The sequence below is a fragment of the Anolis carolinensis genome, chromosome 3 (assembly GCF_035594765.1).
Source record: "Anolis carolinensis isolate JA03-04 chromosome 3, rAnoCar3.1.pri, whole genome shotgun sequence".
NCBI lineage: Eukaryota > Metazoa > Chordata > Lepidosauria > Squamata > Dactyloidae > Anolis > Anolis carolinensis.
In genome coordinates this window covers 194488809-194777166 of record NC_085843.1, presented here as the reverse complement: position 1 = coordinate 194777166, position 288358 = coordinate 194488809, and positions in this window count along the sequence as shown.

The following is a 288358-nucleotide window of genomic DNA, read 5'->3' as shown; positions in this document are numbered from 1 at the left end:
TGGAAATGTAAGTTTGCAGAAAATATATCACAAGTTGTGTTGGCGAAGGCTTTCATGGTCAAATTATTGGGTTGCTGTGAGTTTTCTGGGCTCTATAGCCATGTTCCAGAAGCATCCTCTCCTATGTTCCTTCTGGAACATGGCCATACAGCCCAGAAAACTCACAGCAACCAAAGATCACAAGCTGTTCATGAAATCCAGAGATCAGAACCCATGGATTAGTAATAATCACTTCTCAAATTGCAGTAGACTGTGCTGGGGATACTTTTAACTAATAGTGACTGTTTATAGCCAAGGTATTCCCTGCTTAAGTTTTAATAATGCTGTATTTATTTGGTTTTAACTAGTTTTTAATTATGCAGGTGCTTATGTTATATTTTAAGGGTGTATCTCACCATTGATATATGTAACATTTTAATGATTTATATAGGATTTTAATGGTATATTTTATATTGTAGTTAATAATCTGGTTTTCAAATATTTTTTTGTTTGCCTTATATGTGAAAGACCTATGGTCTAAGCATTGAATAAAACTATAATTAACAATAATAATAACAACAACAACAACAACAACATTCTTCTATCCCACCTCCATCTCCTGACAGGGACTTGGGGAGAGGGACAGGCCCAAAGAACAAATACAGTAGAGTCTCACTTATCCAAGTTAAACGGGCTGGCAGAAGCTTGGATAAGTGAATATGTTGGATAATAAGGAGGGATTAAGGAAAAGCCTATTAAACATCAAATTAGGTTATGATTTTACAAATTAAGCACCAAAACATCATGTTTTACAACAAATTTGACAGAAAAAGTAGTTCAATATGCAGTAATGTTATGTTGTAATTACTGTATTTACGAATTTAGCACCAAAATATCATGATATATTGAAAACATTGACTACAAAAATGGCTTGGATTATCCAGAGGCTTGGATAAGTGAGGCTTGGATTAGTGAGACTCTACTGTAATGAGCAAGGTAAAATACATATAAAAACAGCATCTTCAAGCAGATAAAAACACATTAAAACCAAGGTAATACAATATAATAACAATTAAAAACATTAAGAAGTCAAATGATAACATAAAAGAACCAACTGTTTAGTAATGAAGTGAATAAAATGAGAGGAAACTATAGTAACAATACTTACTATGGCTGGCTTTTTGTTGCAGTTAACATATTTATAACTTCTCAGGAATATTAATGCAAGAATACCACTGCAGCCCACCTTAACATCTAACAGCCAAAGAGTTCAGGACTTAAGAAAGATGGCATTTCTATCCCTTTCCTGCCAAGTGAGGCTGCAACAATCAGAAACAGGACCCCTGTCACAATTCCATGTCATAGAAACATTCTTCTCCTTGCATCCCATTCAAAAGTTGAATAGACTTCCTTTGCCCAATGCAGTTGCTGACTATTAAGGTGGGCTCAGAGCAGGATCAGGCCAGGAAATGTTACTTATTTTACACATCTATAACTAAATATCCAGTGTAGAATATCAATGTATGTCTTCTGCATACGAGAACGTAAGACAGAAATAATACTTAATATATTTGGCGGGGTTTAATTAGCTACATTGCTTCCCCCCTTTTTGCCAACTTCCACACCATTCTCACCAAAGTTTGACATTCCATGACTGTGAATTGTAAGCTCAGGACAGGAGGGCAAAATACAGAGACAGGACAACAAGAAGATGAAATCTATGCTATGATGTTTCATGGTCCAATGTCTGCATGTAGAAAGGTGGGAGCATTAGAATGAGTGTGAAAAACAGAGCACAATGGAGTAGATGAGGATGAGACATGAAATGAGAGAAGGTACGAGGGTTATCCAGAAAGTACATTACATTTTGGAATTAAAAATGAACAAAGTATAGGAGAAAATATTTACCATATGCAGTTGAAAGCCACACCCAAATGCCACATCTCACATTGTCGCCATTCAAATCTAGGCACTTATCATAGTGATAAATGAGCTTGGAAACTCCTTCCCCAGTAAATCCTTCCACCTCTGTCCTCAACCCTTCCCCCTTTCCGCAGCTGTGCAGCGTCGCCAAAATGCTGCGTTGCCAGCCATGCCCCCATTGTTGGAAACAAGTGGTTGAGGACGGAGGTGGCAGAATTTAGTGGGGAAGGAGTTTCCAAGCTCATTTATCACTATGATAAGTGCCTAGATTTGAATGGCAACTATGTTGAGAAGTGGTATTTGGGAGTGGCTTTCAACTGCATATGGTAAATGTTTTCTCCTATACTTTGCTCATTTTTAATTCCAAAAAATAATGTATTTTCTGGATAGCCCTTGTATTAGGCAGAGAGAAAGAGATGAAGGAGTTTACAAAAAAAGGAAGAGACAGGTGAGTTTTCACATGAGTCAAGCAAATCACAATTACAACAGGACAACAGCATCTTTGGGTGGGATTTATCACATGAGGTTGCTCCAGCCTGGAAAGCATTTCTTTTACATTAATGACTTCCTTTTGTAAGAGAAATATCCTCCACTTTTCTTTTTAAAAACTATCGACAGACTTGGGGGAGTGGAAGTCTGCTCGGTTATGACTCCTAATCATAGAGCTACTGAAAGAACAGTTGAAGAGATGGATGGGGGGAATCGGACTCCAAAGATGGATACTGACAACAATGACACAGATATTGCTAAAAATATGGGAAAGATGGAAGACTTTGTGCATCTGGGGAGAAGAGGAAAGGAGGATTTCTAACAAGTATGTTTTGAGCCACAAATAGTACATTGAATTGCTTTTTGTTACGGGTTTGTAGAAAAAACAAACTGCGTGCAGTCCTGTCCAGACTTATCCAGTCCTTTGTTGTATCCACAATGAGCAAAAGAAAAACAAGCCACGAAAATGGAAGAGAAAATCAAAATTTACTCTTAAGTAGCAGAGTCAAAAATCATAATAAAACTTCCAGCAGCAAAACTCACATAAAGTCTCTGGCATTAAATTCATGCAACTTCATAGTAGGCTCTCAGCAAGCATTCAGTAAGTCCCCAAAAGACATTACAAACATTTCCCAGATATACCCCATTCAGGGAGTGGCTCAGGCCTGTTAGCCCTGATTGTTCCAATTACTCAACCATGAGTTGTAATTGACCAGGTGTTTTTCTCTTAACACACACTTACACAAGTAGTGATCCCACAGAAACTTAGTCACATACATGCATATACAGTAATACTTTTTACAGTTTAGACAGATATACTCAATTTGGAATTTTAAAAAAGAAATCTATGCTCTCTCCTTCTTGACTATTATTAGATTAAGTTGTGGGTTTTTGTGAGGGATGAAAAAGGATTTCTGTTTAATATTAATTACTCCACTATGAAATCTTAAACCACACAAAACCTCCAACAATTTAATGTAACACTAGTTAAGGCAGTTCCAGTTCTAACAAAGTATAGATTTCTTTCTTTTTCAATCCAAGTTGGGTATACCTGTCTAAACTGTAAAATGTAATTTATTATAATATTTCTGGCTCAGAACATGCCCTTCCTACTGAGCATCCAATAGACTGGCAAGACTTCACTCATTTTGTTCTTAACGAGTCATTTTAACATTTTTCTTTCCACTGCAAGAAATTCTCTGGGCCCATCCAGACAGGAACAAAATGTGGGACTGTCTGGGCTTTTACCGGGAGTGTCCAAATGATACCCCCAGCAAAAATGAATTATTGCATTATTTCCTAAAAGGCCTGGGTCTAATGGGGTATTGGGCTTATGGGGACTCATTTCCGAGTAGTCCTGGGACTACCAAGAGGTGAGTTCCCATTTGTCATCTCAAATCTTTTGGGCTCCTGGCCCACTTCCTCCCCCTAACCCCTCTCATTTACCCCCTAAAAAGTAAAAAAAAAAAACTTACCCAGCTGCCATTATAATCATTCTTGAACCCTCCTGGTGCAATGAAATGATGCACCAGGAGATGGGGGTGAGGTGGGGTCCCATGGGGTCTTGGAGTATGGAGAACCTGCCACTCCATACTCCACATCACCCAACAAACCTATCCCATCGGGGGGGAGCATTGCCACCCAGCATACTAAATGTTTACATTCATTTGATTTAACTTTGTTTAGTATGTTTACATTCATTTAGTATGCATCCGTGAATATCCTTCCTTTCTTACCTCCATGTCCATTCTGTGTCTTTTTCTGTGTCCAGGGTAAATTATTTGTTGATTAATTAATTTAAACAGGGCACATTACTGTTCAAATTTCAGTCATTACTTTAACACATTTCCTCCCAAGAATTAAAGCATACCTAAGTGCCTGGATTCAAATTTTGTGCACACTTTCATATTCACTCTTAAAATATGTGCACATTTTTTCAGAATCTGCTTGCAGCCATCCATCAACATGAGGTTACCAGAGCACGAACTATGACCCCCTCTCAAATGAGCCCAAGAAGCATGGCTTGAGTCAAGTCTACTTAATTTCAGAAAAAGTGGATATCTTACATCATCCTAGAGAAGATTCAAGTAGAGCAAATATATGTGCATTAAAGGCAAAGTAGTAAGTTAATTTTCACCTTCCTTTCCATTTTCACTCCTTTTGCTAACCATAGGCAATATCTTTTTTTGTATGTCATTAGCCTTTTATTATCCACATACTGCCGATTCTATTTTTCAGTTCTGCTCATGTGCTTCAAAAACTTAACAGAAATCTTCTCTAAAACCTCTTTGAAATGCCTTATCATCTGTAACACTCACCTTCTATAACACTCATGTTACTTCACAGCCAAAGCCTGTCATAGCTGAAAACATAACTTCCCATAGTGGGTGGCTAAAAAGTGTGAGAAAAACTGAATTTTATCATTACTGTAGCAAATGAATCTATGCCATTCCTCAGCCTGTCTAAATATAAAGTAACTGTTTAAGATTTAAACAATTTAGAATCAGAATAAAGAGAATAGAAAAAACACAGAGACCAGTTAGATATGATCTTACTAATAGATTTAAGGGACTATTTTAATAAATAGTGTCCCAGAAGATCTATGGACAGAAGTTCACAACATTGTTCAGGAGGCAGCAACAAAGTACATTACAAAGAAAAAGAAAACCAAGAAGGTAAGATGGTTGTCTGCTGAGACACTGGAAGTAGCTCAGGAAAGAAGGAAAGCAAAAGGGAACAGTGCTTGGGGGAGATATGCCCAATTAAATGCACAATTTCAGAGGTTAGCCAGAAGAAATAAGGAACGATTTTTAAACAAGCAATGCATGGAAGTAGAAGACGACAATGGAATAGGAAGGACAAGAAACCTCTTCCAGAAAATTAGGAACATTAGAGGTAAATTTCAGGCTAAATGAGTATGATCAAAAACAAAGATGGCAAGGACCTAACAGAAGCTGAATAGAACAAGAGAAAGTGGCAAGACTATACAGAAGATCTGTATAGGAAGGATAATAATATCAAGGATAGCTTTGACGGTGTGGTAAATGAATTAGTATCAGACATCCTGGGGAGTGAAGTTGAATGGGCTTTAAGAAACATTGCTAATAACAAGGCAATAGGAGATGACGGGATCCCAGCTGAACTGTTTAAAATCTTGAAAGATGATGCTGTCAAGGTGATGCATGCCATATGCCAGCAAATATAGAAAACACAAGAATGGCCATCAGATTGGGAAAAATCAACTTATATCCCCATACCAAAAAAAAGGAAACACTAAAGAATGCTCAAACTTTTATACAGTGACACTTATTTTTCATGCCAATAAGGTAATGTTCAAGATCCTGCAAGATAGACTCCAGCAATACATCGAGCGAGAGTTGCCAGATGTACAAGCTGGGTTTAGAAAAGGCAGAGGAACGAGAGATCAAATTGCCAATATCCGCTGGATAATGGAGAAAGGCAGGAATTTTCAGAAAGACATCTATTTCTGTTTTATTAACTATTCTAAGGCCTTTGACTATGTGGATCATAATAATTTGTGGCAAGTTCTTGGTGGTTTGGGGAAACCAAGTCACTTTGTCTGTCTCCTGATCAAGTAGCAATGGTAAGAACAGACCATGGAACAACAGACTGGTTCAAGATTGGGAAAGGAGAACAGCGGGGTTGTTTATTCTCACCCTACCTATTCAACTTGTATACAAAACACATCATGTGACGTGCGGAGCTTGATGAATCCAAGGCAGGAGTTTAAATTGCTGGGAGAAACATTAACATCTTTACATATGCAGATGATACCTTTTAGACAGCTAAAAGCGAGGAGGAGCTGAGGAACCTTATAACCAAGGTGAAAGAAGAAAGTGCAAAAGTTGGGTTGCAGTTAAACATAAAAAAAAAACAAGGTGATAGCAACCAGACTAATTGACCAGTCTCGATAAAATAGTGAAGAGTAGAGACATCACACTGGCAACGAAGATCCGCATAACTGCAAAGGCTCTGGCATAAACCAGTACAGGTGGTCCTGGTGGAAATTGGCACACTGGGTGCCATGCCAAAAGATCTCAGTCAGCATTTGGAAATAATAAACATGGACAAAATTACAATCTGTCAACTGCAAAAGGCCATCTTACTTGCATCTGTGCGCATCATCTGAAAATACATCACACAGTCCTAAACACTTGAGAAACCCAAACTTCTCTCTTTGTAATACCAGGAGTTCAACTTACACCCTGAAAAACTCACAATACATAGAAGGTTTATTCTTACGTTGCAGAATTGAGAACAGGAGGTAGAGGGGAAATGAAGTTTTAGCTCTCTTATATGTATCTCTCTGCTAGTCTCTAGGAGCCCCCAGATGGCGTAGTGGACTAAGTGACTTGAAGGTTGGGTTGCTGACCTGAAAGCTGCCAGGTTCGAATCCCACCTGAGGAGAGTGCGGATGAGCTCCCTCTATCAGCTCCAGCTCCATGCGGGGACATGAGAGAAGCCTACCACAAGGATGGTAAAAACATCAAAACATCTGGGCGTCCCCTGGGCAATATCTTTGCAGACGGCCAATTCTCTCACTCCAGAAGCTACTCAAGTTGCTCCTGACACGAAAAGAAGAAGTCTCTTGATAGGCAAAACAAAAGTCTGACAGCACAGCAGGAGTTTTAGAGAAGCAACTGAGAAAATAGTAGGCAAGAGTTCAAAAGGGCTTTTGTGAGAAGGGAAGAGGGGGGAATGTTGAAAGAGGGAGCTCAGAGATAAGTGCAGGATTTGCATGCTTTGCTACCGTGTTTCCCCGAAAATAAGACAGTGTCTTATATTAATTTTTTCTCCCAAAGATGCTCTAGGTCTTATTTTCAGGGGATGTCTTATTTTTTCCATGAAGAAGAATTCACATTTATTGTTGAACAAAAAAAGGAACATTTATTATATACTGTACAGTAGTTGTCATCACAAACCAGCATTACCAGACAAACTGTGAATCCTATCAAGAATTTCTTGTTACTACCATTATTTCCATGTACAACAATCTATGGTACATACATTTACCAAACCTGTATGATCTGGTGTTCTCTTCGGCGGGCATGCTTCCAAACAAAAACTTTGTTAGGTCTTACTTTCGGGGGAGGCCTTATATTTAGCAATTCAGCAAAACATCTACTAGGTCTTATTTTCTGGGGATGTCTTATTTTAGGGGAAACAGGGTATGTTTTTCTCCTGAATGTTTTGAATTTCTTTGAATGTTTGCTATACCTCCTCAGTTCTAAAACAGTAATGGTGGAAGAAAGGAATCAATACTGCCTCTCTTGGCTCCTCCCTCCATAGTAACATCATTGCTATGTTTACAAATGGGTGAGGGGGAATTCCCATCATCTTTACACATCTCTATGCAAAGAATTGAAGGATAAGTCACTTGTCAATCAGCTTAGGAATTGTCAGGAAAACCCACACTTTAGAAATGGCAAAATGCATCTACCCCACATTTGGGGCTTGCATCGTGTAAAGGGCACAGTCGGTTGCAGTTTCTTAAGTGTGTAGAAATGCTGATTTTATTGCATGTGACGAAGTAATTTGAGTCTCAACCAATTCAACATTGCTTGTGGCAGCGACAAAAACAAAATTTCTGGAGTTTAGTACCACACAATTAAACAGGAAATAACACTTTCAAACCAGGAGCAGAAAATCTTTCCAATTTTGTTACATAGTGTTATCCTTTGAAAAAGAGGTGCTTTGTCTTAGCTGAAGTTATCATCAATTGTCCTTAGATTTTTGCCCTTTCTGCTTCAGAGTCTTTATCCCTTACTCTTGCTTCTCTAGAAAAGATGTTTGAGAACCTGGGAAAGTTCTAGAGAGCTGTAGCCAAGGGTCTTGACTTCACCCACTATTGCAAAGTTTTCAAGCCTGATCTGCTCTCTGGCTGTTGTCCTCCAATAGATTCAATATACTTTCTCCCTTTTGGGAATAAACACATGAGTACTTGTATTGTTGACAGAAAGTTAATGAAAGACACATTCGTTTATTGGATTTCTTTCAGTGCTGTTCTTATCTATTTAATACCTCCCCTTTCTGCCAGAAATGACCTCAAATCAGAAAACTATAATAAAATAGTTATAAAACCTTATTATAACAAAACAAAACATTAAAACAAAACAAAAATGCAACAACAAAAGGAGGCAGAAGTACCCAACCAGCTCACACACAAAGACACTCCATGTCTCATATCAAAATCCTGTCTGGAAGGAATGCTTTTGTCTGTCTGAGAATGGACAACAGAGAGGGACCAAACCAGCCCAGACTTATCAGAAAGCTTCAAAGGCTAAGAGAATCTATGAAAGATGTTATCTTTGCAGTCTAGCCAACATATGTCAGCAGCTACAAGTCAACATTGCATTTGTTTTGATCTACAATCCTATAAAAATGATCAATTTTCTGTATAGATATTGCCCTACTTTCACTCCCCTCTAGTACCACATTAGCAAATTTTGAATACTATCTATTAAATGTATGTGTATCTCTACCCATAGATGGGTTTTTGCACTGTTTTCTTGAGTCATGCTTAACTTCAATCTCCATCTGAGAAAAGATATTTCTCTCTATTTACAATTCTGCAACTTCTCCCATTCCTTGATCCCTTTCTTTCACCTCAACCTTGCAGTGTATTGATCAATACACAAAAAAACAGCTCACACTGCTTCTGGAAACACTATTTGTCATCGCTGTCATCACTCGGCCCACTGTGCTATCAATTCATAAGTTCCAGAAGAATTGTACATTTTGTATTTTACCCTCCACAGGCAGAAACATGACTCGTCAGACAAATTTGTCACTGGATGCGTAATCATCACATAATCTCTGTATGTTTTAACATTTCTTTCATTTTATGCAGGACTTTTCAAAACTTTCCAATAAAAGGGGATTAAAAACCTGTTATTGTGCTGGTTTGTAATTTGTTATTTTATCATCTCAGAGTGCATCTACACTGTAGAATTAATGCAGTTCAACACCACTTTCATTGTCATGGCTCAATGCCATGGATTCATGGAGGTTGTAGTTTTACAAGGTTTTTAGCCTTCTTTGCCCAAGAGTGCTGGTGCTTCACCAAGCTCCACCTCCCATGATTCCACAGCATTTAGCTGACAGTTAAAGTTCATTAATTCTGCAGTGTAAATGCATAGTTAGTATAAATTTATTAGAATGAGTCAAAATCATTAATAATAATAATAATAATAATAATAATAATAATAATAATAATAATAATACTTTATTTTTCTATCCCGCCACTATCTCCCTGAAGGGACTCGGGATGGCTTACATGGGGCCAAGCCCAAAACAGAAACAAAACATAACAAGTTAAAACAAGTATCAATAACTAAAAACAGTGTCAACTCAACAATCAATAAAATAAACAATTAAATCATACAATTACAATTAAAACACAGAATACAGTATGCTGCCATCATTACTATATAAAAATGAGGTAATAAAACAAGCATCACCACTGATGGATGAAATGGGGGCGATCATATAAAAGTGCATAATTTCAGACCATTTAATAAAGTGTATGCACTAGTGTCAGAGGAATTTCTGAGAAGATTTGGAATAGGATGGATAGGGAGAACCAGCATGGTCACACTCCCCTGTCTTGTTCCCTGCAGAGGTCATCCAAAAAGGTAACCAAGGCCATCTTGGTATTGTGCCCAGACTGTGACTGGTCAAGGAAGTCAGTGTCCTCTAGGAATCCCTGGAGCTGAGAGGCGACCACCCGCTCTAGCACATTGCCCAAGAAAGGGAGGTTAGAGATTGGTCTGTAGTTACCCAGGGAGAGCTTTTTCAGTATCGTTCTCACAATAGCCTGTTTAAGGCCTATTGGGAATTTCCCTTGGACCAGTGAGGTGTTTATAATAGTTTCAAACTAATCAACCAACCTGCCACTGGCCAGTTTAACTAGCCAGGAAGGGCAAGGGTCCAGAGCATAAGTGCTCACCCTCACAGCCCCAAGAATCCCCTCCACATCTTCAGGGCGAACAAGCTGGAATGGATCCCACAAAATCTGACAGACAAGCACCTCAGTTACCTCCTCTGGCATTGCATTTAAACTGGTATCCAAGTCAGAGCGTATCTGAGCGACTTTATCTGCAAAATGGTGTGCGAACTCGCTGCACCAAGTTACCGAGTTCTCAGAGGGCTCCCCCACCTCAGGTGGGTGAAGGAGCTCCCCGACAACCCGGAACAACTCGAGTGATCTGTTGGTTGCAGACACTATGCAGGCAGTTGTGAAGGTCTTCCTGGCTGCCCGAAAAGCTGCGGAGTAGGTCTTAATTACGGCTCTAGCCTGTGCTCGGTTGGAGACGCTACGAATTCTCCTCCAGTGGCACTCTAATCCTCTTTTTGTGTGTTTCATCACTGCCAACTCCTCAGAGAACCAAGGAGCTGAAGTCATTCTGCGCAACGAGAGAGGACACTCGGGGACGATCGTGTCTAGCGCCCTAGTCATCTCACTATTCTAGTGATCCACCAAGACATTGACAGGATCATCAGCCTCCATGACAGAAAGATCCCCAAGAGACCTCAGGAAACCATCTGGATCCATAAGCCTCCTGGGGCAGACCATCTTAATCGGTCCACTTCCCCTGCGGAGGTTAGAAGTCATGGTTAGTCTTAGATTGATCAGATGGTGGTTAGACCATGACAATGGAAGAATATTTTGTACTTCCACTCCAACCACACCACCGTCAGCAACAAAAACTAAGTTGAGTGTGTGCCCAGCTTGATGAGTGGGCCCCGATATTACTTGGGACAGCCCCATGGTCATCATGGCAACCATGAAATCTTGGGCTGCACATGTTTGGGTGGACTGCATGGATGTTGAAATCTCCCAGTACCACCAAGTGCTGGGAGACCACCACCACATTCGAGACCACCTCTGCTAGCTCTGACAGGGAGACTGCTGCGTCATGGGGTGGACAGTACACCGGTGAAATCCCCAGACTGTCCCGGGTACCCATCCTTAATTGGACGCACTCTAACCCAGAAAATTGCGGAACAGCTCATCTGACCAGGGAGATGAACTACCGAAAGACCACCACAACCCCTCCTTCCCGCCCCCTGGCCTGGCCCGGCCCGCTGGTGCACCCCAAAATCCGGAGGACAGAGCTGGGAGAGGTTTACCCCCCCCCCAGCTCATCCAGCCAGATCTTGGTGATACAAGCCAGATCTGCCCTTTCATCCCTAATCAAATCATGCATGATGGTTATTTTGCCATTGATGGATCTGGCATTAAACAGCAGACTACCACATCTATCCTTCTCCAGGGTCGCAATAACTTTGTTGCGCTTCTCCCTGGGATGAGAGTGACCACCCTTCCTCCTCCCCCACACAATCTCTATAGGATTTTCCCAGCTCTGATCCACACCAATTATTCATAAATATTGACTAATTGTCACTGGTAACAATTGAATAAAATACAGTTGAAAAACATAAAAGAACAATAAAAGATTAAGTTCAAGAACAACAAATTAAAAACCCACATAGTAATCAAAGGTCAGCACCTATCCTCAATAAAGGTCTCTGTATAGCTATTCCAGAAGGCAGCCTCAATAGAAAAGCCTTTCTCTGCCTTCGCCTAATGTATGCATTCATATATTGACAATTCAAGAGTTAAAGAAAAAAACAGAGTTAAGAAGAAAGGATTTATTTTGAAGCACATGTGCTATTTTAAGGAACAAATTTGGTAATTAAATAGCTAGAGCATCACAGGGAAAGAATTAATGGTGATGTGAAATAGTTACAGGAGCATCATCAGTGATGATGTGAATGCTTGGCAACCTCACATTTTGACTTTGCAGCATCCAAAACCATAGTTTGAAACGTTTGCTGCATATGTCATGAATTCTGTGAGCTGACAGTTACTTCCTGGTAAGTAACTTCTAGATTGGGTCTCTTTAATTATGTTTACTTCTGGTCTTGGGATACACTAGCATTTTAGGCCCCATCTGCCCTGTTTTGAACTGGATTATATGAGCCTACACTGCCAGATAATATGTGATAAGCCAATAATCTTGGATCCTATTCTGAGATATAGGACAGTGTAGATCCAGCCTTAGTTCACTATAATATGACCTGAAACATTACTGACACCCGAGACAGGGGGCACTTCCAGACAGAGCCAAAACACAGGATTAATATGTGGGATAACCAAACCTGGGTCCCCACACAGACCTGCCAGTCCTGAACTTTCTTCCCCCGCCATCCTCACAGACCTTCTGTGTCTTGGGATAAAATGGAGGACGGACAGGGGACATCCACCGGAAGTATTTTTTTAAAAAAATCACTCAATTATGCCCTGATGATTATGTGCACACATGCGAATATCTAAAAAGAAATATGGAGAGATTCCTATGTGCACAAATACGCACAAATACATATGGTAGGTATTTTTTTAAGAAAATGCCATCGGATTTCCCTCTTTCCCCAATTTCTTATTTAATATTATAAAATTTAAAATAAACACTTTCAGAGACCTCTAATGGCACTCTGCTTCTCCTCTCTTGAAACCAGATGGAAATCAGCTGTGTCTCCATGGGAGCGCACACAGATGATCGGCTATTTCCGGCTTTTTAAAACAGGCATGGGTGGGAAGCAGTCTCCACATTGGGAAAGAGGGAAATCCCGAACTTTACATGACTGCAGAGCCACACAGTCATGGAAATATGCACTTTTTTCACCCGGAACCAGGATAAAGGGGGACCTTTTTGAACTGGGTTTTCCCTCCATTGCTGTTATTTTATCAGGAGGCACCGTAAAGTTGTAATGTTTTATATTGGCTGCTTATTGTTTTATGTTATTGTTTTTGCGCTTTTTTTTTGTATTTTTCATGTTGCACCTTGAGTGCTTTGTGAGCCACCCCAAGTCCCTCTGGGAGATGGTGGGAGGATATAAATAAAGTTTATTTTATTATTTGTTTATTTATTTATTGAGTGTGCATTTAGCACAAACATCATCTGGCCACACCTCCTTTTAAACCATTCTGTCCTGTGTGGAAGTGCCCTAAGGTGGATACCAGAACTTTGTTTCCTTCCAGCTTTCACACTTGCTTAACATTGTTAAAATCAAAAGTCATATTATGTGTCCATTTAAACACAACAGAATCAACCCAAAAGACCAACCAGGGTGGAATTTTATTCTTACAATGGCCAGCCAAATACCTATGTGAAGCCTCATCATCCAAATGAAGTGCCAGAAGATGACACTCCCTCTGTTTCAAAGTCTCTCAATGAGGACAAGTACAAACAGTGCTGGGGCTAAAGATGCAACTGGACTCAAGCCAAAAGGACATTCACCTTTTGATATGCTCAGAGTTAAAAGGAAATTCTGAAGCTGCACAACACATATAATAGGAATGTGAGCAGGCCAAGGGGAAGGCAGGGCAAGTAAAACAAATAATGGAATATATAAACATTGCAGTACTTCAGTGAGTGAGCTAAAGTAAACAGGTATGGAAAACTGAGTGAAGCATGGAGGATGGAATGACAAGAGTGCACTCACCCAGATCCTCACCCATTTCAGTGTGTATGGGCTTTAACACAAAGGTAATGCCTAAAATTTGAATGACAAACAAAATGGACAGATCTAGTTTTTCTCTCTCTGGGTTCACTTTTGGATTGAATTTTGTAACCATGTTAGTAATGTGTTTTCTTATTTTAAGATAATTGCTTTATATATCATAGAATCATAGAATAGTAGAGTTGGAAGAGACCTCATGGGCCATCCAGTCCAACCCCCTGCCAAGAAGCAGGAAATCGCATTCAAAGCACCCCCGACAGATGGCCATCCAGCCTCTGCTTAAAAGCCTCCAAAGAAGGAGCCTCCACCACAGTCCGGGGAAGAGAGTTCCACTGTCGAACAGCTCTCACAGTGAGGAAGTTTTTCCTGATGTTCAGGTGGAATTTCCTTTCCTGTAGTTTGAAGCCATTGTTCCGTGTCCTAGTCTGCAGGGCAGCAGAAAACAAGCTTGCTCCCTCTTCCCTATGACTTCCCCTCACATATTTATACATAGCTATCATGTCTCCTTTCAGCCTTCTCTTCTGCAGGCTAAACATGCCCAGTTCTTTAAGCCTCTCCTCATAGGGCTTGTTCTCCAGACCCTTGATCATTTTAGTTTCCCTCCTCTGGACGCATTCCAGCTTGTCAACAACTCCCTTCAACTGTGGTGCCCAAAATTGGACACAGTATTCCAGGTGTGGTCTGACCAAGGCAGAATAGAGGGGGAGCAGGACTTGCCTGGATCTAGACGCTATACCCCTATTGTAGCAATCTCTGCAACTTCCCTCACAGAAGAGAACAATATTGAAATCTTACCTGTGGAACTTGATAGTTGCATCGTATCATCACTCTATAAACCACCTGGGGCTGATTTCTATTTTACGCCCCCAACCAATTGCCACAATCATGAAGCCCATTTTGTTGTGGGAGATTTCAATAGCCATAGCTGTGTCTGGGGCTATGACGAAGATGATAGAAATGGCAAAGCAGTTCGAACGTGGGCCGACAACAGTAGAATGAGTCTCCTCCATGACAGTAAATTACCACCATCTTTTAATAGCGGCCGATGGAAGCGTGGTTATAACCCTGATCTGATTTTTGTAAAGGAAAGCATAATCCACCAATGCATCAAAAGGGTATTAAACCTGATACCTAACACACAACACAGACCAATATGCTGCGTAGCATATGCAGCTGTAAGACCGAAAAGTGTCCCATTCCGCAGAAGATATAACTTCAATAAAGCTAACTGGACAAAGTTTACAGAGACCTTGGAAGCTGCTATTTCTGATATAGAACCTTCTACAGAAAATTATGACCTGTTTGTAGAAGCTGTGAAAAGATCCTCAAGGCTAGAGGCTGTCGCACAAGCTACCTACCAGGCCTAAATGAAGAATTGCTAAATCAGCTACAGGAATATCTCAGACTATTTCAAGAGAATCCATACAGTGATGGGACTATAGCAGCAGGCCAAAAACTATCTACAGCCTTAGCTAATGCTAAGAAAGACCATTGGATAGAGCTGCTTGAAAACCTTGACATGTCCAAGAGTAGCTGAAAAGCCTGGCAACTGCTGAGACGCCTGGATAGTGACCCTCTGGTCAACCATGGACACGCAAACGTGACACCAGACCAGATAGCTCACCAGCTAATTCAGAATGGGAAAACTAACTGCAGCAGAGTAAAGATGAAAATCAACAGGGTGCCAGAACTTGAAACCCACCAGTTGTCTTCTCCTCTAAACCTGAAAGAACTCAGAGAAGCCATCAAACGATGTAAGACTGGCAAAGCACCTGGCCTAGATGACCTGATGATGGAGCAAATCAAACACTTGGGCCCCAAAGCTGAAAACTGGCTTTTGAAATTCTACAATCAATGCTTGGCACACAAACAGATTCCCAGAGCATGGAGGAAAACTAAGATCATTGCCATTTTAAAACCTGGTAAAGATGCCTCCAATGCCAGGAACTACTGACCAATCTCCCTCTTATGTCATCTATATAAAGTCTATGAGAGAATGCTATTAAATCGACTAGGACCTGTTATCGAACCCAAGCTTATTGCACAACAAGCAGGTTTCAGACCAGGGAAAAACTGTACAGGTCAAATTCTTCATCTGACTGAGCATATCGAGGAAGGCTATGAGAAAGGCTGCATTATGGGAACAGTTTTTGTGGACCTTACGGCAACCTATGACACGGTGCAACATAGAAAAATGCTGCATAAAGTCTACCATATCACCTGGGACTTTGACTTTACAAAAACTGTCCAGACCCTCCTAGAAAACCGCAGCTTCTATGTGGAGTTTCAGGGCCGGAAAAGCAGATGGAGGAGGCAAAAGAATGGTTTACCCCAAGGCAGCGTTCTTGCACCAACCTTATTTAACATCTTCACGAACGATCAGCCACTACCACCACTCACAAAGAGCTTTATATATGCTGATGACCTTGGCCTTACAACACAAGTGAAAGATTTTGAAACAGTTGAAAACTAACTCACTAATGCCTTGAAAGACCTCTCCAGCTACTACAAAGAGAACCACCTGAAGCCTAACCCTGCCAAGACACAAGTGTGTGCTTTCCACCTACGTAACCGTGAAGCCAACAGGAAACTGGAAGTTACTTGGGAAGGCCAAGAGCTCGAACACTGTTTCCATCCTAAATATCTTGGTGTCACCTTAGGTCGAACACTAACATATAGGAAACACTGCACGAACACCAAGCACAAAGTAGCTGCACACAACAACATCCTGCGGAAACTGACTGGCAGCTCATGGGGTGCAGACCCACAAGTAATAAGAACATCAGCCCTGGCCTTGTCTTTCTCCGTTCACCGTTGCTGCTAACGGTGAGAGAAATAAGGTTGAACATTGTGAAAGCCACCCACTGCATGACTATCAGCCTCCTCCCAGTAGACTCAAATCAAGGAAGGGCTTCATGGGAACCACCACTCCTCTTGATGTTCCTCCAGCAGCAGCAAGGGTGTCCCTCTGGGCAGCAAAACCTGGCAATTCTAACTGGATGGCCCCCCATGAGGGTCTTCCTCCAGGGGCAAACCAAGAATGGGCAACTTGGAAGTCCCTGAACAGACTCAGAAGTGGAGTGGGCAGATCTAAAGACAACTTGGCAAGGTGGCACTACCTGGAGGAATCCTCCACCTTGTGTGACTGTGGAGCAGAACAAACAACTCCACATATGTATGCTTGCCCACAATGTCCTGCCTCATGCACGGAGGAGGAGTTGTTTAAAGCTACGGACAATGCGGTTGCTGTTGCCCGTTTCTGTTCTAAAACTATTTAGTTGTTTGTGATTTCCTCTATTTTTTTCATCATTTTAAATGTATTTGTTATGCAATGCTTTTGACACGAAATAAATAACCCCTATTGATGCAGGCCAAAATCCCATTGGCTTTCTTAGTAGCTGCATCACATTGCTGGCTCATGTTTAACTTGTTGTCTACAAGGACAGAATATATGGACAGAATATATTTTAAACTTCCTATGGAAATTTTGCCATCTTTTCTTTGTATTGCAATACTTTTGCTATTTGATATGACTGGCTACTAAAGCAATATAAATGTTATTTGTAAAAATCATGGTGTGAACTGTTAATAGGATATTCAATTAAACTCTTAAACTTAAAACCGATTTAATTACTAAAAATGAATGTCTTCCCAAAGTACAAGATAAAATAGCATGAACCCTTGGCATTTTCTAAAACTGTAATGTTGTTGGTGTCACTGATTTAAAAAATAGTTGGTGAACATTGTTTTTAAAAAATCAGGAGTGATGAATTCATGCTAAATATATTATTTTCAAGATATCTGAAACACTCCCTGCTTATTGAAGTATGTGATAACCAAGTCTGTATATTTTATTGGTGATAGAAATTTGCATGTTTCAGAAAAAATATAATAACATAATTTTACTCATTTTAAAGAATCAGTATTAACATAAAACAGAGAAATAAAACAGAATAATTAAGAATGATTACATATGTGAGTTATATTTTGATGGTTTTGAAATGCAAAATTAATCCCGTTGTCATTATTTGTTCTATTGTACTAATCCTTTCCAGATGGACCCATGAATCAGTGGAAATATGGTTTTTCCCAACATTAATTTGCATAAGAAATAAATGGGGATGATCTTACCTCACAGATATTGTTCTAACAAAAAACTCCAAGCAGCTGGAGATTTTACATCCATCTGAATAATAGAAATGCTATTTCTTCATGACTTTGATGACAAAGTGGACATATCTATGCAAGCAAAAGAATGTGTCCCACCAACAATAAAACTTAGAAGCCAAAATGATTGCCCAAACCTTGCACCTATCATGTCAAGTGATGTAGTTCTAAGGTGGAGCAATACATACCTAGTAGGCACGTGCGATCCAAAAAAATGGTTCTAAACTGTGTCCAAAAGTAGGGGGTGCTGGCATTTTGTTTCTAAAATACTTTCTGAAATTTTAGGATAAAAGTTTTGGAATTCTAATTAAACTTACAAATCTTTGTGAGTACTTTGTTAATGGCAGTCGCGATTGAGCAATAGGAAAACATCACTGGCACTGGGGAAACTTCAGGGGCTCCTCTTTCCCTCAATTTGAGCTGTTCTGATTAAACTTGTTACAGTGGTAGAACACATTTACCACTGTTAGCCCACCAAATTTTAGAACATTTGATTTATCCATGGACTTTTGGCGAATTTTGAAATTTTTTAAAAACAACATGAAAAACTACAAGAGCTATCTCCTTGCATTTTCTATCCAATGACACAAGATTAACAGGGGATCATTCCCCCCAATTTTCAGATATACTAATACATAATTCTCTCTTTCCCCAATTGTGTTTTCATGCTCTGTTTAAGTTTAGAAACTTTAAAATGAAGATTTTCAGAGAGCTCCAATGGCTCTTCTTCCTGTTTTGTTTAAGTCAGATGGAAATCAGCTGTGTCTCCGTGACAGCCCAAACAGTTGATCAGCTGTTTTAGGCTTCTTTAAAACCAATCTGCAGTCTCCATGGTCCATGGGAGGGGGGAATTCTCACATTTTGCATGACTGCAGGGATAAACAGTCATGCAAAAATGCACATTTCCTAGCCAGAACCGGGATAAATCAGGACTTTTTATCCCGTGTTTTGGTTGCATTGCTCTAATTCAGCTCGGGTTTACCAGTAATGTCATCTAGCTACCCCCCCCCCCCTTTAATCCATTCTCTACCATTTCTTTTGTGCTGTGTTTTGGTTGCATTGCTCCAATTCAGCTCAGATTTACCAGTAATACAATCTAGCCACCACCACCCCTTCCTTTTAACCTGTTCTCTCCCGTTTCTTTTGTACTGTGTGAAAGGGCCTGTAGCTAAGGTCCACGGTACTCAGAGACAGACAGTTTGGCCACATAAGGCTATCTCCTCCTCATCACCACCCCAAAGAAAATTCACATGCAAAATTTCTTCTCATCTCTAGGACTTTTAATGTAACAATAACATAAAATACCCAGCAACATGTTATTCTTTCATAATACACAAAATGTAATGCCTATAGAAATTGAATAGCAAAACTGGCCTTCCTTTAGGAGCATAAATTATCTCCAATTTTTGCCATTGTTATACATAAGATCAAGATGCACCACATAGATGGGGTTTTGGTAATACTGGTTGAAATTTCATAGAACCAAACTCTTCTCTTTAAGATCAGAAAATCAAACTGGAAAGCGGTATCTCCCTGCTTAGCTTCATCTATACAAGGGACTGAGGCAGTTGAGCATAGAAGAATTGATCTAGAGACATGTACACAATATTTATTTTATTTTATTTATTTATTTCCAGTATTTCTACCCCACCCTTCTCCCCAAGGGGACTCAGGGCGGCTTACACAACTGGTAGAATCACTACCAGTACATCATAATACAATAACAGTTAAAATAGTTAAATAACATAGTAAAATACAATATATAAAAGATTTAACACAGTGCAACACCGAATATATATGCCAATCATCCATCATACTTTGTGCTAAAGCCTTAATCTAAAATCAACAGATGACTTTCTATTGCATCATTGCTGCTTTCCTAGATTTTGGAATGCTTTTCCTAGGGAAGCGAGAACGGTCGCCTCTATGTCTTTCTGTTGACAGGCAAAACTCTTTTTGGTTTCAACAGAATACGTATCGTATAGAGAAAATATATAAAGAATGAGCTAAGGGGTGCTGCTCCACTCATAATTTGAAGGGAACATTTTTAAAATGTATAAAAAGTTGGCTTTTGCTCAAGAAAACTTGGCATTATCTCAATAAAGAAAAAATATGCTATCTCTGTATGGCTACTTCTATAATGAGATAGGGCCTGCTGTCAAAGAGGTGTCAAAGTCCACTCGAGTATAACACAAAGATCTGCAAGATTTATTAAGCAAACCTCAATGGGACTTACATTTAAATGCTTAGAATCTATCTAGCACATCCTCGTGATGGCTTCAGGATTTTCTAGAAGGGAAAAAAGGAGAAAAAAGACTATGAGCAAACCCAGTTGCATTTGATGGATCTTAAGAATTAGGGTAGCCAGGAATCAGAAGGACTCAAATTCGAAAGAAAAGTACATTTTATATAAACTGTCTGCATAAGTGGTATGAGCAGTGAAACTCTTTCAGTTGTTTTCCTGATTTCTATCATCAGGAATTTGAGCTAACAGCACAGCTTTTGACAGGAGGAGGGGGGAAAGATACGAATTTCCACAGCAAATACAGAGTGAGTAGTGGGCTAACAGTGGTAGATGAGTTCTCTGAGTGTGGTCATTTTCATCCCAATAGCCCTGAAAATGATGGGAAGGGGAGCCCAGGAAGCCCCCTCATTGCCGCCAATGGGCCAGATCTAGCCGCATTTTCGGCTGCGGACAAAAAACAGCTTTTTGGCTACCCACCCATTTCCGGGAAGCATGCAAATTTGGCCAGTAGATTTGAGGTTCAGCCGAAATACTCAAGCCTAGTGTTCAGTTCTGGAAAAGAAAAAGGTTTGGATCATTGATGTTGCCATCCAAGGTGACAGTTGCATTGACAAAAAAACAACAGGAAAAACTCAGCCGCTATCAGGACCTCAAGATTGAACTTCAAAGACTCTGGCAGAAACCAGTGCAGGTGGTTCCAGTGGTGATGGGCACATTGGGTGTCGTGCCAAAAGATCTCAGCTGGCATTTGGAAACAATAGACATTGACAAAATCACGATCTCCCAACTGCAAAAGACCACCCTACTGGGATCTGCGCGCATCATTCGAAAATACATCACACAATCCTAATCGCTTGAGAAGTGTTCGACTTGTGATTTTGTGAAAGAAATCCAGCATGTCTATCTTGTTTGCTGTGTCATACAATAAAATAACTACAACAAAAACAACAGCAACAGAGACTACAGGGGCCATCCAGTTCAACTCCCTTCTACTATGAAGGAAAAGCACAATCAAAGCACCCCCAACACATGAGCACCTAGCCTTTGTAACAACAACAATAAAAACATGAAAAGGGGGGAAATCTTCAAGGAGGAGGAAGGAAGGAAGGGAGAAGGAGGAGGGAAGCGCCAATGGCTCCCTTGAGCACACTTTGAGAACTATTGGTCTAGACCAGACATGGGCAAACTTCAGCCCTCTAGATGTTTTGGACTTCAACTCCCACAATTCCTAACAGTCGGTAACTGGTCTAGACATATAATAGTGTCTCCTTCTTTAGATGTTTTCAGAAAGCAGCTAGACTGCTTGCTAGGGATTCTCCAGCTGAAGATTCTACATTGAATAAAGGATTGGCTGTAATGGCCCATAGAGCCCCTTCCAATTCTTTGATGCTATATTTTCTGTGTCAGAGATGGGATACATCAAAGAAAGTACTAAGTCCTAGCCAAAGGCAAAGATTAAAAGCATAGTTTAATGTAATGACAAAACTTTGAGGTATTGGACAGTCCAGTTGTGTTTAAATTGCGTCAAAAATCCTTGAAAATCTCTCTCATTGATATCTTGATTTGTTGAGAGAGAAAAACTTAGAATTTTCAGAGCTGGAAACAGTACACTGCCGCATTAAACAAGATTGAAAATACTTTCCCCTTTGCCCATAGGGATCCAAACAGAGCCAACTTGGCTTGAATATTATTTTCTCTCCAGTCTGGGTGCTTAACTGATTGAAGCTAGGTTTTTTTTTAATTTCTCTTAGCTAGGAATATTTTAACTTACTTCTGTATCAGACATCTTAAACCTTAGCTTACTTTTGTTTTTCTATGCCTTTTGTAGCTATGGGCAGTATGCAGTAAATCAGATGCTTCTGCTAGTCCCCACACAATTCAAACACCATCAGAATTTATCTTTTGATGATGCGGAGGGCAGTAGATAGAAAGAAAATTCAGTTGCATTCTTGTTCAGATGATAGTACAATGTGGGATTTGAACTTTGCTTTCCGAGTTCTTCAGAATTGAGAATTCTTACATGGGTTTTTATTCATTGAACCTTTTTATTCAATGTTGTGGCATTTTCTATGTTCTGTAAAGTTTGCAGATACAGTGTTCCCTCACTTATTGCTGGGGTTAGGTTCCAGGATCACCCGCAATAAGTGAAAATCCGCAAAGTAGGGACACTATATTTATTTTAATACTTATACATTATTTTATTAGTTATACACTATTTTAAGTCTTTATCAACCAATCGTGTGTTGATAAATCACATCCTTCTCCTCTTGTTGCCGCTTGGGTTCCTTTTCTCTCCCTTTTACCCTATCAATTCAGAAGCATTTATCTGATACTACTCCATGGAAAACTGATTCTACCTGTCCCACTGGAGAGCACTCATGGGAAAGAGTGGAAACAACAGTCACCTGCTTTCCAAATGGGAGAGAAGTGGTCTCTATCATGCCTCCACAAGATTTCTCACTGTTACTCCTGTTAAGCCCTCGTTTTGTTAGAGAGGATTATGTATTTTTATGTATCGTTTATGTATTGTTTATGGGATTAGGGGCTGGGCTGTGACACAGGCTGGTGAGCAGCCTGCTGCAATAAATCACTCTGACCATGAGGTCATGAGTTCGAGGCCAGCCCGTGGCGGGGTGAGCACCCATCAATTAAAAATAAAAAATAGCCCCTGCTCGTTGCTGACCTAGCAACCCGAAAGATAGTTGCATCTATCAAGTAGGAAATAAGGTACCACTTACAAAAGTGGGGAGGCAAATTTAACTAATTTACGACGTTGGAATGAGGAAGTGCCATCACAGTGGATGATGAAGCAGCTGCTCCCCCTGTGGCCAGAATCGAACATCCCCTCAGGAGAAGGTTAAATTGCCTCTGCGTCTGTCTGTCTCTGTCTTGGTTCGATGTGTTTATGGGCATTGAATATTTGCCCTATATGTATATAATGTGATCCGCCCTGAGTCCCCTTCGGGGTGAGAAGGGCGTAATACCCCCCTGTTAAGCCAGCTCCATTGGCTGCCAATATGCTACCGAGCCCAATTCAAAGTGCTGGTTTTGACCTACAAAGCCCTAAGCGTCTCTGGTCCAATTTACCTATCCGAAAGTATCTCCTCCTATGAGCCCATAAGAACTTTAAGATCATCTGGGGAGGCCCTGCTCTCAATCCCACCTGCTTCACAGGCGCGGCTGGTGGGGATGAGAGACAGGGCCTTCTCGATGGTGGCTCCTTGGCTGTGGAACTCCCTCCCCAGTGACATCCGTCAGACTCCATCCCTTCTAGGGTTCAGAAAAAAACTAAAGACATGGCTATGTGCTCAAGCATTCAATGAATGAACTTTCGAGCTTGGCACGGTCTGTTTTTAAGACTCTGGATTAACAAGGTCTAGTGAATGAAAGGACATTACCTCGGTGCATGGTAATGTTTTATTATTGTATATTGGTTTTTATGATGTTTTAAATATTTTTAGTTTTTAATGCCTTTTGTATTGTATGGTTGATGTGATGGCACTGTGTTGCCAATTTGTAAGCCGTCCTGAGTCCCCCAGGGGAGAAGGGCGGGGTAGAAATACCGGAAATAAATAAATAAATAAATATAAATACTGTAAATAAATAAATAAATAAATTAGTCTAGTTAACCTCTTCCTTCCTGTATTTGAAACCTCCCTCTTCCTGTCCCTTTCAGTGATGGAGCCTTAGCCAAGTCCTTCTAGTTCCTTGAGGAGTCAGGCAGTGTGGTATTGGAAAGTGAAGAGTAAGGAAGGTGGAAGAATGACAAAATAGAATGTCACGTCAAAGTTACACAAGCCACAGTGAAGTTACACAAGCCACAGCGAGGCCACACATGTCATACATGTTACATCAAATCTATATAAAAATACAGTAGAGTCTCACTTATCCAACACGCACTTATCCAATGTTCTGGATTATCCAATGCATTTTTGTAGTCAATGTTTACAATACATCGTGATATTTTGGTGCTAAGTTCGTAAATACAGTAATTACTACATAGCATTACTTGCGTATTGAACTACCTTTTCTGTAAAAATTTGTTGTATAACATGATGTTTGGTGCTTAATTTGTAAAATCATAACCTAATTTGATGTTTAATAGGCTTTTCCTTAATGCCTCCTTATTATCCAACATATTTGCTTATCCAACATTCTGCCGGCCCGTTTATGTTGGATAAGTGAGACTACTGTAAAGACACAAAGTAAAGCCACATTGGAAATATAACAGATCGAGATCCAATTGAAGCTATATTAAAGTAACATCAAGTCAGAACTGTTGTTGTGCTTCAAGGACTTTAACTCTCTTCACAAACACTGGCAATAAAACTCTGGAGGAGGAGAAGTTTGAGATCTTTTATTTATTAAATTGTTGTTTTTACTTCAAATGTGTAGTATTTGATCTATTCCCTACATCACAGACACCTTCTAAATAAATAGCTAGTGTGGGGGCAGAACAGTCTCCCATCAATTGCACAACTGCTTCCCAGTAAGTGGGCATTGGAGGGGTCAGGGCAATATTCACTGTGTAGCACTATGATTACATAAATCCCATACAATATTCCCACCATTACATTTTAGTATCTCCATCAGGGCAATATTCCTCTGAAATGTTAAAAAACGATATTGACTCAGAGTATAGAAGGAGCACCATCTAGTGACAATTTAGTGAAATATTTTGTACTTTTAAAATGCAGCTCCTATTGTTTTTAAATGTATTGCTAAAATATTGAAAATGTCACTGCCATGTTTATTAAAAGGTAAATGTTTTGCCATGTAAGATGATTATCCCCTAGAACAGAGGGCTAATTGTCACTACTTTGTTGCATTGCTCACTCCAGGAGCTGCATCTGTCCAGCCAAAATCCCAATTACCTGAATTTTGAGCTGTATCATGGCCAGAATAATGACTGGACATATCTCATGTCACTTAGTGTCACTATTTTTGCTGGGATGTGGTTGAATAATGATAGGTTTGGGGGGGGGGGGGAGGCACATTTTCACCTGTTTGAGGGTGTTTGTCCATGATATTCAGACTGAAATGCCTTTAAAAGTAAAAGTAAAAGTAAAGGTTTCCCCTGACGTTAAGTCCAGTCGTGACCAACTCTGGGGGTGGTGCTCATCTCCATTTCTAAGCCGAAGAGCCAGCGTTGTCCGTCGACACCTCCAAGGTCATGTGGCCGGCATGACTTCATGGAGTGCCGTTATCTTCCCGCCCGAGCGGTACCTATTGATCTACTCAGATTTGCATGTTTTCAAACTGCTAGGTTAGCAGGAGCTAGGGCTAACAGCGGGTGCTCATTCCGCACCCAGGATTTGAACCTGGGACCTTTTGGTCCGCAAGTTCAGCAGCTCAGCGCTTTAACACACTGTGCCACCAGGGGCCCGGCCTTTAAAAGTACACTCTAAAAATAAGTTGGAAATTTAGTGTTCTGGTGAAGGCCTTCATGGGTAGCAAAAGTAGGGTTTAGAGGCTGCTAGTAGCCCATGGATGTCCTTTTCCTAGCCCTGCCCTATAACATTGTTCATCAATTAGATTTATTTTGCAGCAAGTTTGCTTGTAGCTTCTGTAGGTTTAATTGCTGCACTATCTGCTTACTTGCTGCCCAGAATGTATTTTAATACCTTCTGAAGTGGTCCCCCACAATATCCTTAACGTTTGACATTTCAGCCAACTTAAAATGTCTTGAGTCTGTCTGTCTATCCGTCTCTCTCTTGCACACACACACATACACACACATACACTAATTGGGGAAAGCATCCTGGATGAATCACTTCAACTCACTTTAAAAGTACAAATAAATGCAACATATTCCATTCATACAGCCCTACCTGGAAATATAGCAGTGTCTTTTAAAAGAGATAGAACCTACAAATAATCTCCAATGACAGTCATCATTCTGTCCAATATTTTAAACCCCCCCCATAGATTTTACAAGTCACGTCTTTCAGAGAATTTCTGTAATTCATTAATTAAGTTACTAATTCGAGTCTGCGCCCTTTTATTCAACCTAAAAATTCTACTAATGACTCATGAAATGAATCATTTTTTTCCAGAATCAGAATGTGCATCCTTTCCCATGGTTTTCTGCGAATTTGCATGTTTCGTACATCACTACTAAAAACCCTCAAATATTTTGATAGAATTGGATGTGTGTTTGCCTTGTCATTTTGTACAGTGTTTTCTTGAGAATCAAATGCACTCTTTCACATTGTTGTTGTTTATTTGTTCAGTCGCTTCCGACTCTTTGTGACCTCATGGACCAGCCCATGCCAGAGCTGCCTGTTGGCCATCGCCACCCCCAGCTCCTTCAAGGTCAAGCCAATCACTTCAAGGATATCATCCATCCATCTTGCCTTTGGTCGGCCCCTCTTTCTTTTTCCTTCCATTTTCCCCAGCATAATTCTCTTCTCCAATGAGCAGTCGGGCATTATTTCCTGGAATATGGACTGCTTTGATCTTCTTGCATCTTGATCTTCAGGCTGAAAAGAGACATGAAGGAACTGAATAACTTGAGTGGTAACAAATAAAAAAAAAGTCAGATCATGGCATGCCGAACTTAATTCCAGAGAGAAATTCTAGTAAGACCTTTGGAAGCATCCGTTACTTGTATTATGAAACAGTTTGGTCACTAGGTGGCATTGGACTTACATTTTATTCAGCACATCGAGGGGAAGACATGCCAATAAAATCTGCTACAAAATTCATTGGTATTAGTTTCTCCCTCTTCTACATGAGATAACATCCTACAAATGCCAGATTGTCATGTTTCAAAGAATTTTTGTCTAGGTGGAAAAAAACTGCTGCCCTCAAAATTCATGGAGATGTTCGTGTATAAAGAAAACACTGTGTGAGGTAACCTCTGAAAACAGCAATGATGAAAAAGAAGTGAGAAGAAATATATTTTGGTATATGTTGAATGTATGTAGATTGTTTTTAATGTCAGGAGTGACTTGAGAAACTGCAAGTCGCTTCTGGTGTAAGAGAATTGGCCGTCTGCAAGGACGTTGCCCAGGGGATGCCCAGATGTTTTGATGTTTTTACCATTCTTGTGGGAGTCTTCTCTCATGTCTCCACATGAAGCTGTAGCTGATAGAGAGAACTCATCTGCACTCTCCCTGGGTTGGATTTGAACTGGCAATTTTCAGGTCATCAACCCAACCTTCAAGTCAGCAGTCCTGCTGGCACAAGGGTTTAACCCACTGTGCAATCGGGGACTCCTTATGTATGTAGATGATACTGTATAAACATTAATACTATTTTCTGCCACATTTTGGGCGGGGGGGATCATTTGGACATATGAATGGTTAAATATTCTGATTTGCTGGAATATGTCCAGAGTAGATTGTGTTTGATCCATACATAAATAGCCTTATCTGTCCTTCTCATGTCTGTTCTGGTTTGGTCTAAGGGAAATAAGGAAGTTCTTGTCTAGTTTCCTGACTGGTATAGCTTCTAAACCTTCCATGATAAATAATTTATATGAACATCCATGCAAGTGCTGAGAGAAGAAATATCTTCACTGTGTCAAGGCTTAACTGCAGGTGAGTTTATTTTTTCCTCCTCCTTTGTGTTATGACTTTTCAGATGCCAAACCTGAGGTACCCTAGAAAGATTTTGGCTAATAGGCAAGGTATAAGTACAGTAGAGTCTCACTTATCCAACACTTGCTTATCCAATGTTCTGGATTATCCAACGCATTTTTGTAGTCAATGTTTTCAATACATCGTGATATTTTGGTGCTAAATTCGTAAATACAGTAATTACTTCTTAGCATTACTGCATATTGAACTACTATTTCTGTCAAATTTGTTGTATAACATGATGTTTTGGTGCTTAATTTGTAAAATCATAACGTAATTTGATGTTTAATAGGCTTTTCCTTAATCCCTCCTTATTATCCAACATATTCACTTATCCAACGTTCTACTGGCCTGTTTATGTTGGATAAGTTAGACTCTACTGTACTTCAAATTATCATCATTCTCAACATTATCGACAATGAATCCCTGGCAATTTTGTCTGCTTCTCAACAATCCTGTGAACAGCAGTGCTAAAGAGACATGCCAAAGTTTTACAAAGTGTTGGAGAATGAAGTAGTCCCTGAATGGCAAACCTCACAATTATTAGGCCTATTGCTGAAAAGCAGTAATTCTCATGTCTGTCCTTGTGTTTTCCTTGGTTTTAAATTCTTCTCAGTTTATCTTAAAATACAAGCTGGAAATCCATTTGAAGGATCTAAAACTTTGCTTTGCTTTGAGGAGAGCATAATGGATTTGCATTCTCAGCCAAACCCAGTTAATGTTTGTCAATATAATTATTTTATAAGGAACTTTCATGATGTGATGTTTCCAGCATGATGTCTCCCTTAATATATGGAGGAAATTAATAATGGCTTATCCAATTGCATAGCTATGGACCAACAAAGTAGTAGAGGACTTCATTTCCGAGTCGAGGTGTGCACAACACCAAAAATCCACTTTGTTTATATTTACGAAATTTGAGCAACCCCTGTTTTAATTCTACAGTGTTGCAAAAATGGTAAGGAGTCCGCTGACTCGCTGTGACTTATGAAAAGTAACAAACTTCTTACAAAATCTCTGTAAAAGGGTGTTTTCATTTGTTTGTATGGGGGGGAGGGACGCGGGGCTGACTTTGTAATGCAGGTCATATATACGGATTTCCTGAATCACTTAGGACCTGCATCTGGATTTTTGCACAACTCGATTACCTAGTGATTTAGTGAGTGGCATGCATCTCCAAATCTGGGTCAATAGGTGGAAAGGCTTTAGGTTTTTTTATTGCACAACTTTAGACATGTTTCCCAAAAATAACTCCAAATTAGTTCAATAAATTCCAAGGATGTTCTGACAGGATTGTAACTTTTTCTTCAGAGAGCAGAGCTAAATGCTAAAACCCATCTGTTTTTAAGCATACAAGGCCTTTCTAGATCTCTTTGTTACATTAAGAGAATTATGAACTTTATTAAATTCATTACTTTTCAAACAAGGAATGTTTTCCATTTAATAAAATTATAGATACTTTCTGAGTTCTAAACTGTTGGAAAAAGGACACTGACTCTATTCATAGTCCGAAATCGCCACCTAGTGGATATTTGTTGTATTTCACCTCAAGACTTTTAAATCTTCCAATCTTTACTCTTTAAACTTTGACAGCATATAGCCAATTTATAGCAACCTTCATTGAGAGACCTACAAAACCCATTCAATTCTCAACAGCTCTGTGTGAGTCTTACAAAAGGATTTGAACAAACATCATTGAAATTATTGCATTAGTGTTTAATAAATAGCATTGTTGGTTACAAACAACATTACTAGAAAAGTAGCACATTACAGGTAATATCATGTGAAAGTTCCAAGCTCTGAGAGTTCTCATTTCATGTTGATTTCAGAAATGAGGAATAATTTGTTTTTATAAGCAAAAGGACCTGGTTTGTGTTTCCTGGACTGAAATTCAGTACTAAACCCTACATTCAGTTTTCTTAATGTTTATTAGCTCAAAATGGTATCAAAAATGTATATATTGGGGAAAACTCTGTACAAAAACCTGTGGTTCTCAGGGGAAATTGAGCACAGATACTGGGGAAAATTGCATATGAAAATAAATAATAAATAATAATTGTGTGCATGTTTGAAAACAAATACAGATTGATTTAGAAATGGGTCAGATAGTGATATAAGCAATCCTTACTTAGGCAATCCCTCGTAGGTCGAGGATGATGGTCCTCCGTTTCCGGTGTCTTGGGTGTGTGTCCGCAGGTGACTGAAGAGACCTATTCTTGATCTGCATGTTCTCCCGCAATGAGGACATCGGTTTCCAGGTGGAAGGCGGTCTCGGTCAGGGTTGGCTTGACACTCCTTCCTCTTGGCACATTTCTCCTTTAAGCCCTCCGTTCGTGCCTCTTCGAATTCCACAGCACTGCTGGTCACAGCTGACCTCCAATTAGAGCGCTCAAGGGCCAGGGCTTCCCAGTTCTCAGTGTCTATGCCACAGTTTTTAAGGTTGGCTTGAAGCCCATCTTTAAATCTCTTTTCCTGCCCACCAGCATTACGTTTCCCGTTCTTGAGTTCGGAGTAGAGTAGCTGCTTTGGGAGACGGTGATTGGGCATTCGGATGACGTGGCCAGGCCAGCGGAGTTGATGGCATAGGAGCATTGTTTCAATGCTGGTGGTCTTTGCTTCTTCCAGCACGCTGACATTTGTCCGCCTGTCTTCCCAAGAGATTTGCAGGATTTTCCTGAGGCAACGCTGATGGAAACACTCCAGGAGTTTGGTGTGACGTCTGTAGACAGTCCACATTTCGCAGGCGTAGAGCAGGGTTGGGAGGACAATGGCTTTGTAAACAAGCACCTTGGTCTCTCTACGGATGTCCCGGTCATCAAACACTCTCTGCTTCATTCGGAAAAATGCTGCACTCGCAGAGCTCAGGCGGTGTTGTATTTCAGTGTCAATGTTGACTTTTGTGGAGAGGTGGCTGCCAAGGTAGCGGAAATGGTCAACGTTTTCTAATGTGACACCATTAAGCTGTATTCCTGGCATTGCAGAGGGATTAGCTGGTGCCTGTTGGAAGAGCACTTTGGTTTTCTCAATGTTCAATGAGAGGCCGAGCTTCTCGTATGCTTCTGCGAAGGTGTTTAGAGTGGCTTGTAGGTCTTCTTCTGAATGCGCACAGACTACGTTGTCATCGGCATATTGGAGTTCTATAACAGATGTTGTGGTGACCTTGGTTTTGGCTTGCAGTCTGCTGAGGTTAAATAGCTTGCCATCTGTCCAATAGATGATTTCCACACCGGTGGGAAGCTTCCCATCAACAAGGTGAAGTATCATAGCGATGAAGATGGAAAATAAGGTAGGGGCAATAACACATCCCTGCTTGACACCTGATTCCACCTTAAATGGGTCACTTTGGGAGCCATTGCTGTCCAAGACTGTTGCCATCGTGTCATCATGGAGGAGCCGCAGGATGTTCACAAATTTGTCAGGGCACCCGATTTTTTTGGAGGATGGTCCAGAGAGTGCTGTGATTCACTGTGTCGAATGCCTTTGCAAGGTCAATGAATGCCATGTTGGTTTTGTTCCCTGCATTTTTCTTGGAGCTGTCGAGCAGTGAAAATCATGTCCACTGTTCCTCTGGAGGGGTGGAAGCCATTCTGGGATTCTGGGAGGGTGTCTTCTGAGACAGGGAGAAGGCGGTTTGCAAGGATCCTTGCGAGGATTTTCCCAGCGGAGGTTAGAAGGGAGATACCGCGATAGTTCCCGCAGTCTGTTCTATCCCCTTTCTTGAAAAGGGTGATGATGGTGGCATCCTTGAAGTCAGCAGGGATTTTCTCGGTCACCCACACCTTTTCAATGAGCTGGTGGAGTTGTTGTATAAGCTCAGGTCCACCCGTTTTGAAGATTTCAGCAGGGATCCCATCAGGTCCGCTGGCTTTGTCGTTTTTTTGTTGGCTGATGGCATTGCTAACTTCTTCCAAACTAGGCAGTGCTGCAAGCTCATCCCTGGTTTGTTGTTGCGGGATTTGTGAGAGGGTCTCTTCGGCCACATTGGATCTGCGATTCAGCAGGTTCTGGTAGTGCTCTTTCCAACGTAGTGCAATTGATGTTTTGTCCTTCAGAATTTTGGTTCCGTCTGATGAGCGTAGAGGCTGTATGCCATAGTTTCTTGGTCCGTAAATGATCTTTGTGGCTTTGAAAAATCCCTGAGCATCATGGGTATCTGCAAAGTGTTGGATTTCTTCAGCTTTCTTTGTCCACCAGATGTTCTTGAGTTCTCTGGTCCTTCTTTGGACATCAGCTTTTGCACTGGCATAGATCTTTTTCTTGGCAGCACAGTTGGTGTCTCTCTGCCATGTTTGGAAGGCTTTCCTTTTGTTATCAATTAGCTGTTGGATCTCTTTTTATAAGCAATCACTCATGAGTGAGTATGATTATCTGCCAAGCATCGATTCCGTAGATGACTGTGAAGTCCTCTTCTGGATCTGCATGGTCTTTCACAATGAGACATACATTTACTGATAGAAAACAGACAAAGTCGCTTTGATCCGTTCCAGCTTTGACACCATATTAACGGCAGTCTCTGAGGATGTAACACGAGCACCTGCTTGTCCTGTTTTAATAGATTCTTTTCAATTGATTCAGCTCGAGGATGTGGACAAGGTGCTTAGAGAGGTGAGAGCAACCACATGCATCCTAGACCCTTGCCCATCCTGGCTTATAAAAGAAGCCAGAGGGGGTTTGGTAGAGTGGGTGAAAGTGGTGGTTAATGCCTCCCTTCGGGAAGGCAGTTTTCCAGCTGGCTTAAAACAAGCTGTTATAAAACCTCTGTTGAAAAAACCATCACTGGACCCTACTCAATTGGTGAACTATCAGCCTGTTTCCAACCTCCCCTTTCTGGGCAAGGTTGTGGAATGTGTGGTGGCCTCACAACTCCAGGCATTCTTGGTAGACACTGATTTTCTGGATCCAGCGCAGTCTGGATTTAGGCCGGGACATGGTACTGAAACAGCCTTGGTCGCCTTAGTGGATGATCTATGCCGGGAACTGGACAGGGGAAGTATGTCCCTGCTGGTTCTGCTGGGCCTCTCAGCAGCCTTTGATACTGTTGACCATGGTATCCTTCTGGAACACCTTGCAGGAATGGGCCTTGGAGGTACTTTTTTGTAGTGGCTCTGGTCCTTCCTCAAGGGTTGTTCTCAGAAGGTGTTGTTGGGGGACAACTGCTTGTTCTGTGGAGTCCCGCAGGGTTCTATATTGTCCCCCTTGTTGTTTAACATTTACATGAAGCCAATGGGAGAGATCATCCGGAGCTTCGGGGTCCAGTGTCACCTGTATGCAGGTGTCCAACTCTGTCACTCCTTTCCACCTGCTACTAAAGAGGCTGTTCAGATCCTGAACCGGTGCTTGGCCGCTGTGATGGTCTGGATGAGGGCGAACAAATTGAAATTGAATCCAGACAAGACAGAGGTACTCCTGGTCACTCGCAAGACCGAACAGGGCATAGGGTTACAGCCTGTGTTGGATGGGGGTCACACTCCCCCTGAAGATGCAGGTTCGCAGCTTGGAGGTTCTCCTGGATTCATCGCTGAGCCTGGAGCCCCAGGTCTCGGCAGTGGCCAGAGGAGCTTTTCAACAATGAAAACTTGTGCACCAGCTGCACCCGTACCTTGAGAAGTCTGACTTGGTCATGATAGTTCACGCTCTGGTTACACCCCGAATGGATTACTGCAACACGCTCTACATGGGGTTGCCTTTGAAGACTGTTTGGAAGCTACAATTGATCCAATGGACCACAGCCAGATTGCTCACCGGAGCTGCGTACAGCAAGCAGACAACCCCCCTGTTGCCCCAGCTCCACTGGCTGCCAGTTTGCTACCAATCACAATTCAAAGTGCTGGCTTTAGCCTATAAAGCTCTAAACGATTCTGGCCCAGTTTACCTGTCCGAACGTATCTCCTCCTATCAACCATCTTGGAGTTTAAAATCGTCTGGGGAGGCCCTGCTCTTGGTCCCACCTGCTTCGCAGGCTCGACTGGTGGGGACAAGAAACAGGTCCTTCTCGGTGGTGGCCTCGCGGCTATGGAACTCCCTCTCCAGGGAAATCAGATCAGCCCCCTCCCTCTTGATCTTCCACAAGAAAGTGAAGACATGGCTCTTCGACCAAGCTTTTGAAAACCTGGTGCAGCAATAGACATGAAAGACTCGGAATTTGACTAATGGAATGGCCCAGACCTTGCTCTTGGATCACGTGATGCTGATGGTTTTACAGTAATTGTGTTTTATTGTAAATTAATGTGTATTTTAAATGACTTTTCGGTGATTCTTTGTAATTGTTTTAAACGGCATTGAATTATTGCCATGTTGTAAGCCGCCTGAGTCCCCTCTGGGGTGAGAAAGGCGGTGTAAAAGTATAGTAAATAAATAAATTAAAAAATAAATATTATACTTATGTTTCTATTGTAATAGCAATCTTAGTTTGGATTGTAGCATGTACTTTTCAGAATGTTTCACCTTTTGAATTAGAAATGAAACAGTAATATAAATCACTCTTTGGTCCTAAATGTGCACACACGTACATAAGCCTATGCCTTTTCATTTCCAGGATGTATCTCTCTGTTGAGCTGCATTGTAGGCTTAGCGTTAGTGATCTAGTAGTTATTTTAACTGCTGCTTGGCTCCAGCTCACTTGATATATTGGTTATTTTTATATATGGTGGGCCATTTGTGTGACTGATTTTGCAATTCATGCCGCCTGCTGAAGGACATCTTTGAAACAGACCTCAGAGCTGTATTCTCAAGATAAAAACAATTGGACAGAAGTACCTTTCTGAAAAGAGGAACCTCAATTACATTTTTCCCCTGAATTGCTTGCACAAGCCAATTGGTTGGCTTACTGGTAGGAATGAAACAGAGAAAAATTGATAGGATTCAGGTGTCAGTGTGAGGCATTAAAACCATTTCTTATTCTTAGCAAATGGTGAATGTTGTCTCAAATGCCAGCATATGGGCAAAATATAGGACAAGGGAGAAAATGGCCAGGCTAGCAGAGGGTCAGAGTGAGAGAGAGCTGCCAGAGCTTGCAGACAGTACATCCAATTTACATGATAGTGTTATTTTAACAGGCACAATGGTCTGTTAGACACAAAAAAATGCACTTACCATTTTGGATATGAACACTGAAAGACTATGGTAGGCAACATAAATGCTGTAGCAAATATAGCACAGAGAGGTAAAAGAATATGAAAGGGCAACATCACAAAGCAAAATCAAGTAGACAGTTATGTGCTGAAGGTCACTGGTCCTTTGTATTAATTGACAAAGGATGAGAGAGGGAGTGAGTAATTATACCTCTAGCACTTTCATTTTTTTTAAATTGCCAACTCAATTGCCTTCCCTTAATATTCTGCAAAAATGTGTAGGATATTAAAGCACACAGAACAGGTCTAAGCATGTATAGTCAATTTCTTAATAGGACTCAGGGTGCTTCTAGACAGCACTAAATCACAGGCTTTAAACAAAGGCAAAAAATCCCAGGACTTCAGAAGAGGTCCACATACAGACCTGTTAGTCCTGGGATTTCTGCCTCCATTGTCCAGACTTGCTGCTTTGTTCTGAGATTTAGAGGCTCCCAAGATGGCCAACGCAGGCCTTCCATAGGAAAACTCGGCAGCTTTTTTAAAAAAAGTCCCGGGATGCGGATATATGGATATATGGATATGCAGATCTCTACAAAGGTCCCATTTTTTGTCCTCCAAACATTTCATGAAGTATCTTCCACACAAATAAACCTAATGGGGTAGGACCACTATTGCACAAGTCAGCACTGCACAGTGAAACAGGAGCACACACTTCCAAACCAGGAACAGAACTTTGTAATTATTGACATTTTTTAGAGCCTGGCTGCCTGGCCATCTGTCCAGACAGATTTGGTTCTGTACTTGGGGCATGGAACAATAGGGTGCTGTTCTTGGGTTATACATTATTTATTTATTTATTTATTTACATCACTTTTACCCCGCCCTTCTCACCCGGAGGGACTCAGGGCGGCTTACAACAGTCGGCAATTATATTGCCCAAAATACATTCAATAAAACAGTAACAGAATCCATAAAAAATAAAACAGTACCGCATTAATTAAAACTCTAATTGAAATCTGTTGAACCATGAATTATAAAATTTAAAATGCATATATAATTAAGTTCGTCCACTAACACCTTTGCGTACGCCTTGATTCACATCATATCGACCTCAGATGTTACTCCTCAAACGCTTGAGTACATAGCTATGTCTTCACGGCTTTCCTGAAACCTAGGAGAGTTGGGGCTTGTCGAACATTACTGGGGAGGGCATTCCAAAGCCGGGGAGCCACCACCAAGAAGGCCCTGTCCCTCATTCCCACCAGCTGCGCCTGCGAGGCAGGTGGGACTGAGAGCAAGGCCTCTCCAGATGATCTTAACACCCTAGTTGGTTCATAGGAGGAGATATTTTCAGACAAGTAGTTTGGGCCAGAACTGTTTAGGGCTTTATAGGTCAAAACCAGCACTTTGAATTGGGCTCGGTAGCATATTGGCAGGCAGTGGAGCTGGCTTAGCAAGGGGGTGGTACGCTCCCTGTATGCCGCTCCAGTTATTAATCTCGGCAGGTGGGACCGAGAGCAGGGCCTCTCCAGATGATCTTAACACCCTAGTTGGTTCATAGGAGGAGATATGTTTGGACAAGTAGTTTGGGCCAGAACGGTTTAGGGCTTTATAGGTCAAAACCAGCACTTTGAATTGGGCTCGGTAGCATATTGGCAGTCAGTGGAGCTGGCTTAGCAGGGGGGTGGTACGCTCCCTGTATGCCGCTCCAGTTATTAATCTCGGCAGGTGGGACCGAGAGCAGGGCCTCTCCAGATGATCTTAACACCCTAGTTGGTTCATAGGAGGAGATATGTTTGGACAAGTAGTTTGGGCCAGAACTGTTTAGGGCTTTATAGGTCAAAACCAGCACTTTGAATTGGGCTCGGTAGCATATTGGCAGTCAGTGGAGCTGGCTTAGCTGGGGGGTGGTACGCTCCCTGTATGCAGCTCCAGTTATTAATCTGGCTGTCGCTCGTTGCACTAGTTGAAGCTTCCGGGCTGTCTTCAAAGGCAACCCCACGTAGAGAGTGTTGCAGTAGTCCAAGCGGGATGTAACCAGAGCATGGACTGCTGTGGCCAAGTCCGGCTTCCCAAGGTATGGGCACAGCTGGCACACAAGTCTAAATTGTGCGAAGGCTCCCCTGGCCACCACCGAAACCTGGGGTTCCAGGCTCAGCAATGGGTCCAGGAGAACCCCCAAACTACGAAACTGTGTCTTCAGGGGGAGTGTGACCCCATCCAACACAGGTTGCAACCCTGTACCCTGTTCAGCCTTACGACTGACCAGGAGGACCTCCATCTTCTCTGGATTGAGTTTCAATTTGTTCGCCCTCATCCAGTCCGACACAATGACCAGGCACCGGTTCAGGACCTGGACAGCCTCCTTAGTGACAGGTGGGAAGGAGTGACAGAGCTGGACATCATCTGCGTACAGATGACACCAAACCCCGAAACTCCAGATTATCTCTCCCAGCGGCTTCATGTAGATGTTAAACATGTTGTCCTCCCCATGTTGGGGGACAATACCGACCCCTGCGGGACCCCACAAGACAAAGGTTGTGGGGCCGAGCAGCTGTCCCCCAATGACACCATCTGGGACCGATCCTCCAGGAATAAGCGGAGCCACTACAGAACAGTACCTCCAAGTCACTAGAAACGTGCATCTACTTTGTCATGTTTTTGAAGCTATTTCACCCTTCTTTAAAAAAAGAAGTTTGACAGAACTCATTCTCCATCTTACCATTTTAACAGACTAGAGTAGGACCTTAACTATCTATCTATATAAATGAGTGATGGCATCATGGCGACCAACAAAACAACAAAACTACAGCCCCCCCCCCCCAACCTCGAAGTTTGACAACACAACCCATCATCCACACCTCTAGATGGATACAACAAAAAGAAAAGAAAAATAAAGTCCTAATTAGAGGGAGAGCAATAATTGTTTTTATCCAATTGCTGCCAGTTAGAGGACTAATCTCTGCCCACTTGGTCTCCTAGCAACCAACTCAGCCCAGGGGACAGGCAGATTTAGGCCTCGGCCTGTTCCACAGATTATCTAATTTGCACTGGATTATATGGCAGTGTAGACCCGAGGCCCTTCCACACAGCTATATAACCCATTTATAATCTTATATTATCTGCTTTGCATTGGATTATCTGGACTCCACACTGCCATATAATCCACTCCAGTGTGCATTTTATACAGCTGTGAAGAAGGGGCCTGATATAATCCAGTTCTAAGCAGATAATATAAGATTATAAATATAATATGTAATAATTACTGTGATATAGAATCATAGAATCATAGAATAGTAGAGTTGGAAGAGACCTCATGGGCCATCCAGTCCAACCCCATTCTGCCAAGAAGCAGGAAATCGCATTCAAAGCGATTAATAATAATACAGAACAATATAATCTCTAAAATCAGGACAGTAAATAAAGAGCAACACTCTGAAAGCATAAGCCACAGCAACATGTGGCCGGGCAAAGCTAGTAACATATAATTATCTTAATGTGGTTCTAGCACAGCATCATGGAGTAGAGAAAAAATAGTCACTATATCTTTATTTCAACTACAGGAAAATATCACCCTGAGAATTTTTTTTGGAGGGGGGTCTGAAGCCCCTTAAGCCCCCCCCCCCCCCGACTACATGCCTGTATGCAAGGGTTCCATTTCATTTTGTGAATACTTTTTTACTTGAGGAAAATACTTATAGGTTTTAGTTTCTACATCTCGCTTGAAATTTTTAAGTTTACTTTCAAAAGCTTTTATGTATCCAAACATAACGTCAATACTTTTGCCAAAACCTTGTAACTTTAAGTTCAGTTCATTAATATGAATAGAGAGATCTGTAAAAAAAATATCAGGGTGTTGACCCACATATCATCACTGAGCTGAGGAAATTTTCCCAGATCCTTATCCTCAAGAAATACCTTAATTTTTTCAAAGCACTCCACAAAACGCTCAAGAACTTTGCCTCAGCTCAGCCATCTTACGTTATTGTACATCAGCAGTCCAATGTAGGTAGAATCAACCTCCAGTAAAAGTGCAGAAAATTCTCACTGGTGAAGCGGGTGAGCAACTATTAAATTAACTATTTTTCTAACAACAGACATTAAGTCATTTAAGTCGGTGAATTCTGCCTTGGCACAAAAAACCTCCTGATGGATACAATGAAAAGGCACAATCTGATGTCCAATAGCTTCCGTAAACAATTTGACAAATCCCCACCATGTTTGGTGCCCCATCTGTTGTCACTGATACAATTTTAGAGATATCAATGCTTAGATCACAGAATGTTTGTATAACAACCTTGCATATTTCGCTTACTGATGTACTTGTTGGCACTAATACTAATTTTATCAATTCTTCTCTCATTGTGAGACTATCAGAATATTGACCAATATTGGCCACCTGAGCATGTCATGTGACATCAGTAGTTTCATCAAGAGAGATCGAAAAATATTTACAATTACTTATGTCTCTCTTTAATTGATGTTGTACATTTGTGTTCAGTCTCGTTATTCAGTCCGTTATGATATTTCTACTGAGTGGTAATTCAGATATTCTCTTAATAATTGCATCTTTATTCTGCATATCATGAAATACAACTGGTGCACATCTTAGGAAAGTTTCTTTAATAAATTCACCCACACTGAGTGCTTTTCCATGCTGAGCTATGGAGTGAACAATGCTCAAACTTGAAGATGTTAAATTTGTAGAGCCTTTTACAAATGCCGGCTCTTTGGCTTAGAAATGGAGTTGAGCACCAACCCCCAGAGTCGGACACAACTAGACTTAATGTCTGGAGGAAATCTTTACCTTTATGTAATCTTCCATAATTAGGGTCATGCCCAATTTTTTTATGCCAAAGAAGATTACAGTTTAGCAAAGATGTTCACCTGCTTTGAGTCAACATCTCAACATGGTACCATGGTTCAGGCTAGTTCAGACGGATACTTTTCCTCATAGAAACAATGTTCATTGTGAAAACTGCACTGGGAACGTGCATCTACTTTGTCATGTTTTTGAAGCTATTTCACCCTTCTTTAAAAAAAGAAGTTTGACAGAACTCATTCTCCATCTTACCATTTTAACAGACTAGTGTAGGACCTTAACTATAACATATAATGATCTTAATGTGGTTGTTTGAGAAGTCTTTTGAAGATGACTTAGCAAAATATCTCTGGTTCTAGCACAGCATCATGGAGTAGAGAAAAAATAGTCACTATATCTTTATTTCAACTACAGGAAATTATCAATATGTGGATTTTATAGTTGTTCCGATACATGCACATAAGCCTGTGCAAGTGGAAGGACAGTTGGATTTCAGTTTCACCTCTTTGTGTAATTCCTTTCTTTCTCAAAAGCAATTTATCACATGGCATTGTAGGAGACACAGGTATATGATGAAAAGTAATGCTCAGACTTTTTTGTTTATTTGTTTATATCCTTTTTTCCAATGTGGACTTTAAAGTAGAAAAGAGTCTGACACTTCTGTTTTCTCCCACATTTATTTGGGGGGGGGGATCTGGTTTTGTTAACATCCTGTTTAAAATGAAACAAATGATGTTAAATCATCATTGTTTTGAATCAGCTAAATGTGGTAGGTTTAGTTCTTCCTAGCAGGGAGAGGACCATGTTTTATCTTACAACCAGTTAAAAGAGTACAAACCAATTAAAGTAAAGGATAACTTTCAGATGAAAAAAAATAGATGAAAACTGAGCAAATAGTGACATTTGTGAATTTCAGAAAATTCTTATGAAAATATTAGGTAAAGGTAAGTTTCCCCTCATGTTAAGTCCAGTCGTGTCCGACTCTGGGGATTGGTGCTCATCTCTATTTCTAAGCCAAAGAGCCGCCGTTGTCCGTAGACACCTCCAAGGTCATGTGGCCGGCATGACTGCATGGACCGCCGCTACTTCCCGCTGGAGTGGTACCTATTGATCTATTCACATTTGCATGTTTTTGAACTGCTAGGTTGGCAGAAGCTGGAGAGCTAACAGCGGGCGCTCACTCCGCTCCCCGGGTTTGAACCTGGGACCTTTCGGTCTGCAAGTTCAGCAGCTCAGCGCTTTAACACTCTGAGCCACCGGAGGCTCCATGAAAATATTAACCAAGTATAATTCTCATACTTAAGAGCCAGACTGGTGTAGTTGTTTGAGTGTTATACCATGACTCTGGAGATCACAGTTAGAACTGACATTTATTTATTTTGTATCAAAAGCATTGCGTAAATTAGTATAAAACTGATTTAAAAAGAAGGAGCACAAATGGCTAAATATCTTTTGATCAAAAACAGGCAACAGCTACTGCATTGTCTGTAGCCTCAAACAATTCTCCCTCTGTACATGAGGCAGGACATTGCGGACAAGCATACAGATGCAGAGATGTCTGTTCTGCTCCACTGTCTGCTGTTCTGTTGCACAAGGTGGGGGATTCATTTAGGTAGTGCCGTTTTGCCAAGTTGATTTTGATCAGCCCATTCCACTTCTGAGTCTGTTCAGGGACTGTTCAGGGAATTGACACTAAGTCATGGAGACTCACTGTGTGCCCTTGAGTTACTTACACTCTCTCAACCCCAGAGGAAGGCAAAGGTAAGCCTCCACTGAAGAAGTTCTGCCATGGTAGCTTTGACTTGAACACACCCAACAATAATGCACTCTCGCACAATCGTATACTCAAGCCTCTTATATCCATGGAATTTATTTTCCCACTTCTTTGGAACTTGGTCACCATTGCCAATATCTGTTGCTTATATGTAAAGGAATACAAAGTATAGTTTAGGCAACAATTCTGGGTATCTGAGTACCAAGCAGTTACCTGTACCGTGCCCTAATGGTCAGTCACTGAACCAACTTTTTAAAGGATGTGTATGAAAATGTGACAAAGTGCATTAAAGCGCTGAGCTGCTGAATTTGCAGACTGAAATGTCCCTGGTTCAAACCCCGGGAGAGGCGTGAGAGGCCGCTGTTAGCTCCAGCTCCTGCCAACCTAGCAGTTCGAAAACATGCCAATGTGAGTAGATCAATAGGTACCGCTCTGGTGGGAAGGTAATTGCACTCCATGCAGTCATGCTGGCCACATGACCTTGGAGGTGTCTACGGACAACAATGGCTCTTCGGCTTAGGAATGGAGATGAGCACCAACCCCCAGAGTCAGACATGACTGGACTTAACGTCAGGGGAAACCTTTACCTTTTTACCTATGAAAATGTATAGACATGTGGTCTGATTCAGCAGAGGAATGTATTTGCTATTAATTCTTAGAAACATGGAAACAACTTGAAGTCACAATACACATATACCGTGTTTCCCCGAAAATAAGACAGTGTCTTATATTAATTTTTGTTCCCAAAGATGTGCTAGGTCTTATTTTCAGGTGATGTCTCATTTTCCCATGAAGAAGAATTCACATTTATTGTTGAACAAAAAAAATGAACATTATATACTGTACAGTAGTTGTCATCACAAACCAGCATAACCAGACAAACTGAATCCTATCAAGAAATTCTTGTTACTACCATTATTTCCATGTACAACAATCTATGGTATATACATTTACCAATCTTGCATGCTCTGGTGTTCTGTTTGGCGAGCATGCTTCCAAACAAAAACTTTGCTAGGTCTTACTTTCAGGGGAGGTCTTGTATTTAGCAATTCAGCAAAACCTCTACTAGGTCTTATTTTCAGGGGATGTCTTATTTTCGGGGAAACAGGGTATTGGGTGGTGAAAATCACACAGCAATTTGGATGCAGTACTGCAATCCATCTGGAGAGGGCTACCTCCAACCACTCAAAAGCAAAGCGGAAAGGCTGAAGTTTTTAATCCCCTTCTTTCAGCAGATTCCTCTTACCACAGATTCCAATGTAAGTACGCTTCACCATCAATGAGCAACTATTGCTGTATGAATTAGTGATTGTAAAGAGCCAGGAGCAATGTCCTTTGGAAGGAGATTATTTTCAGAGCTGTAATCTTTCACTGAGAATGTTGTACAAGTGAACCAACAATGCATGAGTGAAGGTCAATAGTAACTCTTTCTGACATTTTGCTTTCAGTCTCGATCCAATCAATTCAATTTGGAAGTTTTAACAGAAAAATATTTAACCTCCTAAATGGGTGGCATATGGCAACAATGGAAGAGATCAGTCAGTAAAAGAAGTGTAGCATATCATGTTAACAGGCATGTATTATATTCAGGTATGGGAGCCCAGGTAGTGCAGTAGGTTAAACTACTGAGCTGCTGAACTTGCAGACCAAAAAGTCAGTGGTTTGAATCCAGGGAGCGGGGTGAGCTCCCACTGTTAGCTCCAGCTTCTACCAAATTAGCAGTGCGAAAACATGCAAATGTGAGTAGATCAATAGGTACCACCCTGACAGGAAGGTAACGGCACTCCATACAGTCATGCTGGCCACATGACCTTGGAGGTGTCTACAGACAACGCCGGCTCTTTGGCTTAGAAATGGAAATGAGCACCAACCCCCAGAGTCGGAGACGACTAGACTTAATGTGAGGGGAAAACCTTTACCTTATATTATGAAATCTAACTAGACAACATCCCAATTTAAACGAGGGCAAATGAAGACAACATTCTGTCCTCAGTTTAAATTAGCCCAACATGAAGATAACACATTCCCAAACACCAAGGCAACCATTCTAAACATTTACACATTTGCCTTGACAAACGGAATGCATTTGTTCTCTGATGCAAATCTTTTGTTTGTTTTAGTCAATGACAAAACATATCAAAGAAATGTGTGAAATATAAAAGTGCACATATTTTAAAAATAGACTAAAAAAGAAAATATCATAATTCATTGAAAAAACTAAACAAATAAAACCCCAAATCTGATGTGAACCTGATACAAAGATGGAAGTGGGAAGAAGCTTTTACCTATTTTGATCTACATTAGCATGATGCTTTAAAATAAAACTCTTGCATTGACATTTATTAACTTAATTGTCTGGTTCATAGCATATAGATAAGCATCACATTTGTTACTATTAGGCTTCCTTTGTGAAATGAGTTTAGGAAGACCCCAACAACCTTTTTATTTGTACTTAATCTAAACTCGTGCACATTCTGCTATGTAGAAAATGTATATCAGATAAATGTTGGTAGATGACATTCCCTAGTTCTTTGGTAATCAGTCTTCAAGTTATTGGGGATTAACGCAATGTTTTGGGTAGAAAAACAAAACAACCTTATGTTTTATATGGCATAAGCTTCCATGAGCTGAAACCCACCTTTTCAGATGCAACGTATTGGAGGGGTGTATATTAAGATGGCAATTCATTAATACAATCCCAACATGATTACACTTTATTGCACATTATTAAAGACAGTGCCATTAAAAGGACATATTGTCCTGTGAGATACCCAGCTTAATAAGGTAAAATGGAATCATCAGATGTGTCCTGGTTTAAATGAGCTTAAAGATGAGATACTCTTTCTCAAAGTATTGCCACCTGTATTAAAATATGTGATGGGATAGATGTAAGCACATCTTCATAGAGGATTAAGAGGATGCTTTTTTGTTGCTTTTGTGTGAGGCGATAATATATTGAATTCATTTGGAGTAATTAAAGCTGAAACCAATCCTGGTGTGTGTGTGTGAACATGTACAATCCTTCTTACAATTTATAACTAACTGGCAGGTGAGCAAGATAAGTAGCACTGAATACCACTTAATGCCATTCATGCCTAAAGGAGCAGTCTGAAGCCTCTCTCACAGGAAGAGGGTAGTCAAATAGACATGGAAGAGAAACAGAGTGTCTTTCCACCTGGGGAAATATGGCAAGTGCTTTCCATCTGCAAGAAATCTTCACTTTGCATTTCAGGAAATACGGGATCATTGGAAACTTGAGTGCTTGAAAACCTTTACGTTACTTTTATTACTTGGTTGAAATTACATAACAATTATACTTGACAGCCCAGTTTCAATCACCCTGTTGATATTTGTCCCTCATTTCTTTAATTAGTTGATTCCACTAGAAAGCAGTTCACACTACTTGTTGGAGGACACAGTATTGAAGCTTTCTCATAGTAAACAGATTGTGATTTTTTACCATTATCTTACCTGATTTGGCGCTTTTCTAAATGTAATGGATTGCATAAGAGCCCCGATGGCGAAGTGTGTTAAAGCACTGAGCTGCTGAACTTGCAGACCAAAAGGTCCTAGGTTCAAATCCTGGGAGCGGAGTGAGTGCCCGCTGTTAGCTCCAGCTTCTGCCAACCTAGCAGTTCGAAAACATGCCCATGTGAGTAGATCAATAGGTACTGCTCCGGTGGGAAGGTAACGGCGCTCCATGCAGTCATGCCAGCCACATGACCTTGAAGGTGTCTATGCAAGATAAGTAGCACTGAATACCACTTAATGCCATTCATGCCTAAAGGAGCAGTCTGAAGCCTCTCTCACAGGAAGAGGCTGGAGAGCAGCTGCAATGAATCACTGCAATGAATCACTCTGACCAGGAGGTCATGAGTTCGAGGCCCACTCGGAGCCTATGTTTGTCTGGTCTTTGTTCTATGTTAAAAGGCATTGAATGTTTGCCTATATGTGTAATGTGATCCGCCCTGAGTCCCCTTCGGGGTGAGAAGGGCGGAATATAAATGCTGTAAATAAATAATAAATAAATAAATAAATATGGACAACGCTGGCTCTTCAGCTTAGAAATGGAGATGAGAACCAACCCCCAGAGTCAGACATGACTGGACCTAACATCAGGGGAAACCTTTACCTTTACCTTTAATGTATTACATCTCCTATCATCTACAGCAGTGGTTCTCAACCTGCGGTCCCCAGAAGTTTTTGGCCTTCAACTCCCAAAAATCCTGACAGCTAGAAAAATGGCTGGGATTTCTGGGAGTTGCAAGTCTAAACACCTGGGGACCCACAGGTTGAGACCCACTGATCTACAGAGAGTGTAGTTATTGCCCCTGAAATCAGATCAGGTCCAATACATTTTTCTCTCACAGACTACAGAAATTCAACTGAGATTTCACTGAGAATTTCACACAAATTTCACAAAAATCGTATGGCACGAGTCACACTCAATTATTTCATGACTAAACATCAAAACCAACGTCCAGAACTTGATTTTGATTTCTAAGATCTCTCATCTGCCTTTTCCAATATCATTGTTATATACATATCCTAAAACCACTGACTGATCTCCAATATATTCAAATGGACTACAGATAGGCTTTACAATGCTTGTTACATTCATAACAACAAGCTAAGTAACTATACTGACTATGGGTTGTTGTATGTCTTTTGGGCTGTGTGGCCATGTTCCAGAAGTATTCTCTCCTGACGTTTCGCCCACATCTATGGCAGGCATCCTCAGAGGTTGTGAGGCATGGATAAACTGACTATGGCTTTGCCCCTGACAGTGATGAGTGGATGAGTGGATGAAAGTATAAGCATTCCCCTATCTAAAAGACTTGAGAGAGAATCAGAGAACTTTCTGGAAATGGAAAGAATAGGGGCTGCACTGGGACAGTGAAATTGCTCACATTAGTGTAATACGTATCTTGTACAAGTAGAACTCTGCTCCTGGAAGATTTATCTCTATGTTTCCTACTTCCTTGATTTGACAGAAAATGGTGGCAAGGGGAAAGAAGCCTAGTGCTAAAGAAATCATCTTCTTTCATTAGTCTCCTTTCCACAGAAAACTATATCCAACTGCTGATCCCAACTAGAGTGAACTCCCTGAATCAATCGAAACTTGCTAACTTGTGTGAGTTCCATTGATTCAATGAACCTACTCTAGTTGGAGTCAATAATTGACTTTCTATCCTAATCCCCAGCAATACGGGTCTGATCTCTAATCTGATGGCATCTTAAACTATTAAATCAACCTAGTGCTCTCCCAAAGCAAATATCTGAGGAGGTCTTCCACCCATGTTTCTGCTAGCCTCTTACGCAATGTTGACACTCTTCCTGTCAACCTCCCAAGTGTTCCAGTAACACTTTGGTCAAAGGAATATCGAAATAAGCTAGATAAAAAAATTAAACACATGAGATTGAGTAATTGCCTGATGACACTCTGTTGTCCTGGCATTATTGAATGATGATGGAAATCTAAGGTACAAAACCACTTTGGTAATACATTTTAACTTTCACACATGCTGAATAGCGACACAAATGCAAATGATTGGTTATATAATCAGCAATAGCATCTCTCCAAAGCTCCTGCCCATGCACACACATTTGTCTATTGCTGGTATTAAACAAATTGTATGATTTGTGATAGTTTTATAACAGTCTAGTGCTTTGCATATGCACTTGAAAGGAAATTCTAGTTAGTATAATAACACTTCTTCCCAAGTTGATCAAGATTGCTAGCTGAAATTTTAAATGCTAAAACCTTTGCTTTAACCACTGAGTATAAAATATACTGGCAATAATTTTAAAAGAAATTTTATAAAATATGGCTAGTGTGCACAAAGTCAAAAGATTACATCTTTATCATTTCCTCCTCCTCTTCCATGGTTTAGGCAGTAATCGCAGCATCCAGATTCCTTCTGTAGTGTGGTAGTCATTTCAACCTCAATGTTTAAATGTTATTTAAGCATTTAAACACTGAGTGATTTGCCATAAAGTACCTGCCACATCACCCCTGTATGCAGGAGATGCAAGTCTGACAAGGCTAGAGTCAGAGGGCCAAGGCTGAGCCTCAGTTTAGTTGGACTTCTTAGGGCCTTTCCACACAGCCATATATCCCAGAATATCAAGGCAGAAAATCCCACAATATCTGCTTTGAACTGATATTGTGAACGGGGTTATCTGAGTCCACACTGCCATATGTTCCAGTTCAAAGCAGAAAATGTGGGATTTTATTCAGCTGTGTAGAAGGGGCCTAATAGTTGTAGAACAGAAGTGAACTGAGCCTATACCAAAAAAAGTTGGAAAACCGAATTCTCCCAGGTAGAGACACCATTCAAGTCTTCAGATACAAAAACGTAGCTGAATCAACATTTAATCATTTGTAGCTGTTCTTATGCCACTGCAAGTACTTAACTAGGTTTTGCAAAGTCCTAGACTGAAGTGCTATAACTTAATAAGCATAGAATAGGAGTGACCACCATGTCTAGATACAGCTCCTTACTTATACTCAGCTTCCTTGCTTGGACTCAACTACTGGGCAAGGTTATAATCTTCTAATGACCTAATATAATGATATTTGGTTTGATTAGGTTCTGTTATTGTAGCTATTTAGATGGTTATCAATTTTTTTTCCATGTCAGGAGTTGCTTCTGGAGTGAGAGAATTGGCCGTCTGCAAGGACGTTGCCCAGGGGACGCCCGGATGTTTTGATGTTTTTCCATCCTTGTGGGAGGCTTCACTCATGTCCCCGCATGGAGCTGGAGCTGATAGAGGGAGCTCATCCGCGCTCTCCCCGGGTGGGATTCGAACCTGGCAGCTTTCAGGTCAGCAACCCAACCTTCAAGTCACAAGGCTTTTATCCCCTAGGCCACCGGAGGCTCCTTTTGTCAGTAAGATACATTAAAGCTTGCTGAGGTATAACACATTACAGACAAAAAAAAATTGAAAGAGCATCTACATCACAAACCTGCACCAGTTGTGCAACTTTAAGTGTCATACTTCATTCCCCAAAGAATGCTGGAAGCTGTCATTTAATTAAGATTTCAGTTCAACATCTCTAACCTTCCATAAGTAACTGTAGTGTTTTTGGTTTCCTTAACAAGTAAAGAAACACATACACCTAAATAAAACCTTCATTTTTTTCTTCAGAAAGAATCAGTAGAACTTACATCTTAAGAAATTGGGTAAGAAATGGAAGGATTAGCTTTTACTTCCTTTGTGTTCAAATATCACTCCAAACTCCCTGTGACACTGAGTTTAAATGGATCACTGCTTTGTCATTTGAGATGCTCTTTGGCTCAAAAATGTCAAGTGTAGGGCAAGCACCTGCAGAGCTCAAGTCTTTAGAAACTGCACATCAGAAACATAAAATGAAACTGACCTTCATCAAAGTGACAGCAGTTCTGTTATGTTGAAGCAGCCACACACATGCATATTTTACCCAGGAAGATGTTTAACAGATTTTAGAATCACAGAGTTGAAAAAGTCTATGAGAGCAATCCAGTTCAACCCCCTACCAAATTGTTGTTTGGTAGGTCCTTATGGATGAAGGACCTCTCAAACAGCCTCTTACAAAAAGTCCTAAAGTTTTCACAATTCTGGGTTATGGCTTTACTTGAGTGAACAAGATGTCTGCCATATAGTCTCACTTATAGTCTCAATATCTATCAATGGCCCTGTTCATGTGGTGACTGGGGCCGTGTCCAAAGGCATGGGAGGCAACTTGTAGTGCTCCATGCACCCTCTCTCATTCCTCCATCATATGATGGGGATGGAACAAAGCACGTTGGTGCCCTGTCCCCATGATCTGGGAGAAAGGGCCACAATGTGAGTTGCCCCACTGCCCTTTCCCCTATCATATGGGAAAATTGAAAGAAAAGTGTGTGTAGTTCCATTGGTAAAAAGATAAAGGTTTCCCCTGATGTTAAGTCCAGTTGTGACCGACTCTGGGGGTTGGTGCTCATCTCCATTTCTAAGCCGAAGAGCAAGCGTTGTCCGTAGACACCTCCAAGGTCATGTAGCTGGCATGACTGCATGGAGCACCGTTACCTTCCCGCCAGAGCAATACCTATTGATCTACTCACATTTGCATGTTTTCGAACTGCTAGGTTGGCAGGAGCTGGGGATAACAGCGGGCGCTCATTCCACTCCTGGGATTTGAACCTGGGACCTTTTGGTCCACAAGTTCAGCAGCTCAGTGCTTTAACACACTGGGCCACCATTGGAGCTACCCAAAAAACACTTTCCCCTCATTCATGGTGGGTCCATGTCAGCGTTGTCTGATGGCACTCGGCAGGCCCCATCATCAAATGGAAGAACAGGGCAAATGTCAAAAGATCCTATATTTATATCTGTAGGCAATATGTTCCTGGATTTAGTGTGGAAATGCAAAACTGTGAATGATTCTGACCTCTATTGAAATGAAGATTTCTGCATAAGCATACCATGAAACCATGCTGAAAGGCCTAGAAAATGCTTACAGAGAACACCTGTTTAGTAGTTCTAGGTCTTCCAGAACGACTCGGTGCTCAATTTCCAGCAGGATCATATCACAGAATCATGCTGGAAGACTAACAAAATACCTAGAGAGCATATTTTTTTTCTGACATGGGAAAATGAAATTGCAGGTACTATTCCCATGGTTTAACATATTTAGTAAAGGTAACGGTTTCCCCTGACTTTAAGTCCAGTCATGTCTGACTCTGGGGGTTGGTGCTCATCTCCATCTCTAAGCCAAAGAGCCGGCATTGTCCATAGACACCTCCAAGGTCATGTGGCCGGCATGACTGCATGGAGCGCCGTTACCTTCCCGTTGGAGCAGTACCTATTGATCTACTCACATTGGCATGTTTTCGAACTGCTAGGTTGACAGAAGCTGGAGCTAACAGCGGCCGCTCCCGCTGCACCCGGGGTTTGAACCTGGGACCTTTCGGTCTGCAAGTTATTTATATCTATGTATTGCTGGCTTCCTGCTCAATATTTCTGATGTCATAAGCTAGACAGATGGTATTTATAGTTGTAAACATTAATGACCCTCCAGTCTTAAGCCTGGCATCACTGCAAATGAAGGGTTTCTGAGGCACTGTCCATCCTAGGAAAGTGTGACTGCAGTATTCTCCTAGTTGTAGAACAATTGCCGGATGATAGGAGGCCACAATATCCCCCAATGAGAGTTTGGAAGCTACACATGTGTGTGCACACACATCTCCGAAAAATTGGGAGTGTTACTGTGTATCATTTCCAGATTTTTAAAGACTCCTCCTGAAGCTAAAACGGCACAATCTAGCCAAAATTATGGAGTATGATTGGTAGATGAGTGTCTCCCTCATCCTGTGGAGGGCAAACATTTTTGTTTTAAAATGACCCTGGGAGGAGGATGTTGAGGAAAACAAATTGCTGTTAAACACACACTCTTTGCCTCCACAATTTATTGTAAGGGATGGGGTAACTATTCAGAGCAGAGTTGCATTGGTTATGCTGATTGGGGATCAAGATGTTAGGAGGACTCAACATTACAAAACACATTCAAAGTGTAAGCCGGTTCCTAGATTTCTATATGTGACAGAAGAATAAGACTAATGGATTCAGCATGACTCCTCAGCACCCAGCAGCCAGCCAGATTCTCCAGTAATCTCACAAAAAAATATTCAACAGCAAAAGCTTTCTCCTGCCATCCATCCACTCACCTTAGGAGTTATAAAGGCAGATGATCTAGAGTACATAGCTCTGTTCACCAACAGAAGATAATGGTCCAGAAGCTAAGGCTCCTGGTCACCCAAGAAACCAAGTGCAATCTAAAACAATCCCTTCACTGTATCTAATAGCAGGACCAACTCTAAACTAGTAGTTGATAGCATCCTGCTTCTGAATTCAGAGTTTCCATGTCATTCTCATGGCTGCTTCCAGGCCTATCCTAAAGGCACAAATATCTTTTTCACACAAGACCTGGGAAATATGTGGAAATAATGTTGATGCAGCCTTACATTCGAAATATAAATGTGGTGAAGCCAACAATGAACAAAAGCATCACACATGAAAATGCTATTCTTTACATTAATGTTGAAATCCTTATCAAATCGGCTTTTGATAACATTAAAGACCTCTGTCTTCCTCCTTAAATAATCTACCACTCTCTAAGACAGTGGTTCTCAACCTGTGGACAACCGCCCAGCATTGGGCCACGAAAACAAAATCTGGTCTGCAAATCTCCTTCCTCTTTATTTATTTAATTTTTAAAATTTTATTTCCACTCCTTTCCACAGAGCTGGCCATTACATTGGATAGACCATATCAGTTCTAGATTATTAAGTGTTGTTTTCTGTGGGTGAGCAGATGGCAACTAATCGATGGCATATGTTCTATATCAGAAACTAGAGCTGATGTGGTCTAGCCAATGGAATTTTCTGAATCAGCACTGCCAATAACTAAACCGAATCTGAAGTTGACCAAAAACTGATTCATAACCCTTTTGGTACCAATGTTGGAGAGTGGTCCCTGGTCAAGTGGGTCCTGGTCAAAAAAAAGGTTGGGAACCACTGCTCTAAGGTTATTCTTGTCAATAGTTCTTTGATCTTCAAATACATTTTTACATCATGTAATTGTAGCCACTGGATCAGTTGGAGTACAATTGGCAAAATGCACCTGTCAGTACTGATACTTATTACAGATGGTCCCATTGTTCAATGCAAAAGAGTTAACATAACTGTATTTTTGCTGTCGACACATGCAAATAGCATAGCAACTATGGCACATGCTTTTACAAACCATGTAAATGATTAAGAAAATCATATTTGTTTTAAGTATACCGTGATAACAGCATATAAAATAAAGAGATATTAAAATGTCACTGGGGATATTTACATGTGCAATTGGGGTCAATAAAGTATACTTTTAAATATGATTGTTGTTGTTGTTGTTGTTGCTCCCGGACAATAAAAAGTTAAATGACATTGATAACCATGGTGTTTGCCTTTATTCTCATTCTCTCCCTCAGCTCCCCCTCCACTCCACTCTCTCGGCAAGTTTAATAAGCCAATATCAAGACCATCTAGGCCTCGAGCTTTTGAAGATTTAAGACTTTTAAATGTGAAGCACCTCATTATATCTGGATATTTTCAATAGAAAGAGAAGATAAGGCATTGATATGACACCAGTTATCAGTGGCATTTGTTTGACTTCTATTTGAAATGTGCACCGTTTGCCTTCCCCACCCCCCCTCTCCTTTTTGGTGGATAGTGGAATCAAACACTTATGAACTGTACAGTATAAGATGGTGTATCAGTTTTCAAATAAGAACATAAAAAGGATACCGGTCTGTTTTCTCGCTCTGTATAAATAAAGAGCTATTGTACGGAGCAGCATATAACATTTGCTACATGGCCAATTGACTTCCTTCCTCTTAATCAACTACAGTGTTTACCTTCTCATACAAACCATTTCAAAACCATTAAAACTAAGAGGATTAGCATCACATTTCTGGCAAAATGCACTTTTATTTCAGCAAATACTACTTTCACTCTCCGAGGAGATTAAAACCCCCAAAAGGAATAGCTTCTTCATTGTTGCACACCGAAACACAGATAAACTGTATCTTTTCTTTTAAAAAAATAGAGTTTTTAAATCCTTTTAAAGAAGATGGAACATGAATTCAGGTATGGAGGTAAAGAAGACGGTTACCCCTGAAATGAGAGTTAAATCCCAACAATGTGATTTTGATTTTCCAATTGCAATATGTAAGATGGTTAAAAAAATTATACTGCTAGTTAGGAATCAAAGGTGCTTATTTTAAAATAAAGATGAAAATGCTTTGTTTTGTTTTTTAAGTAAGCTCTGCTAAAGAGTCATTTTCTGAAATGGACTTTGAAGAGTTTGCCAAAGCTGCAACAATCACTTTGGCTTTCTGCTTACTTTAAAAGAAAAGCAATTAAATAAGCAAGACACCACTTTTATTTAATAGTCTGTATTCCTTCTATAAGTGCATCAGTCAAGTATGACTGGGACATCTATTATATGTATTGTTAAATGGAAGGCCGTCAGTCCATCATGCTTTATGTAGCAGTTGGGTAATTCAAGTACCAACCAAAGAATAGGATCTGAGAAACAAAGCTTTCAATAGATAGGTACAGGAGATGTAATTGACAGGAAGCAAGATAAAAAGGAGATAAGACACGTGCAGCACTTGGATAAAAATACAACAAAGTTCGAAGATATCCGGAGAGTCAGGATTCAGGCCTACAATGGGGTTTATTTAAAATGCAGGTTTCAAGGGTGGCTGTGAGGTGATGCAAGATTTTTGTTTTGAAACCTATGTCCATCTTTGGAAGCATGAATATATAGGATATTCTGTTTCTTCTCAGCCTATACCTATATGTTTAAGTATTAAACTTAACAAACGGGCTGATGCTGCCACCCATTTTATTAAAAACATGCAGTTGCTGCCACCAATTTTATTATATGAGCTATCGCTGCCACCAATTTATAACGTGTGTGCCATTGCTCACCAGAGCCACCCGTAAATGGAGGGAAACTCTGACTTACCGAGTGATGACTAATAAGCAGACAGGCCCCCTCCTTATATTGTTGTACAGAAGGACACAGTGAAAACTTGAGGTAAAGTAAAAACAGAATCGTGAAGTTTATTGGAACTAAAACAAAAATGTTGTGAATTGATTTCAGAACAATAATATACTGTTTCTTAAAAGAGAATGGTTTCTCAACTTGTCTTAAGTTAGAACTATGTTCCCTCCCAAATGGATTAATCAGGTTTCTCAAGAACTTTTCAGTCCTCCCTTCCAGAGACACTAAACATAAGCACTCTATCCCTTAGAGGCTCTCTACAATATCTAGCACTTCTCCCTGAAGGCTATTTTAAATGTTTCTCCTCACAGAGATTCTTTACTACCAGCTGCAAACTCTTCCCTCCTTTCTCCAACATACTTTCCCCTGACCCCCTAAGTCTCTGACTAACTCTGACTGAATACCTCTTTCCCTCTCACCCCGGCACCACCTACTTCCTATTGCTAGGCAGCACACACTCACTCCATCCACCAATCAGACTCCATTACCATATATGGAGCTGTCTGATCTTTCCTCCCAAGGCCTAGAATTGTCTCTGCACACTGGCCTGGCAAGGTAGGCCAATTACATTACAAATCCCTACTGCAGTTCCTGCAGCAATACTGAAAATGAATCACCAAAGAATGACCAAAGAATAGCCATTAGACCCTATGAAGTAAGTGTGATCCAGCTACAAATACTGTGTGGTATAGTGGTCAGAATGGCATACACAGATTTGGGAGGATGAAATTAATCTGGTCTATCCATTGAACCATGAAAATTACTGGATGACCTTGGGCCTGTCACTTTCTTTAGCTTACCTACCTCACAGGGCTGTACATACTATGGGCAAAGACAAGAAAGAACACCTTTAGCAGTTTTTCTTCTAATAAACTAAAACTAAATAGGGTTGTTGCATGTCTTTCGGGCTGTGTGGCCATGTTCCAGAAGCATTCTCTCCTGAGGTTTCGCCCACATCTATGGCAGGCATCCTCAGAGGTTGTGAGGTATGGAGAAAACCATACTTCTGTGAGGTTTTCTCCATACCTCACAACCTCTGAGGACGCCTGCCATAGATGTGGGCGAAACGTCAGGAGAGAATGCTTCTGGAACATGGCCACACAGCCCGAAAGACATGCAACAACCCTGTGATCCCGGCCATGAAAGCCTTCGACAACACATAAAACTAAATAATACATATCTCATTATATTTTACTTTGCAATAAATTGCAGATAAAGATTAAGTTAATTTCAATAAGGCTAAAGTTTGTTATGGGATGTGTATTTAAAGCTAAGCACATTCTCATGTCTGTTTTTGTTTGGCAAAATAGTTTCAGCAGGAAATATGTGTTTCTCTTTCACGTTAAAAGGTCAAATTTCTGACTGCAAAATAACAGCATAAAACATTGATGGCTCTAACTTAAATTTTTGTGGAAATCCAAGTTCTGTTCAGTAGTTCAGTTTTAGAGAGCCATGAACACACTAGCACTAGGCTGCTTCGCTGCTCTTTCCACTTCATCACATGGGTAAATTTACCTGTCGTAGGATACTTTCAGCACAGTTCGGGAATAGAGCCCACCGGATCCCATCAAACAACACACAGCTATTTCCAGCGGGGCTTCTACAATGTAGCAACAAGAACACGGGAAGCTTTCCATGTTTTCACTGCCAGCAACGGGGACAGTGCAGGGGAAAGCCGGGCAGCAATGGGGAAGGTGGCGCTGCAGGCCAATGTGGGTTGTAAGCCAATGGATTCCTCCACTGCCCCACAGATTTGCTGAGATGCCCGGCGAATCCCCTGCTGTCACCTGCATGCACCTAATCTGATGAGGTGCTTTGTTGCGCTTCAAGTGTTGAGACAGCAGATCTTGGAGCTAAGCAGGGTCAATCCTGGTTTGGACTTGATAAGGGACTGCCAATGAATACCAGGGGCTGTAGGTTATATTTCAGAAGCAGAAACTGGAAAAAAAACACCTCTAAATATTCATTGACTAAAAAAAACTCTATTAAATTCATGGGGCTGGCATAAATCGACAGGCAACTTGCAGATACATACAAGCAGAAGTATTGAAGGCTAACTTCCAGAGTGTGATACCTGTAGAGACAAACTTTTTTGCCCCCTAAATAAGAGGTGTTTCTTACTGTTCTGCCCCCATGCTATCTTAACTACTTGGAAGGTGAACTGGCTGTGCAGGAAACAGATCGGAGACGATATAGTTGAATCAAACAAGAATTTATTAGCTGACAACATTTTTAGACTTTCTCTCCTCCTGAGTCTCACTACAAAGACTACAACTTGATGAGGAGAGGTAAAGTCTTTGAGAGATATACACAGTTCTGGTCAAACTTAGGCTCTTGAATCTTTATTTCTTCTTATTGTCTTTTTCTTGTGTGTTGTTCAACTGTCTCTAAGATGGTCTCAAAATTTAACTCTGACTAGACTTGAATATAGTTCAAACTGAACTTGAATACAGCTCCGACTGGACTTGAATACAGCTCTGACTAGACGTGCTATTTTGTAGACCTTCCTTTCTTTTCACCTTCCAGTCACGAAAAAGGCTGACTCTTCAAAAAACCAGAAGTGCCTTGCCTGAGGTTCAGCCCCTTAGGAGAGTTTTAAAGGCACAGGGTGACAGAGGCTTCAAATGCAAAGAGACTCTCTGGACTGACCCCCTAGAAACTGTATACAAAATATTAATCCCTCTAACTGAAAAAGGGCTTAACTAGGGGTAAACAGTGAAGGTCTTTATGGGGCACAACACTTACAATACCACCAGTTGCTCATATGTTCATTTACCAAACCATTTCCCTTGTTTTCTCATTATTATGCATTTTTAAAGAAAAAACAACCTAGATGTAAATTTATATTTGAATATTTATTTAAATCTGCGTTATTGATGTATTTTCTCACAAAATATACATTCCTAAGGGTTCAGTCCCAAAAACAGCTACCTTGCTTCTACGAAACATGCATTTCCTCTGTCTCAAAGACCTCACCTACAAATGATCTATATGTATTTTGATATATTTTCTGAGCCAAGAACAACATTGCAAGATTTATAGAACTCGGAATAACTATTCCTATTTGCATGTTATTCTGGGGTGTATAGAATGGGTCTGCTCATATTAGAATTCACAAATAACACATTCATCAAGTAGTCAGGCATCCCTACTATTACTACCGTGATTGTCCTTATGTGTACAAGCAATCTGTTGTTGCATTAATACAATCCGCCACAGATTATTTCTCATTTCCTGGGCCCCTTCATCCATGACTCGAGCTTGGCATCTTATCCTATAATTTTTATCCCTGTCTTATCTAGCTCATAGGTTTCTTCAGCTATGGATATGATCCCACTTTGTTCCTCAGTTTCTCTTTAAGGCAATCCAAAATTCTTCAAAGTTTGTCTCCTATTGTTTCCCAAGTCCCATGTGGTTCCTTTTGTAGTTTTTGTTCTTATAAAGATCTTGATAACAATTCAATGCAAATTAGTCAGACCCAAGGGAAAATAAGAACAGATCAGTTTTCCCATTTCTGGCTTGCCTGTTACATCTCACTTCTACACTGGCAAACAGGATAGTGCCTTCCGCAACTCTCAAGCACAGTAGAACCTCAGGTGCATGTATGCTGTAGAATTATTTCAGTTTGACAACTACTTTAACTGTCATGGCTTAATACTATGAAATACTAGGAGTTGTAATTTGGTGAGGCACCGGCATTTTTTGGCTGAGAAACTGAAGACCTTGTAAAACAACGACTACCATGATTCCATAACATTGAGCCACAGTAGTTCAAGTAGGGTTAAACTTCATTGAATTTGTAATGTACACCTTGTGGCAGCCCTGTCCAAGAGACATGTGTATGTGGGTGTTTGGAGATTAAGTACTCCTGTTGCCCCAACATCTGCTCCCTGAGTAATTTACCTTACCTTGCTTCATGATAGGACTTGACACCCCAGAATATTTTCAGTCTGGATATTCTGTGTTGTGGAAAAACATATCAATTGCATATACAGGCAGTCCCCAAGTCATGAGCAAGATAGGTTCTGTAGGTTTGTGTAAACTGAATTTGCATGTAGGTCAGAACAAGCACATTTTAAGTGTAACTCCAGCCAATATATAATTATATAGATATACAGTAGAATCGCGCTTATCCAACATAAAAGGCAGAATGTTGGATAAGCAAATATGTTGGATAATAAGGAGGGATTAAGGAAAAGCCTATTAAACATCAAATTAGGTTATGATTTTACAAATTAAGCACCAAAACATCATGTTATACAACAAATTTGACAGAAAAAGTAATTCAGTACACAGTAATGCTATGTAGTAATTACTGTATTTACGAATTTAGCACCAAAATATCACAATGTATTGAAAACATTGACTACAAAAATGCATTGGATAATCCAGAATGTTGGATAAGCGAGTGTTGGATAAGTGAGACTCTACTGTATTAGCTTTGGGGCACTTCCAAACACCAAGAAAGTCCGTGCTTTCAGCAGTGGAACTCTCTGCCCCGGAGTGTGGTTGAGGCTCCTTTTTTGGAGGCTTTTAAGCAGAGGTTGGATGGCCATCTGTCGGGGTGCTTTGAATGAGATTTTCCTGCTTCTTGCAGGGGATTGGACTGGATGGTCCGTGAGGTCTCTCCCAACTCTATGATTCTATGAGGGGCAGGGAAATAATCGCGTTAGGAATTAGTTAGGTCTTTCTTGCATATTTATGATATACACCCCACCTCCAAGGTTGCTATAGGATTTCAAGAAGGACCTACTAAATTCATAGAGAGGGTACATTTCCGTAAATGTATAGGTCATCTAACACAACTCAGGAGTATGCTTGGAGCAGAAGTGAGGTAAATCAGTGATATTTGATTGTATCTGCAGTTTCATATAATCGCAGTCCAGCCAGCAATACACCCTCATGGATATGGTGGTCTTACTGTATTGTAGTTCACATGTTATATTTTACATACATAATATACAGTCGTTTAAAACACTGTTGCAAGGATAAAGCCGGGGATGGGGATTAGTCCCTTAAGAGCCTTGGGAGAAAAAAAGAACAGAAAGTTAATTATTTAAAGGCGAAACTTCTAAAATGTCAATAACTACCCATAGCCTCAAACAGTCCCATTTTGGCAAGGACTATCCTGATTAATCCTCTGTTGTCTCACTTTTTCAGCTGTTAATAAACTGTTCCAGTTTTAATTATTGAGTACAAAAGTAGTCCACATTAATTTAACTCAATAGGCAGGAGAAGAAGTGGGCAGAATCTTGTGCTTCCCAATAGGCTCAGACAAAAGCAAACTACTGAAGTCTCTCCTAACACATCTTTCTCTACATCAATAACTTTCTCCATCTTGACTACACGCTGATGTTTTCATTTGCAAAATATTGGATAGTATGAATAATCTGTTGCTTAACTTGAAGCCTTTGTTCAAACTCTGCCACTAAAATCTGGAAGCTACCTCTGAATACCATGTCACAAGATCAGGCAATCTTATGTAATCTGATGTGGTTAAATGATACTGAAAGCATGTGTCTTTAGCACCTTGGCATATAGATTGTATACATCTGTGCTACAAGGTTTAATATCCAGCAGGACCTAAAAGAAGTTTAATTTAAGTCCTTGTTTCTGTCTAAGGAGTTAAATGCTATCGTGCCCAATCTTCTAAGATGGCTAAAGCAAAGGTGGAGGGGAGCAAGCTGGCTAAAGCAAGGGGGAGGGAGCAAGCTATACTGTATATTAAAGGGTTTCTGATTTTTTCAAAATGATAACCTGCTGAAGGAAATGATGTACTATGCCACAGTACCTAGTTGTCTAATTGCGAACCATGCAACCTTATCCCCAGAGAGATTCTCAGATAAAGCGCCACTGTCATCACTTCCACTCGCTCTGGCTCCATTCTTTGTGCTCTACAGCAGGTAAGACAAGCAACAAGGCCTGGTGAGTTTAAAAGGTAGGGTACATTTGAGAAACCGGACAATTACCAATGCCCATGCGGACACACGTGCAGAGGGAATGTAACAAGTTAGTGACAGAAGCCCTTTCAACTGGGTACTATTAAAAGGCAATGTTTGGCTTTGAGAAGAGCAGTAACCTTGGATTGCTACATTGGCAAGCCTCTGGCAACTAAGAGGCCTCACAGATCCTGCCTGCCTTTGGAATAGGGCATTTGCTTTACTCAAAAGCATGGTTCAATCATATTTTGTCTATATTTGGCAATTCAGGCAGTTTCAGGTAGGTTGGGCTTTCTCAAAAAGCAAGATCAAGAGTCTTAGCATCCCCCCACTCTTTCACCTCTGTGGCATTTGTGACCAAATATTCTATTCAAAATGCCCAGGGCTCTGATTCTGGACTCTTTCACAACCCACCTCTTGTTTAACAACAACAATAATAATAATAATAATAATAATAATAATAATAATAATAATAATTTTATTTTTGTACCCCGCCACCATCTCCCCAGAGGGACTCGGAGCGGCTTACAGATATAAAACCAGCATACAGTAATATCAAATACAAAAACACACAAATAAATTTAAAAGGCATTAAAAATCACAATCATTATAAAACACATGAAAAACACAGCAATAAAAACATAAAATGAGCTGGGCAAAGTGCACTGAGTGGAACTTGTAAACAAGAAGGAAGTTAAGGTGCTTGTTTCCAACATGAGATAATTGGTCCTGCCACAATCAGTGATTCATGACCAGTCTTCCCTTCCAACCCTCCACTGGACTTTCAATCTTTGACCCTTAACTAATTATGATCAAGCAGAGAAAGTACCCAACTTCACCCAGGTTCAAAACCTTCAATTCCCACCTTCAGTCTACTCATCTCCTTCACCTCCAATACTTCTCATTATGATTTTTCTCTGTTTCAATCCTACACCAGCTTCATGTGGGTTTATGACCCCTTCGGTTACATTACTAGAATACTACTTCTTTTCTTATTCTTCTCTACTCTTTCTTTTTTCTTTTTGCTGGTCTTTCTCTCATCCTGGCATTTGTTCTGCATTATAATCTTCCAGTTCTGCTTTCACCTGTAATAGATACCTCAAATCCCTTTCTCTCTCTCCTTCTTTCTTCCTCCCTGCCCCCCTCACTTTCTCTCTCTCAGGAGGCCCTTCTATACCTGCACTAAAATTTGGCCTGAATGCCGTTGACCTGCAGCAGTGGTGGGGCAGAGTTTAGACAGTCCAGATGAGCCAATATTGGTTGGGCTATGCTGGACTCTTCTTTACTAATTCAGTCATTTTCTACTCTTTGTGACCTCATGGGCCAGTCTACGCCAGAGCTCCCTGTCAGCCATCACCACCCCCAATTCCTTCAAGGTCAAGCCAGTCACTTCAAGGATACCGTCCATCCATCTCACCCTTGGTCGGCCTCTCTTCCTTTTTCCTTCCATTTCCCCCAGCATCATGATCTTCTCCAAGCTTTCCTGACTTCTCATGATGTGGCCAAAATACTTCAGCTTTGCCTCTAGTATCCTTCCCTCCAGTGAGCAGTCGGGCATTATTTCCTGGAGGATGAACTGGTTGGATCTTCTTGCGGTCCAAGGCACTCTCAGGATTTTCCTCCAGCACCAAAGTTCAAAAGCGTCTATCTTCCTTCGATCAGCCTTCCTCATGGTCCAACTTGACTATCTGGACTATCACTCTTATTGTCCTATTGTTACCGTTGCTGCAGCAGCTGGCCCAAGAGCTCCACACAATCAAAGAGAAGAAGGGAGAAGGTGTGATCGCCCTTCTTCTTCTTGGTCATGTAGGCACCATTGGCTCTCCAACCAGTTGCTGTAGTGACAGGGACAACATGGACCCAATCCTTTATCTTTTCCCTGTTCTGCTGTGTGGACAGCAAGAAGGAGGTGCATATGTGATTGGTAAAAAAAAAAAAGAATGGGGTATAGTCTCAGCCCATCTAGACCCCAATACAGTGCAACAGATGGTTTGGCTTGATACATCTGGATAGCATCACGCTCAGTCTTGGACCAGCCCAAAGCACAATGTTCCAGACTGTCCCTGGATTAAGTGGCTTGTGTCAATGTGACCAGAAGCACAAGGGGGATGACATTTCTAGACTCCTCTCACCAGCAAACAAGGTTGTAACTGTGTACTGCAATAGGGTCTTGTTATAATAATAATAACTTTATTTATATACCGCCCTATCTCCCGGATGGGACTCAGGGTGGTTTCCAATCATAAAAACAACACAAACATTACATAGCAACATAATAACACATTATTAAGCAAAGTAAAATAATACAATTATAGCAATAAATAACACTTACATGACCTGATCAAGGGGATGGGAACCATAAACCCAATATATTAAAATGTATCATTTTAGGCTAGAGAAATTTTGTGCAATATATTCAGGCCCAGAAATTGGTGGTATTCCAATGTAATTACTCAAAAACCTGCCGACACCACCAGGTCTTCAGTTCTTTACGGAAATTGGATAATGTAGGGGATTGCCTGATCTCTTTTGGCAATGCATTCCAGAGCCAGGGGGCCACTGCCGAGAAGGCCCGTTCCCTCGTCCCCACCAGCTGCACTTGAGACGGTGGTGGAAGCACGAGAAGAGCCTCCCCGGATGATCTCAAGGTCTGCACTGGCTCATAGGAGGAGATGCGATCACTGAGATAGGTAGGGCCCGAGCCGTATAGGGCTTTATAGGTCAAAACCTGCACCTTGAATTGTGCCTGGCAGTTTATCAGCAGCCAGTGGAGCTGCTTTAATAGGGGCATTGTTTCTGATTGTCATAGCCTGGACAGCTTTTTCTTTGCTGGATGCCAGTGCCAGCTGTCCCAGCAGTCTCACTGCATGTGGGTTAGTCAAGGATCTGTTACTTGGGTGCATTTCTCAGGCTGTCCTCATTGCCCACTGTGTCCTTATAGCAAAAAGATGGGGGAGGAAGGCACATAGCAGCTGAAAGCCATCTGGAGCGCTCTCAGCCACCATGTGTCTCAACCTCCTCTTGGCATAAGGACAGTGCAAGAGACCCCATCATTATGCTAGAAAGATAACTTGAAGAAGGCATGCAGAGGCTGAGAGCCCTTCGGAGCACTCTCAACTACTGCCTGTCTTGCCCTCCTCCCGGCATAATGCCCAGAGGACAGCCCGAGAATTGAGGGAGGAGGATGGGGAGGGGGATTGAGGAGAAGATCAGGGCCGTTGCTGTCAGAGTATTTTGCAGCGCAGCAGCAGTTGGATGGAATCAGTGGAACGCAGAACGAAGTGACATCAGAGACAATGGTAAAACTATATACAAGTTTTACTGACTTCAGTAATAATCAAGACAAACAGACAATGGACACAGGACTTGACTCTCAGCAGACAGCACTCGACTCAACTCAGAACAGAACAGAAATGATGCAATCAGCAATGCACACACACTTGTGTCTGGACACTCCCTGGTTCCAGCCACACATCAAGGACATCACAGCTTCTTAGTAATTAACTCTTTCCAGACTATGTTACACTCTGGATGATGCAATCAGTATGCAATAAGGCAAGACACAAATTTCATTTAAACACTACCAATACACAAATCCCACATTAACAGTTGCTGCATATCCTGCCTCCCTCCCAAGATAAGGACAGGGAGAGCAGCCCCATCCTTATGCTGGGAGGAAAACCTGAGGATGATCCAGGCCCTGCCCTGCCCCTTCCTGGCCCCGATCTGTCCTGGAACTTTTTCCTCCCAGGCCTGCCCTACCCAACATGTGCCTGTCCCCACTCCCTCCTGGCTCGGCCCTCCCCGCCAGGCCTGCAATGTGGCCCAAAGACAAAAAAGTTTGCCCATGCCTGCTCTAAGGTATGAATCCATAACTATAATGTGGAATGCCAGCCTGTATCTTTACAAAATTCACACTAGGTCACTAAAAAACTGTGGATAAAAATGTAAGTTAATATTTTCTAAATGAAATGTATTTAAATTTATTCTGAGAGACAGATCCTTCAGTAACAATTACATTATGATTCCAGTGTAAAGCAAAAGCTTATTTAATTTTAGCATATAATATTTCCACCAAGCTGTGTTGAAAGATTTGGCTATGTGTAACTACCAGCTGGAGGAAAATTTCTCACCTTTATTTGGTAACCATTCAGAAAATTAGATTGTATTAATGTTTAGCGACAAACATGAACTTTAGTTCAAGTTCATAAAAAAGCTTGCAAGTTTTAAGAAAAAAAGCTGGATGAAAGTTTAGTGTGACATTTGAACAATGTGTATTTTCCATGGAAGACTAAATGCCAAGATAACCCACTAGAGATTGATAACGAACAGCTACATAATATTTACCTAGAACTTCTGCGTACAACTGTTGTCATTGGGTGTGATGCCAAGCTTCTACTTTAAGCAGCTATTTTCTGTTCCTGGCCAGTATCATATGCAAATTAAAAACTTTCTATTTGACTACTTTCCTTTTTGAGCAAACACTATAAATAAACTATATTTCAAACTTAGTGAACCTCAGTTTACATAGTTTTTTTTATTGTGCAGAAAACATTCAGTTTTGTTTTGAACTTGTACATTTTGTATTTAAGTTTACAAAACAAAATGACAATTACTATCATTATTTGATCAGGACAGGATAACAATGGAGAGGACATAGTGGCAAATATGAATCTTCCACAGTAGCAAACACAGTCTAAGCTGCATTAAAAGGAGACTGTTCATTTTTTAAAAAGTTAACATAAACAAGGGATTGATTACACAACAACTTCTAAATAGATGTTATGTGTAATTCTTAAATAGTACTACAGGTACTATCAAGAATCTGTACAATTCAGTCCCTGTGCTCTCAATTTAATTAAAAATGGTTTATTTGATTGAAAACAATGGCTGTGTTACTTACTTCTCCCATTCTTTTCATTTTATGCCATAATTAAGACTGGCAACCCTTTTTAAATTTGTTGAGCCTCCTTACAACTTTAGTCATATCAGGAAACTGTGGCTTAAGCTCATCCTTGAAGGGAGGATTGTTGTTCTGCAACTCGATTAAACCAAAGCTTTTCAGTGATGCAATAGGAAGCCATGGTTTTTGAAACAAACAAAAAACTATAAAATAATTGAATCCATTGCATGAAAGGTAAAGGAATGGGAAGGAGAGAAGGTAAAAGAGATCATATGTATAACTTTCTGGTGTTTGCTTTTGATATACTAACCAAGGAATGAGATTATTATTCTTGAACAAGGATGTCGTATTGCATTATATTTTATTATATAACCTCATATCCATGGGAATGGTATCTGAGGCTTCACTTACCCACAGCTGACTAAATATGTCCTCTTTAGGCATTCTCTGTATCCTCCAGGGCCAGAAATACTCTTCTCAATTGGTAAAGGTAAAGGTTTTCCCCTGACCTTTAAGTCTATTTGTGTCCGAATCTGGGGGTTGGTGCTCATCTCCATTTCTAAGATGAAGACCCGGCATTGTCAGTAGACACCTCCAAGGTCATGTGGCCGGCATGACTGGATGGAGCACCATTACCTATTGATCTACTCACGTTTACATTTTTCCGAACTGCTAGGTTGGCAAAAGCTGGAGCTGACAGTGGGAGCTCACTCCACTCCTCAGTCAGCAAATTCAGCAGCTCAGCAGTTTAACCCACTGCGCCACCAGGGGATTTTTGAAATAGTAGGGGTAGGTTTGGCTAGGGAGCATGTGTGGGGCTTTTCTTCTTTATACTTTGTATAAAAGGCCCTTCTTCCTCCCGTTATTGGTATTTTTTTAAAGAAATATTTTTCAAAGGAAAGAAATTGTTGGGCTTCCCTTCTCTGTTTAGAAATTAAACCTGTCTCTCTTTCTATAACTGGCCCTTGAAAAAACTATTCTTTTATTTCTCCCTAGCTCTCTGTATTGCCTATGGCTTGGTCCTCCCTCTCCTTTGGGCTGTATAGAGAACAAATACAATAGGATAGTCTTATTATTTTTTATAAATTGCATCTATTTTTGAAAGCAAAGACATTTTTGGACTCCTCTCTCTATTCAAACCTTCAGTCTCTCTCTAAAACTGGCCCTTAGGAGAACTATAATTATTTTCTCCCAATTGTACAAACATTTTTATTTTTTTTTCGGATACGAGATGAAAATCCCATTTGGATAGGCACCCCATTTTCAGAAGCAGAAACGAAAATGAAAATGAGCCAAAGCAAATGAAACTAAACAAAATGAACAGCTATTCCATACAAATGCACAACACTAATAGCAGGGTTTCATAGTAAGGTTTGTTTATAAAGGAATTTCCTTTGTCTTCCTCTGAGACTGAGAGAGTGTTATTTCCTCAAGATCACTCAATGAGTTTAGATCAGTGGAGTGGGAGTTTGAAAGCTGGTTTCCAATGTCATAACCCAATACTCAAACCCATGGTGGAATTCAGCAGTCTGGTCCCTGATGAAGATTCAGAATACTTTCCAAAGGTAATACTTTCTATTTAGAGCACGTTACAGTAATCCAACTGGAATGTAATCAAGACATATGTTGCCATAGCTAGATCTGATAAGAAATAGGTCCAGCTGTCATGATAGTTTTAGCTATGTAAACGGTCTTCTTGCCACTGCCAATTGCTGGGCATCTAGAGTCAGGGATGAATCCAGGAGTTCACCCAAGCTGCAAATCTGAGGACTTAAAACATAGGTTGAATCTGTATCCCTAATCTGCCTTGCAGCTGACTTTTTCCTATTGAAAAAAAATCTCTCCCGAGTCTAAAACAGCATAGAGAGCAGGTGAATATGGTAAAATTGCACCTGAAGGATATTCAGGAGGCATTGGGGAAAATTTGGTTTTGCAGGGTGGAGAGTGATACAGGTTTCTGAGGGTCAAGATGGCAAAATAAACTCTGGCCTTCTGTAGCGCCTGACACACCTATCATTTGACTTCTCCCAAATTTGTACGTATCCTTGATAAAACCAGGATGAGATATTTATCCCACAACAAAGCATAAATGTCAGAACACATGCAGTTGAAAATATTTCACCCACTTGCTACCCTTTAGTTACTATTTGGATTAAATCAGATAAAGTAAAAACATTCCATTGTTATTCAGAAGTTGGAAGGGGTTCATGAAACAATTTTATGGCTAAACACTTTGGAATTCAGTATTCAGGAAGCAGAGATTCATTTCAAGAAACTGACCCTCCAGTTTAAAGTGTTTTTCTTTTCCTGGCACACCAGCAAAAAAAGAAAGTTGACCCCAGCCTTCTGTCTCAGTACAAGCATCAGTTATTTAGGAAGGAGCATTGGTTACATCGCTGTGACAGATTGGTGCCTCCCCAGTGCTGAGACTTGAACAGAGGGAGAGAGAGCTATAGGACTATTTGGAATTACAGAGGCTGTTGTTTACTCGCATGGGCAAATGGGCATACTAGAAGTCTGAGAAGCTACTTGATCACTATTCCATAGCCCAGGGCTTTGGACGTGCTGTGTAAAGGCTTCTGGGAGTTATGGTTCCAAAACAAAACAAAAGTTTTCTCAGTCTGTGCTAGTATTATCAGTAATAAAACAGTGTATTCATTAAAGGAGCCCCTGGTGGAGCAGTGGGTTAAACAGCCAAGCTGCTGAACATGCTGACTGAAAGGTCGGTGGTTCAAATCCAGGGAGAGGGGTGAGCTCCCACTGTTAGCTTCTGCCAACCTAGCAGTTTGAAAACATGCCAATGAGAGTAGATCAATAGGTACCGCTCCAGTAGGAAGGTAATTCCATGCAGTCATGCCGGCCACATGACCTTGGAGGTGGCTACGGGTAACGTCGGATCTTCGGCTTAGAAATGGAGATAAGCGCCAATCCCCAGAGTTGGACACGACATGAGGAAAACCTTTACCTTTACTAATGGAAAGGATTACTTTTCTGGGTCTGTGAAATGAAGAGCTTTCCAGGCAAATATTTGAAGACCTAAGCCTATAGCTATTCTGTCATTTAGTTATTTCTCTCAATTTTCAGTTGCAAGAAACCCTAACTCACCCAAATGTTCCCATTATGCCCATCAACCTCCGTTGAGTATACCTTCTCTAAACTGACTTTGCCCTACTTTAGCTAAAATCGGGAAATATTCCAGAGTATTCCACAGTTTCAGGGCAGTTTGAGGCAATTTAGTCGAGCTGATATCCATACTGGACACTGTAATATATAAGGAGCTTCCGGTGCCCAAGGGGATAAAAGCCTCATGACTTGAAGGTTGGATTGCTGACCTGAAAGCTGCCAGGTTCGAATCCCACCTGTAATATAAGCTTTGCACTCAGTGGGGAAGGGGATGGACCATGCCCATGTCATCATCACTGCTGCTGAACCTATCTAGTCATGGAGCTCAGTATGGGCTCCTGGCCAATGGGTGCTTTGCCAATGTCAGAACGGTGCATCTGCATGGCCAGGAAGAAAGGAGGGTGATCTGCCCTCCTTCCTGGTCATGCAGAAGCCCCTTTCTAATGTCAGTAAGGTCCAGGAGCTTAGATAGAGCTCCATGAATGACTAGGAGGAGATAACACATGGGAGGTAAGATTGCTACTATGAAGATAGCCTCCAACCTCAAAGAATCACCCAGCTCCACCACCACTGAAAAGCAATGTCATAAAAAGCAATTTTCTCATTCAAAATCAGTTTTCAAGCTGGAATTGAAAGGTCTCAACTTTCCACCTGTTGTTGTAGTGGACCTTCAAATTGATTCCAACATATGATGATCATTTCATAGGGTTTTCTTGACTATTGGTAGTGAGGAATGCTTTTCAGTGTCTTCCTTTAATTTTATTTTTTACATTCTGTTGTCACTATTTATATGATGCTTTGTGTCTAAGGCAAACCCATTACCGGGTTTTCTTGGTAAGATTTGCATATAAGACATTTTCTATTGCCTTCCTCTGAGGCTGAAAAAGTATGATTTACCCAAATACACCCAGCAGGTTTTAATGGCAGAGTGGGAATTCAAATTTTGATCTCCTAGAGCAGGGGTCCCCAAACTAAGGCCCGGGGGCCGGATGCGGCCCATCGAATCTATTTATCTGGGCCCCACAGCACAAGGGCAGAAGGGGGTTGCACTAAATGACCCAAGGGGTTTCTTCTTTTCTTACAACCATTATTATTATTATTATTATTATTATTATTATTATTATTATTATTATATTGTATGACACAGCAAACAAGATAGATATGCTGGATTTTGTATCACAAAATCACATTATTATTATTATTATTATTATTATTATTATTATTATTATTATTATTATTATTATTAACATTGAGGCTGGGTGGCCATCGGTCAGGGGTGCTTTGCTAGCGCTTTTGGTGCACAAAGGCAGAAGGGGCTTGGACTCAATGGCCCAAAGGGTCTCTTCTAACACTCTTTTTTATTGTTGTTGTTGTTGTTATTTATTATTATTATTGCTTGGTAGCCAACTATAGTCCGGCCCTCCAATGGTCCGAAGGATCGTGAACCGGCCCCCTGTTTAAAAAGTTTGGGGACCCCTGTCCTAGAGAGATCAACACTCAAACCACTATATTATTTTGGCTTTGCTCAATTACTAAGGGTATCTAACACATCAAAACATTTTTTTAAATGTACAGGTGGTTCCCAAGTTACAAACTAAATAGGTTCTGTAGGTTTTTCGTGAACTGAATTTGCATGTAAGTCAGAACAGGTACATTTTATGTAAGTAGGAACAGGCATATATTTAAGTGTAATTCAGTCATGTGTGTATACACACACACACACACACACACACACACACACACACATTCTTGCTTTAGGTAGCATAAGGAACGGTGAACATCCCTGTGGTGTTGGTTTTGCTGTCTTTGCCCCTTTTTAGAAGATTTCACATCACTTTCTGTCACTATGATAATGAGATTTTGAAAAAAATGGCTTGTGAAAACAAGGATTGGTGAGAAAGCTTCAATGGAGCCATCTTTTCCCCATGATAACTCTTCCAGAAGTGAATTTCCCTTCTTAGGAGTAGATTTCTCTCATTTCCTGTTGTTTTGGACCCATTCTTAACTATGAGTCAGATGTTTTTGACTCAGGGGCTGCCTCTATGTAAACAAAGAAATCTGCCAATGAGGTTTAACCACAAGTTCTATGATGGGACAAAAAAAAACCCCAATATATCTTAGACCATCAAGATTCCATAAGGAAACACTCCACTTCTATAAATAAGCAATTTCATAACGTTTTTACCTTAAATTACCACAGATTTCTTTATAGCCTACCACTTTTCCATTTTCAAGTTTCAGATCAACCTGTTGAGGTATTATTTACATTTAGAATGTGTAGAACCTACTCCTAAATGTAGTCTGATTTATTTTTTATAAAAGCAGAATGGTATTTATCCAACTCAGCCTTATTGCAGGGCTAGTTTTGTGTTCATATAAACACTCTCCAGGGTTAAAAAAAAATCCTTAGATGTACTAAACCAGCCAACAAAAAATGACTAAGTTGTAAAGTTTTGGGGGGAGAGAAATCTAACTATTTAGATACAAACTATTTTAGATGTGTTATGGTTATATGATCTTGCATGCTTTACATTATGAATGTGAACATAGCAGGTTTCCTTTGTAACAGCTCAACAAGTTAAAGAAGGAGCTTTTTCAACCTTTCTGAAAGTCTGCTGTAAACTAGTCAGATACTGCAGGAGTTCATGTTGATATTAACATCAAAGCATTCTGCATATTTTTCATTCCTTCTCCTGTAATAAGCAGTGATGTTTGACAGAAGCACAAAAGCACCATAGTGTTCCCTTGAAGCTTGCAAATCATCAACAATTTCAAACAGAAGCATTTTCCTAACTTTAAATCTTTACAATCCTCTTGGTAGCATATTTAATATTAATGCTACCAGACGCCTGGTGATAACTGGTTCAAAGTGGAGTTCCCTCTGCTTAATATTTTCTTATTGCTATAGAGCTTAGTGGAAACACAGGATTAAAAAAATAACAACAAAGGAAATAAAATAATTTTTACTTCTTTTGCTCAGTAGCTTTAGGGGATATCCAAAGTATTTCTTCAATGAGATAATGCTTTGACTTCTTTCTCTCATTTTTTTTCACTCAAAATGAGGATGAGTAGAGCACATTGGCTTAGCTCTTGCTCATTTACATCACTTGCTTATTTATTATGACAAGATTGCTTACAACTCTGCAAGTAGATATGTATGTCCAAGGAAACTTTAAACATCTGTCATAATTGTTTGTATATGCTATGTTTTTAATCCTTTCCCGGTTTTAAAATTAGTGATGTTTTAATATAATGACTTTGGTTTTTAAATATCGTATTTACTGGAGTGTAATGTGCCATTGAATCTATCGCGCTCCTCAATTTTCAAAACCCTGAAACCCAAAAAAAGTATTTACCATATTACACTAATCTAATGTGCATCCTAATTTGGGAAAGGTAATTTAGTCCAAAAAAGTGAGCATTAGAATTGAGTAAATATGGTACAGTAGAGTCTCACTTATCCAACATAAACGGGCTGGCATAACGTTGGATAAGCGAATATGTTGGATAATGAGAGATGAAGGAGAAGCCTATTAAACATCAAATTAGGTTATGATTTTACAAATTAAGCACCAAAACATCATGTTATACAACAAGTTTGACCGAAAAAGTAATTCAATATGCAGTAATGCTACGTAGTAATTACTGTATTTACGAATATAGCACCAAAATATCACAATGTATTGAAAACATTGACTACAAAAATGTGTTGGATAATCCAGAACGTTGGATAAGCGAATGTTGGATAAGTGAGACTCTACTGTACTTCTTATTTCAGATCGTTCCCATGTCAGGGAAAAGGTGAGATATTCAATCAATCAATCAATCAATCAATCAATCAATCAATATTTCTGACAATTTTATTCATTAATTTGATATATATCTTGTCTTTTTTCCAAAAATGGGACTATCATCCATGCCACATTAAAAAGGAATGCATAGGTTTGGCGTAGAAAGTTTATATTACAGAAAGGAGGATTGGTGTTCAAAATGGGGAAAGGGTAAAACAAATCCTAAGGGCTTATCAGATTCCAATATGCTTTTGAGTGATATGACATTATTCCACCTTAATTTTAACCCCCAATCCCATTACTAGGTTGTTGCATGTTTTCCGGGCTGTATGGCCATGTTCTAAAAGTATTCTCTCCTGACGTTTCGCCCACATCTGCATCACATTCCTCAGATGCCTGCCATAGATGTAGGTGAAACGTCAGGAGAGAATACTTCTGGAACATGGCCATACAGCCCGGAAAACATACAACAACACTGTGATCCCGGCCATGAAAGCCTTCGACAACACAATCCCATTACTCTCCAAATGTGGGAAACCATGAGTCTGGATAGAAGAGTTTCCCCAATATGTGGACACCATCCATTCTGTTGGTGATCCTTCTGGTTTCCAGTCATACTGAAAGTATTCCTGCTAGAGGGAGACCTCATATTCATATCAATTTGTTATCCTGGCAAAAGGGCAGTGAGATAGGGCTAGTATATTTCCCTTTCCACATGGAGACTCAACTCACTGAATTCACACTTGCAACATAAGGTCTAAATAGCCTAAAGATCCTGTCTGATCTTAGATGCTTAGTAGAATTAGTCATGGTAAGCCCTTGGATGGGAAACCTTTAACAAGTACCGGGTGCTATAGACTATATTTCAGAGGAAGGAACTGGGCAAACCACCTCTGATGATTCACTGTCTAAGGAAGCCCTATCAAATTCTTTAAGTTGCTTTAAGTTGACAGATGACTTAAAGACACTTGTGTTTAACAGAGCTAGAGTTGAGGTAAATACAAATTATTGGACACTTCCCCACACACACACACACACACTAAATCAATTGAGTGAGTTAGTTTTTTTGTTTGGCAGGAGTGACTTGAGAAACTGCAAATTGCTTCTGGTGTGAGAAAATTGGCCATCTGTAAGGACGTTGCCCAGGGGATGCGTAGATGTTTGATGTTTTACCATTGTGTGGGAGGCTTCTCTCATGTCCCCCCATAGGGAGCTAGAGCTGACAGATAGGAGCTCACCCCGCTCCCCAGATTCGAACTGCCGGCCTTTCAGACAGCAGTCCTGCCAGCACAAGGGTTTGATCCATTTCTCCATGGGGGGCTCCTTAGTAAGTGAGTAAATGAATAAGGGTTGTTGTATGTTTTCCGGGCTGTATGGCCATGTTCTAGAAGTATTCTCTCCTGACATTTCGCCCACATACCTCACCATCTCTGAGGATGCCTGCCATAGATGTGGGAGAAACGTCAGGAGATAATACTTCTAGAACATGGCCATACAGCCCAGAAAACATACCCCAACCCTGTGATCTTGACCATGAAAGCCTTCGACAACACATTAAATGAATAAGATTTGTCATATTAACAGTTGTGTAAGTTTTCTGATTCATTGGGTTTATACATTGACAACAGGATTTTGCCCACTATTGCCACTTTTGGCTGATGGAATTTGCCTCTCAAATTTAACCATACGATTCCTAAACAAAAAAATTAATTTCAAAAAAAATTCTTGGAATGCAGCTATATCCTAATAACCTTATTAAATTGTTTGAGAAGTATTTCTGTGATACTTTATCTCAACATATATCTGCAAAGTTTGATAATCTCAACTTCCATTCCTAAATTATTTCTTTTTAAATATAATGTGCAAGTTTCCACAATGACCCTTTCTTCCATTAAACAAACCCACTCAATAGCTTAGACCTAAAGGTATTTCAGTGTGTGTGCAACCCCCCAGTCCCTCTGAAGATACGATAAAAGGCAGACACAATCGGGACATAGCTGGAGTCACTCTTTTCTTTTTTTTCCATCTCGGCAAAAGTTTGGATGACACCAAAGTCATTTCCAAAAGCACGCTGGCATCACAACAAAATATACTCATGAAGAAAGATCCCCTTCTGACATTAAAAGCTGCTGAAACAAAGAGCTTAAAAGGAAGAAGAAGAGAACAATATATTCGGAGAGAGAGAGAGATTAAGCCCGAGGAGTCACTTCCAATCAGAAAGCCACCATTTAATTACAACACACAGGAAATTACAGAGTGAATGGCTAGGACAGTGATAAGAAACTGACACTGGAGGATGACAGGTACTGAAATTCGACCACTTCATCACAAAGCTACTTATCACAAGAGCCTGTCTGGAAGGCTGACAATCTGATTGTACTGTCAACTCAATTCATAATTAATATATTTATCAAATTAATTACTGAAAAAATCTCACTGGCGCTCGCCATAAAACAGTGGCTAAATTCATTGCCCGTTGGCTTCGTTTACTGCTAATAACTGTGCTGTCAGTTTAATGAGGGCAGTGATTGGGCCCTGTTTTAGCTGCATGACAGACAAATTGCCCTCTTATAGGGAATGATACAGAGAATTTAAGAGAAGAAAAGAAATATGTCATTGTTTGGTGACAGCCACAATCGCAGCCTTGTCTCGGAAACTTAGCATCAATTCGGACATACATGAAAGGGAGGTTGGGAATTCTTTTGGCAGTTAAATAAATACTTTATGAAATTCTGACTGATCCCTTCATCTGAAATGACCTAGCACTACAGTGGATAACTTTCAATAATTCCCTCTTTATTACAATACTTGGCAAGAGTCCATTGCTCAGCAAAAGAGAAAAAGCTGAGCCAAGCTACCATTAGGGCGTAAATAAAAGCTAACTTAACTAAGCTGTAATTCTGTACATTCTTTGGTTGCTTGAAACAGAGAAATCTGATCAACACCAGCATGCAGGTAACATTACCTATATCTCTGTATGCTCAAAGGCATGACTTGTCAGCTAAAAAGAATTACAGGACTTGAGCTGTAGTAAATGGGTATTCTCTTTGTAGCTACACCTGGTGACACATGCTGAATATTCATTAGTTCATTGTATTTCAAGTACATGTGTGCAACTGTATTGGATACAGTACTGTGAAAGCTACATGCAACTGAAACACTGTGCTAGTTAGTATAGGAAAATGTAACAATTTACCATATCTATGCTAAAGATTTACATCATTGTTAACAGCCAAAAAGCTTCATTGATTCATATCTAATTTTGTCTAATCTGGACATAAAATGTCTTTTCTGATTTTTTGCTCTCCAGAAATGTGTGGCGCAAAGACCCAGGAAGTGAAGTGAACAAACTGGGCTTGCCAAAACTATATTATTGGTTAATTTTGAACCACCTTTAATCTAAATCTAGGTGAAAACTGAGATATAAATCTAATTGGATTTAATGGATATAATTCAAATAGAAAGGTAGATAAGGTAAAGGTAAAGGTTTCCCCTGATGTTAAGTCCAGTCATGTCTGACTCTGGGGGTTGGTGCTCATCTCCATTTCTAAGCCGAAGAGCCGGTGTTGTCCGTAGACACCTCCAATGCCATGTGGCCGGCATGACTGCATGGAGTGCCATTACCTTCCCGCCGGAGCGGTACCTATTAATCTACTCACATTTGCATGTTTTCGAACTTCTAGGTTGGCAGAAGCTGGAGCTAACAGCGGGCGCTCACTCTTCTCCCAGGATTTGAACCTGGGACCTTTCGGTCTGCAAGTTCAGCAGCTCAGTGCTTTTAACACACTTCGCCACCGGGACTCCCCATAGATAGGTAGATAGGTAAGTAAATATTCAACCAACCTGGCACCATTTTATTACATTAGAATACATTGGCCAATGTATATACTAAATGGAGATGGTGGGAGCTGTAATCCAACACATTTAGGGGGTTCCACACTCCTTCCCAAAGAAACTATTTTATAGGTGAAAAAATGTCTTGAAGGTAAGTTGTACAATTGTGAAAGTATACATAGATCATAGGAAAACAGATGAAAGCATAACATAAACTTTATGTTTTATAGTATATTCAAGGCTACAAAACATTGTGAAAGGTATTGCATAGAATCAAGATCCATTTAAAATTTATCACATGAAGATGGCAAACCAACATTGAAATATCATTCCTATTGCACAACTCAGTACACCACCAGTTGTGAGCCCACACTTCCATGCAATACATTCTCTACTATTAATAGGGAAACCTGCCAATGGTCACTAATGACGGGATTCACCTCTTCTCCTACTCTCCCCAAAAGTAGTTCATTTATTTGAATATTGCTTTTTTTCATTTTCTTTTTTTAGTAATTTTTTTGTTTAAAAGTCGTTTTTAACAGAAGTTTTAAAATTACAAAGAAGAAGAACTGTGAAGGGAAGGTGTTATGAGGCTGACTGCAAGTACAGTGGAACTCTCTGTCCAAGAATGTAGTGAAGACTCCTTCTTTGGAGGCTTTTAAACAGAGGCTGGATGCCCATCTGTCAGGGGTGCTTTGAATGTGATTTTCCTGCTTCTTGGCAGGGGGGTTGGACTGGATGGCCCACAAGGTCTCTCCGAACTGTGTGATTCTGTGATTCTATGATTCTATGACCATTGATTGGTGAATTTTCGTAGTTGCATGACTATAGACCTCATCCTATGCAGTCTGGGCTCTGTTTCCATGTGCTTCAGAAATAGAGATCCGCAGAGGCCATCACATGACATAAGGACACTTCCGGTGGGACTCCATTGAACTCCGTTTCTGCAGTGTATGGAAATGGAGCCCAGAATGCATTTTCAGGAGTAGGGTGCTACCCGACTCCAAATATCAGAAAACAGGGAAAGGACAGTTGGTTGTGATAGCCCATGAACAAAATTAGTACAGTAGAGTCTTGCTTATCCAACGTAAACGGGCCGGCAGAACATTGGATAAGCAAATATGTTGGATAATAAGGAGAGATTAAGGAAAAGCCTATTAAACATCAAATTAGGTTATGGTTTTACAAATTAAGTACCAAAACATGTTATACAACAAATTTGACAGAAAAAGTAGTTCAGTACACAGTAATGCTATGTAGCAATTACTGCACTTACAAATTTAGCACCAAAATATCACAATGTATTGAAAACATTGACTACAAAAATGCGTTGGATAATCCAGAACGTTGGATAAGTGAGTGTTGGATAAGTGAGACTCTACTATATAATGAACAACACCAGTAGGGGAAGTCTAGCATCATAAGAAAGGAAATAGACATGGTTGTCTTTTAGTTTAAATTAATCTGTTCATAATTTGTCTGTGTTTGCATGAATTACCTCTGTGCAATTTGGTTCTACACAACTTTTTTCCTTGCTAAGTGAGCACGCTTCAGTAAAATGTAGACAAGCAGGAACATTTTCTTTTGAACAAGCTGAACCATAAAATTAATGCTGTGAGAAATCTGTATAGCAATCTTATGTGCTGCACATTAAAATCTTATGTGTGGTATAAAGACTATCTACAGCTACAACCACTGAAAAAACATTTGAGAAAAGAGATAAAGTAACAGTCCCTGCAAATTAAACTGTTCTGGGTTCTTTCACAGTTTAATACCTAATCTATTGTAATATGTTCTGCCTTGTAGAATATCTTAGGATGGTCACACAGAATTTATTCTATGCATATTTACTGAGAGGTCAGTTCCAGTGACTTCATAGGAACTAACTAAGTATGTGCAGGGTTTTGCAATTTTAGATATACAAGTTCAAGGGGTGGGCCTCTGTGGGTCTCTCCAAATTCTAGTGAATGTGAACATTAATTGAATTTTTTTTGCACACATTTCTTATCCATTCATTTCACATTCATGTTTGTGTGTGATAGCAAATGCATCCACCCTCCCACCCAGACATGCGTTTCTATATACGTAGAGGACAAATATTTACCATGTTATATTTCATCTTTCACATAGTGTAGGGAAGAGGAAAAACCTATCCACTTCTCATATTAATACAGACTTATCAAATTTTTCACTTTCCCAAATTTCACAGAGCACTTTTCCAACAGCAAATGCAGTAAAATTATTGTGTTACAAGTCCACACAAATATGCAGATATATTTAGAAAGAAATTATTTCAAAAAATATTGAAGATACGTACATGAAACTGCAAATATTCACATAAACTTCTGTTTATAAAACATGAAAGTGATACAGGGATGAAGCAAGCAAGACTTAATAATGGATAAAAGAGAAGTTGGGGAAAAAGAAGCTAACAGATTAATATGCCTTTACTGCAGATTAATATTTTATTCCATAAGAAGATAAAAGAAAGCAACATGGGGAACGCAGCTGAAATCACAAGTCACTGACTTGGAAGCATGTTTCAATAAAATCCATTTTCAGATATGCATAAGTATCACACTTCAGTTCATTGAAAAGAATGAGGCACTCAATATACAAGGAAACTCCGTGTTTCCAAAATGATGGGTTGTCACTAGAGGTCAAAGTGAAAGTCATATATCTAGTAAAGAAAAATTCAAAAGCAAAATAATTTCCATTTGTAATTACTTAGAATATTATTGGTCCTTGCACTTATACTAAAACCACATTTGGAGGGGAAAACAGTTTTTTCCTTAAATCTATTCAATATGTAGTATTATCTATACATTGTTAAAATTACTTGTGATCAACATAAAATAGACTTAACCTGTTACAACTCCAAAAGCAATTTAAATTATACAGTGGAAATGTTATAAAGCAGATTAAAGAAAACTACTAACATTAAAACAATGCAGGACACAGGCAAATCAGCACCATGGCAGCTAAATGATGCTTGGAGCCATTTTGGACTAATATGGGGGTCAAATGTGTTTACCATAAGTGCACGAAATCCAGAACAAACGATTTTTACAGTTGGGTCAGTTCTTGTGATGACCCATGGGCAATGTAGTCCCATTCCTGGCACTGTGGTGCCAGATGAAGAGGAAAACTTGGGTTTTTCGCCGTTTCAGTCAGAATTGGAACTTTCCCAGCCAGATTTGGAAACCTTGCACCTGCAAGAGATTTGTCTTCCAGAAGTCTGTCAAACAAGCCCTGAGCCTAAATCTCCTACGTTTTCTCGCCATGATTTTTGTAAACAACAGAGAGGAGTCGATCAGGCGTCTCGCAGGAGTGCTAGGATAGCTGCTAAGCATTCAGCTGATTAAGCCTGCTTCCCATGGGAAACTTTAGGGAGTCATGCATCTGGACTCAGAAAATAGCTTTCGTTTCTGGTTCTCCAGAGAACTGCTCTTGGGCGGGAAAACGGGACCCTATTTAGGTGTTTTACCCACAAAGGGATCTTGCGGAGTCAATTCGTCAGCAACCGGAGTAGCGTGTGTGGACAGCTACTCCGCTTCCAAGCCTCCGTTCCTGTCGCCAAGCCTTCGTTCCCAGCTTTGTTTACTCCACGAATCCTGCCTTGCTTTCTAAGACTCAGCCTCGTCTTGTTTCCCGGATTTTGCCAAGAAATTACCACGGATCTTGTTCTTGTTCCTTGTTTCCTTGTTGCCTTGAATCAAGCCTCGTTTTCCCAAGAATCAAGTTACTTCCTAGCCTCGCTCAAGTTTCACGGACTAAAAGACCTTGTCATCTCCCCTCACTTTGCCTGGCAAAGTGAGTGTTTCGGTTATTGGATTACAACTTTGGACCTTAATATTTCATATTGGACATTGTTTCTTTGGACTAATTTTGACCTTTCCTGAAAGGTCTATTTCTGGACTATTTCATACACTTGCTTTTATTAACTTTATATATTCCTTCAATAAAGATATTAGTTAGATTCTGGCCTCTGTGTATGGTTATTGGTGCTCTGCAGCCTGGGTCGTGACAGTTCCAATGTGGAACCAATGTCATGTGTTTAAATAGACATTCTGTATTTTCCAGGCTTGGGATCCTGGGGATATAATAATAATAATAATAATAAAACCCGCCACCATCTCCCCAATGGGGACTCGGGGCGGCTTACATGGGGCCACGCCCAAAACAATACAATGTAAACAGCATATAAAAGAACAGCACACCACAATACAGTAAACAATACAGTAAATAATATCCATTACAAAATAAAACAAGGAGACAATAAAAACAAGGGCAGACCACATGAACATTAAGTTAAAACTCGGGGTGAGAAAGACATAAAAATAAAAACCACAGCGAACAGGGTCATAAGGGAGTGGGGTATTCTGGAGGATAGATATTAGGGGGAGCAACGGAAAAGAAATATAAAATGGTTACTCTCCAAAAGCGCAGCGAAAGAGCCATGTTTTCAAGTCTTTCTTGAAGGCTGCTAGTGTGGGGGCTTGCCTAATCTCAGCGGGCAGAGAATTCCACAATCGGGGGGCCACAGCAGAAAAGGCCCTCTCCCTTGTTCCCACAAGGCAGGTCTGGGATATCGGGAGTGGGGACAGGAGAGCTTCCCCTGATGAGCGAAGGGATCGTGTAGGCTTGTGGTAGGAGATACGGTCACGAAGGTAGGTGGGTCCCGCTTACAATCCCCCTTCTCATTTTCATCATTATGATGACCACTGGTGTGGCATAGCTAGTAGGCCATTGTGATCAATTAAATAAATGTTTCAAATTCTCATTACTAAATTAGGGGGGCAGTGAATCCTTTTAAAGTGCTTCTAAAATATCATAAGGATTCCATATTGTAACTATAACAACATAATTAAATTTTTGTTACTTTTTTGTTATGTTATTGTGCAAGTGGGGAAGCATCCTGGGCTCCTTTCTCTCACATTTTTAGAGCTATCGGGATGGAACTTTCTACAATGGTAGGACACATTTACCACTGTCTCTCCCCCCCCCCCCCCCTCGCCAAGTGTCAGGATGTTTCACATATCCACTAATTTTGGGGAATTTTTAAAAAATTATGAAAAGATTTTTTTAAAAAACTACAAGAGCTATTTCCTTGAATTTCTATTTTCAGTGATGCAACATAACTAGGACATAATTCCCCCCAAGTTTCCGAAAGATTTGCACATTGTGACAGAGACCTGGAGCCTCGTACAAAACTTACATAACTATTCCGAAAAGTTGTAGATCAGTGTTTTGATTATTACTTTTTGTGCGGTTGCTGCCCCCGCTTCTTAATATTGCATCTTATGTACGAATCTTATGAAATAGATCTGACATATGATGCACAAACAACCTTTTGCACATCCCTAATAGCTAGTGTGGGTTGCTTGTTGCCTGGCGTGGGGTTAGACAGAGCAATGAGGCAATTGGAGAAAGGGGGAAGGGGAGGACGCAATCTTCCTCCTCCCTCTCCTGCATTTCTCTGGTGACCCAGGTTTCATCACTCCAGGTCGCAAGTGATTGCAACTAGCCATGTTGCATCTGCTGGCCACTGCAATGATGAGAACTGGGCAGGAGAGGGACAGGGAAAGTAAAGTTCAGCACCACTGATAGTCAGCACTCCCTCCTGCCTCTATAGCAGCTGGGGGCATGGTCCCAACACCTAAAATTAAGTATTGCAAAAGCTGACAATGCAGGCAATTCATAAATTATGTAACCACAATTACCCGGGATCTTTGCGTCCCTTTCTGAAGGTTCTTAAGGCTAAGGTGTTCCCCATTGCTTTGTATGGAGTTGAAATATGGGGGATCCATATCTGGCATTGGTAGAAAGATTCCAACTTCGCCACTTGAAAATTGGCTTAGGTGTGGAGAGATCATCCCAGTGAGCTGCAGTGAGAGCAGAGATGGGAGTACCCCCAATTTCCACAGTAATTCTGAAGAGGCAGATCAATTGGTTGTACAAAATAAGACAAATGCAACCACATAGACTCCCAGCCATATGCCTATTAGAGCAAGAAAACCACAAAGAATGGTCATCATGGCTAAGCAGACTCAGCCACACTGTCAATAAGTTAAGTTGCCCCTCTCGAGCTAATAAATTTTGGGGCTAAAATGTGTTTACCAAAGAGCCCTTGACATTGCTGCACAAAATGATCTTATGATCATAGCGCAAATTAGAACCACTCCATACCTGGCTAAATTTAAATGCAACGTGGGCATGGAAACCTACCTCTTTTTTAAACTTCTACTATATAGTAGAAAACTTTTTACCTGGGCTAGATTTGAACAACTCGACATTACGTCTAAGCTAGGCAGACATCAGAATATCCCCTATACGAAGAGAACCTGTGGGTGCCGTGAGGCAGATGCAGAAGTGGAGGACTCAGAACACTTTTTCTTAAAATGCCCCTATTACAACAGGATTCGATCTTTCTATTTAGAGCCTCTGCTGGAGAACCATATTCATGTAGAGAATAAGGAAAAATTGCACATCCTTCTATAGGGTTCAGATAAAAACTCTATTTTAAAACTGACCCTTTTTATGCAAAAAGCGCTGGCCATCCGTGAGAAGATGGAAGCGGAGAGCTGTGATATTAATGCCAATAACAAAATCCAAATTTAAAATTTACTATGGACAAGCCACTAGTTTTACTTACCCTTGCCCCTGCTTAAACCTTACCTTAAGGGAATCATTAATTTTAATTTTAATCTTTTTATTCTGTGTATGCACAACTACCTAGGAGTGGGTTGGTAGGCTAGTAGGCCAGGATGCTTTGTATCTATACATGGTTTTACATGGTTTTACTGTATGTATGGGTAAGTGTGTACGTTTTGTATGTTTCACATGTTTTGATATGGTCAAAATTGACGAAACAATAAAGAGCTGTTGTTGTTTATAGCAGCTGGGAGGAGGGCTATCAATCAAAATCAAAACCATTCTGGGGCCAATCTGACATTTGCCACTTCTGATTGACTTTGGGATAAAGGGTCAGTGTAAATCTGTCCTGAGAAAATTCTACCAAATATTCTCTAATCATAGAATCACAGAAACATACAATCATAGAATAATAGAGTTGGAAGAGACCACATGGGTCATCTAGTCCAACCCCCTGCGATGCAGGAAAAGTACAAACAAAGTACTCATGACAGATGGACATTATGGGGCCTGGGAAGATGATGTCTCTATTCCATGAAGAAACTTGTTTTAGTGTGTTAGCATTGGACTACGACTCTGTAAGCCAGGACTAATGAATTCCTACTTGGCCATGTAAACCATTGGATACTCTTGAACACTTGTTTATCTTCAGAGTAAGGCAAAGGCAAATCTTTCCAAGAAAACCTCATAATAGGGTTTCCTTTGGATCACAATAAGTCAGAAATTATTTGAAGGCATACAAGAACAATTTTGCTATGCCTCACCATCTGTCTTTCCGAGGACTCTAACTGATAATTGTTTTATCTTCTTCCCTCCCTCTCCTCCATTAGACCATATACAGTAGAGTCTCACTTATCCAACACTCGCTTAGCTAACATTCTGGATTATCCAACGCATTTTTGTAGTCAATGTTTCCAATACATCGTGATTTTTTGGTGCTAAATTCGTAAATACAGTAATTACTACATAGCATTACTGCATATTGAACTACTTTTTCTGTCAAATTTGTTGTATAACATGATGTTTTGGTGCTTAATTTGTAAAATCATAACCTAATTTGATGTTTAATAGGCTTTTCCTTAATCCCTCCTTATTATTCAACATATTCACTTATCCAACATTCTGCCGGCCCATTTATGTTGGATAAGTGAGACCCTACTGTATTTGATTGTGAGCAAGCACTTAAGCAAAACCTACCTTTATATGGTTTACAAAGAAAACTAAACAGTGTCTTTTCTGTGCTAGACCTTGTTGGGAGGGAATGGGAGATTGGACTGGTTGCTGTCCAGCTTTTGTTTTGCCAGTTGATTTTTTTGCTTGAGATTTCTACTTCTTTCTCTGATTTTTTCCAACACAGTCAGCAAAGCTCTTAATGTGATTTGTCTTTGACTCCCATGTGTGCTGAAGGATCAATTTGCCAATGGAATTGGCAGTGATTTGGACATGGAAGTTGTAACACATTGCTAAGACTGCTTCTAGGAATATAAGCATTAAAAGTGGCCCTTAATCAATCTTAGATCTATCAAATGATCAGCAATACCAATAACACTGTTTTTATCTTAATGCGGAATAATATGAAGCTGTATTTCTGCATTTTGTTATTAGCGGTGCTATTCTTAACCATCCCCAGTTATCGTCAGTCCTTAAGAAAAGAAAGATAATACATGCAAAGACACTCTCCACTTCACTAAAAACCATAGTAAACACACATAAAGCTATTGATGTCTATGCAAGAGAGAAAAGGGGGCAGCTCTCATTTCATAACATCATTAGGACAGCTAAAATGAATAGTGTATATCCTTTAATTTGACAAGATGCGTTGCCCTCAAACAAGGCTGAAAGTAGACCATTTATTTAGAATTCTCAAGCTAACACACTCAAGGCCCACTTCTGATAACTTGCAAAAATCTAAAACTCCTCATTAAATGTCAGATAAATTGACTAGCCTAAGGGGAAGATGGGGGAAGAGGATACATGATCTGGAGCCCAGTTTCCTGTAATTAATGAGCTCTGAATAAGCAGATCCAATCCAGTCGGAGGGAGAATAAAATTACTGCACCTAGCAAAGTTCAAATAAGAAATATGTGAACTTTATAGCACTTGAACACAAATCAAAATGGCCAGCATTTTTTTTTAAAAAAATCTTCATAGGCTCAAAAAGCTCAGCTCAAAATGGCCAAAGTCTCATTAAAGTCATTAAGCCTACTATCAAGGTGTTTGGTTTTCAAACCGTGTCTAAAGAAGTTTGCAATGTGCACTTATCTTTAACTGAATAATTAGAATTTTATTCAGAATTAAATTAGCAGTTTGCACTGAATATATATTTAATTATCTTGTGTGCAAATGAGATGAGAGCATGAGTCTGCAAACATATTTTTCTCGCCCTTACACTTTGTAGTTCTATGTTCTGTTTAAAATCTAATAAATGAGGCACCAACGTAGTATCCAATGTTTGAGATTTGGATTTTTTAAAATTTAGGAATGCCTGTATTGGCATATATATGCATAATGAGATAAAGATATCTTAGAGGTGGTACCAAGCCTAAAAGCAAAATTAATTTGTGCTTCAAAATCCAAAATTTTCCACATGGATTGCTGAGATTGTTGCTTTCTGTTGGTTCAATGCATACAAACTTTGTTTTATACACAATCTTACCATTAAAAAATATTGTGGAGAAAAATTTCTTCAGGCAATATGTACAAAGTGTGTATTAATCATAAATTAACTTTGTGTGGACTCTTTGGTTCAATCTCCAATATAACCCAATATGTAAGTAAAGGTAAAGATTTCCCCCTAACATAAAGTCCAGTCGTGTCCGACTCTGGAGTGTGGTGCTCATGAACATTTCTAAGCCAAAGAGCCAGCATTTGTCTATAGATGCCTCCAAGTTCATGGGGTTGGTATGACTGTATGGAGAACTGTTACCTTCCTGCCAGAGTGGTACCTATTGATTTACTAACATTTGCATGTTTTTGTACTGCTAGGTTGGCAGAAGCTGGGGCTAACAGCAGGAGCTCACCCCATTTCCCGGATTCGAACTGCTAACCTTTTGGACAGCAAGTTCAGTAGCTCAGCAGTTTAATCTGCTGCACCACTGGGAGCAAATGCTAAAAATCACAAAAATCCAAAACATTTCTAGGCTCATGTATTTTAGATGAGAGATACTCCATTTGTACTTTGACTGTAAGAGCAATTTCTTGATCCACAGACTTAAGACCTAAACACTTATTGATTATTACATAAATCATATATAATACAGTAGAGTCTCACTTATCCAACATAAACGGGCCAGCAGAATGTTGGATAAGCGAATATGTCCCAGGTTCAAACCCCAGGAGCGGCGTGAGCGCCTGCTGTTAGCTCTAGCTCCTGCCAACCTAGCAGTTCGAAAACATGCCAATGTGAGTAGATCAATAGGTACCGTTCCAGCGGGAAGGTAACGGCGCTCCATGCAGTCATGCCGGCCACATGACCTTGGAGGTGTCTACGGACAACGCCAGCTCTTCGGCTTAGAAATGGAGATGAGCACCAGCCCCCAGAGTCAGACATGACTGGACTTAACGTCAGGGGAAACCTTTACCTTTACTAAGGAGGGATTAAGGAAAAGACTATTAATCATCAAATTAGGTTATGATTTTACAAATGAAGCACCAAAACATCGTGTTATACAACAAATTTGACAGAAAAAGTAGTTCAATATGCAGTAACGTTACATAGTAATTACTGTATTTACGAATTTAGCACCAAAATATCACGATGTATTGAAAACATTGACTACAGAAATGTATTGGATAATCCAGAACATTGGATAAGCGAGTGTTGGATAAGTGATACTCTACTGTACCATTATATACTTAAGAGCATTGGCTACAGAGTTGTCTGAACTATTAAATTGAATACAACTCAGCAACTGAAATATTTTGCAAATTTATTTATTAAATTCTATTCCTCAAATATCTCTTGTTAGTAGAATAATGGCATCTTTCTAGGATCCAGAACAAGCTATCCAGAATACTGTTTGTTCTTAAATCACATGCATGTATGAATATGTTTGTTTGTAATTACACATTTATACATGTGTGAATAACACTGAAATATAGTAAATAGGATATACCCAATCATTCTTATTAGGCTTCTGGTGTATGCAATAAATCCAAAACCCGGTTAACTAGAAATCTGAGGATATTAAACAATATAGGAAAGTTTTTCAAAGTAATGATTTCATTTATGGGAGACAATGCAACCTGTCACTTTGGGCACTGGGCTCAAGGATATTTTTTTTTCTTTTAAAAACTATAGCAATATGGTGGTATATCTAAAGAGATCATTCCCCCTCCTTCTTTTCTTTCATAAGAGCAATTTCCCAAAAGACTTTGGTCAACTTCAAGGCTGCTTTTTTCAAACATTCCAGTGGGGGGAAGGACAGGAAGAGGAGCTGGACTTTCAAGGTAATACAATAGGAGTTTGCAAGAGTCACAGGGGTATCAATTACGATAAGCCAAACCATGCAACAAGGAGATTAAGACGTGGATTACCGACCACTTGCTATGTGTCATACAGAACAGAATAGTTTCAGAGGCAAGCTCTACTTAATCTGGTACCAGCGGCCTTTCCTTGAAAGGATTAATGAGGAGAGGGGGGTTTTAGACATTTTTAATGGGTCTATGATAATCAAGATTGAGAAAAGAAACAAGTAACGACAGAGACGTCAACATTAGCCATTAAGGGATTTAATAACAAATTATCCACTGCAGAGTTAGAGCAAATGACATCATTTATGTGCCCTGCTTAATTAAGGAAACATTGTATTCCAATTAAAAAATAGGCTGCTGTGGAGATATTGTAGTGTGGATCAATTTGAGCAAATGTGAACAGAGCTCAGAATGTATATTGATTGCAGATGGAGAAATACAGCGAGTGCCCCCTCGCTCTTCTATTTACAATACTAGTTTGTAATTGATGCATTTCTTTCATCTTTTTACCTTTCCTAAAAGTGTTTTATGGCACACTTACTATGAAATGGTTGCAGACTGAAGAGAGAACTAACATCTAGGGACTTTTGATTTTCCTTTCCCCCAAAAAAGATGTAAGTTTGTTCTTTGTATTGGACACATTGGTTGAGATCTAAGAGCTGGCATAGTGCTTTGAACACTGAGCAAAAACTTTGGAGACCAAGGTTTGAATCTCTGCTCAGCCATAGAAACCCAGTGGGTGCCCTTGGGCCAGTCACATTCTCTCAGCTTCAAGGCCCTTCCACATAGTCATATAACCCAGAATATGAAATCAGAAAATCCCACAATAGCTGCTTTGAACTGGGTTATCTGAGTCCACACTGCCATATATCCCAATTCAGAGCAGAAAATGTGGGACTTTATTCAGCTGTGTGGAAGGGGCAAAAGCAAACTTTCTCAGAACAAATCTTGCCAAGAAAATCCCTTTATTGGATCCCCTTAGGTTTGCTATAAGTCAAAAACTATTATTATTATATTTATTATTATATTTATTTATACCCTGCTTTATCTCCCCTGAAGGGGACTCAAAGCGGCTTAACATAAAAGCATCAGCATAACCATTCAAAGTATACAAATATACAAACGTTAAAACAGGATATAAACTAATTTGGAAGTGGTATTTAACACCGAGAAGGTTAGATATTATGAATAAGAATAATAATGAAAAATGCTGGCGAGGGTGCCAGGAAATGGGAACCTACATGAATATGTGGTGGGATTGTAAACATGTAAAAGCTTTTTGGGAATTGGTCATAAGGGAAATAGAAAATATTATGAATATAAAAAATAGAAGGAATCCAGTGGAAATATTACTTTTAATTAAAAAAAGAGGATGAGAAGGATAAGAGGGGAAAATTTAATAGACATGCTATTAAGAGCAGCTAGATTACTAATTGCAAAATATTGGAAAGGAGAAATGAAAATACAAATTAATGAATGGTATAAAGAAGTTTGGCGAATGGCATTGAATGACAAGCTAACATCAAATTTAAAAGTAAAGAAGGGATTATGGGGGGAAATGATTTTGAAAGTATTTGGAGAAAATTTCTAGAAAAATTATTGGAAAAAGAAGATGGGAATTTACCTCCAAATGAAGAATTGAACTTTTGGTGGGACTACAGAAGAAGAGATGGCTCTGGGAAAGGGGAGCACAGGGGTGAATGTAAATAAAAGAGGGGGAAATGTATAGAATATATTTATATAATTGTAACTTTTTCTCAAATAATAATAACAATAAAAATAAACAGTATTTACAAAACTTGAAACAACCTGAAAGCACACAAGAACATTGAAACCTATTATTAAAAAATTATCACATTTATCAAATTATAAGCATTCTAAGTCTATATAACTGTGATCGAGGTGACCCCCCCCCCCCCCAGGACTTTGTAAAAGATAGTTCAAAAATCAAGACTTTTATGTTCTATATTTCATAATTTATAGTAGAAGGTGATTGAGACTTTTTACTGGAGTTTACTGTGACTCTCTGCACAAAAGGTGTTTGACCTTTTAGCCTGAGGCAAGAGATAACAACTTCATGAATTGTAAAATCATGCTGCTAAAACTCCACTTTTATGAATTTCCATGCTGGGTTCTCCAGATGTTATGAACTTCGTTCTTATCAAATATTTTCAATTGTTTATATCATTCATGATTCCCCTTTATGAAATGTAACTCACTTTTATGGATTCTCCCTTATTTCCATGAGATCTATCTATCTGCCTATATGTATTTGTACTCTTTGGGATCCCCGGAAAATATGTATTTTTCCCAGCATGGTTTATATTCCAACTTTATTTTATTTTTCATTTTATTTCATATAATTGTCAAATCATGAAATCAAATAGGAAATATTTTGAACTCAACCTGAACCCCAGAACTTATCCCATTTCCTATGACCCAGGCTTCCTTTCCCAAAAACAAAAGGATAATCTGCCACCGCTAAATCCAATCAAATTCAAATTGCATGGACAATATAGGGCTTGAGTCGCCGAATTCGGAGTTTGCTGACCTAAAGGTGATTCGCCCCAAGGCAAACATTGTCATATCTCACCCAAAGGAAAAACCAGGACACCTCAGGAAGGCGCCCTGCAGAGCCTGTCAATATGGCTCATCACTACCCATCTTTGCTTCCATCTCTGACACCCCAAGGCATATCTAAAATCTGTATACGTGACAGAAACCTGGACACCCTTGATTGCTGCCATTAATAAATTAAGCACCCTTTAGAAATCGGTCTAGCAGGACTTAATCCGCTAGTTCCTGTCCCGTCACCTCATTGTTTCGATAACTCCCGCCTTCTCTTTCCTGATTGGCCCGAGTAGAGACAAAAGGCAGCTTCCTATTGGGCCAACGGAGCAAGGTGGGAAACGAAAGCCCGCCTCGTTCAACCTTCTAGCCTATCAACGATCAGATGGGCGGGGAAGCAGGACGGGAAATTCAAAGGGTTGTCAGACTGAAATTTTGTATAAGTATGGCTTTATTTTGATTGTATGGTACCCTAGTAGACCGAATGATCACTACTAGAGTCCTCTTCAGCTGAATTGCTCAATAAAGACTCCTTGGCGGATTTTCCTTCAACTTTGGCGGACCTTCTTCATTTCGGCTTCAGGTTGTATTGCGGCTCGTAATTCTCCTTTTGGCTTCGCCAAGGTCTGTTCTCTCAGGACCAGATCGGGTCTCTCCTTAAGGGCCCGATCCCCTAAAACGCGGTTGACAACATAATCATCTCTAACACAAGCTGGAAAAGTAATATTTGATGTGTGGTGAGCAACCTAGTTGCATTCTTGCTTCATTTTCATTGTGGCAGTGGTAACAACTTCTGAGATGCAGGTACTCATCATGACAACCATACCTGCAAGAAGAATCCAAAATGTTGGCCATTATCTTGATACATATCAAGAAAACAAGTGTAGAAATTCTGGAAAAAAAGTTGTTTTCTATGGTCAATTGTTCACACAAGGCCAAACCAAACCTCCAAATACTTTACGTAACAATGGAGGTAGCTCATGACATTATATGGTTACCAGAGAACTCAATTCCTAACCATTGTAGGAGCGAATAGTGGGAGCGACAAAGCTCATAGAACAGGAAAGCTGGCTGAGAAGCGGATCTAGTCAGATCCCTGATTCTGTAAAGGTCCTAGAATTGTTCAGTGAGCCCTTGTCCAATACATATTTATATGCTGCAACCCCCTTATTCAGAATAGCCCTGTACAGCTGAAAGTCGTATGGCTTTTTCCAACAGGAAGGCAGGCAGGCAATGAGTATATGTTGTAGCTCAGTGGTTCTCAACCTATGGGTCCCTAGATGCTTTGGCCTTCAACTCCCAGAAATCCTAACTGCTGGTAAACTGGCTGGGATTTCTGGGAGTTGTAGGCCAAAACTCCTGGGGACCCACAGGCTGAGAATCATTGGTGTAGCGCATCCAACAATTATTTCAATACTTCAAGGAATTGTAAGCTTGAAATGTATACCTTAAGATGTTAATTAAGAAAATAATTACCAGATTGAAGACAAAGAGTAATGGTCATTTGGACATATTAATTATATTGTTATAAATTTATCTTTAAAAGATGCATCTAACTTCCGTACACGTGCTGTACCATTTACATGCACAATCAAAATTGGTACTGTGTCTTAGTTAATGTCATTTTACCACCACAAACTTCCCATTCTAATTGAACAAAGTAAAGGCTTCCACTAAGATTCAAAGTAATGTTTGTTTTGCAGGCAGTTTGCTTTAAAAGCAGTTTGCTTTACAGGCAGTCCCCGAGTATAAACATCCAGCTTACAAACAACTCATAGTTAAGAACAGGGGTACCACTCAGAAGGGAAATTCACTTCTGAAAGAGTTATCATGGGGAAAAGGTGTTCCAACTGAAGCTTTCTCATCAATCCTCGTTTCCATAACTAGTCCAATTTTTCAAAATCCAATCATTACAGGGTAAAATCTTATGAACAGGGGCACAGACAACAAAACAAACCCCACAGGGGTGTTAACCCTTCCCTATTCTATCCAAAGCATATATATATGTACCTGTTCTGACTTACATACACATTTAGCTTAAGAACAAGCCTACAGAACCTATCTTGTTCGAAACTTGAGGATTACATTAATAGGATTTGCACTGAGAAATCCAATGTACTCTATAATATGCATTATTATTTACAATTAAATCTATTTGTCCTAATCACTCAGAAAAACCTATGGATGACAGCAAAATGGATTGTTTACAATGCGATCCGGAGCACAATTCCAATCCATGTGTTATTAAACCTGATTAAGATGGGGATGCAAATATTGTATATGTGGAGAAGGAAGATCAGGATCAATCTAGAGTGCTTATACATAACTGTGCTGGAAATACTCCCTGGCATTGAATTTGAAGCTTGACTCAAATGAGTCAATTTGGGTCAAGTCTAAATCAGATCTGAATTAATACATTTAAGCTCAGAGCTTATCTGGATCATGTTTCAACATCTATCTGACACAAACTCTAGCTTCCAACTTTTTTTTTTATTCAAATGCACTTTTCATAGGAGACTATAACTGAAGCCACATTAGCTAATGGCCAGTTGAAACTCCGCATTTGGACCTAATTTCTCATTTTCTGTTCTTCCTGATCCGAGTCAATTTTGAGCTTGATCCAGAGTTCAGATCAAGTGGTGGCTGATGGCTTCCATGTTACAGGAACAATTAATACACTGCATGTTTCAATCCCAATTTTTAATAATAATAACTATTATTATTATTATTCATTGGAACTTATGTCACAAGTACCACCTGCTAGTAGTAAAGAACTGGTGGGATGACAAACCTGAAAAGGTAGTGGAAAATGAACACGCAAAAATACTGTGGGACTTTCAAATCCAGACTGACAAAGTTTTGGAACACAATACACCAGACCTCATGGTTGCAGAAAAGAAAAATGTTTGAATTATTGATGTCGCCATACCAAGTGACAGTCAAATTGACAAAAAACAACAGGAAAAACTCAGCCATTATCAGGACCTCAAAATCAAATTGCAAAGGCTCTGGCCAAAAAAAAAACAAAAAAAAAACAGGTGGTCCCAATGGTAATTGGCACACTGGGTGCCATAGCAAAACGCCTCAGCCATCATTTGGAAAAAATAAACATTGACAAAATCATGATCTGTCAACTGCAAAAGGCCATCTTACTGAGATCTGCGCGCATCATTCAAAAATACATCACACAGTCCTAAATGCTTGGGAAGTGTTCAACATATGATTTTGTGATACGGAATCCAGCATATACATCTCATACTGTGTTTTTGTGTCAGCAAAATAATAATAATAATAATAATAATAATAATAATAATAATAATAATAAACTTTATATCCCGCTCACTCTCCCCAAGGGGACTTGAGGCAGCTCACAACACAAAAAACAGTATACATGGCATCAATCACACTCAAAATCAAGTATTAAATCAAACAAACAAATAAAAAAGGGCAGGTCACAGAAGTTAAAATTAAAATCCAACAAACATAATTAATACAACTCATACACATCAATCACATCAATGTAAGTCTTAAACAATTAAAACATGTAATGTCATTAAAAACAACACAGATCCTTTCCAAGGTTTAGCACCAGGAATAGCACCTTTAAAGAAGGTAAAAGTAAAGGTTTCCCCTGAAGTTAAGTCCAGTCGTGTCCGACTCTGGGGGTTGGTGCTCATCTCCATTTCTAAGCCGAAGAGTCGGCGTTGTCGGTAGACACCTTCAAGGTTATATGGCCAGCATGACTGCATGGAAAACCGGATGTGAGGGCGATCTGGCTGCGACATCTGTCACCCGATTGATCGCCAGGGTTGATTTGGCTGATCTGGCTGGCTAGGCGGGTGTCCCCGTGTCCCCTTCCTCCCTCACCGCTCCATGTGCGTCCCTCCCGAAGCTGCGCGCTCGGTGGAAGAGGACGACGTCCCAGGTATAGAAGGAGTGTACCGAGGTCTCCAGTCTTCGGTCCCGGGTATACGATAGCATGGAAAACTGTTACCTTCCCGCCGGAGCAGTACCTATTGACCTACTCACATTTGCATGTTTTCAAACTGCTAGGTTGGCAGAAGCTGGAGCTAACAGCTGGCGCTCACTCCACTCCCGGGATTTGAACCTGGGACCTTTTGGTCCGCAAGTTCAGCAGCTCAGCGCTTTAACACACTGAGCCACCGGAGGCTCTCCTTTAAAGTACAACTAAATAAATGTAGTGGACTTATCATTAGGCAGGTTCTGAAGATTTTTAGGATAGGAGTGCAGAGAGATGGTAGAGTTCTTACCCAATGCCTTCTATTTCATGACAGATTGTACATCTGTTACATTCTATTATAGTTAGAAACTAGAAATATTGCGTTCCCTTCCAAAACTACTCTTTGAAGGCCTTTTTTCTTGCTTGCGTATTAAAGAGCAACATCCTCAATTTGGTCAGTTCATAAATATTCTCTCTCACACTTGATCCTAACCTCTACAAATGTCAATGCTCACTGGTCTGCTTGGGGACATCTGTGGGATATTTGTTGTCATGATATGACTGAGCTCGCCTAACTTTGTGTGTGTGCTCATTCACCCAATATACACATGCAAACTAGCCCTGAGATCTCATGTAATTGAAAAGGTAGAGTTTTGTGCTCTCATAGTAAAGGGAACAAGCAAAACAACAAGGTCCTATTCAGGGCTAATTCACAGAGTAGTTCTGCCGTGTCTCACTGACTGCTCTTTAACAAGCCCTTCATTCATTGTGGTTTTGTGCAGCTGAGCTGTTTCTACGTGAGCCAATGTTGCAGACCTTTAATCAAACAAATGTACAAGGAACCTCAACTACTTAACCGCTGCGCTTGTTCGGTGGACTGCGGTAGCCAACTTGAACAAAAAAAGAATTTTATCCTGCTCAGGACGAGTACATTTCCTTTCTGTTGTTCGCAACAAAGGGCAGCAGGTACAAATGGCCTCCTATCTGTGTTACTGGGAAGTGGAGAGCAATTTGTTTCTATACAACAGGATGGGTCTAGCTTTTATTTTGCTGGCTTTCCCACTCTTTAACCTGTGCCAGTCGAGGCTTTAACCTAAACTGCCCTTGACCATATCTTCCATGCCACAGAAGAATCCCTTCCTTTTTACTTCTCCTCCACACCTAGTCCCCTCCCTGGTGCGCATGTAATTGTGAGAACGCAAGTGAAAGCCCTGGGGTATTGGGTTCAAAACACAATCCTGCAGTTCTCAGAATGGTACAAAGAATAAACTTGAATGCGACATTGAGTTCTGTCAGGCTGCACCTGCTGATGATCTTTCTTCCTCCCTGGTTCATGGTGGGGTCACCATACGCTAGGCAAAACCCTGGTGGCAATGGGAGAGACTCATTTCAGATCACAGCAAGATTAGAGCTGCGGTATTTCACCCATCAAATTTATTTTTTCTGTCTAATGAGGAAGGAAAAGACAAACAAATGACCTTTATCTCCCCATCATTGTGTTTCTATAATTCAGTTAATTCCTATTCCCTTATTAGTGAAGTTGACCTGATTTTGTATACAGGTTGAATAATTCTTTGTTCAAAAAGTTTGGGACCAGAAGGGTTTTGGAATTTTTTTTTCAGATGTTGGAATATCTGTGTTTGCATATATGAACATAATCAGATAGCATGGAGATGGGACCCAAGTCTAAACACAAAACGCCTCGTACACATCTCATCTTTTACACATCGCTTGAAGATGTGAATGGAAATATTAAAAAATATAGTGTATAAAATTTATTTATTTAGTTATTTATTTATTTATTTACAGTATTTATATTCCGCCCTTCTCATCCCGAAGGGGACTCAGGGCGGATCACAATAAACACATATATGGCAAACATTCAATGCCAACAGACAAACAACATACAGTATAAACAGACACAGAGGCATTTAACATTTTTCCAGCTTCACGATTCCGGCCACAGGGGGAGCTGTTGCTTCACCATCCATGAGTGGCTGTACTTCCTCATTCCTTTCCTTGTGTTTGCTGGCAGTTTTATGGTGTTGTAAATTAGTTAAATTAGCCTCCCCCTTTTTTTTTTTAACTGGGAGAGTAAGCTATCTCCCAGTGGAGAGAACTGAGCCAAGTTTTAACTGTATCACTGCACAAATATGTAGCTCTACTGAAGATAATAACTAAAAAACCGAAAATCTAACATGACTCCAAATGCTCATAGAATTTATGTCTCAGATTGAATAGATGGAAGATGTGTAGTTGATGATGAAAAACAGCAATACTCTGCTATAATTCAGCCCAGAATGCTGTCACTCTTTCAGCTATGAAAAGCATGTCAGAAAACATTCAAAAAACAAATTTGCTTGTGCCTTTCATATTTTTGAATTAATCAGAACTTGTAAATTACTTTTGAGGGCTACAGTCTCCAAAATCAACCAGACTTCATTGACGAATGTATTATGAGAATTGGAGACGAAAAAGTTAACTTCTCTGAACTCTGGAATTAGCAAATTTTTGGTATCATTTTTTATGAAGGTGGAAGGCATATTACAATCGGTGGGCATAGTGAATTCATTGGGGGTGCACATAGTCCTCCCTCGACCAATTTTATTCTCAAAACAACCAGTAAGACAGGCTGGCCTGAGGCAGAGTGTAAAACTACAGCCAATTTGACTATAAATATAGTTTTCCTGAACTTACTGTATCTTTGCATTCTGATGCTGCACCATATATGCTCTCATTGTAAAAGGTTCCAGCTTTGTAACTGATTTTGGTAGACAATAAAAAGAATCTTGATTTAATGGCAAAAAAAGTTAAATTAACCTCCCAAATAAAGTGTACCTAAATTTCCCTACTTGACAGATGCAACTGTCTTTCGGGGCATCATAGGTCAACAGCAAGCCAGGCTATTTAATGTTTGGGGGCTTAACCCGACCTGGGCTTCGAATTCATGACCTCTCGGTCAGTAGTGATTTATTGCAGCTGGTTACTAGCCAGCTGCGCCATTAATATTTTAATGCATGAAACTGAATTTGCATACAGTGAAATATCAAAAAACACCCAAGTAGACATTTTTGGAATTCCAGATAAGGAATGCTCTCCCTGTGTGATGAGTCATGGGCCATGTAGTCCCATTCATGGCACTGTAGTCCCAGATGAAGAGGAGAACTTGGGTTTTTCACCGTCTCAGTCAGAATTGGAACCTTCCCAGCCAGATTTGGGAACCTTGCACCTGCAAGAGATTTGTCTTCCAGAAGTCTGTCAAACAAGCCCTGAGCCTAAATCTCCTGTGTTTTCTCGCCACGAGTTTTGTAAACAACAGAGAGGAGTTCAAGCGGCCTCTCGCAGGAGTGCTAGGATAGCTGCTAAGAATTTAGCTGATTAAGCCTGTTTTCCATGAGAAACTTTAAGGAGTCATGCATCTGGACTCAGAGATTAGCTTTCGTTTCTGGTTCCCCAGTGAACTGTTCTTTGGTGGGAAAACTAGACCCTATTTAGGTGTTTTACCCACAAAGGGATCTTGCGGAGTCAATTCGTCAGCTACTGGAGTAAGTTGTGTGTGGACAGCGCGCTCCGTTTCCAAGCCTCGTTCCTGTTTCAAGCCTTGTTCCTGATTCCAAGCCTTCGCTCCCGTTTCCAAGCCTTCATTCCCGTTTCCAGCCTTGTTTACCTCCACGGACCTTGCCTTGTTTTCCAGGACTCAGCCTTGCTTTGTTTTCCGGATTTTGCCAAGTAATTCCACGGATCTTGTTCTCGCTCCTCGTTCCTTGTTGCCTTGTATCAAGCCTTGTTTCAAGTTATTTCCTAGCCTTGCTCAAGTTCATGGACTAAAGGACCTTGTCATCTCCCCTCACTTTGCCTGGCAAAGTGAGTGTTTCGGTTATTGGATTACAACTTTGGACCTTAATATTTCATATTGGACATTGTTTTCTTGGACTAATTCTGACCCTTCCTGAAAGGTCTACTTCTGGACTATTTCATACACTTGCTTTTATTAACTTTATATATTTCCTTAATAAAGAGATTAGATAGATTCTGGCCTCTGTGTATGGTTATTGGTGCTCTGCAGCCTGGGTCGTGACAGTTTGACTCCGCCACCCTAAGCACCAATTAACCTAGGCCAGAATGTCTACCGGAGCCAGACCGGGAGGCCAGCCACTCAGCTACACCATCGACAAGGAGGAAGTGGATCGCATCCGTGATAAGCTCAATGCGCAGGAGGGAGAAATAAAGGGATTGAAGGAACGCGGAATCCGTCTCCCGGCCCTGGCGTTGCCAACCAAGTTTTCTGGAGAAGCTTCTAAGGTTCATGTTTTCCGTCGCCAATGCCAGGCTTATCTAGAGGCCCGCAATGCCGAGTTTCCCCAAGAAGACATAAAAGTGGCGTGGATCTACAGCCTTTTAGACGGGCCAGCGGCCAACTGGGCGACGGCACTGTTCGACCAAGTTTCCCCACACCTAAGATCAGCGCAACACTTCTTGGATCATATTAAGGCGACTTGGGGGATCGAAGACAATTTGGAGGCAGCCGGCCATAAACTCCGGCGCCTCTCTCAGGGGGACAGACCCTTGTCCCAGTACATAGCCGAGTTCCGAGTGCTGGCCCACAGCACCGGATGGAATGATATAGCCCTCAGAGGACAATTTCGGGAGGGTCTCAACATCGAGATGTTGGAGGAAATTTCCAAGGTGGATCCCCCCCACTCTCTTGAAGCACTCATTGATCAATGTTTACGAGCTGAAGTCATGCTTGCCAACAGAAAACAATGGGTCCGAGGCCAGAGCGGTAGAGCTGGGGTGAAACCTCCCGCTCCCACCAGCGTCCAGCCGCGTCCAGTATGGAGACCCCCACCACCAGCCCCATACCCCAGGGGGAGCGAGGAGGTGCCGATGCAGTTGGGCAATGTGCGTCCCAGGTTAGATGCCGCCGAGAAGGCCCACCGCCAACGCCTAAATCTCTGTTGGTACTGCGGAAACGGGGGCCACTTCGCCAGAGAGTGCCCAGCCAAAGGGAAGCCCGCCGCCCGTCTGGCGGCGGCGTCCTCCACGGAGACGAAGACGTCTGAGGCGGCTGGCGCACAGCCGGCGGGGGAAGCCAGCGACCGGGCGTAGAGAGGCTCGCCAACCCGGTCAAAAAACCCACTCAAGAGCCGCCAACCGGGGTCCTATTTCTTCTAGTGGTCACCTTGTGGTCAGCAAAAAAGGGGCCAGTCATGGTCCATGCCATGATAGACTCAGGAGCCACAAACAATTTCATTGATAGAGAGTATGCCCACTCTCTGGGATTACAATACCATGACTTCAAGAATGCCCGTGTGGTGCAAGCCATCGATGGCCGCCCCCTCAAGACGGGTCCCGTAAGCCAGTGGTCGGAACCCACCAGAATGTGGATAAGGGAACATATGGAAGAGATTTCCTTCTTTGTTACCGAGGTTCCCCATTTCCCTGTGATTTTGGGAATTCCATGGCTGACACTTCACGACCCAAGCATCTCCTGGTCCAACAGAGAACTGCAGTTTGCTTCAAAATATTGCCAAAATCATTGCCTTGTAGCCAAGGTCTGCCATGCCACAGACACTGAACCCATTATCACCTTGCCCAAGAAGTACTCAGAATATTGGGATGTATTCAATGAAAAAGAGGCCGAGAGATTACCCCCACATAGACCTTATGACTGTGCCATTGACTTGGTGGAGGGGGCCCCGATCCCGCGAGGACATCTCTACTCTCTGACTGAACCGGAGCAAGAAGCTCTCAGGGAGTTTATAGAGTCAAACCTTCGCAAGGGATTCATCAGACCCTCTCAATCCCCAGCCGCTTCCCCAGTGATGTTTGTGAAAAAGAAATCAGGGGAATTACGCTTGGTGGTGGACTATAGAGCATTGAACAATATCACTAAGCGGAACAGCTATCCCCTGCCCTTAATCTCAGACCTACTAGACCGACTTCGAGGAGCCAAGGTCTACACCAAGCTGGATCTTCGGGGGGCGTATAATCTAGTTCGCATCAGAGAAGGGGACGAGTGGAAGACCGCCTTCCAGACTAAATTCGGATTATTCGAGTCCCGAGTTATGAATTATGGATTATGTGGAGCTCCCGCAACGTTCCAACATTTTGTCAATGACATCTTTCAGGATTATCTAGATCGGTTCTTGATCATCTACCTGGACGATTTTTTGGTGTTTTCTAGATCACAATCAGAACATGAGAACCACGTCAGAATGGTGTTACAACGATTGCGGGATCATGGACTTTATGCCAAGCTGGAAAAATGTGCTTTTGATCTACAAGAGGTAGATTTCCTGGGGTACCGCGTCTCACCACTAGGGCTCTCCATGGACCCGGCAAAGGTTTCAGCAGTATTGGAATGGCGGGCGCCAACCAACAAGAAAGAGGTGCAACGATTCTTGGGGTTCGCGAACTACTATCGCAAGTTCATTCCAGACTTTGCCCGCTGGTCTGACCCAATCACCAGCTGCATCCGTGGAAAACAGCCCTTCCGCTGGACAGATCAAGCAGAGAAAGGGTTCCAGCAACTAAAGAAATTATTCACGTCCCAGCCAATCCTTCAGCATCCAGATCCTGAAACCCTTTTTGTCGTGCAGGCGGACGCCTCCGATGTGGCAATTGGGGCTGTACTCCTACAACCGGTGGGAGATCATCTTCATCCTTGTGCCTTTTATTCCCGTCAATTGACCGCACCAGAGAGAAACTACACCATTTGGGAAAAGGAACTATTGGCCATAAAGGCAGCCTTTGAAACTTGGAGACATTGGTTAGAAGGGGCCAAATTTCCCATTGAAGTCCATACTGATCACCGGAATCTAGAGCATCTAAGAACTGCCCGCAAGCTAAACCAGAGGCAACAACGCTGGGCCTTATTCTTTGAACGTTTTAACTTCCAAATTCATTATGTAACCCCAGCCCAGACCAAGCAAGCAGATGCTCTGTCACGGAAACCGGAATACGCTGCAGGGCGCAAGGAGACCTTTGAATCTCAGCTGCTACAACCCGAGAACTTTGCCACGCTCACAGTGGGAAACACCAAATCCACTCCCATTGAATCAACTCCCTCTACTCCAGGGCCCCTTTGTGCTCAGGAAATCAGGGCCAGCCAGCAAGTAGATGCCTGGGCACAGGACCAACTTCGCCAAGGACTACATTTTCCCTTTTCGCTTAAGGATGGGCTACTTTGCTATAGAAATCATGTTTACATCCCCCCAGGACCGGGCAGAGAAAAGGCACTTCGTCTGTGTCATGACTGCAAGCCAGCAGGGCATTTCGGACTATTCAAAACTATGCATTTGATCCTAAGAGATTTCTGGTGGCCCAAGATCCGCAAGGATGTGGAAAAATATGTCAACACCTGCCCAGTATGCCAGCGCTCCAAGACAAGAAGGGAGAAGCCCTCAGGGCTTCTGCATCCCCTCCCTACCCCATCCCACCCATGGGAAATAATCTCTGCGGATTTTATCACTGATCTACCACCTTCCTGTGGATTCACCACAATCCTAGTGGTGGTGGACCTTTTCACCAAGTTAGCCCATTTCATTCCCTGTGAAGGCCTTCCCACGGCCAAAGAGACTGCAGATCTATTCCTCCAACATGTTTTCAGATTGCATGGATTGCCCAAGAGTTTGGTCACAGACCGTGGGTCCCAATTCACCTCTCGTTTCTGGAAAGCACTACAAAAACTATTGGGCATAGACTCTCGTTTATCTTCGGCTCATCATCCCCAAACAGATGGGCAAACTGAGCGCACCAATGCCACTTTGGAACAATACCTTCGCTGTTATGTGAACTACCAACAGGACAATTGGGCTTCCCTGTTATCGTTGTCAGAGTTTGCCTACAACAATGGGGTCCAGGCTTCTACTAAAGAAACCCCGTTCTTTGCAAACTACGGCTTCCATCCACGTTTCTTTCCTCCTGTCATTGAAACCTCAGAAGTTCCCGCAGCAGAGGACTGGCTGCAGGAACTCACAGCGGTGCAACAACTCTTGCTCCAGCAACTAGACCAAGCCAAGGAGGACTATAAACGTCACGCGGACAAACATCGCCAGCCGGGCCCCGAAATCAAGGTAGGAGACCGGGTTCTTCTGTCCACCCGCTTTTTGCCCTCCCATCGCCCTTGCCGGAAGTTAGATGCCCGTTTCATTGGCCCCTATCCAGTGGTGGCGCAACTTAACCCCGTGACTTTCAAACTCCAACTTCCGCGCTCAATGCGCATTCATCCAGTGTTCCATCGCTCCCTACTCCTTCCGGCGGATGGTGTGCGCCCTGATACAGACCGGCCGGCCCCCCCTCCTGTTTGGGTAGATGGAGAGGAGGAGTTTGAGGTTCAGGACATTTTGGATTCTCGCTTTCACCGCCGCCGCCTACAATATCTCATTGACTGGGTGGGTTTTGGCCCCGAGGAACGCTCTTGGGAAGACGCTTCCACAGTCCATGCTCCTGATCTAACCCGCCGCTTCCATCAGACCTATCCCGCCAAGCCGCGGCCTCGCGCCTCGGGGAGAGAGTCCCAGTTTGAGAGGGGGCTTGAGGAGGGGGATAGTGTGATGAGTCATGGGCCATGTAGTCCCATTCATTGCACTGTAGTCCCAGATGAAGAGGAGAACTTGGGTTTTTCACCGTCTCAGTCAGAATTGGAACCTTCCCAGCCAGATTTGGGAACCTTGCACCTGCAAGAGATTTGTCTTCCAGAAGTCTGTCAAACAAGCCCTGAGCCTAAATCTCCTGTGTTTTCTCGCCACGAGTTTTGTAAACAACAGAGAGGAGTTCAAGCGGCCTCTCGCAGGAGTGCTAGGATAGCTGCTAAGAATTTAGCTGATTAAGCCTGTTTTCCATGAGAAACTTTAAGGAGTCATGCATCTGGACTCAGAGATTAGCTTTCGTTTCTGGTTCCCCAGTGAACTGTTCTTTGGTGGGAAAACTAGACCCTATTTAGGTGTTTTACCCACAAAGGGATCTTGCGGAGTCAATTCGTCAGCTACTGGAGTAAGTTGTGTGTGGACAGCGCGCTCCGTTTCCAAGCCTCGTTCCTGTTTCAAGCCTTGTTCCTGATTCCAAGCCTTCGCTCCCGTTTCCAAGCCTTCATTCCCGTTTCCAGCCTTGTTTACCTCCACGGACCTTGCCTTGTTTTCCAGGACTCAGCCTTGCTTTGTTTTCCGGATTTTGCCAAGTAATTCCACGGATCTTGTTCTCGCTCCTCGTTCCTTGTTGCCTTGTATCAAGCCTTGTTTCAAGTTATTTCCTAGCCTTGCTCAAGTTCATGGACTAAAGGACCTTGTCATCTCCCCTCACTTTGCCTGGCAAAGTGAGTGTTTCGGTTATTGGATTACAACTTTGGACCTTAATATTTCATATTGGACATTGTTTTCTTGGACTAATTCTGACCCTTCCTGAAAGGTCTACTTCTGGACTATTTCATACACTTGCTTTTATTAACTTTATATATTTCCTTAATAAAGAGATTAGATAGATTCTGGCCTCTGTGTATGGTTATTGGTGCTCTGCAGCCTGGGTCGTGACACCCTGCTTATACATATTTTCAATCCCTCACCACTGTGTTCCCCTCCCCCTGAGCTACTACTTTTATATATCATCTGTCCAAAATTTCATTTGCTCTTGTAGAGATAACTTGCCATCTTTTTTAAAATCCTTTTTCAATCAATTTTCTCCATACATCATCCAAATCACTTTGTTTCCATATCCCTCTTTTATCTATCAATTTACATGTCAGCTTATCATTTATTGCCAATTTCCATACTTCCTTATACCACTCCTCTATTTGTATATCTATTTCTCTCTTACAATTCCTTGCTATAAGTAGTCTTGCTATTGTTAATAAGTTTGTTATCGCATCTTTATCCTCTCTTTTCAGTTGTTTATTATTATATAATTATAATAAAGCTATACCAGGACTTCTTTATATTGTAATAATAAAAATAACAGTAGATGCCAAAAGTTAATGAATGGTAGATTATATTGAATATTATGTGTCTGCTGTTAAACAAACTATGTATAATGAATGTATTGAATTATGATAAAATAAAAAAATGATAATAAAAAAGGAATGCTCAGTTCTTTTTATTATTACTATTATTATTTATTTTTCTCCCGCTTTTCTCCCATGGTGGGATTCAAAGCGGCATACAATGGTTAAATGACAAAATTACGTAACATAAAAATACAACAAAAAAATAATATAAGCAAATTTAAACAGAAAGACACTATTTTAAAGCCCGGTTAATTTTAAGCTGTATTCCAGTTCTACACACACACACACACACACACACACACATATTTCTGGGGATTTAAAAACTTCAGTCTTATGTTACAGCACATTATAGATGTACTGTATAAGCAAAATTAAACAGAAAGACCAGTTAAAGCCCAGTTAATTTTAAGCTGTATTCCAATTTTATGTGTGTGTGTGTGTATATTTCTGGGTATTTTTAAACTTCAGTCCTATGTTACAGCACATTATAGATGTAGTTAGAAACTTTTAGAAAACATACATGCGAATAATTATGGTAAGTTGAAACGTTAAAGGTAAGATATATACTGGGCTGTGTGTGCCTCAAGTTACCTATTGTTTCATGGAAACCTTATGAGTTTCTAAGGGTTTTTTTTAAGGATCTTATCACACACAAAACAAAACATTTTATGTAGGCAATCTATGATTTAACGAGGCTCAATGGGGACTGCATGCATACTGGATACATACCCACCACATCACATGCCTCTTCTCTCCTCCCCCTAACAAATAAAATAATGTGCCTTTGACTTATCATACAGCCAAGCATGACACCTCCCAATCTGTCCAATGTTCCCGTACATCACTATCTTTCCTTTTAAAAAAAAAAGTTTTGACAGATCTTGCACAACTTCAATCTTTTATCCCAGTGGAGAAACATTAAATTATTTTTGTTTTTATGGAATTGCGCAATTGTGATTATTTTATTTTTTTAAAGAAGAAAACATTAAGGAAAAGTGGAAAACCTGTCTGGCTTTACTTATGCTCTTTCTTTGCCTGTCAACAGAAGTTTACTGCTGGCCATTTTGGTAAAAGAGAATTGAACAATACAAAAAGACTGACCAAGAACATGCCCAAAAGGCATGTCACAGGCCTAGATGGTGACCTGCAGACAAGCCACATATGGGAGTACAATCACATACACAAAAACGCACCTCTGATGCAAGCGGAGAAAATAGAGATGAGTGAAATTGATTCCCACCTGCTTTACAGAAGATATTCACAGCAGATCCTTTGCCTATGAATACTTTCAGATTATTGACTAAATGGATGGTGCATAATGTGATAATACTCATAGGCACCAATAGGCAAAGGGTGTTAGAAATGACTGTGTGATAAGGCCCTTAAATGAAGAATATTCAGGAGCAGTTTTGCCAGTGCCTTCCTTTAGAAATAGCCTGCAGTTCCTGGTATTGGTTGCCAGTTCCCCATCCAAATACTAATCAGGGCTCAACATACTTATTTTCCAAAACCAAACAGGATCTGGTGCCTTTAGGATACTTAGACAATGATAAAGGTAAAGTAAAGGTTTTCCCCTGACATTAAGTCTAGTCGTGTCCGACTCTGGGGGTTTCTAAGCTGAAGAGCCAGTGTCATCTATAGGTCATGTGGCCAGCATGACTGCATGGAGTGCCATTACATTCCAGCCAAGGTGGTACCTATTGATCTACTCACATTTGCATGATTTTGATCCGCTAGGTTGGCAGAAGCTGGGGCTAACAGCGGGAGCTTGTCCTGCTCCCTGGATTTGAACCATCAACCTTTCGGTCAGCAAGTTCTGCAGCTCAGCAGTTTAACTCACTGCGCCACTGGTCAGTGATAATGAGCTGTAATTATACAAAACATCAAAGAGCTGGTAGTCATTTGAATGATATTTCCACTATTGGGGGAGTCATAAAGGTTTTAAAGAGGAAATTGAATGCACAATCCAGGAAAATTTATTTATTTATTTATTTATTTATTTAACTTATATACCGCTACTCCCAGTTTGGCTCGAAGCGGTTTACAAAAATAGATTAAAACAATACACTTGGCTTTAAATAACAATAAAAACAATAAAAACAACAATAAAAGCAACAATAAAAACAGACATAGCCCCGAGTTTTTCACCCATTGAAAGCTTGTCGGAAGAGCAAGGTTTTGCAGGCTTTCCGAAAGGCAAGTAAGTCTCGGGTGCTTTTTAAAAAGATATTGCTACGTCAATTTGTGATTTTAATTGACAATTAAAAATGCAAATTATAATTTTTTGTTTTGTTTTCATTATGGTTTTAAATGATGTTAACATAGATGAGTCCTTTCTTAACAGTTGTGTTTTATTTATTTGGCAAGAAGAAATCACTTGGACATTGAGTCCAAGCCAGAGCTGAAACTGGCTCTAAAACAGGAAAAGAAGTGACATAATACCCTTGTGGGTAGCTTTAGCTTTCCCTGAATTGGATATAATGTTCTTATTCAATTTGATACAATTACAATAAAAATTGCAATCTAAGGCAAGTAAATGAATTTTGTGTCAAGAGTGAAATACAATCTGTTAAAATTGGTTTGAAAATACAATTTTAGGTCTGGTACAGCAAGTCCTGACATTTCAAATGAATCTGTCCTGTAACAAAATTAATGACACTCCAGGTTGTTTAAGAATGGCTGTTAAACTATACTTACCTTATCCATCATTGGATCATACTGCATAATCCAGGGAGTTAATAGGTTATTAAGTACAGAACACCAGTTCTTTTTAAGGAAACTTCAACTGGTGTTCTTTGAAAAATAAATTGCCTAGCCATTTAAAGCTAAATAAAGTAAAAATACTCCTGTATAAGTATTTCCAGAATTTAACTGTGAAGTCTATGCATGTTCTATGTAAAACCAGTGACATTTATCTAAGTATTTGCAAAGCGATTCACAATACTGAGATAAAAAAATAATATCTAAATATATGTGAGTTACAGCTACATAGAGATTAGTTCTGGGAAAACAAAATAAATTTAATGACTAGAGCTATAGATCCATACATACTTGAACTAAATACGACTTACACTGGAATAGACGTAGATGGACTATACCGTAAGATCCAGGTACATACTATTTTAAAATGAGATTTTTTTTCAAGGGAAATGTGAAAATGTAAGCGTTTTAAAAGATGACTAGTCTGCAGGGATGTGAAGGAAAGCAGGAGGAAGTACCGACAGAGGCCTACTTTCAAATAACATACTATGCCATGCCAAATACATCTTTCTCATTGTATGCTATGGAATTGTACATTTGTACATCAATGCAAAAGGAATCGGTTGAGAGAAGATGTGCATTTTTGTTGCACATTATGCTAATGGTATTAATCATTTTGCCTATCAAGAATTGTTCCAGAGATGGCACTTTTCGTTACTTCAAGCAAAAAACATGATGATGTCCTCCTATATTCATTATGAGAAGCAACAGACTAATTCAAGGGCCATTGATCAATTTAGTTGATGGAGGTGAAGTCTGGTGGCACATGTATCTCTTTTCTCCAAAACAGAGGAGCTAATCTTTTGAAGCATATGTTTCTGTAGCTCAGCCTATACTTATCAGTTCATGTTGTGAGACCATGTCCTCACTTGGGAGTGGCGCTTCAGGCAAAGATAGGAAGACCAGAAACATAGCACCTGAACAAGAAATTAAGAGAACTTCAAATAAGAGGAGGCCTGGTCAATGAGAAGCAAAGTCCCCTTCTTTTATTTGAGGAGAAGGGAAAAATTAAGGGAAATTGGTGATTCAGTCCATTTATTGAGGTGTGGGAAGAGATCTGGGGGAACTGTCTGTGCAGTTAATAACTGAGAAGGTATTATTGGAATCCTCATCTATATATATAAAAGAGTGATGGCATCAGGGCAGCGGACAAAACAACAAAAGTACAGGCCCCCCAACCTCGAAATTTGACAACACAACCCATCATCCACGGCTCTAGATTGATACAACAAAAAGAAAAGAAAAATAAAGTCCTAATTAGAGGGAAAGGAATAATTGTTTTTATCCAATTGCTGCCAGTTAGAGGGCTAAGCTCCGCCCACTTGGTCTCCTAGCAACCTACTCAGTCCAGGAGACAGGCACAGTTAGGCCTCAGGCCTCTCCCACACTGCCTATAAGATACATGTTATCTGATTTTAACTGGATTATATGGCAGTGTAGACTCAAGGCCTTTCCACATAGCTATATTACCCATTTAGAATCTTATATTATCTGCTTTGAACTGGATTATCTTGAGTCCACACTGCCAGATAATTCACTTCAGTGTGCATTTTATACAGCTGTGTAGAAGGGGCAGTTCTAGGCAGATAATATAAGATTACAAATATACAGTAGAGTCTCACTAATCCAACATAAACAGTGCCCTCTATCCTCACCATTTTCACAGTACACAAACAACCAAATGCATACTAAACATAAAGACAACCATACAACAGACATTCAATACCACCACTACCTCAACAATTTCTCACCGACACCACCAGACAACGCCACAGCAACGCGTGGCCAGGCACAGCTAGTATTTTATAAATGTACTGATGCTTCTGTCCTTTGTTCTCTGGAAATGGGCAAGCCACATTTCTCCTATCCAAGAAACATATCACTCTCAAGACACATTAACTATGAGCAGGAGCGGCCCTAGGTTTTTTCAGTATGTACGCAAACCTAGGGCCGCGTGCCCCCCAACTTACCGGCCGTAATGGTGGTGGCGGCGGCGATGGTGGCAGCAGCGGTGGCAGCGGTGGCAGCAGCAGCGGCAGCGGCAGGAAGTACTTGGTATTCTTGTGAGATTTTGCAAGATTTCTGTGAAATCTTGTGAGAATAGCAAGTACTTCCTTGTTCTGCGGTGATCGACCCAATAGTCGCCGGTGCCGCCGGTGCCGCCGGTGCCGCCGGTGCCGCCGGTGCCACCAGTGCCGCTGCCGCTGCCGCCGCTGCCGCTTCAAGAGCACCCAGCAAGGGCTGTGCCCGAAGCGGCGGCTTCATGAGCCTCCATTGAGAACCGGCCCTGACTATGAGCCACAGCATGGTTGTTCACACATATACCAATAAGTATGACATCTAGGTATGTAACTTTGTAAATAAAACAAGCTTCATTGGTACATGGGAGGTTTTCTTTGTCAAGGTAGACATGTTTTGCTAGCACTTCTTCAAGCTTTGGCTGCCCTTAACAGTTTCTATTTTACTTGTGGAAGTACAAAAGTTGGAGGACACATCCCTTCATCATTCTGTCCTTTATTTACTTCCACTCACCAGCTAGTAGTAATTACAGTCTAGAGTTCAGTTTGGGATCATTCAGATAGCCCGTTTAATAAATAATAAGAGTACTATTTATTGATTTCGATATTGGCTGGTTGGGAAACACAGAGCGCATGGTGCAATGAAAATAATGTCACTCATTTTTCATTTCAAGTTACATCCCCTCAGCACCTTACCTGGGTTATTTGCTTTTGCATAAACTGTTGTAGACCTTATTTTCCTCTTAGGTTTCACTACTGTAAATCACTAGAACTTTGCCAAAATCAATGGTGTTTATAAATGGAACTCCTTAATGGATCCAGAAAGTTAAAAAGATATTGGTAAATAGCACACTAGAAAGAATATTTGCTCTGATGGAGTACATTAAAAATTCCTAGTTATTGCAGCAGAGCAAGAAGCTCACCAACAGTATCAAAAGTTAGGAACTGAACTGACAGCTCAGATATTGAGAGACTTGTGTGTGGAGAATCAATATTTTTCAATCTGTTAAAAGGATGGGGTGTCACCAATCTTTTTTTTTTTTCAGGGGAGGGTATATTTTCCAGTCATTTCTGGAAAAGGCGTGCTCATCATTACCAGTGGCAGAAACACAGGGTGTTGTCCTAAGGTTGGTGGTTGTTTGGTTTGTAAATAACAGAGCAATTATCAGGTGGTCTGGCCACCATTTTCCCAATGATATTGATTTAGCATTTTTCCAAGACATTAGCTAGGGAAATGGCGAAAGCTACAAAACATGGCAAGGTATATTTTAATGAACATCTACAAAGTGGCCTTCTAGTTTAACAGGAGAGGCTAGAGGATAGGGTAAGATAGAAGAAAAATCCAAATAATGCTCAATGGGAAACGTCTCCTTCAGTTTTTTTATTGCAATGGTATCCATCTAATACATAGGAATCAACTTCCTTTATATACATCCATAATCCATTACTCCCCCCCCCCCTTTTCCCCCTCCCTCCAACTTTAAAAAGCATTTTAAGTGCAGTCAGCCCAGGATTCTGTCCATTTTCTCCTTTATCTGATCATTAGCTTTCCCTTCTTCAACCCATTTCACATGCATTAACCAGTTTTCTTTGATTCTTTGTATTTCATAATCCATGGAATATCTTGTTGTATTAATTCCATAATATCCAGTTGTACTTGTTCATAAATATATTCATTCCATCTGTCCATTGTCCATTTTTTTATCCTTCCAACCCAGTGCTATTACAGCATGGGCAGCTTTAACCATTGCCATCAGAGTTTGTTTTTGTTCCTCTTTTTTCAACGTTTGTAAACCCAACATTCCAATTTCCAACAGACCACATCTCCTTAAGTATCACTCAGTTCTATATTTGTGGCTCATCTGTCCCAGTTTACCAGAAGAAAATGGTTCATGATCAAGAAATTCTTGAAATCCTTCATAGGCATCCTTAAAGAGGCAAACAAGTACCATCTTAATAGATGTAGACATAAGCAATCATTTCTTTTCTTACCACTGTTTTAATGCATTCCAAGTGGTAAGTCGGGCCGGGCTGTGGCGCAGCTGGCTAGTAACCAGCTGTAATAAATCACTACTGACCGAGAGGTCATGAATTAGAAGCCCGGGTCGGGTTAAGCCCCCGACCATTAAATAGTGCGGCTTGCTGTTGACCTATGCAGCCCCGAAAGACAGTTGCATCTGTCAAGTAGGGAAATTTAGGTACGCTTTATGTGGGAGGCTAATTTAATTAATTTACAACATCATAAAACTGCCAGCAAAACATGAGGAAAGGAATGAGGAAGTACAGCCACTAGTGGACAGTGAAGCAACAGCTCCTCCTGTGGCCGGAATCGTGAAGCTGGAAAAAAATGTTAAATGCCTCTGTGTCTGTCTATATATGTTGTTTCTCTGTTGGCATTGAATGTTTGCCATATGTGTGTTCATTGTAATCTGCCCTGAGTCCCCTTCGGGGTGAGAAGGGTGGAATATAAATACTGTAAATAAATAAATAAGTCTACGGCATGAAGACTGGGTTCAAGAGTCTAATAATCCCAGATAATAATAATAATAATAATAATAATAATAATAAGAAGAAGAAGAAGAAGAAGAAGAAGAAGAAGAAGAAGAAAACTTTATACCCCACCACCATCTCCCCGTGGGGACTCGGGGCAGCTCACAATGTTACAAGTAACAGTGCAAATACATTAACAATATATATAGTTCAAAACACAAGAAGATGATAAAACAGAAGTTAAAACAAAGGTTTATACAACAGTAATAATATCAAACAACCACCAATGCAATTTAGTCAGCTTCAAAGGTGGGAGGGACTATAGCAGCAATATAAGATAAAATCATTAGATTAAAATACCCCGATGAAAGGAACCTAATAACATTCATAATAGAATTATAATGAGACTGGTCATCATGTTTTTGGAACTAAAGACAACTACGTCCTCATGTAGTTAAAGGAACCACATACTATTTTTTAACATATATATTTATCTGACTATTCCTTTTACATGCTACTTTTTTCTAGAATGGGACCAAAGGAACCTTACAAAGAATACAAACAAAGTAAGATTTTAAAATGATAATAAAAAGATTAAAATGCATTTAAACAATCAAATCAAAGTAGCATTAACCGTTAAAAAGTATAAATTACCTTTTTTCAAAAAATGACATAATAATTTTTTCAAAATGCACCACACACACTCCACAAAAGGTTTCCAGCAATCTTTTAAGCATTGAAAACATGTCTGAATGAAAGGATATTTTCTACTGAAAAGGAAGGGCATTCCACAGGATGAGAACAGTCATTAGGGGTTGCCTTCTCTTGTGTCCTCACAAAGCTATGATGCTGGTGGAACCCAAGAAAAGCTTTCACTGCATCAGTCTTAAGATTCTGCCAAGTTTGTATGGTACAGGAGTGGACAACTGTGGGAGATTACCTTTGAGGTACATTAGCTCCAAAGGCGAGCTTGTAAGGCTATAATTTCTCTATTGCGTGACAAAAATAAATACTGTGTTTCCCCGAAAATAAGACAGTGTCTTATATTAATTTTTGCTCCCAAAGATGTGCTATGTCTTATTTTCAGGGGATGTCTTATTTTTCCATGAAGATGAATTCACATTTATTGTTGAACAAAAAAATGAACATTTATTATATACTGTACAGTAGTTATTATCACAAACCAGCATAACCAGACAAACTGTGAATCCCATCAAGAATTTCTTGTTACTACAGTAGAGTCTCACTTATCCAAGCCTCGCTTATCCAAGCCTCTGGATTATCCAAGCCATTTTTGTAGTCAATGTTTTCAATATATCGTGATATTTTGGTGCTAAATTCGTAAATACATTAATTACAACATAACATTACTGCGTATTGAACTACTTTTTCTGTCAAATTTGTTGTATAACATGATGTTTTGGTGCTTAATTTGTAAAATCATAACCTAATTTGATGTTTAATAGGCTTTTCCTTAATCCCTCCTTGTTATCCAAGATATTCGCTTATCCAAGCTTCTGCTGGCCCGTTTAGCTTGGATAAGTGAGACTCTACTGTACCATTATTTCCATGTACAACACTCTATGGTATGTATCTTTACGATTCTGCATGCTCTGGTGTTCTGTTCGGCAGGCATGCTTCCAAACAAAAGCTTTGCTAGGTCTTACTTTCAGGGGAGGCCTTATATTTAGCAATTCAGCAAAACCTCTACTAGGTCTTATTTTCTGGGGATGTCTTATTTTAGGGGAAACAGAGTAGCATAAATAAATAAATAAATAAATAATAAATAAATAAATAAGCCATGTTTTCGGTCCTCCTAGGCCAATTTAGAACCTTTTTTTCATGTCAGGAGCAACTTGGGAAACTGCAAGTCACTTCTGGTGTGAGAGAATTGGCTGTCTACAATGATGGTGTCCAGGAGACACCCTGATGTTTTTGATGTTTTTACCATCCTTATGGGAGGCTCCTCTCATGTTCCTTCATGGAGCTGGAGCTGTTAGAGGGAGCTCATCCATGCTCTCCCTGAGCTTGATTCGAAGCTGCAATCTTCAGGTCAGCAACCCAACCTTCAAATCATCAGTTCTGCCAGCACAAATCAACTGCGCCACCAGGGACTCCAATTTAGACCCTGGAAAGACCTTTTTAACAACAGAAGTCAATTCCTATTTATTTCCTATTGGCCTTGCCTAGGCTTAGAACTTCATAGGAAGACCTAAAATATGGCATAATACCTGATGAGTCAGAAATAAGTTCCACTGACTTCAGATAAGTGGGTGTCAGGTTTCCACTTTGCTTAAATTAATATGTTTTGCAATAGAACTATAATATCATGTGCTATCTTGCTTTAAATCTCTGAATTCTATCTGGGAACTTGACAAGCGGAAAACGCTCTGTAATCATCTCACAGCAAGAAACTGATCTTAAAAGCCGTACTCACATGGTAAATGTCTTTGTGACACATACCCACTATGTGGTCATGCCCTACAGACAAATGCTGAACGCCAAGAGGGGTGAAATGGAAAAGCTGAAAGACAAGCCCTTTAATACTGTTTGTGTTTTCACTGGCTCTTTTGCAATGACTCCTCGGAGAAAGATAGATACTGCCTGAATTTTTTACGTTCAGGTAATTACAGTAGGATATGGATTTGCTTATCAGTTTAGGTGAGACCAATTAAGCAGTATAAATCAGAGCATAAAGAATTAACTTGAAGCAAGCCTCACCTTCCCAGGGGTGGGGTGGACTCATAATATTAAATCAGGAGTTGGAGCATAACTGTAATACTATAGCACATCCAAATTGTTAATGACTGGACTAAATTTCCTTTAGATTTGCTTTCTTCTTAATACTGTTGGCTGGGCTAACCCACCCTCTGAAAATTTATTTAATGTTGTCTTTCTCCATAGGTGCACAGTATTATTCAGAGCCATTTCTTCCTTTCCTGATCTTCAACAGCATTTTTCTCCCATATGTTTCATTTCTTTTTGAGAGAACTCTGTACTGAACTATGAAGATGACATCATAATGAAAGAAAACAATTTCTGCCATCATTGGTATTTGCATGTTTTGAGGTCAACAGAAGATACGTCATTATACCTAGTGAGGAGAGAGAGATACTACACAATTCACAGGGTTTTCACAGGATGTTACTATATTCTAGCAACCTCTTTGTTAACAGACAGTATCCATAAAGTAACATGGTAAAAATAAATGTGAAACTTTCTAGAACTTCAGTTCTCAGAATGCTTCAGCCAGTACAGATGAGAGTTTCAATTTAAAAAAAAAACTTTGTCAAGTTGTTGTCAAGGTTAGTAGCATGCACCAAGACAAAGGCATCTATCGAAAAATATCTACCGTATATACTTGAGTATAAGCCGAACTGAATATAAGCCGAGGTACCTAATTTTACCACAAAAAAACTGGGAAAACTTATTGGCTTGAGTATAAGCTGAAGGTGGGAAATGCAGCAGCTACTGGTAATATTTTATTTTTATTTTTTTTAAAAAACAGATAGCAATAAATGTCAACAGAAAGGAAGAAGCCATGAAATGAACAAAACCTGGCTACCAGTACTGAGAAACACCGGAATCAAGACAGCAACTACTGAACGCCACCCAGGCAAAGGATGGCTCCAGGCAACAAATACTCCAAGGGAACAAAGGCCTAGCTACTTCCAGGCAGATGCTCTCACTATTGACTATGCAACCTCTCAGATACTCATGTGCTAATGGAGGGATCACACTCAAACACTTGCAAATCAGACTCACTCAATGCACCCTTCACACCTAGATATTCCACAGGTATATAAACTCCATGTTGTAGCTCAGCCTGAGCTGGAGCCAGACTTTGGCCCCATTCAAGACTTTGAATCTAGGCCTGAAATGCCTGAAATCCAGCTACCTTTGTCTGAATTGGTTTCAGCAGAGGATTCTGAAACCAGAGATGAGCATTCCTCTGCTCAGTCAAGGCCAGGTCAGCAAAGGCCAGATGGGCATAGCAGCCCGGAGGAGGAGGATGGTTTTGACAGAAGGGAGATGTTTACCCAGGAATGGAGCCGGAGGGAATGTGTGCGAAGGAGTCAACGTCTGGTTCAGAAACACGCTAATGACCAGCTTTCCCATGGGAAGGATAGCTCTCCTTAGAAACAATAGCCTTGAAATCTCCTTAAATTCTTCTTGCTTTCTCTGCACGGCAGAGGCGTCAACTTTGTAACTCAAGTGAGAAAAATCCCTGTTTTCGTGTTCCTGCATCCATGACTATCAAGCCAAGATTCTGCCTTGTGGGTTATAATTATCCCCTGCCTCGCTGTACCTTGATTCCAGTTGAGCCTTTCTGATTCTTTGCCATGTGGATTACAGTTTTCTTGGATTACCTTGTGTTTGGTTCTTGTTTCTTGTGGTTTCCTGTTGTTTCCTGTTTAGGAAGTGAACTTTGTGTGGACTACTCCTGATACTTCTTGTGGGACTAAGCACAGTCCCAGTTTGGACTATAATCGTGAGAGACTTTCTTGGACTTCTGTTTAAGGACAGATAAGTACATTGCTTGGTGGTTCATCCACCCTATTGACTTTGAACTTTATTGCTTGTGCTTTCTTATATTCTTCAATAAACAGCTTGATTGCTTATATTCTGGGCTCCAGTGTGGTTTTCAAGGTGTCCATGCAGCCTTGGGGTGCGACACTCCACTTGTTTTACTACCATCAGATCCTTTGAAGATGCCAGCTACAGATGCAGGATAAATGTCAGAAGAAAATGCTGCTAGAACACATTGGCCATACAGCCCAGAAACTGCACAACACTCCAGTGATTCCGGCCATGAAGGCCTTCAACAATGCCTTGTGTCTCTGGCTTGGTTTTGTTACATTCAGAAGAGAGATAATTCTTCACACAGTAATAGCTATGGTGGCCAATCAAATGCAGACAAGGGAACCATTTTTGTACACTGTTGCATAGTTTCTGCCTTCATCTACATATCTGCTATTCACATGGTGCCACCTATACAAGAAAATACACAAATATTGAGGGTTTTTATATTATCATTAAGAACCTTTTTCCCTTTGAAGTTTGGTTCTTTAAAAAGGAAAACCAATATAAATTATTCAGAACAGTTCCCCATTAATTTGGTATTTTGATTCCGTCATTTAAATTAACAAAAAAAATGTAGTTTTAAGTGACAAAAAGAGCAGGTGTGCACTTCAGGCGACTGAAATACAAAAGCGAATCCCCTTGGGATTAAACAAAATGCCAGCTGGAAGTTCTTTGTATAGGTGGACCCATATCTTGTTCCTTAGCTTTACCTGAAATATGGAATGTAGCAGGCTGCCAAGAACCAGTTTTTAAAAAAAATAAAAGACTAATTTTAATAGTTCTTCCAATATATTTATGGATATAAATAAAAAGGACTGCATACCCAAACACTTCACGATCTGAGGAATTAGGGACAAATCTGTAACATTTCTGTTATAAATAATGGGGAATGTTGGTCATCATCCAAATTAACTGAAGAAGGATAATATGACCATAAGTACAGACAGTTGTATGTGACCCATGTATTTCTTGGTGAATTTAATTTCATAACAATGTGTTTGTTTTTTAGTGTGATACACTAGCATTGTAGGCATGCTTTGTCTGTCCAGAAACGTGCTTCTTTTAATGTACAGTAGAATCTCACTTATCCAACATAAACGGGCCGGCAGAATGTTGGATAAGCGAATATGTTGGATAATAAGGAAGCACTAGGGAAAAGCCTATTAAACATCAAATTAGGTTATGATTTTACAAATGAAGCACCAAAACATCATTTTAGACAACAAATTTGGCAGAAAAAGTAGTTCAATACACAGTAATGCTATGTAGTAATTACTTTATTTATGAATTTAGCACCAAAATATCACAATATATTGAAAACATTGACTACAAAAATGTGTTGGATAATCCAGAATGTTGGATAAGCGAGTGTTGGATAAGTGAGACTCTACTGTACTTCATTAACAGTCAGCTAGATATATTACAGTCTGCCTTTTAGCTGTAGATTTGCAGAGAGGGGGACAATCTATATCTTTATATTTAGAAAAAAATAACTTTGTCTGAAACTTGGTGATATAAGAGAGGCCCCCCTCCATGCCTATATTTTTTGTGATGCAATCATGTAACATTAAACCAAATAAAGCTTTGGTTTGGTGGGCAATTGCAACAGTTGTAAGGGCCAGTTCTCTGTTCCACTTCTATTTATCACATCAGAAGTGAAACTGAGAGTATGGTTTTAATGTTTTTAGAAACACAAAGTTAAAAACTTGGCATTATACTAAGTGTCCTTTGACCAGAATCTGGCCACTTGGAGTGCCTCTGGTGTCGCTGTGAGAAGGTCCCCCATTATGCGTGTGGTAGGGTTCAGACTGCATTGTAGTAAGTGGTCTGTGGTTTGCTCTTCCTCACATTTTCATGTCACGGATTCCACTTTGTAGCCCCATTTCTGAAGATTGGCTCCACACCTTGAGGTGCCAGAGCGCAGTCTGTTCAGTGCCGTCTATGTCACCTAGTCTTCTTTGTACCCAGGGGGGAGTCTCTCATCCGGTCTCAGCCACTGAAGTTCTGGGTTTTAGCCTGCCACTTTTGGACTCTTGCTTGCTGAGGTGTTACTGTGAGTAACTGTAAATCTTAGAAGTTATTTCTTGATTTAAGGTGTTGGCATGCTGGCTGATATCCAAACAGGGGATGGGCCAGAGATGCCACTGCCTTGGTCCATTTATTTATTTATTTATTTATTTATTTATTTATTTATTTATAGTATTTATATTACGCCCTTCTCACCCCGAAGGGGACTCAGGGTGGATCACATTATGTACATATAGGGCAAACATTCAATGCCCATAAACACATCAAACAGAGACCGAGACAGGCAGACGCAGAGGCAATTTAACCTTCTCCTGAGGGGATGTTCGATTCTGGCCACAGGGAGGAGCAGCTGCTTCATCATCCACTCTGATGGCACTTCCTCATTCCAGGTCGTAAATTAGTTAAACTTGCCTCCCCACTTTTTTTTATAAGTGGTATATTTCCTACTTGATAGATGCAACTATCTTTCGGGTTGTCAGGTCAGCAACGAGCAGGGGCTATTTTTTTTTTTAATTGACGGGTGCTCACCCCACCACGGGCTGGCCTCAAACTCATGACCTCATGGTCAGAGTGATTTATTGCAGCTGCTCAACAGCCTGCGCCACAGCCCGGCCCCTTAAGGACCCTTAAGAAAATACATGGTCTACAAACAATGGGGGGGGGGGGGAGAATAATACCAGAAGCTGATGGAAGTCCATTTCTAGTTGGAGGAAGAAGTGTTAAATATTGAAGAGAGTCCCGAGAGCTCTTGTGAAAGCTATTTGTCACTACTTATTTTTATTTATTTATTATTTATTTCCAACATTTATATCCCGCCCTTCTCACCCGAAGGGACTCAGGGCGGCTTACAACAAATGGCAACAAATTCAATGCCTACACATAGTTAAAAATCATAGCAGTACATAGAATCAATTAAAAACTATTAAATACAATATAAAAATTTAAAACATATGGTTAGATCCATTCGTCCAAGAAACATCATGCTGTAGCCATAAATCAGTCCATGTCGTCACTACTGGTGACTTTGTATGTGGCGAGTGGTCAAAAAAAGATAGCATGGAATAGTTAAGGTTCTCAAGAACAACCCTGAGGTTTTGTACCTTGACCACCCCTATTTAGACAGTGGGATATGTTCTATGTTATTCCATACCACTCCAATAGTATTCACTCTTATTGAGGAATAAATCCTACTGGAAGCAAATGGGATGTGGGGTAAATAAGCACAAGCAACCATTATTTGTTTGGTCCTTACATAGACAAAATATTAGTTTGGTTGCAAGGTACCATTATTTTAATTCAGTTATCAATGAGTTTGTACAAAGCCATACCATCTGTGGGAAATAATCTGAATCCACATTAGTGCTGCTGCCTACATGAAGCTTTTCCCTCTCTAATAGCCTTCAGAAACACTGCAGTTTTGATGCAAATGAGTCCCTAAGAGACAAAAGAGGAAAATAAATATTTGTTTTTGATTCAATGAGCCTGTTATGTTTTATCTGTTTTGACCCTCCCCTTGCCTTATGAACAGCAGACACATGCAAACAGTGTCGTTAGAAAAGAATGGCTTTCTTCACAAATAAACATAGATTTGCCTGTAATTTCCTTGGTATCTTTTAACATTTCCATTTCGGGCAATCCATCTGCATCACATCGATCCTTGGTAGTAAAATTAAATACAGGAATTAATAAAGAGTTGTTCATGTAGAAAGGATTTTAATGGTTTATTTGGGTAAAATGCTAATTGTTCAAAAACACTGCAGCCGCTGTTGCTTTGGCCATCTGCTACGTAAGGGGGGGAAACCCCTTGTAATCAAGGAATACTTTCTTTGGTTTACAAAACAGTGCCCGCAAATACTGAACGCACCAATTGGAAACCTATTATTTGGCTCATAAAATGCAAAAAAAGTTGACTGGCACTCTGAATGCCTTGTTTATTCCACAGCAGCTTAGAAGATCTATCTTTTGTTCAGGAATAAACCGGTGTATAAGGAAAGGTTACCCGGCATTAGAACTTTGCTGGTTTTAATTGGAAATACGGTCCCAAATATCTGTATGGATACACTATATTAAAATGGTTCCTGTAGTAAAATAAAACTCATGGACAAAGCTAAATTTCCATTTAAGCCATATTAGTTAAGCATATTGGTGTTTATTTGATAATACAGTAGAGTCTCACTTACACAACACACGCTTATCCAACATTCTGGATTATCCAATGCATTTTTGTAGTCAATGTTTTCAATACATCGTGATATTTTGGTGCTAAATTCGTAAATACAGTAATTACTACATAGCATTACTGTGTATTGAACTACCTTTTCTGTCAAATTTGTTGTATAACATGATATTTTGGTGCTTAATTTGTAAAATCACAACCTAATTTGATGTGTAATAGGCTTTTCCTTAATCCCTCCTTATTATCCAACATATTTGTTTATCCAACGATCTGCCAGCCCGTTTATTTTGGATAAGTGAGACTCTACTGTAAAGGTAAAGGTTTTCCCCTGATGTTAAGTCCAGTCATGACCGACTCTGGGGGTTGGTGCTCATCTCCATTTCTAAGCCGAAGAGCCGGCGTTGTCCGTAGACACCTCCAAGGTCATGTGGCTGGCATTACTGCATGGAGCTCCGTTACCTTCCCGCCAGAGCGGTACCTATTGATCTACTCACATCAGCATGTTTTCGAACTGCTAGGTTGGCCGGAGCTGGGGCTAACAGCAGGTGCTCATTCCGCTCCCGGGATTTGAACCTGGCACCTTTTGGACCACAAGTTCAGCAGCTCAGCGCTTTAACACGCTGTGCCACCAGGGGCCCCATTTGATAATATAAAGGGTGTATATGTTGGGTGGGTTCCAATTGCTACTTACAATTCTGTGCCAATGAGCAAAACTGGAAGAGGTTAGCTCTACTTTAAAAAGTTGGGGGCCCTCGAGTCCAGATTTATTAATTTATGTATGCTTTCATATAATTTATATCTTGTGGGTCCCAGTGGTTGAGACTGTGTGTGATCTTTTCCCCAGGAACCCAGTCCAGCTAACCTTCACTGTTGACCTCTGCTCTGAAACTACAAGTTGCACAAGCATGTACACACCCACCAGAGGGGAACCTAGGACAAATCCCATCATCCTTTCAGGCAGCAAGCATAATATCCTAACAATAGCTCCATACACCCAATAATGAAAGCCACCCACTGCATGGTTATCATCCTCCTCCCAATAGACTCAAATCAAGGAAAAGTTTCGTGAGAACCACCACTCCTCTTAATGTTCCCCCAGCAACTGCAAGATTATCCTTCTGGGCAGATAACTAGGAAATCTAGTTGCCCCCCACGAGGGTCTGCCTCCAGGGGCAAACAAAGACTTGGCAACTTGGAATTCCCTAAACAGACTCAGAAGTGGCGTTGAGAGATCAAAAGACAACCTGGCTAAATGGCACTACCTAGAAGAATCCCTCACCTTGTGTGACTGTGGAGCAGAACAAACAACTCATGCTAGCCCAATATGCCTTGCCTCATGCACAGAGGAAGAATTGTTTAAAGCTACAGACAATGCGGTCACTGTTGCCTGTTTTGGTCGAAAATTATTTAGCCACTTGTGTTCCTTCTATTTTATCAGTTTTATACTAGTTTATTTATGCAATGGGGCCCCTGGTGGCACAGTGTGTTAAAGCGCAGAGCTGTTGAACTTATGGACCAAAAGGTCCCAGGTTCAAATCCCGGGAGCAGAATGAGCGCCCACTGTTAGCCCCAGCTCTTGCCAACCTAGCAGTTAGAAAACATGCAAATGTGAGTAGATCAATAGGTACCGCTCTGGCGGGAAGGTAACGGAGCTCCATGCAGTCATGCCGGCCACATGACCTTGGAGGTGTCTACGGATAACGCCGGCTCTTCAGCCTAGAAATGGAGATGAGCACCAACCCCCAGAGTCGGTCACGACTGGACTTAACGTCAGGGGAAACCTCTACCTTTACCTATTTATGCAATACTTTTGACACAAAATAAATGAAATGTTTGATTTGAGAGCACAGACTCTCCTGACATCCATCTTGGTTGAGTGAAGAAAGCCTCTGTTCCTTGCCTTCAACCCGTTCATGTCTTATTTGGTCCTTCAAAGCCTAGGCACACCAGAAACCCAAACCTATGAAATTGTGGGACTGAAATCACTTACCATAAGCATGCTACTTACCTAAAAAAAATTTAAACTAGTTTACAGAAATTAAACTCCATTTCTCTCTCCCTATCTCCAGTAGACCAATCCATGCCAGTGACAGGGAAAATTTTGCCTGTAATTATGAAGCTCTATCTTTTTAGTCAGTTATTAAATGGATAATATCATTGTGTTTGCATTTTTCTTTATTATCAGCACATGTATACATGCAGAAATATGCTTTAAACATATATGGATTATCCATGCCTTTTTTGATGTTTAACATGAAGAAACCCAGCCACTTCCCAATGGAATTCCTGTGAAGTGAGCACAGTTAGTAGTTGAATAAAAAAAATCAGGTGGGGTTTTGGTTGAAATTTGCAATTCTAAAGCTGTCACTTGCAAAGTAGCATTTGAAACTGCTACCATGTTTGCCTCATGTAGATCAGTATCAAATTAAATTTCCCTATTGTAACTCTTGTGTTGGTAACACAATGCAGGGAGTGTTGTTTGCTTCGTTTCCATCTTTCTAACTGTGACATCCTTTTCAGTTTAAATTATACAGAAGTGAATCATTATTGAGGCCTCCTGTTTACCATCTTTAGAAGATTTAATTTATCCCAATAAACATTGTGAAACAGACCTTTTGGATTCACAATGACATATAATTTACTTGGAACAAATGCTTTTGGGGCCAGTATAAAGACTATTCATCAAGCCAATCTGAATCCGAGGCATCCTAGAAGAAAAGAGTCCTTTGTCTAATTGTTCTCCATCACAAACAACATGTGGGAAAGAGATTTAGGCAATATTTTCAAACACTGCAAGCAACATAATTATTGTCATCTGCAAAGCTTGCGATAGTTTTGCAATCATGGTTGCACTTTATCTTTAAATCATTCATTCACTGTAACCAATTACAAGTTTGCTATTGATGGGGTGTTTAATAACACTAAATGCAAAACCCCAGATTTCAATATGACTGAGTTTGCTACAGAAGCCAACAAAAACCAGGAAATTGGAAGGCAAGGCCTCATGTGCTATACTTTGGTATAACAGGGCATGGAGGAGTTGGGCACAAATAAAAAAAGATCAATTTGCAATAAAGGCTTCTGCTTAATTCATTTGCATTTTTGTAGCAGATATGCAGATAAACATTGACCTTTATAAAGTATTGTCTTCAAGGTCAGAATTGTCCATCTTCTTAAGAAACTGGCCAAAAACTAGAATGATTTGGCCCATCATGAGATCAACTGACTCTGTAATAATTTTGGCTGTATCTTTTCAGCATGAAACAGAAACCGAACAGATGAGAAAGAAGCTAAGATCATTACAACTATTTATAGATATTAAATTCATAATTGATTTATCGGGCTCATAATACCTACCCTGGAGCTCTCGGTGATGCAGCAGGTTTAACCACTGAAGTGCTGAATTTGCTGACCAAAAGGTTGGTAATTCGAATCTGGTGAGTGGGCTGAGCTCCCGCTGTCCGCCCCAGCTTCTACCAACCTAGCAGTTCGAAAACATGCAAATGTGAGCAAATCAATAGGTACCGCTCCGGCGGGATGGTAATGGTGCTCCACTCAGTCATGCCAGCCACATGACCTTGGAGGTGTCTACGTACAACGCCGGCTCTTTGTCTTAGAAATGGAGATAAGCATCACTCCCCATAGGTGGACTCAACTAGACTCAATGTCAAGGGGAAACCTTTACCTTTACTTTTTATACCTACCTTAAAAACCCACCCCTTGTTACTGCCAAACAAAATCCATCCTGGTTACCTTTTAAAAATCTAGTCAATATATCTTAGTATATTCAACAGTGCTTGTAGTCATTTGTGTTAAATTTTCATTTTCATTTTTTGTTATTAATTTTATTGATTGAAAATAAAAACCATAAAGTGAGCAACACATTTGAAAGTTATCCATTTTAAAAAACATTTACAAAGTTTTAGAAGGTTATGATTATACATATTCCAAACATATCCCAATCAATATTACCAACAGCTGTTAATGATTCATTGGATGAGTCAGTTTTTCAATTCAACTTTCAACAAGTCATGATTTTATACTCTACACACATCATTCATTTATTCACCTATTATTTAAGAATTTATTTTGATTTTCTACAAGTGTTGTCAAATAACAAGTATGATAAGAAACCATTTGGTTTCTACATATTCTGTGCTGACAGTGGCCTTTTGTCCTGAGAACAAGTTGCACATTCTGATCATGAAGTCTTATGGTGCACCCATTTCTTTGGGTGGTGCAATGGGTTAAATCCTTGTGCCGGCAGGACTGCTGACCGATAGATTGGTGGTTCAAATCCAGGGAGAGTGTGTGAGCTCCCTCTGGCAGCCCCAGTTCCCCATGCGGGGTCATGAGAGAAGCCTCCCACAAGGATAGTAAAACATCAAACATCTGGATGTCCCCCTGGGCAACGTCCTTACAGATGGCCAATTATCTCACATCAGAAGTGACTTGCAGTTTCTCAAGTCACTCCTGACATGAAAAAAAACCATTTTCTTTCAGAGCAAGCCATACTTTTTCATGGCACAAAAAGCTTTGTTATAATCTATAAAGCACAGGCTGATTTATTTTTGAAATTATTGAGTGAGCTCCATTGTCCAGCATATGTTTGCAATATGATCCCTGATGCTTCTTCCTTTTTCATACTGATCTTGGATACCTGGCACTTCTTGCTCTATATTATGATGATTGCAGGACCTTATTAGCAATTAAATTCACTCACAAGGAAATCTTGGGAATTTCTTTAATGCTAGGTTACTACTATACAGCAAAGTTATGAATGAATAAAATACAGGCAAGTTCTCAGTTCAATAACCCCAAAAGTCCTACCCCTTAAGCTCCCAAGTTCCTCGGTATAGTCCCCAGGTCTTCCTGTCTGAACCAGTGTGATTTTCCCATGCAGAGGCTCCAGATGTTTCCACTCATTTCTCAACCTTGGTTGCAAACTCCAACATGGAGGTGTTCTGGTGCCTTGAACACACCAGATACAGAGTCCATGACACATATATGGTAAAAGTGTTTGTTGTACAAATATGAGCAAAGGTTTGCCTGCATGGAATATTAATACAAAGGTCCTGTGATTACTTGCAACCATTATTATCATTATTATTATTATTATTATTATTATTATTATTATTATTATTATTATTATTTTATTATGACACAGCAAACAAGATAGATATGCTAGATTTTGTATCACAAAATCACAAGTCGAACACTTCCCAAGTGTTTAGGACAGTGTGATGTATTTTCAGATGATGCGTGCAGATCCCAGTAGGGTGGCCTTTTGCAGTTGGCAGATCATAATTTTGTCAATGTCTATTGTTTCCAAAGGCCGACTGAGATCTATTGGCATAGCACTCAATGTGCCAATCACCACCGGGACCACTTGTACTGGTTTCTGCCACAGTATTTGTAGTTCAATCTTGAGGTCCTGATAGCGGCTGAGTTTTTCCTGTTGTTTTTCATCAATGCGACTGTCATCTGGTATGGCAACATCAATGATCCAAAGCTTGTTGTTGTTGTTGGTGGTGGTGTTGTTGTTGTTTTTGTTGTTTTCAAGAAAAGAAAGATACAAAACTTGTCTCTGACAGAAGACCAGAGAGAAAAGTAGCATAGAGATAGCGGAAAGATAGTATACAGATAAGGATAAAACTATAATAGAGATAGGACACTTAGCCAAGGGAAGTACTGAATAAGGTTTTGGAAAATTATGAGCTAAATGTGTTCTAATAACTCCTACCTGTTTATTCTTTGCTTACAACTGTGTCTGGCTGTCCTATTAAGTTTAACTGGCCTGGTCACACTTAACACAACAAACCCACAAACACATTCAGTGGTCCATATAGGGATCTGTACCTGATCCAAGGAGGGATCCTGTAGTGAACAGTGACGAGGTAGGTGGATCCCCCGGTGGTGCAGCAGATTAAACAGCTGAGCTGCTAAACTTGCTGACTGAAAAGTCGGCGGTTCGAATCCAGGGAGAGGAATGAGTTCCTGCTGTCAGCCCCAGCTTCTGCCAACCTAGCAGTTCAAATGTGAGTAGATCAATAGGTACCACTCCAGCGGGAAGGTAACGGCGCTCCATTCAGTCATGCCGGCCACATAACCTTGGAGGTGTCTATGGACAACGTTGGCTCTTTGGCTTAGAAATGGAGATGAGCACCAACTCCTAGAGTCGGACACAACTAGACTTAATGTCAGGGGGGAAACTTTATCTTAAGTGACAAAAGCCCTGGGATTAGAATTGAAGCGGGGATAAATCACACACATGTCTATAGTAGCACCTGTCAGATTTAATGTGAAATGTAATGTGCACAAGAAGCATGGCATTGTAGCAGAAGATTTGATTCTGTGTTTGTGCCGATTCATTGGAATCACTGAAGACAGCTCCCGCCCATACAGCCTTTTCTGAAACATTCTCTGACATGTGTAGATCGGGGATGGAATATACCCATCTAAATTCATGTTTTGCCACATGACTGACTGAAAAGGGCTATCTTTTTTTTTTCTTACATGCAACCCAAATTGGATTCTTCAATGCAGTCTGATCTGTGACAGCTTGATGGCTCACTTTTTTATTGTGAATCACTGTGAAACCCTTGTCTGTGACATCAGTGCTGGTTTTCTCCAACGCTGCATTTTAAGCATTTGAGTTTGGTGTAATACTCTACATTCATCTTCGCTGAATTGTGTATTATTGCTTCCTGTCCAATGTCGTAATACATGCGGACCATTCTGAATTTTATTCCTCTCCCCTTTGGAATATTGAGTGACTCACAATTTGTATATTATTAAAAGATAATTTCTTGAATTCTATATTAGCAATGTTTGTTGGTTTTTTAGGGGAAACTTTATGTATGCCTAGCTAAAGTTACACCAATGGATGGATCTATCGATCTATTTCTATTGTAAGTAAGAATATGCTCATTAATGCCTAATCCTTAAAAATAAATTAACCTTCCCCAAACTTCCCCAGATTTGTTGAATTAAAACTACAGTTATCCCAAGGCAGCATTATTATTATCCTGCTTGGAGATTATGGAGGATGTAATCCAACACATGTACTAGGGAGAATTCTGGATTAAATAAGGTTTCTCTAAAGAGAGCATTTTAAGAATCGCAATAAAAATACAACACTAGCTTAATGCCTAGAACATATTATTTTTCTATATATATAAAGGATGTAATTTTAAATTTAAAATAACACAAGATAAAAATAATTGGAGATGTTTAAAAGAACATTATAGTAATGAGGAACAATAAACTGATTGGCCCAACATGTATGTCTAAATACCTTAAGGATCTTTTATATTCCTCTGAATGCCAGGCTCATGTTTAAAGACAAGCCTGAACACCCTAGAGAATTCATAGATTACTTCTCATTCATGCAACATGATTTACTGGCAGTTGTAATTCTCAGCCTCCAGATTTGGCAGCCTCACTTTGGACAACAGGAAAATGAAACCCTTATGGTTGTGCTGAATAAGAAGTTTCAATAGCAAAGGGAAAGCATTTAATTTAGCACATTGAAAAGAGATATATATATAAAAAAGAAAGAATCAGAATAAGCATCATCTCAGGGCATACGTAAAAAAATTAAACTGAATGCATGTAATCCATAAGAAAACGAATTTCAAACATTTAATTAGCATAGAAACAGGCAATGCTATTCAATAGGTTATGAGGAAATCAAATAGTCATAGCTAGCAGCCACTCTTTTAAAACCAGAATTGGAGCACAACCCCCCAAGGGCTGTTTCCACCAATTTTCCAATAAATCATGTAATGACTTTTAGAAAAGACAGTTATTTAATTCTTGAATTAGAACTACAGGACCATAACCAAAGACTGACAGCCCTCTTATGCCACCATGCTTTCATATGAACCTTTCATAAAGTGTCTGACTGGGAAATGATGCATTAATTAGGTAAATGGGGACAAGGGAGAGATTGGAATAAAATGCAGATGGCTGACCTTTTATGCAGAGATCAAAGTTCAGGAAAAGGGAGAAAGGGGGCATATTTTGTTTACAAGCCTACATACCATCTCTGTTTCAGCTGTGACAAAATGTTGGCCATCAAAGAATTCCATATCAAAAATGAAGCTGATGTTATAAGCACAAGGTCCAGCTTCTTGAAAAATAAAAAATTAATGACATGTTTTTATTGCACATTTTTGACCCATGATCTTGATGAAATAAAAAACATTTATAATATTCAAAATGGAACATTTTTGTCAGAAATTAGCATGAGTAGATATTTCATAACAAACATTTATTACAATGCAATCATGTATAGGAACATACTAAAACAAAAAGGTCACCAAATGACAATTGAAATGTAGTTTTGTTGTTGTTTATTCGTTCAGTTGCTTCCGACTCTTCGTGACCTCATGGATCAGCCCATGCCAGAGCTCCCTGTCGAACCTGCCACCCCCAGCTCCTTCAAGGTCAAGCCAGTCACTTCAAGGATACCATCCATCCATTTTTCCCTTGGTCGGCCCCTCTTCCTTTTTCCTTACACTTTCCCCAGCATCATTCTCTTCTCCAAGCTTATCTGTCTTCTCATTATGTGGCCAAAATACTTCATCTTTGCCTCTAATATCCTTCCCTCCAGTGACCTGTCGGGCATTATTTCCTGGAGTATGGACTGGTTGGATCTTCTTGAGGTTCAAAGCATTCTCAGAATTTTTCTCCAACACCACAGTTCAAAAGTGTCAATTTTCCTTCACGCAGTCTTCCTTATGGTCCAGCTCTCACATCCATAGGTTACAATGGGGAATACCATTGTTTTAATTATGTAGACCTTCATTGCCAGTATGATGTCTCTCTATGCTTCACTATTTTATCGAAGTTGGTCATTCTCTCCTTCCAAGAAGTAAACATCTGATTTCCTGGCTGCAGTTTGCGTCTGCAGTAATCTTTATGCCTAGAAATGCAAAGTTTGTCACTGCCGCCACGTTTTCTCCCTCTATTTGCCACTTCTCAATCAGTCTGGTTGCCATAATCTTGGTTTTTTAATGTTTAACTGCAACCCAGCTTTTGCACTTTCTTCTTTCACCTTTTTGATAAGGCTCTTCAGCTCCTCCTCACTTTCAGCCATCAGAGTGGTATCATCTGTATATTTAAGGTTGTTAATGTTTCTTCCAGAAATTTTAACTGCAGCCTTGGATTCATCAAGCCCCACATGTCGCATGATGTGTTCCGCGTACAAGTTGAATAGGTAGGGTAAAAATACCTGCCGTACCCCTTTCCCAATCTTGAACCAGTCTGTTGATCCATGAAATTTAGTGGTTGATTGCAAATAGAAAATTATGAGAAGATTATAGTGATCTCCTCCAAAATCTTTTCATACATAGACATTAGTTTTGTTTTAGGAAACATTTTAAAAATCAAAATAATTCCCACCAAAGAGATCATTAATAAATAACAAACCTAATTTAGGATTTACTACTAATAGACCTTTTTGTATGGAATTATTTTTAGAATCAACAGCATGAATCCTGAAAAGGGATCCTATAACCTCAAGAAGAAGGCATTTCAGCAGGTCTTGTTTGCCAGTTGAGTGACAAGCAACACTTGTTGAAATTTCCTGTTCTACACAACCATTAAAGGCACACAAGCCTTCCCTTAATTTCAATATGGCAACTGTACTAATGATCAATTGGCTATGCAGATGGTGTCAAAGGGAGAGGTTTGGTTTCTAGGAGCATTGCCTTCACTGCTTATGTGAAGGAGTTATGGCTAAGGTTGGGTTATACCTCACAAAGATCAGGAAGAATGCCTTTGGCAAAAGCATGGTGAATCTGATCAAAAAAGCTTTAAATTAAATTCTTGGAGGTTGGAGACAGTGAACATTTGTCTAAAAACAAGCTCTAAATACAAGGATTTGAATTTTTAAAAAGAAGCTCAGAGAGATGGAGTCACACCTAAACTCAAAGTAGAATCAAGGAAAAAACAACACTTCAGTTGATTATACACCAATGCACAATGTTTGGAAAACAAACAAGATGAGCTTGAAGTTTTAATGCAGGAAGGAAGGTTAATGTGACTTTATAAGTACAATAGTGACATGGAAATGAATGCCATTATTGGAATATAACAATTAAGGGATATTATCAGTTCAAAAAGAAGAGATGGAAAAAATAAGAAGAAGGGAGAAACATTATACGTTAAAGACCAGTGGAGAGCATATGAGCATATGACCAGTGGAGAGCATATTAAGACAAAAATAAAAATAACATTGTAATAGGTCTTTAGTATAGTTTTTTTTAGTATATGAACTTATTGAGAAAGTTCTCTACCAGAGAAACAGCCCAAGGGTACTATGAAATCCTCCCAGTCCTCCCAACAGCAGCCTAAGATATTTCCAGCAGCTTCATAGGTGCCCCAATATGGTTCAATGATGCACAAAGGGAGTACTGTAAGACACCTTAAAGAAATGGATTCCCAAGTAGTAACTACCAAATCTTCTAAATTCCCTTTGAAAAAAAATTATTACTGAATATTTGAAGGGCCATGAGATTGAACAGGCTCTTCAAAATTCTTTCCATGTGGCAAAGTTACAGTACAGCATGGCCCCAAATCAGCTAGCTTTTATTTTAAGTCATTACATACAATTGCAAACTATGGGTTTTTAAGTATGGTGTTTAGTTTATTTGTTTTGTTTTTTTTAACATTTTTAACATTTGTGCCATCACCTTCTCCCATACAATCCATCCCACATATTTGGATCTTCTGGAAGACATTTTGTTCAGTTGCCCCCAGATTGTGGAATGACCTGCCAGAAGAGAATTAATCACCTCCATACACTATCTGAGTGTAAATCTGCAGTAAAGACTAATCTCTTCCAATAGGCCTATTCAGATAATTTTTAAATTATGGTTTTTAAATGGGAGAATAATAGCAGGTGTAATGGCTTGAAGTTATAGGAGACCAAATTGATCATTAATAACAACCTCTTGGCAGTTGGGAAGGTTTGCCAATGGAATCAATTGCCTAAAGGGGTTGTGGGGTCTCTTTCAATTGATGTCTTCAAAAGAGGCTGGACAGCTACCTGCTGAGAATTTTTTAGCCCAGTGGTTCTCAACCTGTGGGTCCCCAGATGTTTTGGCATTCAACTCCCAGAAATCCTAACAACTGGCTGGGACTTCCGGGAGTTGTAGGAAAAAACACCTGGGGACCCACAGGCTGAGAACCACTGCTTTAGCCAGAAATTATGTTTTGAGCAGAGGGCTGGACACAATTGCCAATGAGGCCCCTTCCAACTCATATCATTCTGTGATGCTATCACTATGATTCTAGAACATGCCCAGATTTTTGAAGAACAGTCATTTTATTTCTGAAAAAAAGGATGTCCTCAAAAAGGAGAATGTATAATAACTCTTTGATCTGACATAACCATTTGTTTCATACCTACAGAAACTTTAAAAATACATTTAAATGAATAATTCTGGAATTCCAGAGTTTGGGGACAACCTCGGCCTCAGTATAGGTTACCTTTTGGTTAACTGATGCTGAATGGTCAGAGCAGGGCTTCAGATGATAGTCTCAGGTCACAAACAATAACCTATAGAATAATTAGAATAAATTCATATCAGAAAATATGAATATTTACTATGGACCTAATATGCATAGTCTAAATTCTAAGGAACTGAATTTTGCCACAGTTCTATCAGTTCATTTGCGTTTTCTTTTTTAAAATAAACAAACAGGGCATTGCTCAACTAAAATCTTCTTAGTGTTTATACTACTTCTGTACTTTAGGTGGTGCTACTGTTTCTTTTGTAATAACATCAAGGTTTACCTGACAACACTGGGAAATTTTAGAAGTGAAAAAAACCCAGAGATTTAAGAAGCAAAAGAGTGAAAGCTACCATTGCACTGTGTCCTAGACTACAGGATAATCTCATGAACTTTGACATCTGTAAAAGACAAGCTTTTATAAAACTTCTTCTTGCAATAGCTGCCTTGATGAACAGGCTTTCTAAGATCATATTAACTTTGGCATTTATCTTGCTCTATTTAGCCTATGGAAGCTGGTCTATGACAACAAACACAATAATTGCAAAATGTGGTTAGTCTCTTTTACACAATTCCCTACTTCAGCTGAACTATTTCCAAGAAGAATATTCTAGTGCAGTGGTTCTCAACTTGTGGGTCCCCAGATGTTTTGGCCTTGGACTCCCAGAAATCCTAACAGCTGGCAAACTGGCTTGGATTTCTGGGAGTTGTAGGCCAAAACATCTGGGGACCCACAGGTTGAGAACCACTGCTCTAGTGTTTTGTTTTGTTTATTTCGCAAGCATATGTATGGTGAGGATAAAATGCCCTGCCCTCCAATTTATTTTCAGATTATTATTATTATTATTATTTTTAAAAAAAGAAATTCCCTAAGAATCAAGTATTAGAAATATTCAGGCATATTAAGACACAAGAAATTAAGCAGGAGAAACACTAAACAGCTAAAATAGAATTGAGAGACACACATTACAAAGAGAAAACTAGCAAAAATACAAATGGCTTCAATAGCAGAAAGGAATAAATCTGCGTTTGCCTTGTGCTGACATCCAACAAGATAAAGCAAAGTGGCATTTAATAAGCAAGGGATTCATAATCTTGTTAATAGTTCTGAGGCCCATTCATCAGCAACCAGTTCATTTTCCAAGTGCCCACACACTACACTGGAAGTGGTGGGGTGGGGATGATGACAAAACAGAGTTCTAAATAAGGCCACAGGATTCAAATACGTTGATACATAAGAAGAAGAGTTGTGATGCATTTTGGACCAGAAGTCTGAAATGTTAGTAGTTGGTTCCAGAATCTTTTTGCCAAAATGAAAATAGTCATTTTGCCTTCAGAATTCTGGGAGTTGCAGCCCCAAAAAGCAACTTTCCAAGCTTTGTCTTGGCCATTCAGTGGTCAAAAATATCCGATACAATCCTTATTAAAGGCACCAGGTAGTGTATTAATAACTACTGGCAGTTGGTAAAGTCACTAAAACATGAATCTCTAACAAGGAAATGTCACAGCTGGCAAACAGCCTTATATTGTTAACTGATATTTGTACACCTTCATCAAAAGTTGGCTTTCAAGGGCAGTGCCAGATCCTGTAGCACATTTAAATTCTGAATCCAAAAAGAGAACATGCTGTACTCTTGCTTCAGACCCAAGCCCCTTTCTATTGAACACCATTCCCATCATGTCTAGAAAAAATGTCAGCTTATTTTTCAGCATCCCGTCTATCATTGATTGCAGACACCTGTTCAAAGTCTCTGCTGCTTCCCGTAGATTATATCTCCTGGAAGAGTTATCATGGAAAATGTGTTGAATTTTTGCAATGTTCGTGTTTTTTAATTGTGTTGTGTCCACGCCTTGAGCCGCAGGGAGGGGCAGGTAAGAAATATGACGATGATGATGATGATGATGATGATGATGATGATGATTATCATTATCATTATCATTATTATTATTAGGGACTGCCTGTTGATGGGACTTTAGTTGACTATAGATCTAGGATATAGTACCAATGCTTTAGAATCTCCCCACAACCCAGAAAGAAAAAAAAAGGATGGAAAAATGCTGATGGAATGGGTGGAAAGATGTTGGAAAATTAGAAAGATGAGGGATGCCAAGCAAGAGGCAATCAGAAAAGAGAGTTGAGAGGAAAAACGAAAGATTAGGAAATGGGAAAGAAGAAAGAGAAAAGAGCTGCGGATAAAAACAAGTTGCTTTAATTGACATAACCCAGTGCCGACGTGATGCCCACAGTAAGTCCTCAGACTAATCCTTAAAAATCTATGTAAGATCAAAAGCTTGCTTTAAAAGCCACGTTTTTAAGCTGGAACTGAAAGCTTGAAGCGAAGGGCCTAGCCTGATCTACTAGAGAGGGCATTCCAGAGCTGGAATGCCACCACCAGGAAGGCCCTCTCTCTCGTCACCACCAACTGTATTTGAGATAGTGGTGGGACCGAGAGAAGGGCCTCCCCAGCAGATCGCAGTGCCCATGTAGTCTTGAAGATAGGTTGGACCCGAAACGTAAAGGGCTTTATAGGTAATCACCTGCACTTTGAATTGAATCTGGAAACTTGTTGGGAGCCAATGGAGCTGCTTTAGGAGGGGCATGGTATGCTCTCTAAAGCTTGCCCCAGTTAGTAATCTGGCTGCTGACCTTTGCACTAACTGCAGTTTCTGAGTAATCATCAAAGGCAGTCCCACTGAGAGTGCATTACAGTAGTCCATTCTGGATGTAACATTTCCAACTTACGGCAATGCAAAGTGACGCTATCACGGGGATTTCAGGGGCGGAAAGTGTGTAACTCGTTCAACTTTACTCAGTGGGCTTCCATGGCTGAGAGGGGAATTGAACCCTGGTCTCCAGAGTTTTATCCCAATGTTCAAAACACTACACCAGTGATTCCCAAAGTGGGCGCTGGAGTGATCCAGGGGGGTGGTGATGGCACCTATTAGGACACGGGGTCAGGGCCAGAGGAGGGGCGGGGCCTCTTCACAAGTGCCAGAGACAGGGCTGAGCACCTGTTAGGACACACAGGGGGTGGAGCTAGAGGAGTGGGCATGGCTTCTTCCCAAGAGCCTGAGACAGGGCTGAGAATCTATACCTCTCTTGAGGCTCTTGTTGGGACACAGAGGGCGGAGCTAAGGAAGGGGACGGGGCCTCCTTCCAAGAGCCTGAGACAGGGCTGAGCCTCTATACTTCTCCTGAAAGGCCTTTTAGGACTAAAGGGTGGGGCTAGGGGTGGGAGTGGGGCCTCTTCCCAAGAGCGCGAGACAGGGCTGAGCCTCTGTATACCTCCCCTGAAGCGCTTGTTAGAACATGGGGGCGGGGTATAGAGGTTCAGCCCTGTCAGGAACTTGGGAAGAGGCCCTGCCCCCTCCTCTAGCCCCGCCCCCTGTGTCCTGGCAGGCACTGCAGGACAGGAATAGAAGCTCAGCCCTGCCTCAGAGCTCGTAACTCCACCCATCCCAATCCTGGCCGCTCATTTGTGGCCCTGCCCATCTCCCCTTCCCCCTCACAGCCCTGTATCTTGGACTAGGGGAGAGACCCAGCCCCGCCCTCTTGAGAAGGAGCCACGCCCACCCCTCTAAGCCACCCACCCCTTTCCAGGGGGTGCTGAGTCATATTTTTTTGTGGAAAGGGGGCGGCAGGCCAAATAAGTTTGGGAACCACTGCACTACACCATGTGAACTCTTTTAATCCTCTATATATTGAAATATTTAAGCAGCATTCCCTTTGTAAATATTTCAAGATAAAGAGTCACTGTTGGGAATCATACATTTTAATTCCTTACATTATAAGTAGAAGACATAAATGTCTGAAGACTCAGAAGGTGCAGGCAAGCCAAAGCAAAAAGTAAAATAAAAGGAAATGAAATATGACTAGCTTAGCTTAAACCTGCCATCAAGTCTATTTTTTGGAATAGTACAAACAGCAAAATTATTGATTAACTTGTATTACTCTATGAGAAGAACAAATTATTGCTGATTAAATCCATGCAGGTGATAAAGGAACTTAACCAACAATAGCTGCCAGCTTTAGGTTAGGAACCAGCTGTGTCCCTAATTATGCAGCCTGATTTATACTCTATTAAATCAGTATATAAGTAACCCATTTCTCCGAAAGCATTTAAACCTCTTATATTCCACAAAACACAGCAATTTTATTTGAAATAAATGTATCCAGCTCTTTGGGGAACATATGGTATATTTCTCACTTATTAATAATTCAGTTCAAATGAGCAAAAATTAGTTGGTGCAGTTACAGCTGATTTTGTCCTGAAAAGATCTGCATTAATTTTAGACGTTTTGTAAATTGGGCTATTAAATAAAAGCATTATATGTGAATTACCCTTTAAATTTTAACCAAGTTGGTAGTTTAATGGTATTTTCTAGTCAGATTCATTTTCGATCTTTAAAAAATTATAGTCATTACAGTAAGACAAATTTTTGAGCCTTGCTGTTTCCATCCAATTACAGATTGTGCTAATAAGTAAACTAGGAAACTTTTATGTTGCCATTCTACTATTTTATCCAAAATATTACCTTCTTTTTTAGTTAAAATGGACTTGACTCTCTACTCATTCTTGATTGTGCTAAAATGTCATCAGTCTTTGACAAAACATGGATCGATATTTTTTTTAAAAGATCACCTCCATATTCTAATGTTAAGAGGTGTGCCCAACAAGATGATACCATTAAAACTACAAGTAGTACAGGAAAATATATCTCCCAGAAATATTTCACATATCAAAATGCTGCATTGTTAGTCTAAAATGGTCATCAACTTCAGCTGATATATTCTCCTCTCAACGGAAGTGCATAACTTCTATTAGCATTAATGGAAGTTATATCCATGAATCAGGAGGCAAATATGCCTCTAGATTTTTAAGGTGTACATCTGTTGTAAGTTCTCATGGTCAGATTAGTTTGAAAAAATGTGATTAACAGGATTTGTATGTATGTGCCTGCAAGTCGTCTGTCAACTTAGAGCAGTGGTTCCTAACCTGTGGTCCATGGACCACCAGTGGTCCCCAAGAACTAAAATATGGTCCAAGGCCTCAACATTACTAAACCATTGCAACGAGAGTGACTGGTCCTGCAAACCATCTTAAGGTGCTGAGGCAATGGGATGTCAGGAGAGGAGAGACTGACTACCCAAGAAAGGTGTGACAACAAGCCTCCTGACTGCTGCTTCTCCTCCTCCCTCTCTCTTAGTGGAGCTGTTTCATGTGGTGCCTGGAAGTGGAGGTGCCATGGTATCCTTGTTTTTAGGCTTGTTCCTGGGGTTATTTGGGATGCTAAATCAGAAAATTGCATTGGATAGACCACATCAGCTCTAGACTGTTAAATATGGTTTTCTGTGGGCAAGCAGATGGTGACTACTGGATGGAATATGTTCTGTATCAGAAACTAGAGCTGATGTGGTCGATCCAATGCAATTTTCTGAATCAGCATCCCAACTAACCAAACCAAATCTAAAGTTGACCAAAAACTGATTCCTAACCCTTTTGGTACTAATGTTGGAGAGTGGTCCCTGGTCAAAATGGTCCCTGGTCAAGTGGCCCCTGGTCAAAATGGTCCCTGGTCAAAGTGGTCCCTGGTCAAATTAGTCCCTGGTCAAGTGATCCCTGGTCAAGAAATGGTTGGGAACCTCTGACTTAGAGTGACCCCACAAATTTCAAAGGTTTTTTTCTAACGGCCTTTCCACATAGCAATACAACCCAGAATATCAAGCCAGGCAATCCACAATATCTGCATTGAACTGGAATATCAGAGTCCTCACTGCCATATAATCCAATTCAATGTGGATTTTATACAGCTGTGTGGACGGACCCTTAGGCAAGGAATGCTCAGAGACAGTTTGTCAATTCCTTCCTATGAAATATAACCAACAGCACCTGGAATTCATTGGTAGTCTCCCATCCAAGAACTGCTTTTGCTAGAATTCCAAATAGATGGGATCACATCACATTTAGGTTGCTCTAATACGGCTGTGTGTGTGTATGCTAATTTAATAGCGTCTACTTAGCAATAACAAAAACTACTGTTAATACCTTTTTGTCCGTACACTTTCATTACTTTGAACTGTACCCATTTATTTTTTCCAATTGCAGGGAAATTCATTCTGTGCTAAACCAGTGTCTGTGATCAGGACTAGATGAGAGTAAATACATTGGAGATTGGTCTAGACAAAAATAGGAGTGCTTGTGGTCAATCAAAAATGGGGATTTAGATTGTGGTAGATGGGATTATGTGCCATCTCAAGATGCAGATTTGCTGTTTGGATGCACTTCTGGATTAAATCCTGAGGGTGGAGGCCCTGTGCCAGCTCAGTTAAAACATGGATGTCAGTTGCACCAATTTCTGGAAATATCTGATCTCCCCACAGTCACACATGCCATCATTTATTTATTTATTTACAACATTTATACCCCGCCCTTCTCACCCGAGGGGACTCAGGGCGGCTTACAAAGATTGGCAAAATTTAATGCCCAAAATGCATTCATAAAAACAAAACAATATAAACAAGTCAATTAAAAACATTGTTAAAACACATTATAAAACCTTAAAACGTATATATAATTAATTCAATTTGTCCGAGATCCTCGTGCTTCATCCTTAAATCAGGCCATGTCAACTTTGTCATTTACTCATCAAAAGCTTGGGTACATAACCATGTTTTCAAGGCCCTTCTGAATCCCAGCAGGGTAGGAGCCTGTCGGATATCTCCAGGGAGGGCGTTCCACAGCCGGGGAGCCACCACCGAGAAGGCCCTGTCCCTCGTTCCCACCAGCCGTGCCTGTGAGGCAGGTGGGACCGAGAGCAGGGTCTCTCCAGATGATTTTAGTGATCATTACATCGTACAGGCAGTCCCCAAATTACAAACATGATAAGTTATTGTTAAACCCTGTGGTTTGATCCCCAGGATAGCCTTCCTGCTAAGACCGGCTGCAGTGAGCAACCAAAATAGTTTGGATTGGCGCTCGGGGTTGAGGTGCTGGCCCACAGTAGTCTGTGGAGGTAGTCAGTGAGGTGACATCTGTTCCTTGACTTGTTTAGCAGCTGTCAGGATTTCTGGGAGTTGAAGGCCAAAATATCTGGGGACCCACAGGTTGAGAACTACTGGCTCCATCTACACTGAGCACTAAGGTCAATGAAGATAAGGATCCGCCTCATAGCATCAACACTCCGCATGGGGCTGATCTGCGGTTATCCAAACGTAAATGTGTCCACTGTGTTCAGCTCCTTCATGCTCTGCCTCCCACAATATTGTGCATACAAAAGATAGATTTGGGAGTTTGAGGTGTGAAATGTAACACATTTTTCAACATTGGGTCCATGGTTGGCATATATGTATAGCCAATGGCATTTTTGCAAGACTGTTTACCCACCAAATTAGCACTGTTACAATATATATTTTTAGTTCAGTTTCCAGAGTACTGTTCCCTTCAGAAAGGAAAAGGACACATACAAAGACATGACTACGATGGAATCAAATTATCTGTGGTGGAATACACAACAGTTGCTATTCCATTGCCTAATCCTAGGACTGTGAGGTAGGTGGGTAGTTTTGCAATATGACTCATCCCTAGGATGAGTGCCAACGTTACTGTCAGAGTTCTTTTTTCTTCTCATTCTCCATTAGTACTACTATTATTTCCTCCTCTTCTGATATCAAGTAGATTTATCATTCACTCATTCATTCATTCATAGCATTTATTCAATGACACTATTTTGGGTAAGTGGCTTTAGAACAGTAGATTATTGATGCTGTGATTTTTGAACATTATACATTTCATTCCTTTTATATTTTGTAAAACCTTTTTTATATGTTATAGCGGATTATAGGGTAGTTTTACAATGGTGTCATAAATCTACTGCAAATCAATAGAAAATATTTCAGGTATGCAATTAAGTCCAAGCTTTGTTATTGTTGTTCTTTAAGTACTTTGGACAATGCTTTGTCAATCTATAGCTGGCCCATTTGTTGATTAAAGCTCATGAGTGTTTGTTACATTCACATTCTGTTGTGATCAAACTGAGTGATGAATTAGCATTCTGCCTGTCTGATAACATTTTCAAACTATCACGAAGTATTTCTTAGGCAGCATCTGTTCCCAGTTGTGAGTGTTTGGTTATTCTGTTCACCTAGTGAGCTGCTATCAAGTTGGCAATTATTTAAATACATAGAGTAAACCTGCCACTAAAAAATGAGTTTTCTCAAAATATTAGCAATAATTCTTATTTTAAGCGTAATAATAATAATAATAATAATAATAATAATAATAATAATAATAATAATAATCACTTTATTTATATTCCTCCCTTCTCTCCGAGAGGACTCAGAGTGGTTTACATTATATAAACAAACACAGGCAAACATTCAATGCCTTGATTACAATGACATACAATGAGACAAATACACAGACAAAGGCTTCTCCTTTCATTTCCGGCTCATCTCTGGCTCTAAGGGAAGTGTTCTTTCTCCATTTCCAAGCTGAGGAGCCTGCGTCCGTAGACACCTCCTGGTTGTGTGGCCAGCATGACTGCTTACCTTTTCCTATCGTAGTGGTACCTATTGATCTACTTATATTTGCATGTTTTCAAACTGCTAGGTTGGCAGGAGCTAGGACTAACAGCAGGAGCTCACCCTGTCCCATGGATTCAAACTACCAACCTTCAGGTTAGCAGTTCAGCAGCACAAGGGTTTAATCCATTGCACCACCACAGCATGAAGAACATTATTCCCATGTTCTTCATGACCAGGCCATGCATTTTGCTGAGTTATCTATATGTTTTACTGCATGATAGTTACATTTAAAGTGTGAAATGCAAAGTGCTTAAAAGTTTTTTTAACACTTTTAAGTGCAATTTAGGAATTTAAAGTTTACGGAGAGGTATTTAAGATTATTGATAAAGGAGATCCATAGGATGCTGCCATTGGTAGTTGAAGTGGAATCATAGCACTATAATCTATATATATAAAAGAGTGATGGCATCACGGCAACCCACAAAACAACAAAACTACAGGCCCCCCAACGTCGAAATTTGACAACACAACCCATCACCCACGGCTCTAGGTTGATACAACAAAAAGAAAAGAAAAATAAGGTCCTAATTAGAGAGAGAGGAATAATTGCTTTTATCTTATTGCTGCCAGTTAGAAGGCTAAGCTCCTCCAACTTGATCTCCTAGCAACCCAATAAAAAATAATAAAAAACATTAAAAATAATTAAAACACTAAAAAATTAATACAATAAAATACTATAATAACAGAAAATAACTAAAAATAATACATGAAAATAATAAAATATAATAAATAAAAAGATAACTTACAATAAAATTAATTAAAAAATACAAATAACGTCAAATAAAAATTACACAACAATTTTTAACCAATACCACCACCACTTTGCCACAGCAACGCGTGGCCGGGCACAGCTAGTTCTATAATATGAAAGGTCTTCTGGAGAAACAAGATCTGAGCCTGGAACTTCATCTATGCAAAAGATGTGCTATATTGTATAGTTAACCTCCAACTCTTTCCAATATTACAATATTTATATGGTGCACCTTACCCAGTCTACTTTTCCAACCTCTCTGTTTTAATCCATGTTTTTATTAGCTCTTGTCATTTGTTTTTATTGGCTAATGTTTACATTTTTATAATTGTGCATGTCTTTTGTCTATTGTTGTGTTTTATATTGCTATTGTTTTTATTCGGGCTTGGCCCCACATAAGCCGCCCTGAGTCCCCTTTGGGGAGATAGAGGCGGGGTATAAAAATAAAGTAGTTGTTATTATTATTATTATTATTATTATTATTATTATTATTATTATTATTATTTCCTTGCATATCTGCTTTTGTATATACTATTTTTTTCTGCAAGAGATGCTGAGGGAGAGTGGGGGGAGTGGGGGCGTAATACATGCATTTAGGTGGCATTAAAGTGAAAATATTTAAAAAACAAAATATGGATAATTATAGCTAATTGCTGGCCATGCCTCTCATTTTACACCTAATAAATTGCTGTAAATGCAATTTTTGTTTCCCAACTAATTAACGGTGAAGGTCATAAAGTACATGTTAACTATATTTAAATGTATGTTGGAGAAGTATCAGCAAACAATCAAACTGTAGCTTTACGATGACACATAATTTAGCCACGATGCTTCATATTTGTGTCATATCCGCAATAGATTTGAAATAAACTCTATTCCATGTCAGGAAAAAAATGCAAAGCTGGAATTGACATTGCGGCAAAGAATTTATTTTTTCTCCCTTTTTTTCTTCTTGGCTGAAGTTATTATCACAACTGCTGGAGAATTTGTGAGATTGGGAGATAAGAATCATAATGATCCATCGGGGACTCGTCAATCACAGCAAACTGCTACCAGAATCGAAATTACATCTGCATTTGAATTAGCAACACTACTCGCCAATTTAGTTGAGAGTGAACATTTTTCCATTGAAGATGGAATTAAATTAGAAAATGAGTGAGTCTTTAATTTCCAGATTATAAATCACTGAAAATAATTCAGCTCCTGTACCTTAAGGCCAATTACATTATCCTAAGCGACATTTTATCTCACAACCTTCCAAGTGATTTCATGATGAGGAACCATCATACAAATCAGTTTTGCTCTAGTAGCAAGAAATATATCTATATAGAGTTACACATAAAATAGCAGGAACAGGTTTAATGCTGAAGCTTACTTTACATGAAATTTGATTTTCTGATTGATAGGATATTTTTCTGCATTGGGCTCTAGATCAGAAATGGCCAATTCAGGATTTCCAGTTTATATCCAAAATAGCTCTTTTTAAAGGTCCTTTATATAATGTCATGAGGTGCAATTATTTTTCTACAATTTTCATATAACATGATATCACATTAAAAAATTCAAATATAGGAACATCTGTATGGAGATGGTTTGTTTTAAACAATAGTAACAACCTTTATTTTAGGCCCTTTGCTTATTTCCTTATAATAAAAATGCAACAAAATGTAAAAGGCCACAAGGTCATATATATGCAATCCATACAAGTAGGTATAGAGACCAATACATTTTGATCTAAAATAATAACACAGAATGTCATCATCATCATCATCATTATTATTATTATTATTATTATTATTATTATTTTAAATAGATCTAAGAATCTATTCTTAGTTACTCTTAAACATCATTAAACATTTAAGATAAAGAAGCGATTGGAATTTTTAACAGTATACTCCTCTGAAAAGAATATTGCTAATTACAAAAGCTCATTTCTGGATATGCTTTTTCACCAAGGTGCCCTCTTTTATTGCATAGATCTTGGAGTTGCTCCATTTTCCAAAGAGTCTGAAAACACATAATGAAGCAATAACTCCTCCTTTAATTTTTTAAAAATATATTATTTATTATGTAGTTATTTGGTGTGTTTTCAACTGGAGGTCACCTTGGTAGGGCTTCTGGGCCCACCAAGGGTCTCATAAATAACTCAGTAAATAAATGAAATAAACATGAATAAATCAATATCTAGCAAATAGATAAGCACTATAAGTTAAAATTGTTTCATCCTAAATGATTTTATCTCTTTAATTTAAGATGTTATCATAATTATGCTCTACATGATAACAACTGAATTGTACCTCACTAGAAGCCAAATAATTACTACAGTAGAGTCTCACTTATCCAACACTCGCTTATCCAACGTTCTGGATTATCCAATGCATTTTTGGAGTCAATGTTTTCAATATATTGTGATATTTTGGTGCTAAATTCATAAATACAGTAATTACTACATAGCATTACTGCATATCGAACTACTTTTTCTGCCAAATTTGTTGTCTAACATGATGTTTTGGTGCTTAATTTGTAAAATCATTACCTAATTTGATGTTTAATAGGCTTTTCCTTAATGCCTCCTTATTATCCAACATATTCGCTTATCCAACATTCTGCTGGCCCATTTATGTTGGATAAGTGAGACTCTACTGTATATGGAAAATGCCCCTTGTCAACATATTGGGAAATTTCTATCACATCCCACAAAGAGGGTTATCTGCATGTGGGCAACTGCCATGGCCAGGGCTGGCCCACATTTATAATATAAATAAAAAAAACTTCATTTATATCCCGCCACCATCTCCCAGAAGGACTCGGGGTGGCTCACAAAACACTCAAGGTGTGATGCAAAATACAAAATTTACTACTTGTAGGAGAAGACAATGTGGCATCCTATGCCTTCCCATAACTTCATTCCCCATAGAAAGCCAACTGAGGTTGGATCTACACTGCCATATAATGTGATTTGGAACTATATTATATGGTCAGTGTAGACTCATATAATACAATTTAACAGTGCATTATATGGCAATGTAGATCCAGCTTCTGGCCCTATCTACGCTGACCATGTAATGCAATTCAAAGCTAGCTTCTGCTGCAGTGGCCAGAAAACAAACTCCCCATAATTGCACAAGAGAAAAACCTTAACAGGCATCGTTATTCTGTAATTTGTGTAATCACCAACTAGGCCTCAAACTGATTTCAGGATTTCCTATGTAAACATCTGCTCATGAAACCATTTTCTTCAATATCAGTTTGAAACTGCATTAAATGGTCAGTGTAGATGGGGTCTGAGCCTATAGCTGAATTTTACTTCAAAATTTGATATGAGACAATGTATTTGTCAGGACCCAGGCTGCAGAACACCAATAACCATGCGCAGAGGCCAGACTCTATCTAATATCTTTATTAAAGAAATATATAAAAACAATAAAAACAAGTGAAGGATATAGTTCAGAAGCAGACCTTTCAGATAAGGTCAAATATAGTCCAGAAATGTATTGTCCAATACAAGATATTAGAGTTCAAATTTTTAATCCACTTGACCGAAACACACACTTTGCCAAGCAATAGTGTGGGGAAATAACAGAGTCTTTAAAGTCCAATGAAGCTTGACAACAAGGCTGAAATCAAACTTGATTCTTGACTTGATCCAAGAATTAAAACGAGGCAAACATGAAGCATGAAACAAAGTCCGTGGCAAAACGTGAGACAAGGCAAGGCTTGAAACTTGATCCGGGAAGCAAGGAATGGGGATTACGAAGTCCACACACGATCTCTCTCCTCAAGCTGATCAATTGACTCCGCAAAGTTTCCCTTGCGACAAACACCTATATTGGGTCTCGTTTTCCCGCCAACAGAACTCTTTCCCTAGAGAACGAGAAGCGAAACCCAATTCTGTCCAGATGCATGACTCCTTAGAATTTCCCAAGGGAAGCAGACCTAATCAGCCATTTGTTTGGCAGCGATTCTCAAGCTTCTGCGATTAGCTTCTCTGACTCCCCTATCTTTGGTATAATTGTCCCTCCGGGAAAACGGGGGGGAGTTCTGCCCAAGGCCTGTTTGGCTGAATTCTTGAGGGCAAACGTCAACATCCTGCAGGTGGAGAGGCTCCGGCTCTGGCTGAACCGGCAAAAATCCCATGTTTTCCTCTTCGTCTGCCACAATAGTACTAGGAACAGGACTACAAGGCCCGTGAGTCATCACACTATCCCCGCCCTCAAGGCCCCCCTCAAACAGGGCCCCTCTCCCCGAGCCTTGGGGCCGCGGCTTGGCAGGGTAGGCCTGATGGAAGCGGCGGACTAAATCAGGAGCATGGACTGTGGAAGCGTCTTCCCAAGAGCGTTCTTCGGGGCCAAAACCCACCCAGTCAATGAGATACTGTAGGCAGCGGCGATGAAAGCGAGAGTCCAAAATGTCCTGAACCTCGAATTCCTCCTCCCCGTCCACCAAAACAGGGGCGGGGGCCGGCCGGCTCGCATCGGGGTGTACCCCATCCGCCGGAAGGAGCAGGGAATGATGAAACACCGGATGAATGCGCATGGAGCGCGGAAGTTGGAGTTTGAAAGTCACGGGGTTACGTTGCGCCACCACTGGGTAGGGACCAATGAAACGGGCATCTAACTTCCGGCAGGGACGGTGGGAGGGCAAAAAGCGAGTGGACAACAGAACCCGATCTCCTACCTTGATCTCGGGGCCCGGCTGGCGACGACCGTCAGCGTGGCGTTTATAGTCCTCCTTGGCTTGGTCCAGTTGCTGGTGCAAGAGTTGTTGCACCGCTGTGAGTTCTTGCAGCCAGTCCTCCGCTGCAGAGACTTCTGAGGTTTCAATGACAGAAGGAAAGAAACGTGGATGGAAACCATAGTTTGCAAAGAACGGGGTTTCTTTAGTTGAAGCCTGGACACCATTGTTGTAGGCAAACTCTGACAGAGGTAATAGGGAAGCCCAATTGTCCTGTTGATAGTTTACATAACAGCGAAGGTATTGTTCCAAAGTGGCATTGGTGCGCTCAGTTTGCCCATCCGTTTGGGGATGGTGAGCTGAAGATAAACGAGAGTCTATGCCCAATAGTTTTTGTAGTGCCTTCCAGAAACGAGAGGTGAATTGAGATCCACGATCAGTGACTAAACTCTTGGGCAATCCATGTAGTCGAAATACATGCTGAAGGAATAAATCTGCAGTCTCTTTGGCCGTGGGAAGGCCATCGCAGGGGATGAAATGGGCCAGCTTGGTAAAAAGGTCCACCACCACTAGAATCGTGGTGAATCCAAGAGAGGGTGGTAGATCAGTGATAAAATCCACGGAAATTATCTCCCATGGGCGAGAAGGAGTGGGAAGGGGATGTAGTAGCCCTGACGGCTTCTCCCTTCGTGTCTTGGAGCGCTGACATATGGGACAGGTATTGACATATTTCTCTACATTCTTGCGGATCTTGGGCCACCAGAAATCTCGTAGGATCAAGTGCATGGTTTTAAATAGCCCAAAATGTCCTGCTGGCTTGCTGTCATGACACAGACGAAGTGCTTTTTCTCTGCCGGGACCTGGAGGGATGTAAACATGGTTCCTGTAGCATAATAGTCCATCTTTAAGTGAGAATGGGAAACGTAGTCCTTGGCGAATCTGTTCTTGAGCCCAGACATCTGTCTGTTGACTGGCTCTAATTTCTTGAGTGCAAAGGGATTCTGGGTTAGAGGGAGTTGGTTCAATTGGAGTGGATTTGGTGTTTCCCACTGTGAGCGTGGCAAAGTTTTCGGGTTGCAGCAATCGAGATTCTGAGGTCTCTCTGCGTCCTGCAGCATACTCTGGTTTCCATGATAGAGCATCTGCTTGCTTGGTCTGAGCCGGGGTCACATAATGGATCTGGAAGTCAAAACGTTCAAAGAACAAAGCCCAGCGCTGCTGCCTTTGATTTAACTTTCGTGCGGTCCTTAGGTGCTCTAAATTTCGATGATCAGTATGAACTTCAATGGGAAATTTGGCCCCTTCCAACCAATGTCTCCAATTTTCAAAAGCTGCCTTTATGGCCAAAAGTTCCTTCTCCCAAATAGTGTAATTTCTCTCTGGGGCTGTTAGTTGACGGGAGTAATAGGCACAAGGATGAAGATGTTCTCCCACTGGCTACATGAGTACAGCCCCAATTGCCACATCAGAGGCGTCAGCCTGCACAACAAAAGGGGTTTTAGGATCAGGGTGCTGTAGAATTGGCTGGGTCGTGAATAACTGCTTTAGCTGGTGGAACCCTTTCTCTGCTTGCTCCGTCCAGCGGAAAGGCTGTTTCCCACGGATGCAGCTGGTGATTGGGTCAGACCAGCGAGCGAAGTCTGGGATGAATTTGCGGTAGTAGTTTGCAAACCCCAAGAAGCGCTGCACTTCCTTCTTGTTGGTTGGCGCCCGCCATTCTAATACTGCTGAAACCTTTGCTGGGTCCATGGAGAGCCCTAGTGGCGAGACGCGGTATCCCAGGAAGTCTACCTCTTGCAGATCAAAGGCGCATTTTTCTAACTTGGCATATAGTCCATGATCCCGCAACCGTTGTAGCACCATTCTGACGTGTTGCTCGTGTTCCAATTGTGATCTAGAAAACACCAAAAAATCATCCAAATATATGTTCAAGAACCGATCTAGATAATCCTGGAAGATATCGTTGACAAAATGCTGGAATGTTGCGGGAGCTCCGGATAATCCGTAATTCATGACTAGGGACTCAAATAATCCGAATTTGGTCTGGAAGGCGGTTTTCCATTCGTCCCCTTCTCTGATACGAACTAGATTGTAAGCCCCCCGGAGATCCAGCTTGGTGTAAACCTTGGCCCCTCGGAGCCGGTCTAATAGGTCCGAGATCAAAGGCAGGGGGTAGCGATTCCGCTTCGTGATATTGTTCAATGCTCTATAGTCCACAACCAAGCGTAGGTCCCCTGACTTCTTTTTCACAAACATCACTGGGGAAGCTGCTGGGGATTGAGAGGGTCCGATGAACCCCTTGCGGAGGTTTGACTCTATGAACTCCCTGAGAGCTTCTTGCTCTGGTTCAGTCAGGGAGTAGAGGTGTCCTCGCGGAATTGGGGCCCCCTCCACCAAGTCAATGGCACAGTCGTAGGGTCTATGTGGGGGTAGTTTCTCGGCTTCCATTTCATTGAACACATCCCAAAAGTCCAAATATTTCTTGGGCAAGGTGATGATGGGCTCAGCGTCTGTGGCATGACAGACCTTGGCTACTAGACAATGGTTTTGGCAATATCTTGAGGCAAACTGTAGTTCTCTGTTGGACCAGGAGATGTTTGGGTCGTGGAGTGTCAGCCATGGAATTCCCAAAATCACAGGGAAGTGGGGAACCTCGGTAACGAAGAAGGAAATTTCTTCCATGTGTTCCCTTATCCACATTCTGGTGGGTTCAGTCCATTGGCTTACTGGACCTGTCTTTAGGGGACGGCCATCTATGGCCTGCACCACCCGGGCATTCTTGAAATCATGATATTGTAATCCCAGAGAGTCGGCATACTCTCTATCGATGAAATTGTTTGTTGCCCCTGAGTCTATCATGGCATGGATCATGACGGGTCCTTTTTTCACTGACTACAGCGTGACCACCAGAAGAAATAGGACCCCGGTTTGCGCCTCTTGAGTGGGGTTTTTGACCGGGTTGTCGAGCCTCTCTACGCCCGGTCGCTGGCTTCCCCCGCCGGCTTGGCTCCAGCCGCCACGGCCGCCTCCGGCTCCGCGGAGGACGCCGCCGCCAGGCGGGCGACGGGCTTTCTTTTGGCTGGACATTCTCTGGCGAAGTGCCCCCCATTCCCGCAGTACCAACACAGATTCAAACGTTGGCGGCGGGCCTTTTTGGCAACATCTAGTCTGGGGCGCACATTGCCCAACTGCATCGGCTCCTCCTCGCACCCCATGGGGTTTGGGGCTGGCGGTGGGGATCTCCATACTGGACGTGGCTGAACACTGGCAGAAGCGGAGGGTTTTACTCCGGCTCTTCCACTCTGGCCTCGGAGCCACTGTTTTTTGTTGGCAAGCAGGACTTCGGCTCGTAAACACTGGTTGATGATTCTCTCAAGAGTCTCTGGGGGATCCACCTTAGAGATTTCTTCCTGCATCTCGAAGTTGAGGCCCTCGCGAAACTGTCCTCTGAGGGCTATATCGTTCCAGCCGGTGCTCTGAGCCAGCACCCGGAACTCAGCTATGTACCGGGACAACGGCCTGTCCCCTTGGAAGAGACGCTGGAGTTTATGGCCGGCCGCCTCCTCGTTGTCCTTGATCCCCCAGGTCTTTCTAAGGTGATTCAAGAAATTGTGCGCGGAGCTTAGGTGCGTGGAACCCGCATCAAATAGCGCCGTCGCCCAAGTGGCCGCTGGTCCATCTAGGAGACTGTAGATCCACGCCACTTTGACATCTTCTTGGGGAAACTCGGCTTGGCGGGCTTCTAAGTACGCCTGGCACTGGCGACGGAAAACATGAATCTTGGAGGCTTCTCCAGAAAACTTGGTTGGTAGGGCTAGGGCAGGGAGACGGACACCGCGTTCCTTCAAGCCCCGTATTTCTCCCTCCTGCGTACGGAGTGTGTCTCGGATCCTGTTGAATTCTTCCTGGGAAATGGTGTAACTGGGTGGTTGGGCTTCCGCCCCGGTTCCTGTAGACATTCTGGCCTTAGGTTAATTGGTGCTTAAGGTGGCGGAGTCAAACTGTCAGGACCCAGGCTGCAGAACACCAATAACCATGCGCAGAGGCTAGACTCTATCTAATATCTTTATTAAAGAAATATATAAAAACAATAAAAACAAGTGAAGGATATAGTTCAGAAGCAGACCTTTCAGATAAGGTCAAATATAGTCCAGAAATGTATTGTCCAATACAAGATATTAGAGTTCAAAGTTTTAATCCACTTGACCGAAACACACACTTTGCCAAGCAATAGTGTGGGGAAATAACAGAGTCTTTAAAGTCCAATGAAGCTTGACAACAAGGCTGAAATCAAACTTGATTCTTGACTTGATCCAAGACTTAAAACGAGGCAAACATGAAGCATGAAACAAAGTCCGTGGCAAAACGTGAGACAAGGCAAGGCTTGCAACTTGATCCGGGAAGCAAGGAACTGGGATTACGAAGTCCACACACGATCTCTCTCCTCAAGCTGATCAATTGACTCCGCAAAGTTTCCCTTGCGACAAACACCTATATTGGGTCTCGTTTTCCCGCCAACAGAACTCTTTCCCTAGAGAACGAGAAGCGAAACCCAATTCTGTCCAGATGCATGACTCCTTAGAATTTCCCAAGGGAAGCAGACCTAATCAGCCATTTGTTTGGCAGCGATTCTCAAGCTTCTGCGATTAGCCTCTCTGACTCCCCTATCTTTGGTATAATTGTCCCTCCGGGAAAACGGGGGGGGAGTTCTGCCCAAGGCCTGTTTGGCTGAATTCTTGAGGGCAAACGTCAACATCCTGCAGGTGGAGAGGCTCCGGCTCTGGCTGAACCGGCGAAAATCCCATGTTTTCCTCTTCATCTGCCACAATAGTACTAGGAACAGGACTACAAGGCCCATGAGTCATCACAGTATTCCACTAAACTTAAGCTGAGTTCAGAGATGTAGGACTCACACCTTTCTATTTTCTAGCACTTCATTATCACAACATGACATCCCATCTCCTGAAACAGCTGCACAATTTTGCCTGATTGCAAGAACCTCATCCCATTGAAGTCAAGATACATCTTTTCCTCATTTCTTTGCATTACTGGAATGCTGCCCCATGGTTTTCCCTGCTGCCCCCCAGCTTCTCAGCCTCAATGTGATGAGGTCCTAAGAATAGTTTTGACTCTTCCCAATAGAAGAAACGGGAAGATAACAGGGTTCCTTCTGACTCTTATATAAAAACAAAAAATATCACATGGACCCTTTCTATATAAGTGCTGTCCAGTGGTAGCATTAGCGCTGTGTGTATAATATTTGGGAGGTGGGTGCTAACCACATCTGGTGACACCATCAGAGGCGTGGATATCAAAATGACTCTGAAATTATTTTTGTCCAGTGTTTCAGAATAATTCATTGTTTTTATTAAAAAAATTCCCTATAGTGAGATATAACCCAAAACCATGTTATAAGTCAATATTCAATATACCCGCAAGTCTAAAACTTTATGCTTATTTACTTTTTGAACCTTCAAATGTGCATATTATTACAATGACATTTTGAATCGTGTTGTTGACTTGTGAGCACACTATTATTTTTATCGCTACTGAGTCTTTTTATAGTTACTGATTTTGTCTAATTTCCTCGTGTTTTAGCAACAATATTGTGTTATGGTCTAGTACGGGAGAAGGCCTGTGGGGATGACACAATTTCTAGCGGCACCACTGGTTATGGAATATAATAGCAAAAAGCACTGAAGGAAGAACAGCTGAAGGAAATTAAGGAAATTTCTTCTCTGCGGCTTAAGTTCAATAGGGAGGTAAATTGTGAATGACACATGTCCAATGACTTATTTCTTGTTATTTCTATTACATACCTTTGGCAGCCAAAAGAACTTCTCTTTTACCCTTGGTATCCTGACCACAGTACTAATCCTTTCCTCTGTAGAATTAAAGGTAGCTCAGCTTTTTAAAAAAATAATTGAGTAAAAAAAATGTTAAAATCCATTCCTATCATTTCCCTATGTAAAATTTACTATAGGTATTACATTAAAAATAATGTAAGATGAAAGAAATGTCTCAAGGAAATGGGTAGGATTTTATCTAGGAGAATAGTTGCATAGTATAGTGCATCAACATTTTCTGATAAATCCACTTGATAGTGTCCAGCTAGAATACACTGCTAAATCAATGGTATTTGCATATGTGTTAACAGTCAGCAATTGAATCAACAGCCCTTTTGGGGAGTATTTTTTTGATTTAGACCATGGAAGTGAGGCCATAGTTTCCATAACTGACTAACAAACATTGACATTTAACAAATTAACTGTGAAAATATCAAGGTAAAAGGTAAAGGTTTTCCCCTGACGTTAAGTCCAGTCGTGACCGACTCTGGGGGTTGGTGCTCATCTCCATTTCCAAGCCGAAGTGCCGGCGTTGTCCGCAGACACCTCCAAGGTCATGTGGCTGGCATAACTGCATGGTGCGCCGTTACCTTCCTGCCTGAGCGGTACCTATTGATCTACTCACATTTGCATGTTTTCAAACTGCTAGGTTGGCAAGAGCTGGGGCTAACAGCGGGTGCTCAATCCGTTCCCGGGATTTGAACATGGGACCTTTTGGTCTGCAAGTTCAGCAGCTCAGCGCTTTAACACACTGCGCCACCACCAGGGGCCCGAAAATATCAAAGCCTTTGGAAATACAGTAGAGTCTCACATTCAACACTCTGGATTATCCAACACATTTTTGTAGTCAATGTTTTCAATATATCATGATATTTTGGTGCTAAATTCGTAAATACAGTAATTACTACATAGTATTACTGCGTATTGAACAACTTTTTCTGTTAAATTTGTTGTTTAACATGATGTTTTGGTGCTTAATTTATAAAATCATAACCTAATTTGATGTTTAATAAGCTTTTCCTTAATCTCTCCTTATTATCCAACATATTCGCTTATCCAACATTCTGCCGGCCCGTTTACGTTGGATACGCGAGACTCTACTGTAACGGCTAATATGCTGTTACTTACTTAGGCAAGTGTAGGTCCAGCTTATACCATCATAAATAATTTTTGGTTGTTGTGGAAACTGGAACTTCCTACTGACGACAGACAATGGCCACACTGTCCTACAAAATCTATATGTCTTAGGCATTCTCCTATATCTGGACACATATCAATCATGTCATCTTCTAAGACCTCTCAAAGACCTGAGGAGGTCCTAGTAGATATCCCATCACTTTGCATCCATAGAAACATGGCTAAATGGTTCGCCACTCTTCCTTCTCTGCTCTCCTCTCTACTGTCCAATAAATAGACATGTGGGAGCTGGAATGAAGCTAGTAAACGATGGGTTGGGAATGGAAATGAGATATACTACCAGCTGATGGTATTTCACATTTCACCTCCCTGATCTACTATCTCAGGCTTGGTCACAAAGCCATGTTTTCGGTCTCTTATGGAAGATCAGAAGGGAGGGGACTAATCTAATATCCCGGGGGAGGGAATTTCACAGCCGAGGGGCCACCACTGAGAAGGAGCTGGGACTGAGAGCAGGGTCTTCCAGATGATCTTAAACTCCAAGGCGGTTTGTAGAGGGAGATACGCTCATACAGTTAGGCCAGAACCATTTAGGGCTTTATAGGCTAAAGCCAGCACTTTGAATTGTGCTCGGTAGCAGAAAATTCACTGAGAATTTTCAAGGTTTATGGCATTCCCTGATCAATAATAATATCAGTTTCCCTGATGGAGAATGTACTGTTTATTCCATAAACACATTTGGGGGATTAAAATTCTTGGTCTCATTTTCCCTGGAAAAAAAAAGTAGAGTCTCACTTATCCAACATAAACGGGCCGGGCAGAATGTTGGATAAGCGAATATGTTGGATAATAAGGAGGGATTAAGGAAAAGCCTATTAAACATCAAATTAGATTATGATTTTACAAATTAAGCACCAAAACATCATGTTTAACAACAAATTTGACAGAAAAAGTAGTTCAATACACAGTAATGCTATGTAGTAATTACTGTATTTACAAATTAGCACCAAAATATCACGATGTATTGAAAGCATTGACTACAAAAATGCGTTGGATAATCCAGAACGTTGGATAAGCGAGACTCTACTGTACTAGGGTTTGAGGGTTGTCTATGTTTTGTTTTGTTTTGTTTTATAGTCCTCTCAATCATCCATTGTAACTATAGAATCATTTCTTTCCCATGGTGGTCATAGAGCCCCAAAGAAGTGCAATACATTGAGCTGACTGGAGGTTTCTATCCCTTTAACCTGAATAGTTTGACCATATGGCCTTTCATTTTCAGCAAATATATTGCAATTAACACTCCCAGTTTCCTTCACAGTTTCTAATTTCCTTTCTGCCCTTATCTTGGTTTTTTTTTTAATCATGCCGTATGATAGCATGATTCTATTTATTTAATTTCTGAAATGTACCAAAATAATCATAAATGCAGGAGTGCTACGTTTAATGGAAAGTGGAACAGTAACTTGCGGTTTCTGTTGGCATTATGGTATTTCACCTCTTCTGCTTTGAACATGTTTAATTATGTATGAGCTTCTTTCTCTCTCTCTTTTTGAGAAAAATAAAAGCCACCCTCAAATAATGTGAAACGTCTACTAGGAGAGGAGATTTGAAGATGATAAATGTTATTTAGAATCTCCGTGATATGATTCATATTGTGATGTGATTGGAAACAATATTAAAACCTACCAAGGCTATTATACCTAAATTTTTGTTTCAATTCATGCAATATTGCTGCTGCTTAATATGATTTCTATTTACTTTGTTCCATTGTTAGTGTTTTATTGAGGTTGTGTCAGTTTTATCAAGCTAATCTCGACTGGAAATGGAGGTCAGAAGATCCAAAGCACAGGCAAAAGGCCTGCTTCTATTATATATTCTCCAGGGTATGAATTCACTTGAAAACCTTCATTCTAATATAAACTCTTTTTCTTTACTGTTCTTTGGTCACAATATTTTACCTGCACAAGCCCTGACAGCTTGATATTTAAAAGCTATATAAACTCTCATAATCGAATTTTATGTTCTCTTCCTTTGAAGCAGCATTAGATTTTTTTTTAAAAAAAAAGCATCTAAAATGAATGTGTTTGTTTATTGAAGAGCTTCAAATCTAGTTATCTCTACAATCAATAAAGAAATGCATATAAAAGGTAATTTTAATTATAACTTAAGCACATTTACCACTCTTGTTACAGGCCATGGAAATGTAATGTACAAACTCATTAATTTGTGTTCTGTTCTTGGCAAAGGCAAAGCACAGAGAACCTTACTAGGAAGAAGTTTCTCTTTGCTAGAAGGACTCTTGATATCTCTCCTTCCCTTGAATGCACCTGTAGACCTGGTGGGAAAGATAATCTAATGGCACTTCTACACGGATCCTTTTTTCCAAAGGGGAGTGCAAATCAGTTCCATGGTGGCTGTATGATGTATGGAGCTGATTCAGGTAAACACAGGCTGAGACTGCTTAGCTCAGCCTTGAATCACTCCAACCGTCAAAACCTAAAATCAGAGCCTTGGAAAAACATATTCTTGAGTACGAACCTCTCCATGTTTTGAGACCTAAAGGAGAGATTCTCTTTTCTGTCCTTCTATCTTCTGAAACATGGGTGGAGACACAAGAGAATATTGAAAAATTATTATTGAGGCAAAATCCCCCATATTTATAGCATTTATATATGAGGCATTTACTTGTGCACACTGATCTTATTCCAAGTTTGGGGGGCTGGGGGAGGTGGTGAGGTGGTGGTGGTGGGGATTCTAAGAAAGACAGCTGCAAGAAATATCTGCTAAGTCACCACCTGGCTCATTTTGCCTAATCATCATCATCATCATCATCATCTTCAATGCCACTGTCGAATATGAAGAAGGAGACAGAAGGCCTGATCCCTGCAGCCCAGGAGCAAGCCATCAGAACAAATGCAATTAAGGCCAAGATCAAAAAATCAGCTGATGACCCAAAATGCAGACTGTGCAAGGAAACTGACGAAACCATTGATCATTTCCTCAGCTGCTGTAAGAAAATTGCACAGACTGACTACAAACAGAGGCACAATTACGTGGCCCAAATGATTCATTGGAACTTATGTCTCAAGTACCACCTTCCAGCAGCAAAGAACTGGTGGGATCACAAACCTGCAAAAGTATTGGAAAATGAACATGAAAAGATACTGTGGGACTTCCGAATCCAGACTGACAAAGTTCTGGAACACAGCACACCAGACATCACAGTAGTGGAAAAGAAAAAAGTTTGGATCATTGATGTCGCCATTCCAGGTGACAGTCGCATTGACGAAAAACAACAGGAAAAACTCAGCCGCTATCAGGACCTCAAGATTGAACTTCAAAGACTCTGGCAGAAACCAGTGCAGGTGGTCCCGGTGGTGATCGGCACATTGGGTGCCATGCCAAAAGATCTCAGCCAGCATTTGGAAACAATAGACATTGACAAAATTACGATCTGCCAACTGCAAAAGACCACCCTACTGGGATCTACGCGCATCATCTGAAAATACATCACACAGTCCTAAACGCTTGGGAAGTGTTTGACTTGTGATGTTGTGATACGAAAACCAGCATATCTATCTTGTTTGCTGTGTCATATAATGTCGTTGTGTCAATAATAATAATAATAATAATAATAATAATAATAATAATAATATAATATCTATCTTGTTTGCTGTGTTATACAATAATAACAACAACAACAACAACAACAACAACTTTATTTTTATATCCCATCTCCATCTCCCCGAAGGGACTCGGGGCAGCTTACATGAGGATAAGCCCAATCCAACAAAGATTAAAACCAAACATAGATTAAAACATATATCAATAAAATTGATGACATTACAACAAGACAGGCCCGTAGCCAGGATTTTGATTTGGGGGTGCTAGGATTTTGCTTTGGGGGGGGGGCTGAGTCTGGGTGGGAGAGGATCTATCCTAGCAAACCTTTTGTATCGTTATCCCACTACCCCCATGCATATGAGATATATTGAGCATGGTGATCATATCATGATATGAATAAACATAACAGTTTAAATAATAAATGTAAGGCCTTCTCGTGGACCACTCTGAGAATTTCGGGGGCGGGGCTGAAGCCCCTCAAGCCCCCCCCCCCCCCGGCTACATGCCTGCAACAAGACAATAACATAAAACAGCATCATCTTATGATTCTTATGGTTTTATTATTATATTTATTAATTTTCTGCTTTTTCTCTCTTAAAAGAGACTCATTGTTGCACTCTAGCCTTAAGACATTTTTTTACCCAGCACCCCACCAGAGTCCAGAAGTACTAACTACAGCAGTTTATTAAGAAATGCATGTACAAAAGGGGGAAAGAGCATTTCCCTAAAAGCAGAAAAGGAGCTATAAAATAGCAGTAGTCCATATACAAAAGAACAGTAATCCAAAATAACAAGGTACATGAAATCAAGGGAGTCAAGATCACAGGCATAAATCCATAAGCATGAAAACAGGAACTTTGTCCAAAGCAAAACTCTTTCAGGACCATAGGCAAACACATGAGACTCGAATCATGAGCCTGAGAGCTGAAACAGGAATTTGAATCTATGGCAACATTGTCTGCTCTGGACACCAAGTAAACATCACTTAATTTAAGCCCGGGCCCGACCAAGAAGCCATAAGATCATTCCTCAAATATCTGAGTTTCAAGGACTTCTCACCGAGTCTTTTTGAATGTCTAATTAATCAATCCTTTGCTCCCTCAGTGTGGAGACCTAATCTGATATTGCGGGAAAACTCCCCATCGGCTGAAGGCAGATTCCCATGTGAACTGGATTTTCCCCTGTTGTTAAGGAATGAACATTGGAAACCAAAACATCCTGTCTCATCTTCAACTGCCTGCACTTCTCTCTGATCTAAGACTTGCAATTCATTCTCAGTGAGAACCGTATCATCCGCCTTGTCCTCTGAGAAGTCCCAGCCTCTTTCTACTGAGCCCCAACACTCAAAAACTCAATATTGGTCTTGACAAACACGTTACCAGAAACAGGTTACCAGTGTCTGCCAGATTTGTTGTTAACGTATCTTTGTATGCAGTGGAGTGACATTATTAAAAACAAACTGTCTCTTGGTATTGTGTTGTGAACAACGAATATGCAGTAGGAGCCAAAGTATATATTAAGTTCTTTCAGGCCTTCCTGGATTTCCTTACATGGCAAGTGGCTGGATTGTATAGCTCTGTGTTGTCTTCCAACTCCAGGGTTCTGTGATTCAGAGGGGCAAGGGGAAAGCGGAAGAGGTGGAGGAAAACAGAGGCAACTGTCCTCCTTCATTGCCTACCATCTTTCCCAGTCTTCTAAGATAGCCTCCCATCCCATGCCATTTCCTGACATTTTCACAATTCTTGGAAACAGAGTCTTCTCTCCATTTTCAGGTGCTGGCAAAATGGATTCCCACAGAAGTGGCTGTGTGCTGTGGAATGGCCTTCATGGGACTCCATTTTGCCAGCGCTTGAAAATAGAGATGTCAGGGGTTTTTTTTCCCCTTCATTGTCTCTGTAACAATCAGCAAACACCACAAGAGTAGTCCAGAGCCAGTCCAGGGTCGAATCACCAGTCCAAGATATAATCCAAAACCAAAATCATAGATACAGTCCATCTCTCAAGGTCCCAGGTATCACACATAATCTCCAGGACTCTGCTCAAACCTTAGCTGGTTTCACTGCTGTTTCCAATTGCTGGTCCTCTTTTCTGCCAAACAACTGGACCTGTTGAACTTGTATTTATTCTTTCCTCAACTGCAATCAGGCTGAAATATTTAACTCCTTGTCTTCCAGCTCAGGGACCTGCTACTGTTCCTCACCTGTATCATGAGAAATTGTAGGTTCTCCACTGTCCAATTGAGGGTGCTGTTGTTTCTGATCTATAGCCTAAAATGTGATGGGTTCTTCCCTGTTTGGCAGAAGGTACTGTTGCTCTGTGTTTGACTCCATCTCAGATGCTGGGAGAAGCAGTCCTCTTCCTCATCCTCTGTTGTAGTTGGGCCAAGGGGCAGTAATGGTTCTATGGGTGAAACAGCTGGAAGGAGAAAAAGGGCTAATAGAGAGCAGGTGCTTGATGAAGAACAACAAGTAAAGCAGGTGCAGGAAATACTTATGGCTCCTTCAGAGGATGAGACATTTTATGGGGTTTCTAGTGATGAGGAGTCCATGAGGATGATGGTTTCACAGAGAGTAGAGGAACTAAAAGGTCTACTCAGGAGCAGGAGTTGGATGAGGAAAGAGAAAGGAAAAAGATCCGGGATATACTCACTGCTCCCACGGATGAGGAGACATTTGAGGGGTTCTCTGGGAATGATGGGTCTGGGAGTGAGATGGAGAATGTTGATTGGACTCAAGTAAATGTGGATGATGAGCCAGCTCATGGGGCTGCATCAGGGGATTGGCAAGCCTCTCATACTCCTGGGACATGGGGAGATCTAAGTCTTGAACGAAGATGGAGGGACTGGAGGGATGAGAGGCGAGGTCCACAAATGAGATCAAGATCAGCTGTGGATGATGAGGACAGGGTGGAGGCCTCATCAGCATCGGACTCCGATGAGTAAGTTAAAAGTGGAGTTTCAAGAGTTATTGCCTTGCAGAAGGCAAGGTGTCGTTTTGGGGACATTGCCTTGTCGCTGCCTGTTCTCCTTGGGTCCTGGCTGTACAGCTTCCTGATAATCCGGATTGAATCCTGCTTTGGTGTTCTTGGCTTCTGACTCCTGCTCCGGCGTTTCCAGTTTGGCATTTGCTTTGGCGTTCCTGCTCCGGCGTTTCCAGTTTGGTGTTTGCTTTAACGTTCCTGCTCCGGCGTTTCCAGTTTGGCGTTTGCTTTGGAGTTCCTGCTTCGGCGTTCCTGCTTCGGCGTTCCTGCTCCGGCGTTTCCAGTTTGGCGTTTGTATTGGCTTTCCCGCTCCAGCGCTTCCAGTTTGAGCCTGCTTTGGCGTTTCTACTTTGGCGTTTCTGGTTACTGAACCCAGTTCAACTCCTGACTAAGTCTGTGCTTGCTCCTGGCTTGGCATCTTTAGTTTCCTCTTTTGGTCTTTGAAAATCGGCCTGGCTTTCAACTACGCTTCTGTTTGCTGCCTTTTGGTAGCGTTTAGCTCCTCTTTATCTCTTTGAGCCACAGCATTATGTGGCGTCAGCTTTGGTGGCATTTGTGTTATGTTTGATGCGGATTATCAAGACAGATAATCCGGATTATCCTTTTGTTCTTGCTTTTTGTCTTCTTTTGAACTAAGACTTTTACCTTTTAAAAGAAACACTGCAGTTAAGTGTTTTTGAGTTTAAAACATCATCTAATAAACATTTAAGAACTTTTATTGTGTGTGTGGCTCTTTAAGAGGTGGCTGTGTCATGACATCCTCACTGTCAACACTGGCCATGACAAGAGAAGATGCAGAGAAGACTGTGTCTGATAAGGTCCTAAGTGAAGCTATCCAATATTGGGCTACTAGATAGATCAGTTTTCAATTCCATATAGAACAGCTCTTCCACACTGCCTCAGAGTATAGTGGAGACTTTTTCTTTGGAGATTTTTAGACAATGCTATCAGGAGTGCTTTGATTGGGTGTTCCTCCATGGCAGGGAGTTGGACTGGATGGCCCTGGTGGGTCTCTTCTAATCCTATGTTTCTATTATTCCATCTTGATTCTAGGCAAAATATTGGACTGTTGATATGTGACATTTGTGCAGGTCTTTTTTTGTTGACCTTAGAAGTCAGAATGTATAATTCAAGGTCTTGGTCTGATCCTTGGGTCATTTTATCCATAGGGATGGGGTCCATGATCTGCCTCTCTTCAGAGTGCACTACTATGATTGTAATCACGTATTTGGAACAAGCAAGCAGATCTTCCTCAGACTCAGGTACAAAATCACTTCTCAAAGTTAGGAATTTGACAAAATAGACAATAAATTAATGGAATTTAAATTACAGTAGAGTCTCACTTATCCAAGCCTTGCTTATCCAAGCTTCTGGATTATCCAAGCCATTTTTGTAGTCAATGTTTTCAATACATCGTGATATTTTGGTGCTAAATTCGTAAATGCAGTAATTACAACATTACATTACTGCATGTTGAACTACTTTTTCTGTTGAATTTGTTGTATAACATGATGTTTTGGTGCTTAATTTGTAAAATCATAACCTAATTTGATGTTTAATAGGCTTTTCCTTAATCTCTCCTTATTATCCAAGATATTCGCTTATCCAAGGTTCTGCCGGCCCATTTAGCTTGGATAAGTGAGACTCTACTGTACTTCTAAATAATTATGTTTGGGCTCTGTTCATTTGCAATTTTATCCCAAACAGTCTCTGTGAAGTCAATTGGTCTAAGCACACAAATCTAGAGATAGACTTGCTGCTTCATAATATTCCATTTTGCAATATTTCAGGGAGATTGCCATTTGATTCAGCCTATGGACAGGCTTACAAATGGGTATATATTCCATTGTTTCAGAATTCTTCTCTTAAACTTCTAAACATTGTTATTGGAAATGTGATTGAAATCTGACAAAGCACACACACACACAAACATTTTATAATAATATCCTGCAGCAAAAGTATGGCGCCAATAACTAAACAATACTTTATCACCTTTGCCACTCTCAACAGCTCCCATTAATACTGAGATCAGAGTGTTAGGCCTTCTATTCCCCAGATGACCACGCTAGTGACAAGGCTGGCTTAGGCAATGACACTGAAAAATATTTGCCATGACACAGCCACAAATCACTCCTGGACAAGTTTAAAACTCAATATTCGCTAAACTTGCATCTGCTCTTTTCTTGTTACGACATGTACAAAACAATGATTACTTTCTGGAGTCCAAAGTCTCAAAATATTGATGGAGAATGACCGAAGAGATTTTTTTTTTAATGTACTGAAAACCCCCAAAACACCAGTGTCTTTTGTATGGAGGCTTGGGGTGAAATTAATGCAGAAAAAATAGGCAAGCAATAAACTATATTGTTTCAGAGAAGAATTTTTATGCATCATTCACTTTGCAAACATACTGCATTTCTATTAATTATAAACTTTTTATTTTCTTGCAATACTCAATGATTGATTATAACTACAATGTTATACTCACTTACTTAGAAGTAAGCTCCATTAAACTCAGTAGGACTTAAATAGAATCAAATAGCCTTCTGCAATTAAAGGTAGATTAGTATTGAGTAGCTGCATGCCATGAAAGTATTAGGATAAGCAATATCTTAAGTAGATCAACTTCTGCTTGAGTCTGTTAAGGACGGATGGATCAATTGGTTTGTAGTCCATATCAGTTTCACATGTACTCTTGCATCTCCATTTTGTTGTCTTTCCACATCAATCTGCAAATTGAGAGAAAAGAAATGAAGCTTTGTATTATATTTATACATATTTTACCACCAAACACATAGTTTTCTGTGCAATGCAGTTTAATTTTTTTTCCTAAAAGAGAAACATGGTGTTGCTAAATTTGGAGAAATGCAAAAATGGAAGGATATTTCAACAATCCTCCAGTCTGTATTTATTAGTCCACAAAAGGTGAAACCAGGTTTGGGCACTTGAATGCAAACAAAAATGTTTGAGCATCCCTGTAGGTTGCACATTAGTTACATTATTCCTTCTGCAGTCACTTCTGGTGTAACTTGAAGTTTCTCAAGTAGTTCCTGACACGAAAATTATTCCTGCATTCATGTCAAAATGGTCAAGAGTTGTTTCATGTGGGTTAAGATAGGAAAGCAATTTTACTACCTCTTAGGTGGGTGTTTGAGAACCAGTGTGCATGGTATAGTGGCCTTCAGACTATGACTTTGGAGACCAGGATTCAAATTCCCACTCAGCCATCAAAACTCATTGAATGAACTTGGACAAATCACACTTTCCGAACCTCAGAGGAATCATAGACGGATATAGTTGAAGGTGACAAAAAGGGCCATTCAGTCTAACCACCTGCCAAAACAGATTGCCATCCAGCCTCCATTTAAAAGTCTCCAGAGACAGAGACTCTACTGTCACACAACTCTTAACATTGGGAAGTTCTTTCAAAAGTTTTGGGTAGAATTTCTTTTGCTGTAGTTGGAATCCATTGCTCCATGATCTAATCTCTGAAGCATGTGAAAAACAAGCTTCCTTCCTTCTTGATTTGTTGTCTTTTCAAATATTTAAACATGACCTTTTAAGCTTCTCTTCTCCAGGTTAAACATACCAAGGTCTCCAAGCTGCCCCTCATAGGCCTTGGCTACCAAACCCGTTACCATTTTGCTCATTCTGCTCTGGAAACATTCCATCTTATCAATAGCTTTCTTGAACTGTGGTGCCCAGAACTAAACACAGTATTCCAGATGAGTTCTGAGCAAAGTAACATAGAATGAGTACTATTACTTCCCTAAATACAGACACTAGACTCCTATTGATGTAACCTAAAATCACATTGACTTTTTTAGGTGCCATATCACATTGTTGATTCAGCTTGCATTCTACATACAACATTATCAGACGGGGGTAAATTTGGCAGCATGAGCCGGTTTGCCTTCCCTTTTGCCATGGAGCCTGCCAGTTCAGGCAGCATTCTCTATCCAGATGGGTTTTAGGTTATCCCTGTGCTGCATACAACCTATTTGAAACAGTATGTTTTTTGTTTGTGCTGGAAATAAAATTTCACAATATTGCTTCTTAATAAACAAACACTTGAATGTAATCTTCCAGATAAAAGGTAAAAGTTTCCCCTGACGTTAAGTCCAGTCATGTCCGACTCTGTGGGTTGGTGCTCATCTCCATTTCTAAGCCAAAGAGCCGGCGTTGCCAGTAGACACCTCCAAAGTCATGTGGCTGGCATGACTGCATGGAGCGCCGTTACCTTCCCGCTGAAGCGGTACCTATTGATCTACTCACATTGGCATGTTTTCAAACTGCTAGGTTGGCAGAAGCTGGAGCTAACAGCGGGCGCTCACTCTGCTCCCGGGATTTGAACCTGCGACCTTTCAGTCTGCAAGTTCAGCAGCTCAGTGCTTTAACACTCTTTGCCACCAGGGTTTCTAATCTTCCAGATAGCTGGTGTTATATGCATTAGATTGTACTTCCACCCAAACCACAATTGGAAATTTTCCAAATCATATGTCCAGTTTTGGCTTGGTGAGCAAGTACAAACCAAGTGTACAATGTTGGCTTAGACACCAAGCACAGACCATGGTTTGCTATTTCAGCTGTAACTCCAATTTAATCTGCAGTTTCTGCAAATGAGCAAATCACCAATTAAATGGAGCATACAATGACAAGAGAAATGAGAAAAGAAATTGTCTGAATATGAGGGCTGTTCTCATGGACTGGTTCACAATATTTCTCACAGGTCTCCGCAGTAAAAAGGAAGGTGGTTACGCATGTCACAACAACAGCAACACTGGAGGTTTCCAGTGTTTAATTAAGATCAATGGGGGGAAGTCAGGCAATGCGGGGCATGGGGAGATGGATTCCTCATGGTACCCAATAGGCGCCACCAGATTTGCCATGATGTGTGGTTATTCCGGTGGTCCATCTGATGAGGTCGTAAGACTCCTAGATTCCTTTTGCATCCACTGTTGTGGCCAGCGGAAGGGGAATGGCAATGGAAAACCCTTCTGAACAAACTTGCCAAGAAAAATCCTTGATTATTTTTTCACTTTAGAACCGCCATAAATCAAAAATGTAAAGGCATATAAGAACATGGTGTGAAATTTAAGCAGATTGTCAGGTAAAAGCAGAACTCCACTTTACATATTCATCTATACCAGTGGTTCTCAACCTGGGGTCCCCAGATGTTTTTGGCCTACAACTCCCAGAAATCCCAGCAAGTTTACAAGCTGTTAGGGAGTTGAAAAACATCTGGGGACCTCAGGTTGAGAACCACTGATCTATACCATCTTGTAGAAAATGAAAGAAGGAGTAGACCAAAGTCTTTACCTTTATTACAGAGATTATCTGAACCTAAACATCCCTTTAGGTGATTTACCTTCCTCTGTAATAACATGGTTTACTCACATTACACATCTTTTATGTTCATATAAAAGCCATTTTGAATCTACTTGTGGAGAGAAAAAGCAGGCTATAGATTTATTTATTTATTTATTTTGTGTCAGGAGTGACTTGAGAAACTGCAAGTTGCTTCTGGTGTGAGAGAACTGGCCATCTGCAAGGACATTGCCCAGGGGACGCCTGGATGTTTTGATGTTTTTACCATCCTTATGGGGAGCTTCTCTCATCTCGTATGGAGCTGGAGCTGATAGAGGGAGCTCATCTACATTCTCCCCAGGTTGGATTAGAACTGGCAACCTTTAGGTCGGCAACCCAACCTTCAAGTCATCAGTCCTGCAGGCACAAGGGTTTAACTCACTGCACCACCAGGCTATAGATAAACATAATAAACACTCCTACTTTGCAACCTGGTTCAGGTTAATCTAGTACAGTGGTTCTCAACCTGTGGGTCCCCAGATGTTTTGGCCTTCAACTCCCAGAAATCCTAACACCTGGTAAACTGGCTGGTATTTCTGGGAGTTGTAGGCCAAAACACCTGGGGACCCACAAGTTGAGAACCACTGGTTAAATTAGACTATATTGTATATAAGACAAGTCCTAGCTCTAAAGCTTCATAAGGCAACACTATAATGGCTTGCTTACTCTGTGGTAACCAGAGCTTTAGTCCTAAAAGTAATATTCCCAAGTTCTGACTGTAACACAGCACCACCCTCAAAACCTTAGGAAAACCAAATTGAAGGAAAGGAAGTGCAGTTAATACATTAACGTTCAAAGATGATGACCTGCAACTTAAATTCATTTCGGTTTTCATTTTAAACCACAGAATAATCTTTGTACAATAGTGTGTGTGTGTGTGTGTGTGTGTGTGCAATTGTATCGTAAGTAATTTCCCCTCCTTACTCTCTTTCCAACAAGATCAAATGCAGTATCAGTTTAATATCCGATCGGTCTTCTATCAGTTCACTATATCCTGCTTTGGCAGAAAACAGTCTCAAAAATCTAATTGCCCTGTTCATTGCCTAATTTCTAGGGCTTTTAATAAAAGTTCCCATGCTTTCAGCGAGGCCGAAATACCAAATTCACTAACCTGGGAGTAAGTCTCATTGGATTCAGTGGGACTTTCTTCAGAGTGAACATGCATAAGTTTGTGTCATGAGATCGGTTTCTAAGAACTTGAAAAGAGTAAATCTTCTGTTTTACCAGTAAAATATAAGCCATTTTCAATCCTTTAAAATAAAATACCAAACACATAACAGAAAAATCATGACAAAGGACGGATTTTCAGAGATTGTACAGAAGGAAATGGAAACAAATTGATATATAAAAATAAAAAAGCTTCTTTGCTGTTAGATGTGCTTTGTTATGACTGACTAAACTAAATGTGTTTAATATTAAAGGTAATGATGCAACTGATTGAATACTTTGCCATTACGGCACATGAAATATCATTAACAGGTTCAGGATGATTTTATATCTATATCACATCATAGAATAAAGCAAATGGAAATGCTGGAACAGAATGATTTGCGTAGGAACCTTGCAACCTTGAGAAAGAATATATGTTTCAGAACAATAGCTCAGTGAACATGAACTGCAATAGAAAATTTGGAAAGGTGATCTAGAATAAGGCAAAGATAGAGCTTTATAGAAAAATCAATAAAAATTGAACACACATATGTCACAAATTCATTACAGTTGGCTGTCCTTGTCCATGGATTTTACATCCAGAAATTCAACCACGGCTTGAAAATATTAGCCACCACCACTCCAAAAAATCCAAAAACCAAACCTTAATTTTGCCATTTTATTTCAAGGACACTATTTTACTCTTCATTAAATATGATGGGACTTGAGTATCCACAGATTTCCCAGCAGATACCAAGGACCCACTGTATTATTTATCTATTTATCTGTAACAAGACATTTCTAAACATTTCAAAAACACATTTCACAGTTCTGGTCCTAAACAAAATTATCTCCTTTCTAGTCTCTAATAGTCTGCAGCTTGCATGTAAATAAGCACTATGTGCAGAACCCTGTAGATAGATACATGAACCATCATGAACCAATTGGGGGGAAGCTATGAATTGATTTGATTTGATTTAAATCAATAAAAGAACATACTATATTTTTAGCCTAAGTGGTGCTAAACTCATCGGTTGGGAACATCGGAGCTGCTACATGTATTCCCTCTTATACTCACTGATGTTAGGCACCTAATGACTATGGAAACCAATTAGCATTTTCAACCAGGGGAGATCCTAGATGTGATTCCACACTCATAAATCTCTCTCAGATTCCCTTCTGATCTCAATATATTCTTATGCTACCTTTTTCATGCATTGCAAAAGATGTTCAGATTCATGCCATTCTCGGGAGAAAGAATTCTGTTTGGAAATTTAAGAATTCTGTTCAGAAATTTAAGTCCAAGATTAACAACAAAACGGCTCTTTCTATGGTCCACTGCATGCGTCCACTTAGTGTTGTGATATTGGTGCCGAAAGAGTGGTTCTTTTCTCTATATTATGGCTGATCAGCTGGACTGCAGGGGGCAAGTGAGGCTCCTTCACACTCCATTAGGCATGGCTTTGGGCTGCATATGGCATGCAGGTCAAAAGTTCAGGCTTTTCTAACTGAACTTTTTGCAGGCCAAAATTGCATTTTTATATAGGATTTTATCATGCAAAGCCAGTATTTGCACTAGTCGTGCAATCAGAAAAACTGGATACAGAGCACCTTCATTATTGCACCTTATCACAATTGCGCTGATTAATCAGTTCATGGTTCTTTGTTTGTACTTTTGCATACTCTCACAACTTCATCTTCTGGCATTCCCAATGCTCTGTATTTTTAAGCAATTTCACAGTTAAAGCAATGTTTATCCCCCCCTTGCTTATATCTTTGGGAGATGGACTGAGTCTGCCTATGCCCTGAAACTGAGTGTCCCCCTCCTCCAGCAATAAAGATCCTATAGTGTCAGCTCAAGAGTCTCATTTTGAAAACTATACCAACACATTCCACTAAATGCTGGCAATGTAAGTGTTTTTATTTCATAGGTTAATGTTTAGATTTTATAATTGGTGCATGTTTTTTTCTATTGATGTATTGTATACCGTTATTGTTTTTATTTGATATTTCTGTGAGCCGTCCCAAGTCCCCTTCGGGGGAGATGAGGCGGGATATAAATAAACTTATTATTTTATTATGACACAGCAAACAAGATAGATATGCTGGATTTCGTATCACAAAATCACAAGTCGAACACTTCTCAAGTGTCTAGGACTGTGTGATGTATTTTCAGATCATGCGTGCAGATCCCAGTAGGGTGGCCTTTTGCAGTTGGCAGATCATAATTTTGTCAACGTCTATTGTTTCCAAATGCCGGCTGAGATCTTTTGGCACGGCACCCAATGTGCCGATCACCACCGGGACCACCTGTACTGGTTTCTGCCAGAGTCTTTGCAGTTCAATCTTGAGGTCCTGATAGCGGCTGAGTTTTTCCTGTTGTTTTTCGTCAATGCGACTGTCACCTGACATGGCAACGTCAATGATCCAAACTTTTTTCCTTTCCACAACTGTAATGTCTGGTATGTTGTGCTCCAGAAGCTTATTATTATTATTATTATTATTATTATTATTATTATTATTATTATCATTATGTAATACAGGTAATGTTTCTTTATGGCATAAAGCAGTGGTTCTCAACCTGTGGGTTCCCAGATGTTTTGGCCTTCAACACCGAGAAATCCTAACAGCTGGTAAACTGGCTGGGATTTCTGGAAGTTGTAGGCTAAAACATCTGGGAACCCACAGGTTGAGAACCACTGGTATAAATGCAGGCATGTCCAGTGATTACTATTTTCTTCCTCTATGAATTGCAGTGTATTAATTCATATTTTAAAAAACCTTTTGATAAATTTAGACATCATATTTATCATATTTCTGTGACCAGGATCTTAGCTCATAGTGAATTTGGTTGGATCCTGCATAGACTGTCTGTCGTTGAAAGATTCAAACTCCAAGGTTGGAAAGTCCTGTGTTCACCATGTATTATGGCCAGAAGCTCTTATTACTTTAGACACTCAAACAGGTATCCTCCACTAATGTCAACTCCAGCTACATTTTACTGGGCGTGTGGTTAGCTTATATTAATACAGCCTTCCACATTTGCAGGTTTGACTTTTCGAGGAATCCTTAGTAAGTTTGCACCCCTAACTCCCACAAATATGGATGACTGGTTCTCTGTGTGTGTATGTGTGTGTGTATGCTTAGCGTACTCTATCTATGGTATGATCCTAGTCTAATCCTTCTTTTTCTCCTTCGTTTTCCTTCTCCACCTTCTTCTGTTGCTCTCTGACTTTTTTGCAGTTATAATTTTCAAATTTAATAAAAATATTTTTAAAATATAAAAATTCTATCACATTGAAAGACAACCCCCTCTAATGAAAAGCCCATCATTATGATGGGCACTAAACACATTGTTATGACTGACACTTCAATAGTCATGTTTGCATATGCCAGCTCCCCACTTCCAATGTAGAAATGATAAAAATGAAGAGATGTGTCTGGGACAGAGCCGCACATTTGCTTTCTTCTTTCCTTGAACTGTCTTCTAACATTATAACAGCTAGTAAGGGGAAAAATAAAATGAGAAATTGTTCCATACAATGTTTAAATAATTGTAGCTATTGATAGGTGTTTCCTGTACAACACCCTCATCTATATCTGTTGTTCATCCCACTTTCAGACATATCTTCCTGTAATTCCAAGAGTTACCTCTTTAGCCATTAAGTCTTTAGCCATTTCAGATATTTAAGAAAAGTCTCACATTCCTATATTTACTGAAAAAGTGCCTTCATTTCTGATATCTCACGAAAAACAACAGCAGGCCAGGTATCATTTTTAGAATTTACTGAATCCTCCATGATCCCAAATTAGAATTTCAGCTGCAAGATAGCGATGAGATGTCCGTCCTAAAAAATTAACCCACCAAAATAATAACAATGAATAAAAAACAGGAAAAATGAACAGGCTAACTATGTGTTGGTTACATCTTACTTGAGATACCAACCAAACTGCTTTTATTTGGCCATAGTAAAGGTAAATCACAGAGTATAAAGTTAACAACCTTAAAACATCATACCACTTATTCCAGCTGCAAAATATAGGTCACTCTGATTGGTCAAAAGAATTGACAAAAAAAAAAGGTTTTCATTCTCAATATAACATTTGCACATTCACAATAAATGTTCTTTGGATATCTCAAGCAGATAAGCAAACCTTTCAACAAAACCAAAGGAAAACTGCATGGGTATAGCAGTTTGATACCACTTTAGCTGACATGATCGTCCTCATCCTACAAAATCTTGAGATTTGTATTTTGGCAAGATACTTGTGATATTCTATAGCACTGGAATCCATATAGTGGAGCCATCCTACAGATACACTCCAAAACTCAAAACATTCCTTCCACCCTTTCCCTTATCACCATTCCTACTGTTGCTTCATGAAAGAAAAAATGGAGGAATTTATTTCTTTATATCCCAGTTGGAATACAGTAGAGTCTCACTTATCCAACACTCGCTTATCCAACATTCTGGATTATCCAACGCATTTTTGTAGTCAATGTTTTCAATACATCATGATATTTTTGTGCTAAATTTGTATATACAGTAATTACTACATAGCATTACTGCACATTGAACTACTTTTTCTGTCAAATTTGTTGTATAACATGATGTTTTGGTGCTTAATTTGTAAAATCATAACCTAATTTGATGTTTAACAGGCCTTTCCTTAATCTCTCCTTATTATCCAACATATTCGCTTATCCAACGTTCTGCCAGCCCGTTTACGTTGGATAAGCGAGACTCTACTGTATGTATAAGCAGATTGCCAACTGCTTGAAAAAGAAAAAAAACTGACAAAATGTGAAGGCTTTTTGCAGAACCTTGAAAGTTTTTCTTCTGGTAATTAGAAGGGTAGGATCACAAAAGGGGAAGACTGTAGGGAAACCTAGAAAAGAAGATGTACAATAATGCAATTGAGTCTAGTCACAGGGAATTAGCATTTGGGACAGTAGTCAGTAGGCAGAATATCTCATTTTCAAACTAGGTGGAGGATCTGGCATCACATTTAAAGCAGGAAAGGACATAAGTCTCTGTCCTTAATTGGTAGGTGATTATGATTGTGCACATAAGTGTAGTAACCTAAGATAGTCAAGTCTATTTATTAAATATGAACAAGTCCTATGAGGAACGGCTTAAAGAGCTGCGCATGTTTAGCCAATATAAATATGTGAGGGGAAGTCATAGGGAGGAGGGAGCAAGCTTGTTTTCTGCTGCCCTGGAGACTAGGACATGGAACAATGGCTTCAAACTACAGGAAAGGAGATTCCACCTGAACATTAGGAAGAACTTCCTCACTTGAGAGCTGTTAAGTAGTGGAACTCTCTGTCCTGGAGTGTGGTGGAGACCTCTTCTTTGGAGACTTTTTAACAGAGATTGGACAGCCATTTGTCGGGGGGGGGGGGGGGGCTTTGAATGCGATTTTCCTTCTTCTTGGCAGGGGGTTGGATTGGATGATGCACAAGTTCACTTTCAATTCGATGATTCTATGATTCTGTAATAGAATAATAGAGTAACCAGCTATGAAACACTTAGCCTGAATCTTGTCCATAGAGCCATTGAATCAGTTACTGAATTGTGAGTCTACACTTCAATACATCTCATTGTGTGGATCTACTTTAGTTCAGAGTACAAACAGAATCAAACTCTTTGTGATTTACTTCAGTGTAAAATACATTGGAGGAGCCCCGGTGGCGAAGTATGTTAAAGCACTGAGCTGCTGAACTTGCAGACCGAAAAGTCCCAGGTTCAAATCCTGGGAGTGGAGTGAGCGCCTGCTGTTAGCTATAGCTTCTGCCAACCTAGCAGTTCGAAAACCTGCCAATGTGAGTAGATCAATAGGTACCGCTCCGGCGGGAAGGTAACGGTGCTCCATGCAGTCATGCCGGCCACATGACCTTGGAGGTGTCTACGGACAACGCCGGCTCTTCAGCTTAGAAATGGAATGAGCACCAACCCCCAGAATCAGACATGACTGGACTTAACGTCAGGGGAAACCTTTACCTTTAATATACATTGGATCAGTTGAAATTCAAATACAGCTGTACAAAAGAGAGAGCTAAAAATACATTGTGCATTTCTAATACGTATGTGTTCAATAAAAGCAGATTTCCCATGAAACAAATGCTCTCAGCTGTTGTGCTTATCTGCCCAATTGTACAAATATTGATTTCATCATCTTCCTACCCCTTTAAAGCATTATTTTATGAGCATACTAAAGCTACAATATTCAAAATATTAAACCTTTCTTAAGTATTCAAATGGAGGGAAATGCTGCTAAAAGCTCCATTTCAATAATAAAATATAATTACTTTACGAGGAGAAGCATCCATTTGTCACCTGCCGCACCACAGAATATCTCCATATAAGTGCTACGCACTACTATATATGATCCACCGTTTCCTTGGTTCCTTTCTCAACCCTGAAAACTTTATAAGCCACATTTACGTTAAGCTGTTCCTGATATGCTCCAATAAGTGTGCTTTAGACACAATGTTAACATAAGGCCAAATCTGTAATACGGCATGGACAATTAAGTGCACAATTTTTGTATAAATGCAAAATCCCTCACTGTGAATTATTTAATTAATGCTCTACAGTTCATTTAATAGTGCTCTTTCAAAGGCCATTTCACTCACAGAAAACTAATTTCATTCTTCGGGTTGATTTAATTAGATTGTATGATATATGGTATTGCTAATTCAGTGTCTCTCTTACCCGGTGTCTCGGCCGTAGCTCCTATTGTCGGCAATCTGTCAGCCCCATTTTTAACAGTATTGAAAAATTCAAGCTTTATTATTGCTCGCTCACTCTTTCTCTCCCATCAGGAGGAAAGTAATGAGCTTTTCTTCTTATGAGAGCAAGCAGAGAGCGTGCTGCCCTCGGTGCTTCAGGCATCAAGCAGTATTAACAGTCTGATTCATGAGTTAAGTTTCTAACTGCCCATGGCTATTAGCACTCAGTCCTTTGGCTGTCATTTAGTTAAAAAGACTCTTCGGTTAATTCACTCTTTTAATGAGACTGTGCTATTCAACTAATGTATTTTACTGTATGAAAGGTCACACCAGGAAGCAAAACAGATTGGAGGGAATGTAGCGGGAAGCCTGGCTGTCAAGCCTTGCAGGCATTTAGCAGTCACTGCGTCTGTAATAGGGTATGGAACTGATGGGCCAGTGTTCACCTCAACAGTTGAGCACCATAAATCAAGGCTAAATAGAAAGCAGATTAATCAGAGCCACAGACAAAAAAGAGCACGTGTTTCATTACCCATATAATCACTAACATGATTGCCAGACAAGCTAAGGCACTGTACAGAGGGGCTGACAAAATATAGTTCAATAGAGCAACGGAACTCAGTTCTCTATAGCTGCACTTGTACTAAATCTCATCTTTTAAAAACCACCTCTCCTGAAAGCATTGGCTGGGGGGAAATAGAAGGAGAGAGAAGAAGGAGAGAGAGAGAGAGAGAGCAAGAAGAAAAGAGACCAACTTATTTCGATAACGTTACTTGCTACAATACGAAGTTGTAGCAGGTAACGTTGACTATATTTTCCTGATGTACTAGGGAAATTACACTAAACAACTACCTAGAAGTTCCTTCTCTTTTGATGATACAATAGTTCTAAATCAGCATTTCTCAACATGGGGGTCGGGACTACTGGGGGGTCACAAGGGGGTGTCAGAGGGGTCACCAAGACCATTAAAAGGTAAAGGTTTCCCCTGACGTTAAGTCCAGTCGTGACCGACTCTGGGGGTTAGTGCTCATCTCCATTTTTCTAAGCCAAAGGGCCGGCGTTGTCCATAGACACCTCCAAGGTCATGTGGCCGGCATGACTGCATGGAGCGCCGTTACCTTCCCACCGGAGCAGTGCCTATTGATCTACTCACGTTGGCATTTTTCGAACTGCTAGGTTGGCAGAAGCTGGAGCTAACAGCAGGCGCTCATTCCGCTCCCAGGATTTGAACCTGGAACCTTTTGGTCCGCAAGTTCCACAGCTCAGCACTTTAACACCAGGGGCCCATTAGAAAACATATCTTTCTGAAGGTCTTAGGAAACCCTTTGGCAGAGAAGGCTGAAGATCTCTCTGCCTGTTTGGCCCAATTCTATCATTAGTGGGGTTCAAGGGACTCTTTGATTGTAGGTGAACTACAAATCCAGGCAACTGCAACTCCCAAATATCAAGGTCTATTTTCCCCAAACTCCACCAGTGTTCAAATTTGGGCATAATGAGTATTTGTGCCAAGTTTGGTCCAGATCCATCATTGTTTGGAGTCCACAGTGATCTCTGGAGGTAGATGAACTACAACTCCAAAACTCAAGGTCAATGCCCACCAAACCTTTCCAGTATTTTCTGTTAGTCATCGGAGTTCTGTGTACCAAGTTTGGTTCAATTCCATCATTGGTGGAGTCCAGAATGCTCTTTGATTGTAGATTAACTATAAATCCCAGCAACTACCAATCAATCCCCTCCCAATCCCACAGTATTCAAATCTGGGCGTATCAGATATTTGTGCCAAATTTATTCCAATGAAAGAAAATACATCCTGCATATCAGATATTTGCATTACAATTCATAACTGTAGCAAAATCACAGTTATGAAGTTGCAAAAAAAAAAGTTTATGATTGGGGGTCACCACAACATGAGGAACTATATTAAGGGTTCGCGGCATTAGGAAGGTTGAAAACCGCTGTTCTAAATGATGTTTTGTGACAGTCACAGATCAACTAGGTGGCATAGGATCATGGAGGTCAAGCATAAAGAAGTTATACCTTCCCAATTTCCAATCTAAAGCTTTCAATTCTTTATCAGTTGCATGGAAACCAGGTTGGGAACTGTAAGACCCATGTGTGATCTTTATTATGTCTGTTTTCTTGCTGAATAGGTCTAAAGAACAGCAGGGCACATAATGTTCTAGAAGGTTTGGAAACTGGAAAAATTGTTGAATTAATTCATTGGACCATTAATTAGCTAGATCCCTTCCCCCCGACTTTCAAACCCAAACTCCACAGGTTGTCTGTAGTTATTTTTACATCATTAGAATTTGTTAGGAGGTGGGTTGGCCCACTCTGTATGTCTCTCTTTCAGATATAATAAGACCAAGAGGAGGAGGAAGATTGCAGAAATCTCAAATAGTTGAGCTAATCTACTTGCTGGCTGTAGCTCTCCTTGGAAATATTCAAAACAGGGAAGGTATCATTAAACCCCAAGAACAGCATCAGAAGGAGATCGAGAAGAGCTGTTAGGCTATGATGAGGATAAGGATATATTATTATATGTCTTTGTACTTCATTTTTTTCATGATTGAGATTAGCAGAAGGGAAGCATGACTCTTGTTTAAAATAGAATGATGGAATGTGAGCTGCTATGCTAAAAGGGGTTGTATCAATAACTGAAATGTTAACTGGCATCTGTTAAATTGGTTTGCTACTTAAGCTGCTAGTTTTTAAAACAAACCATGGGATTTATTGAGAAATAACATCGAGTTTTTCACCATTAATCCCTGGGGCACATTTGGTTATTGATCCTTTAAAAGTGCTCTTTCACTTTTGTGAAGTTGCTATTACTAGCTTGGCACTTTTTTTTTCAGAGGAACCACAAAAGCATCTAGAACAGTAGTTCTCAACCTGTGGTTCCCCAGATGTTTTGGCCTTCAACTCCCAGAAATCCTAACAGCTGGTAAACTGGCTGGGATTTCTGGGAGTTGAAGGCCAAAACACCTGGGGACCCACAGGTTGAGAACCACTGATCTATAATATGATTCCAACATATCTGGAAGCTGTCATGTTGGTTAAGACCAACCTACCTCTGGGACTGTATCTGATCATCTGTTCAATTACCGTATATACCCGAGTATAAACTAACCCAAATATAAGCCAAGGCACCTAATTTAATCACAAAAAAACTGGGAAAACTTACTGATTCGAGTGTAAGATGAGGGTGGAAAATACAGCAGCTACTGGTAATTTAAAAATAAAAATATATACCAATAAGATTACATTAATTGAGGCATCAGTCCGTTAAATGTTGTTGAATATTGTCCTGTTTTGTCTTTCAAGAACAGCCTTAAGACACTGTGGTAAGTAAATGAAAACTGCTTTACTTCAGCAAAACATAAAGTACAGTAGACTCAGTGAAATAATGCAAAAGAAAGCCAGGAAGTCTTACTTCAGACGAAGAAACAGGCATAAATCCAGGTGCAGACTTGGAGCAGGCACACAGAGAGTGAAGGCATTAGAGTCAGTTTGTTACCAGCAAGAGCTGGCTGCACCTGCTTCTGCTTTTATAGCACTGGGTCCCTACACAGCTGCTAGGGCAGTTCCTAATTACTCAGCTGCATTTCTGGCAGCTGATCTAGCTGAACGACGTCTCTGCTCTGTTTCCTTTCGCCTCTCCTGGAATGAGGGTACTAGCAAAGTCTCCTCCTCAGACTCCAACTCACCCTCAGATTCATGAACACTTTCCTGTTCCCCTTCCTCTTCTGAAGAAGAGGAATCCCTGACATATATTTACATAAAACTTTAATAAGATAAGACTGTCCAACTCTGATTATTCATATAATCGAGTATAAGCTGAACCGAATATAAGCCGGTCAGGACTTTCACTCGAGTACAAGCCGAGGGGGGCTTTTTCAGCCACAAAAAGGACTGAAAAACTTGGCTTATACTTGAGTATATACGGTATGTATTTGCAACTGATTTGCATAATTCTTTTCTCCACTCCCAAAATATGTACACTGGTCCTGCTAATGTCTTGTAAAAGTTATTAAGACATGCGGTTAAAAGTTAGCATGGAATGATGTCTTTGTTTCATTTGGCAAGTGCAGCAATATCTGACTAGCTAAATGAAGAATCAGTGAATCAGGGAAAGAGAATTCTTAATCAGAAATGGCTGGAATTACCTCTGAACATATATAGAATCCTTTTCTGAACAACTGAATAAACCATTCTCCACTTCCCTACTCTAAGGAAGAAATGTAGTCTGCAGTGTTGGGAATTGCAATGTGACATTTCCAGTTTAAGTAATCAGCGGCCAGAATGCTATTACTGACCAATCCAACTCAAGTCTGGTTATGCATGTGTATTACTCATCTTGGGTGGAGTGCAGGCTTTTGAGTTCTGTTATTGATGTCTTAAAAGGTGCTTTTAGGATGTTTTAAGATGTTTTTTAAATATGTTTTTAAGATGTTTTTAAATTGTTGATTTTAGCTGGTTCTTGTAAGCCGCCCCGAGCCCTAGGGGAGTGGCGGCATATAAGTTTGAAAAATAAATAAATAAATAAATAAAAATATTATCTGGCCTTTTCTAGCCTGTCCAAAGTTTTCCCTGATAGCCGTTGAACCCCAAGACTCTGCTTCTACTGCTTGTCAGTGAGAAAAGGGGAGAAAGAAGCAACTCTATGTGGGGTTGGCGTTGAAGACTGTTTGGAAGCTCCAAGTAGTCCAATGGGCAGCAGTCAGGTTGCTCACTGGAGTGGTGTACAGGGAGCATACAACTCCCCTGTTATGTCAGCTCCACTGGCTGCCAGTCTGCTACCAAGCAGAATTCAAAGCTCTGGCTTTGGCCTATAAATCCCTAAATGGTTCTGATCCAGCTTACCTGTTCGAATGCATCTCCCTTTATGAGCCAGATAGAACACTAAGATCTGCTGAGGAGGCCCTGTTCTCAGTCCCACTGCCTTTTCAGGTGCGATTGACAGAGATGAGAGACAGGGCGAGGATGGCAAGGAGGAGAAAGCCGGAGACTCAACAAGCCTGCTCCTTCCCCCTCCACCCAAAACTTTGAAAACTTTTCCCTCCCTCCCCTACCCCCACCCCCCGCTAGCACACAACAGTCATGGAAAAGATGGCGGTTTAAGATGGAGGAGAGGGCAAAGGCCGGTGCCTCGCCAGGCCTGCACCCCCTTCCCGCACCCTACCCACATGTGGGGTGAGGAATGGCGAGGAGAAGGTCGGCACCTTGATGAGCTCGCGCCCTCCCTCCCCCTCCCAAACTTGTGTTGCAAAACCCACTGGTGCCCGGCAGCACTCATGCAGGGATGGGGGAGAGGGTGAGGGCTGCGCCAGGCCCTTGCCCCCATCCCTCACCCTATTCATGTGTAAGTCTGGGAACTAGGGCTGAAGACATCCTTCTTCTTCAGCTTCCCCCTCTTTCAAGTCCTCCACGTTTCCAGTGTGGCCTGGCTGGAGCAGTGGCAGCAGCACCTGACCACCTCTCCGAGGCTCTTGCCGCTTGCCCTCACTCTCTCACACTCTCACCCAACCTCCCTCGCTCGCTCGCTCGCTCACTGACCAGGCAGAGTGGTGTTCCTTCTACCCTGGCTGCAGGAGCAGAGGCAGCCAGAGGAACATGCCAGGTACGAAGTAAGGGGGCAGCCTTGAGGAGAAGCAGCAATGGGGTAAACAAATACATTAATAAATAATTTCCCCACAAAAGAGCGAGTCTGCGATAAGCGAACCGCGAAGTAGCAAGGGAACACTGTAAATGCAATAAATAAATAAATAAACGTGGAGCAAAAATATGTGGCTAATCTTGACTCAGAAGATAAAGGAAAGGAAAATGCTCCCCATTTTGGACTTGAGAACTGTTCCATTTTCCTCCAGTCTCCACTAGTAAGCACTGCAGCACATCAGGTGACCAGACTGGAGATTAACAGCTACCAGAATGGGAAAGAGGGGAAGCATGGAATTGTACGGGTGAGATGTTATGCTCTACACTACCTTAATGCAAGACCTTCACCATTTTCTACACCAATCATACTTTAAGCGTTGGCCCCATTGTTCCCAACAGAACATTGGAAACCTCCTGTGTTCTGGGTGAAGCGTTATAGGATGCTTGCACCACAGTTGGTAGATGGAACCCCGCCAGAAGTGAGCTTGAGTTGTGTGATGGGTGGCATAGGGTCCCGCTAAACAGCTGTGCTGCAAGCATACTAGACACTCGCAGCCTCCCATGTGATGAAGTCCTTGGAACTTAATCATACTTTAATCCAGTAGTGACATAGTTTCCATGTCTGTATTTTAGTCCAAACTTCAATGCAAAGCTATTAGCCTATTTTTATGGGATCTCCTATTGTGTGACATTGATCACCAGCCACACTGACATGGAAGCCACCACCAACCATGACTGTCCTCTAGATATTGCAAATCCTCAGTTATATTTCACGAAACAGAACTCACTATGCAAAACCATGACAACAGAAATGAGCATTTCCAGTGATGTGTTGGTCTGTCGCTCCCATCAACCACATCCTTTATGGCCAATGAAAGCTGACATCAGCCATTGTTCTCAACACACACACAATGTGAAAGATGCAACAGCAAATGGTTCCCTGTGTCTCTGTGACTGTTTCAGAAACCTCTTTCCATATTTGAAAAGTTTTCAAATATGGCTTTGCTCCATCGGATGCTATTCTTTTGCATTTCTCTAAGACTTTGTCCTTCGTTGCTATAATTTGAAGTCATACATGGATTGGCATACCTTCTGTATCCAACATTAAATTGAAGATGAGGACACACCAGAAGAATGTCTACAGATATTATGCTAGATTTAAATGGCTAGAGAAGTTTGTTGGAGAAAGCTCACAAGTATATTCAGCATTCCAGTTAAACTTGTATTGTACAGTAGAGTCTAGCTTATCCAACGTAAACGGGCCGGCAGAATGTTGGATAAGCGAATATGTTGGATAATAAGGTGAGATTAAGGAAAAGCCTATTAAACATTAAATTAGATTATGATTTTACAAATTACGCACCAAAACATCATGTTATACAACAAATTTGACAGAAAAAGTAGTTCAGTGTACAGTAATGCTATGTAATAATTACTGTATTTACGAATTTAGCACCAAAATATCATGATGTATTGAAAACATTGATTACAAAAAAGCGTTTGATAATCCAGAACGTTGGATAAGTGAGTGTTGGATAAGTGAGACTCTACTGTAGCTACAGTTATCTCACTTTTTCTTCTGGAACTACTCTTGGAAATGTAGGGGCAATGTTTAGGTCTAAGAGTTTTCCAGGGAAAAACCAAAGTTTCACAGGACCAAGTAGTGGACATTTATTTGGGCACCAGCAAGAGTTTTTGCTTTAGCTCTACCAGGAGTGAGAACGATGTGGCCCTTAGATGTTGCTGGAATGCAACTTCTATCTTCTATCATTATTGATTATATTAGGGCTGATGGCAGTTGCAGCTCAAAAACATCTGGAAAAACAGATGTTCCCAAACTCCCAACACGTTTGGTGGAATTATATACATAGAATGTTATTGCTCAGTGAAGAGAACAAGGCAGACAGTTCACCATTTGGGGTTCAGAGCTTAGAAAAATTACATTTTTGTCTCTAATTTCTTGAGTTTCTGGAATTGCCATCCTAAAAGTATTTTTTTCTAAACCCTGATGGAGTTTCATATGTCTGGCAGATCACAATGTGTGCAGTAGATCTACTGGATCAGCAACATGATTTCAATTTTTTTTTTGCTTAAAATATTTTTAGTTAATTTCCCCATTATTAAGAGATAGAGGCGTTATAAGATGCAGCAACACCTTAGGGCCAAAAGTAAATTATTTTTTAGAAACAGACATTTCCTCAAACTACAGTAAACAAATCACGCTGATTTAAATTTCCCGAGCAACTTCCAAACCAGCAAACCGTATGCTTAATTACCAAACATCTGTTGCAAAGAATACCCCTCGCTTTTTGCAGCACTAATATCGTGGTATGAATTTTAAAACCTGTCAGCAAGGGATCACCAAAGCTTTGGGAGCAGAGAGCACCTCACTTTAACCCCTGAACCAGATAATCTAACTGTAATCCATTCAAAACTAATCAAACATTTACAGAACTACACCAGCACTGAGCAAAACAATTCATCATCTTCATATGCTCATTACGACGCCAACATCTCAATCTACCTATGTAAATGAGTCCTGGGATCAGGAATTGGGTCCATGTACAGAAATTATAAACAAATATTCATCCATTATGCTGCTGAAATTTAACAGCTGAAGTACTAACAGTAGCTGAACTCCAAGCCCTGAGTATCAATTATTTATGAACCTTAAAACTGACAAGACTGTCTAGGTGAATTAGCTGCATATGTCAAGCTTTGTTATAAATCCCAGCCTACTGTAAAACGCATATTCATAGAATGTATGTACAAGACTGACAATATATCAACAGTACGGCATTAATAATTTAGAAGAATGGGGTTGGGAGGAAGCACCCAAGAGCTGGGTTTTTTTCTCTCTCTGTGATGGGGCTAATATGACCAATAAAAAAGTCAAATAAAAGGAATTTGCTGTACCCAGAGCATCAAAAAAAGTATTTGTTTTATCATTCTATTTGCAAGGTGCTCTATTTTTTAAAAAAAAGATACTAGTATATATCACATTTCAGTGCCATAAATGTTATGTAGACTTGCTAAGTGTTTTTTTGAGTTATCCTGCACTAGATCCCTCCTCCCTTTCAGTAGAAATCACATTTTGTTTTATGTAATACTAGCTTGGGGACTCGGCGATGCCCAAGTTATTTGAAAAAGGCATTGTTTGTTTTTGAATGTTACGTACTTTCAGTTTGGTATGGGTGAACTTGCGGACCGAAAGGTCCCAGGTTCAAATCCCAGGAGCAGAGTGAGCACCCGCTGTTAGCTCCAGCTTCTGTCAACCTAGCAGTTCGAAAACATGCCAATGTAAGTAGATTAATAGGTACCGCTCCGGCGGGAAGGTAACGGTACTCCATGCAGTCATGCCAGCCACATGACCTTGGATTTGTCTACGGACAACGCTGGCTCTTCAGCTTAGAAATGGAGATGAGCACCAACCCCCAGAGTCAGACATGACTGGACTTAATGTTGGGGAAACCTTTACCTTTACCTTATGGGTGAACTACAATTCCCAGAATCGTGGGTCAATTCTCCCCGAACCCTGACAGTGTGGCCCAGATCTGTCATTGGCTGGTCATTGTCTGGCTGCAGTGCCCTCTGGATGGGGGGGGGGGGGTGAATTACTACAACTCCCAGGGCAATATTCTCAAAACATCTGTCAGTATTCACAGTAGGCCATGTTGAGTCTGTGTGCCACGTTTGGTCCAGATTAAACATGGTTTTCTATGGGCGAGCAGATGGCGACTACTGGGTGGCATATGTTCTGTATTGGAAACTAGAGCTGATGTGGTCTATCCAATACAATTTTCTGAATCAGCATGCCAAATAACCAAACTGAATCTAAAGTTGACCAAAAACCATTCGTACCCCTTTTGGTACTAGTGTTGGAGAGTGGGCCCTGGTCAAAGTGGTCCCTGGGCAAAAAAAGATTGGGAATCACTGTCCGAGGCAAATTGCAATGGAGCATTTTGACCTGTCTCCTGAAGCACTAGGAACTAGGCTAGATATGCCTGCCATCTCACCTTAATCTGAACAGCAGCAATAGGGTTTGGGTATGATTTATCCTAGCATACAAATACTGAAAGTCTACCCAACTAATGCAATCTCCATTATCTTCTAGTGTGCAAACTATATAACATGCTCTGCTTCTTTCAGGTTCCCTAAGGGTACTGAAGTGTACAGGAGGGTTACCTACTCTCCAAGTTGTTTGGAGTTTTTTTCCTGCTTTAGTTGTCAAGCCTAGTACACAACTTTGTTTGTGGGGCCTGAACACTGGGAACTAAATTTAATTTGTTGCCTCCCAAGAACCAGTATAAAAAAGGGAAATAAGTAAATGGAAACCTTGTATGTTAATACAAATTGTATTGATCCCTCTAGTTTGGAATCAAAAAGTGTATTTAGGGTTGGAGAAGCAGCTACTAATTCAGATGAGCAAACTGAGGCCCCTTTTCCACTGCCATATAATCCAGGTTATCAAAACAAAGAACCCAGATTATCTCATTTGAGCTGGATTATATGAGTCTACATTGCCAGATAATCCAGCTCAAAGCAGATAATCTGGATTTGATATATGGCAGTGTAGATGTGGCCTGAGTTGACAAGTCATGAATATCAGTATTTGATCTTGACTAGTGTTCACAGGTACAATTTTGATACAGTAGGTATGAAAAAATTCGGCTGCGAAATGTATCTACATAAAGTAATCTAAAATCTGAATTACTAGTATAGAAATCCTGAATGACATTAAGGAAAAATGTTCCCTAAAATAATTAAAAAATTGTAACCTTACGCTGAAGATTTTATATGTCGATACGTTTAAAATGTTTATGTAATAAGTGCTCCCTCAAATGGTGAAAGATGTCTGTTTTCCATAATAGATGATTATCCTGATATAACACGCTTCATTTACTACTTATTACTGGAAGGTGAACATGGGTTTAATCTGCAAATCAGATTCCTAAAGTATGCATCTCTGAAGAAATCCCATTTCTGGAAGTGAAATTTAGTTTGATCCAAAGACTGCTATGTCAACAGTAGTTGAGCATTACTGAGTTTGAATGGCACCATAGAAAAGACTCTCTGTTCTGTAAATAGATAATGAATCTCTGGTAAGCAAAATATTTGGAAACGGGTCACAAGATATCAGCAGTGTGGTATAGGGTTATCTTTGGATATTTGAGACACTTCAGGCTTAGTACCTTTGCATTTAAATAAACTTAAGCTTGTCACATACATATGTGGTTTGCCACCTCAGGTCTATTGTAACTATACTTACCATAAGTACAGCATGAGAGCAGATTATTTGTAATTGAACCCAAAGCACTGCTGGATCTCTTCCTCATGCAAAATTCAAAATGCAAATGTATGGCCAAAATTTTGAAAGCAGCTAGATACAAATATAAGAGAGACAATGTAGTGTAATGTTTTGAGCATTTAAGACACTGGAGACCAGGGTCCAAATCCCCACTTACTCATAGAAAGGAAACCCACTGGGTGACTTTGGGCAAGTTACATTTAGTTTCAGAGGAAGGCAAAGGCAAACCTTTTCTCAACAAGTCTTGCAAAAAAAAAAATAGGTTTGTCTTAGAGCTTCCATTTGTCATAAATTTGTTTTTTTGTTTACAGTATTTATATTCCACCCTTCTCACCCCGAAGGGGACTCAGGGTGGATCACATACATATGTGGCAAACATCCAATGCTATTTATACACTGAAAAGACAGATAATTGTACATAGATAGAGGTATATATAGGCTTTTCCCATCTTTGGCATCTTGGAGGTTTGTGCTCGGTTCTGGCCATGGGTGGTGGTGGTGGTGGCCGGGGTGCTGTTGCTCCATTGCTCTGCCAAAGAGCTTTGTTTGTAAATTTCCTCCATTATCAAATCACTGGCATTTTTCTGGCATTTCCTTATGGGTGCCTTAAAATACCTCCCTGCTTTTAAAAAGTACCTATTTATCAACTCACATTTTGCTTTTGAACAGCTAGGTAGGCGGAAGCTGGGCTAAAGGCCAGGAGCTCACCCTGACCCTGGCTTCGAGCTGTCAACTTTTTGATTGACAAGATTTTTACTGCAGCTGGTGATTTAACCTGCTATGCTAAAGCCTGTCCCAGAAATGACTTGAAGGCAGACAAAAACAAATATAAAACCTGCCCTAAATGCTGCCTTGGGTATTTTTTAGTATCATTCCTATTCCACATTAGATAGCTTAATGAACATATGAACTACAAGCAATTGATTAAATGATGGCATCTAAGGGCAACATTGATTTTTATATGTATATGTATGTATATGTGTGTGTACATATACAGTAGAGTCTCACTTATCCAACACTCGCTTATCCAATGTTCTGGATTATCCAACGCATTTTTGTAGTCAATGTTTTCAATATATCGTGATATTTTGGTGTTAATTTCATAAATACAGTAATTACTACATAGCATTACTGCGTACTGAACTACTTTTTCTGCCAAATTTGTTGTCTAACATGATGTTTTGGTGCTTCATTTGTAAAATCATAACCTAATTTGATGTTTAATAGGCTTTTCCTTATTGCCTCATTATCCAACATATTCGCTTATCCAACATTCTGCCGGCCCGTTTATGTTGGATAAGTGAGACTCTACTGTACATATATTGAATAGAAAATGCTGGTTAATCTATCAGTATTTTAGTGCTGTGGAAAGAGCTTGCTTAAAGTGCGACAGTGAAATACCTTTCCTCCCAAGCTTAATTGGCCTTGCTGGAATCCTAAACATTTTCATTTTCTCTTTGTTGATTGTAGTGAGTCTTAATCTATCCATCTGCTATGACACTTAAAAAGGCCTTAGGGTACATTTCATTCCTAATAAAACACACTAGAATTGTTTTTATTACTATTTTTGAAAATGGAGCTACTAATCCATCTGTACATGGACAATTAAATTTAAAACCCATTTTAAGCATGTACACACCTAGTAAAGAACTGAGGGGGGTGTGAGAAACCAGCAATATTTGTATGGGTTGATGTGAAGACTAATAGATTTCTTTCTCTGCTCTTCTTCTCCCCATCTCCTGCTCATTCACTGGATGCAGTTTGTACATCAGAAGAAAACAAGTTCACTGATAACATTTTATATGCATGATTCTTGCAGTGGTAATGAGTCTGATTTTTTTTAATGATATCATTAATGATCCTTAAAAGATGCAGCAGTTGCACACTCCACTGAAAAATGGGAGAGTACCTTATCTATAAATGTTCTTGCTTTCTTTCTATTGCAGATCCAAAAGAAATCAGAATGAAAGAGAGCTTGAAAAGGCTTGAAAAATACCTTTCTTGGTATTTCTCAGCCAATGTAGATTCTGAGAGATGTAGTCCAAAAATTAACTTTTTCAAATTCTGATTGGAATCTTTTGCTTGCATTCAAAGTCAATCACAGTTTAGGAAGTTGCCAACCAGCTATGATTTGCAAAAAATAAATCATTCCAGGTAGTTTGAAACTGACTTTTTTCCACCTATCTTATAAAGATTCTTGATGTTTCCAGACTTTCATTTTATATAATGATTTGCAAAAAAAGTGTGATTTAATGGTTTGGATTTTGGGCTACAATCGTCTGTTTGACCATAGAGATTTATAGGGTGACCTTGGGCGAATCACACACTCTCGTCCCCATGATAGGTTTGCCTTAAGGTAACTCAGAAATGACTTGAAGGTACACAAGCACAAATAATTTCTTTAACATAGAGATTAAAAGATGATTATGAAGAGGATGAGGATGAGGATTTTAATGTGATGTGGTGGCAAAAAGGCATTTGATTTCTACTGAGAGTCAGTGGGAGACATAAACCTTTGGATTTTTAATGAAAAACTAAAGTAACTTTGAGATTATTTCTGCCCTTATTTATCTGAAATTTGATGGACATAATTCTTCTTAAAGGCTTTTAATACTTCCACATTTCACTCACTTCTGACAAACAGAAAAAGGCTGTAGCTGCTTCTTGTTTTTTCATTCATAGGTTGCATCTACACTAGGGCCACATAATGAGAAGACTACTTTGGCCGCGTAATGAGAAGACAGGAAAGCTTAGAGAAGAGAATGATGCTAGGGAAAATGGAAGGAAAAAGGAAGAGGGGCCAACCAAGGGCAAGATGGATGGATGGTTTGACTTTGAAGAAGCTGGGAGTGGCCACGGCCGACAGGGAGCTCTGGCGTGGGCTGGTCCATGAGGTCACAAAGAGTTGGAAGTGACTGAATGAATAAACAACAAACAAACACTAAGGGTATGTGGAAATTCCTGAAAACAAGAGGGGGTGCCTTTTTTGTCCCGATAAGATTAGGTACATTGCTGCCAATGGGGAAACTTTAGAGGCTAGTTTCTCCAAAATTTTTGGGCCTATCAGGATGAAACTTGCATCACATGTAGAACACATTTACAACTGTAAGCCTGCAAAGTTTCAGAACATTTCATCACATCCACTGATTTTGGGGATTTTAAAAAGATTTTTAGCATACCTTAAAAAAAACACAGAGGTTCTGGGAATTGAAGTCCTAACCAATGCACACCACAAGAGGGAAGGGCAATGAACACAGTCAACCAGGCCTCTGATTGGCTGAGAGAGAAATGTGAGAAACAGAAAAACATCAACTCCCATCATGCCTGGGATTGGCTGCTGGATCACTGAATTTTCCCAAATCTCAAATGGCCAAACGGAATTCTGCTTACTTAGGCGATCCCTCGTAGTTCGAGGATGATAGTCCTCCATTTCTGTTTATTTATTTATTTATTTATTTATTTATTTTTCAAACTTATATGCCGCCACTCCCCTAGGGCTCGGAGCGGCTTACAAGAACCGGCTAAAATCAACAATTTAAAAAACATTTTAAAAACATCATTTAAAAAAAAATCTTTAAAACATCCTAAAAGCACCTTTTAAACATCAGCAACAGAACTCAAAAGCCTGCCGAAACAGGTGTGTCTTACATGCCCTGCGGAAGGCCAACAAGTCCCGCAAGGCACGAACTTCAGGTGGCAAGGTGTTCCACAGAGATGGCGCCACTACTGAAAAGGCTCTGCGTCTAGTTGCAGTTAGACGCAAGGTCTTAAAACTGGGGACTTCCAGCAGGTCTTGGTCCTCAGAACGGAGGGATCTCTGGGGTTTGTAAGGGGTGAGGCGGTCCCTCAGGTACATCGGCCCTGGACCATGTAAGGCCTTGAAGGTAAGCACCATCACTTTGAAAGTGATCCGGTGCTCAATTGGTAACCAGTGCAGCTGCCGTAAGATTGGTGTTATGTGGCATCTTATGGGGACTCCCGCAAGGAGCCGGGCAGCTGCATTTTGCACCAATTTGAGCTTCCGGATCACCGACACAGGAAGGCCAATGTAAAGGGCATTACAGTAATCCAGTCTCGAGATGACTGTAGCCTGGATCACTGTAGCCAGGTTGTCCCTAGATAGATAGGGGGCTAGCCGTCTAGCCTGCCGAAGATGAAAAAAGGAAGTTTTGGTAACGGCGGAGACCTGGGCCTGCATCGTCAGTGAAGGGTCCAAGAGGACTCCCAGACTCTTTACTAGTGAAGACGGGCGTAGCACTTCACCATCCAGGGTTGGCAACTGGATATCCCCACTGCCCGGTCGGCCCAGCCATAGGAGCTCCGTCTTTGCTGGATTCACCCTCAAACTACTGGAACGCAACCATCCAATAATGGCCTCGAGGCACTGGTGAAAACTGTCGGGTACAGACTCCGGTTGGCCTTCCATCTTTAACACAAGCTGAGTGTCGTCAGCATATTGATAACACTCGAGCCCGAAATCTCGGACCAGCTGAGCAAGTGGTTGCATATAGATGTTAAACAACAGAGGGGAGAGAATGGCCCCCTGAGGAACCCCACAATGTAGAGGGGACCTCTCAGAGACCAGGCCCCCCCTCTCCACTCGCTGTCCACGGTTGTGAAGAAAGGAGGCCAGCCAATTTAAAGCTGTCCCCCTAACTCCAGCAACGGCAAGGCGGTGGGTCAGAAGATTGTGATCGACTGTGTCAAATGCTGCTGTGAGATCCAATAACACAAGCAACACCGACCCGCCCCGGTCAAGCTGGCATCGGAGATGATCTGTGATGGAAACCAATACAGTCTCTGTCCCATGCCCCGCACGGAAGCCAGACTGGAAAGGATCCAGTCCGGCTGTGTCGTCTAGGAACTGCTGCAGCTGCACCGCTACTGCCCTCTCAATCACCTTGCCCAGAAATGAAAGATTCGAAACTGGGCGGTAGCTGGAGGGAACCAAACGATCTAAATCTGGTTTTTTCAGCAGAGGAGAGACCACTGCCTCTTTTAATCCCTCTGGAAAGACTCCTTGCTCAAGGGAGCTGTTTATTATCTTCAGCAGCGGGTCACGTAATCCCTCCAAGCAGGATTTTACTAACCAAGAGGGACACGGGTCAAGGGAGCAAGTGGTCGGTCTAGCTGCAGCTATGAGCCTATCGAGACCCTCTGCGTCCAGTGGGATGAACTGGTCGAGGGTGGGCCCAGCAAGTGGCCACGGAGTCTCAAGTTCTCTCATTGTATCAGTTGTGGCGGGGAGGTCCCGGCGTAGTAGTGAGATCTTGTCAGCAAAATAGCTTTGAAAAGCCTCGGCTGAAGGGGTCTGATCATCACTTTTTGGGTTGGTAGGAACCGTCGTTAGAGATCTAATTATTTTGAACAATTTTGCCGGGCGTGAGCTGGCGGACTCTATCAAAGAGGCATAGTATACTCTCTTTGCTTCGATGGTAGCATGCTCATAGGACTCCATAAATGCCCTGTAAGCTGATCTCGAAGCTCTGTCATGAAGTTCTCGCCACACGCCCTCTAGCCGTCTCTTTTCCCGCTTCATCGATCGAAGTTCCTCGGTGAACCAAGGAGACCGATTTCGGCGGGGTTGGAGAGGGCGTCTAGGGGCGATCTCGTCGAGTGCATTGGACAGCCTGATGTTCCACATGTCCACCTGCACATCGATTGAGTCGCTGACAGGCTCCAGATCCTTCAGAGCATTCTGGAACCTACTAGGTTCCATAAGTCTTCTTGGGCGAGCCCAAATCGGCTCGGCGCCCTTGCCAGGTGGGTAGGCATGCTCCAGCCTGACTCTCAGGGCACAGTGATCCGACCATGGAACCTCTAAAATAGAGGCTTGGGTCACTTGAATTCCTGCGCTGAAGATCAAGTCTAGCGTATGTCCTGCTTGATGCGTGGGCCCAGTACTGCAGAGCAAGAGTCCTAGTGTCTCCATGGTAGACACTAGGTCCATAGCCGCTGCTGAGCAAGAGTCCGTATCAGCGTGGACATTGAAGTCCCCCAGGACAACAAGTCTGGGGAACCTCAAGGACCACTCCGACACAGTCTCGAGCAGCTGGGATAGGCTGTCTGCTGGTGCACTAGGCGCACGGTACACCAGCAGAAAGGCCATGCTCTCAGGGGAATCCCACACCAGACCAACACATTCAGTGCCAGAGATGTCCACAACAGGAACTGCCCTAAGAGAAAAGCTTTCTCGGGAGAGCATAGCCACCCCACCCCCCCGCCTCCCACTCCGCATCTGGTGAGTGATTACATAACCTGGAGATGTTATTTCCTGGAGTAGGATCTCTGTTGTCTTGGGGATGGATCCGTAGATGGCTGAAGAGACCTATTCTTGATCTGCATGTTCTCCCACAGTGAGGACATCGGTTTCCAGGTGGAAGGCGGTCCCGGTCAAGGTTGGCTTGACAGGCCTTCCTCTTGGCACGTTTCTAACTTAAGCCCTCCATTTGTGCCTCTTTGAACTCCACAGCACTGCTGGTCACAGCTGACCTCCAATTAGAGCACTCAAGGGCACACCCCTAATCTATACAATCAAATTAATCCAGTTTCACATTGCTTTAACCGCCATGACTCAATGTTATGAAATCATGGGAGCTGTAGTTTTACAAGGTCTTAGTGTTACCTCAGCAAGCTTTGATGGTGCATCACCAAACTACAAATCCCAGGATTCCATAGCATTGAGCTTTAGCAATTAACATGGTGTCAAATTGCATTGTTTCTATAGGATAGATCAGACACGGGCAAACTTTGGTCCTCCGGGTGTTTTAGACTTCAACTCCCACAATTCCTAACAGCTGGTAAGCTGGATGGGATTTCTGGGAATTGAAGTCCAAAACACCTGGAGGGCTGAAGTTTGCCAATGCTTGGAATAGATGCGCCCCTAGTCAGTAGGAGGCAAAATATATTGGGTTCAGCACTTTGGATAGCTCCTTTAAAGTACAGATTAAAACCTATACCATATTAATTGCTATATCGACACTGGAAGTACCAGCAGACCTTGTGAAATAATGTAATAATCTGTAATATGTTATTTTTAATGTATTGGTAAGATCTCTTATTCCGTGTTTTTCCTTGAATTGGTTTCAGGAATGAAATAGTATAATGATTGCATAGATATAAGCAGGTGCTGTGAATGAGCATAGTTTAGTGGTTTGAGTATTGGAAGAGAATCCTGGAGACTAGGGTTCGAATCCCTGCTCAGTCATGGAAACACATCAAGTGATCTTGGGTAAGTCGTGCTTTCTCATTCGTAAAGGAAAGCAATGGAAAATCCTCTGAACAAATCTTGCAGAAAAACTAATAATAAATTAGCCTTATTCGCCATAAGCTGGAAGCAACTTGAGAACACACAAGAACAAGCAGAAGCTGATGTCTATGGGAGGCTATTTATTGTAAAAAGCGCAGATAGAAACATAGGGAGGAAGAGGCTAGCTGATACATTAAGGTATCAATATTCTGTAAGAAACTTGTAATCAAGCAAGACAACAGATATCTGATCAATGCACACCATTAATATGCACCTGGTCAAGAAAATCTGAATGATCTCTTGCCATTACTTAAACCAAATAACTTGAGGTTTTTCCACAGTGCTGTGTAGAATCAGAATCACCGGTTGCTTCTCTAAAGCTGATGAGTAACATTAAAATGACAAAACTAGAAATCATATTTTGAAGCACAGACATCTGTAATTCAGATTGAATCCAGTCAATAACCCTGTTGACTTGTCTATTTATTTATTTTTATTTTGGAGGAGGGAAATGAAAATAGAGAGTGGGAAAATAAATGAAAAATAATGACAAGAAAGGCTGGACTACCCTAAATAAATCACTTCAAGATTCTGTACCTGCAAAGATAGAAAACAGATGCTCAACTGTTCTTATGAAGCAAAATATATTAATGGCACCAAATCATGAACGAACACTATATGCTTAGATTTAGCACTTGCATTGCAGAGTTCAGTTGTGTGTGAGAGTTGGGTCACTAATCATAGTACAGACAGTCCCCACGTTACGAACAAGATAGGTTCTGTAGGTTTGTTCTTGAGTTGAATTTGTTTGTAAGTCAGAACAGGTACATTTTAAGTGTAACTCCAACCAAAACAATGTATTTTTTTTTTAGTTTTGGATAGCATAGGGAAGAGTTAATACCCCTGTGGTGTTTGTTTTGTTGTCTGTGCCTCTATTCAGAAGATTTCACCTCACTTTCTGTCCCTGTGATAATTGGATTTTGAAAAATTTGGCTTGTTGCGGAAACAAGTATTGGTGAGAAAGCTTCAGCCGAGACACCTTTTCCCCAAATTCACCTTCATAGGTGAATTTCTCTATCTAAAGGTTGATTTCTCTCACTTCATATTGTCTGTTTTAATTATGAATCATTTGTAAGTCGGATGTTTGTAACTCGGACTGCTTGTATGTCCCTTCAAACGTCTGTGGACAGTAATGGACTAGATGTGGTCTAATGAGCAGAATTCTGGAGATGTCCTAGATGTTTTGCCAAAAGATGTGTCTGAACTTGCCATGTTGCATGTGGCCATTACCTTCCCGCCGGTGTGGTACGTATTGATCGACTCACATTTGCATTTTTTCAATTTGCTAGGTTGGGAGAAGCTGGGGCTAACAGCAGGAGCTCACCCCACTCTCCAGATTCGAACTGCCGACCTTTCAGTCAGCAAGTTCAGCAGCTCAGTGGTTTTATCTGCTTTGCCGCCCGGGGCTCCCCAGAATGAATATACAGTAGAGTCTCACTTATCCAACACTCGCGTATCCAACGTTCTGGATTATCCAACACATTTTTAGAGTCAATGTTTTCAATATATCATGATATTTGGTGCTAAATTTGTAAATACAGTAGAGTCTCACTTATCCAACATAAACGGGCCAGCAGAATGTTGGATAAGCGAATATGTTGGATAATAAGGAGGGATTAAGGAAAAGACTATTAGACATCAAATTAGGTTATGATTTTACAAGTTAAGCGCCAAAACATCATGTTTAACAACAAATTTGACAGAAAAAGTAGTTTAATGCGTAGTAATGCTACGTAGTAATTACTGTATTTACAAATTTAGCACCAAAATATCATGATGTATTGAAAACATTGACTACAAAATGTGTTGGATAAGTGAGTGTTGGATAAATGAGACTCTACTGTACAGTAATTATTACATAGCATTACTGCATATTGAATTACTTTTTCTGTCAAATTTGTTGTATAACATGATGTTTTGGTGCTTACTTAGTAAAATCATAACCTAATTTGATGTTTAATAGGCTTTTCCTTAATGTCTCCTTATTATCCAACATATTCGCTTATCCAACATTCTGCCAGCCCGTTTATGTTGGATAAGCGAGACTCTACTGTACTAATAGAATGAATATTCTAATAGAATATTCATTCTATACTGTAGAATTAATGCAATTTGTCATGACTTTGAACTGTGGCCCAATGCTATGGGATCATAGGAATTGTCTTTTAGTTAAACACCAGCTCTCTTTGGCAGAGAAGGCTAAAGACCTTGTCAAACTACAACTCCCATGACTCCATAACATTGAGCCATGGCAGTTAAAGTAGTGTCAAATTGCATTAATTCTACAGTGTAAATGCGCTATATATGGCATATCCAGTTCTGTCCTTCAAAAGAAAGGAATGGCCTGGGAAGGTTTGAAAGGAAAGACCGGGGGGTGCTCCATGAAATCTGCCACACAAAAATATTACTTCATCATGACTAATGGATGGCTATCACATATAGTGGACTCCCGAAAAAGCTAAAAAACTAAACTTCAATAAATAGCATGATGCATTAAAAAAAGATTAATATCCAATCAAGACCTGAATGCTTTGTTTTGGGATTTATGGGCGATCAACTAGAAAGGAGTCATGCAAGAATTGCAGCCTGAACTGGACTTTTAGAAGCTTTATCATCATTTCCATTGCTGATATTTTCAAATTGTTGTTTAAATGATGGCCACAGGAGAGGGAGGCCTTGGAATTTGTTTAACTACTGCATGTCTCTCAAGCATGAAACTAAATTATTATTTCCAGAGAATCCTTGATCTGTATAAATAGTGGTTGGACTTCCTTCGAAAGGAGCTCTGAAACTGTTTTGTGGGAGGAAGCTATACATTAATCTCAATATCAGCTAAAGTACCTGAACTGCAATGGCAATTTGATGATCAATTACATCCATGGAAGGTACTTAGCAAGACAACTGAGCTCCCATATTTTATGGTCCACAGCCATACAGGATAGTTCAGTAACATGATAAGTATTTTCTTGAAACATTCAAGTTCAGAGTAGTCTTCATTATAATTCTGCATTGAAATTTACCTTCAGTATAGGATGAAGCCTATCTCCATTGTTCAGTTGATGCATTATTATAATGATTTTTAAATGATACATATCAGTATATCATTTAGCTGTATTTGTTTTAACTTTTGTAAGGCTCCTTGGGTCCTGGACTACAGAAAAGGTGGAAAATGGTAGATTATGAGACAGACAGACAGACAGACAGAGTTGATATGTGTAGGATAAGCATGAGTGCTTTAAGTAATTTTAAAAATAGAAGAGCTACACACATTTTAATTCAGAAAAACATGTTGTATAGGCAAAGATCATGAGCTAAGAAACAAGGAGTACCAGTCACTCCACATTTCCTCGTCTAAAGAGAGAGAACAAAACTTTGAAGATTTATACCTGTGATTAGTACAGGGTATAATTCGTCCTATATCTTTTTCAATCATATTCATACAATTTGATAGGCAAAATATTTTTGAAAATAATTTCAGAGGAGGAGATATTTTTTTAAAAAAATTCAAAGCTAAGGTTCTAAAATCTTCTGACCACTTTTTTGCAAAGCAGATGTAAATCAATGTCCTGTTTTTGTTGGTCAGCTGCCTATTTGCCAGCCAGCAGTCTCCCTAGCTTCCCATGCTTTAGTGGAAACCCAGGATAAGAGATTATAACATATGGCTGTGGGAAATCTATTGTAGACCATGGAATCATAGACTTACAAGAAACCATAAGAGCCGGCGGGAAGGTAACGGCGCTCCATGCAGTTATGCCAGCCACATGATCTTGGAGGTGTCTATGGACAACGCCGGCTTTTCGGCTTAGAAATGGAGATGAGCACCAACCCCCAGAGTCAGACATGACTGGACTTAACGTCAGGGGGAAACCTTTACCTTTACCGAACAGGGAAACTGTAGAATGATGAAGAGTTGTGCAACATCCAGCTCTTTAAATGTTGTACCATCCTGGCAATGTTACAGTACAAAATAAAAAGATTTCTAAAGAGATTCAGGAATGATGCAGAAAAATGGAAGCTTTTCTAATGGGAAAATAAACCTTTGGGGAAGTGAAGGACTCCTTTGACTCCAGAGTAGCTGCATTTAATTTTTTTTCACATTTTTTTAAAAAAATTATCTGAATGCTGGAAGCCACTGGCCTATCATACAAAAATTGCTTTCCTTTTCTCCATACCACATTGCTATCTGTACATCCACCTCTATGTGTGAAAGTATGACACACATCATGAACCAGCACTTGAATCATGATATTTCTCCCATCATTTATTGAAACATCATCATTACATTACATTAATGTAATGATTAAAAGTAACTAAAAAGTTACTACAAAAGTAACTTTTAATTGACTCAAATGTGCTGGAAATTTCTGTGGCTTTTTTGAGTTCACAGTTCAGAAGGAAATTCAGAGTGGCTTCCAATTCTGTTAAAAAGAAATGCATTATATCTTTTTAGATATCACCTACAGCTTTCATTTTTGTCCTTCAGGTCACAGGATAGTAACTGGATTTCAAATGAGCACCTCTCCCTCCACAATATTCTTCCATCTTAGCCAACCCTTCAGCCATTCAGAGGGGCTTTTGAACCACACTATGGCCATTCCTTCCAGAAAGGAAGAATCATAAAGCTACCACCATCATCACTAAGGCAGTAATGACTACTCGGAAGCTTTTTATGGACGATAAGCGACCATAAAGGTCTGCTGGTAATTTGTTGATAGGACAAATTACAGATATCCCTCTGGAGTTTTTGTTTCAGTTTTTCTACATCTGTCTTCCTCTTGAGAGATTCTGGGTTTTTTTAAAAAGAGAGAGAAAAAGAAAAGGGGCCTGAAGCTTTTGAAGCTCCTTTGATGGATCCTATTTAACATTTACTTTTCTTCCTGTAAAACACCAGGGAACATAAAGAGAGACACATTGTTGTATGTGGATTAATAATTATTTACTCCGCTTCCCACTTTTCTCATCTCTGTGATTGTTGAACAAAGGGAAAGGACACCATTCTAGTATTTATAAGGAAATATTTTGTTCCAATGTTATTTTAGTTGCATCACAAAACAGAATTGACATGGATTGTTGTGCATTTTCTGGTTTGTATGGCCATGTTCCAGAAGCATTCTCTCCTGACGTTTCAACCACATTCATGGCAGGCATCCTCAGAAATTGGGAGGATGCCTGCCATAGATGTGGGCAAAACGTCAGGAGATAATGCTTCTGGAACATGGCCATATAGACTGGAAAACTCACAGTGATTCCGACCATGAAAGCCTTCGACAACACATAGAACTGACATGGCCACCCCAATGGACACATCTTATAAGCTTACAACTACTGGACAGTATTCTCTATCATCTACCTATTTAAGAATATTTAACTAACTACTACCCACTCCTGACTCAACCTGTCACCAAAAACAGATGGAAACGTCTTTCACTTATGCGTCAATCAATGGTAAAATGGACCTCTTCCATGCAGCTAATGCCCCGTAAAATAGGTTAGGATTGAATTATGATCACACAATATATCACAATTGTGAGTAAATAGCAATCAGTTTTAAGAAAAAAATTCAGCACATGTTTGGCAACCCAGGATGCATCAATGTCATCGAATTGATGCAGTTTTACATCAAGCTATGTAATCACAGAAGTAGTAGTTTTACAAGGTCTTGAGACTTCTCTGCCAAAGAGTGCTGGTGCCTCACCAAACTACAAATCCCAGGATTCCATAGCATTGAGCAATGGCAGTCAACATTGTATCACTGCATTAATTTTACAGTGTAGATGCAACCACGTACATTTAAGCATTAACAATGCAAAACTATATATGCATATCTAATCTAATAAGAGGTCAGTGCCATTTAGGACTCAGCTACACTGACCACTTAGGTTGGTTTGGAACAACTGGTGTCACTGTGCAGATTGTTACATCAATATGTCTGGAACAGGTTTGAGGCAAGGAAGGTGGCCATGAACCTGTTCCAGAATCTGTGTCTTCACAGCTGCTAGACAATGTGTTTTTCTCCCATGTCTGGTCAAGATGCACACCAGCACTCCAGAGGTATAAGAGATGTGGAGAAAGAAATAGTGGCATTTAGCAGTGGAAGTAATCACTTACCCACCCCAGAGGGTCCATTAGCCTCTCCTGCCCAGCCATGGCACCACCTTCCATTGTTCTCAGATTATGAATTTTATTTATGAAGTGCTCCAGTATAAGCGGGTATCTATAAAACACTTTATTATTATTTATTTATTTACAGCATTTATATTCCGCCCTTCTCACCCCGAAGGGGACTCAGGGTGGATCACATTGCACACATAAAGGCAAACATTCAATGCCATGACATAGAACAGAGACAGAGACAAGACGCAGGCACCGGGCTGGCCTCGAACTCATGACCTCTTGGTCAGAGTGATTTGTTGATTTGTTGCAGTTGGCTTGCTTTCCAGCCTGCGCCACAGCCCGGTCCTCTTTGCATTTGAGGTTTGGTTAAGCACATTAATCACTTATCCATTTAAGCATCCTAGATGAAAAAAAAAGAAAGTGCAAAAGGTGAGTTGCAGTTAAATAGCAAGGAAACCAAGATTATGGCAACCAGACTGATTGATAACTGGCAAATAGAGGGAGAAAACGTGGAGGCAGTGACAGACTTTGTATTCCTAGGCACGAAGATTACTGCAGACGCAGACTGCAGCCAGTAAATCAGAAGATGTTTACTTCTAGGGAAGAGAGCAATGACAAAGCTCAATAAAATCATGAAGAGTAGAGACATCACACTGGCAATGAAGGTCTGCATAATTAAAGCAATGATATTCCCCGTAGTAACTTATGGGTGCAAGAGCTGGACCATAAGGAAGGCTGAGCAAAGGAAGATAGATGCATTTGAACTGTGGTGCTGGAGGAAAATTCTGAGAGTGCCTTGGACCGCAAGAAGATTCAACGAGTCCCTCCTCCAGAAAATAATGCCTGAGTGCTCACTGGAGGGAAGGATTTTAGAGGCAGAGATGAAATACTTTGGCCACATAATGAGAAGACAGGAGACCTTGGAGAAGAGAATGATGCTGGGGAAAATGGAAGGAAAAAGGAAGGGGGTCCGACCAAGGGAAAGATGGATGGATGGTATCCTTGAAGTGACTGGCTTGATCATGAAAGAGCTGGGGGTGGCCACAGCCGACAGGAAGCTCTGGAGTGGGGTGGTCCATGAGGTCACAAAGAGTCAGAAGTGACTAAATGAATAAACAACAAAAGGATGCTTGCCAGCCAGTTGAGAGACAGATGAGCACGCAGCCCATCGCAAAACATCCTTCAACTTCTGCCCCTGACCAGTGTGGAAGTACCCTAAGATGCTTCCAAATCAACTCCTCATTCAATGGAGTCAGCACACTTCTGCCCCAGTTGGGTGACACTGGAGAAAGTATCACTGCACTGGAGCGGCATGGGATGACAGAGTCACCTCACGCATCTACTGTTTCGCCACAATCACTGGCGAAACAGCATGGGCAGGTGGTGATAATGCCCTTAGACTCTCCCTGAGTTTGCTGAATGTATTTTATTGGCCTTGATTAGTATTGCATTGTGCTTTGGTGGTGTACATTTTGTATCCACTGCAGCTTCAAACTGTATTGTATAGTCAGTGTAGGTGTGCCCTTAGTTCAACAGGATACATTCCAGGGTTGGCAGATATAGAATTGCTATCCCAAAATACAAAACTGCAAGTGTTGTGGCATTTATACCTGGATTTGCATGCCATGAAGACAGTGGTGTGACCTGACCTTGTCAAGTCTGCAGTTATGAAAAGTGATGGTGTGCGTTTTGCCATGCTATAGCTACTGTGATACCAGCTGCAGTAGTTCACAAGTTCACCCTTTCTTTCTGCTCAGCAAATGGTTAATACTGCAGGCCGTATTGCCACCAACAAATCAATCATTCCTAGATCATAAAATGTTAAGGAGTTCATTTGTTTAAAGCACCATGAAATAGTTGCCTTCAGGATCTCATCCTTTAATTTCCTGCACTGAGGCGAAGGTGCAGGACACCAATACTAAAAGATAAGATTAACACATCTGATGCTGAAGATTTCCCTTTGCGCTATGCGAACGTCAAAGACCTCATCAGCATTTGTGCGGTGGGCTGCATTTCCTGGATGAGGCATTGCCAGGGAACTGATGCATAGCAACTTTCATTGGGCTCTGAGTTACAAAAGGGGATCCGTTCCTTGTGTTAAAGGTATGTATATTGTCAGGAAACAGATGAGATAACCAGCTTTCAACGACCGTTCAATAATTTATATTTGTTCTAAATAGGTATACCCAATTCTGGATGCCAGTGTTTAATCTGAATAGCCAAGACCTTTTTTATTTAGACAGACCTTTGACTGATTTTAATCAGGCACAATAGTGTTTGAAGTGGTCTGCTGTTTTTACTTCATATGGTTTAAATCAGCGTTTCTCAAACTGGAGGTTGGGACCCGGGGGGGGGGGGTGTCACAAAGGGGTATCAGAGGGGTCGCCAAAGACCATTAGAAAACACATACTTCTGATAGTCTTAGGAACCCTTTTGGCAGAGAAAGCTGAAGATGGGGTTGTTGTATGTCTTTCGGGCTGTGTGGCCATGTTCCAGAAGCATTCTCTCCTGACGTTTCGCCCACATCTATGGCAGGCATCCTCAGAGGTTGTGAGGTACCTCACAACCTCTGAGGATGCCTGCCATAGATGTGGGCGAAATGTCAGGAGAGAATGCTTCTGGAACATGGCCACACAGCCCGAAAGACATACAACAACCCTGTGATCCCGGCCATGAAAGCCTTCGACAACACAAAGCTGAAGATCTCTCTGCCTGTTTGGCCCAATTCTATCATTAGTGGGGTTCAAGGAACTCTTTGATTGTAGGTGAACTATAAATCCAGGCAACTGCAACTCCCAAATATCAAGGCCTATTTTCCCTAAACTCCACCAGTGTTCAAATTTGGGCATGTTGAGTATTTGTGCCAATTTTGGTCCAGATCCATCATTGTTTGAGTCCACAGTGCTCTCTGGATATAGGTGACCTACAACTTTAAAACCCAAAGTCAATGCCCACCAAACCTTTCCAGTATTTTCTGTTGGTCATGGGATTTCTGTGTGCCAAGTTTGGTTCAATTCCATCGTTGGTGGAGTTCAGAATGCTCTTTGATTGTAGGTTAACTATAAATCCCAGCAACTACAACTCCCAAATGACAAAATCAATCTCCCCCAACCCCACCAGTATTCAAATTTGGGCATATCAGGTATTTGTGCCAAATTTGGTCCAGTGAATGAAAATACATCCTGCATATCAGATATTTACATTACGATTCATGACAGTAGCAAAATTACAGTTATGAAGTAGCTATGAAAATAATTTTATAGTTAGGGGTCACAACCAGGGCCGTATCCAGAAAAAAAATTTGGGAGGGGTTTTGAAAATTTGGGGGGGGGGTTGAACCCCTGACCCACCCGCCCCCCGGGTTTAGACCTGTCAATATCTGCTTGAGATAGTGCCTGGAGGGACTCTTAATGTTTTACGACTCATAGATTTAGCATGGGGATTTGGTTAACCAGTTAAAATTCATGAGTAAACCAGGTTTTTTTATAACCTGAAATATTTCGGGGGGGGGGGGGGGTTGAATCCCTAAAAAAAAAACCTCGCTACAGGCCTGGTCACCACAACATGAGGAACTGTATTAAGGGGTCACAGCATTAGAAAGATTGAGAACCACCACCCTAATAGGATGTTTCAAAGCTCGAAGCAACAGAACCACTATACCCATCCCCATAGATATTTTCCAAAAAAGAGTTTTAAAAAATGTAAATAGTCAAGGTGTCCAATTGCAACATTTACACTTGCCACAAACACACAACCCACCCTGGACATTCCACAGATATATAATTTCCAACAGACCTCACAACATCTAAGGATGCCTGCCATAGATGTGGGCGAAACGTCATGAGAGAATACTTCTGGAACATGGCCATACTGCCCGGAAAACACACAACAACCATGGCTGGAAATCGTTTTCTTTTCTAGAAAGAATAAAATTCAGCAGAATCCTGCATTTCTGCATGGAGGCCCTTCAAAAAGGCAGAAATGTGTCCATCATGTGATTTATGAATGTGGATAAACTAGCTTGGGGACCTGGCGGTGCCTGAGTTATAAGAAGAAGGCATTATTTGTTTTGGGAAGTTAGATAATATCACTGAAGTTTGGTCAAGGTCCATCATTGGCTGGGTTCAGTGCTATCTGGATAAGGGTGAACTGCAACTCCTAGATTCCCAGGGCAATCACCCCCAAACCTTACCAATATTCGCAGTTGGCCATGTTGATTCTGTGTGCCAAGTTTAGTCCATAACCATTATCAGTTGGTTTCAGGGCTCTCTGGATAAGGGTGAACTATAACTCCCAGATCTGAGGTCAATCAACCCAAAACGAAGCCTGTATGCACAGTTGGCCATGTTGGATCTGTGTGCAAAGTTTGATCCAGATCTGACGTCAGCTTGGTTAAGTGTTTTCTGGATGCAGTTGAACTACAACTCCCAAAATCAAGGCCCATTCCCTCAAACCCCTGCAGTATGTTCAGTCGTTCAAGGGGCTTCTCTAGCCTAGAAAGCCAAGTATATAGAGATGCTTTCTTGCACAGATAGACCTGAAATAATTCCCGAGAGCTTCCGACATGGATGACTTAAAAAGGAGATGGGACAAATGTGTGGAAGATGGGATTGCCAGTGTCAAGACAACATTGAAACAATTCCAATATGTGTATCAAGACAAGTAGAAGAGTACTGTTATGAGCTTCCCGTAAGGAATAAGCAGAATCTTGAACTAGGTAGACTAGTAGGACACTTTTTATGGTTTTACTTTCTCAAAGATAGAAAAGAATCCCTCAGGAAACTTGCCAAAGTTCAAGCAAAAGAATCTTTTAATGTTCAAAGCTCATCCTGTGTTAGACTGATCTTTAGAGTTAAACTGGCAGAAAATTAGAACTTTTTAATGATATATTAACATGCTGAAATGTTATACTGGTATTGGATATTATTAATGCTTTTATAGTGCTTCCTAACCCTGAGCCTTCAGGGTGCAAAAGGCTATAAAACCAAATAGATCACACACACACATGCACACACTCTTTCTGAGTCAGCTGGATATTGTGGAAAAAATGATGAATTTGGACACTGAACTGCCAAGTCCATTATTTAGTCATAAAGCTCCTTGGGCAAGTCACAATCTCTTGGCCATCTCCACTTCATGCACATCCTGTAAACAAAATGGTGGGATTCAAATTGCCAATGGCCTGGATCAAGGGAACTGCACAAATAATCTTTTGTACATGCAGAAATAAGTAAAAATAAATAAATAAAACAGGCCAGCATAGCAGATCATGTTGGAAAAGGTAGGACTAAAGTGGGCAAATTTAAGTTGTTTGATTTTTTAAATTCCATACTATAGGCTGTATCCAGTTTCAGTTGATGAAAAGAGGCTAAACCCAATGAAAGGATGTCTTTCACTTGAGGAAGATTCTATCTATCGATTGATTGATTTGATGCCCCCAGTGGTGCAGCAGATTAAACCACTGAACTGCTGAACTTGCTGACCTAAAGGTCAGCGGTTCAAATCTGGGGAGCAAAGTGAGCTCCTGATGTTAGCCCTAGCTTCTGCCAATCTAGCTTCTGCCAATCTGGGCCAGTTTGAAAACATGCAAATGTGAGTAGCTCAATAGGTACTGCTTCTACAGGAAGATAACAGCACTCCAAGCAGTCATGCTGGCCCCATGACCTAGGAGGTGTCTATGGACAACACCGGCTCTTCAGCTTAGAAATGGAGATAAGCGTCAACCCCCAGAGTTGGACACGACTAGACTTAATGTCAGGGGAAAACCTTTACCTTTACCTTATTGATCGATCAGAAAAGCATATTTTTCATTGACATAAATTGTCCTTTAGAGCAACTCCAATACCCAATGATACTGTCAATTAGGATTAATCAGAATACAGTGAATCTAGAAATGGACAGAACAAGTGTTTTCCAGGGGGAAGAACGTAAGGTGGCAGTTCAGCAGGGCTAATGCAGTCTCAGTCCGGCTGAAACAAGTGGATGCCAACATGGCACCACAACAAGTTCACACAGGTCTGCTTGGCTGCTTCTGAGGCAAGTATACACACTCATACATAGACATATAAATATACAGTAGAGTCTCACTTATCCAAGCTAAACAGGCCGGCAGAAGCTTGGATAAGCGAATATCTTGGATAATAAGGAGGGATTAAGGAAAAGCCTATTAAACATCAAATTAGGTTATGATTTTACAAATTAAGCACCAAAACATCATGTTATACAACAAATTTGACAGAAAAAGCAGTTCAATACGTAGTAATGTTATGTTGTAATTACTGTATTTACAAATTTAGCACCAAAATATCACGATATATTTTAAATATTGGCTACAAAAATGGCTTGGATAATCCAGAAGCTTGGATAAGCGAGACTTGGATAAGTGAGACTCTACTGTATATATACTGCTCCAGTCTTTCTTTGTATTGGATGATACAAATCAATACACTTCATTCAGCCATCAATGTATGTTCATTGCAAAACTTAATGAAATAATGTTTGTTTTTAAAAAGAACACACTCTACAAGAGGTCAGTGTAAAAAAGTAATTTTATACATAATAATTTTAGACCCCAAATGAGAAATGTGTATGACTAGTAAGGGCCAGAACATGGCACAGTTAATTTAAGCCCTGGCAGCAAGGGGCAGGTTCCACTGCAGCTATAATAAATTACATACAAGTGCTACAGAACAATAACAAAAACTGTGAGCCATCCATTTCAGTACCATTTACAAGAAATCAATATCAATACTTAATGCAATACTGGTGAAAAATGAGCAAAGATACAGAAAGCATAATAAACCAGTAATGAAAGACCTTGCAGTGTTTCACTTTGGAAGAAAAAACTAACTGTCTATATTTTCATGTAGAGGGATATTTCACAAAGGCAATGTGCTGGAGGTATGAGTGTTTTGCAGATCTAAGTGTAAAATAACCTCTTTATTAAATTTAAAAAGTTCCTTAAACTATGGATTACTAGCTTAGTGAAAATTCATACATACGGAAGAAGGTTGTTCATCTCTCAGGTGCTGGCCATCTTTACTGGAGGGGTGTGGGCATGCCAATGACTCATGCATTAAAAAAATATGTCCGTATATTTGGAAAGCAGGTTTTAGACCTTGAGTCAGAACTAGGGTAAACTCCTCCATTTTCACCTAGACCTCCAGTGTTTGGAGGTACAGTAGAGTCTCACTTATCCAACATAAATGGGCCAGTAAAACGTTGGATAAGCAAACATTTTGGTAATAAGTAGGGATGAAGGAAAAGCCTATTAAATGTCAAATTACATTATGATTTTACAAATTAAGCACCAAAACATCATGTTTTACAACAAATTGACAGAAAAAGCAGTTCAATACACAGTAAAGTTATGTAGTAATAATTACTGTGTTTACTAATTTAGCACCAAAACATTGCAATGTGTTGAAAACATTGACTACAAAAACATCGACTACAAATAAAGATAGAATTGCTGCCTAGAGAAACAGCTGTGGATCTAGGCGGGAGGCAGACTATGTTGGATAATACAGAACATTGGATAAGCGAGACTCTACTGTACTTGGACTCTGAATACCAGTTTTTGGTAGTGCCAATCAATGCCCAATCAAATTCTGATGGAAAGCCCATGAGTAGGACATTAATGCAAAGCACCCTCATGTTGTCCACTAGCTGATATTCTTACTGCCTCTAGTACTGGTAATACGAGGGTTATCCAGAAAGTAAATTACTTTTTGTAATTAAAAATGAACAAAGTATAGGAGAAAACATTTACCATATGCAGTTGAAAGCCACACCCAAATACCACATCTCACATAGTCGCCATTCAAATCTAGGCACTTATAGCGATGAATGAGCTTTGCAACTCCTTCCCCACTAAATTCTGCCAGAGGGTGCTGGTTTCAATCATCCATTGGGAGTTCCAATCCAATCCAATCTGTTCTGACTTAATACTTTCTGTATAATCTGGAATAGGTGAATTTCACAGTGCCTATTCAGACAGAATCTCTACATGTTCAAGGGACATAACTTAAAAAGTAAGGGATGAACCACTTTTGCATTTATATTCTATATTGAAAAATAAATATTAAAACAGAAATTCATCACATTTATTATTAACAAATACAAACAATCCAATCATACTTGAATGATTATTGTTAACTGCGAACTTATATTGACTGTTAAATAAGATACGAAATGTTGAACACGTAATAACTATTTCATTGACCATTGTGCATTTAGCGGTTTGCTGCTCAATTTATGAGGCAAGCTATTTATTTTTTATTCATTTTTAAAAAATGAGAAATACTGTAAGAAATGAATTGGGAGCAAGATGTATCCTCCTGCATTGGTTAAAATAGTAGTGAGCTAAATTAATAAATAATTTGACTATTATTTTTAATTACTGTACTTGTTGTATATTGTTGTTGTTGTTGTTATTGTTGTGTGCATTCAAGTCAATTCTAATTTATGGCAATATTGTCTTTGGATTTTCTTGGCATGATTTACTCAGAAGAGGTCTGCCATTGGCTTCCGCTAAGGCTGAAAGGGTAAGGCTTTCTTGATGTTTCCCAGTGTATTTCCATGGCTGAAAAGGGATTCAAGTCCTGGTTCCTCTTAATCCTAATTCAGTATTCAAACCACTATATTGTGCTGGCTCTCACACCATGCTGGCTTCTGGTAAACATATTTCATATTATCATTGTTCCACTGAAGAAACGTGGAGTAACAAGGAAGAACAATATTTGTTCTACTTACCACCATGCTGCTTGCAGAAGGAGGAGTTGACAGCATCATGAATATGGTCTAGACATGTGATGATACAAATGTATGGGAAGAAAACTGCAAAATAAGACATCTGAGTTGGAGAGATAAAAAGGAAAGGACACCAACTAGATCTTATCAAAGAAAACTCAAAATGCTGTAGCTCAGAGCTTTAGAGGTAAATATCTTTCTTTAGTAGCAACTCAGTGTACTTCTTACATTATCAGCATTGCTTACCACTGGTGTCCTGATCACTTTACCACATTCAGAATTGTATATACGAGGGTTATCCAGAAAGTAAATTACGTTTTGGAATTAAAAATGAACAAAGTATAGGAGAAAACATTTACCATATGCAGTTGAAAGCCACACCCACATATCACAGCTCATGTAGTCGCCATTCAAATCTAGGCACTTACCATAGCGATGAATGAGCTTTGCAAATCCTTCCCCACTAAATTCTGCCGCTTGCATCCTCAACCAGCCGGTCACCCCTTTCCGCATCTGCGCAGCGTCGCCAAAATGCTGCATTGCCAGCCACGCCCCCATTGTTGGAAACAAGTGGTTGAGGACGCAAGTGGCAGAATTTAGTGGGGAAGGATTTGCAAAGCTCATTCTTCGCTATGGTAAGTGCCTAGATTTGAATGGCGACTACGTGAGATGTGGTATTTGGGTGTGGCTTTCAACTGCATTTGGTAAATGTTTTCTCCTATACTTTGCTCCTTTTTAATTCCAAAACATAATTTACTTTCTGGATAACCCTCGTACATTGCTCTACCCAGTCCATACTTTCAACAATCTGACTATATGACTTTTCAGAATCCATTGTTATCAGCACGAGTCTTTAAATATGGTTAATATGATACAGGATTGAGTACATAATGCCTAAATAACCTATATACTAAATCCCACATCACATGTACCACTTCATCATATGGGGCCTTTTTAGCATCCTAGGATGCTTTCCTGCCACTCCAGCAATGGATGGGCACACTGCCCATCACACGACATCACTGGACATCTGACGGAAGCTCTGCTCACAACCGGAGTGGAAGTATAGTAGGAAGCTTCCCTCCAAACAGGGGAGCCTGCCCAAGTTGTGCTGGCCATTGGAGCCAGCACAGATCTGCATGACTTCAACAACCCTTCCTCCAAGTGATGGGAGAAGCATCACCAGAATAAAGTGGTGCACAGGGTGATAAAGTCACCCCTCATCCCTGCTGCTTCGCCATGGAGGCTAGCGACAGCATGGAGGGCGTTCCACCATGTGATGAAGTCCTACATGAGCATGAAGGACTAAATAATCTTGGAGGCTAAATTGACCCAGCCCTGGTTAGTTCTTGGGTGGGAGCCTGCCAATGAACACCAGGTGCTGTAGGCTATATTTCAGAGGAAGGAACTAGCAAGACCATCTCTGAGAATTCCTACCTAAGAAAATCCTATGAAATTCACAGTTACCATAAGTCAACAGGCAATTTGAAGGCATATACACATGCACTGAATATGTCTAGATAGATATATAACTAAATAGGCAGATACATACCTTATTTCCTTTTTGACAGAGTTGGGTGCACATGAGATACATAAGGGGAAAACAGGGTTTAATACCCAGTAGATGGTGCTGTAATCAAATTCTAAAACATGCTACACTAGAGACACAGGAATATATCTTGGCAAAAGTCATTATCCCAGAAAGTATAGTTTCAAAAAAAATGTTTCAGCATTTGTAACATCTTCATCTCAAAGCCACATAATTCCATATATCTATCTAAAATCATGTTATTTTGAAACTATAATGGAATATTTGGGGATTCTTTCACAGTTTCTAATATATCTTCTGATGTTTCTCTTTTTCCCTTTCATGATGGTGAAACTGTTATGGGAAGAACAACCATCATATTTTCTCTCTTTCTAGATAGATAAACTGATGGATAGAATCCAATAGATAAATGGTTGTGTCTCCCAATTTTTTTTAACATTTTACAAAAAGAAGAGACCTAACTGATATATAATAAATTATTTTTAGTGTTTGGCAGGTTAACCCTGACTTCAAAAATCTGAGAAACATTTCTATTTGAATAACAAGTATTGGAGGAACAGTTGACAAGAGCACAGTTTTATAAGACACAGCAGGATGCTAGCTATTGGAAACGTAGTCTGGTGTTTCCCCCCAACTCAATTTGTTATGTTATGTTATATTATGTTATGTTATTTGTTATGTCAATTTGTTATGCTCCCCTCCAATATCTATCCTCTAGACTGTACCACTATCTTATGACCCTGTTCTTTGTGGTTTTTATTCTTATTTCTTTCTCACCCCGAGTTTTAACTTAGTGTTCATGTGGCCTGCCCTTGTTTTTATTGTTCCCCTGATTTTGCGTTGTAATGTATATTATTATCTATTGTATTGTTCAATGTGTTATGATGTGTTGTTCTTTTATATACTGTTATATTGTATTGTTTTGGGCATTGCCCCATGTAAGCCGCCCCGAGTCCCCATTGGGGAGATGGTGGCGGGGTATAAATAAAGTATTATTATTATTATTATTATTATTATTATGTTATTGCAGACATTTTTGTGAGCATTTCTGTTAACAGGTTGTAGGGTTAAGAAATATAAAATCTATGGAATGTGGAAGAAATATAAATTAGTGAAAGAATATGGAGAGTTGTAACTATTTTTAAATAAACCAAAAGACAATTCTTTCTATATCTGGCAGCAAAAATACTGTAACAGTAATGTAAATACGTAATGAACAATTAGCATTTCTTTTTATTTATGTATTTATTAAAATAGATGGAGCCCCCTGTTGCACAGCGGGTTAAACCGCTGAACTGCTAAACTTCCTGACCGAAGGGTCAGTGGTTCGAATCCGAAGAGCGAATTGAGTTCTTGCACTTTCATTTTTGGTATATTGAGCTCCCGCTATTAGCCCCAGCTTCTGCCAACCTAGCAGTTCGAAAACATGTAAATAGGTACCACTCTGGTGGGAAGGTAATGATGTTCCATGCAGTCATGCCAGCCACATGACCTTGTAGGCATCTAAGGACAATGCCGGATCTTGGGCTTAGAAATGAGATGAGCACCAACCCCCAGAGTTGGACAAGACTGGATTTAATCTCAGGGGAAATCCTTTACCTTTACCCTATTAAAAGAGGCATACAATACAGTGTTCCCTCACTTATCAATGGAGTTAGGTTACAGGACCATCCGCAATAAGTAAAAATCCGCGAAGTAGGGATGCTATATTTATTTTAATGTTTTTACATTATTTTAGTAGTTATACACTATTTTAAGTCTCTATCAACCAATCGTGTGTTGATAAATTGTCTCCTCCTCCCGTTGCCGCTTGGGCTCCTTTTCTCTCCCTTTGGCTTCTCCTTCCTCCCTTCCTTAGGCTGTAAATTGTAATTTTTTTATGATTTATAATAGTCTTTTAGAGTTTATTGAAAAACCGCGAAACAGCGGATCCGCGAAAAGTGAACCACGAAGTAGTGAGGGAACACTGTATATCTGTTTGTTGCATACAATGTTATGTTCTCATGCTGTTGATAATTTACTAATATTCCTCACACAGCATTTTTATTTAAGGAGCTTCTGACTTCCGTTTGAGTAGGGCAGCTAAGAACCTCAAAAATTCTAAATATTAAATTCCTCTTTGTCTACAGCCTTATAGGATCCTCTGTAAGTATTTTTACATCTAGTTTAACTTTGGGCCCCTGGTGTTGGCACAGTGTGTTAAAGTGCTGAGCTGATGAACTTGCAAACCGAAAGGTCCCACGTTCAAATTCCGGGAGTGGAATGCGCGCCCACTGTTAGCCCCAGCTCCTGCCAACCTAGCAGTTCGAAAACATGCAAACGTGAGTAGATCAATAGGAACCGCTCTAGCGGGAAGGTAACGGTGCTCCATGCAGTCACGCCAGCCACATGACCTTGGAGGTGTCTTCGGACAACGCTGGCTCTTTGGCTTAGAAATGGAGATGAGCACCAACCCCCAGAGTCGGTCACGACTGGACTTAACATCAGGGGAAAACCTTTACCTTACCTTTACTTTATTTATTTATTTATGTCATTTCTATTCTGTCTTTCTCACCTGAGAGACTCAAGGCAGCTTACAAAGTTTAACTTTATGCTAAGTTATTGGATCTCTAGTTGCCATTTTGTAACAAAATCTTCTAGTTGCTCTCTTCTTAAGAGTACAGTTATTTTATCCATTATTAGCAGGTCCATAATGTATTATTCCCATTCTTCTATATTAGGTGCCTCTGTGGTTTTCCAGTATCTGGCATATACTGTTAAATTAGCATCTCTTTTTTGATGCCCCCAGACTACTCTCCCTTTTTGCTGGCTGTCACTGATGTTCTTGTTTGCACCTTCACTTGCCCTGTGGCATATTGTACAAAATGGGCATCAGTTGTGAAAGGGAAGTCATTGAAAACACCAACTCTATGTACTGTTGGAAGAAAAAAAAATGCAACTTCTTGGTTTACTTTTTTAAAAATTAGTCAGTGGCTGTGTTTGGATATAGCAATACACCATGGCTCATTGTTACAAGAGAAAGCCTAGGATAAGAGGGAGAACAAAAATTACACTTCCATTTGTGGTTAATTTTAATTATTGTTTATTGAAATAAACCAGAACAGTGTGCCAAAATCACTTAGCTGTAAGCACAGCATATGTACTGGGTGGGTATATTTAGCAAGTGGGAGCAGTTGTAGTTCTGAGTTTTTGTTACTACTTGTAGATCAGAGTTTCCATTTAGTATTTGCACTGGGGAAGAGGGCCCAAACAAATCTTTGTTGGGTCCTAGTTCCTTTTTGCAATTATCTTGCCTTTTTTCTATTATTTGACTGATTTAAGGCAATCCCATAAATGACAGGCCAACAGCCCTGCCCAGGTCTTGCAAACTCAGAGTTGTGGCTTCTTTAATTGAATCAATCCATCTGTAAGGCTACCTTTCTCTTTTCCCACTATCTCCCACTTTTTCCAGCATTGTGGTCTTTTCCAATGTGTCATAATATGTCTGAAGCATAGCAGGTGGTTCAACACTGGTATGTTCCAACTCTATGATTCTTTTATAGCCTCAGTTTACTCATTTTGTCCCTACTGCTTACACAGGTGAGATTCATGACAAGCAGGCTTAGACGATTTGTCTCTTACTGTTATACCTCAGCCACCTTTGGGTTCTGAACCTGATTCAGAAATGAACTTTGACCAGGATGAACCTTATTCTGACCTTTTATCCAGTTCTTCTACGAGCTTCTTTCAATTACAGACCCCAACTGTGGATAGCTCCGATGCTTCCTTAATTGGGAGAGATACTGAAAACATTACTCCTGTGGTAGAACCAGATGTCCCAAGTTCCCCAGGGGATATATCCTTTAATAGAAGGGAGTTTTTGCATCGTCAGAGATCAGAGAAACAGGAACTTCGAAGGAGTAAACGATTGGCATCTAGAGGGGATACTGGATAGGAGATTCCCTTGGGAACCTTTGGGGAGTTGGTTTCCCTTCGCTGTGATTAGATCTAAGTTCCATAAAAGTGTCTTACACTGTGAACAATTCGCGGTGTCAACATAGCGTTTCCTTGAGAACACTTCACTGACTCCAGTTTCCTGATTTCTCCAAGCCAAGCCTCCTGTTCCTGGCGGCCAAGCCGAGCCGCGTCTCCCGATTGAACCAGAGTAAATTCACTTCCTTGCCTTGTTCCTGAATCAAGATTGGTTTTAACTCTGTCTCATTCCTGCCTTGATGACAAAGACTACTTAGTGACTTTGGACCTTGTTCTTTGGACCTTGCTCTTTGGACCTTGTTATTCATTCTTGCTTCCTTGTTGTTTTACCCCGTTCAAGAACTTTCAAACAGTTTTGAGTGTGTTTCGGTTTCTGGACTTTGGACAATAATACTGGACATTTCTGCTGCTTTGGAGTGCAACACTTACTTACTGTTCAATGTGGAGATGGAGAGACAGGGCAATAGCATGGCTACATCATACCCAAGCTCCCTTCCCTACTAAATTCAATGTTGCCTGTGCAACATCAAAAAAAAAAAGGGATGCTAAGCAGTAACATCCTCTCCATACCACTCAGGTAATATATGTATCTGAGGGTCCTTCCAGATACCCCAGAATATCAAGGTGGAAAATCCCACAATATCTGCTTTGAACTGGGTTATCCGAGTCCACACTGCCATTTATTCCAGTTCAAAGCAGATAATGTGGGATTTTATTCAGCTGTGTGGAAGGGACCTCAGAAAGGGGTCGAGGAACATAATAAGAAGATCTCAGGTTAAGAAGGCATTCCCGGATTGTAACCATGCATAGGGTCAACGTGACAGAGTAAGGAACTGCACTACACTGCACCATTTACCATGCCTTGGATCTACCAAAGGGCCACAAAAGTTTCCCACCAGAGCCATTCCATGCCTGGAAGTGAGCAAGGGAGATCACATCTGGCTATATCCCTGAAGCTAGATATGAAGCAATTACATCATCCACTGAGATCAACTGGTGTCCTCTGGAGATCTCAGTGGCTGATATCATCTTTTTTCGTCTAGGTCAGTGGTTCTCAGCCTGTGGATCCCCAGGTATTTTGGCCTACAATTCCCAGAAATTCCAACCAGTTTACCAGCTGTTAGGATTTCTGGGAGTTGAAGGCCAAAATATCTGGGGACCCACGTGTTGAGAACCACTGTTCTAGGTACAGGAATATAGACAGGCACTTTTGTGATTCTCCCTGCCCCAACCCTACAATAAAAGTGTGTGCTACTTTTTTGATTTCTGTTTGACTCATTTAAGCTTTTAGAGTTGTAGAAATGTATAACAGAGAAGCAGGTTGTGAAAATAAATGCATGCTCCAGGTAGGGAGCCAGATCAAAGATGTGTGTGTGTGTATATATATAATTAATGAAATCACCAGCTTGTAATAATAACAATCCTGACAGTACAAGATTACTGGCTTAATGCCAACAAAACATCTTCACGCCTGTAAACAAGAAAAATAAACTTAAACATGTGCACTGACTGAAACAGGTAGAGTAGTAGAATTGCCTTAGATCATTCTTGATTGAATAACAGAGCAGAGGAGGTGTGATTAAACAAAGGCAAGAGGGTATAAGATAAAAAGTCTTTTTAGCACTAGATTTTACTCACGACAAAGCTGGTCCACCTCTGCTGCTGCTGTGAAATAACTGTAGTACTAGAGGTGTAAGATTATGCCTAGACTCACTCAAGGTGTATATAAGCTGTGATACTGAAGACAATGTATTTAAGCATATGTTATTAAAATAATCTTAATATGGAAGTGTGTGCACTGTGCAGTATTTATTCCATTGGTTTCATTCGGGTATTTGTTTCGTACTGTCCATCTGGATGGCACGAAATGAAAGAGCCCATTTTCAGATGAATCAAAAGGTGAAACAAGATAGAAAGTTTCATGGTTTCAGATTCTTTGTTTGATTTTCAGGCCACGTGGCTTTCCTCATGCAGCCCAGGGAGTTCTTCCGCATGCGTCAGAGGAGGAGATGATGTTTGGGGCTTTTGGCCAATCAGAGGCCAAGGAAACTATGACGTTGCCAGGGTATTTTATGGGGCAACCGCCCACAAAGCACCCATTGTGGGCACGTCCTTTTCTGGTGCTGGCTGGCTGTCTGACTTGCTGCTGCTCGCTCAGCTCAGTCTCCCTGTGCTAGTGTGCTTGCTTGCTTGCTTGCTTGCTTGCTTGCTGCCTTGCCTTCCTTCTTTGCCTTGCTGCCAAGGTGAAGATATTTGTTTGTATTTTATTTTTTCCCAAGCTTAGCTGCTTGACTTCTATTTTTTATTCTTTCTTGGCAGGAAAGGGGGCTGGATTTTTGAAGGAGTGGGGTGGGGTGGGTTTGGTTGGGGAGCACACACAGGGCTTTGCAGATGGGGGAAAGAAGAAGATCTTCTTCTTCTTGTAGCTTTTATTTGCTGTACTGTAATATTTTATCTTTTATTCTTAATTCTTTGTTTAATGCCCCCCCCCCCGAGGATAATATTGTGGGTTTTTTTTAAGAAAATGTATGGCGATTTTGACCCCTCTAGCCCTAAAACTGAGGGGAGGGCGAGTCTTAGAAGCCTTCCCATTGCCGCCAATGCTCCGAAAATTTTTATTCTTTCGGACATGGGATGAAACTCCCATTTTCAAAAGCAGCAAGCAAAAACAAAAATGGGGCAAGCAATTTCATACAGATGCACAAGACTAATAAAAAAGCTGCAGTATGCTCTCCTGTTCATTTCCTGATAGACCAAAAATATTTAAACAGAATATTGATGTTTAATTGACTATCAGACAGAACTGACTATTGGGTTTTAACTTTGGGCACTTGAGTGACTTAGGAACCCTTCATATGGGGCAAAACAGTCCCCTTTTGCCACTTCTATTCACAGCTTGGATGGGGCCTGCCAAACACCATCAGACGATGCATGGCAGGTCTCACCTACATTCTTTCCAAAGTGGAGGGGAAGCACCAAAAGTCACCTCCTCCACCACCACGGAAAGGAAAATGTGTTTTGGGTAGCTCTATCAGACTTTCTTCCCCTTTCCCCTGTATGATGGGGAAAAGGGCGGTGGGGCAATGCCCGTTGCTGTCCTTTCTCCCATCTGATGAGGACAGGGTATCAACGCACCCTGTTCTGTCCCCACCATATAATGGCGGATGGAGAGAACATGTGTGGGGTACCACAAGCTGGCCCATATGCCTTCCATTTCACAGGTGACTGCCAGCAAAACAGTATGGCCTGAAAGTGCTATGTGAAGAGGTCCTAACATGGCAACTACAAGAAAATCTGAACAGATTCAGATTAAGGACCTCTTTCACACAGTCCTTTCAGGCCATGCCGTTTTGCTGGCAGGCAAAGTATTTATTTTATTTACTTCAGAGATTTCTATGCCATCTTTTTCCAGATGGACTCAAGGTGGCTCACATCATCTTAAAATATACATCCTAACACAAAACCAAAGCTAAAAACAAATGATAAAATTTCCAAGAATGCTCCATAGATCATCCATGTTGTAAACAATAAAGTTAAAATCAGTTTAAAATTCCTTGCATGACCATAAAGTGTTCAGTTAAAGGCTATTTCAAGCCAAAAAGTCTTCATACCTTTTCTGAACGACATCAGGATGGGAGATAATCCGACTTCTTCTGGCAATGCATTCCGGAATTCAGTCTTGTCCTCCAGACATCAAATTGTATTGCTGTGGGAGGAAGGGGTCCTTCAGTAGATCTGAAGGAATCTATGGTAGATCTCAGGAATCTTTGGTTTCTGTGTAGGGAGTAAGACAATACCAAGCTCTACCATGAGAAAAATAATAATAAATGTGTGTGTTTCTGTCCTCTCAAATTGTCTGTAGAATTTTGGTGACCTCATGAATTTCATACAGTTTTCTTAGGAATAGTCATTGGTGGTTTTGACAGTTTCATCCCCTGAAATATAACCTGGTATTCATTGGTGGTCCCCCATCTAAATATTAATCAGGGCTGGCCCTGCTCAGCTTCCAAAATCAGATAGGAGCTGGCATCTTAAAAATTAACATACCTGTGAATGCAACTAATGGGATGTCGACTCTGTCAGATCTAAATTCCTGTCAACTAGGCTGAACCCTTGGACTACCAATAGTTTATCTCTGACCTCTATTTGAAAAGAAAGCACAATAAAATTAGTTAGACATACATATGCTATTTGACAGCATTAACAGTGTGTGTTAAGAGTCTGAATAGAATCAATAACCTTATATAAATGCTGGCCACATTTGAACTCACATAGCTTAGATCTTAATATCCATCACTGAAAAACCTTTGTGTAATTTGCAATACTTTTTTACTTTTCTGAAAGGCTCTTCAAAGTCTCAATAATCTTCATTCAAATGGACATAGGTCATGTCAATAATGAAGAGCTAGAGAAGGAATAGCCTGCTCAGTGGCTCACTGACCATGGCAGCTTCACCTAGAAGTTTCACATCCCATCCATTGTTTTGAGCAAAGGTACCACTTCAGTTTTCCAGATGAACCACAACAACATACAAATGTCTGGTCCTGTATTTCAGGCAAGGTTTAAGATTATGTTGAAGAAAATTAGTGTCTAAAATGCTATTGGTTAGTCCCAACTACAGGTGTGAAAGCTCAAGAAAAGAAGATGGGAATTGAGAGGGAGGGACAGATTTTCCTCCCTAAAATAATGTTTTCCAGAAAAGGGGATCTGAAAATGAATTTTGAATGTTTAGAATGGGACCGTTACATTCTTGGTTTTTCTCTCTCTCTCTTTTTCAGTTCTTTTAATGGATATTAAAGTTTTACTTGCAGAAGACTAAAGGAAACAAAGTAGTGTTCTCTATTTTACTAATGGTGATGGTTTATTCTGATTTATAATTTTTCTATGCCATTAATAAAGCAGAGAAATGAAAGGGTTTCCATTCACTTTTGGGTCTAATAGATCCATTTGTTACAATAAAATATAATATAATATAAAATAGAATAGAATTCAGTTTGTTAACAATTGTCTGACTGAACAGTACTTTTAATATACCAAACATATAATCTATTACAAACAAAATTGAACATGGTATATTAGTTATGATACATTAGGTAATACAGAATTATTTCCAATCTGGAAGTATATTAGTATTATTGGTTGGAATTCTGTAACAGCTTCTTAGTTCAAGTATCTTCTCCTGGTCCAGTTCCCCTAAACCGGAAGAAAATATCATTCTGACAATTACTGCCTGAAAAGATCTCCTCCTCATGTCCCTGATCTTTGGGTAGAAAGATATGATCATAGGAATACTGTCATGTTTGTGAAACGGTTCTGGCCCAGCTTACCTGTCCAAACGTATTTCCCCCTATGAACCAGCTTGAGTGTTAAGTTCTGCCGGGGAGGCCCTGCTCTCAGTCCCACCTCTTTTGCAGGAGTGATTGGTAGGGATGAGAGACAGGGCCTTCTCGGTGGTAGCCCCTCAGCAATGGAACTCTCCCCAGTGATGTTAGATCAGCCCCCTCCCTCTTGGTTTTCAGGACCTGGATGTGGAACCAAGCATTTGGAAAGTAGCATAACCACAGTGCAGTACGTAATCGACATAAATGAAACAGCATGAATGGTGACTACGGGACTAGGTGCTATGTTTTAACAGTTTTTAATTGTATACATATGTTTTGTTCTTAACAGACTAGAGAGATGGGCCGAAACTAACAAAATGAAGTTCAACAGGGAAAATTGCAAGATACTCCACTTCGGCAGAAAAAAAATGGAATGCAAAGATACAGAATGGGGGACGATGCCTGGCTAGACAGCAGTACGTGTGAAAAAGATCTTGGAGTCCTCGTGGACAACAAGTTAAACATGAGCCAACAATGTGATGCTAAAAAAGCCAACGGGATTCTGGCCAGCATAAATAGGGGTATAGCGTCTAGATCCAGGGAAGTCATGCTACCCCTCTATTCTGCTTTGGTCACACCACACCTGGAATACTGCGTCCAATTCTGGGCACCACAGTTGAAGGGAGATGTTGACAAGCTGGAAAGCGTCCAGAGGAGGGCAACTAAAATGATCAAGGGTCTGGAGAACAAGCCCTATGAGGAGCGGCTTAAAGAGCTGGACATGTTTTAGCCTGCAGAAGAGCAGGCTGATGGGGAGACATGATAGCCATGTATAAATATGTGAGGGGAAGTCATAGGGAGGAGGGAGCAAGCTTGTTTTCTGCTGCCCTGGAGACTAGGATGTGAAACAACGGCTTCAAACTACAGGAAAGGAGATTCCACCTGAACATCAGGAAGAACTTCCTCACTGTGAGAGCTGTTCAGCAGTGGAACTCTCTCCCCCGGACTGTGGTGGAGGCTCCTTCTTTGGAGGCTTTTAAGAAGAGGCTGGATGGCCATCTGTCGGGGGTGCTTTGAATGCGATTTCCTGCTTCTTGGTAGGGGGTTGAACTGGATGGCCCATGAGGTCTCTTCCAACTCTACTATTCTATGATTCTATGAATCTATTCTGATTTTGATTTTATGTTTAATGTGTTAGATTTTATATTGTGTACTGCAATTGTGGTACTGAATGGTTGCCAAAACAGTAAGCTGCTCTGAGTCTCCTTCAGGGTGAGATACAGCAAGGCAGAAATATAGTAAATAAAATAAATAAATACATTCTGTAATAATCATGAATGTGGAATGATAACGTAGAGTTACTCACCCATAACTTTCATTTTCAGAATGCCTAGTCATACAGAGTAGACCAGGCATGGGCAAACTTCGGGCCTCCAGATCTTTTGGATTTCAGTTCCCACAATTCCTAACAGCTGGTCCAAAACACCTGGACTGAAGTTTGCCCATGCCTGGAGTAGACCTACTGAATCAAATATTGAATGGTAAATCAATTTTATTTAATGACAATTAACAATAAGATATAATGACAACTAACAATAAAACCCAAGGAGCCCCGGTGGTGAAGTGTGTTAAAGCACTGAGCTGCTGAACTTGCAGACCGAAAGATCCCAGGTTCAAATCCCGGGAGTGGAGTGAGCGCCCACTGTTAGCTCCAGCTTCTGCCAGCCTAGCAGTTCGGAAACATGCCAATGTGAGTAGATTAATAGGTACCGCTCCGGCGGGAAGATAACGGCGCTCTATGCAGTCATGCTGGCCACATGACCTTGGAGGTGTCTACAGACAATGCCAGCTCTTTGGCTTAGAAATGGAGATGAGCACCAACCCCCAGAGTCAGACATGACTGGACTTAACGTCAGGGGAAACCTTTACCTTTGCCTAACAATAAGACCCTTCAAGGTCCTGCCACAACTGCTTCTCTTAATGCAAAGAGAGAGCTGCAGCCATTAATTCCCAATATCCCATTCTGAAGCAACTCAGAAATCCTTTGTCTGGGCTCCTGTCTATCTTCGCAAATAGATCTTGGGGCCAGCAGGTTGTAGTGATTTGAACATTGGACAATGTCTTTGGAGACCAAGGTTCAATTCCCCACTCAGCCATGGAAACTCACTTGGTGATATTGAGCAAGTAATGCACTTTCAGCCTCAGAAAACCGTAAGATGACAGATTCACTTTAGGTTTGACATAAATCAGAAGTAACTTGAAGTAGTCTTCATATTATTTGATATAGTGGCATCTGTGGCAGCGGTGTAGTTAAAACATGATTATATGTAACATTTTAGACAGCATTTCACTTTCTAGATATTTTGTTGTACCAGTCCAACACCTTGACTGGTGATACTAAAACCAGGCTCATCTCTTTTTTCATCATGCACAGCACCATGTTTGCCAGAGCTATAATAGTGGAAGATCTAAACCCACCGCTGTGAAAAACGTCCAAGGAACATAACTTTATTATTAAGTCTTTATACCTGAGGTATTCTATTTGAGGAATGTCCAATTCCAAATGTAGCAAAATGAGAAATTACATGCTCTAAGAAATCAAAAATAAATGAGGTAATCCCATAAAGGTAAATTTACTGTTGTGTATAATTTACCATTTTTACCTTGTTTTCAATTGTCTTTTAGTCATCTTCATTCTAGATGCCCATTCTATTTTATTATGCTAAACCCCATCTTCTGTCACATAAATAATGGTTAAAGATCTTAATATTAAAGGCTCTAAGCTTTGAGGCCATATTTCAAGCTTTATTCAAGCCACATATTAAGGCTGAAACTGAACACAGACCACTTTGTCATCATTACCTATGATCTCAAAAGTATAATACAATCTTTGCTATATCTGGCGAGAAAATACTTTGTTGTATTACACTGAATTATGGAGATATATTGATAGTCTTAATATTTTGACAAAACAATAAAACCCAATATACTAGCTCTTCAACACTTATCAGGTTATCAGTCCTGTTACTACAGCAACAACAAATTATGAAGATAAAGGTCTATTTATTCCATTTCTTAAAGGAAATACTCATGCATTTATTTTAATCCTGATAAAATCCAGATAGTCAGCATTTCCTATAATAATTTACTTTTAATATACAGCGCAGTTTCTTTCTGTTGGTATGAAAAACTGCACTGTAAATAGATCTATCCTTGTGCCTTGAGATGTAGAATTTCTCACACCATCTCATCACTTGCCACTGAACTTGATGTGTCTTCAAATCCTTTGCAATTTATGGCACCCAAAAGGCAAACCTTCCACAGGATTTTCCTGGTAAGATTTGTTCAGAGTTGTCTTTGGCATTAGGCTTGTGCATTTCAGGTAAATCACTCCCCTTCCATATCCTTCATTAAAACCTGGATATAAAACAGTATCAGAGCTACCACTCTTTCTAGATCCTTTCCCTTCTGTTTGTAGAGGAGGAGACTGGGTTATTGCTTTTTAAAACTGTTCTGCTTTCGAGGAGAGGTAGGCACACACACTTTCTCTCCCAGCACCTAGCAGCAGTTTTCCAAGGCATTTTAAGGAGGTTCAGGGAAGGAAAAGTGATGACCTGGAGTTCAGTGGAGCTATCCTCCCTGGACTGCCTTAAAAATCCCCTCTCTTGCCTGAAAGACTGCGGTCTCCTTTCTGCTTGAGGTTTTGCTTCCTTAAAGCTGTTTCTACTTTCTACTCTAGAGAAGAGGTACACTTTTCTTTTTGTTTTCTGGGGTTACTATTATTAATAATAATTATTATCTTTTAGAAGTATTTTCTGAAGGAGAAGAAGGGAAGGAGAAAAAAGCTAAAAGGATGACTCTCCAAGCCCCAAACAGCACACGTGCACCCCATCCACCGTCCTCAGATCTCCAACTCCCAGTCAGTCCCACTAAATAAAAGTAATCAGGAAAATAAAGGAAAATCAAAAAGATGCAACTGTGATGCTGAATCATGGATCGGCTCCCGCTTGCTTTCGTGTTGGGCAGGTTTTCATACCAGGAGGGCCCTTCCTGTTGCATGCTCCTGACGGTACTAAAGGAAAACAGATCTGTGCACAAGTCTATTTGGCATTCTCTTAGGTTGAGAAAGTGTGATTGAGCAAGGGCTTTCATGGCTGACCAGGGATTTGATTTCTAGTTTCCAGAGTCATATCCCAACACTCAAACCACTACACCATTCTGGCTCTGCCACTGACTTAGGACTTCATCACATGCAAGATACTCCCTTCCCCCATTTCCACACACTTTTAAAACAGTTCATAGATAAAGCTAGAAATGCTAGAAATAAGGATTCCATTAAGACTTTCCTATTAGGTATAAATGACCAAAAATTAGAAAAAAAAATAAGGACAAACTCCTCTTCCAATTAACCACAGCAGCAAGGATATGCTTCGCAAAAAGATGGAAAGAAAAGGTAACACCAGAAGAAGAAGAATGGCTAATAAAAACTTTAGAAATAAGAAACATGGATAGACTTACATACCTCATATCAAAAAACAAAGGAGAAGCAATAAAAGATACAGATTGGAGCCAAATCACCAAGTATCTGAACAAAGACTATGGAAAGATAGAATTTTAAAGAAGTAAAAACAAAAACATACACCAAACTAAACAACAGAAAGAAAAAAGGAGAACAGAGAAAACGAGAAGATAAATAAATAACGGAAAGACAGGATCCCCACGGAAGACAATCGGAAGTAATTTTTTCTTTCTTTTTTATTTTTTTATTTTCATTTTTTATTATCTTTTCTCTCTTTTTCTTTCTCTTTTTCCTTTCTTTTCCCCCTTCTTACCTTTACTGTCTGTTTTCAACATGGATATAAAATTCAATAAAGATTATTTAAAACAACAGTTCATAGATAAAGCAACAGGGATCTCATTATATGACACATGGGGACTTCCGCCTCTCACCTGTGCTGCTTCATCTGTGAACTGTCTCTGAAATGTAGGGAAAGGGAGCGAACTGGAGCCAGTTAGAAAGCGTCTTCTGAGCTCCTGCTTGCATAGAAATAGGAGAAAGTGAGAGGAAACTTGTGGGATTCAACCTGTCAACATTGCCCGTACTGAATCGCTTCAGTCACGTGGACGTTCCTATGGGCAGTCTCCCACCGAGAATTGACATTTCTCTCCCAAAATCTCACTTCATGTGCCCGGCATAGTAATTTTTTAAAATTGATTTAATCATTAGGAATGCCACCATTTTTGGCTTTCGAAATTGTTCTAGTGCTAGCTTTTTAGCTTTCTTTTCTCTTCTTTTTTTTACCAACTACAGTATGTATGGATGACTGGATTCAAAAGTTAACAATCTATCAGCTAACTGAAATGTAAATCAGTTCCCACCCCAGTCCCCTAGATTCGTGCCCTGAATGCTTCTACCCCTCCATCAATTTCTTTCCCCTCCATCCCTTTTTAGTCCCCTCCCTTCTCCAAATAGTTTTGTGTTTCGGCCTTCAACATACCTTTGTTTTTTAGCCTTTTAGATTTTAATGTACAATGCTTCTATGAGACTGTATCCCACTTATGCTGGTCTCTGACCGTAATAAAGATTTTGATTTGATTAGTAGGTTTCAGAAATTCTGCGACTCAGAGTAATGAGATTGGGAGGAAAAGCAGAGAACCTCCAAAACAGAGCAACTTTTGAGTGTCATGGGGTCTTGAATTTCAGCTCCCTCCTGTTCTACTCTCACTTGCAGAAGGTTCAGTTTTTGTAGTCATTTATCAATCTAGGTAGTATTTTGATCAGATTTTTAAAAAACCCAATAAATATCCATTAGAATTTCTCTTTTATTAGTTGCTCCTGCATCTTTTTTTTCAAAATGTAAGTCACATATCTCAAAAAATCAAAATGTTTTTCTTATCATGCATATGTTAAATTGTAGTGTCTCATTCTGCTCATTTTCATAGCTATCGTTTCCTGTTCAGGTTCATCATTAACTGAGGCCTGTGAATTGGACTAAGTAATTTCAGAAGTATGCTAAATCTGAAACAAGCATATAAGCAACCACTCTGTTTTGGTCAGCGAGTCATTGCAAACCATTTTGAAAGCCCTCATGGCTGAGGTCCAGGCAACATGAAGAAAAATAGGAGTGAACCTTCATTTGGTGACACCGTCACTCTTCTCTCTAAGCCATTACTGCAATATCAGAAGCTTGGCCCTTTAATGGAAGGGACTTTATCCACACTTGGAATAAAAACCAGAGACTTTTCAGATTTCTGATTTTATTTATTTATTGGTTTTTGGAATACTTGTATTTGTACATACATAGTTGTGGGGAGCAATATGTTTCAATTTTTGGAGTCTTTCTGGGAAAAGGACATTCAGCCTGGATTTCCAACTAGATTCTGAATATCAGTTGCTTTTTAATAAAGATGGAGAGACACTGCAATAAGATTTCTGTTCTTATATTCCCTCTTGTGGGTTTCCCAGCTTGAACTAGATGGACTTTTTGATCTGATTCAGAAAGGCTCTTATGTTTTTACAGCATTAGCGAAGCAAGTAATTGACAGTTTTAAAAAAACAGAAGTGCAAAATGAACTGATCAAAAGTTAAATAGGCAGCTTGATTTTCCACAGACACCCATTCACTGAGGCTTACAGAAATGACAAAGGAAGTTTTCTTATGGCTTATATAATGCTAACTAGTAACTGTAACATGCATATTCACTGTGTGTGTATACATGGCAAGATGCCATATAGCAGAGGTCCTCAAACTAAGGCCCGGGGGCCGGATGCGGCCCTCCAAGGTCATTTACCTGGCCCCCGCCCTCAGTTTTATAATATAATATTTTTATATTAGTTTTAATAATATAATATATTGTGTATACATATAATATTGATAATAATATTATGTTATACAATATAATACTAATAATAATACCATATACCAGTAATAATATTAATTATATGTTATATATTACATATAATATTACAGTATAGTGGTATAGTTCAATATAGTAATATATAATGCTAATATTGTGTTATGCTAATAATATAATATATTGTATGTACATACAGCTGGTCTGAGTCCCCTTCGGGGTGAGAAGGGTGGGATATAAATGTAGTAAATAAATGCAGTAAATAAATATTTAATTTTAGACTTAGGCTCGGCCAAAGTCTGAAATGACTTGAAGGCACACAACAACAACAATCCTAATTAACTTGACTATCTCATTGGCCAGTAGCAGGCCCACACTTTCCATTGAAATCCTGATAGGTTTATGTTGGTTAAAATTGTTTTCATTTTTAAATAGAGTAGAGTCTCACTTATCCAAGGTTCTGTATTATCCAAGACAGTCTGCCTTTTAGTAGTCAATGTTTTTGTAGTCAATGTTGCAATGTTTTGGTGCTAAATTCGTAAATACAGTAATTACTACATAACATAATAATAATAATAATAATAATAATAATAATAATAATAATAATAACAACAACAACAACAACTACTTTATTTTTATACCCCGCCCCATCTCCCCGAAGGGACTCAGGGCGGCTTACATGGGGCATGGCCCGATAAAACAAACAAATAACAGTAACAAAGCAATAAAACAATTATCCCAGTAAAAACATCAACATCAATAAAAACAATCATTAAAACATTACTGTGTATTGAACTGCTTTTTCTGTCAATTTGTTGTAAAACATGATGTTTTGGTGCTTAATTTGTAAAATCATAATGTAATTTTATGTTTAATAGGCTTTTTTCTTAATCCATCTTATTATCCAAGATTTTTGCTTATCCAAGGTTCGGCCGGCCCATTTATCTTAGATAAGTGAGACTCTACTGTATTGTATTGTTCTTTCATTGTTGTTGTTGCACAATCACAATGTACATATATATGGCAAAAAATAAGACATGTGCAGTGTGCTTAGGAATTTGTTCATTTTTTTTTTCAAATGATAATTCGGCCCCTCAACAATCTGATGGATTGTGGACCGGCCCTCTGCTTCAAAAGTTTGGGGACCCCTGCCATATAGCATATATGCTATATGGCATCTTGCTTTATACTTCATCTTAAGGCAACTATATGAATTAGTAATTTCTGAGAGTATCAGTCTCAGACAATACTGCACAAGTCTTGCAAACTCAGGGAAATGGCTTCTTTTATTGAGGTAATCCATCTGAAATGTGGTCTTCCTCTTTTCTAAATGCCTTCCACTTTACTGTGTTTTCCCTAGAGCAATGCTGTCTCATGATATGTCCAAAGTACAGTAGTTTCAGTTGAGTCTCCTTGGCTTCTAGGTAACAGTCATACAGTAGAGTCTCACTTATCCAACATAAACGGGCCGGCAGAATGTTGGATAAGCGAATATGTTGGATAATAAGGAGGCATTAAGGAAAAGCCTATTAAACATCAAATTAGGTTATGATTTTACAAATGAAGCACCAAAACATCATGTTAGACAACAAATTTGGCAGAAAAAGTAGTTCAATACACAATAATGCTATGTAGTAATTGCTGTATTTATTAATTTAGCACCAAAATATTACAATATATTGAAAACATTGACTACAAAAATGAGTTGGATAATCCAGAACGTTGGATAAGCGAGTGTTGGATAAGGGAGACTCTACTGTACTTGATTTCTTCTAAGACTCATAAATTTCTCTTTTTTGACAGTCCATGTTTTCTATAGAACTCTCCTCAAGCACCAATTTTGAAATGAGTGTCCTGCATTCACAACCATATACGAAGAGTCCCCAAGTTGCAAACATCTGACTTACAAATGACTCATGGTTAAGAATAGGGGTGAGACACAAGAAGTGAGAGAAATTACTTCTAGGAAGGGAAATTCACTGAAAGCTATCATGAGGAAAAGTTGTCTCAACTGAAGCTTTCTCATCAATCCTTGATTCCATGACAAGCCGAATCTTTCAAAATCCAACTATAACAGGGATAGAAAGTAAGATGAAAACTTCTGAACAGGGGCACAGACAGCAAAACAAACACCAAAGATAGATAGATAGATAGATAGATAGATAGATAGATAGATAGATAGATAGATAGATAGATAGATAGATCGATAGATAGATAGATCTGGGTGGAGTTGCGCTTAAAATATACCTGTTCTGACTACAAACAAAACAATTTAAAACCTATGCTGTATGTAAATATGTGTAAAGGCAAAGATAAAGGTTTCCCCTGACACTAAGTTTAGTTGTGTCCAATTCTGGGGGTTGGAGCTCATCTCCATTTCTAAGCCGAAGAGCCAAACAGGAGTAAAACAGAGCCTGGGTGCTTCAGGACCCCAAAATTGGGGTCCAGAATGTTTATGAACCATGAACCAGTCCTTTCTCATCCCCTGCCATACAGTGATATCAGCCAAAGCAATCTAGCTCTCATGGCCAAATGTGTGCTGAAAATGACTTACAATGATATTTGGTAGTCAAAACAGATGATCTTCTTGATAGACTTAGTAAAGAGAGAGCCCCACAAACAAACAAACAAACAAACAAAAAAGCAAACCCAGTAGAGTCTCACTTATCCAACATAAACGGGCCAGCAGAACATTGGATAAGCGAATATGTTGGATAATAAGGAGAGATTAAGAAAAAGCCTATTAAACATCAAAATAGGTTATGATTTTACAAATTAAGCACCAAAACATCATGTTATACAACAAATTTGACAGAAAAAGTAGTCCATTACACATTAATGCTATGTAGTAATTACTGTATTTACGAATTTAGCACCAAAATATCACAATGCATTGAAAACATTGACTACAAAAATGCGTTGGATAAGTGAGACTCTACTGTAATTATTTTATTTTACGTATTTTATTTTTGCATAGTCATAGTATCAGAGGATCTCACCATGAAGGAACCACAAGGATTTCTGAGGACCTTCTTTCAGAGTTAACAGAGTCTGTATCCATAAATGTGGCTTGTCTTTTTTGAGAAGACAACAAGGAGCAGTCTGGCATATGCAAAATGTCTGCAGTCTCATAAAATGTTATCCTTTCGCTTTATCATGTTAGCATAATGCGGGGCTTCATTAAGCAGCCAGATGAATCATACAGTAATTGGATGTAATGAATTTAATTTCGTAATTTCTTTTTTCCTAATGAAACAAAGACATATTTCATAAACAGGCAAAGTATTGTTTTGAGTTATGGACTTAAGCTAGCGTTTGGCTAGAAATGCGCAACCGATGACTGACAGCTCTTTTTATCTGACCTCTGGGTTCTTTCTTTACCCTTACAAGGACACAGAAGAAATCAATGCTGTATGGGGTGAGCCAACAGGCTCATATACAGTAAGAAGAGGTGATAGGCAGTGTCTGTCTGCTCCATCAAGCATCATATCTAGCAACCAATTATCCATGCCTCTTACCCTAGCATACCTAGGATAATAAATAAATAGCTGGATGGAGCCAGACTAGGATATGACATGAGGCAGGGGCAGCAGCCAATATTTCTTCCATCTTGGGCCTGATTTAGACCCCTTCCACACAGCTGTATGAAATCCCACATGCTTTGAACTGGATTATATGGCAGTGTGAAGTCAGATAACCCAGTTCAAAGCAGATATTGTGGATGATCTGCCTTGATATTCTGGGTTGTATGGCTGTGTGGAAGGGCCTTTAGTGCAAGACCTCCAATGTAGTGTGCATTGTGACCACAATAGTAGCTGTCTCTTCCTACATTTTTGCCCTCACCTCGCCATTTGTTTAAAAAAACAATGGCACATGGGATGTGAAAAACATCAAGTCTAATTGGTCTCTGAGACTGTGTCTATATGGCCAAAATAAAGGAATCCACGTGATGCATATTTGGATTCAAAGCAGAACCACTGCATACAGTCAACAGAACATGAGATTGTCTCCATATCTTCCTGGAAGTTCTAGAGTAATCACAGAATTTTGGACACATGGACAGCTGGATCAAGTCTCATCCTCTGTCCATATCACCGATGGACCCACCACTATGCCATTGCCAGCAGGCAGCTCCCTCCCACAGGCTTTCTGCCAACATCCAAATATTAGTCTCAACTGAAATAAAAGGTTCATTGATTCAATTGCTGAAGGTTAAAACATTATCTGTAAATCCCACTGATTCATTGTTTTTCCTCTTGTTCAAACTAGGCTCAGATCAGTTCATATTACCATGACGCCAGTGTGGTTACCAAGGTTTAGTTTGATACCCAAGAGTTCAACATTCCTCGTGCATGTTGGCCCAATAGAAATTCACATATAGGACTAAAATGGTAGGAAGAAAATATTGTATAAAATTAAATGCACAACTATTGGCAAATCTGCATATTTTAAAGTTTGGCCAGAATCCTCTGTGGCAGTTACAATGTGTAACCTAGAGCTATGCACTCATGACAATTGTGCTGGTACAGCTGTACCAGAAGCTCCGACTTTATTTTCTTGCTGCTAATGTTCGCAATCATAGGACAGGCCGCCTGTCAATCATCATTAAGTTTGGTTCTGCCCCTTGTTCAGGGCTCTGGGAGGGAAGGGGCCATTTTTAAGTCAGTCTCTCTTAAGGAAGCTAAGCTATAGGACATAGACCAGCTCATCCCATAGAAAAGCTTCATATCTCAATAACATCCGGGGATATAGAACATCTGAGAAAACAGAAACGGAAATTCCAGGGGAAAAGGTCCCAAAAGCTCTGGCTGAGAGCTTACAGCCTCTCAGCCTCACAGCTCCTGAGGGAAACAGCCCTAAAGTTTCCAAAGAAACCTCGGAGAGAGAACAGCACCATAGATCCATGGAAACCCAGCTGAAACATCTGCAAGCCTTGGTTGGTAGGTCCACTTGATACCCAGATGCATTTGGAATCGGTAGTGGGTCCCACATCAGCTAGGCCCAAATAATAGACAGCCTGGGAGAGGTTATAAGAGGGTTTTCACAGTTATCCAAAGCCAATTGCCTGTCCCCTGGGGACAAGACTGAAGAGGCCAACAGTTTATTAAGGAAACCTTGAAATGTTATTTGACTCCTGGAAGATTTATTATTTGTTCAACAATAAAGACTTTGTTATTTCATTAAAGACTCAAAGGGCTATCCTTCTTCAGGAAAATCCTCAAGAACCTCTCTTTGAGGCACCCTGGCTTCCCGCTGGGCATAAAGTATACATCCTATACAAAGACAATAGATACAGGCCCAGCGCGTGATAGAACAACAGTGGTTCCTTTATAGCTCCTAGTTTAGGATTAAGTGGAGACTATGAAAGTCTCCCATTCTTCACTTAACATAAAGCAGTTGCTGGGAACAATGGGGGTCCAATTCCCTCTGTTGTTCAGGAAGGAGCCCTCTCATGCAAACTTCCTCCAATGTAAGAGGAATAGCAATAGAGACCCTACTTTTGCAAGGGGAAATGGAGATTGCTCAAAGTAGGGGGTGGAAATATGCATCAGCTTGCTTTGCAATTGACAGAGTAACCGACTTTTCTTGATCACAGTCACTGCTTCCCAGTAAATAGAGATTTGGAGAAATTGAGGTGGGATTTACTATATACCACCATAAGGAACTTAAGTCTAATTTTCTTTTCTTATGTTTCTCTACAAACTTTTTGGTTCATTTTGCACGATCCAGAAATTTCTTGCAAATTTTGGAGGAGACTAAAATTCATAGGAAAATTATCCGACTTGCAATTACCACCTTAAGTCTGGGTATATCAATTAGGTCAATTCACCTCAGATTTCACCCGTTCCTTACGTACTCTTACTTCACTGAGGTCTAAATGAATGGTTTAATGACATTAGCCAATATGACCTTTAATGATGATTATGCAACTCAACCAGCCATTACCTTCTACAGAAGGACAGAATCTTTATAGTCTTGCACATTCTCATGGAACCAATTCTTACCATGGTTTATTTTTTGCACAGTATTTTCAGAAACGGTCTTGTTTTTTGTTTTATTAATTCACTGGTCATTGCAAAAGTTATTTCAAAGACTGGAAACCTAATGATAAAACACTATTTGGAATATCAACACCCGTGGCCTAATTAGAGTCAAGCCAATGAGCTCTAATTGCATCGGCCAAATGCACTTTCGCGAGTTCTTTCTATTGTAACTCGACTACACGTCTCGGTGCTGATTAATAGGGCCAGAGCTGAAAACTAAAATGCAGTTAATTTATTGTAAGTTTTATTAGGCATATAAAAGGATACCAGGAATTACTAGCCTTTCGTTGCTACAGATACATTTCATCTATGACTCATGACAGATTCCTTACAGATTAAGCTTGTTAATTTTACTTACAGGCAACATTCTTCACAGCATTGCTGAAGCAAGGTTCATGAGCTCTTGTCTAAAATGGATGCTAGGAAAAAGAAACCGGGGGGGGGGGGGCAGACAATAGTTACATTAACTACTTTGTCCTTTTAATTCATCTAATTACACATACGGCAAAGGAGGGGGACGACAGACCATTTTCAGGCTGTATTTCGTGGCCGTTCTGCAATAACACTGAGCTTATGCTTTTGTGGATTTTTCCCTCCGTTGTTGTCTTATTAGGGATCTTTTGTTCAGAGAGATGACTAAAGCCATTTTCAGTAGCCAGCAAGATGAAACAGTTTCAAAAAGGACACAATGTACTTGTTTAAATTACCCTTCAAAATGCTCAAAACCATTACAGGAGGGGTCTGCAAATAAAGAAAAAAGTGATTCCCTCCTCCTCTTTATCGTTATAATCTTTTGTCCTAATAACAGCTTTTATTTTATTATAATCCATTAGTTGGCAATATTATTCTCTAGAATATTCGGCCGCAATTTTGTTATTACATCACACCTTGAGCACTCACTCGCCAGGCTTGAAACTACAAATCTTCATCTAATATGCTTTCAATTTTGTTAAAATCTATATTTAACTGGTTTGGCTGGGAAATATCTGGGGAGGAGATGCTTTTAATTCAAGGGCTGATTAGCTTAACATTTGTGAGAGCTGAGTAAAGCCACATGATGTCTTATTTTTCTTGTTCTCCCTCTTCTTTTCTTTCTCCATTTCTCTCTCTCTTTTGGGTAGAAGGAATATGATTCCTACACCTAGCTTGTAGTTTAGTAATTTCACTTCTGCAAAACAAGAAAGCCTAATTTATGTCATTTAACAGATGCAAGGGGTTTACTTCATCCATCCATGTCAACAACTATTGTAAATACAGTATGACCCCCCCGCTTTTCCACAGATTAATTATCCATTATCTTCCTCATGCTCAAAAAAAAATCCTTCCCAGATATATTGGTGAGGCTCTCTAGGTCTTCTAGTCAATTTTCTTTTATGGTTCTGGCCAACATATAGTTCATATAATTTAGATATTGCTATTATCCATAGTTTCCGGTATCCACAGGGGACCTTGGAACAATGGTTTCAGACCAGCAAAAGAAGTGGAATGAGTGGGAATAGACAGTTCCACATATATTCCATTATAAAGGCCATTCTGCACAATTTTTGCATCAACAATTTCATTTCAAAACATTTCCATTTGAAAATATATTCATTTTTGAATTTTTGAAAATGCATTAATTTTTGCAGAAAATTTCAAACAAAATTTAAAGCATTATTCAAAATTTTCCACATTATAGACGTATATTTGCTAGCAATGCTGCATTCCAAATTTCACAGAAGTGTACCATCTGAAGCATAACTGTGTCATTTTATCCATAATCTTCCCGAATAATCCCATTATTAGATTGAGATCAAAATGTAGAGAAAATTAAATTATCTCCTGGTCCTATTAGTCTTATTTCAAACACTTTTCTTTTTGTTGTCGAAGGCTTTCATGGCCGGGATCACAGGGATGTTGTATGTCTTTCGGGCTGTGTGGCCATGTTCCAGAAGTATTCTCTCCTGACATTTCACCCACAACCTCTGAGGATGCCTGCCATAGATGTGGGCGAAACGTCAGGAGAGAATACTTCTGGAACATGGCCACACAGCCCGAAAGACATACAACATCCCCACTTTTCTTTTTACGGGCAGGAAATGTCTGAAATGGTTAAAGTGAATCTGCTATCATACCAAACCATGATAAACTATAAATGGGGATTCAGAATTATCAGTATGCTGTACCATCATATTGTAAATCTGAAAGAATCTTAGTTATTTATATTTTATTTAGAATTACAACCAAAACAGATATTGGCAAATTCCAATTTAGAACCCATCATGACTCCCCAAAAAACAAAAGAAGTAGTTGGGAGTCCATTTTAAGTTTTGTAAAAGTCAAAGTGACACTTTTGAGATGTCCCAAACTTTGAGACTGGTGTCACAATTACAAAAAAAAAATGTGTTTGACACACCAGCTGAGTTTGTGTATGGTCATGCATACTATAAGAGAATTCAGCAATAATTCCCTGATCACTATCCTTAGAACACAACTAATCACTTCAATTAGGTCAGAGCAGCATCTGGTTATGTTTTCTTTGCAGGTACAAAACAAAGGACATATTTTGCTAAGATCAGCCAAGATCCTCCAGAAATCTTGGCAGAAAATTTTGAGAGGACATAGGTAGATGCTTCTTCAATCCCATCCACTCTCTATCAGCCATTGAGTGGCTGTTAGGAATGTCTACTACCATAACAATGTGAGATCAGGGAAGCTTTAGTTACTGTAGAGCAGTGGTTTGCAACCTTTAGCCCTCCAGGTGTTTTAGACCTCACTCCCCATAATTCCTAACACCTGGTAAGCTGGCTGGTATTTCTGGGAGTTGAAGTCCAAAACACTTGGAGAGGCAAAGGTTGAGAATCACTACTGTAAAGTGAGGCAGTGAATACAGCCCTCTGCAGCTGTTATTTCCTAAACAGATATTGTTCAGCATCCTGTTTGTGACAAATTCAGGTGTATGTTGTGTTGAACATGTAGAACATTTTTATTGCACAATGGCTGTATCCAGCTGATGGGGATGGAAGCAGAGGTCTGCATGTGGGGCATATCAGGCAGGATGAATGCAATCTGCAGTGTGTTTTCTCATTCTGTAATAGGACCTGAGCCATCATGGCAGAGCACACAGCAGCACAATGTAGAGCACATACTGATGTACATCACAGTTTACATTCAGTTGTGATGGGAATTTAGTAATGATCGACAACTTTAATGCACCATGGCATCTAGGGATGTTGTTGTTGATTGCCATTCACCTTACATTGGTCTATGAGTGAGAGACTTCCCTATCACTCTGCCATTAATAACTTAGCATAATTTCTGCAGGTTCAGGAACATGGTCTGCCTGACTTGAGTCTATCTACCTGTAATTTAATCTTTATCTTTCTCTTCTGTGTTATTCCTTTTTCTAATAAGGCATGTCTTCTCATGATATGTCCTAAGTAGAAGAGTTTCAATTTAGTCATCATAGTTTTTAGGGGGAGTTCAGGCTTTATTTGCACTAGGATTCATTTATTAGTGTTTCAGCAAGCGTGGTATCCACAGAGCTCTTCTCTAGGGCCGGGCTGTGGCGCAGCTGGCTAGTAACCAGCTGCAATAAATCACTACTGACCGAGAGGACATGAGTTCGAAGCCTGGGTCGGGTTAAGCCCCCTAAGCAGCCCGAAAGACAGTTGCATCTGTCAATTAGGAAATTTAGGTACGCTTTATGTGGGAGGCTAATTTAACTAATTTTAAAAAGTCCAGTCATGTCTTACTCTGGGGGTTGGGGCTCATCTCCATTTCTAAGCCGAAGAGCCAGCATTGTCCATAGACACCTCCAAGGTCATGTGGCCGGCATGACTGAATGGAGCGCTGTTAACTAATTTACAACACCATAAAACTGCCAGCAGTACGTGGAAAGGAATGAGGAAGTATAGCACTCGGTGCCACTCGTGGATGATGAAGCAACAGCTCCTCCTGTGGCCGGAATCGAGCATAACCTCATGAAAGCTGGAAATGTCAAAATTGCCTCTGTGTGTTTCTATACTGTATGTTGTTTGTCTGATGGCATTGAATGTTTGCCATATATATGTTCATTGTAATCTGCTCTGAGTCCCTTTCAGGGTGAGAAGGGCGGAATATAAATACTGTAAATAAATAAATAAATAAATACCAGATTTTAAGTGAGGTGGTTCTCTTCCTATCAGCTTTCTTCAATGTCCAGCTTTCACAGACATATATATAAATGGTTATATGCTATACTATGGTGATGTTGGATCACAGTCTTAATGTACAACTTACACCGCTTCCACACAGGTGAATAAAATCTCACATGTTCTGCTTTGAACTGGAATATATGGCAGTGTGGACTCAGATAACCCAGTACAAAGCAGATATTGTGGGATTTTGAGCCTTATATGGCTGTGTGGAAGGGCCCTTAGAGATGTCTAGAGAGCTTAATCTTATATAAAATAAAACTAATAGGAATGCATGCATGCATACTAATTTTAGTGTGCCCCACTATCCCCAGTCACTCAGCTTGACCTCTTGATTAACTAGATTTACTTATCCATAACTGCTCAATTTTCACAAATGCTACTTTCCTGAATCTATTTTATCTAATATATCTGATTTAAGTCTTTGAAAGTTTATCCTACCAACTTCTTTTTCTCAATCTCAAAGGTGCTACAAGGTTCCCTTGTATACGAAATTAAAGAGCTGATATAAGACTTCATCAGATGGGGTAAATTTAGCATCCTAGGGTGCTTTCACCCCATCTAATGGATGATGTCATGTGACTTCGAGCCAGCATGGGGCCTTGCTGGAAAGGTAACACTTTCCCCATGTGATGGGGGATATAGACCATTGTGCTTTGAAGAACATGGGATAGAAATTAATCAGTAAGAATGAATTTTGGTTAAACAGCCAGGGCCTTGCCCTTATATATCTAACAGATCACGTCATCTTAATCAACTGAGTCTCCTCTTCATCACGCCCAGGCATGAAAACATGGTTGTTGATATCATTATCATTATTAGCTTTAGTTTTACCCTGCCTTTTCTCCAAGATTGAGGGAACAAGGCTATAGTTTTAAACATCCAAACATACTTTAAAGCAGAATAAATTATATTAACAATATGAAAACAATATTTTACATACACTTATATAGGATGAAAATGTACACAGATATACAGAAAGTATTATCGTTGGGGAAAAACTGTTCCCCTGGACACTCAGTGTAAATGCAAGTAAAAGCTTTATTTTGAAATGCCAAAATCATTTCCCCTTCTGAGCTGGATTTCAGATTCAGAGTATGATAAACAGCTCCAATCATTTTAATGAACTATGTTTAAGTGTATGGTCCACTAAATATAATATAACTTACTCCCTGTGAAACAGAGATAAGTTTGCACCATTGATGAGCATTTTTTTCTATTGGTTTTGACAGTGATACAACTTGGTTTGATTAAGAGTTTGATAATTTTCTAATTTTACTGAATCTAACCTACCAGGTCAAAATGGGTCAGAAATTTTTATAAAATAAAACTTGGCATTTTCCCATGTTATTCTATTTTATATTTGAAAGAAATGTTTGTGTTCAAAAATACCCAAGAATTTCTGACATGAGTTCTAATGTCGTAACAGTATTAAAAAAAAAAAAAAACCTCAGCAGAAGAGGTATCATTTCATGTCATTTTTAAATAATTTGAATTGTTGTATGTACTTGTTTAAAAGGTGCCCAAGAAACCTGTAGAGTAGTATACATGGGCTCTACGTGTTATGTGTGGTAACTGGGACAAAATGCATATTGTTTCTATTTCTTCTCCAAAACTAGTTTTCATCCTTTTAAATAATGTTAATATATTTTCCTCTGAGCAACTCTGGTCATGCAAATGAAGTAAAGCTATAGAGATGCCATACAAATAGCTCTTTTGATATTATCTTGGGTAAGCCTGGCCTTTTACTGCACCAAAATGAAGTCCATTCGGTGCATTGTTGCATCCATGTGTTTGACCAATGAACGCCATGTGTGGCCATTAGAAATAAAAGCAAAATCAATAGGGTTTCATTAAAACAGCAGGCAATCAGGGCTAAGGCACTAGCTTAATTACAGTTTCAGTAGCATTTGCTTTAATTGGAAAGAATAAAAGAAGTGAAGTGGAGTGAATGAAGAAATTAGCATATCTATCACTGTTGTCACAATGTAGTGTGGCCTTAAAGCGCTGTTTGCTCTTTAGTATCTCGGGAGCTTTGTGAAATTCTAGGGGCGGGGAGCAGGGACAGGGAAAGCCAATTAGCAAATAATCAGATTGAACCTTTGTGAAATTCTAATTAAAGTTTCTTATAATGTTGAGAATGTGCTTTTAAAAAATCTTTATTAGATATAATTTGGACCATGTTTATGAATTACAATAGGGATAGTACATGCAGAGTATGAATAGAAAAGCCAACTCTTTGTGTTCTATGTTTGGTATGCATCTCTGATAAGAAAAACCTTACAAATACATGAAGTTCGACTTATAAGCAAACAACTCAGAATGACCTCAATAGCTACTTTCCTGGACTATGCAATAGTTGAGCAATGAACTATAGAAGAAGAAGAAAAGATTCAAAGCAAATTTGGTGTTTGAACATTCATATAATGATCAAGCAGAATATGTCATGGTATTATTCAGTTGATGGTCTGGTGGCAGAATTAACTTGTTACAGCCATTTATATTTTTACTTCCCCCCCCCCCAGAAAACTATCTCAGAACTATAGAACTGGAAGAGTTAATCTAATCCAGTGCCCTACTCAATGCAATATCCCGCAATACATGACATAAAATAAGTGTGCTTGAGAGGCAGACAAACAACCTCCCATGATGCTGTATTCCCCTGTCAAACAGCTCATAATATTTAGAAATTTCTTATAACATTCAGACCCCACTGGATTTTCCACCATCAGTTTTCTTCCTTCTATTCCATCTTCTATTTGACCTTCAAATCTTAGAAGAATATGGCAATCTCTCCCTTTAGTCTTTTCTTCTCTAAGTCAAACACACTCAGCTCTTTCAAACTTTCTCCACAAAATTTGGTTTCTAGACCCTAACTATCCTAATGACCCTCAGTTTTTCAAAATTCTTCTCAAAATGTGATGTCCCATAATTGCTGAAGAAATTTGATAATAAACAGGAGTCCATGCAAGTCATTACAATTAATGTAGTGCGGTATTGAGACCAGCATAAGATATTATTTATTCACATTAATTGTAAAATAGGAAGTCACCAATTCAAAGATGGCTTACCTGAACTCACTATATGACTTTATACAAGATCTTAGCTATGCTCTCTGAACTCTTATGTAATGTGGAAAGAATTATTCTAACCTAAAGAAAAATGCTAAAGATAAGTTATACCCGACCTTCTAGTTCTACATTCTTCTCTGTGATCCTTTATAACATAGTTCTAACGCTAAAAACCTAGTTCATCAACCAACTTTTATGTAGTACATGGATGAAGAACTTTGATCGTTCAAAGGTTTTGGACATCAAATCTGAGAAGTCTCCAACAACATGATCAATGTTAAGGGATTGTGATTAAAACTGTATAAATATCTGGAGTACAGTACTAATGCTCCCTCAACTTTGATATATACTATAAAATATAGGACGCTTATAAGATGAAATAGTACAAATCTTATTCGTCCACAGAATTTATATGCAGTAGGCCCACTGTGGTGGGTTATAGGGTCAATTTAATTCATCCAGGACCATCAGGGGCCACACAGATTTCCAAGAAACAACATTGAAGGTGGCCAAAAGTCCACTATTGAATTTGAAAAATCATAAAAGGGGTTTTAAAGGGATGATAGGAGGATACAATCTATTTTTAAATGTGTCTCATAGAGACAAATCATTCCCTCCCTTGGGTCAAAAAAGGGGCAATCAGTGAAGTCGGGAAGACCCAACCCTGCAGAAACAAACACCATTATTGGGGAGTCACATGCACCCATGGGGTTGCACCTTTTCCATAGCTTATTTGAAAAGGAATTGGAGGCAATATGCTGTCTTTCAACATATGATCACACGAAGACTGGGAGTTTAAAACATTCAGTATAAAGCTTTAGAAGAGTTACAAAAAATTTGTTTTCAAAACCTTTAATGGACCATAAGAATTTCTCATGTTAATATTCTTGGTGGCACATTATCCCAATGCAGACTAGTAGTAGATGGTGAGGTGATTCACTTGAAGCTTTCACCATTCACCAGTGAAACTTCTACATGGGGATAAGGGCCTTATCACACTAGAGCTGAAAGGGTAGGCAAAGAATATAAAGCACAGGAGCAGAGCTGCGAACAGAATAGTACAGTCTGGGCTTAACCACAGAAGTAGCAATCCACACTAGATGTTGATAACCATCCATCAACAACTGCATGACTATACAGTGCTGTGTTGACAATCACCAGGCCTTCTGCACTGCTTTGGATGTCCTCTGGAAAAGAGTTCTGGATACTAAATACAGAAAACTTTCAGAGAATTGTATGGTTAGCTGCTACCAGGAAAGCCTAGATGAATATTTGTTAAAATATCATCTTGTTCACAATGGCTGCTACCTATTTATTTCCAAATTTTAGGGACACAATTGAACAATCAGACCATATGTGAGAATATGCACTCACATAGTTCTCTCAGGACCTCATCACATTTGTCTTTTTTAGTGTTCTAGGAAGCTAAGGAACAGTCCAGCAAATGATGGGCATGCTACCCATCACATAACATTGCTGGACTTCCTGTTGAAACCCTGCCCCAACTGTTGTGCTGTTCCAATGGAGCCAGCACATTTCAGCAACACTTCAGCGACACTTCCTTCATGTGATGGGGAAGCATCCCTGCAGTTTTGCCACAGAGGCTGGCAAAACAGAATTGGGGGGGGGGGGAGGCGTAAATGAGATGTGGTTGTCATATAAAAACAGTGATTCTTGATCTGTGAACCATACCCCCCACAAAAAAAATGATCCATCAATAAGTTTAAGGGGGTCTATAGAGCATGGTTTATCTTTCCTATTCAAAAATTGCATTTAAATGCATTCACTTCATTAATTTCTTCACATTCTCAAAAGGGACTGTGACAATCCCTTGTGATATCATTGATAAGTTGTCATATCTTTGATTTTACTCTTATCAGTCAATCTTTATTACAGTCCAAAAATTTGCTCAGTGGAAAATGACCACTGAAAAGCTGGGTGCGTGCAATGCTAGATGCATATGAACAAGGGTAAAATACTAAAAATATACAGAAGGCAAGTTTCAACCTGAGTCTAATTTTCAGGCCAGTCCACAAGGGGAAAAGTCCACTCCAAAGTTATTTCCTCTCTTTTGGGTGTTTTTAATGGGTTTTGGGAGGGGTGGATGCTGTTTTAGGGTTTCCAGGCACCAGGAGCCCAGAAATCCCAAAACAACTATATGGATTGGGCCCGGAAATCATGCAATGCAATTGCCTGGCCTAAAGCCCACAGCGCCCACACCTCAAAAGACACAGGTCTTCTGAAAGACCCGGGCCTTTCTAGGTATCAAATTAATTTGGGACAAAGCAGGGTTTTCCTGCTTTGTCCTGAATAAATTCGCTTTTACCTGACACGTTGTTCAGATGCCTTGGTAAAAGTGCGGGTGCTTGTGTGTTTTAGACGCTATGTGGATGTACCCTCAGAAAGAAACTTGGCAGCAGCCATGGTCACATGAGGGAAATTGTCACCTAAGAAAAACTTTATATGGAATTGGGCTGATCTACAAGGTAAGGTAAAGGTAAAGGTTTCCCCTGACTTTAAGTCCAGTCATGTCTGACTCTGGGGGTTGGTGCTCATCTCCATTTCTAAGCCGAAGAGCCGCCGCTGTCCGTAGACACCTCCAAGGTCATGTGGCTGGCATGACTGCATGGAGCACTGTTACCTTCCCGCCGGAGCAGTACCTATTGATGTACTCAGATTTGCATGTTTTTGAACTGCTTGGTTGGCAGAAGCTGGAGCTAACATCGGGCGCTCACTCCGCTCCCGGGATTTGCACCTGCAACCTTCCGGTCTGCAAGTTCAGCAGCTCAGTGCTTTAACACACTTTGCCACCAGGGCTCCTGATCTACAAGGTAGTTGCTCAGTAATGGATTAATAATATCTAGCTGAGCCTGCTTGTAAAAACTGCAGGACAGAAACATGTGATACATACATTCAACATCCTGGTTATTACATGGATTTTTTTTTTACTCCTTTGATCTCAGTCTCAAAATTTGAGATAACTTTTTATCCTTCCCAATGGATGGTGAAAATTATTATAATTCATACAGATCTGAAAATGTCCTTCACCAGATCTGAAAATGTTGGTTGTTGCATAATTTAAAAAAACCAGCTCTTCATATTTGAAACCTGATGAACAAGATGGTTCGCAGAGAGTGTGCAGAACCTAGAAAAATAAGTGTGATTTTGGAAACATGGAGTCAGACTTGTCCTAAAGAAACAGATTATGATAATCCCAAATGGCTTTAAAGCACAGCAGATGTGAATTAATTGTTGGTGTTGGATTGATTTAAGATCGGTGGATTACAGCCATCCTATATGGAGGAACTAATGAATTATCTAGGTACTGTATCTTCATACACATCTTTAACAGTTGTGGGGGTGGAAGGAGGAAAAACACATGTATTTATCTTTAGCACCATTTGTGATGCCCTCCTACAGATACAAACAAATAGCTTCCAACAAGCTTGCTCAATGTGAGAGCCATGCCCATAATCAAATGTTTGAAGTATACTTCAACCACCTTCGCAGTTAAAAACAATTTTAATTGAAAATATGCATTTGTAATGGCAAATGGAAAGATTTCCTGTAATAGCAGTAACAGACCCATTTTCTAATAAGAATGAACAATACAGTTTGATGACTGAAGCATCTGTATATAGTTACATACAACATTTCTGTACTGCAAGCTGCCAATTTATTTCAGCAGTGAAAAGCTTGATTTATTGTTTGTAGCATTACCATCTGTTGTAGTTATTACAGAAATTATATATAAACCAGTTAGTAAACACTTTGCCCCATTGTCTGTTGTTTTGATAATCACCCATAATAACATCTAGCATCAATATGGTCTTTAAACCCAATTTGGGAGTTAATGGAATAAGAGGAGGCAGTCAGTATATGCACTAGGGTAATGTCATTAGGAATGTTTGTGAAGAACAAATTAAATCAGTTGTAAATTGCACTCTCAAGTCAGCCAGAAAACCAGTCTTGTTCAGGAGAAGGGATTTATATTTTAACCTCGTGCAGAAAATGCACTTAAGCAGATTAAAATAAAATAGGGACTTCGTCGATGGATGTAAATGGTAATTGCTCCAGCTCTAATGGTTTCCTGTTGGCTATGTCATGCAGTGGGCACAGCTATTTTAAAGTTAACCAGTGCTTGAGGTCATATTTTTACAGATTCAGCCATTAAACAGGGCTAGACATGTCACTAAATGGCTGATTATTCAAATGATGGAGCTGCTCCAAACTTATCTGTGTCATATTTTGAACACAGGATGGGTTTTTTTAAAGGTACAGTTGAAATAAATATAGATGGAATGAATTCAAGTAGAAGTCAATGGCAACATTATGGAGCGGGGGAGTCTCATTTGTTCAGTACAATCAAATTAACATTATTTCATGCATGTAAAACTACCCACGACGTTCTGCATATTCAGGACCCCTTGCCAATGAGTGTAAATAAAGAGGCACATCCAAGATCTCAACTCCAAACGTTTCAGTCGTTACTGCTGGTTTACATGTGGGAAAAATGATATTCCAATATATTCAAAATGACAACATATTTAGAAATTGCAGTTCAAAACAAGGAATCACTTGATTTACTCATGAAACACTGTCACATTTTATTATGGGCACATGGCTTGCCTACTTAGAAAAAGTCAGTAGCAATTACTCTTGTATGCAGTAGATGAACTTATAATTTATCAGTTCTGAAATAAAAACTGGCCAATGAATTAATCTTCTTGAGAGTTTGTTATTACTATTTCAAAAATTGCCTTCAGTTTGTTGGCCTCAACTAAGCAATTCTGTTGAAATAGTTCATACATAGAATTGTTTGACTTAATGAAAAGCATGGGAGTCTTGTTTTATATATTCATTTAAACATAACACTGTTCCCACATGAAAGAGGCTTTTTTATAATTTATTTTGGTTGTGTTTTTGAGCTTACCCTATTATGATGAACATATTTTTTAAAAATATATTGTTGAATTCAATGATCTTGTTTATATTGAAGTGCAGTATGTGTTGCACTCCAGCCCTAGAACACCTTTTCACCCAGCACCACACCAGAGTCCCGTAGTACTAACTACAAAAGTTGATTACAAAATAGACAAAAGGGCATTTCCCAAAAGGGCATAAGAGTAGAGAATACGAAATAGCAAGAATCCAGAAATGCCCAAGTACATAAAATCCACAGCAGTCAACCAGACATAAATTCATAAGCTTGAAAACAGGAATTTATTCCAAGGCAATCACTTTAAGGCAAACAGGAAACTTGAATCAGGAACATAGGCAAACAGGAAAGTTGAATCAGGAACATAGGCAAAGAAAGGACACTTGAAACATGAACTTGAGAGCTGAGACAGGAAAGCCTTCCTTAAGACAATGTTGTCTCCTCTAAAGGCCTGAAGCCCACACTCCTTAATTTAAGCCTGACCAAGAAGCCATGAGATCATGCCGAAGGCACCTGGGCTTCAAGGTCTTCTCACAGATTTTCTCAAGTGCCTAATTAGTCTATTTTTCACTCCCTCCTTTCTCAAGCTTAATCTAGCTTCTCGTGAGAACTCCCTGTCAGATGAAGGCCATTTCCTAGGGTACCTGGGACTTTCACTTTCCCTTGTTTCCCCTGTTGCCTGGGAATGGGTACTGTAATCCAAAACATCACCCACATCTGGCTGCAATTCTCTCCTAGCACGGGCAAAATCGTCACTCTGAAACCCATCAAATCCTTCGTCCTCTGAAATATCAAAAAAAAAAATCCTCACCCGCTTTCTGAGCTACAACAGTATGACCCCTGGGACCAGGACTGATGGTTTCACCTACCCACATCTGACACAACATGTTCCCTCTAGGAATTTCCTAGGTCCTCTGAGGAATTCTGTGGTATGTTTCCATTGGAGGTTACCACAATATTGGCCATCTAATTCCTTGAGAGGATACATCTCTAGGAATTTTCTAGATCATCCAGTCTGGCTCTATGGTAACATCTCACAGAAGTTCATTCATTTCAATGGGTTTCCTGTTTCCACTTTCCAAGTCCAAGAACATATCCCCTGTGAATATGGCTGTCATATAATATCTTGGACAAATTCATTTTCAGGCCCAATCAAATTACTGGCCATGATCTTTCAAGTTGTAAATGTCCTCGGGGAGGAGGGGTGAAGGGACACACAAAAGGGCATCTTCTGGTGAACGTAATGGTCACAATGCTTCTAGTCATCTTACAAGTGCATCTCACACATTTTTTTTTAACTTTGCAATAGTGGGAGAGAAGTTCAGTTGACCACAGTGTAGCAGGTGAGTTCATTGTCAAGATGTATATTTGAATGAATGCTTGTGCCTGTTGTCTGTTGATTTATGGTGACTCCATGAACTCCATAGTGTTTTCTTAGGTAAGTAATCTCTAAAAGGGGTCTTGTTAGTGTACATAATCCACAGGACCCAGTATTCATTGGCAATCTCCCATCCAAGCACTAGCCAGGGCTGCCCTTCCTTAGCTTCCAAGATCAGATAGAAGCTAGTGTCTTATCTCATATATATATATATATATATATATATATATATATATATATATATATATACACACACACACACACACACACACACACACACATGTACACAGACACACACGAAAATACACGTGTATGTTTGTACCTCTAAGGCTCCTACATGACTTGATGAACCTGGAGCAAACTTGGTACACATGCCATTCATGATCCTATGTAAAATACTGGTTGGGTTTAAACATTCACCCCTTTTGATTGTTGCTTAATTTTATATTGACCTACATTGCCAGCTCATGAGCATCAGACTACAGCACTTAGATGCAACCACTAGAGGGCAATATATAGATAGAAAGACTATCAGAGGGAGAGATAATAAATGGAAAAGGGCTATAACATCATCAGGGAGACACTCCATCTCCTGTTATACTGTTATGTAATCCAGATTATCAAAGCAGATAATCCACATTATCTTTTTTTTATTTTGTCCATGAATCCTGTTTTGAAATTCTATTGCACAATTCCCTTCCCCCCGAATTTCATTACCCATTACTGCTCAGACTATTGGCTGTTGTTGATGCTGTTTTTATGCTATTGTCTTGTTGTAATGTTGTTGATTTTATTGAGATATGTTTTAATCTATGTTTGGTTTTAATTTTTGTTGGATTGGGCTTGTCCCCATGTAAGCCGCCCTGAGTCCCTTCAGGGAGATGGAGGCAGAATATCAAAATAAAGTTATTATTATTGTTGTTGTTGTTGTTGTTGTTGTTGTTGTTATCAGAGTCTACACTGCCATATAATCCAGTTCAAATCAGATAATCTGGATTTTATATGGCAGTGTAAAAGGGTCCTCCACACTCTTGGCCTTAAATCATAATGGACAATTTCTAGGAACCATTTTTCTGCCTCTGAAAATATCTGAAAGCTATATGATTTTTCCAGTGTGTAGTTTAAAAGGCAAAACATTTCTGATACATACATTTCCTGTAAAAAAAATTAATAAGTGTGCCTCTTTTTAGAGGTGAAACATGCCCCAGGATGGGAATTTTGTAAGAGAAAAACAGCTTGAGGAAACTTCATGTAGCCCTTCAGCCACATGAGTTACACTCTGCCTTTAGATTGTAATATAGCTTGTATCTTTTCATAGAAGCACACCAGAACTACAACAATAGACACAGAAAAGTCAACACCATTTTACTTACCATAGACTGAGTGTGTCCAAAGTAATTTTGAAGTGCATACCATGTTTATGCTTCTAAGAGTTTTAAAGGAAAGCACGCATCTCTGACACAAATAGTGAGAGCTGTTTGGATCTATTACTGATATAAAGTACATGGAACACTTTGAACACTCAGAAAGTGCTATATAAATGCTAAGCCTTATCTGTAGTGGAAAATTTTGCACACAGGCCTCTTCTTAGATTTATCTTTTCCTTAATCTCATTTGGGGAAACATAATCAGTTTGTGAAGAATAGCTCTACTTGTTGCCATAACACAAATGCAAGCCTCTTTTATTCTTGGCGGCGGCTGGCCTCATTTTTCTCCAGCTGAAATCAGACCACTATTGTAAGGTATCTGGTTTGAATATGTCACATTAGTGCGAAATTACTCTAAATAGGAATGTGGCGGATAACCATCGTTTACGGACTAATAGGGTCTATCGTCTATATCCAGAAAAAAAAGCATGCCATTTCCTGGGTGGTTACTATATAATTTGCTTTGGATTCCAAGTTGATTTTCATAGCATGGTAAAGATACTACAAAGATTTTGCTTTTTTACTTGCTTTAAGTAAAATATACACCATTATAGTCCAACCACAATTCAGTGCTCACTCAACAGCACTAATACCTCTCACTGAGAAAAGATACCTGCCAGCAGGTAGAAATATATCCCAATCTCACTGCTAATATAGTATTATTTGATAACCATTTGGTGTAAGATTGCATTATGTTTGGAGCAGAACATTTTTTCACCCACTGAGACATTGTCCAACTCAACTTACTTTGAGACAGAATGATCATCAAAACATAAAGACAATGAAGTGGCTTTATAAAAAATAAACCATACGATTAAAGGATATTGATAGTCATATGTTCCCTTGTGTATTGTTAGATGTTAAGATATCTCAAAGATTTCAACATGGATGCTTTTAATACAAAGGGAGGGGAAAATTCATTTGTTTCATTTTTCCCACATGAGAATAGGATCTGTCTTTGTCTTATTTTCCAATCATAGTAAAATAGAAATGTATCTCATTTTCTAGGCATATATAGAAAGCAAATGAGCAAATGTTTCTAAAATACACTTTCTCTTCACCTAAGAAAAAAGGATAGAATTCACAAAATTTAGAAAAGGCACAGCTGCAAATACCTCTGTAATATAATAATAATAATAATAATAATAATAATAATAATAATAATAATAATAATATCAGCTGATGACCCAAAATGCAGACTGTGCAAGAAAGCTGATGAAACCATTGATCATATCCTCAGCTGTTGTAAGAAAATCGCACAGACGGACTACAAACAGAGGCGCAACTATGTGGGCCAAATGATTCATTGGAATTTATGTCACAAGTACCACTTGCCAATAGTAAAGAACTGGTGGGATCACAAACCTGCAAAGGTAATGGAAAATGAACACGCAAAGATACTGTGGGACTTTCGAATCCAGACTGACAAAGTTCTGGAACACAACACACCAGACATCACAGTTGTGGAAAAGAAAAAGGTTTGGATCATTGATGTCGCCATCCCAGGTGACAGTCGAATTGATGAAAAACAACAGGAAAAACTCAGCCGCTATCAGGATCTCAAGATTGAACTGCAAAGACTCTGACTCTGTGAAGATTTAAAAAAATAGCATATCATATGTGCATTATAGAAATACAATATAACTGCATATATTTAATCCTTTTTTAATTGGTGTTTAGCTACCCCAAGCTAAAACGCACATATAATTATCAATAAAGTAATTGCTCCTGTTTTTCAATCACCTTATGGTGTAATTTTCTTGTTTCATGTACGTTTCATAAATTGCGACCAACCATTTCTTGCAATGTATAGTTGATGCAATTTTCAAAATGTCAAACAATGCTAATTTTACGACACATTCCAAACATGGCACCTTAGAGTCACTTGTAAAAGCCAATTACAATATATAAAGACAATACCATATTAACTTCATCTGAATCTGCAAAACATTTTCATAACCAACGTATGGTTCTTTCTTAACAAATGACCGAAGTTACACAGGTTCATGATTGTTGTTTTGGTTTAAACCTATTTTACAAAATGTATAGACTGTGGAATACTTCCTGATACTTCCGCACGTCACTGGAGAGTTTATGGTGTCATAAATTAGTTAAATTAGCCTCCCTGAAAAAGCAGTACCTAAATTCCTACTTGATAGATGCAACTATCTTTCAGCTGCATAGGTCAACAGCAAGCTGCACTATTAAATGGTCGGGAGCTTACTGCGACGCTGGCTGGCTTCGAACTCATGACCTCTCGGTCAGTTGTGATTTATTGCAGCTGGTTACTAACCACAGCCCAGGGGAAATCATTGTCCCCAACTTTCCACAGGGCTGTGCCACAGCCCGGGGGGAATCATTTTCCCCAACTTTCTGAAATATTCATACATCTAATGATTTGAGAGGCCATTAATTTAAAGAGGAAAGTCGGCCTTTTTGGCTTTGCTTTGCTTCCTTGTGTTGAAAATGAAACTGATTTTGGGAGTCTTCCGAGTTTTACAAAATGCAAATGAAAAAGTATTGAATAAGTTTCTTTTTTAAGGTTTTTTGCATGGGCCATGCCTGCGCATCAGGTATCACATTAGAAGTATGAATTTAATGAATTTTATTCAACGTATGATGACCCTAAATACCTATATCATTCAGATTTAGTTAGCAGTAGTCTCACAACCATAGTCTGAATGTATGTCTATTGACTTTGTTTTTCTCCAGGCCTAGAACTAATATAATATGGGCATCAAAGGTGTTAGTCATTTCTCAGTTGGCCAAAGGGACCAAAATTCCCAATACCAAGTTGGTTGCATTCATTATGAATGCTGACCTCTGTCTGAAATGATACGGTGTTAAAAACCAGCCTGCAATGTAAACATAAAGGTCGTTTTAATGGTGAAGTCGAAGCTGAACCCCTCCCCCCCAAATAAAAGATAGTAACTTATAGTTTTGCTAAGGACAAGGACATCAGACTGGAAAATAAGGGTTAAGTCTTGGTCAGTTTGCAAAGGCACTAACAACAACAACAAGGACCCTTTCCATGTTAGATACTAGTGTGTACATTTAATCAAGGCTTTATGTCCTACATTTCATATATTTATAGCAGAAGGTAACTAATTTATTTCTGGAAACTATGTCACAAAAGGTATTTGACCTTTGCCAAGCCCAGCTTTCCCCCCCCCCCCTTTTGCTAACCTTTGGCCTGAAGGCCTAGAAATGTAGATTTTTCTCTTTTATTTTAGAGCTGTTGACTGGGGTAAGAAACAACTGAGTCATTATCGGGCAGAAGGCCCTTTGTCAAAAGCTGGGCGGAGGAGGGTTTGCATTTCTGGGCTTTGGGTCTGGGGGCTGGCAAGAGAAAAAAGCCCAGTGAACAATAAATTTCATAATCTTGCCCTCATTTCTCAAATTTGAAATGTATCTTTCTGTCTCTGTATCACCTTGACACACATGTTTCTGTTCCTTTAGACTAGACTCTACTGCCCATTTTGCTCCTTTTCCCTTGCCATTCATTCCCCCCTCCTCTCTCTGTTTCTAACTACCTAAACCATAATCCCCTTGTGCCAGATTTCATATCTCCCAGTTCTAGAGGGACCCCAAAAGCCTTTTTTGCCTGCTGAGCTGCTGAGGAACTTCTGGGATCCCTTTTCTTTGCCCTCCATGGGAAACACGGGGGAAATCAGAGCCCCCTGAAAGCCCCATGGATAATGACCTGCGTTTGTCTCCCAACACAAAGGGGATGCTGGATCTCGTGTTTCTCCCCCATTGTGAGCCCCACATGTGTTGCCTATCAATTTTATATTTTTATTGTTACTATTATTCTTCATGATATCTTGCCCCTTATAAAATGAAGCAAAGTGACCTCACTGTGAACTCTGGCCAAACATGCCTCGACCTGGGTGTCACTGCCTTGCCCCAGGCTCATGTTCTTTCAATAGGTTTACCATGATCTCCATATGAAATACTCAATGGACTCTTCCTTAAATTTCGGAGGGCAAAGCCAGACCACTTAAGAATTGTGCAACCTTTGGACATTTTAATCATCTTTCATGAATGGCATATTCCCTCTGCTGAGGGCAGGTATGCTGTAACTGTCTAAAAACAATACCATCTTCCTCTCTTTGGATTCTGAATCACCTAATCCCATCATCAGCCATTGCCTCTTCCATTGTTCAGAGACCCGCCAGCCCCTCTTTCGTCATTGGACAGAGGGAGAATTTGCATCGAAGGCAGGCAGCGCTCTCTCATTGGACGAGGTGCGTCAAGCTCCCACCTCTCCAGGGAGCTCCTGCCAATCACAGTAGGGCTTGGTCCAGCCAGGGGCGGTGGGAATTTTGAACCTGAAAAACTGTATAAAAGTGTATGCTTTGCTATGTTATGTATCTCAGCTTATTTTTGGCAAATTATTGCAGGCTGGCATCACTTTCAGCTGAAATTAAATAAAATTCCCTGGTGGCTTCTGCTTCGACTTGATGAGTTATATTCTGGAAATTATTGGCTTCTTTTCTCACCAGGCTTAACCCACAGCTTGGATCTCACTATCGAATGCTGCTCTAAATTGCTCATTAACAATGGTGTTCAGCTTTCCTAGTCCAACTCAAATGTTTATTCTTTCACACTAAGTATGACTAGAGATTGAGGCCAACCTAACCCCAGTTAACTGCTTCAAGTAGATAATGACATTCTTAAATTCAAATTAAAAACAACATCATCCGCTTTCCAGGTTGCGTTCTCTGGCACATTCTCATACAGAACCATAACACACAATTTTACCACCTTGAAATGCATGTTGCATTTTATTGATGACCTCGATGGAGAAAAATTGTTTCTTTTGAATTACCTGCTTCAGCCAAGTTGCAGGCAGCCAAGCTTGAAGGAAAAGATAGAGTGAATATTACTTGGTCCATATAATTTCTAAATGTGGTACACTGTTAAATCCAATGTGGTTTTACATTCTTGCAACAGGACTCTTGTTTAAATTATTTACTTCAATTCACACACATATGTGGGAATTGAGAAATCAGGAACATGGCCTACCCATCAGTCCCAGGAGTTGTAGGATGCAGCAGTGGGACATTGTGATGAAGCTTTGTACAATACACATGTTGACTATTGAATTTAATAGCCTGAGTGACTTTGGGGAAAATAAACCTATTAATGTAGGTGTTACTGTACTTGTTTGTTGGTTTCATTCTGATTGCAATTTGTCTATTCTTCCAGAAAGGACTTGGGTTTGTCCTACCTTATACTTTATCCTCATGTCCATGGGGAATAGGTTAAGTTGGGATAAAGTACCTGGAACAAGATTGCCCCAAAGAATTCTTGGAGTCATATACAGGTTGATCATCCCTTATCTGGAATTCCATAATCCAAAATCTTTTCTTTACCAATGTTATTTCTATTTGGGACTATTGTGTAATACCGGTAAATCTTATCTTAATAAAGGGAGAGTTATGAAGAATATTTTCTGCTTCAAAGCATCTCCTTTTACCAATGTAAAACTTGTCGCCCATAAGGATATTTATAAACGTCTCTGTCCCAAGAAGTCACAGATTCACAAATTTGAATTCAATCCTTGAAAGATTAATGCTGTTGAACTACACAGATGTTTAAAGGGTTTGTAATAAGCTGTGGTCTTCTTCGCTGGTAATTCTTATGAGTTAAAGAGCATACAGAACCTGCAATTGTGAGCTATAGCACCCAAGTCTTGATTTAAATTGCTCATGAAATGTGTAATAGCAAGTAGCATCAATGTACAACGTTTCCATCTGTGTATGAGGTATTGTTATTTTGTCCCATTTTTTCACATGGTGGAGAGGCCCTCTTCTGATTATTATTAAAGCAGGTAGATTTCAGCCTAACATTAAATGTAATCCCATCCATGTCAACACAGTATTAAACTGATTGCAATTCCTATTGAGATATGCATGTATTGTGTTGCTTGCTGCTGGACAGTAGGGTGTGGTAACTTTGACCTTCCAGATGTTTTGGACTACAGTGACTTTGATTCCTGACCATTAGCCCTGCTAGCTGGCATTTCTGGGAGATGAATCTCCAAACCATACAGAAATTCAAAGGTTTCCCATCACTACTACACATGATCTAATACCTCTCTTACAAACACATGTTGCCTTAGGAATCTTGCACTCCCAGTCTTGACATCTGCACAGTTAACCATTTTTTCATGCAACAAAACAGACAGAGAACCAAATTCCTCCAACAGCATCAATTACCAGCAGGTAGAAATGTTTCCTTCTTACCTTTCACCCATTTCTAAAATTGTGCTTTTGAGTTCTGCACTTCGCACCCCCTGGTCAAGACCATCATAACCATTACCATCTGTAAAATTCATTGCTCCATAATGATCTTGCAAAAGCGAACTACACATATTTTTTTAAAAGGTGTGCTGTATTGTTCAACAGTGCTAGTGGAGATTTTACTCATAAGAATCATTTAAGCTAATAGCACTCCATGTTTCACTTGCCCATTGCCCTGTAGATAAAATGAACTTGTGGCACTAAATTTAATGAAGCTTCTCTGTTCCTAGGACTGAATATTCAGCAGATGTGGTAGAATTTCTCATTCTATTTTGCAATGAACAAGGATACTCTTAAGATGCCTTTCATATACACCCAAGACAATGCCTACAAAAAGACACAAATATTGAATATCAATGACATATCACTGAACTCTAGCCAATGATGGCATCATATGATATTCTAAATTTGGATGTAAAGGTATTTTAGTACTTGTATGAGGATGAAAAAAAAAATTAAATGATGGCCATTTGGGGGTTTCATGAGTTGTATTTCTCCCAAATAGTTTTTAAATAAATAACTCTGAAACCAGGGATGAACATTCGAATGGACAGTCAAGGCCAGTTCAGCCAGATGTTAGCCCGGAGGAGAAGATGGGTGGCTTTGACAGAAGGGGGATGTTTACGCAAGGGCGAAGCGAAAGGGAGGTTCGGAGACGAAGCCAGCGTTTGGTTCACAGATGCGTTAATGAGCAACTTTCTCATGAGATGAACAGCACTCCCTAGGTCCCATAGCCTAGAAATCTCCTTAAATATTCCTTGCATCCTTTGCACCTCAGAGGTGTCAACTTTGCAATTCAAGTGGGAAAGATCTCTCTCCATGCTCTTGCATTTGTGAATTTCAAGCCAAGATCCTGCCTTGTGGATTTCAAGTATCTCCTGTCTTGTCAACCTTGTTTCCAGTTGACCCTTCCTGATTCCTTGCCTTGTGGATTATAGTTTCTTGGAGTCCTTAGGGTAGGTTCTTGCTCCTTGTGGCTTTCTGCTGTTTCCTGCTTGGAAACACTCTGTGTGGACTACCTTTGATACTTCTTGTGGGACTAAGCACAGTTCCAGTTTGGATTACATCCGCGATAGACTTTCTTGGACTTCTGTTTAAGGACAGTTAAGTATATTGCTGGGTGGTTTGTCCACTCTATTAACTTTGAACTATACTTTCATCCACTTTATTGACTTTGAACTCTATTTGCTTGTGCTTACTTATATTCTACAATAAACAGCTTGATTGCTTCTATTCTGGGCTCCAGTGTGGTTTTCAAGGTGCCTATGCATCCCCGGTGGCGAAGTGTGTTAAAGCACTGAGCTGCTGAACTTGCAGACCGAAAGGTCCCAGGTTCAAATCCCGGGAGCGGAGTGAGCGCCCGCTGTTGCTCCAGCTTCTGCCAACCTAGCAGTTCAAAAACATGCAAATGTGAGCCCAGCGGGAAGGTAACGGCGCTCCATGTAGTCATACCAACCACATGACCTTGGAGGTGTCTACGGACAACGCCAGCTCTTCGGCTTAGAAATGGAGATGAGCACCAACCCCCAGAGTCAGATATGACTGGACTTAACGTCAGGAGAAACCTTTACCTTTACCTTATGCAGCCTTGGGGTGCGACAATTTCTCTCAACCTTAGAAGAAGCCAATAGCAAACCTTCTCTGAACAATTCTTACCTTTTTCATGGGTTGCCATCAGTAGGAAAATTCAAGGCACACAGCAACAAGAACAACATGTATTGATTGTGTTCATAATCCCTTATAGTAGTGGTTCTCAACCAGGGGTCTCCAGATGGTTTTGGCCTACAACTCCCAGAAATCCCAGCCAGTTTACCAGCTGTTTGGATTTCTGGGAGTTGGAAGCCAAAAACATCTGGGGACCCCAGGTTGGGAACCACTGTCTTATAGTTTTTCTTTCCCCTCTTATTTATGGATAGCTAAACTCTATTTTGAACTGAAGTTTGAAACGAACGCAATGCTAGAAACATGGAAATAGAAAGATTTCAAGGTGAGGAGGCAGAATTCTTATTGGAGAAAAATATCTTCCTTTTTGTCTCCCTATAGCTTCACCCTCTGCACAGTACTTACTGCTTGTCAGGATAATGTGTCTAGTCTGAGAAAGTATGAACTATTTGGAGAGGCAGTACTCTTAATAAATATCAAAGTACAATATATATGAAGCAGATGAGGTATTATATTAGGCCCTGGAAATTAAATTACACATAAATGAATGTGTAAAACATAAGCAAGCTACCTCCTAACTCCCCCTTCCAATCAATAACGAATTTGGCTGCAGACCAAACATGCAACAAGCAGTACCTTGAGTTCACCTTTGCTATAAATTGTTCACTCACTGAGTAGCAATAATTGCATTCTCCGCAAATGATGTCATCACACTTAATCATGACACACCTGCATCTAAAAAAATTAAAATTCTGACCCTACAAACATGAATAAATGTTAATGACCTTTGTGTGTTTCATGTAATGGAGTAGGAAGTATGTTCATAAACAGTTATCACATATTGTTTTGATTCTTGGCAATTCACAAGGTAGTACCATTGGATGATATCCCTAAGTAGGGATGCTGAATTTCATTTTCTCCACACAATGGTGAGAGCTGACTTCAGTCCACACCTCATAGCATAATGTATGGAGCAAAATTTATGTTTTCCTTTGGATATTTTTGGTTTTGCACAATTTTAGCAAGACAATTCTTGCCCAAAGGATATGTATCACGATTTTTGTTTCTGGTTTATAAATGTCATTTCTTAATTGGTTCTATCATAAAAACATGGGAAAGGTTTATTAAATGGGAAAAACTTTATTTTTGCAGGACATCCTGCAGCATATTTTGCTATAGTTTTTCAATGAATATCCACCAGAATCCATGGGTCTTTGTTTACAGGTCCATTGAGTCTCAACATACTCAACATAGTTTGTGACAGCCACAAAAACAAAGCTTTTGGAGTACAACAATTACTTCCTCTTGGTACATTTCTCCCCTTTGCCCTCCATTCATGCCTCTTCAAATTCCACTGCACTGCTGGTCACAGCTGACCTCCAGTTAGAGCGATCAAGGGCCAGGGCTTCCCAGTTCTCAGTGTCTATGCTACAGCTTTTGAGGTTAGCTTTAAGACCATCTTTAAATCTCTTTTCCTGTCAACCAACATTCTGTTTTCCATTCTTGAGTTGGGATTATAGTAACTGCTTTGGGAAACGGTGATGGGGCATTTGGACAATGTGGCCAGTCCAGCAAAGTTGATGGCATAGGAGCATTGCTTCAATGCTAGTGGTCTTTGCTTCTTCCAGAATGCTGACATTTGTTCCACCTGTCTTCCCAAGAGATTTGCAGGATTTTTCGAAGGCAATGCTGATGGAATCGTTCCAGGAGTTGAGTGTGACATTTGTAGACCATCCACATTTGGGAGATATATAACAGGGTTGGGAGGACAATAGCTTTATAAACAAGCATCTTGTTCTCCCTACGGATGTCCCGATCCTCAAAAACTCTCTGCTTCATTTGGAAGAATGCTGCACTCGCAAAGGTCAGGTGGTGTTGCATTTCAGTATCAATGTTGACTTTTGTGGAGAGGTGGCTGCCAAGGTAGCGGAAATTGTCAACATTTTCAAATGTTACACTATTAAACTGTATTTCTGGCATTGCAGAGGGATTGGCTGGTATATTCCGTGTATTCCAAAGTGCATATCTTTAAAGATTAAATCTATAGGGATAAATTCCTGGCTAGAGAAGTTGAATTCACTGCTTTGAACTATGGCACTAATGACGTCTGGCAGAGAATTTTGAGTGCCCTACCAAACTACAAATGCTTTTGTCTCTTTCCATTAGTTGAATGAGAGGAACGCCATCATTTGGATTGTAAACCTCATCCCCTATCTTGTTCATGTCCCTGTGCCATAGAACAAACACAGAGTCATGGCAATGCACTGTCATGTACAACTGATTGCACTAGCTTATCTTATTTAACCATGTTCTTATGTTCAGACAGCATAGTGGACCTTCAGTCCTATTTTACAGCTCCTCTGCCAGTGCATCTTGTGCCCTGAGACTATCAAAAGGATAATCTTTATATTGATAAAACCTTGAAGCCTACTTTCAAGTAATCCACTATCAATTGCATTGATGTGGTCGGGTAAACTAACATCTCTGAACATTTCACTGTTTTTAATGTAGTATTATTTCATGGCTACTGTTATTTGCAATTTATACCAAGGGAATACCATTCAGACCTATCAGTTTAGATGCAATCCAGAAAAATGTTTTAATACAATAAGAACAAGCATATAAGATTGTAGTTTTATAATAAATACCTGATTCCTACCATTTGATATAGAAGAAGGAGAAAGAAGAAGCTCAACACATAGTGTTCCCAGAGTAATATGTTTGGTAATTGAATGTGCCGAGCAACAGTTTTCAAAGAACGCACACGAGCAAATATCTCTTTCTGCAATCCTTGGAAGAGTCAAAAGTGAAAACCTTTTCAATTTTTACAACCATGCCTCTGTGGTGGGCTAAGTCATTTTGCAGACTTCTGAGGCAATTTGTCTGGGATCGAGCTATTTCCCCAAGCATCCTGAAAAATCAACATTTCTTTATGTTCTGAAGGCTCACAAACAAAATGAACAAAAGGCAACCCAAAAGAAAACCTGTTGCTAAATGTTAAGCAAAATCCAATTCAAACTCAAAAGAAGCAAGCAAAATCCAATTCTCGCTCAAAGGAAGCAAGAGAAAAGTGGTATTCAGTGCAATCTTCATCATCCTGCCTCATAGTTACAGAGCTTGTGCCTTCATTTCCCATTAGCAAGAAGTTGTCTCTTTAGTTTCGCTCTTATATTTTTTCAAGCTATGTAAGAAATAGATAGCGGTATGACAATCTAGGTTGTGTTTAATTGCATGTTTTTTTTTCTTTCTGATCCTCTTTTTTGGCCAAAATCCAAAATAAAACTTGTAACACTCAATAACTTTCTTCCCATCACCATACAGATTTAGGAAAACTATCTCTGGAGTCTTTACAGAGGGCTGCCTGTTGATTTGCTGTGGGGACAGGGACCTGTATCTTGCCCCATACACCAGATATTGCTATTACTAACAGGTTACTAAATGGAACACCGTACAGGGAGAGAACTACTCCCATGTTGCGGCAGCTCCACTGGCTGCTGGTCCGCTTCTGAGCTACCGTATATACTCGAAGTTTCTCCATACTTCACAACCTCTGAGGATGCCTGCCATAGATGTGGGCGAAATATCAGGAGAGAATACTTCTAGAACATGGCCATACAGCCCGGAAAACATACAACAACCCTGTGATCCCGGCCATGAAAGCTTTTGACAGTCTACAGAGGGATCACCAAATGCAGCAGCATTGCCCAAACACGAATCAAGGAACATGAAAGGCACTGCAGACTAACTCAGCCAGAGAAGTCAGCCATAGCAGATCACTTGATGAACCAACCTGGACACAGCATATTAGTTGAGAACACAGAAATGTTGGATCACTCTAACAACCACCATGTCAGACAACACAGAGAAGCCACTGAAATCCACAAGCATGTGGGCAATTTCAACAAAAAGGAGGAAACAATGAAAATGAACAAAATCTGGCTACCAGTATTAAAAAAAAAACCCTCTAAAATCAGAACAGTAAATAAAAATCAACACTTTGAAAACAGAGAAATTCCAGACATGAAACAATCAGGGACAGCTAACATCTCCAAACAAAGGATTCCCCCAGGCAGGAAGAAGCCAGGCCTTGAGGCCACAGGGCCATCAAATGCTAATCAAGGTGATTAATCACAACATCCACACTTGCCTCCAACAGACAAGAGTACTTTCTCCCATCCTGGACCTTACACAGATAACCTCACTTGCATACCCCGTTTCCCTGAAAATAAGACATCCCTGAAAAATAAGACCTAGTAGAAGGTTTGCTGAATTGCTAAATATAAGGCCTCCCCCGAAAGTAAGACCTAGCAAAGATTTTGTTTGGAAGCATGCCTGCCAAACTGAACACCAGAGCATGCAGGATCAGTAAATGTACTTACCGTAAAGTGTTGTATTGGTAGTAACAATAAATTCTTGATAGGATTCACAGTTTATGTGGTTATGTTGGTTTGTGATGACAACTACTGTACAGTATATAATAAATGTGAATTCTTCTTCATGGAAAAATAAGACATCCCCTGAAAATAAGACCTAGCACATCTTTGGGAGCAAAAATTAATATAAGACACTGTCTTATTTTCGGGGAAACACGGTAGTTTTCCAACATACCTCACACCTCTGAGGATGCCTGTCACAGATGTGGGAGAAATGTCAGAAGACAAAGCTTCTGGAACATAGACATACAGCCCAAAAGACTCACAGCAACCTAATAATAATAATAATAATAATAATAATAATAATAATAATAATAATAATAATAATACCTTACCCTTTTCTGTATGAAGTTGACAATCTCCAGGTTTCCTAATATTATTTGACTCTGCACTTCATCCAATACCCGGCCCTTTTCTAGCCTGGTCACGCCCATTGTACTACTGGCAATTGATTTGTTGAGTATTGTTTTGATTGAGCTTTATGCTGCTGTTTTATATTTTGATGTTTTTAATTGTGATTTATCTGGATTATTATATTTTATTATGTTATTATTTTAATTATGTTAGTGTTTTGTGGGCATTTTGCCCCATATGTAAGTCGCCCTGAGTCCCTACGGGGAGATGGTGGCGGGGTATAATAATAAAGTTGTTGTTGTTGTTGTTGTTGTTGGCGGCGGCAATTCAGTGATAGGAAAAATAACCCTAGGTGTTCCTAACAGCTCAGTTTGGCACTTCCAGTTTTTTTGATGTAAAAAAAAAGTTGGGAAAGGAAAAGATAAATCTTTTTTGCTTATTCAGCCGAGAGGTCTCCTTAAATATAGTTATGGGTCATCTCTTTGCACTTCTCCTGAGTTTAGCCCCCAAACTAATTAAACAGGCTCAGTTAAACAAATCCTGAAGGTTTTAACCAAGATCTAAAATTGCAAAAATGTTTGACCCAGAACAAATGCTAAAACTGCAGTGGGAAAAAAAACTGTATTGTGAATTGCAGGTTAAAAGTCTGATATAAAATTAAAGGAGCAGATTTTCAGCACACAAGAAAAACAATTAAAATAGCCTTTTCCACAAACAACTGGGAGAACAAAAACTTAACTTTTGTAAAAAAAATCTTTTTGTGTGGCATTAATACCCAGCTACTTCTATATGTTATCTATATTTTTCTTGTTGACATTCAACCAATTCAGAGCTAAAAATCTATCCCACATTTTTTCTCTCTCTGGGTCATAAATCATAAAAAGGTTATATTTTATGAAAGCTGAAGCTGAGAAGTAAACAGCATATTTGTATCAAAAGAGTTTCATCTATTAAACAGCAATGACAGGGCCCTCTGGGCCAAAATCTAGTTTTCTTACTTAAAAAGCTTAGTTCTTTTGTAGACTCCTGCAGGGACCTATAACAGTTGGAATTGGGTTTTTTTATGCCTTTGAGGCCTCCAAATGAATGTTACAGTTTTCCATTATTTTCTTTTTCTTCTGAGAAAACCAGGCTACCGACTTATTGCCTAAAACCTACACCCTGAGATTGTTCTGTTATAAAATCTGTCTTCCATCTTAAGTCCAGCATTTCTTCAGTATCTTCCCAATTTCCTTTGCTTTCTCCGTTCTATAGCACAGTATCAAACCACAGAATATCAGAGGAGCAATGATTAAATGTGATTTGCCATTTAATTGTGTCTGGTTAAAATTTATCAATAAATAGTTATGCTACTGCATGGCCATAGAGATTGTTCTAAAGGGAAAGTGATCTCATATAGCATCCTTTGGAGAAGTAATACATGTTGTCTATATACATTCCCAATTGTAAACACAATGCACAAGGCCAATTGTGGCACAAGTGCAGCCTGTGTAGTTTACCTCCTTGGTACAGAGTTTTTCCATGAACAATTATGTTATTCCTTTCAATATTTATTTATTTATCATGTTAGGAGCAAATTGAGAATACAGTTATAATATATAGAGAAACCACAAACAAAGTTAAAAACTTGGTATTATACTAAATTTCCTTTGACCAGAAGCTGGCCGCTTGGAGTGCCTTTAGTGTTGCTGTAAGAAGATCCTGCATTGTGCATGTGGCAGGGCTCAGGCTGCATTGTAGTAAGTGGTCTGTTTTTTGCTTGTCTCCACACTTGCATGTTGTGGACTCCACTTCGTAGCCCCATTTTTTAAGGTTAGCCCTGCATCTCGTGGTCAGGCCTTCTGTCTCCTTCTTCAGGGTCCCATTCATGAGCCATAGCCAGGTCTTCTCCTTATCAGCTTTTCCTTCAATTTTGTCAAGGAACAAAATTTTGTTGTGCCAGGTGTCAGCTCTAGTTTGTAGTGCGGTTTTCTTGTACTGGTTTTTTGTCTGCTGTGCTGATGATGATGATGATGATGATGATGATGATGATTATCTTTGAGGACTGCAATTTTGTGATTCCACAGCTGGAAGGCCCAAATCCAGCCAATTTGTGTGCATGGCTCATAAGACATCAGCATGCTGTCTTACATTTGAGAAGACAAAATGGATTTACAACATAGTGGCTACATCATTGGTCCCACTTCTTTGATTATTCTCAGTGCCAAAGTCATTTGAATTCTCCAGAGCATCTTGGAAGCTTTCGTATAAAAGAAATCAAAAATTCAGCCTGTGTCTAGCTTTTTAAAGTCTCTGACTGCTATTAAAATTAGTGCACCTTAAGTTATTAGAAGATGATAGATCTGGCCCTTTCTGAATGGTGTAATTTCTGATGTAGAATATCTGTATATCATGCTATTATTATATCCCAAGCAGCGTTAGCAAATTCGCCACCTCTAAACTAGCAGAATAATCACTAACAATTAACAAAATGATACATCTGAGTCACAGTAATCTTTTTACCTACATCGAACATATATTTGCTCTTTTGATGTCTTGTGTGAATGGGACTGTTTTATGTGAGCGATGACGGGCTAAACAATAGTTCAGAGTTGTAATATAGAACTCAATTTGCTGGAACTATCATCTGAAAGGCTTGGACAATTTATTGAACGCTGCAGATGAAAGAAAGAAGGAGAGGGGGGAAATTTAAAAACTGACCACTTCTAAAAATGAAGAAAATGGGGCAGTAAAGGGTATTGTAATATACTTTAATCTTCCTTAATGCAAGGGAAAAAATATGAAATGCCATTAAAGCCTCCTTTGAAATGGATGTGTCCATATTGCTTGAGCACCAAAATCTAGTTAATGAATCTATTGTGAAGGCAAATAAACAGGATAGCAGGAGAGAAGAGATCTATGCATTATACTGATTCATTCAGAAGATGAAAGAAGAGAAAAATTAAAGTTAAATTCATATAAATATTGGAACCAAGAAGCATAGTTACAAGTGTAGAAAAAAGAGAGAAACAGAATGAGAGGTTGGAGGAGAGAGAAGGATATTGCTGGATTTACATTTGATCAGCTAGTCTAGGGAGATGGTTTGCATACAAGAGTGAAGTCAGGCAAGATGAAAGCTTTTGGAGGGACCCAGTAATTAACATTTTAAAAGGTTTTTAAGCAACAAAATAATGCTTCCACAATAACGTCAATTTAATCATTTTATTTGAGAAATTAAATGGGTTGTAAGTGTTCATTTGTTAGAAGTGATGTTGACGGCATTTGGAAGGAGTTATCAAATCCTGTTCCAGTGCTAATAGTTTTGAGATGGATTCGATGTGTGCAAAAGATAAATGAACCCTACAGAGATTCATCTGAAATGACTCATGAAATAAATAACGCTTGGCGCAATCTACTGAATATTCAAATCCGTATCAAAGCATGTTGCTTTCCAAAAGATTTGCTCAGCGGTTCCAGTGCACGAGCATTTATCGATGGGTAAAACAACCTATCCTTTCCTGTCAAGGGGAGCTTTGTTCCTACAGTAGAGTTTCACTTATCCAACACTTGCTTATCCAACATTCTGGATTATCCAATGCTTTTTGTAGTCAATGTTTTCAATACATCGTGATTTTTGGTGCTAAATTCGTAAATACAGTAATTGCTACATAGCGTTACTGTGTATCGAACTACTTTTTCTGTCAAATTTGTTGTTAAACATGATGTTTTGGTGCTTAATTTGTAAAATCATAACCTAATTTGATGTGTAATAGGCTTTTCCTTAATCCCTCCTTATTATCCAACATATTCGCTTATCCAATGTTCTGCCGGCCCGTTTATGTTGCATAAGTGAGACTTTACTGTATTTATTTATTTATTTATTTACAGTATTTATATTCCGCCCTTCTCACCCCGAAGGGGACTCAGGGTGGATCACAATGTACATATACATGGTAAACATTCAACAGATTAGACATACGACATATAGGTACAGAGGCAGTTTAACATTTTCCAGCTTCCAGCTTCATGAGGGTATGCTCGATTCCAGCCAGAGGGGGAGCTGCTGCTTCATCATCCACTGTGACACTGAGTCCTTGATGGAGTACTTCCTCATTCTTCCGCATGCTGCTGGGTGTTTTTATGGTATCGTACATTAGTTAAATTAGCCTTTCCGCATAAAGCGGTACCTAAATTTCCTACTCAACAGATGCAACTGTCTTTCCGGTTGTTTAAGTCAACAACTAGCTAGCTATGTAATGGTCGGGCACTCAATCCAACCCAGGCTGGCTTTGAATTCATGACCTCTCAGTCAGTAGTGATTTATTGCAGCTGGCTACTAACTAGCTGCACCACAGCCCGGCACTACAAAAGCAATGAAACATGGAGCTTTCCATGGTGCTGGGAAAAGAATGGAAGCAGTTCCCAATTACACAAAATTAATAAGCATGGTGGAAGCATGAAGAGATTAGGACTTGAAGGACTTCTAGAAGGTCTGCTATTGTACTGTCCTCTACCTGCAAATGAAACTTGCACAAAATCAATCACTGTTCAGATACAGTTCACTTGATCATTGCCCCCAGTGCCGGCAGACTGCTGACTTGAAGGTTGGGTTGCTAATCTAAAGGTTGCTGGTTCGAATCCAACCCGGGGAGAGTGTGGATGAGCTCCCTCTGTCAGCTACAGCTCCCCATGCAGGGACATGAGAGAAGCCTCCCACTAGGATGGTAAAAAATCAAACATCCGGGTGTCCTCTGGGCAACGTCCTTGCAGATAGCCAATTCTCTCACACCAGAAGCAACTTGCAGTTTCTCAAGTCACTCCTGACGTGAAGAAAGATGGGGAGAGGAAACAGTTGCATGTACTTAAACAACATAACCATAGTTGGGAATAAAGCCTGGGGATCCAGCTGCCTTGTGAATGAAAATCCTGAGAACTTTTCTGTAGAGATCCAACAGATTTATACAGGTTGTTACTACTCGGTTCATTTTGAAAGATCTTTTTTGTTCAGTTCTAGTACATACTACCCTTTCTTGCATGATGATTTGTGAGTTCATCTTGGGCCTTTCCACCCAGCCATATAACCCAGAATATCAAGGCAGAAAATCCCACAATATCTGCTTTGAACTGGGCTATCTGAGTCTAAACTGTCATATATTCCATTTCAAAGCAGGTAATGTGGGGATTTATTCAGCTACGTGGAAGGGGCCTTAAATTTAACCAGACTGCAAGTCGGCTCTTCTTTTGAAGCCTTCCCTTCTAGATTTATAACAGGATGAATCATATTCTTGAACCATGGTGCCCATAATACAAGACATAGTGTTATGTGTGAGGTCTGGCAATAAGCAGAATAGAGATGCACTAACTTCCATAACCATTTGTTGTATGCCTTCAAGCCATGTCTGACTTATAGAAACTCTGTCACAGGGTTTTCTTGTCAAGATTTATTCAGAAAAAGGTTTTCTAATGTTTTCCCTTGAGGTTGAGAGAGTGTGACTTGACCAAGTTATCCAGTTAGTCCAAATGATAATTTGAACCCCGAGTCGAGAGTTGTAGTTCAATGCTCACAAAACAGGCTCTTGTTTAATGTGTGCTCAATTGGAACCCTAGGTCCTTTTCATATATATTCCACTGAAGGAGTGGCCATCCATCCTATATTTCTTCATCAGAGTTTGTCTTCTTAATATAGAATTTTATATTTTCCTTGTTAAAATTCATTTTGTTCTGGCCCACTTCTGCAGTCTGTTATGATCATCTTGAAACCTGATTCATGTCAAAACTGATGCCATCTGCAAACCATTATGACCATTCCCTCTGCTCCAGTGGTTCTCAACCTGGGGTTTCCAGATGTTTTTGGCCTACAACTACCAGATATCCCAGCCAGTTTACCAGCTGTTAGGATTTCTGGAAGTTGAAGGCCAAAAACATCTGAGGACCCCAGGTTGAGAACCACTGCTCTGCTCCATCATTCAGTTCATAGGACTACTTCTTCATTTAGGGCAGTGTTTCTCAAACTCTGCTCCTCCAGGTGTTTTTGACTTTAACTCCCAGAAATTCCAGACAGTTTACCAGCTGTTAGGAATTGTGGGAGCTGAAGTCCAAAACATCTGGAGGAGCAGAATTAAGAAACACTGATTTGGGTCATAGGAGTTCACCTTTTTGTGAGAGGTCAAACTACAAACATACATTCAACCACCCACACTGATGGAAAATGTCAAGACATATTTTAAGGCTCTTCCCATGTATTAATTTTGATTTCAGTGAAAGAAATATAAAGTTCTATTCTGATCCATTTTTTCATTAGTTAAACTAAAATATGGATAAAGTAAACAAATCATCCATCATTTCTACCAAGCTATGCATATATTTCTTTAGAATATGATCTAGATGAAAAGTGTATTGTGCTTTTTGATATGTTTACGTGCAATGAATAAACACAGAGACAAGCACACACACTCCTTCCAAACCATGTTTGAAGTTTGTAAACCCATCAGTTGTGACTCTGAACATTCAAAAGACAAATTCTGACTCTAAACCAATGATAGCCCTAAAGCAACCTGCTTTATTGCATCCACCTGCAATCAAAATATAAAATGAGATTCCTATTAGTCTTGATATTATTATGGTGGATAGTGGCACATATTCCTCCTGCCTCTTCAATGTGCTTTCCTAGAAATTGGGCTATTTCAGTTTTAAAACTATACACTTTAAGCCTTCTCTGAATGAGATTGAGGCAAGAGTAACTGTCACAACAACAATCCTGTGTATTAAAAGATGCTGCCTGGATGTGGATAGTAATAGGATTCCTAGAAATAGACAACTATTTGGCAAAGCACTGACACAGGAAGGGAGAATGCGAAATGGGAGGTGAACCCTGCTTCTCATATCAAATTGAATTGAGGAATGTTAAATTTGAAAACATACCATTTTCCCTTGTTTGTTGTTTCATTTATACCAATCCTTTGTTATTTGTTTTTGTAAGCAGACCTCATGGAAGAAATCTCTCCACCTTATGTATCACAGCTCTTTCTGTCCGTCACCTTTTCTACAACTTTTGGTATAACATATCTTGCAAAAATATACATTTAATATAATGTTTGATATAACATTTCCACAGTCCAGAACTTAACACATGTTGGTAACTGCTTCTGCTTACAGAAACAGATAGAATATCTAGTTCTCAGACATGACCCATAAAAGTGACAACATGCTTTCTATCTTGAAGTACTAATGTCCAAGGTGTATTTACTAATCATCAACTTTGTCATCACCTTCTCTTCTGCCAGAAAAGCAAATTCAAGACATCATGGAAGCACCTCCAATCAAAACATTGGCACCTCTTAGACCAGGGGTCCCCAAACTTTTTAAACCGGGGGCCAGTTCACAATCCTTCGGACTGTTGGAGGGCCGGACTATAGTTGGCCACCAAGCAATAATAATAATAATAATAATAATAATAATAATAATAATAATAATAATAATAATAATAATAATAAGTACCACCTTCCAGCAGCAAAGAACTGGTGGGATCACAAACCTGCAAAAGTATTGGAAAATGAACATGCAAAGATACTGTGGGACTTCCGAATCCAGACTGACAAAGTTCTAGAACACAACACACCAGACATCACAGTTGTGGAAAAGAAAAAGGTTTGGATCATTGATGTTGCCATCCCAGGTCACAGTCGCATTGATGAAAAACAACAGGAAAAACTCAACCACTATCAGGACCTCAAGATTGAACTTCAAAAACTCTGGCAGAAACCAGTGCAGGTGGTCCCGGTGGTGATCGGCACACTGGGTGCCGTGCCAAAAGATCTCAGCCGGCATTTGGAAACAATAGACATTGACAAAATTACGATCTGCCAACTGCAAAAGGCCACCCTACTGGGATCTGCGCGCATCATCCGAAAATACATCACACAGTCCTAGACACTTGGGAAGTGTTCGACTTGTGATTTTGTGATATGAAATCCAGCATATCTATCTTGTTTGCTGTGTCATAATAATAATAATAATAATAATAATAATAATAATAATAATAATAATAATAATAATAATAATGAGGGTTGAAAGAGACCTTTTTGGGCACCAAAAGCACAAGCAAAGCACTCCTGACAGATGGCCTCCCAGCCTCAATGATAATAATAATAATAATAATAATAATAATAATAATAATAATAATAATGATAATAATAATAATAATAATAATAATTGGAAGAGAAGAAGAGAACCCTTGGGTCATTTAGCCCAACCCCCTTCTGCCTTTGTGCCGTGGAGGCCAAATAAATGGCTTTGATGGGCCGCATGTGCCCCCGGGCCTTAGTTTGGGGACCCCTGTCTTAGACTATGTAATTATAATTACATGTGCCAAAGATTGCCGCGATGTGTTTCTCACAAGAGCCATGACAGGTGCTGATGACTGCTGGACAGACCACAGGTTAATTTGATCCACGATGGCCATCAAGATCACCGCCACATGCAGACAAAGAAGAAAGACAAGGCAAAAAATGAACACCCAAGCCCTTCAAAGGCCCTCCAAACGAGCCCTTCTCCAAACAACACTAAAGGATATCTAGCCATAGAACACCCTGAAAATATTGAGGAACATTGGAACAAACTGAAGACCTCCATCATCACAGCCTGCAAAGAAACCATTGGATACCAAACTAAGAAACATCAAGACTGTTTTGACAAAAATGACAAAGAGATCCAGCAGTTAATAGCTAAGACAAGAAAAGCCTTCCAAACATGGCAGAAAGACACCAATTGCTCTGCCAAAAAAAAGATCTGTGCTAGAGAAACATGCCAAGAGGAAGGCGCATCAAGCTAACCCTGACCAGGACTATCTCCCACCTGAAAACCAAAAATGTGGGAAGAACATGCGGGTCAAGAATAGGGCTCCACAGTCATCTAGGTTTCCACCACCAAGACACTACACTTGGAAGGCCATCATACTTGGACAACGAAGGATCACCTAAGTAAGTACTAATGTCCAAGGTGTATTTATTAATCTGTATAAAGATATACATCACTCCCCTGAGAGAAAAATTACAGTTTCTTTCACTGTGTACTTTTTTCAAGCTATGAACAAACTAGCTTACACTCTCAAACAGTGTAATGGTCATACTATGGTTAGGTTTGTGAAGGGAACAGATGTGCATGTGTCTCTCAAAGATCCGTGGAAAAGTGAAATGTGTCCATATGGTATATCATGTCCCTTATATTAAATCTGGCAATTCATCACAGCCAAAGTCCCCTTCTTGACTCAATGAAAGTAATTCCAATAATTTTGTTCTGGCTTGTAATGCTTCTCTATTATTTTGTACGCTTTATATGATTTCTTGCAACAACAAAAAAAGACTAGGTAAGGTAAAGGTTTTCCCCAGACATTAAGTCTAGTCATGTCTGACTCTGGGGGTTGGTGCTCATCTCCATTTCTAAGCCAAAGAGCCGGCATTGTCCGTAGACAGCTCCAAGGTCATATGGCCAGCATGACTGCATGGAGCGCCATTACCTTCCCGCCAGAGAGGTATCTATTGATCTACTCACACTTTCATGTTTTCAAACTGCTAGGTTGGCAGAAGCTGCAGCTAACAACAGGAGCTCACCCCACTCCCTGGATTTGAACCACTGACCTATCGGTCAGAAAGTTCAGCAGATCAGCGGTTTAACCCACTGCTCCACCGGGGGCTCAAAAAAAAAAAAGAGACTAATAATGATAAAATAAGTAACACTACAATTCTGTGTGTACGCTGAGATCTATGCAGTCTGGGTGTGGTATTTTAGGCTCTGTCCTCTAAGGGCTTCTAAGTTAAGATCTTAAGTTTAAAGGAACTCTACAATCCATGAAAGAAACAGTTGATATTTCTGTGTCCATCTCTGTGAAACATACCAGTATGTATATTAAAGGGGCTCAGAGAGAAAGAAATCTATGAAGAAGCCTCTTAGTAGTTGCTCAGCTGATATGGTTAAGCTAATTGAGGTTGATTGTTTTCGTTTCCACCTGATATATTTAGTACGTAATTAATCTCTCTATAGGCAAATACTTCATCACTGCTGATAGCAACCCTACAAACCTTCCAGCTAGAGTTGCACGATTTGACAATACGGGTTGCTTGGATTTCCTCTCTCATGTAAATGAGTGATGATGATGATAATGATAATGATAATAATAATAATAATAATAATAATAATAATAATAATAAGGTTTGGATCATTGATGTCGCCATAATACCAGGTGACAGTCGCATTGATGAAAAACAACAGGAAAAACTCAGCCACTATCAGGACCTCAAGATTGAACTACAAAGACTCTGGCAGAAACCAGTGCAGGTGGTCCCAGTGGTGATGGGCACATTGGGTGCTGTGCCAAAAGATCTCAGCCAGTATTTGGAAACAATAGACATTGACAAAATTATGATCTGCCAACTGCAAAAGGCCACCCTACTGGGATCTGCACACATCATCCAAAAATACATCACACAGTCCTAGACACTTGGGAAGTGTTTGACTTGTGATATGAAATCCAGCATGTCTATCTTGTTTGCTGTGTCATAAAATAAAATAATAATAATAATAATAATAATAATAATAATAATAATACTTTATTTTTAACCTGCCCTCTCTCCCGAAGGGGACTCAGGATGGCTTTCAAAGTAAAAACAATGGCAAACATTCAATGGCAATGCAAAACATAATAGACAATTAAATGTAGATCAATCAAAAATACCCTATAAAATATATAATATAAAACATATCATAAAAGACAAAATTATACAGATTAAAATACATATCAAAATATATGTCACCATAATTTAAAATTATTTGTTGATGTGTTCCCTAGGCTGGGCCCTGATGCATTAGCCACAATATTTTACTTGTACTTTAACTCCCATGGCAACATGTCATGAAATCTGCCATAATTTAAAATAATTTGTTGATGGGTTCCCCATGCCAGCCCCCAATGGATTCACCACACATCAAGGCCTGGCATGGGGAACGCATCAACAAATAATTTTTAATTATGGTGACCACAATCTGTGAGGAATCCAGCAGCTAATATGACAAGGTCCTTTGACATAAACCATACAATCAAAAATGCATATCAATTGTGATGATAGATAGATAGATAGATAGATAGATAGATAGATAGATAGATAGATAGATAGATAGATAGATAGATGATAGATAGATTGACAGACCATATAAGTATTTGTAGTACATTTGCTATTAAAAATCCTGCGTGATTGATAGTATCTGCCAGAACAGAAGAGGAATTTAGGCAACAGATCAAGCAAAGCACATTAACAGAAGCCAAAGTGAATAGGTTTATCTTAGTTTGCGATAAAGAATTCATTCCTAAAGAATGTGCTGGTCTATTTTTAAAAGACAACCCTATGAGTTTTGCTTTGCATAAAGACAATTTCATGCTTTGAAGGATTTTTGTTTTGTTCATCATCATCATCCTCATCATTATCTTCAAAACCAAGAACCAAAAGTATTGTCTTTCAGTACAGTCCTCACTGAAAGATGCTGGCTTGCGAAAAAGACTGCTGCCAGAATAATGTTCTTCTCTTCTGGCTGATCTTTGAGGTCAACTGGTAGAAATCTGTTGGAAAAACTATTCTGCAAACATCTGCAAACAAAATAGCCAAAGTAAGGCAAGGAAGGGATGATACAAAAGAGGAACCAAGATCCAAAATTCATTCATTCTCAGCACTGATACAAAGTCAGGCCAGGGTAGTCTTAAACAACTTCCGAAGAACTTAGATTCAGCCCAGTTTTAGCTTAGTGTTGGTTCTGATAGCTTTTGGTAATTTAGGACTGCACTCTTTTAAAAATGATTTTCTTTCTCCCAGAAAACCTAAGAGGCTATTGGGGTGTAACTTAATCACCCTAATTAGACAGTTTCCAATTTTATTTTTGCCCACAACACAATTAAAGCCTTATGATTTTATTTTAACTGCCATGGCAACATGCCATGAAATCCTAGTGTATGTTAGGCTTAAATAGGGACATTTGCCCATCTTAGCCAGAACATTCCAGTGCCTCACCAAACTACAAATTCAAGGATTCCATGGGTGGCAGCGATAGTGGTTAAAGTGGAATCATAGTGCTGTAATTACGTGGTGTGAGAGGATCCCAGTACAAGGAAAAGCAACGTCACCAAAGTTTATAATTTCTCAGCTCACTCTCCCTCCTGCTTTTTTAAATAACTGTTTGCCTTGACAGAACAATCAGTGAGTTTGAAAACTGGCAAAGAAATATTCGTATCTTTTTGTGGCATTAATAAAGGCATTGCTACAATGCTGATGTGGCGTCTCCGGTGGTGCAGTGGGTTAAACCCTTGTGCCGGCAGGACTGATGACTTCAAGGTTGGGTTGCTGACCTGAAGGTTGCCAGTTCAAATCCAACCTGGGGAGAGTGTGCAATCCCTCTGTCAGCTCCATCTCTATTCATGGACATGAAAGAAGTCTCCAACAAGGATGATAAAACATCAAACATCCAGGCGTCCCCTGGGTAACGTCCTTGCAGACAGCCAATTCTCTCACACCAGAAGCGACTTGTGGTTTCTCAAGTCTCTCCTGACACACACCAAAAAAACCCCAATGCTGATTATGAAAATATAACCAATGAGGACCTAAAACCCCAAGAAGGAATCTTATTTGTCAGCAGGACAGTGCCAATCTGTTATTTGCTGGATTATGGAATTTTTCTTCCAACCAGAAATGTTTGGAAAAGTTATAATCAAAAGTTCCATGAATGGCAATTGCATTCCTACAATTTCAATGAGATTTCGATCAGGGCACATTTTTAATTATCTCTAGCTTCCCCATTTCATTTGCAAAGCATTAACACTTTAATATTCCAGTAACCAGGTTTACTACTGAACAGTTAGCACATATTTCTGGATTATAACCACATACACTTTTTTTCCTTGCTTCCCATTTCAATTACCTCACATTTAAAAATGGTAAGAGCAACACACTCTTGATATAAATGCAGACTGTAAAACATCTGCCAGCACAAATTGCAAACCTGAGGGAAATTCAAACATGTCAGATTGTTTTGACAGCTTTTGTTTACTTGTTTACTTTATTTTTCCAGGTACATTAACCTTTCAATTATTCCTTCCAAAACCCCACCTTACTCCCATCTCTCCGGGACTACACAATATTTTAATTTGTGCCACTTGCAATCTTCTTGAAATAATTATGATAAAATTGTCTTAGGAGTTATTGTTCTGGTTGTTTTGTCTCGCAATTTGGTTATTGGTATTGATTTGATGCACATATATGATGACATCATGGAAATAGGAATGGGGCAGGTGACATTTTCTTGACAAACAAACAAACTTTTCAATGAATGATCTGGGATATTTTCTCAGGAAACACAATGTATGATACTTAAATCACCCAGTGCTTTTAGAAGTACTGTCTTTTAAATAAAATTGCAAGGCAGTGAGTTTAGTCCAGATGGAAACAAAAGCCTTAGTGTTCTTGGCACATTTCTTTGTGAGGAAAAAGCGTGTGCCATTTCAGAAAATCAAAGCGAAGGAAAACATTGAGGAGAAATTCTGTCGGCTAATGTATTATTATGGCTTTTTATGGATTTTATACATTATTTTCTGTAAAGTTAAGAGGTTGAAGTGATCTCTTCTGTTCAGGTGTATTATCAGACTAGCCGCAAACAATTTTCTACATCTTATTATGTTCACAGTTGACATACTATTAGAGAAATGTGCAGCTGTCTTACTCTGCTATTCATTTCCTCATTACTATTTTATAAATATATGATTAACAGTTATTGCAGCTGCCTAATTCACATTTACTGCAAATGCAACCCCACAAATGAATGCTCAAAGCAAAGAGATGTGGTTTTAGAGTAATTTAAATTTTACAGTTCCATTTACCCTGTTTTTTAATTTACTATATAATGACCCTATTAGAATAAAACACATCTGGAAGTTCTTTGGGGAACATTTAATTTTCTGTGGCTTCAGTACTAACAGAATTTGTACCATAAAGGCCACAGATGCTTTGAAGACTGTACAAATTCTCACATTTTATGCCAAGAAGATGGTTAATTGTACAGATGAGACGTTTTATAGCAACTTGCAGCAAGAAGGGCTGTAAGGACCTCAATGTAATTTCTTAATCTGGACCAATCAGTTTATACCATATTTTCTTATTATAGGCAACTGTCTGTACCAAAGAAAAACTGATGACAAGATCACATAATGGCCATTTGCTGTTGTTATTATACTGCCTAGTTCTTGTAATGATGTCGATGCTTATCACTTAGTGAAATGCAATTGTTAGTCCCACCTACAGTAGACTAACTGAAAAAATAAACTGTACATAGATGTCGACTTACCATGTTTACTTTGATTTAGTGAGTTTACTTTAGCTGGAACTGACAAATGAATTTAGTCAGAATCTCAACAATCTACTTTCCCCAATACTGTTGCCTATAATTTTCATAATCCTTAAGCATATGGGCCATGCCAACTGGGGATGATGGGTGTTGTAAGGGAAACATCTAGGGAGACCCAATATTGGATACGGTTAATCTTTATATATACGATATCATTTCAGAATTTTGAGAAAGTCCATATAAGTGTGGGATCCGTTCGTTGTTTAGGCTATAGCTATTGAGTTTGATGGAGCTGCGGTAGCGCAGCGGGTTAAACCGCTAAGCTGCAGAACTTGCCCATGGGAAAGTTGGTGGTTCGTATCTGTGGGATGGGGTGAGCTCCTGTTGCTAGTCCCAGCTTCTGCCAAACTAACAGGTCAAAAACATGCAAAATGTGGGTACAAAATGTGGGGGGCGGGCTGTGGCACAGGCTAGTAAACAGCTGCTGCAATAAATCACTCTGACCATGAGGTCATGAGTTCAAGGCCAGCCCGTGGCGGGGTGAGCACCTGTCAATTAAAAATAAAATATAGCCCCTGATCATTGCTGACCTAGCAACCTGAAAGATAGTTGCATCTATCAAGTAGGAAATAAGATACCACTTATAAAAGTGGGGAGGCAAGTTTAACTAATTTACAACGTTGGAATGAGGAAGTGAGGGAGTGCCATCAGAGTGGATGAGGAAGCAGCTGCTCCGCCCTGTGGCCAGAATCGAACATCCCCTCAGGAGAAGGTTAAATTGCCTCTGTGTCTGTTGTCTCTGTCTCGGTTCGATGTGTTTATGAGCATTGAATGTTTGCCCTACATGTACATAATGTGATCCGCCCTGAGTCCCCTTCGGGGTGAGAAGGGCGGAATATAAATACTGTAAATAAATAAATAAAATACATCAATAGGTACAGCTTTGGTGGGAAGGTAACGGCGCTCCATGCCAATGATCCAACCAGATGACATAGGGGGTGTCTACGGACAGCGCCTGCTCTCTGGCTTAAAAATAGAGATGAGCACCACGCCCCAGAGTCTGACTTGATTAGACTTGATGTCAAGGGAAAACTTTTACTCATAGAGTTTGAATGACTAAAACAGAAATTTCTAGTATATTATTTTCATATAGTTTATGAAGTCACGGAGCCAGTGGCTCTGCACAAATCACAGACCCAAGTAAACATTTATTTCCAACATTTTTTTTTAATTTACAACATTTTTCCCCTGCCTTTCTCACCCAAGGGGACTCAAGGCGGCTTACAACAACCGGCAAAATCCAATGCCAACAAATCTATAAAAATCAACAACACATTTAAAACCATTAACAATAATCAATAAAAATACATTATACAAGCATTAAAAACATATAAATTACATTTTTCACAAGTTTTATCTTCAAAAAAATATATCATTTTCATAACTGCATGCAAGATCTTGTTAGATAAATTATATATATAGATAGATACCCTGTTTCCCTGAAAATAAGACATCTCCTGAAAATAAGACCTAGTAGAGGTTTTGCTGAATTGCTAAATATAAGGACTCCCCTGAAAGTAAGACCTAGCAAAGTTTTTGTTTGGAAGCAAGCTCGCCAAACTGAACACCAGAGCATGCAGGATTGGTCAATGTACGTACCATAGATCATTGTAAGTGGAAATAATAGTACAGTAGAGTCTCACTTATCCAACATAAACAAGCCGGCAGAACATTAGATAAGCGAATATGTTGGATAATAATGAGAGCTTAAGGAAAAGCCTATTAAACATTAAATTAGGTTATGATTTTACAAATTAAGCACCAAAACATCATGTTATACCATAAATTTGACAGGAAAAGTAATTCAATACACAGTAATGCTATGTAATAATTACTGTATTTACGAATTTAGCACCAAAATATCACGATGTATTGAAAACATTGACTACAAAAATGCATTGGATAATCCAGAACATTGGATAAGCGAGTGTTGGATAAGTGAGACTTTACTGTAGTAACAAGACATTCTTGATAGGATTCACAGTTTATCTGGTTATGTTGGTCTGTGATGACAACTACAGTACAGTATATAATAAATGTTCTTTTTTGTTCAACAATAAATGTGAATTCTTCTTCACGGAAAAATAAGACATCCCCTGAAAATAAGACCTAGCGCACCTTTGGGAGCAAAAATTAATATAAGACACTGTCTTATTTTTGAGGAAACGCGGTAGATAGATAGATAGATATAGAAAGAAAATCTAGTTCTAGTAATTCTTAGTATTAGTATTCTGTAGTAATTAAATATTATAAATCATCATTTTTAAACAAATGGGGAAAATGTAAGGTAGAGTAAGCTGCTGTATGAATTCCATATGTTTTTCATAATGATGGTCTGCACCCAGGTAATAAAAGCCCTGAAACATAGCAAGCCATATTAACAGAATCATCCTGAGAATTTGAGATTGATTTGAATATTAAATACAGATCACTGCAGCAGAGAAAGCTCCTTTACAAGAAATAATGGGAATCCATTCTCATTGATTAGTTAATTTATGTTCTACAACTAATCGAAACACAAATCTCATTAGCCACAGGTCAGTAGGCTTGGAGAGAGAAAAGAAAATCATTTGGCAAAGCCCAGAGAGCTGTACAGATTTCACTAGAAGCTAAACACTTCTAAAAGCTACTGGCTTGATCAGCCTGTGCTGTCCTTCAGTAGCACAATGTCAAAAAGCTATTGCTGTGCTTCTTTCAATGCTGCCCTTAAAAATCCTCTTAATAAGAGTAGACAGCTATTCTGCCGTGATGGAGTAACCTCCTTGATCTGTTAAATAGAAATAACACTGTCTTCACAGCAGGCTTTCTTTACAGCTGAACTGGATATTCGCAGTAAGAGGCACACCTGTTCACATTCACTAGTCTGAATTGTCCAAATCCTAGAATAAAATTTCCTCTAGCATTGTGGATTTGGGGTGCAGCCCTTATCCTATCCATGGGTGGTTTGCGATTCCCATTAGCTGCTGTAGATTATATTGACTGTTCCACTCTACAAAAATGAAAACATAAACTCATTGAAGTAATCAACTTCAAAACCCAGGGGCATTTTAAAGGCCATGGATTTATTAATCAGATTCATGTTTTCAATTCTTATATACATGTGACTTGTATGCCATTCCGCCAAGGACACAACACAGTACCTATAGACACGTGCAACTCTCTGAAACCTTTTTCTGGAGAGTCAGTATTTTCTTCCTGTTGACCATCCTCCTGGTATTCTAAATTTTCCTGTAACTAGTAATTCCTCTAGTTTATGACAGGCTAGAAACCATGGCTTTCATTCACTCCCCATCCTGGAAGTCTCACTGTGACTTTGTGTCACATTAGGATCAATCTCTATAGCTTATGCCATAATGATTAATACATATGCATATCAAGTACATTATTATCCTCATAACCACAAGACCAGTATCTGTAATTTTATTTATCCACGTCAAACAAAATATGTCCTTGCTAGGCATTTTGGGTCTTCCAGTGCAACTGTATAATATTCTTAGGAGTTCTTCATTTTAATAGGGTTCACTCTTATGTGTGGTCTTGCTTACCCATGCAAGGTCCAGAAACATATCCTTCATGTATAATAATTCTCAAAGATTGTTAATTTAATAATTTCATCATTAAATCTTTTTGTTACACCACCTTTTGTTGAGAAACCTTCCTATAGACCAAATAGTCAAAAACAGTCAAATACCAAGATGGTATTAAAGAATCAGTGCTCCATTTCTAAATGTTATTCTTAATAGCTCAATATGAAGCTTGAAAGGGTTATTCTTGGACTACAACTCTGCCCATGTAAGCCAGGGGATTTTGGAATATGTAATATGATGGCACAGTGTGTCAAAACGCTGAGCTGCTGAACTTGCAGACCAAAAGGTCCCAGGTTCAAATCCCGGGATGTCACACACCAGGGCAGCGGAGCACCAAGAACCAAACACGGAGGCCAATAAAACTATCTAATATCTTTATTAAGGAAATATATAAGAAGGATAAAAGCAAGTAGAGAATATAGTCCAGAAACAGACCTTTCAAATGAGGCCTAAAATAGTCCAGGAATAGTTTGTCCAATAAATGATATTAGAGTTCAAAGGTAAAATCCAATAACCGAAACACACACTATTGTCAGGCAATAGTGTGGGGAATTGTCCAAAGTCTTTCAAGGCACAAGGTAAATCCACAAGAAGGCTGGGAATAAGGCTTGGATCTAGGAAACAAGGTCCGTGGTTCAAAACAAGGCAAGGTAGTCCAAAAACTTGATTCTAAGAACAAAATCCGTGGCTGAGAACAAAGCAAGGCAATTCTTGGATACTTGAACAGGCGAGGCAAGGAAACTGGATTGCGGACTTAGCGAAGTCCACACTAGGCTGGAAACATGGAATTCACTCCCGAAGCTGAGCTGTTGTCTCCGCAAAGAATCAACAAAGCCCGATACTTTTATCTGGGTCTCGTTTCCCGCCAAACGGGCGTCCAGCGTTCTCTTTCCCTAGAGAACAGGGAACGAAACCCAACTTGCAGGTGTAAGACTCTCTGGATTTTCCCAGGGGAAACATGGCTAATCAGTGTCTTGCTTGGCAGCAATTCGGGCACTCCTGCGAATTCTCTCTTTCACTCCCCTATCTGCCGAGAAGGATTGCTTTCTAGCAAAGGGAGGTGAGCGTTGATCAAGGTCAGTTTTAATTGGTTCTTGGACAAGAACATCAGGCATCTGGAAAGACTCTGTCTGTTGATCCGGAGAAAACCCCATGTTTTCATCCTCATCTACCACAGTGACACTAGGCACAGGACTACAAGGCCCATGAGGCATCACACGGGAGCGGAATGAACATCCGCTGTTAGCCCCAGCTCCTGCCAACCTAGTAGTTCAAAAACATGCAAATGTGAGTAGATCAATAGGTACCGTTCCGGTGGGAAGGTAACAGCGCTCCATGCAGTCATGCCGGCCACATGACCTGGAGATGTCTATGGACAACGCCGGCTCTTCGGCTTAGAAATGGAGATGAGCACCAACCCCCAGAGTCGGTCACGACTGGACTAAACGTCAGGGGAAACCTTTACCTTTACCTAATCTGAAAATAAGTTTTCCAAACTCTATTCAGAAGTCACCTACGCAATGTATTGCAATGAGACCTTGGCAGATTAGGCAAAGTGGAGATTGAAGTCTAATTCATTTGGTAATTTATTTTGATATCCCACAGTTTTACTATTGCAGTGGATCTCAACCTGTGGTTCCCTGGATGTTTTGGCCTACAACTCCCAGAAATCCTAACAGTAGGCAAACTGGCTGGGATTTCTGGGAGTTGTAGGCCAAAACACCTGGGGACTCACACATTGAGCACCACTGTACTATTGGGAGGAAATAATAAAATAATCTAGGAATGGTGGTGAGCACAGATATATTGTTCGGATGGTGGAAAGATTTTTCTTTAAACCAGTTTCTCAGGACCACTTGCTTCAGGTGATCGTATTTTTTTATTGGCTCAACTCAACTCCCCTACTGAAAGATAATGTGTGGCATTGACTTGGCCACCCATTCACCTCACATATTGTTCACTGTATAGGAGTCTACTCTGCATGAGGAACTAGGAAGGACTATGGCCACTGGTCCTACATTTAGAATCATCCTCGCCCAGTGGTTCTCAACCTGTGGGTCCCCAGATGTTTTGGCCTTCAACTTCCAGAAATCCTAACAGCTGGTAAACTGGCTGGGATTTCTTGGAGTTGTAGGCCAAAACACCTGGGACCCCAGGTTGAGAACCACTGTTCTATCCTAAAATCACCAGATCCTGTCTGATCTTGTTAAGAAAACAAGTTCCTCAGGGAACTTTTAAACACTGATTTTATTTAACCATTTCATGGCCATAATTTATCACTGTGACACTGATTTAACCACAATCCATGTATTGCCTCCTTATGCCTGGTACAGGTATATGCCCCAAAGCAGTGGTTCCCAATGTTTGGGCCTCCAGATGTTTTGGACTTCAACTCCCAGAAATCCCAGGCAGCTTACCAGCTGTTAGGAACTGTGGGAGCTGAAGTCCAAAACATTTGGAGGCCCAAAGGTTGGGAACCACTGCCCTAAAGGCTCATATTAAAACCAACAGTTGACTGTAATCTCAGGCTACCAAGAAATTAAGCTGGTCAAATTCAATCAAAGAAAAGAAAAAACTCTAAAGCAATGGATAAAGTGATTTCACATGGCAAGTTAAAATTTACAGTAGAGTCTCACTTATCCAACACTCGCTTATCCAACGTTCTGGATTATCCAACGCAATTTTGTAGTCAATGTTTTCAATACATCGTGATATTTTGATGCGAAATTCGTAAATACAGTAATTACAACATAACATTACTGCGTATTGAACTATTTTTTCTGTCAAATTTGTTGTTAAACATGATGTTTTGGTGCTTAATTCGTAAAATCATAACCTATTTTGATGTTTAATATGTGTTTTCTTAATCTCTCCTTATTATCCAACATATTTGCTTATCCAACGTTTTGCCGGCCCGTTTATGTTGGATAAGTGAGACTCTACTGTACTTATGTTCTACTTCTTTTTCAAATATATTTTTAAAGAGGGAATAATACATTACATTCCAGTCTTATAAAACTTCTTAATAATATTTGCGGCATGGGAGTTCTACCAGAGGGTAATATGCTTATATGTAGCTTATCATGCTTTCAGTACCAGACTTTAAGAAAGTATGGCAAAGGAAACGTCAGGAGAGAATACTTCTGGAACATGGCAATACAGCCCGAAAAACATACAACAACCCTGTGATCCCGGCCATGAAAGCCTTCGACAACACATTGAAATTCAGGCAACTTATCTTTGGGTCAATGTGGTGTTTTGACTCTGCAAAAAAATATTGACTAGGTATTGGAGACCTAAACGTTCCTAGAGAATATTCTCTCTTGCAATTCAAGGTCCTCCAGCATAACCAAAGTTAATTGTGGAGTCACACTGGAGAAACTAAAAATTTCTAGAGACAGCATTTAAAATAAAATCCATGAATTACCAAATCTGTAAAAGTCAAAACCACAAACATAAGAGTCCAATGTATATGGTGTGTGTGTGTGTGCATGCACCCGTGTGTGTATATCTCCTCCATAAACATTAAACAGACTAAAAGAAAAGTCTCAAATATTATCTAATTCACATTCAAAACATCAAGGTCACAGGGTTTTTAAAAAAATCTAATTGACACTATGAGTATTACGTTTAGACTTTGGGAAGTTACCATAGCTCTTCACTGATGTGAACAAAAACCTTCCAAAAAGTAGAGTTTCAATGAAAGACAAAATACTTAAAACTGTATTTTCCTGGGGAAACAAGCAGAAAAAACAAACTGACAAAGAAAGGCACCATTCAGAATTCATCCAGTGACCTCATTACTCATGGATCATTTGGGTAATAGGCCACATGGGTTGCATAAAAGGCATTATTGCCTTTTATAGTGCCGTGCATTTATGGAGTGATAATCCATACATTAGTGAAACAGTATAGAGAATCCGGGAACTCCTTCGGACTTGTTATTAGAATATTTAGAACATATATTGTATGATTTAATGGCATAATAGGTATAATAAAAAAGTAAATTCCTTTCATCTACGTTTTCATTCACTCAGTAAATTTCATGAAGAAATTGTACGGCAGAAATAGAATAAAGAAAATATTCAGAGTTTCAGCATGGAAATATCTCGCTAGTATTTTGGAAAGCAGTTTGATAGAATGTTGTTTTTCAAGGAGAATCAAGTCATTGATTACTGCTAATTATGAATGACTAATGCAATCTAGTTCTTGCCAGGAAGTGTAGGGAAGGCAACAGCTAAGGAGACTCATGCCAGCCAAATGGCAAAGGAAACCAAGCAAGAGTAGCGATATTGGTCATGTAATAAAAATATAACAAGATCCAAAAAACACATTGCAGTAATGCCCTTATTAAACAAACCAAAAGGTGCAAAATACATTATACAAGCTTTTGAAGTTGACAGCTTTTTCAGCAGACATGGATGTTAAAAATCATTAAGCACATGACAATAGAGGGTAATAAAACTGCATCTTTCTTGAGATGTTATGGTATTTGGGAGACTAGACCATTTTTCTCCATTTGAGAAACATGCATTTTGTGAATGGCAGACATTTTTTGAGTCTCACTTATCCAAGCCTCGCTTATCCATGTTTTTAGATTATCCAAACCATTTTTGTAGTCAATGTTTTCAATATATCGTGATATTTTGGTGCTAAATTCGTAAATACAGTAATTACAACATAACATTACTGTGTATTGAACTGCTTTTTATGTCAAATTTGTTGTAAAACATGATGTTTTGGTGCTTAATTTGTAAAATCATAACCTAATTTGATGTTTAATAGGCTTTTCCTTAATCCCTCCTTATTATCCAAGATATTCACTTATCCAAGCTTCTGCTGGCCCGTTTAGCATGGATAAGTGAGACTCTACTGTATTTGTGATATTCTCTCAAAGAAACCAAATATGTCTATCAGATCAAGAAATTTGAAGCCTCTTCTACGAATTAAAGTATCTAGAACCTATGGTAGCATTTTCTTATGTCAGTGCAAGAATTTATGCATGAAGTGCATATAGCTTGTAGTTATTTGAAAAATATTCTCATATCCTATGGCTTTTCAGCACCTCCTCTTAGCTGTCCTAGTTTGAGTAAGACTGAAAAAGGAGTTGTCACAGTGAGAAAAGAAAAAGAGAAAGTGGAGAATTTTTGCTGTGGAGAATTTACTCACAGCTGCTGTCTAACTGAAACATAAGTTAGAAAATTCAGACAGGCAGGTTAAATGTTAATTTCCTTTCCTCTGTACCATTTTCTAACCTCATCCCATGAATCAAAACATGGAAAAGGTTCCTCACTTCTAGGTATAAAACAAATGGAGGAAATTCTGCTAGTCAACAGAGAAGGACTTCAGCCAGTGCACTGATTTCTCTTTTGCTGTCAAATGCCCTTTTGCAAGAGCAAGTTGTAAATGGAATTCTAGATACTACAGGCTGGTTCTGCTGTGATTAATCGTTTTGCATATCCAGTGAGTAAGGTAAAAAGTAAAGATTTCCCCTGACATTAAGTCTAGTCATGTCTGACTCTGGGGGTTGGTGCTCATTTCTATTTCTAAGCCAAAGAGCTGGCATTGTCCGTACACACCTCCGAGTTCATGTGGCCAGCATGACTGCATGGAGCACCATTACCTTCCCGCAGAAGTGGTATCTACTGATCTACTCATATTTGCATGTTTTTGAACTGCTAGGTTCACAGAAGCTGGGGCTAATAGTGGGAACTCACTCCTCTCCCTGGATTCGAACTGCCAACCTTTCAGTCAGCAAGTTTAGCATCTCTGTGGTTTAACCTGCTGCGCCATCAGGTGCTCCATCAAGTGAGTAGGCTGGAGAAATTCATTTGGACCATACTTTGATTGAACTAGAGCCCTGAAACATCTTTTCACCACAAACCACACTCTGTCCAGGTAATCCAGTAAGTAGAAGTTTTTTTAAAAAGAAGAGTACATATATATATATATAAAAAAGCAAATTCAAAAATAAAAATAGTGTAAAAGATTATTTCCAAGATATCCAAGAGTCCAAAACCCTTTCAAATACAGAGTCAATCCACAAATATATCCATAAACAAGATAGCATGAATCTAAGGCAGGCAACGTATGCCACACATGAGCTAAAACAAAAAACAAACTTAGAAACCTGAGTACATGAATTACAAGAACCTAGGACCAAAAAACAAAAGCTGTTCACCTGAATACACTATTGCTCTCACTAAGTACTGTAACAGCAGGAACCACTTTTAAAAGGCCTCAATCTCTCCCATAACATCATTTCTCATGCACCTGCTTTTCCTTTCCTTATCTCTAATTCTCTAGGAAAAGCGAGTCTTTGTTGCATGCTCTGTCTCCACAATTCCAAGCGCCTTGAGCTAGATACATTTCTCTCAGCCTGTACTTCTGGCAGGTTCTCATGAGAACTGATATCGCTTTCTCCAGCCCTGTGGGAACTTCCAGGAGATTCTTAGGCTACTTCTATCATCCTCTGGGTCCTCTGTCCCAGCAGGCTACAACACATGCCTATGTTCTCACTTTTGAATCAGAACACAAAGCTGAAATAGAGTGATCATTTCACTTACATGTTTCTTCTATTTTTTCAAAGAAATGCATACAAAAGGGGGAGGTGCTCAGAAAATGCATGTTTTTAATGAAAATTGTAGTCAAAATGTGCTATATTAGGAAAATTGCTTGCAAAAATGTTTACATGTTGAGCATTCTTTATCCAGAATTTTCAAATTCAAAATACTCCAAAATTGTCTATAGCAGTGGAAGAGATTAGCATCACTTTTCTAATTATTCAATGTACACAAGTTATTTTAAAAATTAAACTATCTTCAGATTATCCATATAAGGCGTATATAGTGCAAAAATGATTTTCGTGTTTTGGGTCTCATTTCCATCTAATTTTCAATATATGGAAATACAAGGTATTCCAAAATGATTTAAAAACTTCTTGTCATAAGCATTTTGGATACCTGTATATTAACAAAATTGCATATAAAACGCAGGTATTTGAGGAAAAGCCCATTAAAATATATATCATTTTTCATGTTAATGTTTTAAAAAGAATTCTCAAAAATTCAGGATGAATTGAACTTAAATTTTGAGAAACTGAAATATATTGACATCAACAGGTATATCTATCTATCTGTCTTTATCACACAAGTTTGACAAGAGCATAAAGGTATATTTTGATGAAGCTTACACACAGTCAAATAGAGCTTAGAAAAGTTATATTTTTAGACTACAGCTCTTAGAATTCCTCCACCAGCATGACCACTGACTGAATTTGGTATCTTTAGTCCAAAACAAACTTGCACAAGCTCCAAAATATATGTATGTGATGTTGTCATAGCAGGATAGTTGGCAAGTTTTTTTCTACAACTTTTCCTATAGAAAATTCCTATAGAAAATGTTAGAAAATTCATATTATTAAGTGTGTCTAAAATCTCCTGACTGAATCCCAACCACAGGCCGAGATATACATCCTACCATTAAGTCATTTTGAGCTAATCCTTTCTAGCTCTCTATTGGATGACAATAGATCCTGTTGTCTATTGTATTTGGTTAGTGTCAAAAAAATCCTGTTGGTTAATGCCAAAAAATTAATTGTTGGATGAAGATTTGACATAGAGATAAAACATGCTGATTTAATTAATCTACTCTTGTCTAGAGTAACACTAAGATTCAGACCCATGAGCCCTCGAGCCTTGTAAAGATGGACTAAGACAACAGTCGGTATATTCGGCTTGAATTCTAATTTTAAAAGAAGAAAAGGAGTTATAAAATGCATATGCACTAGGGCTTAGAAAGTACTATGACTTCAAAACTTAACTGGGAGTGACATGTGGCAGTCATGCTTCCTAGGCTTTTAGACAGCTCACTAAGTCACAGTTCAGCACAGCAACAAGTGTCTTAAGATGACAATTTGCTGCTTAAAGAGCACCAAAGGAAAGACTATATTAGACCAACTACTAGGCTGTGGCACATTTCTCATTCAGTGGCAGCACTGACAGCATGAAAAGGAAGTGTTTAATACTAATGGGGCTTTTACATTTTTTACCCGGGTGATATTTTTAGTAAGTATCTAAAAATTGTCTGAGATTGCTTCCCCATTTTGGGAACAGATCTCAGGCCTCGTAAAAGATGTCCATGCACTCTTCTGAACAGGTGATAGGAAATGTGTGAATCACATCTAGCCAATGTACCCATAAAGCCCCATTATGATCAGAGTTAAGCACCTTTCAGCCTTTAATGGACAATAAATCTTTCACTGGTGCCCCACTCTTGGCCCAGCCTCATAAGGCAGCTTTTAATCCATCCGCTAGTGCATTAGATTCTCCCTTACACAACAATAAACATAAAATATCATTGTACCCTTTCTGAGAGCATTCCAAAATCCTCACAGTACTTGTTATACACAGTAGATTATGTAACTGTTATTCAACAATCCAGATGAGTTTTGATTAAATTAGCAGACTGTCTAAAGATTGGCAAATTATTTTCCAAGAATAATTCATTCCATTACTCAAATGTACTACATGTTACCTGTTATGACTGTTTACATAACTTTTTGTATTGCTTATTATTATTTTTTCAAAAGATGCAAATAATATAGGAAAGCTATAACATTTGAAAGAAATGCCTCTAAAACTGCCTTAATATACTCTGAAACTTTGCAAAATAACTGAAAAAAATGGATTGCCTTAGGGCGTGCATTTCATTGTTTTTCCATTGTGGGTTGGTTATTATGATTGCTGGATTCTGGAACATCTCTGTTGCACCCCTAGGCTGAATGGTACTTCAAAACCACACTGGAGCCCCAGAATATAAGCAAGCAAGTTGTTTATTGAAGATTATATGCAAGCAGTAGCAAATCAAAGTTCAAAGTGAATAAAATGGGGTTTAAGTCCACAAGAACAAAGTACTTGAGAATCTTGATGCAGGAGTCTATAAAAGTCACTCAAAGATCAGAGTCCAAACAGGATATCAAAATTAGTCCCAATAAAGGTATCAAGATTAGTCCAAACAAGGTATCCAGGATTAGTCCAAGGCACAGAATCAAATTGGAACACAGGAGGCAAAACTGGACCACAGAAGATCTAACTGGAACACAGGAGGCAGGGTCTTGGCTGGAGCAGAAATCTAAACTGCAAATTACTGAAACATCAACTGGATACACAAAAATTCCCAGAAGCAAGGACAAGACTAGAACAAGAATCAAGGTACAAGACTGCAGGAATTAACATGGAATTCACAGGAACATGGAGCATGAAGCAGAGATCTCTCTCTCTTGATGAGCAAAGTTACCACTTCTGAATTTCTCAGAGAACACAGTTCCTCTTAAAGGTAAATTCAAGGCCTCTTGCCGTGGGAAGACTGCTTGTTATTCTTTCTGAATAACAACCTCTGGCTGCATCGAAAACCCTCCCGTTCTCTCCTCTGCTGATAAATCACTTTCCTACGGTTAAGCTCATTAGCCTTATCACCATGAAAATCCTCACTAGAATGCCCATCTGGCAAAGGCAAACCTTCAAGGAATGCAGTTCAATCTGCCGGCTAGGAACCATTGTGTGCCTCTTCCCAGAATCCTCCAGCCGAAACTCTGGATGGCCTGGGACAGCAGTTTCCTCCACTTCTGGCTGCATAGGAATCTCAGGCTCAAATCCAGTCTCTTGGCAAGGTAGGTGCGGGAAGAATCACAAATTCAGGAGTAGGAACAGGTTGACCAGGCCCAACCTCAGACGGGGCTACAACAATATCATACCTCACTACTGCACTTCTCTTCAACCTCAGTAAACTCCTTTGACTACCAGTGTATGACCTGGGCTGGTTTGAATGACCCACACCTGCACTTTTCCAGTATATCATATATCTTCTGACACTTGCTGCCTGTAACCACAGGATGGAGAGAAGAATATATTTGGCTGTTTTCATGCTATATTGTGATGTATTTAATTGTTACTGCTCCTATGTGTCTTCAACCCAAATATCTACCAGGCTTCTGTTCATTGAAAGTGAATGCCATATAGTACAATGATGGCATATTAATGGGCTGTACACAAAATTACTTTAAATTGCATTCTGATATGTTGTTTTTATATTTTGTCTATTGTATTGTCTTGGGCATGGCCCCATGTGAGCCGCCCCGAGTCCCCGTTGGGGAGATGGTGGCGGGGTATAAATAAAGTTTTATTATTATTATTATTATTTAAATGCCAAGGGTATTTTCTGCAGCAGGCTTTTATACATCAATGTTCATTCCACTACATGGATTGGACATGTTATTGTGCCAGACTCAGGTATTATTTCTTTTATCATTTGCCTGATCTGTTAATTTACAGTCAAAATATCAGTTATTTAGTTACTTTCGTTACCTTCGAGAGCACGTAACGTAAAGCCCCCTCCAGATACAAAAATCACCTCAACACAAAAGCAAGCGGGAGCAGATCCTGGCCTTGGAAAGTGTATGTTACATGCAGGCCCAGAAAGTGTGTGCACATACCTGCAGCCAAGTGCTTCCTCTGGAGTAAACTTGCCTCCTTGCCCTGGAAAGTGTGTGTGGAGTGCAGGCCCAGAAAGCATGTGCACCTGCCTGAAGCCAAGTGCCTCCTCTAGAATCAAAGAATCATAGAATAGTAGAGTTGGAAGAGACCTCATGGGCCATCCAGTCCAACCCCCTGCCAAGAAGCAGGAAATCGCATTCAAAGCACCCCCGACAGATGGCTATCCAGCCTCTGCTTAAAAGCCTCCAAAGAAGGAGCCTCCACACAGCCCGGGGGAGAGAGTTTCAATGCCAAACAGCCCTCACAGTGAGGAAGTTCTTCCTGATGTTCAGGTGGAATCTACTTTCCTGTAGTTTGAAGCCATTGTTCCGTGTCCTAGTCTGCAGGGCAGCAGAAAATAAGCTTGCTCCCTCCTCCCTATGACTTCCCCTCACGTATTTGTACATGGCTATCATGTCTCCTCTCAGCCTTCTCTTCTGCAGGCTAAACATGCCCAGCTCTTTAAGCCGCTCCTCATAGGGCTTGTTCTCCAGACCCTTAATCATTTTAGTTTCCCTCCTCTGGACGCATTCCAGCTTGTCAACATCTCCCTTCAACTGTGGTGCCCAGAATTGGACGCAGTATTCCAGGTGTGGTCTAACCAAGGCAGAATAGAGGGGGAGCATGACTTCCCTGGATCTAGATGCTATACCCCTATTGACGCAGGCCAAAATCCCGTTGGCTTTCTTAGCAGCCGCATCACATTGCTGGCTCATGTTTAACTTGTTGTCCACAAGGACTCCAAGATCTTTTTCACATGTACTGCTGTCTAGCCAGGCTTCCCCCATTCTGTATCTTTGCATAGAGTAAGAAACAGATATGAAGCCTTCTTAAAGTGCACACTTGCCTGCAGCTGAGCACCTTTCCTCTAGAGTACAGCTTAAATATCTAAAATTATGGGAAGTGGAGCCTGGGAAGTTCCCCCCCCCCCCACCCACCCATAATGGGCCAATAGAAAAAGGCTCTTTCGGCACTCCAGAGCAAAAATAGTTATCTGCCCTCCCAATTTTGGAAGGCTCCCAAAAAATGGACCAGGACCCCCAATGAAAGCCGGGACACGAAACAGATCAAGGTTTACCCCAAAAGCACAACCCTATCAGCTAGGGGATTTTGAAAATGTTTGTTTCAAAACTTGTAACTTTTCTAACTTCACACACAACAAACATTGTTTACATTGCGCTTGATACAACAAAAATAAAGCAAGCTTGGTCCCACATGCAACAATTAATCCAAGTTAGTACAATAGTGAGTGGTATATATGATGTCAGCTGAAATTTTAATTCTGTATCCATTTGCAGTATAGACCTAGCAGTTTATTTGACGGTTTGGTTTTTAAAAATAAAACTGCAACTGCTATCTTATATTTGCTTTCTACTCCTAACAATAAAATATACTTTATACTTTATTCATTCCAATATTCATTTATTCATTCACTCCAATCTAAATATCTCTCCTCTGTTCGTTCTTTTCTTCTGCTGCTTGCCTCATTAGTAGAGAGGCTATCTAACCTATACACAGCAAAAAGCAATAAATTAAACATTTATAAAAAGGTTGCCTGTGCATGAATTTAATTGAAAGGGAATAATGCATGTGATAAGATTAGGCTACCTTATATGCCTTATTAAAATGAATATCAAACTTGGGGTTGCCTCATTCAATTTTTGATACTAATTAAGTAACCATAAGCATAAGAAAGGAAATTGAATTTTCTACTTAAGGAGCTTCCAATAAAGCCACGGATGTTACTGAGTTCAGATTCTCACAAACTAAGATAAGTGTCTATCAAATAACTTGCCAGGCCTGCTCTGTAACATTGACTTAAAACTAAGGAGATAAACGTCAAGCCAGGCACAGATGTAAATATGGAAACAGAGCATTTCCTCTAGTTCTCATATGCCCTGAGCTTAAATGTATTTACTTGGAAATGTGTCTTACTGAGCTCTCTAGAGTGTGTTTAGAATATTCTTTTGTATTTATAGTTAACTCTGGTAGGAAGAAGGTCATGGGACATGCCATGCATTACTCAATGTCAATCTAGACATTTTCACACCTGACATTATAAAGCATAATTATCACATCTTGCCTATCTCATGTGACTTGGACATGCAATAGAAGTCTTCCATTAAACAACATGCAGTTTTACCTTGGAAAGATTATTTGCAAATCATGTGGTGTTTGCTGGTAGTTGCCAGGTCAGTGCAATGTGGATCCATTATTGGAGATTGATTCAAATTTTAAAAGGAAAGAAGCAAAATTGGGCAGCATTCAATAGATCAGTGGTTCTCAACCTGGGGTCCCCAGATGGTTTTTGGCCTTCAACCCCCAGAAATCCTAACAGTTGATAAATTGGCTGGGATTTCTGGGAGTTATAAGACACGAAAAAAATCTGGGGAACCCAGGTTGAAAACCATTGCAATAGATTTTGTTGTAGAAACAAGATAAACATCTGAAGACATTCCAAAGCTGGTTGTTTATTGGTAGAAAGGGTGATGATGTCAGGCAATGTGTACTCTTAAAGTATCCTCAAGAGACTCTGTTCTGTTCAACATCTTTATTAATGACTTAGATGAAGGGTTAGAAGGCATGATCATCAAGTTTACAGACAACACCAAATTGGGAGAGATAGCCAATACTCCAGAAGATGGGAGCATCTTAACAGATTGGAGAGATGGGCCAAGACTAACAAAATGAAGATCAACAGGGACAAATGCAAGATAAAGGAGCATCTTGCATTTGTCCCTGTTGATCTTCATTTTGTTAGTCTTGGCCTATCTCTCTAATCTGTTAAGATTGTTTTGAATTCAATAAAAAAAATGATGAAGTCAATTTAGCTTGGTCATTCTTGGTGGTATTAACAGTACTTCTAAGCAAAAATAATGTAGCAGCAGGACATTGTCCTCCAGGAGCTGGTGGATCCTGGCTTGCAGAAAAATCCTCTGCATTGTTCATGAACAAGTGTGAAAATGTGTAATCCAGGTAGAGAGGGGGCACACTAGTTCCTGGCCTTCATTGGGTGTCTTATATCTCCTCACATGAGGATTTATCTCCCTTTGAATCTGAATTGGGATTCTGAAGTATGTAGACCAGTGGTTTCCAATCTGTGGTCCGTGGACCACCAGTGGTCTCCAAGAACTAAAATGTATCCTGCAGCCTCACAGTTACTACACCATTGCAATGAGAGTGACTGGTCTCATGAAACCCTCCTAGAGTGCCAAAGCAAGGGGGGTATCAGGAGGGTAAAGCCTGACTACCCATGAAATGTGCAACAACAAGTCTCCTGACTAATGCTTCTCCTCCTCCTGCCTCCCACTGAGAAGAGCCGTTCCATGTGGCGCCCGGAAGCAGGG